The 288,358-nt window shown below is 37.8% G+C and overlaps 1 protein-coding gene across 1 annotated transcript; it reads left to right on the plus strand.

Annotated features, from left to right (window-relative positions):
* The first annotated feature begins 7,022 nt into the window (after nt 1-7,022).
* On the plus strand, nt 7,023-225,596 carry AKAP6 (A-kinase anchoring protein 6). The gene is made up of 12 exons (XM_054400703.1): nt 7,023-7,349; nt 42,047-42,298; nt 48,794-50,569; nt 72,415-72,537; nt 88,050-88,146; nt 89,403-89,566; nt 142,184-142,332; nt 148,741-148,861; nt 179,135-179,281; nt 182,742-182,966; nt 200,866-201,081; nt 222,150-225,596. The coding sequence occupies exons 1-12, from the start codon at nt 7,023-7,025 to the stop codon at nt 225,594-225,596; spliced, it is 7,044 nt and encodes a 2,347-aa protein (XP_054256678.1).
* Nucleotides 225,597-288,358: the final 62,762 nt, after the last annotated feature.

Raw genomic sequence — 288,358 nt, forward strand, 5'->3', positions numbered from 1 at the left:
TGACAATTCCAATACTGAATTAATTTCATAGGAACAGTTAAATATAGGTTTGGGGTGGGGTTTTGGGTGGTTTGGTGTTTCCCACCCCCCCCCCCCCCTCCATAGCTGTTCTATTTGGAGAATAATTGCAGTTAATAGAACTCTTAGATATATTTTATATAAACTTGCTGTAGGTGTGTAAAGATACAGAGATGGTACCTCTTGAGATGTGAACTCTTTTTCTGAAACAGAACTCTGCTTTGCTTCCAGTATTATTCCACTAATTAATTATAGGGACTTAATACTGTACAGTTTCCACAGTCTGTGAATTTCCTGACCTCACAGTTGAGGTGCAAATTATTGATATGATGAATGGACTGGATTTATACCCAAAGATTTCTTCATACAGATTATCACACTTGTGCTTTTATATATATATATAGATATGTAAAAATTAATTTAGATTAGAAACTTGGAGTTTATTGAAGCAGCTAAAGACACTGAATAAACTGAGGGCCTGCCAGACGTGAGTTCAGCCATGTTTGCAGTTTTCAGTTATGCTTTCTTTAAAGGCAAGCTCTTAGCAGGTTAAGGTCTTTTGCTGAGTTGGTCCTGAAAGGGGTCCTGCTTGGATCTTGCAGGTTCTTGTTTGGAGAACTGAGTGTGAAAAACCATAGCAAACAGAGTGGCTCGAACACCCTCTCAGATATATATATAAAGTGACTGGGCAAATGACTGGGACTCTGAGAGGAATTGTGGTCTAGCACTTTAAAGACCTTTGGTCAAAGAGCACATAGGAAATACAATGACTGCTTGCACTGATAAAAGATGAGGTGTGAAACAGCAGATAGTAAAGAGCACATTGGGACATTGCAGCGTCTTAAATCCTGATTTAAACACATAATCATGAATTCAAACATCTGTGGTGGGATTTCTGCTGTTAATCATTGGTGGTCTGGCTTTGTAACCATTAAAGCCCTGGGGGCAGGTTTTTGAATGGACTTTAAATTAATTACATTATCAATGTTAATCATGATTCATGTTAATATTCAGGCTTAATATTGGCATACTAAGCAAGGCTCTTTGATCTGTATAATTCAGGAGTTCAGGCATCATCGTACTCCCTATCAGATATACCTCCTCTGAGTCTACACACCTCAAATAGGAGGGTCAACAGTGTTAAATGAAAAGTTTTCCCTTTCCTCCCCAATTTATTCCAAATTGTATCTGTAATAGCAGGATAATTGTAATGGAGGTATTTTTGAAATGTATTCACAGGGAATGAAATGAAAAGAAAAATCTAAACTCACTGTCTTAGAATTCAGCTCTTTAAAAGACTTTTGAAAGTGTTGTATTTCTTAAATCATTTAGGAAGTCAGCAACAGAATCACAATGATAGTGTTAATGTGATATTAAATTCATGTTGCTCTTTGTGTCATTACTGTTTAGACTGCGTTTTCAAGGAAAAATCTAGTGAGCCCTACAACTTGGAGGAGAATTCCTGAGGCTGTGGAAGCAGAAAAGAAATGGAAATACAACTTGGCTGTGTGAGAGATTGATTTTGACTGTATGTATTTAAGAAAACTCAGGTTGGATGAGGCCTTGAGTAACCTTGAGAGGCATCCCTGCCCATGGCAAGGAGGTTGGATTGGATGATCTGTAAGGTCTCCTCCAGCCTAAGCCATTCTATGATTCTATAAATATCAATGCACTCATTAAATCTGGTGTTAAAATTTGCATCATTAGATTTCGTAGTCAGCAAGCAGACATAATTATTTAATGATGGAGTTTCTCTGGGTTTTGGGGGCCATTTTTGAGAGTTAAATGAATTGTTTGCTTGACAGACAAGTGGCTGCATAGTGGTTATGGCTGATTTTAACAATATGTGACAGTAAGAAAAATTAGAGCTCATTAACATTCACTCAACCCAATATCCATACTGCTGATCAATGCTTGGACTACTGTATGGTTTAAAATGCATAATGAATTGTTGTTTGACAGGAACCAACTGCTGCTGGAGGGAAACATGGATGATCTGATAGCTGTCAGAGTGAATATGTCCTGCACTTTATAAATAGGGAGAATGTGAATAATTGGGGAGCAGAATGAGTGACAGAAGTCTTTCAAGGCTTGTAGTGACTGCTGAACTATATTATGGTTGACACACACACACATTCTATATTTTGCATAAAAGCATTAGCATCTGATTGAGTGGAAAACCAGGGGATAGTGAGATTGTCTATGTGATTAGTGGAAGGTAATCAGCCATCTGTTAGGCATAATGCACTTATTAAAGAAGAAGATAGAAAGCATATGTGTGCATGTGCTTACACAGGATATCTCACCTTTCTACAAGTGCCCATGAAAACGCAGAACTGTAGTTAAAGAACTAAAACAAGGGAAAAAAAAATCTTGATTCATCTATTTCTTTTTTTCCCCACCAGTAAGAGTACAAGCTTGTGTAGTTCTTAAATGTGTCTTTTCAGCAGAATGAAAAAGTAGCTTCAGAAGTGGCAGAAACAAATAATTGGTGGTGTGTATTTCAAAGACAATAGGATCATAAGGCTCCTCCCTGATTATGCTGATGAAAATAAGGCCATGCCCTGAAAATATTGAGGGATGGATTTTTTTATTGATCAGGGCATTTGAAAAGTATTTTCAGCTGTTCACCTGAAAATTAAAAAAATAAAAATAATTTTTAAAAAATCTAGTTTATACAGTTGTGCCAGGTACAGAAAGGGTTTGGTTTAGAAGAAAGCTAGAATCTGATGTAGCATTGCTTCCCCACCTAAAACTGTCATTGATGCTGCCAGGATTTTGTGATGCAGAAAACAAGACTGTGCTTAGCTTTCCATATTTATAAAGAACTTTGGATAGATGTTCAACTTAAAAGGAAATTAATCACTTTCTTAAAAATTATTTTTGCACAGTAGCGTATGAAGAGCAGATTTTAAAATGCATTCTGTTTTAATACGTGTTTTAACACTTACTGTAGTGGCTTACAATTCAGTAAAGGCTTGTATCTCAGTTCTGCAGAAACAAAATACTCCAGAAATATACCAAATTCACAGCCCAACATTTAAAATCAGTCACTTAAAATTTCAGATACCACCATCATAGAACCAACGGATAGGAAGGGACCCCTAGAGGTATGTACCTCAGAGCATATATTGAGCAAATGTTTTATTCCACTAGATGACAGCTTGGTGTATGAAATATTGTTCTTAACATTTTTTAATTCATTTTTCTCCCCCTGAAATGTATCATATGCCACTGTTGGTACACTGTGCAAATATTGGACCTGCTGAAGAAGCACTTTCATGCCCCATCTTGCTGTTTGCACCTTCCCTGTTTCAGTGTAAAATATCCTAAATATTGGAGAGGAAAGAGTGTACCTAGAGGACAACAAATGCAAGTGTCTATACAAGAATGGAGTGAAGAGCAGTTAACTGATCATCTTCAGCAGATGGTTCTTAACAAAACTTTATGAATGCAGTCCTCTGCAAGGCCAACAAGATATGGAACATGGTCAGTAATCCAGAAAGTCAGTAACTCGCACATGGTCAGCAATCCAAGAAGCAGAACCTACTCCTGATCAAAAATATTTGAGCAACTTTTAGAACCCCCAAATTGCTTAAAGTAGATAAGTCTGTGAGATTGGCTCTTGCTTCTGGGCCTTGTTGTTTGCTCTTCGGTATTTCAACACTAGAACTTTGTGAAAACCCCTCTGTGGCTCCGATTTTCCTGTTTTCCTTTCACAGCCGAAGCATGAGGGTGACTGAAGCTTGCGCTCTCAGCGCCTTGCCAGCGCGTTTCATAGGTCAGTGGAGGCGTGACAGGGGAGTTAGGTTGCTTTGCCACAGTTGCAGAGGTGCTGGGGGAGGGGTATTGGGGTGGAGCTTTTTGCTTCTCCAGGGATTTTTAGGAGCACTGCTGTGAGAGCGCCGCTTCAGCTCCCGTTTTCTCGGAAAAATGCAGCAGAACGTTTGCGTTTTCCTTTCTCGCAGCATAGGTGGATGATGTTGCTTTTGTATTCTGCCGAGAAACTGTTTAATGAATCTGTGTCCTAGCTGCAACAGTTTCTCTTTTCAACATTTGTAAGCTTTTTAAAGCTTTCCCTAATCTTACTAATTAGTATCCACAGCGTGTTTTATTATCTTTGTAGGAATTTCCCTTTTAAGAGTGTGACAAGAATGATCTATTTGATAGTTCCTCTACATATTCTGATTTGAAGTGTTGCAACTGGTGATCTGGCGGAAAGAAAAGGATTCAGAGGACTTGACTTGGAGAAATAAGAATTAATTAGCAGCGGGCATTAGCTGCAAGGCTGGAGAGCCAGTATATAGTCAAGCACGTTGTAACAAAAAGCAGGTCAGAAGGTTCCTAATGATTGCTAATTGCAGACTCAGTGTATCAAAGCTAGAGCTATGCTCTGCATGCTGCATGCAACAGCTTTTGTTTGCTTCTGCAGGAGCATGTTTCAATTTCTGTTTGTTAATTGAGCTGAGTCACGTTGAAAGACTCTCTTAGAGAGCCAGGGTTTGGGTTTTTTTTTGTGGGAAAAACTACTAAGATAGTACTGCACTTCCTGCGTTTTAGTGATTCAGGTCTGTTGGCAGGAATGTTTAATTTGTTAATGATAAACATGCAGGAATTAAGACACGTGCTTCACCAAAATTTAATTTTTCAGGAGGAATTAGTATAAAGAGCATGCTTAAAGAGATAAGAGCTGTTAGAACAGTTGATTTACATGCTCTAAAATGGGCTAGTGTCAGCAGCATCTAAGATTAAAAAGATTAAAAAAATTCAGCAATTTGTCTAACAGTGTATTTTGAACATGTACAGCAACAGTTTAACTTGAAAAATGGGCAGTGAAGAGACACAGACTCTAAAAAATACTCAGCATCCTGGAAGTTAGTTCAATACAGCCTTGTTGCAGAGCTTTTTATTTGACCCTATTTAATCCTGAAGTACTCAAAAATCAGACTAAAAGAATTGGAAATGATACAGCAGGCACTGAGAATGATTGGAGTCTTCTTTCATTCCCTTTCCTTGATTGCACTGTTAGAAAATTTTGTTCTGCAGTGCCAAATTAATATTTACCAGCTTAATATAAGTTTTAAATATTGATTTGTGGATGTGATAAATGTGCAAAAGGTAACTAAGTAGTGGCAGAATAGGAACTAAAATAAAGTTAACATTAAATGCAATCCCCCCCTTCCTTCCCAACTGTGATAAGCAGACTGATGTTTGGATACTTTTTTTGGTACTCTCATTGCCTACGGGAGTAGTCTCTGGGTACTGGGACTCCACTTGAAATATTTAGGAATATAACTCAGTACTCACAATGTAGCTGATGCTCTGGTTTCTGCACTCTTACAGCTATTATATTAGAGCTAAAATGTAGTCTTTTCTGAAAAGATAGTCAAAGTATAAAACCTTGGAATGCTGTGCAAATTAACAGATGTATAACTGAGTTATTTGCAGTCTTAGCACCATGGAAAAGGAATACAAGCAAAAGTTATGAGACTGTATCTTAAGTCTTTCTAATATGCACTAGTTAAAACTGGTTTTACTTTGTTTCAGAAGGACCTAATCTTCCTAATTCCCTTGATGTGGACTTACTGAACACAGCTTAGGGCTGCGAAGTATTGAAGAAGCAAGTAAGTGCTGGTACAACATTTAGTGAAGTTGTAGGTCAAAGGCAGGCATGTATTTGAGTCTCTCCAAAAGTAGGTAGAAAATCGCTCCTACTAAGTGAAAATTTTCATATTGCTTTAGCTACTGTGTTCCAAATGAGGAACATGCTGTTAATCAGAGTATTTTTTCTCTTAATCATAATTTTTACAGCAGCCTTCTGTATTCCATACAGCTAGAATGTACAGAGAAAGAGGTACAAAGTAAAATTACTTCTTTCTCCAGTGAACCTTGTAAGTGTATACTGATGGCACAGCTTTTGTGCTTTAATAAAGCCAGTCTCATAAAATTATGTTTTCATTTTGGCTACACGTTTTGAATTCTTTTCTCTAAATTTTGATAGAGTTGTTGCTTATTGCAACACTTCTCAATCTGACAAAACAATCAGGTTTTAAACTTCAAAACTAAAATCTCATTGGTCTCTACAACTACCTGAAAGGATGTTGTGAAGAGGCTGGTGCTGGTCTCTTCTCACAGGTAATTAGTGATAGAACAAGAGGGTATGGCCTCAAGCTGCGACTAGGTAGGTTTAGACTCGACATGAGGAAATTTTTTTTTTCACAGCAAGAGTGGTCAGGCACTGAAATGGGCTGCCTAGGGAGGTGGTTGAGTCACCAACCCTGGATTCGTTTAAAAGTCACTTGGATGTGGTGCTTGGGGATATGGTTTAGGGCTGAAGCTTGTAAAGTAGGGTTATTGGTTGGAGTTGGTGATCCTGGGGGTCTTTTCCAACCCGAACGTTTCTGTGATCTACCTACAAATCTAACAAGCATCCTTAAGAGCTGCTTCAAGTTTCCCTTCAAAATTTTTGTTGTACATGATCAATAGTTGAGTGGACAGTTGGGAAATTTGAATAAAACTTGAGATAGTTTGTGTTTAGTCACACAATTCAGGCCAAAGAATATGTTCTAATACATGCTGGTTTACAGAGAGTAACTTGTAGAGGTCAGCAAAATTCTTCTGGCTTCATCAATGCTCAGTTTCTGTTGTAGAAAAATCAGCCTGTATTTTCCATCAGTGAAAATTATCATTTCCAAGAGGATTGTGTGCAGCGAGAGAAATGTTGTGCTTGTTTATTTTCTCAAAAAAAACCTTGTTTATTCAAATCAACAAAGTTAACTAAAATAACCCCAAAAAACTACGTATTCTTGAAACTCTAGTGTAGATTTTCAGGATAAGGAATTTATTTAGAAGGGCAACACCTCTCAGACATTACCATTTACTCCTTGTGAAGTACTTTGCAAAATTTAGTCTTGTAACAGCTGTCTCTCTCTCTTTTTTTTTTTTTTTTTTTTTTTTTCCCTCTTTGCAGCTACATTGGAAAGAATTACAGTTTAGGTTTTCCCATGTTAGCCATGGATGTAGTAGCATTGTCTCCCATGAGGACACAAGAACTGGATCCCATGCCATCTGATGCATCTCCCATGCTCGTAAACATGACTCCTACAGTGGAACAAGATGGGGAAGAGGATGTCATGAAGGAGCTTGATTCTGGCCAGCAGTATGAAAAGCCTCCTCCTCTACACACTGGGGCTGATTGGAAGATTGTTCTGCACTTGCCAGAAATTGAGACCTGGCTTAGGATGACGTCTGAAAGAGTCAGGGATCTGACCTACTCTGTCCAGCAGGACTCAGACAGCAAGCACGTGGATGTGCATCTGGTGCAACTGAAGGTAGGATGAATTTTATATTGCAGGTTTTTCAGCGAAGATGGTTTGCTCAACTGTGCTACTGGTGAAGTAAAGAAAAGGGTTTCTCATAACTGCTGTGTTATGTGGAAGCCTGTGTTAAAAAGTGAATAAATCCTTTTCAGGGAGATAACAGAAACCCTATCACGCCCAGACTTTTTTGCAACATTATTTACTCATCACTTAATTCAACAGTCATAGCCATAAGTCATGAACATGTTCACATCCCAAGACCAGCTAATACATCACTAACAGTAACTTGACCAGGCATCTCAAAGTGCCCAGAAATATTCTTGTTTATTTTAATGAGCTTCAGCAAATTTATGTCCCAGTGAGCATAGCCACTCATCTGAAAACTAAGCAAGTCTCAGAGGCAGGAAGGTAGAAAAGTGGTCTAATTTCTAACCTTTCTGTCATGTAAAGGTTGAAAATTGAACTCAGGTGGGACTATGTAAATGAGTGGGGTTGGGTTTGTTTTGTTTTGTTTTTCAGGCATGAGAAATATGACATTTTGAGAAATATGAAATTTTGAGAAATATGAAAGAAATTTGAATAGCACAGTCAGTAAATGAACATTTCTTCTTCTTTTTTTTTTTCTTTCCTATTTTTATCCCTTCTTTACGTTTACCTAGCAAGAAACTGCTAGGCAAATCTGTTTGGAGTAAAAGAGCAGATCACAAGTATCTTTAAAGAACTGTCTCTGTCTTGGTCCCAGATTTAAATTTTGGTGTTGAGTATTTAAAGGTGGTAAGGAAATTTGAAGTGAAATTGAAATGAATTGTGTCTGGTACTCTGGGTGTATGTTTGTTTGCACAGCTTGGTTTGCTGCAGTGGATGAAGCATGCTTTTGAAGGCAGCAGTCTCCAAAAATAGCAGGCAGCAGGCAAATGTTATCTCTTCAGACTGAACTGTCTTCAGAGTTGCATTCTGAGGCCTGTTTATGTGAACACAGTCTTCCTTCACACTCAGTGCAATGGTATTTTGTGTTTATTTTAGGACTGGAGCTGTAAGCTATCTTAAAACACAACTCTGTGTACAAGAGCGAAGCAGAGAACAATTGTGCTGTAATCAGTCTTAACCAAATAGAGCTGATCTGAAGTGTTTTATGGTCACCAGTTTTTCTGAAAAATGCAGGGTAAAGATTGCTGGCTTTTGACAAGGGGAAGGACTGTGCCCACAATATGCAGGAGGTTTTTAGCAAATACACCTACAAGGGGTTTCTGCAGGATTTGGTTGCCAGTTCTGACCTGGAATTGCTTGTGGCCGTACTGGTGCAGTGCTAAGCTGAAACTAAAGAGCTGTGGAGCTTGTGGGATGGCATTTGCACACAGATTTGGGCTGGCTTAGAGCACAAGCAGAACTGCCTATGAAATGAGGATATTCTGTAGACATAGCTCACCCTCATATATCCATTAAAATTTCTTGTTTCCAAATGGAAGTCAGTGAATGAGTAACATTTACCATGATTTTTCTCCTTTTTAGAGTTTATTTGTGAAGTTGCAAGAGTCAACAGTGTTTCATAGAGTACTTTCCTAATAGTTTTTTGCATGGAAGCAATTACTATAGCACTTAGGGATGTTTTTTTTTGGGCGGTAGGGTAGGGAGAGGGGAGGACTAAGAGGAAATCCGTTTAACGAAACTGAAAAAAAAAAAGACAAAAGAATAACATAAAGCAGTCTCAATTATCTGCAGTTGTCTGGCCTGGCAGCCTTCAGCCCGGGAGGGACCTGTCACTGAGGCTGTCAAATTTCTATGTACATACCCTGGAATCACAAGAAAGTGCTCTTTTCCTATGTGTTTCTGCCAGTGTGTAGCTGTGTGCCTGCATGATAACGATTTGTATTTGAAGATCTTTTAACAATATTTGATGTATTTTAAGATTTTTTTCACAAAGTAACATAAAAAGGGAAAGCTTTCAAAATGTTCTGCAGGAGCAGTAAAACCACAGCAAAGTGTTAAACACAGCAGGAATAACTTATGTAAATTGCTTACCTTTAAACCTTTATACAGATAAAAGGAAGTAAGATTGCAAAACCAATTGTTCTGGAAATGCTTCTGTTCAGATTTTACATATATATATATGTATATATATTTTAAATTATTTATCCTTGTATCCTCTTGCATTATAGAACTTAATGAAAATCAGCTAAGCAGAAATCCCCAAATGCATAACCTCAGATAGATCCTATATATACTTTTTATTTCTTCTGTGCTCTGATAATTGTTAAGGAGCACTTTCCAGGTGCTCTGGGTCCTTCTGGAATTGTGCCCAGGCTGGACAGAAGGCTCAATGTGAGTCTTCACCATGCTGAGTAAACTGGAGAAAGCATTTAACATGTCTTTGAGACAATCCACAGTGGTTTAGTATTTTTTTCAGAAAAGCAGGGGATGGCTGATTGATGCTCAGCTTGTGATTTGTTGTAACTCCCAAACTGAAAGGTTTTTCACCTTTCTCTTATCCATTTTGTCTGTGAAATTTTACATGTAGGATTTTGCCTATTCCCATAACTGAACTTTTTTTTTCATGTCTCCCATTTCTCACTTCTGAATCTGTCTTTTGCTGTGTTTGAAGTATCTCCCTCCTCCAGCACACACACTGTTGCCTGCAAATTTAAGGTTGTTTCTCTCTGCTCCCTTGTCCAAATCATAAAGACAAAAATGAATGACACAGACTCAGGATAAAAGTCTATCACGTATGACTTTCTGAATATAATCTGAAAATTGCAAATGGTAGCAGTGAGGTAAAAATTTTTCATTTTCTCACAGTTTGTTTTTCTTCATCCAGGAGAGGTCCAGTTCCATTTTCAAGCAGCTTTCTATTCATTTTGAATACTTAAAGTTGACTTCCTTCCTCTGGTTGTTGCTTGGCTTGTGGTGATAAGGCTGGTTTGAGGATCCTAGGCCAGAGCAGACTTTTTATGTCGTTTCATGCAAAAATTGTTCAGCAAACAGATAATCTCTTCGTCTTGTGAACATCTGCTTGTATCCCTGTTGCAGATCTGTCTGTGCTTCTGCTCTTCCTGTCATCAAGAACTTGTTTCTTTTTTATGGCTTGATCCCTGGGGATTTTGGTGTTTGCTGCCAGTCTCTTTTCATGTTAATTGACTCAGGGCTTTACTAGCCACCACTAATCCTTTTAAAATACTTGTTTCTCTCACTTCTGCACTGCCCTTTTCTCAGAACTAGCCAGGCAGCATGACTGGGAGGCTTGTCTTGTGTCATCCCTTGGGAAATTTCCTGGAAAGCTCAGCCTCACCTGAGAGCTTCAATAGCTTAGATGTATGAATCATAATTCACTGGGATCCAGAATGACTTGTCTTAGTCATTTACCTGGTCATCACTCTTAGCTCAACCTGTGCTAAGATACATTTTCATCTTTTTAATACGTTCTGTGTAACTGTTGCCCATTGCAAATATTTGTAAATGGGACCAAAGAGTTTTTAGTTGCTTTCTCCTTGTACTTAAAATCCTGGATAAGGGAAGACTGTAAGGGATTATAAAAGCAAGGTAACAAAGGACATTAGTTTCTAATATATCTGCAGTTAGTTAGGTTATTGCTCTTTTCGTTCCATTAGAGGAGCTATGAAAAAGTGTAAAGCTAAGGTACTGTAGGTGTCTGTCATTCCCTCCTCTTGAATTCAGTGGGCTTTTATTGATTGAATAATATCAGATACTGGTGGTTTCATTGAATAAACACTGAAGGCTGGACCAAACTACTTTTCTGAGTACTTTTCAACTTTTTTTTTTTCTATATCAGTTCCTCTTAAGAGCAAAAATCAATATTTGGTGTTGTGGTGGGGTTTTGTTTGTTTGTTTGGTTTTTCACATGTTAAAATAAATCACTCATAATACAGCTGAGTCTGGAAGATAACTTCAGCAAGTCAAATTTCTTGAAATTTTCAGGTTTTGAGAACTATTTTAGATTGTCTGTACCTGGGGGACAGAATGTAGATACATACCCCAAAACTTCCTAAAAGGAAAGTGGACTATAAATCTACAGGGGAAAATGGGACTCCTTTAAACTGGGGGCACTTGATAAATTTCAGTCTCCTTAATCCTGTTAAAGCTGCAACCTACTCTGAGAAAATTAATCTGAACAGTGTAAAGGTTGAAAACATTTAAATGTTTCAGTTCTGAAATATTCTGAGACAGAGTGGAAATATTCTCCATGCCACTCACAGGCAAAGTCAAATTTACTGAAGAATTTTAGAAAGCTTTTTATTGAAATAGTTGAAGCTTTGCTGTCCGCTGCATATTTGAAGTAATTAAAAAATGTATTCAGAATCTTCAGACCCTTTCTTAACTGCAAACATAAAAAATAAATTGCTAACTATGTTGCAGGCCCACAGTTCTGAGCATCCCAATTTCTTTATAGAATCACAGAATGCATCATTTTGGAAACAACATTTGAAGGTCTTCTTGTCCAACCCCCCTGCAGTGAGCAGGGACATCTCAACTAGAGCAGGTTGATCAGGGCCCAATCAAGTTTGACCTTGTAATATCTCCAGGGATGGGGCCTCAACCACCTCTTTGGGCAACCTACTCCACTATTTCACCACTCTCACTGCAAAGAACTTCATCTTTATGTCTAATCTAAATCTACCCTGCTCCAGTTTAAAACTCTTGTCCCTTGTCCTATTGCTACATGCCCCTTACTGCAAATCTGGTAAGAAAACTTTAGATTTTGGTTCTTTATGTAATACATGGGAGAGTTCCATGCTAGATTATTTAAAGGAAAGTAGATACAAAATCACTTTTCTCTAATTTCCCTTTTTTCTTTCTCAAAATCCAACCCCAAATCTCATCTGATGACAGGTCCTATGTTTGTGAAGCACTTCAACACCTAACATAGTAATTTCTCTATAAACATATCATGTATTAATGCTGCTTTTTATGCATAGCAATTCCAAAGATTTGATTCGACAGGCTTTGCAGATTACAGCCTAAGCAACTGCAGATGTTGGTTGGTTTTGGGTTTTTTCCTTTAGCCAGAGGGCTCGTTACAGTTAAAACATAGGCAGAAAAATGGTGCTTGCCTGGCTGCAAATCAAACCCAAGTTTGCTTATAGAAGTGTGGTGAAAGACTATTAAATAAATTTATCTATATGGAACATTACCAGTAGAAGATACCTATATAAAAACATAAAATATATTTTGCTGGTATTGGTAAAGTGCTTCTTTTGGAGGGAAAAGGTTAAGAGCACATTGTAGCTAAGCCTCTAGTCAAATGCCAAATTTATTGCACACTTATCCCAACAAACCTCAGTTGGGCAACTTTACCTTAAGTCATCTAGCATTTAACCAGTGTATACTAAGATTTATTTGGACAAAACCAGATTTGTTGTGGATATTTGAACTGTTTGTAGGCTCTATGATATTTCTTACATTCAAGTTGTTTTTCAGACCAAATATATTATGCACTCCAAAAATGTCAGGCACTGTGTAGGAGCAGATGATATATAATAAGATGTATCTGTAATGCTGGGAAGGACTTAACTAGTAACCCTAGTGATAATGGAGGACCTGGCTTGCATAATTTATCAGGATAAATCAATAAATAATTAATATTGCAGTGTGCTGGACCCTTTTAAAGCTTGGACTTTCTTCCTAGATGAGCAGGGAAAGGATGCAAACAAAATGATCAGGATTACTGCTCTTGTGACAAAGGAAACTGAATATTCCTTGGAGTGACAGAAGACAATGATAGGGCTGGGACAAAAGAAATTACTTCTTTAAGGGGGTGGGAGGGTGGGGAAAGACATAGGTTACCTAATTGATTTCTTTGGGTTCCATATCCATGGCCCTCCAGAAGCATGGATCATCTATGCTTTCCTCTTAATGCAAGGGTGAAATCTGAAGAGCTCTTTAAATCATCTTGTCTTCTTGAGTTTCTTCAAAACAAACCAGTAACGATACACTGAGCAAAAATATTGCAACCTGTGACATCCCTCCAAGGGAGTGCTCTTCTTGTGAGGGTAGAGATGCATCCATTAGTTTCTGAGCAATGTATTTGAACATAGAAGGATGATGTGCAACTCAGGGGGTGTAGATATAGGAGTATAGTGTATCGTCTGCAATGCTATGGAGGTTTTATGGTTATCCTAAAATAGACATTTGGATTATTTAGTAGTCATGAGACTCAGGGGGAAGAATAGAACTCTAAGATGAGGGGAAAAAATTTGATGTTTTACCACTGTCAGTTTTTTCATCTAGTTCTAAAAATAAAAATTCTGCAAAATCTTTCTCATTTGGATATCCATACTTTTGAAATACATAATTGAGAATGTCTGCTTTAGACCTCAGCTATACATGAATGCATCTAACTGCATTTCAACCAGATTATTTCTCCCACTTCTCATTTCACATTGCTCCTACATTAAAGTATGCTAATAAAGGGTTTAGAAAATTAGCTAACATGCTCTACCAATAGTCTCTAGAGAAACAGTAAAGTAAATATCAAATTCCAGCACAGATGTTACCTATTACAGCCTTCTCTAGTCTGTATCCTAATCTGACTCCAACATAAATGTTTACTGGATATAATGATGTAATGATATAAATACTTTTCAGTATGATGTTAAGTCATCATGTAAATTGATTAACCAAAATGTTTGCTAAGGCAATGTATTTTGTTTAGTATATGTATAGAAGATGATAATCACAACTACTGTTGTGCAGATTTGCTGGGAAATAAAGTAAATTATTATTATTTCAATAGTATGGTAGGGGTTGGAGGGGACCTCTGGAGATCATCTAGTTCAGCTCCCCTGCTAATGCAGGTTCACTTAGATCAGGTTCACAGGAACACACCCAGGTGGCTTTTGAAAGTCTCCAGAGAAGATTTTGGTTTTGGATATTTTTCGTTCACCGTATTCAGAAATGGCTTTCATTACAACAGAGCTGACAGGACCAAAAAAAAAAAAAAAAATTAAGAAAAAAATCAGGTAATAGAATGATTGCTGTCTGAATGCCAGACATGCAACATGAATGTTTCAATAAAGCACCACACTTGCATTTCCATAAGAACAAGTTCCACAAGTTTGTGGGTTTTAAATATCCTTGGATATTGCCTTCCCAATTATATGAATTCTTCCTCAGAATGAAATCCCTTTCTGTATAGCTAACCATTACAAAGCCTTCTGTGAATTAACGTGATTCCTTTGTGTATGAGCTAAAATCTCGTGACCAACAAGCAAGTAGGCACAACAAAAGGGTGAGAGTACACAATGACACATCTGTATGGACATGATTATGCTTCCAACTGAAATGGTGCCCTCTGCATAGTAACCATCCCCTGACCAAAGTGCATGAAAGGATTTTCTGGAAGATTGAGATAGAGTTCATGTGACCTTGTCCAAACCTTGTCTGTCTTCCTGCAGCAATCTGGGGACTCTGCTGGACCCTGAGCTTTTCTTAAGGATCTCTGGAGCTTGGTCTTGTTTGCATCTACCAGATACAGCTGTGTGATGAGTCTGGGCAGGAGCCTAGGTTCAGTTTAATGTCTGACTGACATTCTAGGTGTAGTGATGCCATCTTCTTCAGAAACGGTTATAATACATGCTATATTTATTTTTTTTTGATTGCATTACACTTCCTTAAGAACCATTAGCAGTATTCCATCCATCCATTCATCCATCCATCTATCCATCCAAAAGATCTGAAGATTTTATTGTGTTCTATGTAACTATCTCAAGTGACAGTGTGCAGAATCAGACAGATGAAGAAGCTTTCTCTTTGAACAGGAGCTTGACCATTTACAATGAATCATGCAGAAACAGAAAGAAAAAGGAGAATTTATATCCACTTTTTCATCTGTTAAAGCTTTATGAATGCTTTCTCCTCCTTCTCCCTGTAAACTGTTCCTAGGAGGGAAATGATAGCTTGTGTGGGGTTTTTAAAATGCTTAGGCTTTTTAAAAGCTGGAACACCTCATTTTTTTACAAATGCTTCAATTTCTTTTTGGAAGATATATGTCATTTAAAATGCGTAAAGCAGCATTGCATTAGCAATTGTGGCACTCCAAAATTTGACAGGCCTTTCGAAAGTATTTATAAAATGTATGTCTACTGATCTTAGTAGATTTCTAGACTAGAAATCTACAGAACCTAGCACTGAGCTGCAATTTGCCTTTCCCATTGAGCAGTGTACTTCTCATAATCTGCATTAGCTGAGAAAACACAGCTGAAAATGAGCCAGCAGTGTGCCCAGGTGGCCAAGAAAGCCAATGACATCCTGGCTTGTGTTGGAAAGGCTGTGTCCAGCAGGAGTAGGGAGGTGATTGTACCCTTGTACAATCTGGTGAGGCCACACCTCGAGTATTGTGTCCAGTTTTGGGTACCTCAATACAAGACAGATGTGGAGGTGCTGGAGCCTGTGCAGAGGTGGGCAATGAAGCTGTGAAGGGCCTGGAGAATAAATCTTATGAACAGCAATTGAAGGAGCTGGGGCTGTTTAGTTTGGATAAGACAAGGCTGAGGGAAGACCTCATCACTCTCTACAACTACCTGAAAGGACGTTGTGAAGAGGTTGGTGCTGGTCTCTTCTCACAGGTAATTAGTGATAGAACAAGAGGGAACAGCCTCAAGCTGTGACTGGGTAGACTTAGACTGGACAATAGGAAAATTTTTTTTCAGGGCACGAGTAGTCAGGCATTGGAATGTGCTGCCCAGGGAGGTGGTTGTGTCACCAGCCCTGGATGTGTTTAAAGGTCATTTGGATGTGGTGCTTGGGGCTATGGTTTAGGGGTGAACCTTGTAGAGTAGGGTTATAGGTTGGACTTGGTGATCCCGAGGGTCTTTTCCAACCTGAGTGTTTCTGTGTGATTCTGTGATCTCATAAATTTCAGCAAACTATATTGCTTTTATTCTCCTTAGCTGACCCTACAAGTGTTGCTGCTTTCAGCTGTGGTCACATACCTCAAAAGGGAGTTTAGACAAGTTATATTATGCAGTGTTAGTTTTTGGTGCAGCCATTCATCTCTTTGAGCTCTGATGAGTACGTTTGCTTCTGATCACAATTTTTGCAGACAGTCAAAAGGCAAAAGAGCAAGGAATCTTTCTCCTTCTGCAGACTTAATCATCATTTGCCTATTAATGTGTAAGAAATAGATGATTTTCTATGTGATTTTTCAAAGTGATTGTGAGCTGGCATTTTGACATGTGTTATTTCTAAGAAGTGACATCTATAGGGGCATATATGTACATACATGTTTGTGTGTGCCATGTTTGTCATACCGTAAAAGAAACCCACTGCCACTACTACCTCAGTATTTGTATATCCTTATTTCTTACATATTTGCTTTTTCTCCAAGATTCTTCTGAATTATCTGCCCTAAAATATTTGAGCTGCTATAGTTCAATTCACCTTAGTACATCATTTAATTTATGTGTTTCGAAGTTCTGTTGCGTTTGCAGTCACCTCATTCTTCATAGTTATTGAGGGCTACTCTACGTCTATGCTCCTATTTTGGACACTGACAGAAAAAGAACTTCTGACCTGACAGAACATTGATAATGTCCTTTGGGTAGCAGAAATTGTACTCAAGGAGCAATGCTCTATTCTAAATGGTGCAAAGTATCTGTACTTGTGTATAGAGTCAAGTATCTAAATGACCCTCAGAATAACAGAAATAGAATTTAATTTTAAAATCTATGAAGTTCTGTGGACGAGCAAAATGGTTGATACACCACCCAGCTTGTGTGAAAGCAATGTCTGGAATTTGTCACTATATCCCAGCACTCTCCAGTAGTTACAAGATAAATGGAAGTCTGCAATATCATCAGCCAACTACACTCTAAAATTGTAGAGCTGAAGTACTAACCAGCACATTCTTATTTGCTCTTCAGCAGTTACTCTGAGGCTATGTTTCTTAAGAAGAAAGCAAGGCTAAAAACCAGGTGCAGGATCCCTTCTTTACCTGTTTTTCACATGGGGCTAGCATCTTAATTTGAAGTGGATAACTTTGACTCTTTGGATTAAAAAACCCCGAGATCATAGAATCAACAAGGTTGGAAAAGACCTCAGAGATCATCAAGTCCAACCTATCACCCAGCACCTCATGACTAACTAAACCATGGCTTCAAGTGCCACATCCAATCCTTTTTTGAACACCTCCAGGAATGGTGACTCCACCACCTCCCTGGGCAGCACATTCCAATGGCAGATCACTCTTTCTGTGAAGAACTTTCTCCTCACCTGGAGCCTAAACTTCCCCTGGCACAGCTTGAGACTGTGTCCTCTTGTTCTGTTGCTGGTTGCCTGGGAAAAAAGACTAACCCCCACCTGGCTACAACCTCTTTTCAAGTAGTTGTAGACAGCAATGAGATCACCCGTGAGCCTCCTCTTCTCCAGGCTAAACGTATGTTTACAAATAATGCATTGTGCATTACTTGTAAACTTGTGCAACCTTGTATGGATTCTCACATATGATGCACACAAATATAATCTCTTCAAAGAGCAGTTTAAGTATCCACATTGTTTATGAATCTAGGCCAGCAGTTCTGCATGAGGAATTAAGGCAGTGGTAAACACAAAATGAGAAAGGAGCCAGTCTTTTCTCCATAAGAACACTGCATCCCTGGTTACAAATAGAATTATTTTCTTCCAAAGAAATGCAAAATACTGACAGTGCTGTGTGTCTTTCAGACTTCTTGTAGAATAAGTGAGGGATGCTTTTAATTCTCAGCTGAAATTTGCAAGGACAGCTTCTCTGACTCAAATCTGTTCCAGATACTTTCTTGACCCTAATTAGGAAAGAAATACTTACAGTATCTCTCAATTACTACCTTTGTTTTCTCTCTCTCTTTTTTCTTTCTTTTTCTTTTCTTTTTTTTTTTTTTTAAATGCTAAGGAATAAATAAATACAGCATCAAACTAAGCATTTGAACGAAAAAAGACTTCATGGTGATTTCCACTGCAATTTACACCACTATTAGTTTTGTAGTTACAGTAGTTGGAATTGATTTGTGAATTCTGCACCAATTCTAAATTGCTAGTTGGATATTCTTTGGTACTGTGTTCTCTTATTTAGGAGATCTGGAAAAGATAGCAAATCAGAATGACAGGGCCACCCACACCTGAAAGTTATTACAAAGGTTGCTTGAAAAATTACCAAGGAAAACTACACATTACATAGGCACCTTACAGAGTGCTGAAGAAGGTTTCTTCCTCTGTTCAAAATGATACATGTTGGTGCAGACCAGTTCAGGAGCATTCTTTTGTTAGGCTACAAATAATTTTCTAGCTATCAAGCTATCACTTGCTTGTTTTATTTTCCAGCCTCTCTGCTCTGTTTTCTTTTCCATTCTGCTCTTTTCAGGTTCTCTCTCCCAGTGTTTGTCTTTCAGAATTTCCATCTGGTTCTTGTCCTTTTTCACTGTCGTCTTCTTCTTGTTTGTCCTTCATCAAGGCACATTGCAGAGTCATTGGCTACCATGCTGAATTGCTACTTAAAAAAGCCATTTTTTTTTTTTTTTAATCTGAACTGATGCCACATTCTGTGGAGAGGGTAGGAGCCTGCCAGAGCACACATTTAAGAAATACTGCATTAGAAATGAAGAAGGGAAGTAGAGGGCAATGCTGTTCTCTACATACAGGCCTTAATTCATTCTGGTGCCTTTTTTAACGTCTGGCTTTGTGCAATTTCTATGACCACAGAAGACTAAAGAGAAAGTTCAGTTTAAAAGCTTTAATACTTTTCCCAGTACACGCAAAAGAATGAATGCATATGTTCTTAGAGTGTGGAACTTGCTTCAGAGAGTTTCTAGTATGGTCATGGTATGTTCTTGCAGCAAATTAGCTCATCAACAGTTGGCTCTCTGTCATGACACACAGCCTTGTATTATTAGAGTCTGATTTGACTGACATTAATGGAGGTTTCTTTACTTAGACTTGCATGATCTCCTACTAAAGAACAAGATTCACTTGTTATAATTAAGCAGATACAAGTTTTATTGCCTTGCTGTTTGAATAATCTGGCCTTTAACAAGAAACAGGTGTTAGCATTTACAGACAGGAGGTGACTTAATTTTGGTAGTGATGGCAGCTAAGAAAGAAATAAGAATCAGGCATCTACAATAATTTCCAAGAATTATCCATTAAAATGCAATTATCAAATGCTTCAAGACTACTTTGAAGGTCTCATTTCATCAGACTGTTTCAGATCTACTTACCAGGACCAAGAATAAAACCAGCTACACAGTCAAACCCTCTGCATTTAGTAACACACAGAAAGCCAGAGAACTAACATACATTTAGGGGAGAGTTTTTGCAAACATGCATATTGGCAACTTCATGCATTTGGGAAGCTCTTGAACTGTATGGAACTACTCAAACATGGATCTTAATAACATATTTGAGTTATTTTTAAGCACGGATATAATAATATTGTTGAGTCATTTTTATTGCATTGTTACCCCTATTAGAGAAGTTACAAGGTAAAAGGTACAAGAAGTTAACAAGGTAAAAGTCTTATGTAGTATTGTAGGAAAATCTGCCAAAATTATCTCCTTGGTTCATTGCCAGAATGTAAGGTAAAAGAAGGTAAAAGAGATAAAATTTAAGTCTCGAAAATATTGTCTTTGTGTGTAATTAATTGCACTTATGTTCATTAGTTTTCCTTCATCATTTCAACTCATAAAGGATTTGGGAGAAAACAAGCTAAATGTAACATCTTTGAAAGCTAGAATTTCGGTTAAAAAGAGGGAGAAAAAATACCCAACACGAAAATTCAGGGCCTCTGAGCAACAGCCCTCAGTAATAATGCTCAGTAACTTCAATACTAACAAGAGCAGTGGGAGACTTCAGGCAGTGCTCACTGTGCTGCAGGCAGGGGTCGGCTGGCCTTGTGCTGCAGCACCACCTAGCGCTGTAGGGAGCTGAATGCATCTTCCAGCAGGAAAAGACAGACAAATGTGGGGGGTAGGTAGAATATAAAGGTTGTTACCACATGCACAAAGCTTTGGCGAATCAACAGTAACTTGCAAGATCTTCGTTTAATGTTTATATGAAAAAAAATCGTTACTAATGTGTCAAATTTAGCATATTAAGACTTACAAAATAAAATGCTTGATCTTGCAGTGATAAAGTTGTTACAAAGCCCTTAGGGAAACGTGTACATTCACTTGTATACTTATGTTTATAAATATTTATACTGCTACTTCCTTGAAACACTCCATTTCGACAGTGCTTTATATGAGAAAAATAGCAGTTTAGCAACGCTGCTTATAGGAGACCATATTTAACTTCAGGGTGTCCCTGAAGATGCAGATACCTATAAGCCCAGATGTTTCTCCTCAGATACAAAATTACAGCTTCTCCAGGTCTGCATTGGTCACTGGATAATTTAATCTTTTAGGGCTTGGGGGGGGTTTGGCACATTATTTTAAAGTTGTTTATGCAGTGGAAGTTAGCATGAGCACACCCCCTGTGTACTTGTAAAATCGCAGAATAATAGAATGGATTGAGTTCAAAGGGACCTCTAAAGGTCATCTAGCCCAACCCCTCCTGCAGTAAGCAGGTACACATCCTCTACTAGATCAGGATTCCCAGAGCCCTGCCGAGCCTCACCTTGAATATCTCCGGAAATGGGGATACTTGATATGATGTGAGCCAGACAGGCACAATGTGACTGGTACTGAAGTCCAAAAGAAGCTTGGCAGCAAAATCAGGAGTAAGCACAAGTTGTTTCAGTTCCACCAGCTCACAAGACCACTGCTGCTATCACCCCTTCAACCCTCTTGGGTAGGCCCTAAGGCAAGCTTTCACTTCACAATTTATTTTAATCAAAATGAGCTTTTATATATTGCAGTAAGCATTACCGCAGAACAAGTTTCCTGGAGGAGGTGCAGACATCGATGTAACAACATCCTGGAAATATAATGAATCCAGCATGATAAAATTTCAGCATGAGAAATGCCCTTATACATTGAATAGATGAATGGATTGTGTTCAACTCCTTTAATAAGTTAGTGGCTATCTAAAAATCTAGTGTCTAAGTATGTTTCTGAATAGAAACATAACAGACTCCTTTTATGCAAATGTACTCATGTTTTCCTTCACTGAACCCCTTCCCCACCAAAACACCGAAACCAAGACGAGGCTGATTCTATGAGCTAGCATGTATCCTCGAAAGCATCTGTGCTCTGTCTTAAAAATCTCTGCGTGCTTTCCATTTTCATTTTGGTTTTCCTCCTTCTATGAAGAAGTCCTGTGAGAATTATTCACACAACACAGAGCTGTCCACATCAAACCCTAGTCAGAAGCAATATGAAATGCACAACAAAACCCTGTACTGATTTTGTGTGTGGGATGAGGGGTTGACAGTCCGTTGAAGCAGTGATAAGATCAAGATTTTTTGTATGCTGTGTTTCCCCTAAGCTCTGTCCTCTTTCTGTTGCCTTGGAACAATACATGCATTCATTTAACTGTGGGATAAAACAGTTTGGTCTTTTCCAGAGTTTCATTTCTCTGCAACCCAGATGAACTGAAAGAACAGCTGAATAACTTGATATTGAAAACTTAAAGGTCATAAATATTGGATGTAACAGCTGTTTCCATTTTAAAAAATTGAATGATGTAATCCCATTGCCTAGAAATGTCTGGAATGTGACAATCACACTTGGAACAGGAGAAGGAAAACCAGTTTTAACCAGCCTTTCATTTCCCAGGAAAGACCATGTTTAGAGCTTTGCATGATTAAATCCTTCAGGGCAAAAGCTAAAACTGTCATTTGTCTTGCTATTTATTCTTTATGAAAGACTAGAAATGCAATTTAGAAAAAGAATTCTTCTGCAGCAGCCTTCCTCAGCCTCTTGGTTTTTCAGGATGATGAACTGTTTTAACAGAGAAATCTGGCTTCAGTTAGAGTCTTTCAATTACAGTACATATCTCTGACTATGTCAACTCATACTTTGCAATAACAACACATTGAGGAATTTTTTTAATAGGAGACTAAGCTTGAACAGTGTGAGTGAAATCTGCACCTTCATCTCTTTTCAGTGAGGTTTTTTTTCTGTAATAAAGAGGAAGCCAACATGTGTGCACTCCAAGCAGCCCTGTTTAATTCCTTATTTTCTGAAATAAAGAATTTGAAAATGTAGGGAGGGACAGATTAAACCTTCAGTCTCTGCTGTGTGCAAATGGAAGATATGCAGCAACAAAGGGATATGTAATAGGTATGCTGTGAAAAAAATTATTCTGACTGATTCTCAGTTCAAATGCCAGTAATGAAAATGCCAAAGGCAGTCCTCACTGATGTTTTCTTTATCAAAAGGAGAGTTTAATGTCTATGCTACTTCTCTGTGCCACACATAGGTGCATTTCTTTACATAGCTTTTCTGAAGACATCAAAATAAATGCAAATATGTGCAGTGGGACCAGCACTTGGGACAGATTTGTTGTTAAACTTAATTTTTAAATTAAATTATGGTGATACACAGACTGCTAAAAACTGTCATTTTAGAATCATTTTGTTTTGCTTTCAATCTGTTTATCACTTTTGATTCATTTTGTCTTTTTATTTAGAAAGATTTAGGAGGGTACTTGGAGAAAATTTTACAGAAAAATATGAAAATATCAGATATCTTAAACTTCATCAAATTTTGAACATTCCCACTTGTGTATTTAGGTTTGGTTACATTGCCTGTAAGAGAATTAAAACATCCTATTCTGTTATTTTTAACCATCCCAAATGGAATTTTACTTAAAAGGCTGCAGAACAACATAACCTGTCACCTTGATACCTTTCTTGAATTATCATATGTAAGTATTTGATGTACTCAGCGCTTGTGTGAATTTGTAAATACCAAGTAGAAATGATAACAGAATTTTGGTCTCTTGCATCCTGCTTGAGAACCACAGAAACATAACAGGTTATAAAACAATTTTTAAAAATCATGCACATTCAGTCATTTACGCAAACTAGATATCACGGGAAGAAAGACAGTTCTGCTTTTGAGAAACTTTTCCACTCCAATTGTATGCACATTTCTTTGCAAATTTTTTATTTAAATGAATAGATGTTTTGTTTTGTGTTGTGTTGTTTTGTTTTTTTTTTCCACTGAAGGCTTATTTAACTGGAAAACTAGCTAGTTTAACTGATGTTATTCAATTCTGTTTGCCAAACTCATAAAAGATCAGGTTGGTTGCAGATGAGGGCTGCATTCTTAGCCTATTATATAAACAATGTGAGTTTGTAACATAAACCACGTAGGCCATCTGGTTCATAAAAGTAGCACAAGGGAAAAAACAGGAATTACATCTCAAACACAAGTATATAGCATTGAAAACTGTTACAGTGATGTTTCAAGTTTGAAATTAGAAGCCCCCCCCAAACCTCATTATTAACAAATCAAAATAACTCCCACCCAATAACTCTATTTCGAGTGTGTAAGGCAACTCACAAGTGATGAAGTGGATCATGAGTGTAACTTCAGGGATATTACCCAAGTTCTCTATCACTAGTAATTCAAAACCCAGCTGATACAGATGAGTATCTGAAGGAAGTGAGGTTGTTTAGTCTGGAGAAGGGAAGGCTGAGGGGAGACCTCACTGCTCTCTACAACTCCCTGAAAGGAACTTGGAGTGAGTTTGGGGCTGGCCTCTTCTTCCTACTATCAGGTGACAGGACAAGAGGAAATGGCCTGAAATTGTGCCAGGGGAGGTTTAGGCTGGAGATTAGGAAAAATTTATTTGCTGCATTGGAACAGGCTGCCCAGGGAGGTGGTGGAGTCACCATCTGTGGAGGTGTTCAAGAAAAATGTGGACATGGCACTTTGGGACATGACTTAATGATCATGGTAGTGTTGGGTCAATGGTTGGACTCGATGATCTTACAGAGGTCTTTTCTAACCAAAAGAAATCCATGATTCATTGAATGTTTGTGTTCTAAGGTATTTGTATTTGGGGGAAAACACAGGAGTCACTCATTAATTCTACCCCCAAGTTGTTTTCATTACTGCTTTCTCTCTTTCACATCTCTAGAGCAGTCTGCCAAAAATGTGTGCAGAGCTGCTAGCAATAAAGATCTTTCCAAAAGTTTCTGATGAAACCACCTGCCTCTGCTGAATTTCCTTCCTCCTATGTACTGGTCATTTATTAAAAAACCATCCAATGTATATTATTTTGCTTATATTTCTTTCACCATGGATTTATTAAAAAATGATCTTTATAGTTTGTTTTGACTAAAATGGTAGCCCATTTCCAACTCATCAGTAGACTACATCTTTCTCTCCTAGACTGACTCATCCATAGCTCCTTCCTGGAACAGGGAATGCAGTCAGAAAGCAAAATAATACCTCGCAATGCAAATGAGATGCTGAGATGTTTTTTTTGGAGTTACCTGGCATTGAGCAGGAAATGGATTTCTGATTATTTGCCAGGTATGAATCAAGTTGCAAAGAGAGAACTGAGCCACTGGTCCTCGGCCATACTTTCTCAACATTTTACAAGTTAAGCCCCAAAGCATAGGAAGCCCTTGCAGATTCGTAGCATCTCAAGCATATATATAAAGGTTTTACTTTACCTTAGAAAATCTATCTAATATTGTAAAAAGGATATAAACCTACTGTAGCCTTCTGTATCTGCCTAGGGAGGTGGTGGAAGCCCCATCCATGGAAATTTTTAAAGCCAGGCTGGATGGGGCTCTGAGCAACCTGATCTAGTGTGAGGTGTCTCTGCCCATGGCAGGGGGGTTGGAGCTGGATGATCCTTGAGGTCCCTTCCAACCCTGACAATTCTGTGATTTTTTTCCCTATGAAAGATACAATATTTCTGAACCAGAATTATTTGAAACTGAAATAATTTTCAACCGCAATTAATTGAAATAATTTTGAGCCATGATTTTTAAAAACTTGGCCAGAGAGCTTAATCTAACATTGTTCTAAATTACTTGAGTAAAACCAGGTCGTGCAGTGTAGGATATAATCTTTAAGCTCACCACAAGCAGCTGTGGCCAAACCTGAAAATGCTGCTTCAGTCAAGATTTTCTCTTCTCTACTCTGAAGTCAGTAGTTCTGATCTACTTTTTTACTAAGCACTGAAACAAGACATTTGCCTTACTGGTAGTTTTTTCCCACCATTTTGGAATCAAATACTATTGCTTTCTTTTTAATATTGCAGCTTATTTCTACAGAACTCAATTTATTTATACGTTCAATAATTCATCTAAAATAGAAACACATCCATTTAAAAGAAAATTTTGTGATTTCATGGTTTTAAAAGAGAGGATGTCCGAGAGAGGAAAAATATTTTTTATTACCTTTAGAGTTTTTTGATGTCGGAGGATATCCTGCACTAGCAAGCCAATGTGTTTGTGATGTCTTCAAATAGCTTAGTTATGATATTTCATTAAAAAACTTTTCTTATAAAGGCATTCTTCTGGAAAAAAGGTAACTGTGTATCCATTACAGTAGCATTTCTGTCCTTACCCTCAAGAGTTCAGAAGTGTGTTTGCATTCAGGTACTGCACTAATTGTGGCGAGTAGAGTATCCTTCAAGGGTATGTGAATGGTCAGTTCACTCAAAATCTCTAGCTCTTGATTTTGTGATCTATTTGAAAGTTCTGCCTGGTGCCTCTACTGTACTTTAAGTTTTGCTATTTGGGATACCTGTAACAAACACCTTGTTGCTAATTATTTTGAATGCCGTCTTGAGTTTGTATGCAACTCAGGATGCAAACAAGAATATTGATTTCTCAATATCCTTAATTCTCAAAAATACATTTTGCCTCAGGTAGATTTTGCTACAAGATCAAGGGACTGGTTTCATTGTGGTTTTGCAAGGTGTAGGAGTTATTAAATAATTTGCAAAAGCAATGACTTTTCTTGGTGGGGATTTTTGTTTGGGTTTTGTTCTCTTTTTGTTCATTACTCTCTCCTTTAAAAAAAAAAAATCTCTTTTAATAGTGTTTGTGATGGTAGTTCTTTTAGAAAAGCTTGTCTTATATGTGTGCACACACATGAGCTGGCTGACCATTACAGCTCTAATTTAGGTCAGAGGAGCGGTTTGTCACTGTTCCATCTGTGAGGTTAGATCTGCCACTATTGGAAGTATGAGGGAGGGTGGGGATAAGAAAGCTGATCCATGGACAAAAAAAAAAAAAAAAGGAGGGGGAAGGAGGGGAAGGAATGAGAATGAGCAACGAATGAGGGTGTGGATGTATGACTGAGTCTTTCAACATGACTTTGAAACAGACAGCTAAAGAATTCAGAAAGCATCCAGGCCAAACAGAGCTACCAAAGGCTTGTACAGAAGAGGGAGTCCCTTTCAAGATAACCAAGCAGAAACTAAAAGGTGTTAGAGAGTGCAGCTGTTGTAAGTTCAGCTCCGTGAGTGATTTTCTCCTGCCCATTCAGAATGTTGTAATTATTACAAATGTGAGCATTGCAAAAGTAACAATCTCTGTTTTGTAAGTGATGAATCACTCCACCAGGAAGCAATAACTTCCTATTAATATATTTGTTCCAAGCATATGATCTACCAGGTCCTAAAATTAATTCTAAGCTTCCTAACATTAACACAGTAAATATTTCCATCTGCATGAAACCTAAAAATGAAAAGCAAAGTAAATTTGGGGTCAGATATTTACTGGTTTGCTGTGAATTAGAGGGTCTCTCCTCTCCAAGATCAGCTTTACAGGGTTACCAAGTGACCAATATGACACTAGATTCCTTCCTGTCATAATGCCATAAACATTCTACTGGAACTTAGGTCAGCGCTGAAAATAACCTTGCTAATTGCAAGTCTACAAGTGTCGGCTGAAATTTCAGTTAGCTGCCACACAGCAGCTCTGAATGCTGAGAAATCTCTACTGTAGGTCAGAACGTGCAAGGGACGAGCAGGCAGGCCTAAACTTGATCTGCACAATAGCACAGGTAGAGGTTGCAGACTATTTGCTGTATTTCGTGTAAAATAAAAGCTGTTGACTCTGCACTGAAGATGGATTGGCTTACAGATCATCTATGGCTTACTTCTCTGCCTTTTAAACAGACACTTATTTTCTGAACTTCTGGTTGCATGTAGCTCCTTTAACTGAGGAAAAGAAATGGGACAGTCTTTTTTTTGGGAAAGCTGATACTTGAAAACTCTCCTTCCAGTATAAGTGAGGTAAGACACCATTAAACTGAAATATTTTTAAAGTTGCTAGAAATGTCTAAAGCAATAAATTACCAAATTGCTTATTTTTTTTTTAATAATAAAAGGATTTTAAAAAAATAAGCTGGTTTTCAACTTCTTTAGGAGCCCTGAAGGAACTAAATGTGTTTTGTTTGAAATAATGCATTGCATTTCCTGTGCACTGTAAATCTGACTTGCAAAACTGACTTACCTTTCCTCCTGTGGATGTAGATTTCTGAAAATTGTGAAAGGCTTGTTCAGTCTCCCTGTTCTCCATAGTGTAAAGGTTCTGCAGCCACAATCTTAAGCTTTGGCAATTTACCTTCAGAAGAGAAAGATTAAAAAAAAAATGTTTGTCATATGTAAAGTTCTTAGTCCCAAGTTTTGATGGGGAGATTGTAGCTTTTTTTTTTTTTTTTTTTTTTTTGCTGTGTGTCGACATGAAACTTAATGCTCTGTCTTCTCTATTCCCTGAGACATTACTCAGCTAACTTTTTATAGGTCACAGTATAATTAGAAATAGTCACTGTAAGATTAGAATTACATTACTTTGGCTAAAGCATTGACCTATATCGTGAAGGGATGTGTTTAGTAATGGCTCAGGAAACCAACAGACTGAAAATAATGTAAGTAATAGAAAGCATGGAACTGCATCATTATATCTAGATTGTACTTATCTTCATTAGAAACTTAATAAATGCTGCAGCTCTTCATAGGGAGAATGAATGTGACATGAATACTCTGATGCTTATAAAAGTTAAATTAGTTTAGGATACCACTTGAAAATTATTCTGGGAGCTGTAGCCTTTCCAAAGGCCCTTTTTTTTTTTTGTTCTCAGTGCACAAAGTTGTGCATGTGCTATGTCCTGAGGAATATGCTCAGAATGCTTAAAAGGATCTGTTCTTTCTGCAAAATTATTCACTCTTTTGAAATTGTATCTGCAGAAGTTCAGGAATTTTTGGTTAGCCAAGGCTGTTTTCTTCAAAGGTTTGCATTGGATTAAGACAAGAAAGCCTTTTGACTTACCTGAGGCAGAAACTGACACTGCATTGAAAATGGTTGACTGATGTTTAGTCTGCATAAAGAGCCAGAAGAGTGGGAAATCAGCCATAGATTATGAGATGAGTTATATCTGCTCTTTGGGTAGGAATTTCTCATTGACTTGTAAAAGGTTTTTACTTTTGCTCTTCAGATGCCTGCACATCAGTGGCCAACTGGTCTTGTTTAGACTGTGCTGGCTAAGCAAGTTAGGACCTTAATCTCTGTAATGGCAGCCATTGCCACAATCTTCTCCAAAGTTCTATTTGTGAAAGCTTCATTTCAAGCTCAGAAGCATCAAGGAGTGTTAAATTCTGCTACAGATATCTGTGCTTAGCACTAGACTAAGTGTAGTAGGTGCTTATTACATAAATTTTATTGCTTCATTTCTTTATCCTGTTTCAGATAAAGACATGTATCAGTAAAATAGGAGTCTGAATATTTTCTGCTCCTTTCTGCTCTTATATGGGTATGTCTCTTTATTTTAATTTGAATGGAGTGTGTGATTTTGTGGGGACTTTGCTGTTTATCCCCATTCAGCACTCTTGGGTTTATGCTGGGCAGTAGTCTCCCTGTGTGCAAGCTGCTTGCTATCACTCACAGTCTGCCAGCTAGGGTTTCTTTTTAAAATTTGTTTTCTCAATCTCTTTGTCTCTATGTACATTTAATTTGTTGTCACGTCTTTAGTGAACGTTTTCCTTTGCATTTAATTTGAGTGTATAGTTTCTTGTGCAAGTAGGTTTCGCATTTAACATTTTTGTGATTGCCTTGAGTGACTTAGAGACAACATTAGCTGGTGTAGTATTTGTTTTTCCCATATCTGTTGCCTCTATTGCTAAGTAGAGGAAAATTTCTCAGAAATTAATAGTTTTGCTGGTTTACTTTACTTTTGCAGTATATCCACCACAGGGACAAAATCAGAAATTGTAGAGTCAAGTTGTTCTGATTATTACCTTAATTTAAGTCTGCAATTCAGAATTTTCACACTGTATTTGCTACAAACTCAAGTGGAAAATACCTTCAGGAGCTATTTTTAAATTATTTTGATGCTCCTAATCCCATTTGAAACTGTAAAAGACATAATGAAATATAAATAGTAACAGGAGATTTTTGAAATGCATCACAGTGAGTTTCAAAAGAAGGTATGGCTAATGCTTTGGGCAAGGGTTATTATGAGAAGCAATATTGTCATCCTTTGTGCTCAGGCACAAAGGATGCACATCCGATTGCAAGACTGCTCTATTCATTGTGAACTATGGCCACCCCCAGTCCTCTATTAAGAGAGCTAAACAGTAGCTATGAGGTTTAGGATGTCTTCTTGCTGGAAGTTTATTTATAGTAATGGGTAAGAGGAGTCATAATGTTCTACTTACAGTATTAGTGTTTGGTTAACGTATTTTTGGAGAGCAGGATATTGAATTATAGGCAGTACTAGAATTTTAACAGAATGGATGTAGAGGGGATATATAAATCAGGTTTGACAGATTTGCTGTTATCAATGCTATTTCAGGAATTTCTCAGCTGACTACGTTTCCTATTGGCTCAGTGTGACTCAGTTGCTCACAAAACTCTTGATGAAGCACTGAAAAAGTCTCTGTGAAAAAACCTCAATATTTAAGAGTAAAATAATAAAAGATTATTTAGAAATACTAATACTGCTTCCACTTTACTCAGACTTGACACAGACCAGCTGCTTCTGCTAGGCAGTGTGAGTCAGGCTTTGGCAGCGATATTAGCACAAGTGTGACACCGTGAGAGTACAGCTACTGTACTTTCAGTGTCACGTCCAGCCCAGCAGCAGTAGAGCCACTTGTGAATTTTATTACCTGAGAAAGATGAAAGATTTGACTTTGTGTAAATTCAAGATTCATTTCAAGGCTAAAATGATGATGGCTATTTTTTTTCAGGAAATAAAAATATATACAAGCAAATAAAATACACAAATATGCATTTGAAGCTTAAAGCCATTTGAGTTCATGAACTTCCACAAGTTCAGCTATTGAATTTCAAAGGGTTACTCTTCAAGCTCAGGCATGGCAACAACCTTTCTTTTTTCTCCCTGTGCCTGTACAGTGTTCATAGACAAAACCATTTTTTTTTCCTGTCAGCATAGGACAAAAATTATCTCAACCAAAACCACAGGTCATGCTGCCTTGCCTTCTTAACGATGTGAATGCTGATGACTATGAAGTGCTTTATAAATCAAGCACCTTATTCCAGTTAGCAACATGTAATAAGTATATTTGCCCATATAGACATATGTGTATATATAAATGAATAAATATTTAAATAAGCACTCCTCATTTCCTGCTTCTTTCAAGGCACTTCAGTCCCACTGTGTAGTGCATGAGTACTTTCTCAAGCAGTGTCAACATCTTAACAGCCATTAAGTCTGTCAGTGCTTTACACTAGAAAGTTCTCTTGTAAAGCTAAAACTGGCACTATTAGAAGAATCATGTAGGAGAATTAATTTGCCAGAGCACAAGCTGACTTCTCAGAACTCTTGCACTGGAGTATGCTATATATTAATAAACTGTTGAAATACGCTCTACAGTCTTGTAACATGTCTCTAAATCAGAATTACCATGTATTTGGGTAGTTCAATAATATTATGTCTCATTTTGAAATTAAATATTTAGTTCTCAATACAGCATTAAAATGCTAACTTCTGCATTCTGAGTCTTGAAAGCAGCCAGAACAAGCATCTATTATTAATGACACTGAATTTTAGGTTCCTTAGAGCCAATTTAATTGAAAAAACAAAAGTGCTTCATTGTGTTTATTTGATGTGGCAATTTTTACTAGTTTATGTTAGAAGTATTTCTGATTAAAGTACTGCAGACATGGTATAAAATCTGGGGTTTGATCATTTGCTCTCTATACAGTATCCTTTTTACATCTAAATGAAAAAATCAAGGATATTGTGGCCATGATTTTGTTTGAAAAGAAGATACTTTAAGTAAACCATTAAATGTGCATCAGTCTTAAGCAAGAGCCAGCTGTGGGATGACAATGAGATTTGGAAATAATCAGGTAGTACAAAATATTAGATAATATTTTTAATTGCTTTTTTATGCAAAGTCTCATGTAAGCATTTTGATGCTTGCCAAAAGCCAATTAAAAATATCTTGAATTGATCAGTTAGATTTGGGTATCATGCCAGCTCTACAATTCCAGGTTTCCAGTTTAGTCTACGTCATATTCCTTCTCAGAAAAGCCTGCAAAAGTTGTACCACATTCTTATTTTAGTGAATGTAAACTAGGGGCTTTGTTTGGTTTTGTCTTTATTACATCTGAGGCCCAAAAAAACCAAAAAAATCCCAGCAAAATTAACTACAGAAACCTACATTGCACCTATCACAAATTAATTAGAAATTATTTCTAACATTATGATACCTAAATAGGCAATATAATGGGTTTGGTTTGACTGATGAAAGAGCTCTTTCCATCAGTAAATCCAGTACAACTTCAGAAGTGAAATTAGAATTGTTTTTTTTTTTTACATTTTAAATATCTTTAACATTTTTTCTAAAATTTGCTCTTCATTCACTTCAGACTAAGTTTGTAAAATAGTAATTTAAGCTTTTTACCAGTATTTTAAATTGTTCTTCCTGGCTAAAGCAGGAAGCAGGTGTGGGGTTTGTTTGTTTTTTTTTTTTTTGGTTGGTTTGGGTTTTTTAACTGGCACTGACACCATATTCTGACCCTAACTCATAAGAGTGACAATCAAGTGTGGGACAGGCTTTCTGGTATGCAGGGTAGGTGGTAGCTGTTTCAGACTACTGGAAGTGCCTCTACATACTTGGAGTGCTTTGTTAATTGTTACTAACTTATTGTAGGATCTACAAAAGCTTTTTTAGCTGTCTTTTGAACACTTGTTTTGGAGAGAGAGCAGGAAGGTTATGAACCCAGCAAGCAGAATGCAAGGTAGACTATAAGGCTTCTTGTCTATGTTTCACAACCAAGTTAAAAAAATCTCAGTGAACCCCATAAGGGTGCATTGATTAAATGCTACATTGTACAACACAAAATGGAATGATGCTAAAAAGCAAAGTATGCTAATAAAGAACAAGAGAGTTTATATCCTCTTTGCTCTCTTCAGTAATGACTGATGGAAAGTAACTTCAAAAACATGTCACAGGAGCTCTTGGAGGCTTAGCTGCACCAATATAAACCAGCCACTTAACTGAAGAGCTTCCTATCATGCTATCAATTGTCATTCTAGAAAACTTGGTGCAGATAGTAGGTCTTCACTTCCAACCTGTTCCAGAAAAGGAAGGAGAGCACAGTCATTGTATGAAGTATTTGACATGGGAGTAAAGACTCTCACCATCCTTCACCATATTCTGTTATAACCAAGAAGCCTTAGTCAGAGTGAAGGAAGTTAGCATTTTTTGGCTTGAGCAAGTCAAAACATTGTGATTAAAGTTCCTCTGTTCTGCGTGTCTATGCCAAAGGACTGTATTTTGTTCCTGCGTGAACTTGCAGTTCCTTTTATTTCTTTAGCATCTTACATTTTCAGTAGTTTGTGGCTGCCTAAAATACTTTGTGCTATTTATGTAGGGTTTGTTATTTGAAACTTCATTATTTCAAGCATGAAACTCCTTTTTCTCCATAAAATTTTTCTCTTTCATCTAAACTCATCTCTTCAGGAGCAGCAGATCTTCACTGAAGAACCTAATGAAGTCTCTTGAGTTTAATAAGTCTGTCTAAAATCTTTTAAGACAAATGCACCTACTTTCTTGTATAAATAAGAGATTAGTTCACCAGAAAGCAGAGCTCAGATGACGAAGATCTTACAGCCTTGTAGAATGCTTACAGAATTCATGAAATGTTCTTGGCTTGTGTCAAAAGTATTTCTAAATCCTCAAAGTAAAAATGAGGAGAGAACAAGAGTGAGACTCATTCGAAGCTAATCTGTCAAAGTTTGTTTGCATAAAGCTTTGAAAACCTGTGGTGGTTTGCAAAAGGATGAACAAAATTTTGCTGGAACATTACTAACCTATTGCTGCACTAGCGTTGAATTGTGCTGGTTATTTTCTATTGCAGATCAAATTAGGAAAGTTTTGAGTGGTCTTCTTTCTGCTCCTTCATGTAGCTGACTTGATTGTTTATCACATTCATTTTTTGTATGTCTTGCATGAAATGAAAGTTGGGTTTCCTCACAGCCAATTAACTATGCCGAGGTAAAAAAAAACTGGTTCTGGCCAGGCTACCAAGAACTGGTTATATTAGCTACAGCACAGTGTAATAAAGTGAGTAAAACATCCTTGCATTTGCATCCTCAGTTTTGATTTGCATATGGTAACTTGAACTTGTTGAAATGCCTTTAGCTTCAGTTTAGTGTATACAGCTTGCAGAATGCAAGAAAGTGTTGAGTGGAAAAAAAAAAAGAGAGTAAAAAACTAAGAAGCAAGGGTTGTATCTAGACAGTTGCAAAACATATTCTACATAGTTCCATTATTGCAGCAAAAGTGTAGAATTGTGCAGAGAGATCTCTGAAGGACTTGAAGAATGTTTTAATAAGTATTCACTGTTGCTTTTCAGTAGATATGAATATATAATACATAATGAGTATGCGTAGTATAAGGCTACCTCTTCATTTTTCCTCATTTCTTTATGACCTTACATGAGCAGTGCAAGGTGTGTATATATATATGTGTGTATATATATATATACACACATGTACTTATATATATATATAATTTTTTATTTCTTATGATTTTAAATGATCAGTGCAAGGTAAATATATATATATATATATATATATATATGTATTAAAATATTTGCTTCTACTACCAGTTGCCTGCCTAGGCTTTTGTATGAATTCAAGTTTTGGTACCTTTCCTTTTTTTTTGTCAGCAGTAGCTAACAAATTAAAAAAGTAGCTAACATCCATTCAACCCAGAGCAGGCCCAAACACCTTCTCTACCAATGATTTTTTTTTAGCACATACCCAGACATTTCCTTCTAAATACAAGTACATCTGTCATTTTAGCAGCTGCAGATTTTCTCCTGCCAACCACAAGAGTTCCAGAGGTGTTTTACCTTAGAACCTCTCTCTGATAGGGAAGCTGGCCAGGGTAGTTTGGGGAGTGATGGAAAGTGAGAGGAAGAGACAGAGGTTGTATCTCATGGTATAAACATGGTATGAATAACAGAAATTTTGGGTCCGGGATGAAGACCCCAGGTGTCTTAGCCCAGATCAGCACCACCCAGAGGTCCCTGAGTCCTTACCTCAGAAATGCAGGGAATGGTATTCAAGGAAAACAGCTCAGTGGTGATATTGTCCTTTAGATAGGCGATGCTTTCCATGCAGAACCTGAAAGAGAAAGGAAGAGAGGTGAGACACAAGGGGAAGCTAGGGCAGAACATGAAAATGCACTCAAATGTGGTCAAAGGGCTTATGATGAGTGCACTAAAAATGAAGTTTCTTTGCTTACATCAGACCAGGGTGGTGAAAGAGGCTTTGTGTGCACTCCACAACTCCACAATCCCAGCCATACCAAAGGCAATAGATCAAGTGGATGATTTCATGTCTAAATCATCTAAATCACATTTGTTTTGTTTTGAAACTTCAAATTGGCTTCATTCTTCATCACATTTTGGCATTTCTTCTTCACTACTATACTTAGCCTGCCCATTTCTGTACTGTTGACCTGTGTCTTGTAAAATGTTCGCTGAGAGAAATCCCCCCTCTGAGTTCCTTCGCTGTCCACTTCAGCTCTGTGCAAGGCAAGCTTTATAAAGGCAGTTGCTTACATATTTTAGCAGGTAACACATAGCAATTATGATAGGCAGAGTAAGCAACCAGCTGTAGTTAAGTACCTTGCACAATTCACCAGTACTGTGAACAGTGATGCTGGGAATGCCAATAATCTACTTTTTTTTTTTTTTTTTCCCCCTGAGCTGAGATGACTTCTCAGAACTCAGTGGAAAGCTGACTAACCCAAACCTCAGTGTCAGAAACACCCACTCAATTGCATTGGCTGATTATCCCAAATATTTACAATCATGTTGAAAGTCTATGATGTGTATTACTTCATTTGCTACTCCATGTTCTACCTGCTTTGAAGGTTTGATCCTTTGGCAGTGAACTCGATGGGAGTTTTGCCACTGACTTGAATGGACTCTGTGGTGATGAGGGACATGATTTAGCACCAGACTTAGTAGAGTTAGATAATGATTGGACTTGATGACCTTAAAAGGTCTTTTCCAACCAAAATGATGCTATGATAAATTACTCACTGAAGAGTGCAGTGGTAACCTTAAAGGGCAGCATCTCTGAATACTGTAGGCTTGGCTGATTACATAGCGTACAAGAATGTATTTCTTATTCTGAAGGTTTGAAAGGATTTTCAGGTTGTAACTTTAGACATAGTAGAATCAGTGGGGGTTCAGCAATATGAAAGCAATGCTGAACTGCAGATGTCACATCTCTTTCCATACTAAATTAGTTGCCATATTCAATTTGTGTGTGTGGTTTCTTACACAAAAGAAATTCATGCATTGATTTTACTGATGCCAGGAATATCCCAGAAACAGCTAGCCCAGGTTGTTTATACAATACTCTTTCAGTACAGTTCTGAGGTGCCTCAGTTTACTGCCATAACTTCTGTGGTTCTCCAGTTCCATTCTATCCCAGGCCTTGTGGTAAGAGGCCCTGTGGTAGAGGCTTTTTGTGCATCAGCTGTCTGAAGCTTCCTGGGTGGACTAAATACTTCCTTGCCTTTAAGGATCTGTCCTGTGCTGAATGCTGTGACCAGAAAGCCTTTTTTACATGGAGGTACTGATTAAACTTAATAGGGAAAATAAATATGTGAAAGCAATCTGTCTTCTCTGCAGCCATCCCCTCCTACAGAAAAGGTACAGGCTGGCTTGTGTTTGTAAGGCACTGCAGCTGGTCCTGGAAGTGAGCTGGAATAGCTTGCAGCAGCAACTGTCCTGCTTCTGAACAAAAGGATCCTTTTTGCTTCTATCCATTATGGGCCCAGCAATGGCCCATATGTCAAAACAAATGCAAGTAGCTGGAATCCGAGATGGGAGCTTCACAATTAATATTTCAGGCATTGTTACTTAGCCCAAAGTGTTTCACAAGTGGTATCATATCTTACTCTGGTCTTCCTTTCTTCTTTCTCATTTTCCTTGCATATTGATAATCAATCACTATTCTTGCACTAGAAACATCCTGATAAAACATGTCACATAAACTACTAGCAAATCATTACAGAGCATCTCCATGTCTGTTGCAATCACAAACAAACCATTACTATTTTAGGAGCTCTGTCAAACAGCTGCTGATTTGACATCTATTTGACATTATTTTGAAATACAGTGATACAGAAATGTAACTTACTGATTCCTGAGGTAAGAGAATACAGCAGAAATATGTCTACTTAGAGTTCACCAGACTGATTATTTATTTACATAACTTCTTTGAGAATTTTGTAATAGCAATGTTTTCACAACAGAAAGTGGATTGTCTTCTCTTGCAAGTGTGTCAAGAATGGAAGGCTCCTATAACATCTACAAATTTCCATTGAAGTCTGTTTGAAAACAGGAATGTTTTAAAAATATGTATATATGAAAAAAATTCTTTGTGGAAAACATTTCTATCAAATGAACAACTTTCCCATATTCCAAAAAGCTTTAGAAAATTTTAGCAAAAGGTAAAATGAAGATTACTTAATGCAGTTCTGCAATGATGAAAATATTGCTCACTTATAAGAAGGTTTTAAAATGAGGAGGGTGAGGGGAGACCTCATTGCTGTCTACAACTACCTGAAAGGATGTTGTAGAGAGGCAGTGCTGGTCTCTTCTCACAAGTAGTTAGAGTTAGAACAAGAGGGAATGGCCTCGAGCTGCGACTGGGTAGGTTTAGACTGGACATTAGAAAAAATTTTTCACAGCAAGAATCATAGAATCAACCAGGTTGGAAGAGACCTCTAAAATCATCCAGTCCAACCTATCACCCACCCCTATCCAATCAACTAGACCATGGCACTAAGTTCCTCATCCAGTCTTCTCTTGAACATCTCCAAGGACAGCGACTCCACCACCTCCCTGGGCAGCCCATTCCAATGGGCAATCTCTCTCTCTCTGTGAAGAGCTTCCCCCTAACATCCAGCCTGTACCTCCCCTGGCACAACTTGAGACTGTGTCCTCTTGTTCTGGTGCTGGTTGTCTGGGAGAAGAGACCAACCCCTACCTGGCTACAACCTCCCTTCAGGTAGTTGTAGACGGCAATGAGGTCACCCCTGAGCCTCCTCTTCTCCAGGCTAAACACCCCCAGCTCCCTCAGCCTCTCCTCACAGGGCTGTGTTTCAGGCCCCTCCCCAGCTTTGTTGCCCTTCTCTGGACATATTCCAGTACCTCAATACCTTTCTTGAATTGAGGAGCCCAGAACTGGACACAGTACTCAAGGTGTGGCCTGACCAGTGCTGAGTACAGGAGAAGAATAACCTCCCTTGTCCTGCTGGCCACACTATTCCCGATGCAGGCCAGGATGCCATTGGCAATCCTGGCCACCTGGGCACACTGCTGGCTCATGTTCAGCCTACTGTCAACCAGCTTCCCCGGGTCCCTTTCTGTCTGGCTGCCCTCCAGCCACTCTGTCCCCAGCCTGTAGCACTGCTTGGGGTTGTTGTGGCCAAAGTGTAGAACCCTGCATTTAGCCTTGTTAAATTTCATCCCATTGGCCTCTGCCCACCCATCCAGCCTGTCAAGATACCTCTGCAGGGCCCTCCTACCCTCCAACAGATAACACCTGCTCCTAACTTGGTGTTATCTGCAAACTTACTGATGATAAAATCAATTCTCTCGTCCAGATCATCAATAAAGATATTGAATAGGATGGTCAGGCATTGGAATGGGCTGCCCAGGGAAGTGGTTGAGTCACCAACCCTGGATGTGTTTGGATGTGGTCATTTGGCAGTGTCATTTGGATGTGGTGCTTGAGGACATGGTTTAGGGGTGAACTCTGTAGAGTAGGGTTATTGATTGGACTTGGTGATCTTGAGGGTCTTTTCCAACCTGAATGTTTCTGTGATTCTGTAAATCAAAACAAAAACCAAGCTGGGAAAGAGAATAATAATAATAATAAAGTATGGAATAGCAGAAAAAGTTACTGTCAGTAGCATGTGTATTATCAGAAGGGAAGAGGAGAGAAGCTTACTTTGAGGACTAATGTGTGCTCCAAGCTGTGTCCGCAGAAGGCAGAGTCATTGATATTACAGACCTCCTGAAAACTCTTTTCCTGCTGCACTTCACATTCTTCACCGGATAAAATGTATTCATTTCCCCTAGCCATTGAATGACACAGCACTATTTAGCATTTCAACTCAGTGTCTAACAAATTTCTGACTGGCAGTGAATTTACAGCTTTCCATAGCTGTTGATTTTGCTTAGTCAAACTCTCAAACTGTGGCTTTTTAATGTATGGTTAATTTCCTTGAGTTAATTGTTGATTTATAAAACAGCTGGGGGGTGTGGGAGTGGGAGAAGATAGAAAAAGAAAGAAAAAAGAAAAGGAAACACAAAGTAGCATTTACTGTTAAGGTTTTCCCAATAAACAAAAACAGAGAACAATTTTGTCATCATTACAATGCTGTTTGGATGTACATGCAGGTAGAGAGGAAAAACTGTTTCTCTTTGAGAAGTCAGAATGCATTTTAAAGGAAAAATGCCCATCTGAAAGTTGCAAATCTTTACTGGTTTAGCATCTCTTTTGTGCTCTTTATATATAAGCATAGAAGGACACAGCAGAGAGTGTGTTTAATTCATAAATTTCAAGTACATTTAAAAAAATGAAGCTGAAAATTCTTTAGCAGAATTTTTTGTCTGAAATGAAGAATTTGTACATTCAGATTGGAATCTTTGTCTTTTGATGAAGTAAAATGAACTTAAAAGGAAAGACCAAATAGACATTTTCTTAAATAATGGGATTTGGTTTACATGTACAGTAGTCGTAAGGCTTGATGGCAGCCTGTTTTTCCTACCAAGGTTCTACTGCAAGATCAAAGAACAGAAGTCTGCAGAATCTCTGTTACTGATACTAACTCTAAAGCAACATTTTGCAACCTTTCATCTTTCAGTAGTTTTCTGTACATCTTAACAGAATTTCTTGAAGGGCAACGAAACAAAAATTAAGTCAACATCAAAGCTTAGTTTACATTGACTTTGAGAGTTTGTTTATGCACTTTGTCTACTGCAATGTTTGCTGTTCAGGCTATTTTAGTTGACATGAAAGGCTGTGAGCAGGCTGATGGATTCAGCAGCTGCAAATTACAGGATCAGCTGTCTGGAAGACTGAGTGAAGTGGGCAGTTGTCAGCCAAATGGGTGAAACCTCTGCAGCCTAAGAAATTCCACAGTCAGTGCTACAGTATAGGCCAGGAGAGAATGACAAAAGCTTTACTTAATGACACTATGAAACTGTGTAAAAATAGAAAGCCTAATGAAAGTGTGAGATAAATGATTACAAAGCAATTGGTTTGGAAATGGTGCTTTCTAAAAATCAGGCTATAACTTCTTGTGATATGGAACTATGTCCTGATAAAAGGGGAAAGGATTTCTGGTTTATATTTGTAGGCTGTATATTACTGCTGTTGACTTGTAACTGCACATTTAGGAATAGATGTCAATAGATAAGTGCTGTTTTCTTATAACTTGTGATACTGCTGTTCTTTATTTTTTTAAATACAAAGTGCAAAAAGGGCATGTGTCAGTTCTGCCTGCTTTTCTCTATCTGATGCTAAATCACTTGCAAGGACTTTGGAAAAAAAAAAAAAGACAATGAGGCCATGTTGTACCAGGTCCTGATATTGAGCCTTAATCAAATCAGGAACTTAACAGAACATGACATTTGACCCACATTAATTATTACAGGAAATTATTACATTCATAGCTGTGTTAGATACAGAATCATAGAACGGTCTGGGTCGGAAAGGACTTCCGGAAGTCATCTAGTCCAACCCCCTGCAATCAGCAGGGACATCCTCAACTAGACCAGGTTGCTCACAGCCTCATTGAACCTTGAATATCTCCAGGGAAGGGGCCTCAACCACTTCCCTGGGCAACCTGTTCCAGTGTTCCATTATAGTAAAGAACTTGTTCCTAACATCCAGTCTACATTCACTCTTCTCTAGTTTGAAGCCATTGCCCCTTTTCCTATCACTGCAGGCCTTTGTAAAGCTGCTGTACCTGTGTTAGATATAATTATTTAATTTAGCTGAATTAGCTGTAAACCTAGACACTGGGTACAGCAGTAAGAAAATGCTGCACTAGATGATGCCTACTGGATTTTACACATTTTATTGTTTCCTCTCAATATGTTGCGTTGTGCCAGACAAATAAAAGAAAAAAATGAAGTAATAGGCTGCAGCTTCACTAATGGTCTTCTGCTGAGGACTAATCATCATTAACTTATATGGCATAAGTGATTATTTCTTCATATGTTCTCTTGAAAAAGGGCTGGCATTATAGCCTTTGTGCAGCTATTCTGCCTTTTTGCATATCATTCATCTTGCCACCATCATATGACCACTTAAAGAAAAGAAAACAAAAAAGAAAAAAAAAAAACAAAAAAATGGGGTGTGTGTGGGGGATATCCTTAGAGGACTAGAGGCCTAAACTTTTTTCCCCAAACTTTATATACAATGAATTTTTTGCAAACCTAGGTCTAATCCATTTTATTGAGGAACCTGACCTATGGTGAAATGAAAATCCAGTTCTTTTGAAAATGGCTCCAGTCTCAGCTGAAATGAAAGTCGCCCACTGACACAATATTATGTGATGCAGGGATGTCAACTTACAGTTTCTAGTTTTGTTTTTTTTTTTTTTTTTCAAGAAATACCCCAAAAACTGTGCACTATGGACAGGCTGAGGGAGCTGGGGTTGTTCAGCCTGGAGAGGAGAAGACTCTGGGGAATTGAATAGAACAAGACTATGCAAGAGTTAATGCCCTCTCATTACAGCAGTCACAACACATCTCAAAAATAGTTTATCCACGTTGAGTCTATCCCAGACTTTTGTCATCCTTGGCTATAGAGGCTAGATTAAAATGTAAATTCTGTCCAAAAGAATTTTGTTGATGATGGCACAGATCAGATTCTTTGCATTTTAACTGGAGAGGAGTAGGGAGAGAAGCAGAGAGGGAAACTGCTTGTGGCAATCTTATCACATTCATTCCTATTGCTGTCTTCTAGGATGTCACTCTACAGTGTTAGCTTTCTGCTTCTGATTCATGTGATCTTGGTGTGCCATCCTCCTTTATGATATGCTGTCTCTGTACTTACTAGCAGTCCTGCCAAACAGGACAGCTGCTGGTTCAGTTGCTGTAGCATGGCCATAAATTTTAAAAAAATAATGAAAAACAAAAGGGAGAGAAAAAGAACCCTGGATGTATTAATTACAGTATCTTTCCTCTCTAAAACAATCTATTCTTCATTTAATAAAAACTAAATTAAAAGCAGAGCTGTCCCATGGAAGGACTGTTCCTGTAGCTAAATATCTATTTTATTTTTCCATTACAGGATATTTGTGAAGATATATCTGACCACGTTGAACAAATCCATGCTCTATTAGAGACTGAGTTTTCCCTGAAGCTTCTGTCTTACTCTGTCAATGTGATAGTGGATATCCACACTGTACAACTACTCTGGCACCAGCTCCGTGTTTCTGTTCTGGTTCTGAGGGAGCGCATTCTCCAGGGACTACAAGACGCCAATGGAAACTACACCAGGCAGACTGATATTCTGCAAGCATTTTCTGAAGAAACTAAGGAGGTACAGTCATTAAGTTTTGAGAGTTTAATCTGTATTTGAAGCATCTCATTCCTGTTACATATTTTATTGTTTCTAGAATGACAGTTTTCAGGACAGATTACTTGTCTTCTAGACAGCTGGCTAATTTTGTGGCTTAAGGGTCTACAGCTGATACTTGTTCTCATTGAACCAAATTAAACCCAGCACTTTAAGGTAAACTTTCAGAAGTGTCCTGGTAGTGCCTAGCATGTTTTCTCCTGATTGAAATATTTTTCATGAGGGATTGGAAATTACAGAGGTGCAGCTGGTCCAAAGTCCTTGGTCTGGTCACTCATAAATGTAAGGCTCACATCCAATTTAAAACTCATCACTTATACACAGTGAATTTTTTAATGAAAAGCTTAGACATTTTCCTTCTTGCATATACAAACCCAGAGCTAACACAGTGTTGCCAGGCTAAGCCAATATTTCTTTGTGGTAGAGGAATTGCTTGACTGGCAATTCTGCAATATGCCTCTTAACAGTCACCCACTTTGTTTAAGAAACCATGCATGAATCATACATTTTTTTTACTCTAAGAGGGTGTCAAATTCACACACATGTAAATGGTTTGTAAATCTGGATTCATTAAAATGCCTCTGCCTTTGAATTCTTCCTCACTAAATTAACTTACTTAGAAGGACACTACCAGCCTATTTTGTAAAACTGAGAGAAGGTGCACATTTTTAATAGCTAGTGTAATTAATGTTAATAAAGTTACATTCATGTGTAGAGGATTCTTTATTTGCTGTAAGTCTTACGATTAGGACAAAATGCTTTTGTTAGGGTTAGGTACGTTTATAGAAAGATATTTCTAGATCAGGAGAGCAAGATTCTGCAACCTGTGCTACAGGGGAGGTCAGAGGTCCCCATGTCCTGAAGTTTAGATCATTCACATTTAAAGAGAATGTACTTATTACTTTGCCCCCTGTTGGGTTTTATATTTGTCTTTGGCACAACAGAGTGGGCAGTCCTGAAATCAATGCTCAGGTATGTCCAGGCCCACCTTCCACACCCCCTCTTCCTGATGTATCCATACCTGGTGCTTCAGATTTAATTTCTGCTTTGCCACTGCTGCTAAACCTTCTCTGGCGAGTCTGAAGACACTTGTCTGAATACCCAGAGCAGTGAATTAGGGTTATGTCACTATTTTATGACATGAGTTGGTGATTTCAAGATATAAGGCAAGGGCAGATTCATTTACTAAGAAACAGGAAATGTCCCATCTGGATCCAATTACAACTGCTATAAAAACATCCCTCCAATACAAGGGAGGATTGGCTGGGGAAGGATAGATTATTTTCCAGTGAGGAAAAAACATGTTGCCAGATAGGCTTATATGGTAATAAAAACCAAACCAAACCAAAATATCCTGATGCAAATCTTTTTTTCCACTCCAATGAAAACATAAATAATATTTGATAAAATGAATTGCTAGCAACAGCAGGGATACAATAGTAATATGAAGTTTCTGCTCTGATGCTTGAATAAATTCCAGTGAATTATTTTGTAACCTTCAGGTATTTATTCAAGCTTTTCATGAGGCATAATGCCAGTGGCTTTATTTGATATATTTTCATAAGTAAAATGTAATGTAGAGACAATTGTATCTACTCTTATCTATCTTTATTGTGGGTGTTTCCTCAAGAGAGGAAACTTTCCCAGAGAGGACTACATTGTGGGACTAGCAAGTGCCTTAAGATGCCAGTAGTATCTATTAGGGATAGTGAGACTGTTTGAGCAAATCTAGAGATCTTTACCCATACAGATATGCTTTCTGCACACAGAATCACAGAGATACAGGGGTTGGAAGGGACCTCTGGAGATTGAGTCTGAATCCCCCTACCAAGGCAGGTTCACTTAGAGAAGGTCATGCAGGAACATGTCCAGGCATGGGCTGAATGTCTCCAGAGATGGAGACTTCATCTGCCCTGTTCTGGACAACCTGTTCTAGTGCTTTGTCACCCTTAAATTAAAGAAGTTCCACCTCATGGTTAGATGGAACTTCTTATCTTCAAGTCTGTGCCTGCTACCCCTAGTTCTGTCCCAGCCCCTAAAAAAACACTGGCCTCATCCTCCTGACACCCACCCTTTGGTATTTTTAAGTATTTATGAGATTCCTCCTCAGTCTTCTCTTTTCCTGATGAAAAGGACCCAATTCTCTCAGTCTTTCTTCCTAAGACATATGTTCTAGTCCCCTAATCATCTTTGTAGCCCTTTTCTGTATTCCCTCCAGCAAATCTGTCTTGAACTGGGCAGCCCAGGACTGGACACAGTATTCTAGATGTGGCCTCACCAGGGCAGAGTGGAGGAAGAGGAGATCTCTCGACCTGCTTGCCACACTCTTCTTGATGCACCCCAGGATGCTTATTGCCTTCTTGGCCACAAGAGCACACTGCTGGCTCATGGTCATTCTGTTGTCCACCAAGACGCCACTAGCCACAGGCCTCCAACCAGATTCTGCCCCACTGACCACAACCCTCTGAGCCCTGTCCTTCAACCAGTTTCCAATCCATCTCACCACCCAGTCCTCCAATCCACATTCTTAAGCTTGGCTGTGAGAATGCCATGGGAGACAGTGTCAAAAGCCTTGCTGAAGTTGAGGTAGATCACATCCACTGTCCTTCCCTTGTCTATCCATCAAGTTATGTCATCATAAAAAGCTACAGGATTGGTCAAGCATGACTCCCCCTTGGTGAATCCATCTGACTGCTTGTGCTAAGCCTCTTTTCCTCAACATGCTTTGAGCTGTTGCCAAGAACAAGCTGCTACATCACCTTTCCAGAGATGGAGGTGAAGCTAACCAGCCTATAGTTACCTGGGTCTTCCTTCTTGCCCTTTTTTTGAAGATTAGAGTGACATTGGCCATCCTCCAATCTTCAGGCACCTCTCCTATTTTCCAGGATTACTGAAGACTACAAGGAGTGGTCTAGCAATAACTTCTGCCAGTTCCCTCAGCACCCATGAGCACATCCCATCAGGGCCCATGGATGTGTGGATGTTCAGTTGCCTTAACTGATTTCTACCCCAATCCTCTGCAGCTGAGGAAAAGCTTCCTTTTCTCCTGACCTCATCTGTGGTCTTGAAGGCCTGGGACTCCTGAGGCCTGCCCTTAGCCCTAAGGACCAAGGCAAAGGTAGCATTCAGTAACTCCACCTTCTCTTATTTGTCAGTACTCCTTGGGAATTATGAACTGGAAACAACAGTTTAGCTTTTTCTCCTGAAATTGAAAAGCCATCTGATTTAAAATTAATAGATGGACAATTTCACACACAACAAAGACTTCTACTTTGGAAGGACACTTAGAATTGGTAAGAAATCTAAAAAATGAAGGTGAAAGCTAAGCAAACACTGGTAGAAGCTGGGAGTGGGGGTAGAAATGTTGTTTATAGAAGGGCTGTGTCTTTTAGGTCAGCTAGCAGAAAATATTTAGAACTGATGCAGAGACAGGATACTTGGCTAGACAGAAATTTGACCTGAACCGGGACAGCAAGTGTTATGCTTTTCTGTAGCCCATGAACCTATCATTTCACAAAGTGTTTGGCTTGCTCCTTAGGTCAGCTGTCTTCTGCATAATGGCAGAGAGTGGCTTTGACTGCCAGTGTTAACTGAGGAGCTCCACGGAAGAAGTGCCAAGGTTTCTGTCGTGTTCAGTGAGACAGTGTCCTCTTGTTACTATTGACTGCTCTCCCAGTTCATAGACTGCACAGTCAATCATAGTGCCACAGTCCTGCCTGGGCTATATTTACATGGTAGTGCACAGCAAGGGCTGTACTGCACTGTTTAGAAACCCAGCTCGTTAACTGGACAGGCTACTCTGCTTTTGGCTTTCTCAGCAGTGCCATACTGACTAAGCTGTCAACACAAAAGGCCACAAAGATTTTTACACAAGATCCAGTGAGGCAAACTGTCTGCCATGATAAAGATGCCAAATTAAGAAAATATTTGTAAATAAAAACTTTTGGAGAGTTAAAATTTTGAAAGACCATTTCTCCTTCAGGAATGACCCAGAGAGAGGAGAGAAGGAAAGAGAAAAAGAGTTTTGTGCAGTCCTGTTTCTGTCCAGCTGAACCTGAACTGAGTTGAATTTAACAACTGATAAAGCCAGGAAATAGGGAATAGATCAGAACCAGGCTACGTAAAAATACAGCAAATCCTGATGTTCTCAAACAGTTGGTAAAGTCACTAAAGAAATAATTTACAAATTAAATTAGCTCATTGGAAAGAGTTAAAAAAATGCAGAATTCTGCTGGCTTAAATGCAACTACAAGAAGATATTGGAAACAGCCTACAGAACTTTACAGGAAGAATTGTTATGTAAAAAGGGATGCAATTTTTAACTGAGTTATTCCTATTGGTAGCCATGCCAATAACTAAATGTTATATACTCCTGAAATAAAAGCAATAATAAAAGCGTGGTAGCACTGGCATTAAGAAATAAAAACAATAATAAAAAATTTGTAATGCTAGCATTAAATAAGGCTCTTCTTAAGCACACACATTTAGGAGGCTGCTTGGAAAATGACCAGGCAAGATGGTTTAATGCATATGATTCTAAATGTTATTAATGTTAATAAATACATTTTTAAGAGACAAAGGAATGGAGCTTATTACTCAGGAGAAATGAAGGCCCTTAAGGGCCTTGGAAAGAGTTTTGAGTTCCATATAGTTTTATAGTTTGTAATCTTTTTCTGAGATTACAGGGAAAATGCAGTTGCAATACTGATAACTGCTTAGTCATTATTTTCATTAATAAATACAATTCTAAAATATAAATTGGGCAGATTTATAGAAACTTCCCTTTTAAATTCTAGCCTATTAACAATGTACAATTACTGGCATAGTTTCTACATCTGAATAGAATGTGCTAAATAAAAGACATTTTCAACATCCAAGATTATGATTGAAGAAAAAAAAAACATTCGAATGAATCTTTCCTAGAAATAATATTTTTAGCCTGAGGAGTTTTTACAGAGTAATGCAAGTGAGGGGGACAGAGTAAAGCTCTCAAACATCTTACGTTTATAGAATATGGCCAAGAATAGCCTTCCTTATTGAGCCTATGCTTGCTCAGAACAAATCCCAGGTTGTTTATTGTGAGATGAAGAGATGGTAGGGTTATTGCACCTTCTTCAGGAATGATGTCTATGGTTCTTAAATGATGGATTTAGGCAGTGTAGTGAGACATGTTGTTTCAGAGAATAATTCAGGCAAAACCCTATTGTGGATACTCGAGAGTTTGATCTAAAAAACATTATTATGAAAACCAAACCTGGGAGAAAAGATCAGTATATTAACAACCCCAAAGCTAGACTCCTAAAACATGATTATTTTAAAAGGAGTTTCTTGGGCTGTTGTTGGCTTTTATATTTTAAATTCGGGGTTTTTTTGTCCAGTTGGCATGCTCTGAGAATTTCTTTTGTTCTAGATAGTTTCATGGTGCTACTTAAGATGTACATCAGTATAAATAGGATCAGAAATTGTTGAGTTATTTGATACTGTTATCAGGTTTCGAATTATGTGCTAGGATTTGGAAATACTTAAGGTTTGCTCATGTGTTAGAGCATTAAATAATTTACTAAAAAATATCCTTATAAACTGTTGACTAAATATAATTTTGCTGTGATTGTTATCTATCAGGCTGCTTGGCTGCTTTGGGACCTTAATGTAGCTAGACTTTTTTTTTTTATCCTTCAAATAATCTACCAAAAATATTATAAATATTAATTTGACTTAGGTATAAAAATCGCATTTGCCACCTGAGATGGTCTCCTCTGGTCATATCTGTGTTTCCAAGATTGAAGGACTTCCATTGAGAAGATGCTGAGAAAGGGACACAGCAGGCCAGAGGTTTAGGATTGCCATACATAGTTTCTTTTCCATGAGCTATTTACCAGCTCCAAATATCCAATAGATAAGTCTTCATCTGATAATGCTACAAGAAAATGAAACGTAGGTAACAATCTCTGTCTCATAAATATGGGAAGAAATGTCAATCATTCCTAGATGATGCTCAGAAAAAAACATTTTGGAAGCAACCAAAAGACTGTAGAGCAGGAAATACTTCTGAGAACACAAGATTAACAAGGTGGCTGATACACTCAGCAGTCTTCAAGATCCCCTCCCTCCTGTTTGGAGTAGTTAGCATAAAAAATATTGAATCTGCTGGATGAGATTTCTGAGTCTCCCTTGCAAAACAGAATTGAGAGCAGCATCTAAGGAGGAGAATAATAAGCCAACAGCAAGTTGCTGGTTTTAGGTAATCTTCTGTACCAGGTAGCAACTAAACAGTTTACTGCCATTTTCAGTTCTCAAACACTTTAGAATCTACATGGTACTGCGAAACCAGGCAGGTGAATGATGAGTATTTTTCTGGATGTTAGGCAGTGAAACACAGAAGCCCACAGTTCATTATTTTGTGTTTGCTCTAGATTTAAGTTAATCTTCTAAAAGGTATCCTTTCTTTGTCTATTTCAGGACCGTCTTGACTCTTTAACTGAAGTTGATGATTCTGGACAGTTAACCATCAAGTGTTCTCAAAATTACCTGTCACTGGATTGTGGAATTACTGCATTTGAACTGTCTGACTACAGTCCTAGTGAGGATTTGATTGGTGCTCTGGATGATATGACCTCTGTCCAAGGAAAAGCAAAATCATTTGAATCCTGGAACTACAGTGAGATGGATAAGGACTTTCCAGGACTTATCAGAAGTGTGGGTTTACTTGCAGTAGCAACCGATTCCATTGCTTCCCAGTGCAATGAAGTATTAAATGAGAAAGAAACTCATGTACCTCTTTCAGCAGAAGATGGAGAAGGCAAAGACAGGAACGCACCACATGGGCTCTCTCCTTCTGTGAACTCTTCTCTTTCTAAAGAACCTTGCTCTGAAGATGGTGTTTCACCTACTGAGAGCAAACATGTTTCAGCATTAAAGGAACGAGAATGCAATCTTCCACAACACACTGGTGAAAAAATCAAACATTCTCACTGTGAAAACTCAACTCCTAAGAGGTCCATACGAGACTGCTTTAACTATAACGAAGATTCCCCCACACAGCCTACATTGCCAAAAAGAGGTCTATTTCTGAAAGATGATGTGTTTAAAGATTACATGGAAGCCAATGATTTTAAAAGGCAAATCTCTCAGATAGTGAAAAATGAAATGAGCAGAAGTACACCCTCACTGTTAGACCCACCAGACAGGTCCAAGCTTTGCCTAGCTTTGCAGTCACCCTACACTAACAGCCCATCTGCAGTTAGTCAGTCATATGATTGCTTAAATATGATAGGTGATAGAAATCTTGAGTACACAATAAATAACCACTTTAAGAACAGTCCCATAAGTCTAGGAAAGTCTGCCTCCTACACCTGTAAAGAAAAATCAAAGCACAAGAAGTCTCAGGATGCTTCAGAGAAAGTGAAAGCTGGCAGAACTGCTGGAGGTACATGTAAAACAGCTCCAGCAATACAAGTGAAAAAAAGAGGACGTCCTTCTCTACAGAATGGAATCACTTCTCATAACTCTCATTCTTTGGAGGAGACAGAAACTGATTCTTCCTCCTCATCAAATTCTTGTAACCAGAGAGATCCAAACGATCAATCACAAGGTAAAGGTGAGCCTTTTAATTCACCAACACATAGTCAAAAGAGTGTGTCCTCAGCTGGTTCTGAGCTCACCAACTCGTCACCTTTTCCACCGAGAAGAAAGAATAACAAAAGCTTCTCATCAACACCAAGCTACACTGAAAGAAACAGTAAAGATGGTGAGGTCTGGTATGGGTCTGATGAATATTTAGCACTTCCTTCACATCTCAAACAGACTGAAGTATTAGCTTTAAAATTAGAGAATTTGACAAAGTTACTTCCCCAAAAGCCCAGAAGAGAAACCATTCAAAACATCGATGACTGGGAGCTGTCAGAAATGAACTCGGATTCAGAAACGTATCCAACATACCAGACAAAAAAGCACAAAAAAATGGGTAGAATTTCACCAAGCTCTTCAAGTGATATAGTATCTTCCTTAGGTGACAGTATTGAATCTGGGCCTCTCAGTGATATTCTCTCTGATGAAGATCTTTGTATGCCTGTATCTTACATTAAAAAATACATTGAAGAAAAGTCAGGAAGGACTGCTGGCACTCAGCCTACTGAGAATGAGACTTCTGCCTCAAATAAATCAGCTTTAATTCAACAACTGATGCAAGATATACAGCATCAAGAGAATTATGAAACCATATGGGAAAAAATTGAGGTAAGGCAATAATCTCGTGTCCTGCTGTGTTTTTGATAAGCCTATATATGAAGATGGATCTGTGGGCAGGGGTAGAGTTGCTTTCCTAGATCTTTTTAGTGATGAAAACAGTCTTATCTAGTAGCTGATGGAAACAGAGAAGAGCTGTGATCATTGTAATTATAATAAGTTGCAGTTAATGTAAACTAATGATAGAGAATTTGCCTATATTATTTTACTTCCACTAAATTTGACAAAACATATTATCAGCAGAGCTTCCTTTGTCAAGGTCAGGTCTATGATAAATTATTTTTTTGATGAAGAGAAAAATAAATATTGGAAAATCAGGGATCTTTGAATTTGAATGACATCATACTTAATAGAATCTGCCTACTTTCCTTATAAAAATAAATTGGTTTGGTCCAATCATATCATATGTAATAACCACATTTATTTTTGATTAGTTCTGTTCCATGTCAGTGATTATTTTCCCTCCAGGACTGGTGGAACTAAGTATAACATCTTTTTCCTTTTTTCCTAAAAAAACAAACAAAAAAAAACCAAAAAAACCCCAGCCCCCCCAAAAAACCCCAAACTCAAATAATCCTTTATAAATAATGACAATTTAATAATTCAATATGCTAGAGCAATAATGACAATATACTAGCCCTTTAAACTTCAAATGAGACACAATTTCATTCTTGGCTTGTGGCGTCACTTCTTCAGAAGTAACTCTTCTGAATATCTGCAGTAGTTAACACTATGAGAGATCTTCTGAAGAAAAAAAAGATAAACTTTCAAAAGGGAGGTGAATTTGAATGAATAATCAAATGAGAACCTAGGCATCTCAATAATATACTAATTAGATTACATTCATAGTAAACTTGTGTTTCAATTTTCTGACTGTTTTGTCTTCTCGGCCATTGTACAAGAGAACTGCTCCCTCACTCAGAAAATTTCTTGTTCATCCTCAATATAGTTTAGTGAAATGACTGTCAGAAAAGAAAGCTCCATCTCTACTAGATTTCAAAATCCTTTAGAATTCGTTACATGTGCATTAAAGGTTGATCTTGGCATCTCAATGCTAAATCTGGTAGCTGAATTGTCTTCTGTGTATCAAGCTCCATAACAGCTAAGAGAAAAGAACATATCTCTGGTAAATGCTTCTTACAATTTGTGATTTCAGTAACTTTTGAAGACATTGGAAGTATTATGATTAGTGGAAAAGCAACTGAGCTGAAGATGTTTGAGTATAAAGTCAGGGTAGAAAATAACACAGAGAAATTTCTTACAGGAGGGAGCAGCAGCTGTCAGCCTTGAAACAGTCAGCTGTAAAGGGCAGCACTTAAAGATTCAAGTTGTTCCATCCATCCTGATGGCTGGGGTTCATCTTCCGGACTCTGATGAAAGAGTCATCTTCTTAAGTGCAAGCTGCTTCTTATGTTTAAGTTTGTGTAGTGTTGACAATTAGTCCAGATGAAGCTGACAGATACAGAGCCCTTTATTATGTGCAAGCAATAAATCTGCTTGTGAATACGTAAGACTCATCTTTCAAACGATACTACAAGATCCTGTTTAAGGAATGAAATTGTTAAGTGTCTAGGGACCAGCTCCCTCCACTAGATGCTAACTAGCATCCTTTTGGCAAGAAGCAGGTGGCAGAGATGTTTTTTTGCATCACCCTCTCAAATAGTTATTTTCCTTGAACTTTTTAAAGAGGTAATTATCTTTTTTGAGGTCACCTGTCTTTGTGCGATTCCCTGCAGCTGTAGTTCAGTCCTGCCAGGGTGGAGAAATAAGAACCAGCTGTAACAACTGGCTGCAGCTGTAAACCCCCACTTCCTCTCCATAACCATCCTCCCCTCACCTCCTTTGAGGAGTGGATTGAGCTCCTGACTCTAATTAAATGTAGATATCTCTTCTCTGGCCAGAGTGAACTCTTCTAGATACTGATTACAATTGCTGCTCTTGGCCTTGAGGAACTTTTCTGTTGCTGATGCTGCTTTTTCTGCAGTTTCTCCATGTTTCTGGTTGTGCTGAATGCAGGGAAAACATTGATCACAGAGTTTGAAAATAAACTTATGGAGCATGTTGTAGGAAGGGGCTCAGAGCAGCAGAAGAGATTTAAAGAGAAAGGAGACCAGATGCAAAGAGCACTGCTAGGAACAGAGATAGCTCAATGATCCGTGCCTTTAAAAGCAGCATTCAAGAAAAATTCTAATTTATTTTATGCAGGAAGATGCATGCTAGCTACACTAAATGGCTTGAAAATGTACTTTCTGAATGGTGAATAAGCATAAGATAAAAGTTTAAAAATGTTTTGTAAAGCAATTATAATAGTCTAAAATGCTTAGGAAATACAAGGTTTCCCCAAGCTCCTTATTTCCATGAGTTTTTGCATTGTTGCTAGTAATTCTGTCTTCTTGTAGGACTAGTAAGGAACAAATTCTTCAATACAAGAGCTCTTAAAAAGGTAAATCCTGCTTCAGGAATACTACAGTGCCTTGCTGAGGAACTGTAATTTGACATAAGAAATAGAAAAAGAGAAAGGTCCTCCCTTATGTGATATTATGAAGTATTGTAAATCTAACTAAAAATACCACACCTGTGTCACAGTTGAATACTTTCTTTTGCTAGATATCCTGTTTCATAATTCCATAAGCAGAGTATCAAAAAGTGCACTGAGTCTCCTAATTGCACAAATACATGCCTTATCCATAAATAAATACTACTTTTGTTAGCAGTAGTTATGTACTAAAGTCAGATCTGAAATGAGAACTTAATTAAAGACAGAAGCAGCATGCCCTTGCCTGTTGGTTATCTAGTTACGCTGCTGCAGATGTCTACCCTAATATATTTAATTTACTAAGACTGTAAAACAAAAGTAAAATAACTCATTTTTTAACATTGGGACAGCAGCTTAGAAAAATACTGGCAACCTTAAAATCATTGAAAGCAATATTTTAGCTAGCTAATAGGGCAAAAAAAGGAAGTTTCAGTGTTTTATTCTGATGTGACTTAGTATAAATCCAGTAATATCTTATTCGATTTTATGAAAGATAGTCATGTGCAGAAATGGATAAAATGTTGACTTTCACACTTGCAAATTATGCAGATGTCCTTGCATGGGTATTATCACACTGTTAATATATCTGTCTGCCTACAAACAGAATTCTGTTTGACTAGCCCATTTGATGTTACATAAGATCACTTTCTTGCTTTGCAATAAATGTTTCATTGCTTACCATATTTTACCATGCACTGCAGCTAATTCTTCTTATGCTTTTAGTAGTGGGTACCTCAATTCTAGCATACATAACAATTTCTGTGTCAATTTCTTGTATGTTTCAGAATTTACTTTTTGGACTTAAATGTGAGAAATATTGATACCCCAACTCTGAATGTTGCCCTTATTATTAAAGTATCATTCAGCTTTTAGTAGCTACCTTAAAATGAATTATTAGAATACAGGTTAAGCACTGTTGTTTTTGCTATACTAACTGGAGGGGAGAAACACATAACAATACCATTCTTGCAGACAAAGTCAGCAGAGATCTTTGCTGTAAGATGACCAATTGCCACTTCTCACATATGGCACCAGGACCCCATAATATCAGTTTCAGAAGGCCTTTAAGATTTACTTTCTCTAATAAAACTGAGTTTGCCTTAAAATCATACAAGTGATTTTGCCTTAAAATCATACAAGTGATTTTGCCTTAAAATCATACAAGTGATGGTTTCTCTCCTCCCAGCCCCCCCATTTTAAAGTGCAACTGAAAAATTGGAATAAAAAAATAGTCTTTGGCTGACCTAATGGCACTACATTTCCAGTCATCTTCTACGAATAAAAAAATAACAATTAATAGCACTTGTTCAGACAGTTTTGTGTCCTCTAGAAAGGAATACTTGGTTGACGCTACTGATTTTCTTGTGCTGCAATCTGTGATCACATAATCTCATCTACTTGATTTTTTTTTTTTTTAGGGCAGTATTGCAAAGGTTAGGAATGTAACCATTTGCAAGACTCTCCATGTAAATGAAGGTGTGTTTGCTTTGCAGGCCTTAGGGTTAATTGTATGGAACAAATTGCTGATTTTTTTCCTGTTATGCAGACTTACAGCTTGTTTTATTTCAGGTTCCATTTCCGCAAGAGGCAGCTGAATGTCCTCTGCAAGAAGCAATCTGATTTCTATTGATCCCATCTTTTTAGCTCATTACATTTCATGAATTTGCCCTCAACTCCATTGCCTCTGTATTTTGTCTGAGGAGCCCAGTCAGCCTTGGCACTGGTTACTCACCTTCTTGACATGCCAAGGGAATAAAACAATGCTGCTCTGCATGTTTTAAGGTAGTGGGTTAGAGCATGCCTCAGGTATCCTAAGAGTTAGGTAAAGATTTTACTGCCTTCTAGGACCCAGTCACAGACTCTCTCACCCTTGTACAACTGTTTATTCCTTCTGAACCAAAGACTCCTCAGTGCACAGAGATTAAGGACACCTTTTCCAAATTATTGGAGTAACAGGAATAATTTTCCTGTCTTGGAAAAACTAAGCATCCATGTAGTCTACAAAGGATAGGGCAGTATCAGAGTTAAACTTTCTAATGTTATAAAAACTTTGTGCATTTGGGTGGGATAGATCTGCTTTTTCGGAGGGCAGTCACAGAAATTGACTAAACAGTAGACTTCTGCAAATGGTTAATGGAATTGGTAGAGCAAGTTTGTATTGGACATACAGCTGGGAGTCCCTTTGAGCATTGGAGAGCTAGCTGGTTAGAAAGTATTTGGAGAACTGCCACAAAGGGGAATGAATTTGTGGTGTTTAGATTGAAAGGGGACAGGGTTGCTTTTGGGCTGAGCATGGATTGAAAACACACAAGTATGGTTAGTTAAGGGGGAAGCTGGATTGATTTAGGGGAAGCATTCTGCACTTACTTGTGTTTGGAGGTGATTTTTCATCATCAGATGGAAAAGCATGCAGAGAGGACAAATGAAGTTTGGGCAGCAGGGTTAAGGTAGTGAAAACCTAGTAGAAACTGTAACATTGGTAGGACTTGGTAACAAAGAAAAAGCATAGAACCAAAATCACATCAAAACAGCTGGAAGGAGCAGAGATAATCCACATGGAACAGGACTGGTTTCTTTTGGATTACCAGATAAAGGGTTTAAAAAATGTTTTAATGCTCCCTTCAGCCTTCTGACTTTCAAAAACAGCGCTTCTAACACTGATGCTCTTAAAATAAAGGGATTGTGTATTTTTCCTAGAGTGCTTGCCAAGATTTGTTCATCTCTGAATCTTACTTATGCTGCTTCATGCGGTTTAGACTGAAATACTGCTCTTGGTTGATGACCAGTTCATAAAAAAACAGTAAGTGAAAGAGGTACCAGATCCAGAAATTCCTTGGCAGCTCTGCAGTTTTCTCAGCAGTCTTGCTGCTTTGTGCTGCATAATTGAAAACGTCACTTCATATTTTGCACCGAGAGTCAAGCTTGTGCTTTGCCAGTTGGAGTCTGATGATGCTCTCCTGCTTTAAGAACCCATCCCTTAGTTCTCAAGCTGGTTAAACTATTCTTCACCAGTAATGCAGTACACATATGTAACTCTCAGTTTTACTCAAACAAATACTTGGTTACTTAGAACATGATACTGAAACACAGTGAACTCTCTGTTCTTCCAAAACATTTAGTTCCTAACAGTTTGCTTGAATACTAAACAGCTCCTCCATTCACTTTTCTTTGTCATTTGCTTTACCACAAATAATCTGAGTTTGTTACCAGCAATCTTTGCAAAACCAGCAACTTCTATATGTAAACTGTGCAAATCCTGAACTTTAGATGTAGAACTGACTGTAGGAATTATGCTTCCTTAATGAAACACATCTATTGTGAAGCATATGCTTGTTTGGAAGTGTTTGATTTTTCCACCTCAGAATGATTTGGCAGTGAGCAGTTTTAGATCAGGGATTTTTTACATTCAGTATTTGGAAAGTCATTCCAAATAATCTGGGGAGCCATACGCATTATTTATTTGTGAACTGGGAACTTTCTAGAAATTGGTTAAGAATTATTTCCTACTGCTTGGATCTCTGCTAGTAGGGAACTGAATGAAGATGGAGACAGGGAATGGTAAGACTGCAAGAACTGGATGTCCTGCTCTCACTGCAGCAAAGGACAAGCTTGAAGGGGCACAGTGGGTGCCTGGTGATGTACCTGCAAAGCCAAGGGAGGTTGCAGATTTAAAAGGAATACAGTGATAACTTGTAGAACTGATCAGTATTTACTTTGAGATGATCTTATGATTGACTCCTCTGTCACTGTCTGGGATTGGACAGTGATTTCAGTTCTCTCATGGAGGTAAAGGCATTCAGAAACCCTTGAAGTAGAATTGGAAGCCTTCTGTGATGGCACTAAATTTCAAAACACAGAGACAGTTAAAATGCTATTGTGAATTTACTTTAGGGTGCACATGGTGGTTTAAGAAGAATCTTCTTTTGTTTACTACTGAATTCTCTGTAACTGGGGAGAGGATTGGTTGGTAGTGAAGAGTTTGAGATAACTTCTGAGATCCTCTGTTAACTAGCTACCATACTGAGTTTAGGGCTTCCTGAAGTGCCACCATTATTAAACAGAAAGCTACTGAATTTGAAATTATGGTTTCTAATATTCCCCTAAATATGCTAAATATGGAGAGACTGCTCATTGCTTTATGTTTTCATAGTGATAGGCTTTTCCCAGTATTTTAAGGTCTGAGAACCTTAACTCTGTTACATAATATACTTAGGCTCTTGGATACTTATGTTTTATGTATCTTCTGTGAGGAAGTACAGAATATTCCAGAAAGATACAGTATAACAAAATGACTATGCTGTATTCTAAATATTTCATTATTTAAATAATACATTGCTGCTAACTTCCACCTAAATCAAAGTCCAGTCTATCTAATGCTGTTAATGCATCATTGCCTTAAAATGTGTACATGCTGGAGATGAGTCACAGCAAAAGAAATGTTTAAGGGTCTAGAGAGGATTAACTTGAGAAGAAAGATCAAGTTCACTTACGTAAGATTATTGCATAACTCTTCAAAATATGTTCATATATTTTCCTTCTTGTCTATCTTGATATATTTTGACAGCAACTGGTTTTCATTCCTTCATCTTTTCCAGTATGTTATGATCAGGAATGAAACATTAAATCACATTGACTCTTAAATCTTAGTTGTCATCATTAGGCATCAGAGTGATTATAATTTGTCGTAAATATAGACAGGAAACTGTCTCTTAGAGGTTTGTATGCTTACACAGGTATTTGGAAGTTATCTTGAAAGCAACCAGAAAAACAAAACTAAACAAAAAATGTTTTCTCATCATTGCTTCAGATTTTGGAGCTTTTACGATAATCCTCATAAATAGCTGAGCTTTCCTTAGGATATCAAACTGAAACCTTATCTGAATATTCCTTTACTGTTAACAAAGACTTATTTTGAATACTAATTGTCATGTAAGTAAGTTAGGTTACCTGAAGTAGCGCTAGATTTGCCTCTGGCTTTCCTTGGATGAAGTTTGGAATCTCTCCAGGCTGACAGAAGGAGAAACAACAAGCAAAAAGATTTTTGGTAACAGTCAGTGTAGATGTTCAAGCCACAGTAACTTAATGTTACTAATTACTTTTTCCCTACTGATGCCAGCATCTGACTACATGCAAGTTTCCTCATTGTACTGTTTAAGACTGAAGACACACTGAGTATTTTAAAATGTAAATATTGCTGTACTATTAGCAGCAAGAGAAATATAGCAGCTAGCATAAAAGTGGCTCAGGTAAGTCCAAACTAGGGTCAACTTCATCTATGTGCTGCAGTGCAAATCTCCTATAGCTCTATTGAGTACAGAAAACCAGAAAATAAAATAGCAAATTTGTTAGCTTCTGGAGTTACAAACAAAGACTGTGACAACAAAAGAGTAAAAAAAAAAAAAAAAAGTCCAGAGATTGTTTTTATTTATCCTGCAAGCATATCCAAATTTGGGGATGAAAAAAGTAAGCTAGAATTAGGTTCCAAATAGGATGTAAAGTAATTCCCACTAGAGACCACTGAAAAAAAGAAACTATCTAAAAGGGAAGGTAGATTAATTAGGAAACAAAAGAAAAGCAATTAATGAAGGAACTAACAGTGACAGGATTTCTTTGGAGGCTGAACAAGAACCAAGTGCATAACAGGAGGTTAAATTAGGAAACTACAGGAATAATAAAGGAATAAATAAGTACTGAATCTTAATCTTTCCTTGCTGATGCCATATTTAGTGAATAGTGGCAACCACCATTTTTCTTGTTTTTATGCAGGGAATCTTAACTGTAAAACAAGTTAATGGGATAAAGAATTACAATATTGCTTGTGAGATGACAGACGTAACATTTTCCAAATAATTAGCCTTCAAATAATAGGAAACACTGAATTAGAAGTTCTGATTTTGAGGTCATTATATCTTAAGTCAAGTCCGTGATATAGCAGAGGTCAATATATTTAGTAGTTACTCACAGGCAAAGAGCATCTGTTCTGAGTAAAAAAGTGGATTTTCCCTGCATTTTGGAGAACTTTTAGACACGGTGATATATCGCCCTCTTGAGGCCAGAACTTGTTACTGCACCCTTTCAAATGAACGACTGACATTAACAGTGCAATCGTTAGAAATTCAGAGATTAAATAAAGCAAAAATTAGAATCTTTCCTGATTATTAAGATTTTTTTTGCTTTTGTTTAGTTCCCAACAGCGTTTTTTTGGCCATGTATTTTATTCCAACAAATTTAATGTTGCAATATTTTTCTGATTTAAAAAGTGCCAGCATGTGTGTGCCAAATATTAAACTTCTAAAAATATAACCATGCATGAAATTCTACAGAATTTGTGAAATACATCAAAAAGAATAAACTCTATCCTCTGCAAAAAAAAATTAGAGATGTATTCTCCCTGCAAATATAACTGCCTTTTTAATTATAATTTGAAGAGCTATACTTAATTAAGTAGTCTTTAATCCTAGTTTGTGACCACAAGGCTATCTTCTTTCATCACTTATTGGCCAACTTACCGAAAGTGTTACATAACACAAAAAGAGAATTTAGGTTTCATTTAAAAGGCACCAAAAATCCTGTGGTATTGATTTTGTACACACAAGTTGGCTAATTTAATTCTTTTACCATGATTTGTTCTTTGTTTGGGAAAAATGCAAAATTTTTGGAAGTGCACAAATCTCTTTCTAATTGATGCCATGCCATAGGGTCACTCTGATTTCAGGCTACAGAAACAGTCATGATGTATGTGTATCATGTGCACTTCTCAATAAGTTGAATGCTGGGGAATTAGGTTCATTTCCAGCAATTTCAAGATCAAAGGGAAAATAAATGTTGCAACCAGTTAGGGAAGGTGCCAGCCTGGCTGCAATCGAGTGGCCTCCAGTGCTGCCCAGTCTGCATGCAAGGCAGCAGCTGACCATCAGCAGAAATGACAGCTGCAGAGGGCATTCCACCCCCAGTCCACTGTCTGAAGCCCAAATACTCAGGGTATGCAAACCAAGGAATGTTGGTCATCCATAACTGTCTATTTTTCAGAGCAGAATAAAGCCAATATATTACAGAGGCCATTATATGGAAAAATTGCAAATGAAGATTTGTCTTTTGGATGCACTTTGGCTGATAATCAATACATACAATAACTGTAAAACAATCTGAAAATAATGTATGTTGCCAATACAACATTGCAAATAATTATGTGAAGAGGCAAAGAATTATTACTAAGTATCCTCACATCACTCTAAGTTCCTTCAACATCAGTAGTTACATTTGCAGCATATTTAGAAAAGCACCAGACAACTAGCTTCACTGAAAATGAAGACACTGATGATCAATTCACCTTATCCACAGAGTCTGCATTAAAGCTGCTGCATAACAAATATTTCATACTGAAAGAAAGAGGGCAGTTATGATCAGGAGATTTGATTTTAGGTTTATCTGTAGAGTAAATAAAAAATTTACACTTACAAACAACAGGTGCTAAACTAACTTCTGCATTTTCTATGCTAGTTTAGAGTTGCTCAGAGTAGACAAAAAAAAGCATGGGACTATGTAATAGATGTGATTATACTGCAGCATTGTGCCACTGTCCTTTCAACAGGACGTATCAAGACATTTTGGTGCCTGGTATTTTTACCAGAGACAGCCCCCTCTCCTGTGCAGTGTACAAGGTCCCTCCAGAATCCAGACACTCCTTCCAGCTGCTGCTACGAAGTTCCCCTTTCTGGGTTTTTCTTGCATCATCTTTCTTGGCTCAGGCAGATTGTTCTTGTCCTTCCCTTAATATACCACTGGCTATCAGATTCTGGAAACACTGTTTGTAACTTGCTCCTTAGTTTACCAACTGAGTGAAACAGGAGAATGTGGCCTAAAAGCGTTCACATCTCTTTGCTGATCTCTAGGTATGGCTGTTTTTTGAATATTCAGGGTCACATGTGGATGTAATGTAAAAAGGCCTCATTCTAGGATATTTGATGAAGTGATATATAAGCAAAACTTAAAACTTACCCTGTATTAAGTGATGTTTTAGACACCTATCGGCTTAGCCCTCTTGGATTTTATGTAAAGAACAAATGACTCAGAAAATAGTGATTTTAAGAGTGGTGAGTTTCTGTGTGACATGACCAAGCATTGATCTTTGTGAATAAATATGTTTTCAGGAACTACATATTCAGTCCTAGTAATATGATAAATTTCAAAGACCGGTTCTGGATATCATTCAGAAGTTTATACATTACTCAGCTCACTCCCAGTATCACACAGTTTCTGACTCTTCTGCTTTTACCCAAAGAGCTTTTTGCCTGCTTGTTTTATTTCGAATGATCCAAAGCATATAACTTTTTTTTTTAATTTTTTTTAACTAACTAAAAGGAGCTGTCTTGTCCTTCGCTTGTATTTGCTTCTCCTCTATTGCCCTTCCTGTTTATGATCCAGTTCCCTATTGTCTCTTCTTCCTGTTTCTCATTTTCAGGGCTTTGGTATCCTTGAAATCCTATGTTTCTGCTTTCTGCTATTTACACTATTCACTCTATAGTTTCAATAGTTTCTTTAGCAATACTTTCTCAGTCAATCTCAAAGTTTCACACAGACCAGGGATGCTGAATGAGATGATCACTAGAAACACGCGAATGCAGGTTTACACTGCATAGGTTTTCTGACAAAAGGCAGTACTCATTAGAGCAGAGACAAATACTTACTTCTTCAAGTAATCTGTGTCTGCATAGCCTAGTGGGGATGAACTCTGTGCACAAGTGGTGGGGATTTTGTCTGTATTACTTTCACCACTAGAGACGACGCTTTGGCTTGCTGGCACAAGCGTGGTTTCCCGGCGGTGAGAAGTGTCTCCACGAGAGGGCTGGCATGTGCCACGTTCCACAGCCAGCCCTTTCTCTTCAAGGCCAGGCTTCCCCTCAGTCTCTCACACTGCCATCCATCACTGTGGCCTGACATGGAGCTTGAAGAATTTCAAATATTGCCTCAAAAATAACTAAGGTTCAAATTAGGATGCATGATAACTTAGGAGGCAGATAAGTAGAACTATTTTCTGTCATCCTGCATGTGAAGGCATATGTAAATGTTTTCCACACAAAGAAGGATATGCTAATTTACTTATTTGCTCGATTCCCAGGAGTGCTTTGAATCTCACACCACTTTTGAGACACAGCACTGGCCATCCATATTTTCTCAGCATGAGCTCTGTCCTCACGTGAGTGAATGCAAGAGCCCTGAAACTTTATATAGCTTTGTGCCTGTTTATGTTACATCTCAGGTAGAAAACAGGGCCATGTATCAGATCAGCAACCATTTCGTATGCTTGGCGTTATTGCTATCAGAGCAGATGGCATTTCTGGAGGTTTGTAACAAATCCATATTGCTGTTAAGTTCATACCAGATGATTCTTTAAATGATGGATGAATAGGCAGTGTCTCCTTTCCCCTCCCTTCTCTCCACTACACTTCGTCATTCTTGAGCACTTGCAAAGTCACAATGACTCTGGACTTTCCTATATGACATTCATATGAATAACTGTCTTGGCTTAAGGGCTATAGGGATCTCTTCTCCCCAGCAGTGTCCTTCCAATCCATGGATTTCTCTTCTGTGGTTCTAGGCATTCACTGATCCTTCAAAAGGTTAGGGGAAATGTTATCAAGTGGTGTTGGAAACTTGTCTGCTATCTAAGAATATATCTATCAGGAACAGGGTTTAGAAGCATTTGGTTTACTTTTCCTGTATCTGTCTTTGCCCCACAGTCAATCTTCTTGATACTAAGAATATCCTTTTTACATCTTGTATGTTTCAAATAGCAGTAGAGGCCTTATGGTAGTTTTTTTTTAAATAGAATGCAGATCTTCACCTTGAGCAAAAGGTAGGACAAGGCATAGGGGAGAGAATTATGTTTGTGACATCACAGAAAGGTTTAAGTAATGTACAGAGGTATGTCTAGGAATAATTCTTAATATTCAGATTAGCGTAATCTGTTCTTTTTCTAGAAGCAGAAACAAAGTCAACAGTCCCATGGGGTCAGTGAAATTTTTATTGCTACTTTTTACCTATCAGGTTCACAGTCTTTAAATATAGTTCCTTTTAATGGATTGAAATGTAACCCTTTTCATGCTTCCCTGCAGCATGTTTTTTAAGCCTATCCTGCCTTTACGGTTTTGGGTCACACTGAGAACCTCTTTAAAATATTTTCTGCCATACTTGCTGTAGTCAAAATATAGAAAAATAGCTTGGAAGTATTAGCAAAATCTGTTTGATTTAGTAGTGGAGCAAAAGGTCTTTTAGGCTTTTAGGCACAAAGCTAGAAGTGAGTTAATTTGTTGTGGTTTCCTAGGCTTGTAAGAACTGTGTTTTGTTGTCCTTGCTGTTTCAAGCTCTCCAGTGACATCTCCTTGAAAAGTTGAGACACGTCTGGCTGGCTCTTCTTGATCATAGAATCATAGAATCCATCAGGTTAGAAGAGACCTCCAAGATCATCCAGTCCAACCTATCATCCAGCCCTTATCCAATCAACTAGACCATAGCACTAAGTTCCTCATCCAGTTTCCTCTTGAACATCTCCAGGGACAGCGACTCCACCACCTCCCTGGGCAGCCCATTCCAATGGGCAATCTCTCTCTCTGTGAAGAACTCCTCCTAACATCCAGCCTGTACCTTCCCTGGCACAACTTGAGACTGTGTCCTCTTGTTCAGGTGCTGGTTGTCTGGGAGAAGAGACCAACCCCTACCTGGCTACAACCTCCCTTCAGGTAGTTGTAGACAGCAATGAGGTCACCCCTGAGCCTCCTTTTCTCCAGGCTAAACACCCCCAGCTCCCTCAGCCTCTCCTCACAGGGCTGTGTTTCAGGCCCCTCCCCAGCTTTGTTGCCCTTCTCTGGACATGTTCCAGTACCTCAATACCTTTCTTGAATTGAGGGACCCAGAACTGGACGCAGTACTCAAGGTGTGGCCTGACCAGTGCTGAGTACAGGGGAAGAATAACCTCCCTTGTCCTGCTGGCTACACTACTCCTGATACAGGCCAAGATGCCATTGGCTCTCCTGGCCACCTGGGCACACTGCTGGCTCATGTTCAGCTGCTATCAACCAGCACCCCCAGGTCCCTCTCTGTCTGGCTGCTCTCCAGCCACTCTGTCCCAAACAACTCTAGATTTATATATATATTAATGCTTCTTGTTTTCCAGCATCAGAATGCATCCTGGGGACTCTCAAACCAGGCAAAGTCATGAGCCAGTGACCATGCTGTGCTACCACTTGCTGTTCCGTAACCATATAAATCATATTAGAGGGGCGCCCATTAGGGAAAATACATTCAACAGTCATTTCTGATTGTGTGTGTGGTAGTTGGGCACAAAGCCTAGAGGTGGCACCCGTGAAAGAGTTCTGTAATTTAACACCTTGAAAATGCTTAACTAGACAGCATACAGTAGAAGACAAAGATGAGCCTTCATGTGGATGCCCACTAAAAGAAGTATTTAATCTTTATCTTTTCCTTGCAATTTAAGTTGCACATTCTCATAGGCCAGGGTTATTGAGTAATTGTGGCAATTCTTTAGCAGAAAGCTGCTAAATTCTGTTTCTGAAGTGCCTGTGAATGAATATAGCCTCAACTGCATATTAAAAATCCCCATTCTGCTGGTGTTTTTGGTCAGTTGTATGTTTCTTTGAGGTCACTCTGCCACAGAATCTGGACAATACTGACACATTTCATTGCGACACCTTGGTTCCTTAGGGATCCCTAACATCTATATTGCTAATGCTTTTATTGTTGCCTTTGGGTCTAACTCCAATTAAATTGACCGTGGCAGTTTGTTGCAGCCTCATCCTCTTGAGTACCTGGATTTCTTTGGCTTACCTTTGCCTATGACGAAAGTGCACTTTTATCCTTTTGAAAATAAAGCCCATAGGCAGGAATGTGTTCCTCCTGAGACTAATATGCAAGTCCTTTTGTGGTTAGACAAAGGGTTTTCTTAATGCATTCTGTGATAGAAGTGTCCTTAGAGCCAGACCATCCTTGTACACAGACCCCTCTGTGAGCTCAGTCTTTTTGTAAACTGGGAACAAACTTTACAACACTGTCTGCTTGCAACAAAATTGGACATACATTTTTAAGCACACAGCCTCATAACCAATTCTTTTAAGAAGAGAACTCCCTTTGTATAATAAAAGAGAAGGTGGAAAGAAAAAAAAAGGTCTGGGGCAGGGATTTAACAAGCAATGCTGTCTGGTGCTTCCCCACTGAGGTTCGAGGTCTTCCCACCACCACTCTTAACTACCACGGCAAATGGTTTTAGTATGTTTGCATTTAATAGTTTGATGCATCTCTTTTGTTCTGGTATTAATCTTATTTTAAGTCATTAGGACAGCTTTGTACTTTTACAAAGGCAATGATCAGACGTACCTTAAGTGTAAGCTAGCCAGCACAAATCTTAAATGAAAACATTTGATTAATAAACTCATTAGTGTTAACAACACATATTTTAAAATTACAAGCCAAAAGGCATTGAAATAATTTTGCTACCTGTGCCATGTAGGCACTGTACATCTGGGAATTTCCACAGAAAGCAAAACCAAAATTTGATCTAGGATGAGGGGCCATAAAAATTTTCATACTGCTGGATGTAGTTGCATTCTTTATGTTTTATGGCACGATTTTGGCAATGTTAATGATAGCTTCCAAAAGTGCACATATCCAAATTTCCCGTCTAAAGGAATCTCACTTCAAAAATATTAAAAACATTAATGCTGCCTCTACTTTTAGTGTACCAAAGGGGGGGGGGGGGGAGGGGAAGTTGCATTTTGGAATATAGTAAATATTCCATGGTTTTACTTTTTAAAATTTTTTTTGGTAATCATAAATATGCAGTCTCCTAGGGTAAAGCTCAAAATTAGAGAATTGGGCTTTAGTCTTTTCCCATTCTAAATGGGGCCTAATAAAAGCTGGATTTGTAAAGTGATAGCTGCAGCTGGGATGGGAAGTTCTTCCTTTCCCATTCCATTCAATTAATGAAAGCTGAACTTCAAAGTCTAAATGAGATCATTTGAAGTGCTAAAATTATTGAACACCAGGACTGTTTATTTCCCTATCTGACTAAAAAAAAAAACCCAGCTTGAAATGCAAAAGTAAAATCAAACCACTGAAATAAAGTTAGGAAACTTTAACAGTTCTACTGTAATAAGTGGTGTCAGCTTAGTTGAGAGGCATTTATACATAATTATAAGTTAACTATTGGACAGCCATGCATAGTTTTTTTTCATGACTATGAGAGTAAAAGCTTTTCTGGGAGGTCATAGCTGTGTGCTGCTCAGAAAACTGCAATGCAAGCAGAGTATCTGAGCAACACCTCTGACAAGAGAATATACATGGATGTCATCAGGGACTGGAGCCTTTTTAGAGTATTTTAAGCACTTCTGTTTCTTTCACTCATTTTGTAGTTGTTATCACTAGTTTTTGGTCAACTGCTTGTTATTTTGCTGACAGCCCATAACATTTGTCCTGGGCTCTACATTGTCCTTTTTTGATCACAAGCACTGGCTGTGCCACCACCTCCATGGGAGCATGTAGCTAGAATCAGTGGGTACCAAAACTTCCTCAACTGACTCATTTGATGGCAGTAAGCATCAGCCTTGGGGCTGCTGCCACAAGCCGGGAAATGGGAAGTTAACACACCTCTGTTTCTAAAGGAGGTCAGTCTTTGAACAGAGATGAGGTGAGCTTCTGAAGTTCAATGGGAAAGTGTAGGATGGCACTGTGAAAGCTGGAGAGATGTAGGGAGTGAGGAGCTCCTGAGCCATGCCAAGAGGCAGAAGTAGGTGGAGGGGATGACCAATGAGACGTGCTGAATAGCTATTGTGAGTAAGGAGGAATATGCAAACAGGACCCAGCAAAACAGGGAAAATGAATGCAGACGGGCTCAAAGTGCTTGGGATGTCAAAGACTGCCTATTTCTGTGATGATTTTAAATATTTAATTTTTCTGGGATAGAAAGAACACACAGATTCCTGTTAAATGTAATGAATTGCATATGAGACATTCATCTGATCACCTCTTTAGGCCTTGCTGCTGTGCTTCTGGGTTTCCTGTGCTGGCAGCACACCACCATAGCTGCTCTTCTGCTCTATTATCCTGCATGCCAGACACAACCAGGCTGTCTAACCCAAGATCCTTTGACCAGCTGTATTGTGTATAGGCAGCCCTGCAGTCCTGTGCAGGGGATCTCTATCTTTTGCATGTCCTTGTATTTAGCAGAATAAGGCAGGTAAGCATACTTCCAGGTACATCCTTCCACTGCCCAATATCCATGAATACCTCTGGCCTCTGACCTTATCCATCCCTGCCCTTTTTGGGTGACTCAGCAAGTAAATTCTCATGTCTTGTGACTCAAATTATTTGAGTGTTTTGGTCACTAATAAAGAAGTCAGGATATTTAGTTAAATCCTATCAACTCTATTTTTAATTCTTCAGTTAATTAATTCCTTAATGCCAAATAATTCCTTAACTCTAAAGTATATTTTCATTATATAAGACAATAAAGCAGGCACACTGAGTTAAAGCTTGCTCCCCCCTCCCCCCCCAATACTTACAATGGTCTGTCTTTTTCATTGTTATCCATCCAGAGAAAGTAGAATTAGACCACAAAAACTAACTTTGTGCATGCCAGATTTCAAATGAAGACATTCTTGCTCCAGCTTTGTTCAAGGATGTGTGATTGGAACTTTCTTCCTCTCCCTAGGAAAACCTGTAAAATTATCATATAATAAAATGGAAAGCCGAATGTTTCAAAGGTGAATGTTTAAAAAATTTCTGCATAGGCCACTGTAGTCTTATCACTATTTGAAAACTTTATTATAGAAGTTGCTATAAATAATCCAATAACAATCCAGAATTCTTGTTTGTTTTGGTGTTGTTTTTTTTTTTTGGCTATACTAAGCAGCATAGAAAAACAGCTTTACACTGTGTCATGGAGGGGCTTCAGGTTTTTTTAGTATCATCAAGCTTGCACATTACAGAGCTAATGCATTTGCAAAACTGAACCAGCTGGTCAAAAGGCAAAGACTGGATTGTATTGGTGTTACTTTTTCTTCTGTTTTGTTCCACTCTCTTCTCCCAGAGGAATTCTTGTACAACAACTTTGAACTTCAATGCGACTGACTATGGGTTTTCAACTTTGAAGACATTTTGATGGAAAATACAATAGTTTCATTTCCCCTTGCCAAAGCATGAGCTGGGTAGATGTTATACTATTTTCATTATAAGTGTGATAGTGTCTAGATTAGACCCTTAACTAGTATAAATCAGCATAGCTCCACTGAAGTTTATACCCATTCAAACTCTTTCCCACTTCTGAATGATTAATAAAATTCTAAAGAAAGGAAAAGGTAATTTCAAACAGAAAAAACAGAATGGTAAGAAGTGTCTAGGACAGGATACAAAGGGGTTCTCATGTGCATCTGTATAAAATGAAAAAAAAAATGTAAAATATCTTGGTTAAAATTTGTCATCCTAACATTTTATTTCTTGCACTGAGTATGCCTGGATTTGGATTTAGAACTACATCCTAAGCTTCATCTTTGTTTTGATAGTAATTTATGTTGTAAGGTTCTTTCAAAATGTAGTTTCATGCTCTGAAAAAGGCTCGTGATAGATTTTCTGTTTTTTTTTTTAAGAACTTATTTTGTATAAAGCCTTTCTTTAAAATGTATATTCTGGGAAATATCCTAAATGGTGAGAAAAGCAGCTACTGTAATACTCTTTGTGTTCCCACATACATCATTAATCGCTGTTTCAACTAATGAGGCCATGTTGATCATGCAGAAATGACTCCATGTTGGTCAGTCTGTGAAAGGGCAGTGGTCCTTCAGTCAGGGCTAAATTATATTTTGGACTTCTCCTCTCAGACTTGAGGAGATTAAGGACGTGAATTTATATTTATGACAGGACTACACTGGCCACTGAACTACAGATCTCTTTCTCCAGGTACAAGGGTGCAGGCAGCCTTTGCCCTGCTTCTGGCTGCTGGGGCCAGCTGGGGCAGCACAGCAGAACTGTTTGAACAAGATCTAGGCTGCAGCTCATGGTGAGCTCTTGCCTACACCTCAAAGCCTGTCCATAACCACACCTTGACAAGAAGTCAATGGTGAGAAGGTAAAGTTCAGCACCAACTGCAAACTGCAACTCCAGAGAGCTGCTGCAGTTGATATTCACATAGGTTCCAATTTCCAAACAGGAGCTGCCTCCCAGGCAGAGATGAGTCATGAAGCTGGTGGCTGGATGATAAAGGTGGCTCCTTCCTTGCTCACTGCCATCAGGCTACTAAAATAAATTGGTTGGAACCGTAGGGCCTGCTGTGAAAACCCTGGGGCATTGTTATGACCATTACGTTGTGACGCAGGAAGCAGGACCTGTACCGTTGCAATTTAATCTTACATACAGTTTGAGATAAAAATCGTTTTCTGTTTTACGCACCCTCTCACGCCTTAAACCAGGCGGCCCGCAGTTCCGCAGTGCTGTGCGCACCCACGGGGCCATTCCAGTCCCGCGTTCGGGCCCGTGGCTCCCACAGACAGGCGCCTGCCCCGGCTCCGGGCCGGGGGCGCCCGCGCACCTCGCGGGCAGAGGCGGCCGCCAGCGGGGCCGGGCGCGGGTGGCTCGGCGCCGGCAGGTGGCGCTGTGGGCCCAGGGATGGCGCGCGGGCGGGTAGCGCTCCCTCGGCCCTGTGCCCCGCGCTGCCCGGCCGGCCCTGCCCGGCTCTGCCCTTCCCCTGCCCGGCCCTCCGCTATTTTCGGTTTCCATGGTTGTGCTCTTCGGAGTGGATTCAGTAAAATTTTATTGCCGTCATTTGAAAAATGGTAGGATTACTGTGATTTGTGGTGGCTGGCAGAAGAAAATCCGCCGGGGCTGGCCGCTGCCGGTGCTCCCCGCTGCCGTGTGTCCCTTCGGGCACCATGTCATCAGCCGCGATCCTGACATGCCAGGTGGCACTGGCGCTTGCAGCCTTACCATTTTAGTTGTCAGTTAACTTGTTTTATCGGGGTTTTGGTGAAGGCTGTATCAATATTTTTTCCCCTCACACTGGCCCCCAGGCATTCCCTGCGTCCCACGGGGGGCCGGCCTGGGCCCGCAGCCCACTTCAGCAGTGCGGCGCGCCGATACGCGCTCGGCTGGAGCCTGCTGCTTGGGAGTTTCTAACCACCAGAGTGAAGTGGGAGACGCTAAAACACGGACATGTTCTCTGAGAGGGCAGGAATAACTCGGCTGATAGGTGTTGCTCTTTACGCTGGTGCAAGCCTGCAGTGTTTCTGAGCACCCTTTTGAAGGCATACATTCATCGAGTACTGCAGGCAGATGTTATACGTGTCTGTCTCCATAAAATACATGACGCATATACAAGCCAGAGCCTTTCTTCATTTTTTTCGTGCTTACCATATCACCTTGTCTCTCAAGGACAGCGCATTGCTAAAATACAGGCAGAGATTTATTGGAGGGACTAGGACTTTACTCCTTCCCCTCATCTCCCCATCAGCTCACATCTCCCACTTCTCTGTCTGTCAGGCATCTCCTGTGCTCCACTGTGAGCTGGAAGAAAGCAAGCAACAGAGCTAGGGGAACATCTTGCCCCCACTTTGTCCTGTGGCTTGAAGTGGGGAACATAGCCCATGTGGCATGGAGAAAGGAGATGCTGCTACCTTTATTACTTGCCAGAGTGGAGACATGTCTCAGTCACTGTATTCTCTGGGTTGTTTTTCCTGTTTTCCTTCTCCTTTCCTGCAACGTCTGATAAACAGCCTGCAATGAAATCTGCAGATAAACAGTTTTCTCCTTACAATGCTTTAAGATACAGTGGATTCCATGTACAGAGATGGCAATAGCCTCTTTCTCATTCTGAGGACTTGTAGGGACTCATATAAAAAACAGTAGTAATGAAAACAAAGTCTTCAGAATGCTTCAGTGAGTGCTGTCATGCCTGCAGTATGCACTGGAGTGTCCTGCCAGAGGCTAGCGTTGGTTTGGAAGCACTGTAACTTCAGCTGGAAGCCAGGAGTTGATTATTGGACCCTGCTTGGCACAGTGTTGAGCCAAAATGACTCTGCTACCATGAATTTCAAGGAAATGTAGCTCTACTTGGTCTGGGGTATTATCATTGCACTTCTTTGCATAACACAGCTGTGCACCAACTGCTCAGAGTCCTGTTTGTGACTTGTTTAGAATTCCAGTTTCATGTGCCACTTTGGAGAAGGGGATATGGTCTCCTGAGTCACTCAGGAGTTTTTAAAAGCTTTATGCTTAGCTTGCTTTTAGCTATCTGAATGGACTAATAATTACCAGAAATCATTCCATGAAAAAAGTGGTGGGAGTGAGATGCTCAGTATGTATACAAAGTTGTTACCCAACTGGAAATTAAAATTCCTACCATGCTGCAAAATTCATAGTTAGTAACTAATAATATAACTGTTATTAGACCAAACTTAATCTAGTCTTAGGATGCTTGTAATAGATGGACATTCCTCTTCAGAGTTAATTTTCAGGGTGCTTACAAACATCACGGTCAGTTTATTCTATGTACTCTCTTGCTTTGTGGTGGATAAGACTTTGGTAAAATTATCTGTGCTCAGTATGTGCCTACAGTATCATCCAATCATGTAAATTCAGGGGTACTATTTTTAATCAGAGAAAATAATTGGTACTAATCTTGAAATAAATGGTGTTCCTGAGAAGCAGGAGCTGCTGCCTTCTCAGAAGCACCATCTGTGTGGCTCATATGCAATCAGCAATATTTATATTAAATGCTATATATTCTGCGTCATCTACTGTTTGATTTCTTCTGAGTCTCATCCTATGAACCAAAACAGGAATCACAAGACCCAAATTCTGACAAGTAGTTTCTTCCCTCAGTCTACTGATGTTTACCTTGTTAATGCAGCTTTGTTCCGTACTTTTTTCAAACAACAGTGTTTGTGCTGTGCCCAGTTTGCCCATTGCAAGGTCTTCAATTTTCATTGTGATCAATATATAGCTTTTTATATATCTTTGTCATATTTTCTAAAACTTTGCTGTTTTCTGCATTTCATCACTGTCATATGGCTCTCGCATTATTATTTACCAAAATACCACCTTAGACTATCCCCAGAAACACCATTTTGCTTCTCATTTACTAGAAGGCCACTTGGTAATTGTTTTTTTTTTTCTTAGCATGCTTGTAAAAGGTGCAGTACTCTCCTGGCTTAAAAAAAAATGGAGTGTATGTTTTTCAGATTGCCATTTTACTGACAAATATGCTTTTCTTGTTCTTTCTTTTTTCTTATCTGGTAAGGGGTTTGTAAGCAAGCTGGATGAATTCATTCACTGGTTAAACGAAGCCATGGAAACAACAGAGAATTGGACTCCTCCTAAAGCAGAGACAGACAGCCTTAAACTGTACCTGGAGACACACTTGGTAGGACAAGATTACACTATGATTACTATCAGTAATTGAAGTGTTCTGCTGTGCTTTTTATTTGATTATTATTTTTTAATTACTACTGTGCATCTGTATTTTAATTTGAGACTTACAGCATTGAGTTTATTTTAATGAAAATACCAACAAATTGTCTTCTGTATTGAAATATGTACTGATAGCTTTCTAAACATTAAGTTGAAAGCCAGAGTTCTGCTGCAATTCTGGAATTGTCCCCAAAATGGAAAGAAAATGGCAATAGCAAAAAGAGAAAGGATAATGTGGTTTGTTTTTTTTTTCTTCTAAATTCTAGGATTTTTATTAGACTGTGACATCAATGAAATTCTTGCTTGTGAAGAAGTCTCATTTTCTCTCACACACTTTTAACATAGTAGTCATTTAAATATTTGAAATAATTCTTTCAGTCATTTTTCTTGATATGCATTTCTGACTTGTAATTAATGCAACTGTCAGTAATCTTGTTCTTGTGCAAAAAGCTAAAACATTGTGTGGATGAAGAAAACACTTGGATGAATAATCTTCTGAATATGTTGCAGGCTAGAATTATAGATTAAGAAATATTTTTATATGTTATGAATTCTTCTAAGAACTGTTTCTGGTTCTAAGGAAGTGAAACTAAGCTGAATTAAACCAGGTATTAAGTTCCAAAAAGCAAAATTTTACTGTAAGTAGGGAACAGAGATCAATGTATACTGTTCAATTGGTAGATATCTTAACAAGTAAGCTGTTCTGTCTGGTAAAAAGGGGGGGGGAAAGAAAAACAAATGGAAAATTAAGCTAATTCTCTCCCCCTCTTTCAAAATTTAGGTTCTTGCCAGTATGCACTGGAAAAAAATCTGGTGATAGTACTCTTCCAAGCCAATGAGCTAAACACCGCAGCTGGATAAACCACTGAATTAGCTGAACCCACATCAGAGCATGAACTTCCAAAGTTCAGTCTCATTTCCAGTCTCTGATAATCTGATGGTTAAAAAATATTTAATAGTCCTAGGAAGTCACATGATGCATTACAGGAAAAAAAATCGTTCTAAACCCAACATTAATACTGGGATGACCATTATTAAATTAATTAAGTGTACATTAACCACATACACGGTTAGAACCAAGCTATCTTCAGAATTTCAGCTGTACAGAAAATACTTTTGTGTCTTTTGCTCTTAAACATTTGTTGTTTACAAACACCTGCTAGGTTAAGTGCCCACTGTGGTCGTCTATCAAATGCAGTACAAGGGCACTGCATCTTCACCTTACATTGCAGATTTTGGAATTTGTGGCAGAGTTTGATTTTTGCCTTGTACTGCACCTGCTCGATCCCATAGTTCCCATGATGTTTACAAGTGCTCTGAAGACACAGAGCACATCTTGAGATCAGATCTCAAAAAGGCATTAGTTGTTTCAATTTGTTTTCCTCTTACTCTGCAATGTGAAACTTTCGGAAGGCTGAATTTTTATGAGTAGAATTGCAGTCTTCATTCTTGATTGGATGAAAGGAAACGGCATCCAAGAACAGGGCAATCACCAGCATATCTCTGTCACAGTTAGTTTCTTTTCCTTTTCTTCCATGGGAAGGAGCACAGTAGCTCTTTTGCAGGCAAATTACTTCCAGCCTTATCTTGTGGCTCTGTGGGAGATGAGGCCAAAACCATCCATCAGGCTGGAAGGTGGAGTAGTAGCTCAAAACCAACTCCTTCGTTGCTAGAGGTAGTCAAAATAAATTAGTTATATGGGTACCTATACAACTTCACTTTCCACTGTAAGTACTTAGGCTCCTAGCTGTACTCTACATCTGCATGTCTTAGGGGTAAGGAAATCTTCCCATGTTTCGGGATGACCATTGAAACAAGGTGGGCTTTATCTTTACTTCTGTGAAGAAGCCTCTAAAGGACAGTTCAGTTTCAATTTGGTGATACTGTGATTATGGCATATGTAGTTAGTGAAAAAAAATCATTGCACAACAATTAACTGATTTTCCTTCTTGGATTTCAGGAAATGTGCTATCATATTTGTTTCTACGCAGCAGAACTGAACTATTAAAATACAGAGCATTTTTATAGCGGAGAAGATAGTTATTTTTATTAATTAGGTTGTCACCTTTTCAGTGGTATTTGCCTGTCAGAAATCCTAATCTGTGTTTAAACAGAAGTATATGAACTTCAATTCACATTTGAGCTCATGGTTGAGCATTGTAAAACAATGGTGATCAAGGTCTTTGTGAGGGTACTTATACTGCTGGTTTTCTTCTTTTTGACAGTCAGGTTATATATGCTGTCAGACTCAGCTGAGATTTGTTGAAGGGGGCTTAGTACTTTATAGGTTTAGGTTCCAGACTTATGGGATCATGGTAGAGGTACCAGTAACAAACTAACCTGGAAAACAAAGAAAATATGTTGGTTCTTTTCTGAGTACTGCAACTGCACTAGCAAATCTCATAACTTTGATGCCTCACTGGTGCAGATTTTCTGGTTGTAGAAGGAGTGAAGACTCTCTGTAGATTAGTATTTTTATTTTTATTAGTAAAGACAAGGCCTTAGCCTTTGGCACAATTTATCAATTTGACCACCTGTGATATTGTTTTCTTGGAAATATGTTTGTTGCAATAACAAAATTAGTGCCATAAAGAGAGAATATTTTGCATTCGTGAATTAAATCTCTGCTGTCAAAATCTAAGAAAAGAAAATATGGGAGCAGGAAAGCAGAAAAATGTACCTGTTTCATTGCTCATTATTGGCTTGGAAAAGCCTTGCAGAGGAGACAAGGACAAAGTTGAGATCATGCTCCAAATTTATGATTATGTAAAATTCTTGACTGTCATTTTAGAGTCCCAATGTAAATTGTTGATAAAAGATTGAATTTTGAAGTCTTTCCTTGCTCAGCTTTCCTTTTCTACATCTTTGACATTTCAAAAAATGGTGCAGCACAGACACCTAGAGTGTGTTTATTAAAAAACAACAAGAAACCCAAAATAAACCACAAGCAAAAGGTACAAGAAACTGTCAACATCAACTTAGACTCTTTGCCTAAGGTGTTGCTCAGATGGGGAGTCAAATCACTCAAATGGGATGGTGATGCAAGTCTTCATTACAAATGTCCTTGTATGATAGCTTCAGTTTAAATTGGTAGAACTCCCAGAATGAATATTCTAGTTGACCATTATACCTGGTCTGGCAAGATTATCCATCCAGGATGTTAATCAGCATTTTGAAGCATACAAATAGGGTCTGTTTATTGCTCTGGGCCCAGCCAGAGCTGCCTGCAGGCATCTCTGACTGAAAACTGCACCTGGAGAGCTCCTGGAACAATTAGTGAAGCGCTTTGTTGTGAAGGTGGAAGGGAGCCTTCCCTCAAGTTGGTCTGTTGTTCCTAATTAGTCCATTATCTCATTTGTGCAGAGAATAGCTAGGGAGTTCCTGGGCCACCCAGCAAATTCACAACTAAGGGCACTGTGTGCACACAAGCACAACCCTGATACCTGAACACACAATAATTATAATTATTAACTGTAGGATAAATTGGAATTTCATTCTTAAATCAGAGTTACAACTTAAACTCTATAGATTTTGCCATCATGAGTAACCAGACCATTTGGTGAAGAGTGTGATTTTTTTCTTCAGAAATTTAAAGGTAGTCTACATCTGTAATGTGTGACAAAATAGCCAATCTTCAGCTTGGAGCACAGTTTTCGTACAAATACTAAAATCCAGTTGAACAGGAGCTGAACTTCTGGCATCTGAACTTCTGGTACCTCTGTAAGCAACCACTCAAGGTGTCAGCTGTTGAAAACTCTAATATGTTTTTATAAAACAGGGGTGTTTTTCATCAGAAATCTACTTTGCCATGAAGGCCTCAGTCAGCCCTACTAGAGATAAAAGTGAGGCAGGTGTTGAATTTTTTGAACAATTGGGCACAAATTACCTCGTAACGAATAGATAGCTTCACTGACCTTACCAAAAAGGAACTTCTGAAAATGGTTTCTCATTCACTTTATCTTTTGTAGCTCTTCTTTTCTGGTATGCTGATTCTTGCTCATTGGCACCCTGATCAAAATCAGCTACTAGCAGACTCTCAGCATAGACTTGGTGGGATGCAAATCAGTTCTCATCAAAAAGAGTATCCTGAAGGCAGTTTATGATCTAAAAGCATCTGTCTAGAGGTACTGCTGTGCTAGTGAAACTAGACACTTTCTTACCAGCTCAACAAATAAGAATTCTCCATGGTGCTATTGACCATTTTAATGTGCTAAAATAGATATTTTACTGGTCTTCATTGCTGACCCAAAAACATAATTGGTTGTAGCACAGTAGAGAGGTAACCTAGCAAATAAGGAAATGTGGAGAACCTTGGAGGAAGAGGTTTAGCCAAAAGGCACTATATGTGTTTGCTGATGCCTGGGACTTTTAATTCTGTAATCTTAACTTTCCCTTTTGTTGTTAACACAATACTCTGGGGCTTTTTGCTGCACAATTCCTAACCATGCACCTGTGATGTGCTCTTAGATCTTTTGGCCAAAGCCATTTCTGTGTCTAGGTAATGCTTAGAGCTAGATAATACAAGACTTTTAGATGGAAACCTACAAATGAAAAAATCTTGCTTTCACCTTATTTGGTGGAACTTTTAAAATCCTTGTTACATTATTAGTATATGTTAACAAACAATATTTTTCAGTGGAGATAATTAAGGAAAAGTCTGCTTAGAAATTTTGAACTTGTAGGCAGTTTTGTCTTGAAAATCTTCCTCTTAAGAATTTTTGTAAGGTTAAAATTCAGAAATATTTGGTACAAGGAACAGAGAAAATCAGAATCATAAAATGTGTTGGGTTGGAAGGTGCCTCTTGAGGTCATCTGGTCCAACACCTCTGCAGTAAAGAGGGACATGCTCAACTAGATCAGGTTGCTCAGAGCCCAGTCCAGCCTGACCTTGAATGTTTCCAGGGATGGGGCATCTACCACCTCTGGGCAACCTGTCTCACCACCCTCACTGTGAAAAATGTCTTCCTTATATCTAAGTCTAAATCTTCCCTCTTTTGGTTTAAAATCATTACCCCTTGCCCAGTTGCAACAGGCCTTGCTAAAATGTTTGTCCCCATCTTTAAGTACTGAAATGCTGCAGTAAGGCCTCCCTGGAGCCTTCTCTTCTCCAGTTTCAACAACCCCAGCTCTCAGTTCAGGTGAGGTTCTCAAGCTCTCTGATCATTGTTGTGACCTTCCCCTGGACCCACTCCAACAGGTCCACGTCTTTCAGATGCTGACGACTCCAGAGCCTGACACAGTACTCCAGGTTAAGTCTCACCAGAGCAGAGTAAAGGGGCAAAATCACTTCCCTTGACCTGCTAGCTGCCCTTCTTTTGATGGAGCCCGGGATCCAGTTGACTTTCTGGGCTGTGAGTGTCCAGCTTTTCATCCACTAGTACCCCTACGACCTTCTCCACAGGGCTGCTCTCCTGTTTCACTTGACGCTCATTGTTACTGTTGATGGTAGTTGGTGGTTTCTGATTTCTCTAGCTATCACAATTGTTTGTGACTCATGGAAAGAATGGAGGTAGATAGCCTTCTTAAAAGTAATTAATCATTCACACCAAGGGTATTTGTTTGCTGGGGTTTTTTTAGAAAAAAATATATGTACTGTTGAGTTGAAACTAGACTAGCAAATACTGTTCTGTAGGAAGTACAAGTGGCTGGGATTGCATGGCACCATTGCAGTACAAAGTGCTAAATCAATATGCTGAAAAGAATTTATTTGCTTTCTTTTCTAATAAATTGTGTCATCCCTGTCTGCAATTTTTACATCAGTTTAACCATAAGCTTTGTGCCACATTAAAGTGCTTTTTACCCAGAAATGTTCCATTGTATTGACTTCTTCGGTCACCGTATTTATTTTACATCCTACAGACTTAAAAATATCATAGAGAAACTATCTCCAGTATTTCAAAACAAATTATACAAGTTGATTCTCTTCCTGTATAGGAAGTTTAGATGTAATCTCCATTCCAAACCCAAATTCTTCTCAAGGTGTGGGAGTTCTGAGACTTTTATTATCTACAGAGAAATAAGAATTTTCCTTGTGTCCAGTATAAAAGTTTCTGGCCACATCATATCTCAGCACTTTCTTAGCTGTAAACAGCAAATGCTTTCATACAGAAAATAGATTGTATTTTGACGTTTAAGAAATTGGGTTGGTGAAGTAATGATACTTGTGATATCTCATGATAACTGGCTATCTGCAATAAGTCTGCTATGCCTAAAAAGAAAAATCATTCTCACATCCCTGGAAAAATCTTATTTTCTGAAAAATATCATTTTAGAGAAGTATTAAATACCTGTTCTCATTGAAAATGAGGTTAAATACACATGCCTTTAGCTAATCTACCGGCTATTGTTGTGGTTACAGTGGTAACTAGTTATATTAAAGGTATTAAAGCCTCTGAAATGGCTGCTTTTGCTATATGGGCATTTCCAATGTCCACAGCAGCCAGTTTAGGTGTTTTCCTCAAAATACACAGTAGTATCTGCAGGATGCTGCTGCTGAAGAGTCTGAGTACCATGAATGAACTTATTTCTTGCTTCCCTAAAGACTTTGCTTTGAATCTCTTTATCCTGGTTTTAGTTTCACAGAATCACAGAATGTTAGGGGTTTTGAAGGGACCTCAAAAGATCTTCTAGTCCAACTCTGCTGCCAGAGCAAAAGGACCTAGAGCAGGTCACACAGGAACACATCCAGGCAGGTTTTGAATATCTCCAGTGAAGGAGATTTCACAACCTCTCTGGGCAGCCTGTTCCAGTGCTTTGTCATTCTCACAGTGAAAAAGCTTTTCCTTATGTTTACATGGAACCTCCTATGCTCCAGCTTGCACCTGTTGCACCTTGTTCTATCATTGGACATCACTGAGAAGAGCCTGGCTCCATCCTCCCAACACTCACCCTTCACATTCTTACAAATATTAAAGAGGTCATGTCTACATCTGCTCTTCTCCAAGCTAACAAGATGCATCTCTTGCAGCCTTTCCCCACAAGGGAGATGTTCCACTTTCTGCATCGTCTTTGTGGCTTTGTGCTGGACTCTTTCAAGCAGTTCTGTGAGGTTTTTCTTGAACTGAGGGGCCCAGAGCTGGACACAGTATTCCAGATGTGGCCTCACCTAGGCTGGGTTGAGTGGTTGGAGAAGCTCTCGACCTACTAGCCACATCCCTTTTAATACACTCCAGGATGCCATTGCCCTTCTTGGCCACAAAGACTCATTGCTGACTTATGGTCATCCTGTTGTCCACCAAGACTCCCATATCCTTTTCCCCAGAGCTGCTCTCTAACTGATCAGCCCCCAACCTATACAGGTACATGAGTTTGAATTTCTGAATTTTATGTGATTATCTTGAGTAGGCATGGCATGGGTTCCTGAATGTGTGTCCTTTTATATAGGAAGCAGACTACAGAACATACCAGAGATACAGACTTAACCTAGTAGAGGCAAATAAAAGGACTTAATAGGACTTAATAGGAAATAAGGCATCAACCTTTATCAAAGGAATGCATGTATATTGTCAGTTGTATTGTCAGCTTTTTAAATCTGCAAACCCAGTAACCTCTATGGAAGTGTTTCTGTTTCTTGAATTAAAGTGCCTGAGAACATCAAAAGGAAATGTTGCTGTCATTTAATACGTTTGCCTGTACCTGTGCTGTAATCTGGAGTGTGTGGTTACTGGCAGTGGTAAAAAAATGGAGGTTTCTTAACTGATTGGACTGTTCTTTTGAATTTCTGTTAATTTTTGGTGACTAAAGAGAAAAATCAGGTATGTAGGAGAAAATCTGGGTATATATCTTGTTAATCATGGTATTATTGTCCTGACCAATACAGAAACACTGCACTTGATCTATTTTCTTTTCCATAAGGTCATGCAGTGAAGAAGAGCTGACATATCTTTTCTTTGTAAGGAGAAGGTGTGGGCCATGCTTATGCTCCCAGCATCACAGAAGTCAGGAATCTGTTGTGATGGAGACCTGTTATTACTATGTGTGTTTTTAATGAAGGAAAAGTCTGTCTGTTTACTGGCCTCCCCTACTGTTGCTATTGCCACACAGTTCCACTCAGGATGTTTCTTTTGTGCAAGCTTGTAGCATAAGCAATAATTTCTTAATAATTTTCCTAGAGACTGAATGGCTTCATTACTGTTAAGAGTTCTACTTCTTTTTCTAAACCTATCTTGCAATTTTGTAGCTGCCTAGCCTTGTGTAGGTACTTTGTACAGCTGTGAAGAAAAAAAGGATATTACATTTACTTTGACTTTTCATTAATTCAGACCTTCCCAGGTCTCCTTTTCTTCTCTTTGCTGCAACACCAATTTTATGTAATTATGCATAGAAAGGGGAAAGGACCCCAGAATAAAAGTTGGCACTGCTGAACCTGCGTCTGTAACATATTTGTTGTTAGCTAGCTCCATGAGTAGCCCTCCCAGCTTTCTAGTTCTGAGCTGCAGCTATCTTTGGGCAGATGAGCCTTTAAACTGGAGGCAAAGAATATTAGGGCATCATCCAAAAGTAACTCTGCTTTTGCAAGGAAAGGAGAAGGGGAAATTGTAATGTCCCAAATGTAAACTCTCACTTGTGGGGATTTTGAATTCTTTTGATCTATGTATATGGAAATAGAATGTAGGAATGAGCTTGACCTATGTCTCAAGAACTACTTGTATTGTCCTGTTGTTTGGGTTCTAAAAAATTCATTATGTTTAAGGTTTAAAGAAACGATATCTAGGTTGCTTTTAACTAATGTTTATTGCTTTGGAGGAGAGAGTGATGAGATCCTTAAAACAGTGTTCTTTTATATGCAAGAATGTAGAGGGTGGTATATTCCTCTGAGTGTGTATTAAGTATCTGATGTAGTTTTCTTAGAAAAAAGGGCCAAACATTGTCATAGAGCACATTAAAATGCAGATTGTTCAGACTTTGGGAAACGTCTAAATTCATTGCAACTTGACTTGGCAAACGTTCATTCCCTCTCAAGTGTTTGGAATGCCAGAGGTTTCAGCAGAAATACAGAAAATTCAGGGAATGAATGGACCTCTTTATTGGTAAATGTTTTTCTTTGCATCTCCTATGATAGTTGTGGTGTTTAGGTTTTTTTTTTCATTCCTTACTTCTACAGATGATTGAGGTTAATAATCTGGCATCTCAATTTATTAGATATATTTTGCTAAGAAGGCATGTTAGTTACCTTTAAAGTGCATAAACCCTCATATCTGTATGTATATAAAAATTACATCTCCCTCATATTCCCCTGAAATTTTAATAGAAGTAGAAATCTTTCCAGGATTCTTCTAAAACTACATAGGGTTAATTAGTGTCAGTGAGTGCTTTTTGGTCTGGACGTCAGTGAATTGATATTTCTATTCTATTTCTATCATATATATGCATGTATTTTTTCCCCAACCTTAGTAAGTCCCTGTTTGCCAAGGCCAGTATGCCAAAGAATTTCTCTCTGTGTTGGAAAGTTCTTTTTTTCTTGGTTGGCATTTTTCTACATGTGTTAGGAGAACACGATTTAGGCATATGTTGATGACATGGTTTTTGGGCATCATGAGTCTCCAGGTGGAAGAAGTGTACTTAGAAACATGTAAGATCAGACAGACAAGTGTTTTTTTAATAGAAAAGGAATCACAAGATTGTGGCTTATGCAGATTATTTCCTGATTAACTCAAGAAAATAAGAAATAATGAAGGACAATTATATTTGATGGACTGCATGTGCAGTTCACCTTGGTTATGGCAACTTAGGAATTGTTTCATCCTATATCCATTTTGCCCATGTGCTTTCCTGCCTGTGTTCTTCCATCCTTTGATGTCTCTTGGTAGTAGACTAACTGAGATTCAATTTAGGAATCCTCATGTTAACTTTTTTTTTTTCTAAACAATCTAAAAGGTTTAGACAGGGAAAAGCAAAGAGAAATTTATGTAGTGAAACACAGGAAATTAGAGTTGGCAGCAGAAGAATTTATGTGAGTTAGAAATACAAAATACCCACAAAAATAGCCTCTATGCCTCCTAAAGTAAATCTGCAAAATAGGTTTCCTGAAGAGCTGGGCTAACTGTTCTTTTTATTCACATCTAAAATTATGCATTCAACACTTGGCTAAATAACCTAAGAGATGACAAACACAACAAGGAATGAGAAACAGAAATTGGGGACCTAAAGTATTTAATGTGAGGAAGATTGTGCTATTAATGTTTAAGAGGTAACAAAAGGAAAAAACATTGCCTAATACTGGAAAGACAGAAGCTGGGACAGAAAATAAAAGGATGAGGTACTTTTACAGAAGTATGAATTACCTTAGGATTATTGGAGCAGTGCCTGCCCTTTTGTATTTGGTTCTTCTGGCCTGTCACAAATTCTGTGGCACCTGAAAGACCTAGGCTACTGCTCTGTCAGCCCATGACATTGCAGTCCTTACTCCTACGTTTTTATCCAGTCTAGATTTAAAGGTCTCAAGGAACCAGGGTTTTCGCTGTTTCCCTTAGGAGATTATTACACAGTCTAATAGAGATGTGACTTTCAGGGGAAATTTCACTGGTATTTATCTTAAATTTTCTCTTTCTTAATTTAGTTCCATTAGTCCCATCTAGTATAGCCTCTGATATTGTACTATGCTAATAAGTCTTTTTACTTGATGTTCAGATTTATGGAATATAAGTAGATAATAATGGCCTTTTCTCTTAATCATCATCTTTTAGTCAGTCTTGTTTATGACTTATGATTTTCCACCACTTCCATCTTTGAACATATTTTGTTTGCTGTTCCCTAAACTTCCATCAGTTTGGCCCTTTAGAAATGTGCTTGGACCTCCAAGTCAAAAATGTACGTTCAGATCAAGTGAAAGATGGAGAATGCCAATCAGTGACCAGAAGGTAAAATCATTCCTGGGGTTGCTATAATTATCTCAGCTAATACTATGTTTAAATGAATTATGAACTTACACAAAGAAATCGTCAAGCAGTCAAGCCATCGTACATCTGATCTGCATCTACAGTGGCACAATGCCAGTGATAGGATATACTTTCTATAAGTAGAAGTTGAATTTGGTACTTGGAATCCTGGTATTTTGTCATAGCAAACTATTGGGAGGTAACTATGCCATGAGCAACAGAGTTGCAAAAGTAAGAATACAAGAATAAATTCTCAGGAAGTGTTTTAGGTCATATCCCTTTAAGACAAATGAAACGTGCTAATTAAAAACAAAGCAAAACAAAATAAACAGAAAACCCCACACTTATTTTTTTCTTTGAGATGATTATTGTGTAGCATTTGTTTAATAGATAAGTGACACACATCCGTTGCTCTGTTTTCTTAGAACTTTACTGTGTGTTGAAACTGTCTCCTTATACATAACATAGCTGATAATTTTAGCAGGAGTCTGGTTATCCTTTCAGGATTGTCTCAGTCCAAGAATCCCATTTCTTTGCTACTAGAAACTATTCCCACGTGGTAAATTTCACAACTGAATGAATACAGTGAGTATTATAATTAAAAGTGCTGCATTCTTAGCCACAATATATGTCCAATTATACCTAAATATAGAAATCCTTATTTTAGTAATATTGTGTGTTTCTCAAAAAAAAAGAAAAAAAAAGAAAATTACTGTTAGAAATTTTTAAATTAAGCTTTCTATTTAAAATTCTAAAATTGTAAGTAATTTAGATGATAATAATAATAGTAGTAGTAGTAGTAGTAGTATGTACCACTGCTCTATGAAACATAAATGACCTAGAAGCATAGATACTTTTCTGAAAGATATTTAAGCACATCAAAAATGAACCTCAAGAAAAAATAGGTCTCAGGGGTACCCCAGTACATGACAAATACAAATAGTATGATGGAGTGAGAAAATTAAAATATTTCTTTTAATACTGTATCTTAATCTGGCAATAAGTGTAAACTGCTGTGTCATTCCAACTCATCTATATTTATGTATGCATCGTAGATTCACATCATACTCGCTTGCTTATTTGTGCTTCACAGACACAAAGTACACTGGCAATAATTAGTTGGGCACACCATGACTTAAAAAAACCAATCATGCTTATCCAAAGTCTGTGTGCCTCTGGAAACAATAATATATAATGGGTAACTGTCCTTACTGCAGATATGAACAGGTCAAGACCCAGGCTGTGCTATACGGAATTACTGGGATTTGTTAAGAACAGAGGGTTGCAAATCAGGGAAATTTTGCATATCAGAGCTGAGTAGGATACCTACTCAGTAAAAGTTTCGGAAATCTATGTAATCTACAGACATAAAATAAATCCTCATGGGAACTTGAAATAAATATTTTTTTCAAATAGTTTTTCTCCTCCCCAGTTGTACAAACCAATAAGCTGAGAGAGATTATTAGCTGCTGGAAAAATGCTTATTTTAGTGTGTTCAGAGCCCAGTATAGATCAGGAAGTACTGCTTTTTTTCTCCATGGAAGTTCTGCAGTACTGTTGTCCAGTGGATCAAACAGTTTCCTAAGTCAGGGGACAACTTGGTTTTTCTGAAAGCTGAGCTACTTTGCCCCATGCAGTCAACAGAATATAGCACTCCTGGGGCTTCATACTTAAGATTTTTGGAGTCTTTATTCCTGTTTATTTAAGTTCTGTATAACTCCTGCCTCACTTTTTCTTTCTTGCTAAATAAGAACATCTGGTGACTGGGAAAAATACAGAGAACATCAGAAGGAAATTTTGCTTATTGCAGCTTGTAAACTGCATTACATATACTGTAGTGCTAGGGATGACATTAACGTGTTGTTTACAAAGCTGCTGTCAGGCCAATGCACGTGCATTTTCCATAATGTATATGTGCTCATGTGTGATACTTACACTGCTCCATAGATGCAAATATGTCTGGAAAAATGGCTTTGATTAATTGAGTTCCCTCCTCTTTGCCTTTCCTCTCTTCAGATGCAAAGGCTCCATTCATTATCAGGAAAGATCAGAGGAGGAGGGGAGCAGAGTACCTGGGTTGCATGTTGTTACAGTTCCAATTTTCCAAATGCCATAAGTAAACAGTTGGGAATGGGAACTATTCAGGATGGCAGATAACGTGTGTTTGAAGGCCCTTTTCCATTCCAAATATTTGGTCTGATTTTATTTGGAGCTGTGCAAATTTATGTCTCTTCATTGTATAAACCTGCCATATTTACTACAACTTCCACTCTGCCTACCTTTTCATGTGTCTCATTTTGAGCCCTGCAGGTATGGGGAACCATGAGCACTACTGCATTAATTGAGGGCTATTTTTTCCAGTGTTTCTTGTCCATTTGTTCCTTTTTCTTAGGAAATCACCACTATAATATATAAATCAATAATTCTAACCCCCTACTTCACTAAATCACTCGACAATTTCCTTTGTATTTATACTCGTATGAATGGTTTCCTCCTTTTGATGCTTCTGTGCTGATAAGAGTTTATTTCTGCTAAATTCCGTGTGTGTTCACATGTGACACAAATAATTTATCCATAAGTTCAGAATTGTGCACAAGGAGAATATTGCTAGTTAAAACCCAAAAGTTTGGCCCCATCTTTATTCATCATATTTTCCTTCTTTATTTTAGCATTATTACTGGTTAATAGGTGCACCTGAAAATCAAGCTGTATTGTAATATCTGGTGTGTTACATTAAATGAATCTTTTCTTTGCCAGCAAGTCTCTCTCTCTCTTTTTTTTTTTTCCTAATGAAAAAGAATACCTCATCTTTTCCAATTTTCCTATCAAATACATCCACATCATCTCGAGACACTGCCACATCCAGCTGCATCTATACTCAACTTCAATTATATGAAATTACACAACCTACTCTCAGGTCCTTTAGGTTCTCTTTTGCTGTGTGAGGCACAAGCATAGTGCATTTCCTGTGAAGTGCATGATTACAAACTATTCAGTACAAGCCTGTTTTAAGTAAACAGTAAATTAAGTATTGTCAGTGCTTGTTCAGACGTGCTCTTAGGAAGGAAAAAGAAATTCTAGATTTGGGTTCATAAAAATCCAGATTTAAGAAAGGCAGACATAAACTAGGCATCCTTTTTAACTTCTTTTGGCTGACCCACTTGTTCAACAGCTGGTGAAAAACAATATATTCAGATGCCCATACAAGGAAAATTGGGCTAGACAAAACGCTGAAAGTAACAAAATTCTTGTTTATTGCTCTTTATTTGAATGAAGAATTCTCAAAAACATTCTGTCACTAAGTGTCAGGTAGACTGCTGCCTGAAAGACTGTTAAGAGTCTGTCTGAGCAACATGCTTCTTTCAACCATGACAAATACAGTAAAACAACATCATTTTATTGCAGTTCTAGCAATATTCCTTTTCTGCTATGCCAATCAGCGTGACTACAGGAGTTAGAAAAGAGAGGAAAGAGTTGCTTTCCTGAGAAATGAGGGCTTTTAAGTATTTTGTGGTCTCTGCTACTTCAGTACTAGTCACTAGTATTTGAAGAAGTGTAAATAAGTTTTATAAAACCTGGAAGCTACAAATGTGCACTGGTAAAGTCTCTTTTCATCTCTGCCAGTTGACTCATTCCCAAAAGAAGGCAAAACTCTTATCTTCCAAGGGGTCAAATATGGTTTCCATTCATTTCATTGACATTTCAAAGAGTAAAAGAGTTCTGTGTGTGTGTTCAGGGCTGCACATGATTTACGATTAACTACAGCAAGTGCCTCTTTCTTTATCGTATTTTGTTGCTCTTGCTTACATGGAAGCATGACTAAGAAGCTCTGTCAAATAATTCACGTGTCCATTATCACTGGTGTATGAAATGGCATATAGTAGGGTCAGATTTCCAGTTTTTCTCTCTTACTGGATTTTAATGAAATTTGTAAAAACAAAACAAAGAAAAAAAAGAAACAAAATATTTTCAGCACTGTTAAAGCCGAGATCCTTTGTAAAATAGTAAAAATATTAGTGAAAAAAGGGACAAAAAAATCTTGCTGTGTAAATTAAGAACTCAGAGATCTAAAGCAGCTTGATTTGTTCTTTGAGAATGGATATGAGAATTAACTCAGAAACACAGTATTAATAGACTTGTATGAGTGCACATAAGGCAAATATAGTCAATGCTGTCGTTTTTTTATGGTTTCATAAATAGTGCTATCACCAACATTTCAAAGAAATCTTACAAAAAAAAAAACCAAAACAGAGCTCATATGTGATGGCATAAATTTAGTGTATTTTATAGAACACTGTTACTCCAGATATAGCCTACGGGTTGTGACTTTTCATAAAACCTAATGAATTTCTGGATTTGTCAGCTGTTTTGGCACAGATGCACTTTGCTGATTTAATGGAAACATTTTGAGCCCATATCTAAAATATCAGTAGCTTTTAGTATTGCAAACTAGTTTGGTTATTGGGATGTGGTTCTTGATAAAAAGCAGCAAGTAATTTTGTACGTGTGTTTTATAATAACTGCTTACCCAATGTCGGATGCTGAGGTTTTTTTCTTTCGTTTTTTTTCCCTTTTTTGTTTTTCTCAGAGTTTCAAGTTGAATGTAGATAGCCATTGTGCTTTAAAAGAAGCAGTGGTAGAAGAAGGACGTCAGCTTCTTGAGCTTATTGTATCTCACAAATCAGGTAAATCCTTCTGAAATATTGCAAGTCTTTATGTCTCCAGACTATTAAAGAATGAAGAAGCATTGCAGTAAATTACTGCATATATTCACTTCCTTATGTATTATTAATATTTACATTATCAGATTGACCTTCAAGATTTATAAATGTTTCATATACTGCATACAATGCAGTGATACTTATAAAATGAAATACTGCCTGCAAATAGTCTGTTCATTTTATTTTGGTCTTGCTGCTCAGCTGAGTTTCAATTGAAATCACATTCCTGAAAACTTCACACTGACATATTCTTTGATGTAGGTGCTATGGAAATAAGAGAATGAATTAGGATTTCAAATATATATATTTTTGTACATACTCTGCATGGGTAATTACATTGGTAAAGCTTAATTTTGCCACTTAAACTAATTCTTACGTTGATTTAAATATGTTTATGAGGAATAGATTAGAATTAAAAACACCTTTTTCCTTCGGTTAGGCTTGTCTTTATCTGCAGGGGCCTACAATCGAGAGGAGGGGGAGATATATACTGATTTCTCTTTTTCCATCCCTACTGCCCTCTTTATTTTTAGACATTTGCCTGACTAGTATGATAATAGACTTTTTATCAGCATATGCTGCTAAATAATGCCATCTTAATTTTGGCCTACTTAGTGTGCTTTTCATCCAGGTTGAAGTTATCCTTTGGTCCACAGTTTTCTGATCAGCTGTGCCTCTATTGTTTCACAGCATCAGACAGATCGATGTAATGTGAAAGCTGCAGGAAATTAGTGACTTTTATATATAGTTCCAAAATGTATAGAAGCCATAGCAGAGAGGGGTAGTGCATGTCCTCATATACTGAGGAAATGGTAATATGTAAACTACAGAAAGTATTTACAGAATTTGAAGGTAAGAAAACTGTATTTGGAAGATCCTGAAATGTTTTGAGATAAAGATTAGATACTAGAGGGTGAGATTACCATAGTGTTCCCTACTGCATAGAAACCACAGTTTGTATGGGATTTGCCTTTTCTTGAAACTGTCAGCTGAAACATAATCAAAATGTAACATGATGACTAAAAAAATGTTTTGACCCTATTGAATTTATTTTGTGCAATATGAACAATAGTAATGCTTGGATTTATTGCTGAGAAAATATCTTTAAATTCTCATTGCATTTTTTCTTTTAAATATGCTGTTAATTCTTTAAATTAAGAATAATATTTAAAGATGCAGCTGAATCTACAGCTTTTACTGTTTTCCTCTTCATTTTGGAGGACTGAAGGACATGCTGCAGATGATTGCAAGTCAGTGGAAGGAACTACAGAGGCAAATCAAACGGCAACACAGCTGGATTCTTAGGGCTCTGGATATCATCAAAGCAGAGATACTGGCTACTGATGTGTCTGCAGAGAATGAGGAAGGGACTGGAAGCCCTAAGGTAAGTGGCTTGAAGTTTGCCTTATTTCCTCTTATTTCTGTCTTCTTTTGAACTAGGCACCACTGAACTTTTCTTTCCACCCTAAGGCTTTTCATTTCTACTGGGTAAACTTTTTTTTTTTTTTAAATAAACAAAATGAAATTCCTTACTCTGAAACAATAAAAAAATCTTAGAACTTTCAAGTTTTCCAGGAAGACCTGTCTCATTATGTGCAGAGGGGCACAAGGGGCAACATAAAACATTTAGTAAACAAAACATAAAGCATCTTTAACATGAATAATCAGAATGGTTTTAAATTGTTTTGTTGCAACTATAAATCACTATAATCAGTGCAATCACTCAGCTCTGACATCCATTAGCCGCTTGGTTACAGCAAATTAACAAAGAAGAGAGAAAGTGATTCATTATCTCATTCCTGTTAATGACTATCAGATGCATTGCTTAATTAGGGGATGGCCATTGTAGTGGGAAGAAGGTCATATGCCTTTTCACAGATCTTTGTGCTCTGAGTTTAAGTCCTCCATAAGTGCATAGTGTTGAATACAAGTATTTTAAGAGTAAGGTATTGACACCTATCATGATTTTGTGGGTATTAATTACTAAAGAGTGCTATAGTACTTACCTAGTTGCCAAACTAGATATTTATTATAGTATTTTAAATACCAAATATGTCTATTCACATAGGTGCAAGCAGTGTAAAGACATCACATGCAATAGAAACTTGTAGCATAGGGTCCCATGACCTATCAGTACCATCAGAGTAAGCAAAGGTGGTTGTGGGAGGATCCACTGGAAAGTGTTGATTTTTCCCGTTCATTCTAAGCAATGTGTATGCAGCAGAGCAATGCAATAACTCTTAAGATCTTGGCATGCAGCAGGCTGAAATTTGTCAAAACACTCAAGATTTCTGTTTCTAGAAGTAACAGAGATGGTTGTGCCGAGTAGATTTTCAGATTTGGATGCTGGACAATTATTTACATGCAGTGCTTCCTAGAGAGCAGTTTGTAGATTGACTCTTGGCTAGGATTACATGAAAACTTCTGATATTTTCTTACAATAATTCTACATAGCAACAATGAGCTGATGGGGGAGGAAGAGCCAAGGATAACAATGAAAGAAAAATACAGGAAATGACCTGTATGCAGGAGGCACAATTTGAACTGATAGCCCTGATCATTTGCATAGTGGAAAATGTTGCTGTGCCACATAGCTCTTACTTTAGAGATTAGACAGTAGAGTAACTCTTGGTTTCATATTTAGGTTTATTAAAGTAAACAGATTAGCTCAGAGTTAAGTTCCAACCCCAGCAATAATATGACCTTATATTTCTGACCTGCTTGTCCTATCCATGGCCAAAAGTCTAACTGCTTTATCAAAATTATCATATAGCTTGGTTTTGCTATGAAGATTATGGAATCCACAGCTTGGAATAATTATATTGGAATATTTGCCTTAAAAGGAATAAATGGAAGCATGGTTTATGTTGCAGTAAATTTTTCATAGGTGGTAGCTCATTGCCCTGTGCTTTTTATCATAGAGATAGGAACCTGAAGCAATGGAGGCTTTTTGTACCTATAGTTAACTAAAAACACAAGCAGACAGAAATGAAGAAAAAAAAAAGGGACAAACAAGAAGTATTTTAGGTTATTTCATACATTAAATTACATCCCTATATCATTCTTGAAAGTATGGGCTACAGTGAAGTCAAATACCATCTACTTCCTTATGCTGAAAGATTAAGTAAAATTAAAATACAGTTGGTAATATAACTGTAGCTTTCAGTCTGAATTTATTTCAAAAGCCAAAAGGAACCTTAGAAGTATAATAGAAAATCTAAAGATTATATCTAGAGGGTATTTTTCTTTTTTGCCTTGTTTGAGAAACTACAGGAATAGCACTGCTGTTAGAAATCTGTTAAGAAGCAGGAAAAGGAGGAAATTCAAAGGCCCTAGGAAAATTTTCCCTTAGGAGTTTTAAAACATGTTTTCATAGTGCTATGCCATCTTTTATGCAAGCAATGGAGAGTGGAAAGGAGAGAGGGACTCTGCACTCTGGAAATTCATTGTCAACATTTGTATTCAAGAATTCAGATTTTCCTTTTGAATTTTTTCATTTTATTGTATGTATATTTCCTAGTGGTTTATAGTGATTGCTTTAGAAGACGTAAGGGATGTTAAATATTTCTGATGCCTAAGCTCTTCCTAATGGATTGCATTCTCACTACAATCTTAGAAAAACATTGAAATCTCTTCTTTATTTACTAAAATCATTATTCTGTTGTTTTTACAAATAAACAAATGATGAGTGTATTCAGCTCAGTATTTTAGTTTGAGGATGAATTTGTGAATTTGCAAGAGCAAAGGTTAGAGAATGGTTAAGAGTCTGTCCTTTATTCCTTCAGACTTGTAACTTGCCCTGGCCATCCAGTCATGCTGCTATGTGACTATAACACTTAGATTAATACTTTGATACGAAACGAATGTACAGATGGTATGTGTTGACATCTTTGCAATCAGTGCAGAGGAATATACTTGTGGATGGATGTTTTCCTTTTTCTCAGTGTCTTTTATCAGCTCCAGATATCTATTCTGCAGACATCAGTGCGATGCATGTACTGTAATATCAAAGCAAACACACTGGTATGTTTTCTGATGTCTTCCATTATTTAAAACCAGGGAGAGTCTATTACTGGGACAGTCAGATACTGTCAACAGGTAACAGAAAGCATGATTTCAGAGTCTCATGGTTTTACTTACATGACTACTGTGAAATCTGGGTTTCTAGTGTCTAATTTATGCAATCGAGGCATTGCATATATTATTGTAGTGGTCAGTGCTTTGAAGCTGTCAAATGGCACATGACTTTCATTCTCTTCTCCTTGTATTAGTTGCTTCTAGTCAAAGGGCAGGAATATCATGTCCTGGAGTGGTCATATTACTTGGATTGCTGGAGTTCCTTAAGTCACAGGGGACTTCACACCTCAAGCTGAATTTATGTATTTAACTTGATCTCTCTGTCTTCTACATGCACAAACTCAGGATCAAACGTGGACACCTTCAGCTCTGTGTTTCATGTTCTTAATATTGTGGACTAAAATGTCAAGTAAATGGCCATCACTTTGGCAGTAACAATTTGAAAGACAATGAAATGGAAATCAGACTTCCTCTCTGACATTGTACAGACATGGAAAGGGAATTTCATCTGATGACAGACATGCCATCCTGGGCTATGGTTATCTTATGGCTAAATCAAGTTTGTTGTTGGAAAAGAAATGTACAAGGAAAGTTCATTTTTTTTTCTCTATTGTGTCCATGATGAGCAACATTCCCATCTAAAGATGGGAGTTTTATGCCATGAATGCAACGTCTTATAGATCAGACATAAACCAGAAGCTTTTCTGTGCCAAAAAGTGTTTGAGCAAGTGAGTTGCTCACCACTCACTGCTTCAAATGATGGCAATAGAGGAAGTGATTCCCTGTAATTAGAACAGAAGGTTCTGCTATGTTGCCATTGAGGCGTAGTCTTAAATTGTTGAATATTTACAATGCTGTCTGTACATAAATGGTATTATTGTGCCAAACAGCTGAACAGCTTAAAATCATTCATATGACATTTCAATTCTGAATCTTTTGGAACTTTTTAAGTCTAAACATAAGATACTGTGTTATCACTCATTAGTACAAATGATGTTGTTAATTCTGTCTTACTAGGAAACAATGCATCTACAGCTACTATGTTGCTTGGCTTTAGGTATTCTCATGAATGATGTCACAGAATTCTTGATTTGGCAGCTTCTCTTATGGGGGTTTAAATCATGGATTAGTTTTTCAAATGGATAGAAAGGACAGTGGTATTTTAAAAATCAAATAAATCTGTAAATCAATAGACAATATTCTGATTTTGCAAGGAATAAGCCTGGAGCATGTGAATCACAAATGAGTTCTTTTTATGTTAGTTGGTATACAAATAAGGAATTGAAAATATCCATTAAGAATTTCCAAGCTAAATCAAAGCAAGCTGTGTTGGTGTAACAATGAGAAGGAGCAAGAATAAGGAATATTTGTGTATTTTTAGTGCAGCTAGACCCTTGAAGTTCCTTAGTTTTTAAAACCTTGCTTTAAAGCCTATGTATTTTTAATCTTACAGACATCAGGAATGTGCACAGATCTAGCCATCATTCTAACAAAAAGTACCTTCAGGTAGGATTTTAGAGGTGAAACCATAATTTTACACACCATTTTAGAGTGGATGAATAAAAGGAAACAGAAAGATGTTTTGGAATAACTATAGTAGCTGGAAGTGAAATTGGTAGAGCAGCCTAAATATGAAAAACTGAATGATATTGACTTACAGTGAGTCTTAATTATAGAAAGGAGAAACATTGATAAATGGGATCTACTGAAGGGTATCACAGATGTCATGGCAGAAAAGCTTTGTTGAAAGTACTGTCCCAGACTGAGAATTCATTGGAAAATTCTATGTGAGAATTTTTTAGTATAAATAGAAAGAAAACACAGAGTGTTAGTACCTTTACTACCTTTCTGGTACAGGTTTTTTTTCAATTATGCTTGCCAAGAAAGTGCCTTTCTTTATCACATTTGGAAGCAAAATTTTCTTCAGATAGGCAGAAGCTTTCAAAAACCCATGCAAAGCCAAAGTAGCCTTTTAAGCTTCTATGTACAGAATGTTTCCTTTCAATTTCTAAGTGAATGCAAACTTAAATTGATACATTGCATACCAAATATTATTCAGAGTGCCTCCTCTACATCATAAAACTGCTAAGATTTGTCTGACCTGTGTTTTGTATCTGTCCTAAAGTATTATGTAGCTGAACAAGTCCTTGCTTAGTTAAAATGCTTCAACTGAGCAAGTAGTTTTAGAGTGAAAGATTATAAGTTCCCAAACTCATAAAATCTGAATTTTAGGGTCATTAGACACAGGCACAAGCAAACTGAACCTTAAAGCCTTCCTTTGGTCAGCTCTTTACAAGGGCTTTCTGCCCACCACACACTGTGAGAGGCATTGCTCCTTTTCCAGAAGAATGTTATATTCCAGCTCTCTATAAGAATTTACAGAGCTTCCAGGAAATGCTGTAAATCAAATAGTGTCCTTGGTAGTTTCATCTTGTTGTGCATCTGTGAGCCTGTTGTAGACCATGCTAGCAGTCTACAGGGAAAGACACTCTGCAGGTATTTCCCACTGGTGGGAAATCCACAGCCTCTGTTAAATGAAGCCTACTGGGATAAATCTAACTGGTTGTTATGGGAGTAATATGTTGTGATATTAACTGCATTTTTAAATGGCTAAGGTGCAGGACTGTGCCAATGTTCTAGTAAATGGATTAGTAACAATTTGCCATTGCTTTCTGAAGTTGTTTTCACTTGATACAAGAACTTAAACCTTAAACGTAATGTATCTGGGAGAGCTATGCTTTTTTTTTTTTTTTTTTGGTCTAAATAGTTGCAGATTTTTTTTTTCTGAATGATAGGAAGCAAAACCATCAGAGGTACCAAAAAAAAAAAAGATTTAGAGCTATTGAATGTAGAGTCAGCTTTCAGGTGGTAGATTCACTGATATTTACTGGAAGCTGTTTCTCCTGAGTTGTTAATTTTGTGCCTTTTAGTGGGCAGGAGGAATAATTGGTGTTTAATTCAGGGCCTGCCTTCATGGAGAAAGGAATGAAGCTAAGCAGCCAATGTTTGGACTGCGAATATGAACTCTGTCCTAAACCTCTTTATCATGCTACATGAGCCCTGTGAAAACTTTGCTAGTTTTTCATGAGATTTTGTCCCTGAAATAAACTTGGTCCCATTTTAGCTCACAGCAGTTGTTTTCTCATATATCCATCAACCTCCTTGCATACTTGGTGCAAATTCTGTCTGACAGCATTGTTTTTGTGGTACATCAAGTAATTTTAATAATCTTTAACAAGCCTGATTTCTAAAGTGGTTGCAGAGCTCCTTATTTTTTTTTCCCAGTTGAATCTAAAAGTGACCTTATTGCTGGTTTATTAAGCTCACTACCAAGTATAAAATAAAGAGAGCCACACATTCAAAGTTGTGTTTTTGCAGCTGAATTGCATCTACTATTAAGCACAACATTCTGCCCTGTTATCAAACCAGGTATGTTTTTAAACTAACACAGTCTAATATTTACTGCAAAACCATCAAAAGTCATATTTAAATTGAAGATATGAAGAAGGACTCCAAGGCCTCCGTGGTATTTATGATATGCTTCTGTAATTTTTACACCTTTGTGATTCTAGATACTGTACTTCTGTCAATGGTAGGCTCTTTACCATCTATTGCTGTTAATAGAAACAGCTATGCTTAGACAGCAAAGAAATTAGGAATTTGACTTTAAGGATAAGGAAAGCTACTTTTTATTAAAACATGGATCAAGTTCAGTTTGAAAGCTGTTTTAAATCTCAATCACTCCACAGAGAACAAGTGCAGACTGAGAATTCAGTGGGAAGAGATATTTAAACTGACATAGACCCAAGGGGCAAATTTTATCATAATGCTATTTGAATCTTTGAACACTGTTATCTGAGACTCTGAAAGTATGCTAGGCTGTTGCAACTTCACATGCATAACTGCACAAACTCTGACAAGTTTTATGTAGGCCTGTATTTGAAAATATAGAAGTATGAGTGTATTTGTGCATATATTCATGTGAACATATTTATCTTAAGTGACTTTAAGTATTAGCCACTCAAAGGATCTGATTTTCTTTTTTGCCAGTATCTGTTCATTCTACTTTCTCTATGCAATTGTATTCATGTGTTTTTATTCTGTTATTTTTAGTAGAACCTATTTTCAGCAGTGAATGTTGACGGAAAGCTTCTCTTATTAATGTCTGCCTACTGTTTCACATGCTTCTCAAATTTTTAGAGAAATCTACATTTACTAAGTTTTTGTTAACACACACACACAAAACACAGAATCATTTTGTGGAAAACTGGACATCTCCTAGCCTAAGGCAGACATTTCTAGGGTAGCCTGTCAGTGGTATTACTTCTGCCTTTTCTGTGTGGGCTCAAAATTCTGTGTGTCCATTCAAGGCCAAGTTTTTACAGCCACAGGAGAAATAGAACTTTTTTTTCTTTTGAGTTTGAATTCCGAAGTTGATGGAACACACTAAAATAAATTCATGAATAAGCAAGTCAAAAGAAGGAGTCCTAGCTGACTGAAAATATCTTGGTGGAACAAATTTGTGGTTGGCGTTATAGTTAGTGATCAGTAAGAAAACAAATTATTTGAAATTCAGATCTTTTCAGTTAATTTTCCTTCCTCATTTCTCACTCCTGCTCCCTAGCCCTGCATGCCATCTGTTGCTCTTCAAATTATTTCAGAATTTCACCAGGATCACAAATGAAGCAAAGTGCAGGAGCTTGTGGGGTGACTCTTCTCATAGGGTTCACTGGTCGGTTGGACCCCCATGGAAGGGCAGTAGGATTGAAAACTAGTGCTCTGTAGACATTGTAGCTAATTTGCAAACAAAATTGGTTGTAGTCAGCTCAAACAATAAAGTTCGAAGGTGTGTTCCACCCATGTGTTGCTTACCACTCATCACAATGATAAATATTTTGGATTGTTCTAGCACAAGAGCTAGAGGTTGGGCTAACAATGTTTTCTACTTTCTCTGCTAGCCTATTTTGCTTTTTTCTGGCTCCTATAGTAGCAGTGCAGTTTTACCTCATGTTTCTCATCCTGTGGTAGTTGCAGGCTTCAGTGGAGTAAACTTGACTTGCCTCCAGTACTGAGATGCTTCCTCTTTTTTTTGCTGCCACACTGTTCCACTCTGTTATGCTTTCAAAAAAAAAAATTAGAAAGCTAGTTTTTCCCTTTTGATATAGTCTCCTACTTTAAAAATGGCAGCTTAATATAGAGGCTATTGCCAGTTGTCATTACTAAGGATTGTAGCTTCTGTTAATAGCATTCTGCCTTTGTTTTTTTATTAAAATTATATTACTGCTCTGAAAACAGAAATTACTGCTTTATTCAATTGAAGAGTGACTGGCATGGCACTTCTCTGATCCTTAAAAAGAAATTTTACTTTCATTGTATTTGTACATTAAATGAAGTGTTCATATCTACAGAATAAACTAACATCTTATAAATATTACTGTGTTTAATTCACTATTTGAGTTTTTGCTGTTATGGTTGATGTCTAGGAGTGTAATAGAGAACAAAAGGAACATTGATGTGAACAAAGTTACTATTAGATAAAGGTAAATTTTATCTGCTGCATGATTTTATTCTTTATAAAGTATTTTAATTACTTTTATATTCAACATGATTGGATGGCGTTTCCTTTTTTTTTCCAGTTCAATTCCTACTTTAGTCTTTCAGAACAACATCTTCTAGCAACAATTTAATCTATAGAATCTTCCAGTTCTAGTCTCAGCTGGGGTGGTCACAAAAGGGAAATCAGGTAAATTAATATTTGAAGGAAAATCCGCTTGTACATCCAGCATTTTGAATCTGACTGCACTTAAATCTGAGTGCTTGACTATACTTAAAATTTAGATTTGGAGTGATACAGATTTTGGTTGTTTTTTTTTAAGCTAATGTATTAGAAAGCAAGAGCATACAATGTTGAGCATTGTGTGACCTGACTTCTTTATGTGTTATGTACATTATGAAAAAGAACCTAGAGCCTTTTCAGTAGAGCACTTGGTGTAAAAAAGACTTGCATATTAAAAGACTTCAAGATACTTATGGTCAAAGCATATGCAAATTTTCATCTCAGGTCTACTAACCTGTGGATAATAATTTCTTGTATCTTTTTTATAATTTTTTTCCCCAGGATTTTTAATTATGCCTTTCCTATAATATCTCAGATGCTCCTAATTTATTGATAATTATATTTACCCCGGGTAGTGTAACTAATGTGTAAGGTACAACGGGGACTGCATCACATTTAGAAGCTCAGGCTTGCTCCTTAAGCACCTGGAAACAACTGCAGAAAAATATGTGTGGTAGTAGTGTACTTAGCCACATCCCATGGGCCAGCTACAAACATTAATGACAGTTAACCTTAGATGGCTTTAAATGTAAAATGAGATTTCTGACCAGGAGACAGGTGGTATGCCATATTATTTTATAACTGCCCCATAGCATGCTTTATGAACCATCATCAAGCCAGAGAGAAAAGAACAGCTCATCTGGGCACATAGACTTCATTTCTTCATCCTCTTTTTCCTCTTTACAATCTTGTTATAGAGAGGAGCCAGGCATTTAGCATGGAAAACTTTAATCCTTGAGTTTATGAGCCCGAAGAACATCACAAGTATGGTTGATGCTGACAGGTCACATCATCCCTTAGGAAATTGAGAAAAATGGTGAGAAAAGAGGAGAGAAAATTGCGAAGGAAAAAGTTCAGATCTGCCTAAGAGTTTGGCACCATGTGTTCTGAAATACTATGACTTAAAGCTATGATACACCACAGAAGTCTAGAATGGTGCATTTATGATTGCTTACATTCAAGGATCATCAGTTCTGTTCAGGGGAGGCGGGTAAGAAGGAGGTGACTAAGGGCAGCTTGTCTTTTCTGTCCTTGCTGTTGGCTTGGCAAATTTTCCTGGAGACTGCAAGGGTGTTAAGTACAAGTATTAACTTGTACAGGCTGCCTTTCCTATCTTAGATTCGAGGTGCAAGAGTTTAAAGCATTGTATAATAACCAAGTACTACTAGGAGAGCAAAATATAGAGGAATGCAAGAAAACAGCATCAGTTTCTATTTTACAAACTGCATGTAGTAAAAGGGAACAGCCCTGAAACAAGGGATGGAAGTGTATGCTCAGCAATTTTTTTTTCTAAATATGACAAATAATGGGTTAGTTTGCAAATCTCTTTTTTTTTTCTTTGTTAACTAGTCATCACCAACGAGATTTAAAAGTTTCTAATATTTTTTTAAAATGTTGTCTCTCTTATTGGACAGGCAATGTGTTAAGGAAATAAATAGAATATATTTAAGTTCATGTTTTTGCTAGCTCATTTGGGCCTTGATTCTTATTCTTTAGTATGTTATATGAAGCATCCATATTTATCTCAGTGGCCTTATTCATGACATGTATTGCTACAAAGACTTTCATTTGTAGAGTATAAGCTAATTAAAATAAATCTAAAACTGAACATGAAAAATGTTGAATTCCGGTTCAGTAAATGTGAGCAATATCATAGTAAGTTTGGGCTTAATTCTTGAAAAACATATTAAAATTAACTTTTCTGCCATTTATGTAATGCATATAACTAAACTTCCTTCCTACCGTGAGACAGTTTCATTTATTGTTATTTGTAAACAGCTTCGTAAGGATGCATAGTGGATTGGTCTAGAAACTCCTTGAACAGTTTCTTTTGAAATAACACTACATACGTTAAGCTCAATTACACATCCAAACAGCCACAGCACACTTTTGGTAATTTATTCATTGATTTAACATAGTACCCAGAAGAGTCATGCCTGCTGTCAATTTTGTAATATATTATGTTTTAAATATACTCATGCTCACCCATGCACGCCATTAAGGTGTGCATAAACCTGTGTTTTTCTCTCTTGACAGCTATAAATGTTTGTTATTATTACACAAAACATATGTTCATGTTGTTTTTGTCTAAATTATTCTATCTGGGGCTATAAAGTTTTAATGTTATTAGTTGCCCTTAGAATTTTAATGTTTCACTGCTGTAACCTTCTTAGGATTTCTCTGCAATTAAATAGAAACTATTTCACTACAGCCTGGAAGAACAATATATTTTATACAAATAATAAAAAAAAAAATCCTTCTTGATCCATTTTCTTCCAGTGTAGTAAACTGTTTACTTGACAAGATTCTACATACAGCAGTCTTACCTGTAGTATTTTCCAGAACTGAATAGAATATTACTCTTTCCTGCAGTCTTCTCATTAAGAAAAAAAAATCTAGTTTAACCCCTTTAAGACAGGAGGTATGTCATAAGGGCTTTGACTTGAAGGCTTTCTTCCTGCTTTTCTCTGTTGTCCCTTTTACTCAGTAAAGAAGCTCCATTACGGAGTAAATCTCAGTCAGTGCAGCACAGAGATACACTGTGAAAAAGGGGGATTTTAGAAGATAGCATATTAGTGTTGAAAAATCATTTGAAGAGGTATCTCCTGTGTTGTCTTCTAAATAGCAGCAGTCTTTGCAACAGGAAAATATATTGCTTCCCCCCTTTCAGTTTTCAAGGCCTTTTTCTAAGGAGAGAGAACAGATGGGAATTCATGCAAGACAAAAGATATTTACTGTTTTTAAAAGAGCAAAGGACTCATTTAGGAGAGTCTTTTCCATATACTGGATGAAGAACTTTATATGAACCTTTTTTCATACATTTTGTGCCAAAATAGCCTCTCATAGAGCAAGTAATGCATAACAGGGCCATGCAGATTTTAAATATCTGACTTTTATTATCTTATTTCTAAATGCAGCAGACTGGCATTTCTGCTAGGTTCATCAGGTTTTGTTCCACAATCTGACTACAGCTCCCTTAGTGATGGGGTAGCAACAGTGATCAAAACATTTTAAATAAGCTGATTAGAATATACTTACTCTCTTAAATTGTGGGGGGTTTGTTTGTTGTTAGTTTTGGGGTTTAGGGTTTGGTTTTTTTTTGGTTGGCTGGTTGAGTTTTGTTGGTTGGTTGGTTGGTTGGTTGAGTTGGGGTTTTTTGGAAAGTTGTTTCTAACTGAATTTGTGCAAAATGCTTGAGATACTTCAACTGGAGAATTTGAATTGGGAGGTGTTTCATGATTCTTACATGAAGAACTTGAAATGAAAAGAACCTGTCTGACATCTTTAAGAAAGATATGAGGGAGAGGACATAGTTAATGGCATCAGTAGCTACTAATGTTAGGTGTTTTTGAAGCACAGCATATGTAAACTTCAGAATGTTCTTTGGAAAAAAAGGTAATTTTTACAAAGTACAGAGAAAGAAACTGAGGTGGAGGGTTGAAGAGCCTTCCCCACAGTTACAAGGAGAATCATCAGGCCGGCTGGAATTAGTTCAGGAGTTTTGACTTTCAGCCTCTTGTAGAGCTCACTGAACCAGTAATTCTCACACTACTACATTAACAATTATCTGTTAATATTTAATGCTTCCAAGACTCTGCCAAAAAGATTTCTTTCTTTATGAAAATTGATTCTATCCACCCAAATTTAATGTGTCCCCTGCTTTCCTTTCTCTTCATTTGTTCTTTCATTCACTTATTCCTGTCATTTCCTTTATAATCCTGAATCTTCCTGTCTCTTTAATTTTTTTTCTTTTTTCCTCCTTTTGTCCACATGCTATTAAAGAATTGTGTCTTTTCATCCCCAACAATATTTCCTTTTTTGTTCCTCATTTTCCTTAGATATCTCAAGCCTGCCCTCAGAACTACTCTGTCTTACAGGGCCACAGTTGCTGCTCACAAACAGTGTTTCATACCACCCTAATTTTCAAGATTTTAATTATATCTGAAGCTTTGCCAATTACATGGTGAACTTCTGCTTTGGAAAGAATAAGACCACAGCTTTCTATCCTCAGAACTGAAAAGCTTATAATAGAAAAAAATGTACCATTTGTTGAAGAATAGAGATAACAGGGAGAAAGCAGTGTGTCAAGGTACTTGGTTAAACAATAATCTCTTACAGAGCACTCATTACTGCTAAATAATTGACTGTGTTGGGAGAAAGGTTTCTATGTGAAGAGAGGTTCAAGAAGGTCAGTTATCTAGTGGTAATGACCGTAGCGGTCATTAGAGGGTATTAATGCTATTAAGAACAGAACTTTAACTTTTTATTGAAGTTTTTATTTAAAATATATTAACTTTGATTCAACTTTTAATTGAGGTGCAACCATCCAAATTCTATAGTCAGGAACCAAGAAGTAATGAACATAAAATTACTTGTTCTTCTGATAGGCTGATGGGTCTTTAATATATTATAATTTCAAGAGTCTCTGCAGAGCAGTTATTAGTAGAAAACTATTCAGAGGTATTCTATTAGAATTAGGGTTGGATGACTGGTTCAGGAACAAATCCTGGCTTGACCCATAGTAAATGCAGACGGTATATTTTCTGAGTCAAGAAGAACTTAGCATTAATGCCGTTGCATGGGATCTCAAAACACTTGCTAAGTTAAAACAAAAATCCTTTGATGCCTCAGATGATTTCCTACGAACCCGATCATGGTGACAGCAGTACTGAATTTATTCTGAAATGAGTTTAAAGTTTCATACTAAGTTCAGTACTTGTATGAAGCATGTCATGCTGATAGTAAGTAGGAATGGTGTCACAGCCGCTACAAGTCAGGATATGGCTGGGTTACCCAGGAACCTGATGCATCAGTAGTCCACCTGGTCCATCTTTCTATGTTGTCTTTCTCTCTAGGGCATTTCAGGAAAAGGCTGTTGAGTAAATGTAAAGTGCTGGAGGGCTGGAGAGAAGGCATGAGAATGTAAAATGAACTCTCAGGTGACCAAAGGAATATTGCATATTGTGCCACCGTCTTGTCTTCTTGCAACAGAATTTTTTGTTCTTACCTTTCTAACTTGATGACATAGTAATATGCTTTAAAATAATGACAGCAAATCCAACTTGCTGCTGGAACAAAATGCTATAAACACTGTTCCTTTCATTCACATGGAGAAATGATGAGCAAAAAAAAAGGCTGCTACATGATAGAAGTTAATCACGTTGCCAAGTGCATGTCTGGGCAGGTGCTAAGAGACTTTAGTGAAAAAGGACCAGCATAGCATAGAGAGGATTGCAAGCTGAACACAATCCTCCATGCTGTCATGGCAACTTTTCAAGGTACAATCTGAGAGCCAAAAGCTATATTGTATTTATGAAACGCTATGACATGAAAAGAGATCTAGCATCCTTACAAAGTAGCAAGATGAAAAGTATCTTGGGGTAAGTTATTTACAACAAAGGAGAATGTACTGTGTAAAAGATTTTTTGCTGTTTTTTTATCAAGGCATCACATAAAAACAATTAGGTTAAACAGTAGTGATTTATTGCATTATTATCTGAAAAGCTTTTTCGCAGGGAGGAAAACCCAGTTGCAAGTACTTTTAGTGCCAACTGACCTCACAACAGAAAAAAAGTGTTCTGGGTTTTGGAAATGTTCTGGGTGTTTCCAAAACTTCCAGGATTATGATCAATTTGTAGTTCTGTTGTTCATTATTTATTTCTATAGTTTAATTGTTCAGACTGATGCATAGTTCTATGAAAGCATCTTCTGCTGCTAAAATTCTTTGAACTTTTTTTTTTGTTTTCTCATAATTATAGACTTGGGGAGTATTTTATATTAAATTGGTCTGTTGCCATTTTCTTGCAGGGAAATTTGCTATATGAACTGATAATGGCTTTTTTTTTTTTTCTTTTCCAGTGGAAAAATAAAAAAAAAGAAAAAGAGGAAGTAAACTACTTTACATTTTTGGTAGGAAGCCAGGTTTTTGTCATTTAGACATGTCACATCGTTATGAAAACATCATGCATCATAACACAACATAACAATGTGATTTGCTGAGATGCTGACTCCTCTTGAAAAATTGTAAGGTGGTGTGTGCATATTTCTATGCAAAGAACTGCTTGAGTGTTTTAGAGCATTTTCCTGGGGCTACCTGATGCAGTGGTCTAATGTGTTAACCTTGTAAACTAAGAGAAGATAGGTTCTAATAAGTGAGATGCAAGTCTGTTGGTCTACTTCATAGCTACATGACATTTTCATAAACTCAGAACAAAGTACTGAAAGACATTCCAGGAGGTCATTTAGTCCTCTGCCCTGCCCAATGCACAAAGTTAAAAATGACATCTGACTGTTGCTGCTGTCTCACTTGTTCAGAGCAGATAGTGGTAGGTACTCTGAAACATCCAAAACAATTTTTTTTCTAGTGCTTAGCAAACTTGAAGCTTTGTTGCCTAAATTTACCTCACAGCAGTGTATGCACAGTTGTTCTTGCCCTATCCCCAGAAGACACAGAGAATCATTACTTTATTCTGCATGGCAAGATTTAATGCATTTGAAGATCACCATCAAATTGCTATTCCATTCCACATTGCATGGACTTCTTCTGTCAAACTGTACACTGAGTGTAAAACTGGCAATAAATGAAAGTCAAGACAAATGACTTTCATGGTGAACACAAACAAACAAAAGAAGCTACACCCTCTTCTCTGTGCCCCTTCAGATTCAAATGCAGATTCATGCCACACCATGTTCTGCAGTGTGGCAGAGAGCCTTCACTGCATCAGCAGGCAGAGGAGGACAGTTCCATCTGTCCCAGTGTCCACACTTCAGAGTAGGCTGAAGTAAAGTTGTGGAGAAGGGAGGTGTCTGAAGCAGGCTGAATCTGATGAAAATTTGAAAAAGCAGTAATAAACTGAAACAATACAAAATAAAACAACAGGACAAGAACTAAAGTTACTATCTTTACCTAATCACTGTCTATCCTATCTAAGCAGTGGAGAGGGCAGATCTAAGTTTACTGAGATCAGGTCTGCTGTGATGAATGGGTATTCTTGGTTTTGTGAGGTGGTAAAATAGGAAATGGGAATGACAGCATCAAATGATGCTTTTAGGAATGATACTGAAGCTGCATATGGAGAAGTTGCACTTATGCAAAGACAGGTAGACCTAAAACTTAGTTTATTTGCTTTTTGGTGCAAGCTGATGATGAGTTCAGAGCTCCCCTGGAAAAGATGAGCTGTGCTTAAAAGAGTGACAAAGATGAGAGACTGGATGTGCAGTTTGGAATGAGTGTTATGCTTATCTAGTGGTAGTACCAGGACACACAGTGCATTTCCTGTTTCTGAAGGACTGCAGTCTCATTGAATTGTGCAATGTAAATAAGGTGAATTTTCAAGCTGTCCAGTTAATCTGGGGAATTTTGTGCAAAATCAGCTTGAGTAGATTTCCTTCCTTATAACAGCACTGATAATATCCCTGAAAGAATGGGGGGAACACCCTTTAAAATAATTGACTGTATGAAAAAACATGAATCATCTTTTGACAGTTCTCACATGAAATGCACTGTTAGGCTCACATGTACTATGTGAGCAACATTTTTTTCAGGCAAGTCAAATGATCACATGTATTGATTTTTAGCTGTAATGGAAATAGCTTAATGTCACGTGGTATCTGGTTCCAATTTCTGACTTTGATTTGTAGGGATTGTGAACTAATCTTGCCATCACATGTTACATTTGTAAACCGAAGTTTTGAATTGTGCTGATCAGACATACGCAGAAAACTGCAGCTGCACTGCAGGCTTGCACCTGTGCCTGGATTTCATCTTTTCTAGGCTCTACTCAGGGCACATGTATGAGCTATGAGAAAATTTATGGTGTGGGAAACCTGTATTAGTAGTATGTGTACCAGAAACAAGTGGATAGGAAGTGAGATGTGGTCCTGTTTTATAGTTAGAGAATCAGAGGCAAAGAGTTGGAAGCATTATTAAGTTCAAATAGCAGGTCAAAACCAAGGCAATATCCATATGTCCTTGTTCTCATTTCCTCTCTCTGTAGTGTCTACATCCAGCCTGCTTCAGTTTTTGGTCCAATGGTTGCTACTTAAACATGGCAGAACATAATGCAATAAAATCCTCGGTTAGCAAAGGCAAGGAGTCGGGGAGAAGATCCCACACAGACTGGTCATCAGTGTTGCTATTTCCTTTGCATCTAAAAGCCTGTCTGCATGGGGAGCACCTAGGAAATCTTACTGAATTGATGAAGTCATTGTGCAGAAGTTGAAGAGCATTAAACTCCCATGTCGATGTTCTTTCTCAGAAGTAAAGTCAACATAGCTTGCTTTAGCTCCTTGGAGAAGGATTAAGCTACAGCAAATTAAGGCCACTTTAGTCCTGAATGAGTGTCCACAAGGGGGATTAATGCACTTCAACTTATGCACATTATTTTTGAAGCATTGGTTAATTAATCTTAGAAGTCCTGTCCCCATGCTAACAAGTGCTCAGAGAGCTTCCAGGGATGTTGATTCCCAAAGCACTAGTGAGTTAGGGGTTTTTTGCATTTCTTCTAATTTTTCTAGGGAATTTTTCTGCATTTTCTAGAGAAATGTATTTTCAATTATTTACTGTTGCTTTTTGCAACTTCAAAAATACAATCTCAAATGCATAATGTATGTTGACGTAATAATGGTCTCAGAAAAGAACTCACTCCAGGTCAGTAGATCACAATCATCTTTAAAAGGGGAAACATCACATGCAAATAAAAAAGGTTAGTGATACATTTTCCACACTATACTAAGATTTCAGATAAATATTAAAGCTATTGCAATTGTGTTTGCCAAGTTAGGTTGTATCAATGAAAAGCAAAGCAGTATGTGGAAACATCCCTGGCATTTGATAGTTTCTCCTGGCAATGAATTTGATTAAAATATTTCCTTTCCAAAGCATTTTTTATTAACTTCTGTAACAGACTTTTAAAATGATACTGCACAGGACACGTCTTGTATTTAGAACAGAAGACTAGGACTGCAAACAAGGGATGAACACTGAGAGGTTTTATTGATATTACCCAAAATAAAAATAATTCCCCTGAAGCTGTTCAGAATTTGAATGTTGAAAAATAGCCAAGTGGACATTAATTTCAACGGAAACACTTCAAGAAGAAAAAGATAACAGAAGTTACTGCTTTGACTTAATTTATCTGCCATTATTTTCTTAAATGATCATCTTGACTGCAGCTGTTTGAATAGGAAGCTGTCTAGCTATAAATAGGAAACACAGCATATTCTCTGGATTTTTCCCCTCTTGCCTAACATTGCATTAAAAGTAAATCTCTGATAAAACTGCCTGAAAAGATATGCTTGTTTCCTCCCATCCCAGGCCAAGACATATCCAAAGGAGTACTTTAAAAAATCTATTTATGTTATTAAGCAGATATTAATTTATCCTCTTGTATGCTTTGTTGCTGAGATTGTGGATCATGCAAGAAAAAAAGAAATAATCCCAGCAGAAAAAAAACTCTAAAACAAACCCAGGATAAAGTATGAAACGTAAAAAGATAATTCTTTATTCATCATGCATGCAGAGTTGTCAATTCATTAAAGTATACCTATAATTAAAAACTTAAGTTAATTAAGTTTTTTTGTTTTTTATATTCTCTTTATCATAAAAGATAAAAAAGAACAGTCTGGAGGGATCTTAATGTCTCACTCTCTTAGTATTTTTACTGCTGGTCAGAGAACATCCCATTTTCTTTTTCTCTCCATGAAATACTCTTATTGAAATAAAGAGGGCATTTTTTTTCTTGATGAAAACTAAGATGTTTAAGGCCATAATTAATACTGAAAAAGTGTTATTAAAAAATTGTTGGCAAGTACTTTATGCAAACCAGCAAAATCTATTGTTAAACAACAGCATGTTGTAAAAATGGTAGCGCTGGGAAATTTTGAACATCCTTTGTTCAGCACAGTAATATTTTGCATTTTGTTGGTTTGTTAAGTCGTATTGGTTTTGGCAATAACTGCTACTGGCAGTTTTGCATTTATCACTAGTAGCAGATTTTGCTGGGTTTTGCAGTAAGGTTCTGCATCTGAAGTTTCATCAGAAAATGTTTCTAATGAACTCATGAGCTCAGAGAAATTTGTGAAGAAGGGACTCATGCTGGTTTCTGCAGATCCTGTGGGAAAGAGCATTGGAAGTCTTAGTTTTACAAGATCTCATTTATATATTTTATATCAATGTTCAGATTGTTATAAATCAGGAAAGAAAGCTAAATTTATTTTTTTTGTTCACTTTGGATTCTCTGTCTGAATATAATCTTTACTTTTGTTTCACGGGTTAGATGTTCTAGTCTTTCTGGTGTCCAAAAAGAAAGAGTCTGGAGAGGAGAAGACTGAGAGGGATTCTAATAAATGTATATAAATATCCGAGGGCTGGGTGTCAAGAAGGAAGGGACAGCCTCTGCTCACTTGCTCCCTGTGATAGGACAAGGGGCAATGGATGTAAACTACAGCACAGAGGTTTCTCCTCAGCATGGAGAAAAACTTCTTTACTGTAAGGGTCACAGAGCACTGGAACAGGCTCCCCGGAGACGTTGTGGAGTCTCCTTCTCTGGAGACTTTCAAGACCCATCTGGATGCATTCCTGTGCGACCTGTGCTAGATCATATGGCCCTGCTCTGGCAGAAGGGTTGCATGCAAAGATCTCCAGAGGTTCCTTTCAACCCCTAAAATCTGTGATCCTGTGAAAAAGTCTGTTGCATGTTGCAGAGTTCAGGTGGTCTCAAATGTTTTCAAACCAAAATAGGATCAATAGAGAAGTCTGTTCTGTTCTACTTTTGTTTGTCTTCTTTTAAGTATAACTCAGAGTTTTTCTGAGCATATGTCATTCTCCAGAAAAAATGAAAGTATAGTTTAAACTGTTGGACATGTGGGTTTTTTTCTTTCAGCTTCTAAAATGATTCTTCATTTTTCCTGGCAATCTATAAAACAGACATTGAAATCTTGGTTAAAAGAACCTAGCAGTACCCTAGCTCCCCTCCTTTTTATTCAGTTTTTGGTGTAGGATAGCACTTCCATGTGAAATCAAATCCCTCATACAAGATGCCAGTTGTTTTTCCAAGTGGCAGTGGGGAAGGGTTCTGTGGTATTGGCTTCAGATAGATCACATGAAGTTCCTCAAAGTCCTGTTCCAATGAGTTCATACAACTAGCTGGCCTATGGTCTTTTGTGACCAAAAGAGCACATGAAGGATCCACTGCTACCAATTATTAGGAATTAGTTAATAAACATCTCTTTATTGTCCTAATTATATACAAAGGAACGTCCTGCATAAGCATTTCTTCATCTGCAGAGATAAATGCTAGCAGCTATTTACATGTCTGTTAACTATGTGCAGTTCGGTCAGTTCTGCAACAGGAACTGCCTGGGGGGGTCTGTGATCCTGCCAGGTTGTCCACCCAGGATGTTAATCAGCACTTTGAAGCGTACAAGTGGTGTCTGTCAGTTGATCTAGGCACAGCAGGAGCTGCCTGCAGGAGTCTCCAGGACTGAGAGTCCCACCTGGAGAGCTCCTGAAACAACTAGTGAAGCACTTTGGTGTGAAGCTGGTGAGGCAGTCTGGCAGAGGACTCTTAAAGTTTGTTGGCTGTCTCTAGTCAGCCCATTATCTCTATTCATAGATTAAGCAGGGCCACTCAAGGAATTAATGACTAAATGCACTGGAAGTACACACAGAGACATGGTATCCTTGATGTCCAGCTGCACCACAATTCAAACTATGGTACAAAGATGAATTTGATCTTTATATTGCACCTAATAACTTAAATTCTGTAGACCTTTCCACAAACCTCTGCTGTGAGAGACACGGTGAAGGTAGGAGGAAATGGAATATCTCTTGCAAAGCTATGCAACCGTGAAGAAAGAAGAATTACAGAGGTGTTAGTATGTAAGATACAAAATTCTCTGTTTTGGCGTATTAAAATATAAGCATGAAAGAGAGAGGATTTGTATTTGTGTATTTCATTGTCTATTTTTATTTGTGTATCTGTCACTCCAAAATCTGGACTGAGTACACAATAGAGATTAATTAAAATCAGAGTTACTTCAGAAAGCGCTTCCTATAATAGAGCTGTATTAATAAATTAGTTGTGACTAATAGTCTTTTGTAGGTGGATTAGAGGAATGAATTAAAATGTAATCTGAAATAACAGTTATAGAAATTATGTCTGATAAATCCAAGGTAACTTCTATCCTTGACTGGAAATAGAATGCCATTATGCCGTTGTGTGCTCCTACAGCAACACAGACAGCAAAAAGTAACTGTACTCTAGGGTGTCCATTTTCAAAAACTTAATTAGCAAGAATAATCAAAAGCCCAAATAATGCTCACTTTTCAGTGGGATATCTGTCCTTGCATTCTACCCACCTAATGCCCTCTGCTTGTCTATTTCTGCCAAGGCATAAATTAAGCTAAAATTATATATATGTATGTATACATATGTATATTCTATATATAGTACTTTTTTATTAGTACCTAAGGGGTTGGTAGCATTTAATTTATTACTGAGACAATTTACTACTACTCATCTGGTCAGAAAATTTCATCCCCAGTAATTTATTAAAAAGAGCTCTGATTATTTCAGGTTTCAGATCCACCTAGAGGCAGACGAGGTGTCCCTCTCAAAAGTTACTATTGCAGGCTGTTACCCACAGGGTATTTTCCAGATTAGTTGCCATGTGAGACATAATGAACGACATAATAATTTTATAAACATTTTGTCAGAATGTAATAAATCTCAGGCAATATTAATATACACCTTGAGCTGTTAACATTCCAGAAGTACTTCTAAATTAAGGTACAACATTTCTCTGCAAGCAAAGATGACTAATAAAAGTATTGAGATTGCATGTGTCAATTTTCTGAAAGGCCTTTCACAAATCAGCTTTTTTTGAAAGAGTGTAGTGAAAACTCATCATTTGAACACCAACACCAAGGTTTACTTTGGGATGCATATAAAGTTTAGCAGCACTTATTTGTTATTTCTGTAGAAAGGTTTTTTTAGACTGATCACTTTTAAAGTCCCCAAAGCATTTAGACATTGGAAGCAAGGGTGTGGGGTTTTTTTTTTTTAAAGAAATAGGTTTAAAAGGAGATTTGTATGAGGATTCAGCAATTGCTTGACACATAGGATTTGGGAAGCTGATGAAAGTGTTGAGAAATAGTACAAAAAAAGTATAAAGCTGGGAGTGGGACTAGACAGAGGATGAAATTCACTGCTATGTGAAAGGCCAGCACAAAATCTATACATCACTTAGATCTTACTTAATCCCTCAACATAGGGGTTTATATAGCTATGAACTGTTTGAAGAAATTATGATGGAGCTTAAGTGGGACTCATGCAAAGCACTGATCTTGTGCCAACTCATTACAAAATGAGCATTTACCACATGGAGGAGGATTGTGTTGAGTCTCAGGAGTCATATGCAATATATAATGGAAGGGGAATACAGATATAGAAGAAGTCAGATGATGAAGACTTTGAAAGTATAACAAGTTGAAAGGAAAAATTATTAGGAACCATAAAGAAAGTATTTCTAAATGTACCTTCCTTAAGCAAATGGTGAGTTATGACTCTCCTCAGACTAACATAAAAGTGAAATTAAAAGAAAAAGTCTCTAACACCTATCTTGTTTATACTAATCAGGGTTAGCTTTATCCTCCTAATCAACAATCTTAGATTCAATCTGAATAATATTTCATTAGCTTTTCAGATCTACCTTTCCTGTCTAAGTCTAATTATATCTAATGGAATGTAGCTCAACTCACTATATTAAATCATTAAAAAAAGCCCTCATCATTTTAAATGATTATGGGGCCTTGGGAAAGAATAGTCCCTCCTTCTTCTAAAACCTAAAGGACTTGCCCCAGATATTTGTCATCATTTTTTTTCAGCCTGTTGTATGCTTGAAAAGAAACTTAATATATCCATTTTCATTTGTAGCTATCTATAAACAGCTACATAAGTACAAACACAAACATCTGTTCTAATCAATCCTCAGAAGAGGTTACTTATTCATAGAAGTCTGCATTCTCTAGGAGGGAGATATTTGTGAAATACTTTTGGTTTTGGTTTGGGTTTTTTTTGTCTGTTTGTAAAAGGGTTAAAAGACACATCAAAGTGTATTCAAATGGGCTATGTGTGGAATTGCCAACACAGTCAGTACCATTCACACAGGTTGCAAATACTAGAAATGCAGGCAAGTATCACTTAAGAAGAAAATCAGGAAGATTAGAATTCTGAATGGTGGTAAGCACTGTTTACTGGGGAAACCACAGAAGAGTGTGGCATGCTGCTTGATCCCAGGGTAGGGCCTGGATTTTTAGGATAGCAGTAGGGCAGAAGCTGGTGACTGGTGAGAGATGCTTGAACATAAGACAGGCTTGAGAAAAATGTTACATCTCCATTTCATCTGTTTGACTTTTGAGTAGCTGTGTTGCTTTTTAAGAGCTAAGAATTCACTTCAAGAATTCCCAAGAATTTAAGGAATTCTGGGGAAAAGTTATGGTAATAATTTTGCAGGGTTTATCCCTGCTTATTTATCTTACTATCATTCTGTATATGTGTGACTTGGTATCATGAGTCCGAAAGAATAAGGCTGTAAAACATATTGATTTTGTGGTTTATGTAGTAAATTTGGAGACCAGATGCACATATCTTAAGAAATAAGGGAAAGACCCTACTGGGAAATTCTAGGGAATCTTTACTCGAGCTTATATATTGCATCTACTTATGTGAAAAGCCACAGTAGTCATGTTAGGGTATTTATGCTGAAAAATGAGTTTCCAGCTCTCTGACCATTGAAGAGTCCAGCTGTATCATTAAGGAAAAAATGATTTATCATTAGATTTCTGGAAATATACTATTAGTCATGTAGAAGAAGAGATTATTAATACAGTCTTTTTGTTTGAGGGGAAACCATTTCACAAGATAAAAAGCTGTTAAGCTAATTAAACAGGTATCAGTATTATTTCATTTGCCTTTTTTCCTGTTTGCAAACTAACTTCATTGCTGTTTTGTTCTTTCTGTTATACACAACTATGTTTTGATGATGAGAACATAATTGAATGAAAAATTATACTGCAGTTGTTGGTTTTATATTTTGTAATTTAACGTTATCCATTTTGGAGTCTTATAGTTATTTCCCACTTGAATTCAGTATAGACTTGCAGTCAGGAGAATTATATTTGCACAGTTTTGTCTAACCAGTTTTCTCTCCAGAAGATTTTTATCTTCGCTGGTGGAAAAGTTGTTTCTGCTTAAAATTTCAGGATAATTTCTTCCCTCCTTATTTCAGGCAATAGAAGATTTTTTTATTTCACTGACACTTCCTTTATAGATGCCTATATTTCCTGTTGTATGCACATTTTGTTTAATAAAATGCAAAAAAGAAAATCCTTCAAATTAGATATCATACTTTTAAGTGGGTAATATGAATAGCAGCAAATTGGAACAACATTTGTATTTAAAATCATGGAATTATGTTATGCTACATATAAAATCTATGTCCTGGCCACACGTAAAAGTGAATTGTTAAAAAAAAAAAAAAAAGGTAAATGAGCCCAAATAGATTTATTACCATAGGAATATATTCTTCTCTTGATTTAGAAAGATTTGTTTTTCTTGCTATCTTATGCAGGGCTGTTTTATTTTAGAAAAAAATGTTAATACTTTTATAAATTAAGCAATAAGAGTGCACTAATAGAGACTATCTGTGTGTACTTTTCCTGGGGTAAATGCATAATGGTGGTACAATACATTGAAAGAATGTCAACACCTCAGAAAAACTCAGATTATGTTGGCAGTCTTTGTTATTCCATTACTTTTTGTTAAAGCAACCACAGCTTGACACAAAATTCGTGTATATCCAAAACTGCCAGTGTGGTTAAAGTACATACATCTGTACAGCATGCACAGCAATATACAAAGAAGAGGAGAAATAATTGACAGAAGACCCTTTCACTTTTGGAAAATGAACTTTTCTTTCCATTCACAATATGTTTATATGTTTTATCCAGTGATTCTTTGCTGAAAAATTACCATCAGCCTCTAAATTAGAACCAGGCTCTCCTTTCCCTCTTTTTTAATCTACTCAGAAGATTGTCCATCTCACTGGGTAACAAACAGGATCTCTCTTGCTACTTTGGTATCAGGAATCTCACATTTCTGATTCTCATTGCCCAGTTCAGCAGGAAGGGCAGACAATACCTTGCATGCAGCCTAGCTGTCTGAGCAGTTACTGTGAGAAATCAAATCTCTATTTTCAGCTTCCCAAGAGAATGCTCTAATTACCAAGCTATCAAGAAACAGATTAATCGTAGCAACTCCAATCCCCAGATTTTTTTAAGGAAGCAGCAATCTGCTTTTCCTGTAGAGCTAATCTATAGGGATATTTTACGTGCATTTTGTGTGTTCAGGACTCATTTTACCACCTGAATCCGTGACAACTGTTTTAGGCTTATAGGTGACGGTGTGAAATTTGGTCTCCATCATTTCCTATTGGTTCCTTGTATAATATTTTGCTCAGTGCAGTGCACTGAATGTTAGATATCCCATTCTTACTACCCAGCTATCTCCATGCCTTGTAAAGAGAAGTTGGCCACCTTGCCTGGACTGTAAATTCTATCTTTAAATTCCCTTCCATGTCTATGTCTTCATCTGGGTCTCATATGTCTCTTTAATTTTACTCACCTTTAGGTTCATACTACTCAGAATGTGTATAAGTCATGGCAATTGCAGGATTTTAATTACAACTTTCATACTGAAAATAATATAGATTAAACAATAGGGAGCCTAGTTTTAAAGTGCTGAATCAAGTAGGTGTAAGTCAACAGATTTGTGCATAAATTTTTTCGTGACCTTGGGAATGTCAGTTAAGTAAAAATATTCAAAGCCAAGTGTTTAAGACTGCATACTTAAATCATCACTTCAGTGCCTGAGTATCTTAGGTTTTCTTGGACTAGGACTGAGGTACCACTTCTGACAAACAGGCTATTTATTGTGGTGTCCAGGTAACAGTTTAGCTATATAATTGTATGCATGAGTATTTTGTCTTATTGTCTGATAGAAGATTGTCTCTTGGAAGACAGATTTCTTCTTTGAGGTTCTTCAGATTTCTTTATCATTTGTTGGTCTGAAGTTACTTTCACCTCATTCAAGAGGAAAGCAGGTGAAGAATATGAATTATTTAGGATTCAAACAATATCCCTATATGGGACAACAATGTATCAGCTATGCATGTGCATATTGCCTACTGTTACTAGCATAGACTTTTCCTGTTAGCCACTGCATGAATAACCCATGGTTAATCAAACTGATACACCATTAAAGTTCATCCATTTTCCTGTTGTAGTCCTGGGGACTATGGTAGGAAAATGCCCCTGGACCTAGCCTCCCATATCTTAATTTGTAGCTTATAATTTTAAATTTCACTTCTGTTGCCTTACCAAGTTGAGAAAATCATTACAAATGATCCAGAGTGCCTGTTTCCAAGGTAATGTTCATTGCCACGAACCATACCTTTTCCTGATACTAAGTAGGAATTACTTCTCATTTCAGCTACACACCATCTGTCCATTTAGAAAAAGAGAATAGCCTCCCTACAATGGTCTGGTCCTCAGGAGATCAGTAGTTCAATTTTATATTCTCTTTTCCTTAAGGAATATTCAAATATGTACTAAGCAAGATGTTGATCTTAACTTCTTTTTTAAGATACTTTCACATCCTCCTCAGAATTCCATTTTTCCTGAATTACTTAATTTTACCCCTTTCTCATAATCTTCTGATGACATTTTCTTTAATAAGGAGCTGGATACTCCTTCACTTAAAAACCAGCTGAGAATGTCTAAAGACAGGAAAGGCTTTCTGAGAGTTCTCATAAGGCTGCTGGCATGGAAGGGGTGGTTAGCATAAGCACCACTGTATTCATCTGAAGAAGTCACAAAACAGTCATCTCTGTTAAAGATTTGTTTTGTGTGGTGAATACCAAAGCTAAATCCTTTGTTATTATCCCAGTCATAAAATGTTCAGGGGCACATTACTTATGTTTACACTGTTCTCCTACAAAAGAAGAATATCTGCTTTCCAAAAAGACACACCTTCTTTCTAGAGGTCAAAAGGACTTGCTACCATTCTAACACTGCACTGAGTAAGCTGTTAGTAATTTCTACATATAAATATATGCACATTTGAAAAAGTGCTAGTGGCCAAAGCTTATTTGTAGCAAGAACCACAGTCATGTAAGTGTTGAAAAAGTACTATTCATTAAATTCCCAGGAAGCAATCAAGAACATTGTTTATTTATCCTTTTGCAACAGTAGAAATGCCAAACTGCCACTCTGAATCCAGGCAGTTCTGCATGCTGGAATTTCATTTTTGCAGTTCAGTCTCACCACGCTTCTGAAAAAGACTGCAGGAGATCTCAGCATCACACTGTAACTCTTGGGGTTTTTCCTTCCTAATTTTTACTTTTTAATTATTGTATCTATCTATCTGTATAAAAACTATAATTTAAAACAACAATATTTATTCTTTGTTACTATTATGATGCATTGCCATATTCCCTATGTATTTGCCATTAGAGTCATTTTTGAAAGATGAATTGTCGTCAAACAATGAGAGGTAATGTAACAAAAAGAAATTTGGCAGGCATAGTAGTGTCCTTAAAGGAAGAGTTACTCCTGTGGTATTTTCAGGTATATGTTGTGGTAATTGGCAAGCATAAAAGAGAAATTCAGAGTCAAAGGCCATGTTCTTTTCATGCTTAGAAAAACCCAACTTTACTGCTGCAGTCACACAAAGAAACATCTGCTGAAGTACTTTGGTGCCCAAACATTCCAGGGGTCTACAAATATCTAGAAGCCATTAGAAGCACCAATAGAAATTAGGCATTCACGTTTCCCAGAAAATAATGGGAATTTGGAGTCAGACATTCATACATTTTAATTTACCTACCTGCTTGAATGACTGAGCACTACAAACACCTTTGAAAATTGGTCATTTTGATCCTTCCCTATATTTGTTTGTGCAAACCTTCATCTTGCAACTACTTAAGCCTGAGCAGATACCTGCTGATTTCAGTGGAGCTTTCTGCACTGGGGTCCACAAAGGTCTGTCAATGTGCAGCAGACTGCAGGATCTGAAAATATAATTTAAATATGTTCAGTGTCTTGGAAGTCTCACAAAGGAAATTAAGAGGGTACAAATTTGGGTTGATTTAGTTCAACCATTTCAAAAAGTATTAAATTAATCTGGAGGAATTATGCTTTTGCCTGGTTTATAAAAGTTATGTCTATATGTCTGTAACTAAGTCCTGAATGCTTGAAAGTTAAATAGGAGTGAAAAGAAAATGTTACAGTGTGGAGAAAAGATGTGGAAACACCCCGGGAAACTTGATGGGCAAAAGAGACTTTATTCATCCCCCACGATGAACTGGTAACTTTAACTGACACGTTTTTTTCTGCCACTTGCATAAATGCACAGAAAAAGACCGTGGTATGAATTCAGTGCAATGTTTAAACACTCACTAAAACTTAAAGCATATATGTTACCTCATTTACCTTGCTGAAGCTGCTCATGAGTCTAAAGTTCCTTTCTCTACTGGGGCCAACAAACACTGCAGTTGAAGGGCAGATTAAAGATAAAGATTTTGGGAAGTGCAGTCGTCATTTCTGGGGGTAGTGAAGATAACTATATTCATCAATGCTGGTTAAGCTCCTGGATGCTTAAATTTCTCCAAGCTTCTTCTTCTTTTTTTTTTTTTTTTTCTCAGAACAAGAAATATTTATGTCCCAGTAGTACAGCCAGAAAAAATGTGGAAGACCTCTGTGCACAGTATTTCAAGATACAGGTTTTTTCTGTAAAATCTTTTGTGGAACTATTATTTGAAATGAAAAACATAGTTGTTCATGCACCACCAAAATTATAAATAGAATAAATTATGAGATATAACTGTTGTAAGCATTAAATCCTCTTTGATATTATGCTCACATCTGTGTCTGATCATGAAACTGTTAAAATTAAACACAATTATCTGTAAGACAGCTAGGTTACTTTATAAAATTTAACCTCATTAGTACATGCGTTTTGAATTGTATGCCTGCTACATCTGCATTCTGGGCTGTTTCTAAATTCCTTGTGAGTGTGTGTGTTCAGCAAGGACTATAAAGTGTTCAGGTGATCTTGTTCACAAGAAAAACACACCAAAACCCGAATTACTACAACGTTTTCCACTGTTCTTTTTGATGGTGAAGTAAATTGTAAAGCTTTATGTTAGCATGTTCCATTAATAATATAAGTCCTTTCGCCCATAACTAAAATAAAAAAGTCTTAAATTCTTCTAGCATGCAATTCCTGAACATGGATTGCCTAAAGGTCTCTACTAAAAACAGTCAGTTTCTCTATACTAGGCTCTCTGAGGAACAAAAGATCCTATATTGCCTTGTTCAGAAATGTGCTCAGTGTTGGTTTGGTATAGATCAGTTAGGAAAGGTGGCCAAGGCACTGTTTTACTAAGACACACTTTCACCATTCTTACTGGGTTTGATTCTGTAAAATAAAAATAGGGTACAGTCCTCTTGGTTTTGAAATCAAAATACTCCTTTTTTTGAAGGAGCAGTGAATGCAAATTTTAACTTTCCCCTAATCCTTTTGAAATGTTTATGCACTGAAATTCAGAGCCCCGGTGAACATGCATTACCTAAGAAAACCAGTCTTGTAACATTTTTAAAATTAGGTGTCTTTTATTTCTGAAAAGCTAATATCCAAACTAGCAACAGTAAAGATGTCCAGGTTTCAGTGAAATATATTTCATAAATTAGCTTATCATTGCACTGATTTAGCATGCCTAGCAGGTGAAAGACAAAAACATGTGTTATCTTCCCTAGGGAACCTTCAATGAATGTCATTCTAGCTTCATATGTCTTTCTTCTCTCCCCTTCTTGAACTGATATAAAATTCTAATGTGTGCCCTCTGGTTCCATCTTCATTGAAATCTAGCAAAACCGCTGAAGGTAAGATAGTGGCAATGGTGCATGAAAAAAGGAAAAAGGAATACAGTGATTCATAGCATACTTGAAGAAAGTTGCAGTTGTTAACAGCGCTACTTTTGTGTGTAGACAGGTTAAAATGTGTCGTATATCAGTGTTAAAAATAAAGTTATTCGTCTTGACTATTTTCACAAAGTTCAGGGGGAAAAAAAGGGCAGTAAAACCTGTGCTGTGTGTATCTTCAAAATTATTTCACATGACTCTGAAAACAAACCACTCCAAGTAGTAGCAATAGTAAAGGCAATATTTTTACATGGATTTTCTTGTGTGGTTTCTGTAGTTTTGAATGGTGATTGCTCTTTGTTGAAAAGCTTCCACATGTTTTCAATCCTCTCTTCTCCAGGACATCCAAGTTACTAATATACATTGACTTTTTTAATTTCACATTTTCCTTGGAAATCATAATTGAGAGTAGACATGGAAAACAACCAGTAGGTTATCACTGTCAGAATTTTAACTTATAGGGACCACATGGTCAATTTAATAAATTTTCACAATAAAAAAAGGAAACATAAGTAAATAAGGCAAAATGAGCCTGTTAAATATTGAGAAATCAATAGCAGAAAATTCAAAGAATATACTCTGTTTCCCCCTGTTAAAGGCTGGATGAGGCACTTAGTGCCATGGTCTAGTTGATTGGATAGGGCTGGGTGATAAGTTGGACTGGATGATCTTGGAGGTCTCTTCCAAACAGGTTGATTCTATCATTCTATGAATTCTATGATTCTATGATTTACAGTAATGAAAGCAAAAGCAGCAATAAAGGAGTAACCCAGAAATAAAATGCTGTGACCAAAGTTCTTTAGTCCTTCTCTGAAAGGTGACAGGAATATGTTGTGACATTGAGTATGCCTAAGAAGCAGAATCTTGACTGAAAGATTTGATGAGTGTTGCTGCCTTTACTGAAAGAGAACATAGTCTGGGAAAGTTGGTAGGTCCAACTTCAGCATTCCTTTTCACATCTAGAGAGAAAAAGCAGACTCACAAACCTGTACATGTGGAAGTGAATCGTAACTGGAGTAGCTGCTGTGAATTTGGGAAGAGTGCTATATGAATAAAGTTCCTGCACAAGTACATGTTTGTGGGAAGGAGTCTGACTTTGTGTGCTGGCTATTGGACTCTCACCAACGTCATGGAAAGCTACATGAGTAAAAACATGTGCAGTGCCTTGAAAATGTAACAATGAGCACATTAGGGGAGTGGAACATCCACTGCCATCAGACAAGCAGCATCATGCTACACAATTCATCTTCTTCAGCCTCTCAACTTAAATCTTCTGCAGCTCACAAGTACACAAGCTATTTTAATTCTTTTTCCCCACCTGCTTTTTGTAGTTATTTGTTGAAAGCAAAGATGACTTTTGGACAGTAAATCATTGGAAAGACCTTTAAGACACCTCATTCTTAAACGACTCGTGACTGTACACAAGCCACTCTCACCTCACTGTATTTCAGGCTCACATGATGTTTTAAAATACTGTAAAAAGAAATTGAGTTCTGGAGACAAATATTTTGATGTAGGATATTTGCAATGATTCATTGGGCTTTGAATCAGGCTATGAAGTTTTTCTTCATTAAACACTTGAAGAAAAAGGGGAGGAAATATGAATTATACTGACTGCATAATATAGATCGTAACAAGCCTGAGAGTCCAGTGTTGTATCTGCCTGCAGAGAACTTTCTTCTTTTTCAGACTAGAAATGAAATAACCGACTGCAATTAGTCTTCCCATAACAGTGAGATTTTTCTGAGTTTTGTGTCCCCATGTTTATGTAGCATTCAACTTACATGTAAATAACACAAAAAGAACAAGTAGGGAGGTGTGAAGGTCTTGAGTCACCAAACCCTTTATGCAAATCCACAGCTTGTAGTGGTAATCAGGGGAGTAATCCTATTGCTATTCTATGGGAAGGATTATGTGCTTGAAGTTATGCATGTGTTTAGTTATTTGGTTTATGCTTTGTTGTTGTTCTTTTTTTTTTTTTTAATCAAAGTACTGTCACTTTCCATGTAGAATAGTGGAAAGGAAATGTTTTAGAGCTAGCTAGTGGTAACAAAATGTGTTCTTTATAAGACTACACTATATCCTTATTTGGTACTGAAAAGACACAAACCAGTTTGATTTTAATCTCCTTCATACTTAAGAAAAAAAGATGGTTCTTCGGTGGAGTAATGGCTCATGTAGAAAGTAAATTTTAGTCAGGTAAGACAACAGGTTATACAGCAAAATGCATATATTTATGTGAACAAAGCTGAGCAGGTAATTTTTCAATTCATATCTAAAATTAGTGTTCCTCTAATATTCTTTTGTTGATTATAAATAGAACTGAATGGGGTTTTTTCAGTACTGCAAACTGTATATTAAATCATTTGCAAAAGGATCCCAGCCCATACTGAAAGCATTTCTGGACACACTGCAGAGTTTGGTTAATGTCAGTAACAATAAATCCAACATATTTGGAGTCACACACTCCATATTTGTTAGATTAGAGATTCTAAATGACTGGTAATGGATTCAAGTGTACAGCCAAATAAAGCTACACTACTCAGAAGCATATGGATCCTCATATTCAAATGTAGAAAAAGTAGTTCAGCTCCAGCCCTTCTTAGTTCTTCATTCATGAGACGATACCTTTACAGCAAAAGCAAATAAGTAAAAAGTTTCTTTTACCCCAAATAAAAAAAAAACCCCAACATTTTTAAAATATAAGTTTGAAGTTAGTCTTCCACAGATAGCCAATTAAATTATGCTAAAAATGACATTTTTAATTAAACACCAAGGTAAGCATAAATGGATTTCAAAATAATTAATCAAACATCAAAAAATTGAAACCTTTTTCTGCTTGAGCAGCAGAAATGAAAGAACCAGTCTTCAGGTCTCATAGAGATTCAATCTAATTTAATTCTCTGTCTTCTCTAAATAAACATTCCTAAAACCTTTTTTTCATCTGGGGGAATAAGGATGAGAGGGGTAATCAATATTTCTAGCATTTTAATTAAAACCGTTAGTGGAATAAATCCATTTAATTATCAGTTAATGAAATACAAGGTCATTTACCTGACAGGAACTTTGAAGGTGGATTACTAGCTGGAATAAAGTAGAAGAACCCAATGTCACAGCCATTTAGCTTCTGTCAAATTTAAGGTTAAAATCCTTTTAGACTGTTTAACCTATTCTCTACCGTTTTGTATTATGTATGTCAATTGGCAAGAAGAAATACATGATCCAAATTTACCTACCTTTAATTTTTCTCCAAAGTTTCTGCTAAGTTTCTGTCATTTCTTTTCCATTTTTCACCTAAAAAGATGCAAAATTCAAATGAATCTTGAGGTATTTCCACTTATTGCAAGTCTCCTTGACTGAAGTTAACAACTGTGCTTGAACTCAGTTAGGAAATTATTAGCAATGAAACAAGGTAAACACAAATGTAGCCAGTAAATAGAATTGTGGGTGAGGAATAATGGACTGCTTTATTTTTTGTATGCAGTGGAGTAAAATAAAGGGAGGATTTTTAAGGCTGATGTTCTCATTTTGTGTAAAAAAGAAAATAGACACAGAAAGAGTTGTCTCTGGGTTCAGCAGCAAATTTCCCTGTAGTGTCTCGATGGGACAGCAAATCAAGTGGTGAACAAAAGTTCTGCCAGAGAAGCAAGAAGTGAATGTCAGTATTAGCAAGCAGCAAGATCAACAGAGAAAGAAACACCTTTTCCAGGATTCTAGGACAACCATGCAAGCACAGGATAAAAATGAACATTTAAGCGGACTGTGCCCACTTTGTGGTAGGATTTTATGTTCAGAGTTGCTTTTGTGTAATTAGAAATAGATTATTTCAAAATTAAACAGATACTAATTGTTATTAAAACCTCAAGCTAAAAGTATACACTGCCATTTGGGAACATGCTAAGTTGCACTGCTCTACTACTATCTTTTAAAACAAAATTATTTGCTCTGTGACTCTTCCACAGTCTTTTATGTTTGAAATTATTAGGGAAAAAAAATGTAGGTTTTCAAAATTGTTTTAATGAATTAACTTCAAATTGCATTTTCCTATTCATTGTGGCTTTTGTAAGTCACGTTTGCCAAATTACTCATAAACCTCCATGAGACCATGGTTATCGTTCCAATTCTAAAAGGAAGTTAGCTTTGTATTTTTATAGCCAAAGAAAAGTCGTTGTTCTTAACAAAAGGACATCAAGTTCTTGTGTATCACAAACATTTTGCTTTTAGTAATTACAGAAGTGTTTTGGGTGTGTTTTAAATAGTGTTTCAGAACATGTCAAATTCTATATGGAAAAAAAAGGCTGCTCATAACTTTAGTGTGTAAAGACAAATAATGAACCATAGATAAGGGAGGCAGAGTTATTGTCTTTTGTTAGACCATCCATTAGAGTCCAGGATAGAAGAGAAAGCTTAAGGGATGGCTGTCAGCACAATGCAAGGTCGCAGTTGACTATGGTAGCTATGATCCTACTGTCTGCAGCTAAGTCATGGAAAACTTACAGCTGCAAATGAAGAAGTTGGCATAGAAGGAGAGTGGCAGCTAACACAGGAATGCAAAATCCACTTCCCACAGTGAACATGAGATTTGATGTTCTCAGTCCTTCCTTCCTGCAGTGGTGTTGAAGAAGCAAGGCTTCTTCAGTATTAACCAAACCCTATACTGTCCTGTTTTCCTGATGATCAATGGAAGCTACGTTATTCTTAGAGCAATAAGATACAATTTTTCCTGTAACTGATGAAAAACATTGACTGTTCTGAAGTTGTTTTCAAACTTTTCTTTGCTTGCAACCTCATATGATTGTTACACTATAGTATGCATTCCCTGTCTTAAAAATATGTAGAATATGAAGGTCAGGAGTCCATATCTTTGGAATTATGAGTTCATATATATTTTTTTTTCTCACAGTATCACATGATTTGTAAGAGCATATTTTGCCTGCTTGAAATAATATAAGTACCATTGATTTGGATAGAATACAACCCATCTTTGATTTTGTAGCTGTAGTGTGTTTTGCTAGAGGTGCTAGAAGATTTTGAATGGTAGCACTTAAATGACCTCACTGGAGGAGGAGGGGAAAAAAAACAAAACCTTTCAAAATGTCATGAATGCAATAGCTTTCACTCCCTGTATGTTAAAATGTTTATAATTCTTGAACTACTTGAAATCCTGATACTACTTTTACATAATTGTTTAATGAAGAAAAACACTGCACTGAAGGACATCATACCTACTACAGTCACCAGTTTGAGAAATCATACAATCATAGAATGGTCTGGGCTGGAAAGGACCTCCAAAGATCATCTAGTCCAACCCACCCTGCAGTAAGCAGGGGCATCCTCAACTAGATCAGGTTTTTATATTTTATATCAGTTTTTATATTTTAAAGCTTGATAGGTTTAGCAGACCAGAAGTTATTTTTAATATTGTATGACATGTGTGTTTGTATTATTTTAGAACTCTTTTAAGCTGTTAATTTTTAATAAGAGTCTGAACAAGTTTACGTAAAGAAACTCAGAAATGGTGGCACAGATGAAGGAAGAGCTGGTTTTAATATGGTAGAATTTCTGGGCCAGTTATTCCCAGCTTTTGGATTAGTATTACAAGGATGGCATGTCTGTTATAACTTTGTGGTATCAGGACTAATGAAGACTATAGTGTTTGTAAAATCCATCATCCTAACTTCAGGGTAATGTCGGCAGTACAGCTGGCTGTGAAAGCAATCAGAATCTCTTTGTCATCCAGACCCAAAAACATTTGCAGAAGATTACTGCTATCAAAACTGAAGTTTCTCATTGTATCCTTCAGTTGTCCCTATTGCCCAATAACACAGAGGATTCCTCTGAAACAATGAAAGAGTAATAGGCTGAGCCAGCTATTTCATTATGTTGCAGTGATGACCTAGGGATGATTTTCTGATGGGGCTATAGAGGAGTTGGCCTTTTGCAGAATTACTTCGTGTTCTGCAAAGGAACAGAGGCTTCTGTGGCTCCTTGATCTTTGTGTGGTCAATACACTGTGGGTTCACCACCTCAGGATGAAACTATCTTGATTCTCAAGATGCTGCTTAGAATGTTTTTCAGCATGTTCTTTACATCTTTTATTTGTTTCTTCACATGAGAAGAAAATACATAGTTAAATTCAACCAAGTAAATAAGCCCCAAAATATTTGTGGACTCATTCAGTATTACATGTAAATCAGAATATGCACAGATCTCAAAGAACTTTGTACAGTGATAATCACTGTTTCAGAAGTATTGCTTTACAAGAAACAATAGTTGCCTGATCTCTGTGGGTTACTCAGATGCAAATCGGGACAATTTTTGACTATTTGTGTTGGTTTCATTCTTGTTATGGTTTTGCAGGATATAAAATATGGTGAATTCAGCAGCATGCCAAGAAAAGTGCTCAGTAAAGTCTTCTTGTAGCTGTAATGCACTTTTAATTTTAGGGGGAACTGTCAAAGTTCCACAATATGTCCTGCAGAATTCTACAAAATCTGGCAAATCACACCAAAGAGATATGGGTGGGGTTTTTTTAGCTGCAAGCATTGTAGATTCATTGCCTGGAAAGCCTTACATTTCAGATGTGTGTGTGCATTACAAATATGAAACATAGTGTTGGACTTACTCCCATAGAGAAAAAGTACTTAAAATTAATTGGATCATTTGAGTTTTAAAGCTTTTTTTTTTTTTTTGTCCTCACATTTCTGTTGTGAAAGTTCTTTCCCATTTAACAAAAATAAACAAACAGAGCCCTGATGTGACATTGATGTGGTAATTCTAGGAGCTTCAAAGAGGACATACTCTTTTCTCTGCACCTGTAGATTCTGTCTTCAAGGTCTGCAGGTATTTGGATTCAATATGAATAGAGTATATAGTCCTTTAGCATCTTCCATTCCTTTCACTGTCAGAGGCACTGGAGATTCAGAATGTACAGAAATTGTAGAAACAAATCCAGGTTTCAGCTAACTCTGATACTCAAGCCAACACATCCAGCATCTTATTATGAGAATGGTATAATAATAATTAATACATCTTCCACTTCTAGATATTGAGAAAAGAAGCATAGGAAAAAAAGTGAGAGGATCAGAAATCTTCTTTGTGGTAATAATGAGATTGTAGAAATGGAACTTACCATATTTAAAGCAAAGCTGGCAGGATCATATGGATAAATGCAGAACAGAAGGAAAGGATTAGGAAGATGAACGCATCTTTACATTGTTTGGAAGTGTATTTTGAAAGATATTGATGTTAAATTTTATTTTTAAAAAGATTTTTAAGCTCTACACAGGCTTGGATGGAGTTCATTATGTTAGATATTTCTGGGAACATACTATGCCTATAAATAAGGATTTTTGACTTCAGATACAAAATAAAACAGTCTAGAATCATAAAAGTCTTGTCTGTATCAAAGAAATATTTCTGTATTTGGTACAGAATCATGAATGTAACTGTGCTTGTTCAAGTCCCTTGCTTATAGAGCTTGTACAACTGTAAACTGGATCTGCTCTGCAAAAAGGCTGATCTTGAACCAGCTCAGTTGTATCACTACAGCTCCCCAAAGACTTGAACTCTCAGAGGAGGTGATGCTCAGCAGTGGGCTTTGTGACACAGTAGGACGAGCAGTTTTGGAGCAACAGGTTAGTTCTTGAGGATGTTGTTTAAAGCTCTGAACAAACTCAACAAGATGCTCAGTTCATGTTTGCGAATATACTTGCAGCCACAGGCTTACTTTGGGGAGAGGCATGATGTTAAAATGTTATGTTAAAAAAAAAGCATGATGGAAAGCAAAGCTAGTACTGCTGACAGAACATTTCTTTCTGTAATGCCAGCTCTGGAAAACGCTGCCTTGGACTCTGTCATAGAATTAACAGTGAGCACTGCATCTGATTACAACTTGGTTATTTTCATTTATAAAGCAACTATTTAGATACACCCGCACCCTCCCACCCCCACCCTATATGTATTTATAAATGCTACACAGAAGTTTCAAAGTATTATATGAGCTTTCATCGTATTTTAGATATTTTTAAAAAAGCTTTCCTGCCATTTTAAATGTTCAGTCAAAGAAGGATGTACATTTCATGTGTATATTTCTCTTTTAAAAAATATCCTGATGTATTTAAAGAAAAAAAGAATTTATATGTTGTATGATTTACAGTCTTGGGAAAAAAAATAACATAGACATAACTTTGCAGTTTTTGTGATGCATGAAGATCAGATTTTTTAATGTTGGTTAATGCTTTACTAATTAAAGTGTGCATGTTAATTAAAGCAGAGGCTAATGTTAATTACCTATATTAATGGAATCTCATGTAGCACCTGCCTGAAGCAATGGGTTCAATTTTCAAAATATCTCAATTAAGGCTGAAACTTTTGATTTGCATCTAGTAGGGTTTCAATTAACTGCATTGCAAACTTAAATAACACACTTAAAGGGGTAATATCACCAATCACATGCCACACAGTGGAATCGGTCGGTTCAATTATTGACTATAACTATGAGAGCTTTCACAGTTGGTAGGTGAGTACTATGATATTGGCAAGTGATTTTTGTCTAGGGCTGGCATCATTTCTGAGACTGGTGAAAGAGAGATGTTAAATTGCTGTACTTGTGTCTCACTGCAATTCCATTGTTGAGGGAGACAAAAATAGAATGATGTTTGCTCACATCCAGCGTTTAATGGTGAAGATTCAGCTTGTTCCTCTGAAATAAATGACCACAGTTCCATGACATGGTAAGGCGTTTTATCAAACAGCAAAGCAACATTTGTGATAAAGTGTGCAATGTTGCAGTGTAATTCTTAGCCAAGCCAAGAGATGTGATTGTATTCCCAATCTCTGGCTCAGCCACCACAGCGTTACATGTTGACATAGGAGCTTTAATGAGCAGCTTCAGGAAGCGATTAACAAAGCACTAGAAATAGATGCAATCATGCTGATTGGAAATTCTACCTAAGCTCCATAAACAAGACTGTAATGTCCTGCTACCATACAACTTTCTATGGTAATTATTCCTGATAGCTCCAAGACTTGAACTTTTAATCTGAGCCTACTCCAATAACACATTGGTGGTTCACTTATAATGAAACCAAGATCAAAAAAAAACCCCATGCTACATTCTCTTGATTTGGACACACAGTTGAAGAATGGACGTGGGGTTCTGTGGTAGGATCTGAATTTTGTTCTTACATGTAATGCAAAAGTATATCCAAGCATAATTCCTATGTTGTCTCTGTGGAAAGAGACCACTAGAGAGTCAGTTTTCAACAGTGCTCAGCAAAAAGAACCTGGAGTAGAGGAATAGCCTGTGGCTACTTTACCAGGATCTCTCACCTGCACCTATATATTTTCCTGCTAAAAATATCCTTAGGCTTTAGGCCATCCTATTACAGTGGATGCTGACTATTTAGGCCATCCTAATACAGTGGGTGCTGACTATTTGTATAATAGATTGCCTCTGCCTGTTAATAAAAGCTATAATATTATACTGTAACACTCAGGGTGCATTTTAATTAATGCTGTGACAAAACCAAAAAAAATCATCAAAGTATCAATCAAACTGTTTAAGGAATTTGTGAGATTAGAATAAAACCTTTCACCAAACTGCATTTAAAATATTTGTTTTAAAAATGACCCTTGACTTCTGAGTTATTAGTTTGTGGCCTCTCTTGGGTCTAGATTAATCAGTGTGTAATGATTTTCACTTCTAAGGAGCCTGTGTCCCACGTCATGTTTTAAGGTCGTTAATTGGTTTAGAACTCGTACTTTTTCTGTCTCTGGAAATACATTAACATCTATCATGATCTGAGTTCCCAGCATCCCCATGTAGTGATACTCAGCTTCTTTAACAGTATCATGATTTTTATAGGTACTCTATGGCCACAAAGTATTTTGGAAATGCACATCTTTTAATCAAAGTTTTCACTTGTAGTAACTGAACTTCAGATTCCTCCACTCAATATACATTGTATTTTAGCTTCAGAAATGTCACATTTTCATGGGTCGAGTTAAAAGATATAGCATATTATACTGTGATATGTTATTGTCATCTCAGTTATTCCTCCTAATATTGTTTGAAGGAAAAAGATTAAATTGCTCAATTACATATTCACATGAACATTTGTTACATGCATGTGTCATCTTTAGACATCTACATCTTAAGCAGGGGGTGATTTTGCTGTTCTCAGTCTGCTTGGGACCTTGCTGCTTTTCCTTGTGAAATGGCAACATAAATGTTCATATCCATCTAAATATCTGTCTAAACTTAAAGGTGTCCGGTTTGTTGGACTCCTGGTAGGACAGAATAGTCTAACAATAAACCTTGTATTCATTTGGCAATTTTAACTGCACTCTAAATGAGAAATAATACAGCACCAGACGGCAGTATCTTGTGTAATGGTCAAGTCTTTGATGAAAATCTGTTGAAATCATTGTATTTACAAGATTACTGAGTTGAGGTCTCTCTGGGCATTAGTTGGCTCAAAGGCACTTAGCCAATTAAGGCTATTGGAAAAAATGAAAGCAATCCAACCTCAAGCGTTCTGAAAGGAATCTTTAACACCGTTTACTTCCCTTGCTGTAGGAACTATAAGAGAGCACTTTCAATATCCTGGGTGTACTTGGCTTGGTTTTATTTAGCCTAGGGTGGTTTTGAGTGAGAAAGAAGTGTTTAATTTGTTGTTTAAATCACGAAATAATATAACATAAAAAGCGTCTTGACTGAGTGATTTCACAGTATCATTTTTTGGGGAAACAAGGAAGAAAAAGGCCATGCAAATTGGGGTGGGTTTTTGCCAGGGATGATTTGCAAGGCACACTTGTAAAGTTCTTATTCTTACCTTTTGGCATATTTACTCCTCCTGGGCTGTTTGCCTTATGAGCAAGTGAGGACCCTAGGTGATTTAGTCAAATCCAGGTTTGGTCTGGAGTCATGACAAGTTTGTAAAGGAGGTCTTGGGGAAGAGTAAAATGAGAACTGCATAGAATGAAGTCTGTTATTTTCAACAAAAAAGGGAAAGAGCAAATAAATTGAGTCACATTAGATAGTCATGGGCTAGAATGTGTAGTATATTTTTTAAGGGTTCACATAAGAGTCAATTATGCCATTTTTACACTGGCAAAATTCCCTTCTACACTCTGGAAGGCTTTCCTCAATACAGTACCTAAAGAACTTGAGTGCTGGATATAGGCATTTCTTTTAAAGTTATTTTTGGAGCTTTAACACACACAACATAGATGTGAATCAGAATCTACATTAAAGTGCTGAGATAAAAGGTTTCCAGTAAATTTTATCTTCATAATGCAATAAAGTGTTATCACATTAGAATCCTTGTCAATGTAAGGTGTCTAACATGTTTCTGAAAAGGAAACATTAATGAAAAATAAAAGAGAAGTTTTTATTGTATGAAAAGAGATACAAATTCTGTTATATTTAAAGACTCTATCTGTCCAGTTACTTTGCCTTAGCCTTGAAAAATCTCTTTACATGAGTGGATCATTCTTAATATTTTATATGTGTATATAAACTGATGTTTTTAAAAATCTGGTTTTACTGCATGTTGTTGCATGTCTCTAGAGGCATACAGCATTTTTATTTTCAAGTAAATTTATATTAGTTACAGTCTCCAGCTGTTTTAGATATAGAATCATTTCCTGTTGGTACAGTTTGCAGAACAATTCCTTTTTTTTTCTTCTCAGAAGAATGAGAAATTTAATTTAGCAAAGACATCCTATAATTGCCTTTATATCTAGCAAGGTATCTAGCAATCTAAATATTTTATTTTATTTAAAACATCTGTCTACATAATATCATATGACTATGCAAGCCTATATCAGCCTTCTGAAAGACAGCTGCTGCCACTTTTATTTAATTTATAAGAGACCAACAAAATTGCTCCTTAAGATAAAGCCCGTCTGCCACTGAGTCATATATAAAAAAATTCTGCAAGATGAAAATTGCTTGCATTTACAGTTCTTGTTAAACTAATCTAGGTTTTTTCAAATTTAGAAACATCATTTTTTTTTCTTCTCCTTTTCCCTCTGCCCCCTCCTCCTTCCCCTCCACCCCCACCCCTCCCCCAGTCATTATGGAAACATAGGAGCTTTAGATATACATTTTTTAGAGGCTCATTTTATTAAGACTGAAGGTACATTTCTTTTTAAGATGAAATGCAAACTAGAGTCACATCTTAATTGCTCGCTTGTGGGATCTGTTTATCTCCTGCTATGTTCATTTTCACAAGCATTTGGTGCAAATTATACTGGTCAGGATTTTGTTGCAGTTTTTCAGAAAACACCTATTGATAATGTCAATATAGATCTTTATCCAGTTCGTGTTGCTAAGCTTTGTTTGCAGTGATTGCAAACTGCTTCTTTGTATGAAGCAATTCATACTGAAAAGAAAAATGTTTAATAGATAGTATCAATTTAGGCGCAGCAGCTGTCCTAGAAAAATAGACATAGGCATTCTACAGTATGTCTGTATAAGACAAGTTTACCTTTTCCAGGGTAGTAATCAAAATATGCCTTTTTGGAGAACTAAGAGTATGAAAGGAAAATGTTTATGGTTCCCTACTGGCACACAGTTATGATTGACAGGAAAAACCAACATGTATGCCACATGAGACATCTTGTTCAGGAACTTTCAGGAGGGTAGTAAATTGGTGTTGGCACAAACACAAAAAAATAAAATGACTTGATTCAGCAGTTTTCAATTCTAAATCCCCAGGCTCCAAAGAAAGAAGTAAATATTCATCAAATGATCAAAATTTATATTGATTTTTATTCTGCATTAGCAGCTCAAAGTCAAGAATCTTGACAGGGTGGATGTCGGTTTGAATGATTCTCTTTGAAATAAGGATACAGGCAGTGGGCTGAGTGCTCCTGTGCATTCCTGAACCATAGGAAAAGACTATTAGAACCCTAGGAAGCTAAATTTTTTAAAGAATAGTATAAAGGCATGCTTGTTTCTGTAGTGTTTTGATAACTAAATTTGTGTTATTAGTATGTAAAGTAATTCTTGTTTTTCCTGCTTTGCTCCATCCTTTCCATTATCATCTAAGGACAACTTTTCTGCAGCACTTCAAAGGGGAGTGGTAGTTCCCGTGCTCCAGTAACTGAGTTAATATCAGTACTTTCCCAAAGTAACTGTGTTTTAGAGTGAAGTGGTAGTCTAGCAGAGCGAAGGAAGCAAAGATACTATCTGTGCATTATACATCTTTAATTTTGCAGTTCCTACCAGGGATTAAATAAAGATCTTGGGGGAGGGGATGAGGGAAGGAGGATGGAAATCCAGGGGAAGAGAATGTGAGGATGAGTGCAGCACCGCAACACAAACGTGATGACTGTAATTACCGAGCTGTGAGATTTAATGAGAAAGCCTGTATTAGAGTGAAGGAGAAAATCATAACCATCACCTCAAGTCTATAGCAGTATAATTGGATCTCAGCCCCCAGCAAAAAGTAAATAAATAAGTTAGTGACATTTTTAACAAACTTAAATGTATTGAGAATAAAAGGGGAAATTATCTCCATTACTGTACTGTTGCAGTATACTTGGGGTTTTTTTAAGTATCTCAGCTTGCATTAAAATGAGATTTGTGGCTGTAAAACGGAATAAGAGAATGGTGTGTGAGGGGAGGGGTGTTAAATAAAAAGCAAAGTGAGGCAGAAATCCTGTAACTATCAAAGTGTTAACAAATTTCCCAAATGTCCTAGGTGCTTACAATTCAGCAAACATCTTTAACAGCATAGCTTTAAAATTAAATTTTACAAACATTATGGGTAATACTTTAATAGTATGCAAATTGCAATGAAGTCAGCAGTGGCAAAGCTGACCTCTCAGCAATACAAATATTTTATGTTTAAAACAGTTATCTTTTTACAATTCCCTCTACCTCAGTAGGTGTCAGGTTCTTCAAGAGGCTCCTCATCTGAGAATCAAAAATAAGCTCAATGGAGTAGCAGTTTGTGCCTGCTTTTTATACATGGCAATGCAGTTGTGCAGTTCAAGTTGTTTTTCTGTGGTTGCAATAATTACTAATATTTTTACTAATAATATTTCCTCAAAGTTATTTTTGAAAAATTTTCTAATTTTCCTCAAAACCCATATATATGTATCTCACATTTTTTCCTACCCATACATATGTCTCTCACATATATATGGGTAGAAAAAAATAATGGACAGAGAAGAACACTTAGCCAGCATTTCCCTAGTATTATTATGAAGTAAGATGTAGTCTTTATCTTTCATAGTCTGCCTTACTTAATTTTGCAGTGGAGACAGAGTCCTGTGTTAATACATGCACAATTTTATGTCATTAATAATTCAATAGCTAAAAAGTTGTTGAAACAAAAAGTTATGATTTATCCCTGTAAGAAGAGAAGAAGTAAAACCAAAACATACAAAAACCAAAACAAACAACCCAAAACCAAACAAACAAACCCCCAAAACCAAACAATGCTTTCCTTGTATAGTAAAAAAACATTTTCATCTTTATGGGTAATATAACATCAAATAGCTTATCGAGGCATGGAAAAATCCCCTTCAGTTTCAGAAGTCAAATAAGCTTTCAATGAGAGTCTTTGAGGTAAACTCAGTGTAGGAGTTTAGACTGAAAAATGATTGACACAATTGAGCCTTTCAAAATATTTGACTCAAAATATCAAATCAAAGGGAAACTAGCTGAAAATCTCTGCAGTTTTGTGAGTTGACATGTGTAGGAAATTGTGGGACTAGTTGTTAAATATATTTGTAATTATTAAATGAATAAATATGAAACATTTCTCAAGCGTAAAGGAGTTTAAAATGGAGCTACTCAGAATAAAATCAAACTGTTTATGCACCACTTAAAGTCATTACTTTGTAACATGCTCACAAATGTAGTAGTGTTACAGAAATATAATTTCATATTTTTCCTACTTTTTCCTCTAATACGGCATCATCTTACTGGTAATTTCTATATTTTATATAGGTTCCTCTCACCATAAATAATATAATTATACAAAAATCTCTATTCATTAAAAGATACCAAAATATAAAGCAGGAGCACCACTACAGTGTGGTAAAATTAATTAAAAAGTCATTGTACCGAAGTAACTTCATATTCATACACTGCAAGTTTAAAGAAATAAATAATTACCTTATATTTATTTCCAAGTGAGATTTTTCAATAAAATAAATTCAGATAACTTGGAAACTACTTTATACAAATAACTCATCAGGTTCAGTTCACTGTGAGTTAGTACACATCTTTGGTCAAGTGTTAAAATGAAAAGATAAAGCATATTCTACTGTGATATGTTAGTACACATCCCAATGGTAAAAGATTTCTCCAAAATATGCCCAAAGTAGATCTCAGAGCAAAATTTCCAAGGAATAGGTTGTAAGATTTTTATATTCGCTCAGTCATGCTGTGCTGGGATGTGTTGGGTAGTTTTTGCTAGGGAGGTACCAGTTTTGCAAGACCTACTTTCCCTGATTTTTAAATAGAAACATCCATGTCAGTCTGCTGTGGAGATGGGCAGAGGAATGTGCACCATCACTCTGGAGTTTTTCTTGGACATGTGTGCTGTCCTGAGCATTGGTACCTTAAGGGCATGGCTCTTTGGAATGCCCAGCCTTGCAGATAAGTTAGGTGCATTGCCTGTCCATGTTTTCTGGTACCCAGGCCCTTGAGAGGAACATGACTTTTAGAAGCATCAGTGCTTTGAATGATAGGCAGAGTCTCTAACAATCCTTTTTAAGCCACTTCATTGCTCTAGAAGTGCAAACAGAGGGAATGGTAGGAACAATCAGAACTGTGCAAATAGTGGAGGTTTTAATTAAGTAAGGTTAAGTTTACAGTTTTAGCACATGGAGGGAAGAGTTTCAGTGTCTGACAAGTCTTTCCTCTTCTTGACTACTTATGGAACTTGAGGCTGACCCAAAAGGTATTTGACCTTGTGCTTAAGTACAGTGTATCTATCTTCTGACCTCCTATAACAAACTGTTTCCTCTGCTGAACAGGAGAGAAAGACAAAAGATTGTGTTGATGAATCGGTACTTTAATAGCATAAATTCTTATAGGTTTGTAAGAAGGTGACTGTTCGGCTTACCAGTCCTTGTGGCATGTGAAGAGGTGTCACTGAAGGAGCTGGCAGGCATGTGGCAGTTTAGATGAAATGCATTCTAACTGTTATGTTGATGGGTTTGGCTGGATCTGCATCCTTGTTAATTTGTGCACTCTGCCTGATTTTAGCAAGCACTGTCATCCCAACCCTTTCTGTTGTTAGAGCAAGCCTGTTCCCCACCTGACCCTCAGTTATTACAAACCCTTCTTTTGTGTCCTGCCTGTCACTCACGGTCTGCAGGCTGGAGATGTAGATCTGTGAGGCAACAAAAGTAGCAAAAGATACTGGCCATTGTCCAATTTCCATTCTTACAAGGACTTGTTTTTCACCTTGCAGTTTTGGAATGCTGTTGTCAGAAACTATTCAGTCTTGGAGGTCTCTGGAGAGGTTAATCCTTTCATACTTTTCTTCAGTGTTTTTTAGTATTTGTGATATAGGGAACTTCTCTGGGTATGCAGTTGAGATCTTTTTGAAGTACAGGGCATGCCATGCTCTTGTATTGTATTTAGTGTTACACTGAACAGAACCAAAGGCAGAGGGGCACTCAAGAATTAGACACCAGAGGTCCAGATTTTAAATTAATAGCATGATCAGGACACTTCCATGCACTTGGTTAGACAATACTGCTGAGACTACACTGCTGATTGCATTTGCACTCCACAATCCTGAAGTCATAGGTCGCGTTCCTAATCTTTGTAACAAAACAGCAAAAACCCAATGTATTTCTGAAAGCCAGGGGAAACCCTGCAAAAAGTTATTGGTGTTATTTACTGTCTTTTTTTTTTCCTTTTCCCCTATTATTTCTGATGGCTCTGGGAACTGCCTGAAGTTCTGCTTGCTATTACACAGCTCTACTTTATCTAAAATTTCATTTTCTGGCTCCTGTAAATATCACAGTGGTGCTGTTACTTAAACTCCACAATGAGTTTAAGTACCTTGATAAGTAAGAATGTTGTCTTGTAATTTTTCCTCATTCTATGTGGAGGCTTCACATTGTTGTGCTGGTTTTAGTACACTAATTAAAAAAAATGATACATTTATTACCAATATAAAAACATTTCTGAGATTTATAATGATAAAAACACTTTGCTAAGATGTTAACTGGTAACAAGCATGCCCTGATTAACAGAATGAATTTCCTGCGTGATCAAAACCCAGCACGTCCTTTGTATTAGGACTCTCAATGTTCAGCTCTCAGTAAACACATTTTATGATATAGGATTATTTTTTAATCTGATTCAGTCCTGAAGAGAGTGTGCAAGGTGAAGGATGGAAGAGGCAGGAAGGGTAACGCACTATTGAAAGAAGTGAACTGCAGCAAGGTCCCCGTATTAGTTATGCAGGGGGAAGGGGGAAAAAGAGAAAAGGAAAACAGACAAACACCAAAAGATAAGAATTACCATCCTGCTATACTGAGGTTTGAAGCAGTATTTCCAAGTCACTTGAAGTCTTAGAAGCTTAGCTCACTAAGTTTAGGACTCGATGATCTTAAAGGTCTTTTCTGATCTAAATGATTCTATGGTTCTTCTTTACAATGCCACATCAAATGCCAGGCTGACTGCTTGGAAGTACTGCTTCTACCATAAGTGCTTTCTGCAAGAGAAGACCTATTGGCTGGTTGTGTGGATGGAGTAGTGGATGGTCAAGTCTGTATAGAGTCTTCGGTCAGACTCTTGCCTTATGAAGAACTCTTTCTGTAATCTACATCTCCATGGAAGACATTTTGAGCCATCTACTCTTCAACATAATTTTATTCAGTAGCTGTATCTATGACAGAGCCAAGGTATGTTTCATGTCTTGCAGTAAAGCCTTCTGCACAACTTTATAATATGGAGAAATGGATTATGACAGAAAACAATAAAATATGCTTGAGGACACAGATATGATCACATAAATGCTACTACGATCAGCTTAATTCTGGTTCTAAATTACTCCCAGTTTTACCTTTCAAGAAATTTGCCAGTTACAGAGATATAAAGACTGCCAAGCTGGGATGTGCATCCTTTTAGAATGCTGCAATTGAGGATGCACTTCTGTAAAATAAACATACTTTAGGTGAGCCTTCTAAGACTACAAGCTGCGTAATACCTTCTGACCACTTCCTTGTTTGACAGACACTGGAATCCTTATGCTTATTCTCACTGGATAAGGAATTGGCTGCACTCACAGAGCAATGACTCAGTGTCCAAATAGACACCAGTGATAGGTGTCCTCCCTCAGGGGTCAGTACTGGAACCAGAGCTGTTTAACACTTTTGTCAGTGGTATGGATAATGGGATTGAGGCACCCTCAGCAAGTTTGGGGATGACACCAAGCTGTGTGGTCCGGTTGACATGCTGGAGGGAAAGAAAGCCATCCAGAGAGACTTGGACAGGCTTGAGAGGTCGGCCCAAGCCAACCTCAAGAAGTTCAACTAGGCCTAGTGCTTGCGGTCCTACACCTGGGGTGGGGCAATCCCAAACACAAATATAGGAGTGGCTCAAGAACAGCCTCAAAGAGGAGGGCCTGGGGGTGTCAAATGTTGAAAAACTCAACATGAACTGACAATGTGCTCTTGCAGCCCAGAAGGAAATCATGTCCTGGGATGCATCAAAAGAAGTGTGACCAGCAGAGTGAGGGAGGTGATTCTGCTCCTCTACTCTGCTCTCATGACACCCCACCTGCAGTACTGTGTCCAGTTCTGGTGCCCCCAGCATAAGAGAGACATGGAGCTGCTGGAGCAGGTCTAAAGCAGGGCCATGAAGATGATCAGAGGGCTGGAGCACCTACCCTAAGGGGACAGGCTGTGAGAGCTGGGCTGTTCAACCTGGAGGGAAGAAGGCGGCTCTGGGGAGACCTTAGAGCAGCCTTCCAGTACCTGAAAGGGGCCTGCCAGAAAGCTGGGAAGGGACTTTTTACAGGGGCTTGTAATGATAGGATGAGCATGAATAGGTTGAAGCTTGAGGAGAGCAGATTTAGAGTGGATATATTAGGAAGAAATTCTATACAGTGAGGTGGGTGAGACACTGGAACAGGTTGTCCAGGGAGGTTGTGGATGCCCCCTCTCTGGAGATGTTCAAGGCCAGGTAGGATGAGGCCTTGAGCAACCTGGTTGAGTAGAAGATGTCCCTGCCCATGGCAAGGGGATTGGAACTAGATGATCTTTAAGGTCCCTTCCAATCTAAGCCGTTCTGTGAGTCTATCAATTTATGCTTTAATTTAAGAGGCAATGTTTTTATCCAGCATACGTTCCACTAATGGCAGAGGAACTGAACTACGTCTGTATTTCGTATGTAATTCTAAAGTACAGCCTAATGTGGCAGTGGTATAGCTTTCCTACAGCACTGCAGAGAAAGGATAATGCAAGGTAGGATATTTTCCTAATTCCAATGCAACTAAATATGTTATAAGTTGTATATTTAAAGCACAGAATAGTTTGCTTTCAGTAACATAGACCATAACAAAAGGCTTCTACTCTGTAGGAAACAGTATCTGAAAACACTTTACTTTCAACACCAATTCATTGACATTTATTTTAGTACATTCCAATATAAAAAATGTTTGGAGCAGAACACTAGCACTGATTTCTCATTTCCAATTTATATTGGTGTAAATTTTGAGTCTCTCATTTGACATTCTTTATACAACATAACCTTTCAATCTCCTTCCTCCCACAGTAACAGCCATTATCCCTTGTCTTGTCTTTCTCCACTTCAGAATAAGGTTATTCTAACATGTAGGTCTAACAAGAAATACAATGTATTTTCATTGGCTTGTATTGTTAGTGATTACCTGATCATGTTATATAGTGATCTGTATAGTAAAGGACATTCTATGTAATCATGCAAAACCAGTCTTAAGGAACAGATTCTTCACCCCAGGCTCCTTCGGTTTATTTATAAGATCTTGTTTTTTAGAAAATGAGCTTTCTGACAATAACCTTGAAAATATTTACCATTTTTAATCAATCACTAGAACTGAATATCTGGCACTAGTATAGAATGTTTTAACTGCCTTTCCCCAAAGACTACTGTTTTTTCAGAGTCTTGTTCAGAGATTGGATCCTCCAGTCTCAGGAAAATTAAAGCATTTTGTCACTTTATTATTGGAAATAATTCAGAATGTTGTAATCTCATTTCAATCTGATAGGACAATCGCTGTTAGTGAATCTGTACAAGTGTGTAACCAGATCATTACCAGCTTCTTTACTGTGTTTTTACTGGGAATAAAGGTCGCTTAGAAGAGCAGAGTGGAAAACAACTACTAAGTATCATTCCTTGGCATTTTTCCCCATGTTCAGTTTTTCACTGATTCTGACCTGTTACGTCCTCTAAAAACAAAGAAGAAACTGAATTCCACTTCTAAGATGTAAAAAGTAAATGAGTGATTGGCCCCCACCCAATTTCTATTAGTTATATTTGGGATGACAGACATATCAGTAGAATTTCTCAGATATCTGTGTCCATAGAGATGTGGTAAGACATTAATTTCTTACAGTTGTGTTAGGTAGCAAGAAAACACATGTAGGGCAATCTGAAAATGCACACTCAAAATAAGCTAGAAGGTAAAGCAAGTAGCTTTTCTATATTTGATTTCCATTAATAAAGTTGTTCCTTTATTCTGTCAGAATACTGCAGAACTAGTTCTTCATTATCACTAAAGATTTTAAGTTGAAAATAAACTGCAATAGATTTGTTACATAGCTATGCTGTGTACTATTTTCTAGATAGTACCTTGTGCCTGCTAGTTTAGCTTCTGCAGAAGGTAGGGTTTTAAGACATAACTGATCAATACCTACTCGAGGTCTTCAAAGCCTCTTTGGATTTGCAGTTGATATCAGTAGAACAGGGATAAAAAAATGCTTAAGTACAATAGTGAGATAAATGAATTCATACAGAAAAGAAATCAGAGAGATCCATCTGAAGCTTGGCACTGCCCGGGTTTGAGTTGCTGTAAGTATTCACAATCATTGAAGACAGAAATTGGATTTTTAAAAAAGATACAATTGATTTATAGAGGGATCATATTTCTCAGGTACAAGAACTGGGACACAATTGCTTGCAGTCAGGATTGGTAGTGTATGATGTTGATGGAGTTCATAATCCTCAGGACAAGAGGACCTTATAGCTGTGAGGAAAAAATAGTGGATTCTTTTTCATCCCTCTCCATATATTTGCTTGCCCATTCCATGCTGTTTTTCCTTTTCCCCAGTATTCTATTTTATCCTCCTTTTTCTTCTCCCATTTTCCAAATACATTAATGATTTACCTACTTACAAATACTTCTGCAAGTGAATGGAAAATGAAAAAATCTGTGAAAAGCTGCTTGTTTTAATTTCCCTTTTTCTTATTTTATAGCTCACTCAAACCTTAATGTTTTACTTTAACTGGACAATCCCAGTTAGTTAGTCTTGTATTCAGCTAATCCACTGATAACATGATGTGGTTTAATTTTCTACTATGAAAGCCTTGTGTTTCATTTATGTACACACTAAAAGAAAGGTGTGGTTTACTTGGCATTTTTATTGCCTGTCTCCTTAGAAATTTGTTAAGGGCTTTCTGGGGGTTTTGTTGTTATTTTTGTTTGGTTGGGGTTTTTTTATTCTTAAATGCATATTAGAGTTTGCTGACAAACTTAAGAAATCCCACTGTGAAAAGCAACTGAGAGTGAAAGTTGTAAATGTTTGAAAGAGAAATTTTTAAAGGAAGTGGAATTTCGAAATCAGATGCATTGTTACTTAACAAAAATTGTACCGAGGCAAGATGTAAGCAAATATAACTGTCATTACCACCCCCTCAGACTTCCCTTACTGATATTCTTCAGTGCCTATTTCCCTTCACTTGCCTGATTATTTTTAGGTTTTGCAGATATCCCTTCTCCTCTCTCTCTCTTCCACTGCTTTCACTTTACAGATGCTGTGCTGCTCCATAGAATGGTAACTGTCATGCTGCCAGCAGCCAAACTTCCTTTCCCCACCTTTCACAGCAGAAAATGCAAGAGTGCTTATACAAAATTTCCTCCATGCTTGTTGCATTTACTAACCATAGCAGTAAATAGTTAAGCAGGCATTCTCCTCCTATTGGAAAAAAAAAGAGGATGTAGTTAAACAGAAGTAGCAGTTTGTGAAGCAATATCAGAATTTATAATGTGTTTTTCTTTCAGTGAAGCATATTAAAAGAAAACAAAGTCCCAAAGTGCTTTTGAACTTACTCTACCCTCTGTTCTTTGTCCTGTTCCTAAGGGCAAGTGTGGCAAACAGCAGATTTCATCCTTTTATCATCTGGTTCTCTGAGCCTCGGAATCAAACTGATCACCACAGCTGCAATAAATAAAGTGTCTATTCAATAAGATACAATGCCAAATATTATTCAACATTCTTCTGGCCATGCACAGTCTGATGGAAAACAGCACAACTCGCTTACTGCCTTTTTTACTTGCAATTAAAATTGCTGAGTAATCAGTGGATGGCAAATATGGGACAGCAGAGTGTGAATAATGCCAATTTGCTTGGTTTAGTTTACACTTACTATTTAAATCAAAAATACCTATAGTAATATGGCTTTCATTAATTATGAAGCAATGTGATAACATTATCAGTCTTGAAGCCTGCAAGAAATGTCATTTCATGTGTCTGCCAGTTCTGTGTGTGATTTCTAATATCTTTTTAATCATGCCAGATATTTACATGCAGCATTTGATTGGATATACATCTCATGGAATATATAGCACATTCTCTTGAGAGAAACCTAAGTAGTTCAGTGCTAGCATTTGGAAATACACTTTTCTCCAACTTAATGGTTCAGCCTTTTTAACTACCACACAAGGAGAAACATGATGGTGTGGATCATTTGGTTAAAATTGTTGCAGTCCAAAAATACTTGTTTTAAATGTATTATTTCTGATTTTTTTCCCTTTTTAAAAAGTGCTTTATTTTCTCTTTGTTTTCTTCTTTTCTAGGCTGAGGTTCAGCTATGCTATCTGGAAGCACAAAGAGATGCTGTTGAACAGATGTCCTTAAAGCTGTACAGCGAGCAGTACAACACTAGTAGCAAGCGAAAGGAAGAGTTTGCTGATATGTCAAAAGTTCACACAGTAGGAAGTAATGGGTAGGGAACTATTCTTTTTGTTGTTTTATTCTCACTGATCTGTGGGTTTTTTTACATGATATACTTTTTCTTACTTCTAGTTAACCAGGATTTTTCTTCCTAGGCGAAGAGGCAGAGGAAAACTCTTGATATGTTTTGGGGTTTTTCAGTACATGAATGCAATAAAAAATTCTGGAAAATTTGTCCAAATCATGGTTTGTTCATAGGACTAAATAACATTCTCTAACAGCAGTCCATTGGTTTTACTTTCAAAAGTGTAATGTGTCCTTTTGCTTCAGGCTTTTCTCCTCGAATGGCTTTGTATCTTTTGAATCTTCAGCATCTTCCAAGGAAGCATCTTTAGAATCTATTCATACCTCTGCAAGACAATTCTCTGTAATGATTATTCTAGTAGTGACCATGAAATACCAACATGAAGCCAGTTCTGCAGTTCAAACATCCTAGTTTTATACGTCTAGAAAGCTTTAATTTTAACTGTTTTCCCTTTATTTGATCTTCTTGGTCTATTTATTAATAAATGCAACTACACATACCCTCACAGACACGCAAATTACGTATCTTACATATATGGCATGTATTTTACATATATATGTGTGTGTGTTATATAAAAGTGCTCTTCTTAATAGTTTGGGCAAAGAGTAATCAGAATGGACAGAATAATGAATTAATACTTTGTGCCTCTCCCTTTTTTCACAAAAAAACCCCCACAAAACAAAAAAAACCCACAAAAAACCACAAAAAACCCCAACAACCTTGTAGTTTCATTTTAAGACTTTCTTAAAGGTCTTCTGAAAACCATATCTTCCAACTTCTAGCTCAGTCAAATGACCATAAGAACATCCTTCTGTGTTCATAATAGTGTGAGGGCAAAGTCAGCTTGAAGGAGCCAAGCAGTGCTCATTGTTTGGGTACAACATCTTCCCTAATAGGTTTCTTGTAACCAATGAATACATTAAGATATTGCCTGCAGTTTTCCTGACTGCAGAAAAGCCATCCACCAAGGTGTTAGTGAGCTATTTATATCCAGAACTTCCTTTTCCAATTGTTAACTCAATGTTGAGGTCTTGGAAAAACAGTTTTATTAAATTACCAACTGTAAAGATAAATGAGCCTTGTAAACATCCCCTCTTATTATACAGAAAGATGACTGTTTTAGAAAAGTTGATGTGAGCTAATTATGTAGGATTACTGAGATCTTGATTACACATGCAGAAATCTGTCAGATTCTCAAACATACCAGTGCAGCTAGTGCCAACCATAAAAATAATTTGCAGAATTGGTGTGTATATGTATATCCATGGGCACTGGGGGCTAGACATTCAAAACCAGCTTCTAATTTTGCAGCCATAGTTGAATGTGAGCAAGACATAAGGTTGGAATTTTGTGTTGGACATAAGGCAGTAAGGCATCAAGAGACGTTTGACTGTTGAGGAGAGAGGATATAAAGCTATAAGCATCATGGAAAAATCCAGTTTGTAACTCTATGCACCACAGGTGCAAAGCAAATAGGCTCTTAAATTGCATTTGTTTACACTTGTAATTAATGCTTGTCACTGGGAATCTGGGAGTCTACTAATACTCCCTACTTTTTTTGTGCTGTCACCACCTTTCTGGGCCCCTCTGACCATCCCAGCTCTTAGAGGCTCAACAGTGACTTAAGGGGCTGAGGGACCTAAGGGAGAAAAATACAATACCATGTACTGAGCCATTATAGAAACAAGGGTGGGCTGAATTCAGATGGAAAACTTCCAGTTAAACCAGTCTGAAGTATTCTATAGAATACAATGGAAATGTCTTTCAGATGTTTGAAAATGCAGTTGACACAACATTTCTCTACTGCATATCAAATTATGGCCCAAAAAAATGTGGACAGAAATTCCACAGTACAATGACCTAACTAGAGACTGAGGTCCTTACAGAGAAGGGACCATTTACATAACTGGAAAAGTTAGGATATCTACCCATTAGCTTGTTGTGGAAGAAAGAAAAGTTTCTACAGGGATAACGAGTTATAGGTGGAGGATTATTTATATAGTGGGGGGAAAGATTTGGGAGGTGACTGTGTACGAAATAACTAAACTGAGATAGGTAAGAGGTAAGATAGTATCTGCAGAATAGGGTTCTAGTGGGTGTGTAAAGATCAGATTTCCTGAAGAACAGTGATCTTGTTACAACAGCAACAGCAGTGCAGAGGTTTACACTTACCTGCATGGAAATGTCTAAAGTGACAATGAAAGAGAAGAGAATGAATATCTACTGCTAAAGACCACCAGCTAGCTAGGCAGAAAGAGGTAACCAAGAGTAACTGAGAACAGCTGCAAAATGTTATAGCAAATCTAGCTGGAAATTCTGCATCCCCTCAAAACTGAGGAGGAGTTTATGGAGGTAGTACTGGGAAGTGATTGTCCCCCTGTACTCAGCATTGGTGAGGCCACACCTCGAGTACCATGTTCACTTTTGAGCACCTCAATACAAGGAAGACACTGAGGCTCTGGAGCAGGTGCAAAGAAGAGCAATTAAGCTGGTAAAAGACCTAGAGAATTAGTCTGATGAAGAGCAGCTGAGGGAACTGGGACTGTTTAGTTTGAGGAAAAGGAGGTTGAGGGGTGACCTTATCATCCTCTACAACCATATGAAAGGATTATAGAGAGAGGAAGGTGCTGGTCTCTTCTCAAAGATAATTAGTGATAGAACAAGAGGGAATGGCCTTAAGCTGCACCTGGGGAGGTTTAGGCTAGACAGTAGGAAAAATTTTTTCACTGAAAGAGTGGTTAAGCATTGGAACAGGCTGCCCAGGGAGGTGGTTGAGTCACCATCCCTGAATGTATTTAAAAGTCATTTAGATGTGGTTCTTGGGGATATGGTTTAGTGGTAGAGTAGGGTTAATGGTTGGACCTGATGATCTTAAGGGTCTTTTCCAACTGGAATGATTCTATGATTCTATGAGATATGGATGCAATATTTAAAGCAGCAATGCACAACATGAAGGCCAAGTCCTGGGATCTTCTTGTCAGCTAGTACTGGGCCTTCATGGGTGAGGCTTTGAGAAAAATGCCTTAGAAAGGGCTTCAAGTATGCACAGAATTATGAACCAAATGTAAAGCTGTTAAGGTCAGAACTCTGATTTCTCCTGTATCCTCCTAATAAAAAGATGTGAAAGGAGTTCCAAAAAAGTGATGATGCAGAAACTTGAAAGACCTTTATTGTCTGGCTGAATGTTTTGGTAGGCATACCAGTGTGTTTACAGTACTTCTAAAAACCATATGAGTTATGTCAGCAAAGAAATAATACCAACTGGAAAGTCCTGTTAAATGCAGGATAAAAAGGCTGGTGGAAATACTTTCACATTCCTTTTTATTTATTAATGCCACAGATGAACTGGTTTCCTCACGAGAAAGGTGCTCATGAATTTTCATTCAAAATAATAAATTGATGTCCACATTTTAAGAAATATGTTTAGGGTTCAAGGGATTAGAGGTGCAACTTTGCATATCTGATATTCTGTTTGCCAAGATAAAATATACTTCTTAATATGGTTTTAGTTATTATGTAGCTAATGCTTTTAGTTTATTAACCAACAAACCTATATTAAGGAAGCTGTAGTTACATACCCTTTAACTAATATTATTATATGTGTTGGCAATTTTTTGGTACTTTTAATGGAGGAATAATATTTTCAATAAACAGGTGAGCTACTCTTGGTTTTTTTGGGTTTTGTTTTTTTTTTAGTGGTTGGTCAATTTGGATAATCAAGCAAGATTGGATCTTTTCTATGGTTCTTGCATCTGTAACACACATCAGTATTTCAGAAGTTACTCTTCCCCCAATTCTGCCTGTGGCAATATGAAGAAACAATCTGCTAAGTCCAGAAAAAAAATAGATTAATTAAAAAAAAAAAAAAAGAAATATTCAATATGACACAGAAATACTGACAGGTACATTTTAATCCTATCCTGTCACTGATCCTACAGTGGCTGGATTTTCTGAATATCTTTTTAGCAGCTTAGTAACTTACATCCTCTTTGAACTAGTAATTTAATAGTAATCAATAGATCCATCCATTTAGATGCAAGGCAGTAATTTTTTTTTTTTAATATAAGAGTTACTTCAGACCTATTAAAGATATTGCCCTTTTTTTTTATTATTAATTGTGATGAGGCTTTGTAGGCTGACTTCAGGCTCAGGAAGATAACTGCTATAGACAATTTGCTTAAAATGCTCCCAGATGACTTTATTTTACAGCAGATAACTGAGGCATAGTATGTATGAGGGGAAAAAAATCCTCTTTACTTCTTGCATTCATTCCTGGGCTTTTTCCGGTGAATCCTGTTTCTCTCTCTTCATTTTGGGCTGAGTTCTTGTTTAGAACTTTAGCTAGAAATCAAAAGGTTCACCTTTTTCCTAGTGTTAACTGGGGTTTAGAAAACTAAGTGAAAAGTGCTTCTGTGTGTCTTGAAAGGGTCGGTTCATCCTGTTACACTAATACATAGACTGGTCTGGATATGGTAAATAGGATATGGTTCTACAGATGCAAAGCAGGTGTCTGCATCCACCACATCATCTACCTATTATAGTAAAATCCAGATCCACTTCCTGGTGCAGTTTCCAAAGGCATCCCTTTCCATTCTGGCAGCAGCCAGGTCATGCATGTTGAGTGTAGGTTTTGTTTCCTGTCATCTTCATAATTTAGATTTTTTTTTACTGGTACAAATCATTCACTCTGTACCAATTTATACAAGATGAAATCTAGCCTCATATCATAAAACATACATTTTAATAACTGCCTGTCACTTTTGTGACTTTGGATAATATTTAGATAAGACAGAAGGGATAAAAAAGGAGCAGTAGATGCTAATGATAAAGAATGGTTATACTGCTTTCTGAGGAAGGGATAAAGATTCAGTATCACTGCAAATACACCATTCAAAATGGAGTTTAGTTTTATTTCCGTTTCAAAATGATATCTGAGTCAAATACCTCCTAAAATAGGAGAAAAACCCTGAACTCCAAATGAAACTATTATATTTCAACAATAGTAACTTGCCCTTTTGTGCTTACTCTTCTTCATAATAGCATCATTGCTTACCTTCTCAGGGCAGCAGGCAATTTTAAGTAACTGCACTTCATAAATCATTGAGTAAAAGTATACTTAAGTACAGTGGATTAAACTAGAGAGTTGCTTCAGAAGCAGGAATCAACACTTGTGCATTATACAAGACTTCCTTTGTTGTCACCTCATTGAAAATAGCACCGCAGAAGGCAAATGCTTTCTTCTCTCTTGCTTTCTTGCCAAAAGACAGTTCTGCTTGTCACAACTTTATCTTTAAGCTTTCCAAATTACCGTGCGTTTGGTACTCCAGTTAATAACAACTGAAACCCCGGTAGTATTAATAACTTTGAAAACACGGCGACTTTATTGTTTCTCCGTTTAAATGCTGCTAATTATTTTAATGGGGTTGCTAAAAAAGTTGTTAATAATTGGAGAAATTAGCTTTAGTGGAGCATGCACTATTGTATGATCAGTATGGGGGGGTTTCGATACTACTGACAAGGCTTTTGTTAGTTCCAGTTTTGCAACTTTGAAGATCCCTTTTCAAAGGGAATCTTCCTGACGAATATGCAGTTTTCCAGCATGTACCTTCTGTCTTGTATCACAGTGTTTTAGAAGAATCTATGCTTTACTTATTCACCAGGCTTTCAATAGAGAATCACATTAATCCTTTTAAGCTCCTTATTCTAATGATTTATTTTGTTGAAAACCGTAGTGATCCTCCTTTGAATTTTAATGATTGCTGGCTATTCAAGGATTCATTGTTTTGACTTCCTGTCCTTACCTTTGTTTCTTACATGTCTGTAGGGAACACCTGTCTAATACTGTATCTGGCCTTAGTTCTCACTGGCTTACCATATTCACTCAAGCCTATCTTAAGGCGTTAAGTTGAAATGCTAGCTACTCATCCATGAAAATAAATGTAGGATATTTACAGAGACAGGCAGATAGACAGCAGAGGGATAACTGAATGGATTGAGTCATTTTTCGATTAAAATTATATTGCTATATGAATTATATCAAGATGATCGTTGCAAGGTTTGCTCAATATAAAGTCATCACTTTAAAGAAAACCATTAAATAAAAAAATCTATTGGGGATTTCTCTTTCAAAATTTTTGAAGCAAATGCAGTGTGCCAATAGTTGTCAGGATTTGGCATCAGCCACTGAATTTAGGTCATGGCACTGGCTTAAATTGGATTTCAGTTTTCATTTTCATCCACTCTGTATAAATACAGAATGTCTCTTTAGAAATATAACTAGGAACATCATGAGTTTTCAAGAATATATTATTCTAATATAAGGTTTTAACAACTACACAGTATTTATGCATAATACATTTTGTTCCTTATCTACAGCCTTTTGGACTTTGATTCAGAATACCAGGAGCTCTGGGATTGGCTGATTGACATGGAATCCATTGTGATGGACAGCCATGACCTGATGATGTCAGAGGAGCAGCAGCAGCATCTTTACAAGGTTAGCGCCACCGTTACTGCCTTTACCTAGCTATAGAAGATCTGATTAGCTTGACAAGTCTTTCTCTCACAGGATATCGCTGCGTTCATTGTATGTATCATGGTGTCTATTAGAATTCCCTTCCCTGTCCCCAACCTCATTTCCATCCCCTGTGCGCTGACAGGCTGCACCGACATCATAATTGCAAGAAAGTTCCCTTTATCACATTCTATTTGGTGTAATTCTATAGAAGGACAAAGATTTGTCTTCAAGATGAATAGAAATAAATGAAACTGCATTAATAAATAGACTGAAACAAAATGAAGGGAAAAAATGAAATGCTAGCATTTAAGAAAATGTGTTTTGATTGGAGCTTTCAGCTGGATTTTTATCCACCTTTCAGACCTCATATTGGAAGAAAGAAATTTGCCTTGATTTTGGTTCGCTGCTGCCAGGATACGGGACTCTTCCAATTTAATTTTTATTAGTTATACATAAAGCAGACATTGTCATGTTAAGTCATCATGCTTGCTTGTGATTCCAGGAAAAAGATTTTGAACTTGCATATTGATTACAGGGTATTCATCTATCATACACACACTCACACACACACATACACACACACATGGTTTCTCTTATTTAGTCCAGAAGCTCTCTATCACTTCTTTTAGACAGACAGTACTTTAGAGAAGTTTCCCAAAACACGTGATTTGATCCTAAAATTGATTCAAACTTCACTTTGTATCTAAGAAGCAGCAGTCTATGGGTCTAAGGGGTTGGGGGGGGGGGGGGGAACGGGAAAGAAAGTAGAGGCTTTCAACAGAAATATCAGGCTGCAGTAAATCTTCCTCATTTAGGCAATTTTTATTGGAGTAATTCTGACAGTTGTCATCCTTGAATTGCTTTGAGCATATGGCATATTTCAAAGAGCAGATTGTGAATCATAAAAAATAAAATTAATAACTAACCACAGAATCAGCAACAGTATAATGACAAGAAACAACTACCCTCTAGCTTTTTTTTTATTTCTTATCAAATAAATGGTAGATTCAAGGTCAAATAGAAGTTGTTTTCTTTCTTTTATGATTGCATGATGTGATAATTTCTTAAATATAATTTATTTTTTCTTGCTTTGGCATCTTAATTTCTTGGTGGTCTTCTTGCATTTTAGTCTGCCTAATTTTAGTCCTTTTATTTAAAATACCCAGTGAGAAAGTTTTGTCACATGAGTTAAAATGTGTTTGCAAATGGAAATGTGATTGCAATCCAAACTATTTTAGCCTGCAAATGAGCTTAATTCGGTGGCCTTCATTTCTTACTTTGACAATCGTTTCTTATTTTTTCTAATGTCTTTTTTCTTATTTTCTAAATACTTAATCATGCATTAACAGTCCTGACCTTGGCTAGGCTAAGAATAAGCAATGTCAGAAATGGGTAAAAAGTTTCCTGTGAATTTAAAATAAGGTATTTTGGTAGTGCCTGTCCATGTAAGACCAGCTTGTACCATGCCTAATCTAACCATGAGTTTTAGTCCTATGATAAAAAAAAAAAAAAAAAACAATCAAGAAACATGTATTTTGAGGAAGGAATCCATCCAGCAATATGAAAGGGAACAAAGCTTAAGCAGCCAGTATTTTAGGATACCTCCCTTTTCCACATTCAGATGTAACCATCAAGAATAATTATAGATGGTAAGGCTGGGATAATAATGCACAGTGAGAAAAATAAAAGAAGGTGGTAATTTAAGAATTACTTTGCAGTACAGTATGGTGGCAAAACGAGAAATATTGTATATTCAACATGGGAAGTAGTAGTTTCTTAATATTATGAAATTCTGTATTTTGATAGGCATGACACTTCCAAAAGCAGAAAGTTTGTACCAGAGAGAGTAGCTGAGTTTGTTCATCTGTGAGCCACAGACCAACCAGTGCTGTTTCCAAAGCAGAGGCAAGCTTATCTGTTCTGCAGTTTCCACAGGGCAGTCATTAATAGGGGCCCCATCTCAAAAATACCTATCTGATCATTGCAAAACCACTTGAAGAAGAGTAGAAACAGACTGCCTGCCCTCCAATGGTGAATATTCTTTGCATATACCTTTCTAGTGAAAACAGCAGGCAAACTGTGAAGGAATGAGGGAGAAACTTAACTAGAAATCCAGTGTTCAGTAAAGAGATGACTAAGAAGTATTCCTTAAGCAGGAGGAGTATTTCCAGGTCATGTAAAAAGGTTTAGTGCAGAGCATTAATATCTATTAGCCTTAAAAAATAAATAATAATAATAAAAAAGAAATCAAACAAAAATAATCTCTCTGAGAAGTGTTGAAAGCCCCATCATTTCTGTCATTTAAAAGCAGACAAAAGAAAACAGCAAATGTAATTGAGGGAACAATTGTGCACTAGGTCTGTACCATCCTTAATTTCAGAGTCTCACATAACAACGAATCACGCCCTCAAAAACAGTGTTAATAGTTTTATAAAAGTAGCCTAGTAAACCTCTTTTCTAATTAATAGTGACATTCCTTTTATTTAGAGGCTCTCACACAGAGTTGTGAATGGTCTACTGTGCACAGCTAAGGGGCAGGAGCACTGCCTGCACTTCACAGTGAACACAGCAATTCTGGTCTGTAGGGACAGAAATCTGTTAAGAGAAATTCAGGCTGCTATTATTACCAGAATTCCTCGGTAATGTGGGGTGTTATGAAAACAAAGCTCTTGCCTTAGTTACTCGTTTTCAGTTACAACTTCAAATGTGAACGTGCTAATTGCGCTCTCCTCCTTTTGGTGGATTCTCCTAAACTCACAGATCCATTTTCTCAGTTATTGAGCTGACAAGTAATTGCACCTCTGAGCCAGCTCAGCAAGCCGCCTCTGTCAGGGAACCTGCTGTGGTATCACTATTACCAACAGTAATCATTGCCCGTAGAAGTCTATGAATGGAAAGGAGCAATGAGAAAAAAAGGTAAATCGGGAGGGAAAAGCATACATTAAAGCAGCATAACATAATATATAAATACTAAAATTGCATATGAGAAAATAAAATGTATTTTGAACTTGATGATCTCAGAGGGCTATTCCAGCCTCAGTAATTCTGTGATTCCGTGAGATTTTTATGGTTGGACTGTTTTCCCAGTATTCTATTTTCAGATTTAATGTAGTTTTAAGTCAACTCTCATCTTAATTTTGCTTTATAATGTTCCAGGAGCTTCACAGGTTTTTTAATTTTAGGATCCTTATTATCTCGCTTTTAATGAGGTTTTAATTTGCCCTTAATATAGTAGGAGCAGCATAGCCTTTTTAAAAATTATTATTTCTTTATTTTTAATTTAACTCTGAATATGTATGTATGACTCTCTGGATTTCCCAGATTTTAGTGCAAAGATTTACAAAAAGAAAAAACTACCCTTCTTCATGATGCTCCCCCCATAGCCCTAAATGATTTCAGCTTTACAGACTTGAACTAGCTGATGATTTTCAAAATCAACTAGTGTTTGATAAAATGGCAGTCATGGAATGAATTGCTGACAGTTTATTTGTCCTCTAGTGCTTTGTCTGTTAAGTACAAAAAAATTAAAAGGAGCATTTCCATGTTTTTGTACTCTCACTTCTTTGTACTTCTGTAATAGCTCAGTTTAATGCCAAATGTATCATGTTTATTTCATTTTAATCTACTGCATGTGAGTCTGATCTCATAAGCTCTAAGTACACAGAACTTGCATTGACTTCAGCTGTATTCATATGCCGTTACTGGAGGATCAAACCCAAAGAATTTAAAATCTGCTAATTAGCCCTTTAGCGGGAACTTGAGTAATTCTGTACCTTGCATGTTCAAAATGAAGCAAATCAGTATTTACTGGAACTGTGGAGATTAGAAATGAGTATACTAGGCAGAGAAGTTAATGATAATTCTTTCCATTTTACTCAGAAGATTAATTGCAAAACTTAATTGAGTTAGATTAAAACTCCATTTAAATAAGTGCACTATGATTGTTAAAATTGTTAGTATCTTCAGAATAAAAATTAACTAAACAAAATATCAAATACAAGAAATAACATTTTTCTGTCTGATTACATGTATGGTGTTTTTAATACAAACTGCATAATCCCAAAGTGTTGCACTAAGATGTCTTCAGCAATGATGGTCATTATAGATAGAAAAAGACCTTCATGCAGTAGTGCAAAGATTTTAAAAACATCTTGTTGACAGGGCTTTTGAACAGATTCACTCATCAAAGGGAAGCAGTTTGCTGTATTAAATAACATGAAAATGCACATCAAAAGCTAAGGATACCTTTGAGAAAAAGTTAGGGGAAAAAAAATCTCCCAACAGTTTTTGTTTCCCTTCTAGAAGCTATCCCTCCTTCGAAGGTGCAGTTCATTTTCTCCTCTGGGTGTGCTGCTGCTCCATTGTGCCTTTCTCTCTGGCTCAGTGTGCTGTGGCCCTGAGTGGATCAAACAAAACGTGGTGAAAGTTTTCCTCATTTGCATCACTTCTAGACAGCCCTGTCGTACTCTTTGCTGACAGGAAATCACTGTCTTTGTCACCTTTTTTCAGTGATCTCCTTTTGGCAGAGATTGGCCATGTGACCAGGATTAATCACAACAACAGTTCTGGCTCAGAACTCAATGACATGTTTTCCTCAGCACTTCAATAATGGTGTAGAGGAGTCAGTAGGAAATGACTACATTAATTTCAGAGTGAAAAGATAATTAACACTTAAGGACTAGTGCTATAACCTATGGAGCTATTATTCAAATTAAAACTAATTTATTGCAAACTTGTGAAAAAAAAAATTTAAAAAATAAATTAACTCCTGTCCTTAAATGCAACTGTTAAAATAATCTTACAAGAGTGCCTGAGTTTAAAAAGAGGCACAAACTATATTTAACACAGTAATATAAATATATAAAAACTTCAGCATTTGAAACTGGAGGCTGAAGTATGTAAAGTGCTTACTTAGATGATATGAATAGGATACTGGCAAACAAAAGCAGCAGTGTACTCCTAGAATGCTGTGCTTCAAGGAGTTTCCTTGGCAACAGAAATGCAGTTCCAAAAGTAGACAGAACTTTCCTCAGAAAACATACTATTAATAACAACCTTCCGGAACAACTTGGAACAATTTGACTACTTGGCAATAATAATGCCAAGTGTTCTGCAAATTAATCTAACACATAACAGTTATATGTTTCTCTTGCCCATAATTCTCCTGCACTGGAGAACTGAGTTCTCTGCTGTTAGAGGATAAAAATGTGCAAAGCGGTTCCAAATGCTGCGCAAACAGAGAGAGAGCTCAAATAACAGCAGCCTATAAGGATCAATTAATGTGCTTGGTATCATTTTAACTTGTAAAACAGATTAGTTTAATTGGATTACTTTGTTTCATTTAAAACGAGTCCTGCGTACATATGAAGCCACATTGTAGTTCAAGCAGATTTTCCCTATAAAGGAAACTTATTAAAAGATTAGCAGCCTGTAGAGTGGTATATTTGGACAATATGCTTAGGGGATTGGTTATAAACTAGAAAACGTGAAGATTTTTTTGCTCCTGTGCTGCATATTCTGCACAGTCCAGGATGCCTTCTGTCTGTCTGGTAATCTGTCTGTGTCTGCATGGAGCTGTTAAAACAAGTCAGTGGGAAAAGATGATGATCACTATTTCAGAGGAAGCTCTCGGCACACTGCAAGATTGAGTCCCTTGTAGGTAGTAACTACAAATCTGCTATGCATGCAGTATTTTTAGATGTCATCATTTCTGTATGAGCCAAGAGAATAAACTAATTTCAGATTTGCCTTGCCAATAGGAATCATTAGAATTCTACTAAAGGCCGCAAGTTTACCAGGCAGGAAAGGTAGATTGTGCTACTGCCTTGACTTTTCCTGAATTCTTAGGTCTAAAGGTTAAAAGTAATCAATATCTCATTGTGCAGCCTGATAATAAGTAATAACCATGATGTTAAAATCTAAATGATTGCAGATAGCACTTAGGTGCGTTGACCCATTTGGGAGGGCTTTGTAATTGCCATTAGAATAATCAGTGTAGTTTGCTAATAAACTTTTTAGGCTACCTCGTGAAAATCACCATCTTTATGAAATACAACTTTAATGCTATTAGCAAATGATGTCCCACAGAGAAAGCTTTTATTTCATCTGACAAAACATATGTAATGCTTAAAAAAAAAAAAAAGAAAGAAAAAAAATTATTCTGCTAAATAATATCAGTGGAGATAGTCATTAGCAGTAGTAAATTACAGCATGTCTACATACGTGGTTTGATACATGCCTCAATGGAAGTTATTATTTGCCTTTGACATTGTAGTGTGTTTTTAACTGTCATGTATAGTAAAATAATTGAACTAAGCTTTGCAGAAAACTCTGATTTTAATTACTGTCCTTCACAGAGTTCAGTAATTTCCATGTACTAGGTTGTTGTGAGGTTTTTTCCTTCACCAGATGAAGAACCTCTATGGCTTTTCACACTATGTAAGAAAATCAACCGTTTTTTATGAAGGTGTCTCAGAAAGGCCCAATACTCCAAGCAGCAGTAAAAATCTGTTCTAATATAGAACATCAATTAAATTAGATTAGATCCTAACACAGTAAAGTTTCCTAGTCTGTTATGCTAGAGGGTGATGAAATTGGTTAACTTTTTCTGCACAAGTATTTTCACTTCACTCAGTTGCACTGAGGAACAAAGTGAAAACTCCTTTGTGACACTTACATAATAACCTGCTCTTTTCAGTGGTCCATACATCCAGTTTTCTGATATGATTAAATTCCTTGCTACTTCTGGCTAATTTTATATCTTAAAACACAGAAAAGAAATTTATTTTTTATGAGAAGTCTTACTTAAAGCAGGAAAATATTAAGTTTTAATGTCTTATATAATGACAACAGCAAAACGCTGATTACCATATCTATGGAATTACAAAGTATAGAGAACAGGTAAAGAAAACTCTGAAAAATGTTTTTACATTTTCTTGGTTACTTCCATGTTATATTTTGAATGTAAACATGCATTTTTAAAGGCAGTGTTATAATTTCTATGGAGCAGACTCCCAGTCTTTCTGCAAGAAGTGGCTTCATTCATTTCACAAGACTAAGTAGATTTCTCCCATTTCTTCCCAGCATGACATTGAGGATGAACTTCACATTGTAGCAAAGCAGTATTTACTGAGTTTGTAGCAAAAGCCAGCACAGCTTTTGGGAGATTAAAGCAGTGTGTCTAGAATGAAAGAGGCATTCGACTTCAAACAAAAGTAAATGTGTACCACATAACTGTCATCACCATTCCTTACTACAGCTGCAAAACGTGGACAATTTATAGGCATCACGTCAAGCAACTTAGTCAACTCCACATGGCTCTGTCTTTGTGTCCTTGCTGATGTAAAATGCTAGGATAAGGTCCCAAGCAGCGTGACCTTAAAGCATTGTCAAATATTCAGCATGAGGAGCAATGGTCTGGCACACTCAGACATGGTGGTTTGAGTGCATGTGTCCAGCCGTAAATTACCCAAAGCTATTTTCTGTTCATCAAGCATTTTTTGTTTTTTAAAAAAAATTGGAAATGGCACCTCAATTCACCACAAAGAAGGATGGAAATTGCAACCTTTATTGCTTTCTATATGCCAGGACTGCCTAGTATCCCAACATGGTAGAAAGGGTTCAAAGATTTGCCTCAGATATACTAAATGATTCATGTTCTTCTAAAAAGTGTGTAAGAATAGTTGAAATATAGCAGCATTCTGGCCTAATCATTGGACCAAGAATCCCTAAGAAAAGGTGTTATACTCATGCTGTTGTATGTGCAGTTAAACACCAGGGACAGCACTGGTGCAGCATTGTTCCTTGATGCACTGAACCAGGTAAAGAGGCCATGTGAGGCTCCCAGACATGGGCACTTCTGCCTTACATTGTTCTTAGCACAACCTTTCAAACCTTTATCCATTCATCTAAAGAAGTTTACGTTATCTGTATTTTCTTGTTTCCTGACACACTGAAGCACATCCAGAGCACATGTAAGCAGTGTGAAGTCCAAGGACTTGCCCACTCTGAGACTGGTATTTAAATGTATTAGAGTAGATTTTATGAAAGTTCATATGAATCAGCTGACTACAAACATCTCAGGAAGTTACTTGTGAATTTGTGCTCACTATTTATCCATAAGGTATCATATGCAGTGGTGCCAAATAAAGAGAGATAAGCCCTCTGTACAAATAAAGAAATTAAAAGAAGCCAGGACTGGTTTTTCTTTATCAGATTGCATCTCAGATCCTTTAGACTAACATACCACAGTCTTTGTTCTGGGTTGTGGAACCACGTGCTACCTTTAAGATCTTATGCAAAGACTATATAACATAGAAATTACTCTATCAAGTCAGAGATAGTGGGCCCTGTGCAGTTCTCCAGCTATTTTTATTCCATGGGGCTTTCCAGTAATCCTGAACCCATGTGATCTTACAGAAGCCACAGCCTCCTGCCTCAAGGAGTCCCACAGGTTGAGCCCCATGCTGTGATGATCCACATTCTGTGCATTGTGTATCTGTGTCTGCTCTGAAGCTGCCTTCCACTGGTCCCACCATATAATACCTTGATATAAGACAAAATTAGGAGTCTTAGTAACACAATGGCAACATAAGTTTTGAAGTTGTGTGTGGGCATGTTTTTGGGTTTTTTAGCATCTTGGAGGATTAGGCAGAAAATATATAGGGTAGTAGTTTTAACTTATTCCTCAAGTCAGTTGCCAAATTTTGCTTCAGTTTCCTATCATTTTGCTTCATACTCCAGGAGAAAATACATTTTTTTTCTGAACTCAGAGAAATTATTTTCTAAACTCATAGGAATCATCTTGATTTATCCATGATGTTTTGCTTCATAAACATAATACAGAAAATACTATTTTACTTCGCAATTACTCCTCATCAGTATACCTCATAAATAATAGATACTGCAATGTTTCTTTTTAAAAAAAAAATAAAAAATTAATCACCACAGGTTTAGCAGTTTTTCTATATGGAACTCAAATTCGCTAAATCTCAATAAACTAGCAGTAGTAATACATTCAATGCATGCATATCTAAATGATAAAAAATAAGTTGCAGCAAAGCATACCAGGTTATCATCTCCTCAATTTTTATTTGCAGATATAATTTATTTCTATTTTAATAAATGTAGATACTATATTATATTTATGTATTGAAAGTATGTACAATATCAATATAAAATATTTCTTTGTATATATTTCTAAGTTTTTCACATGTTTAAGGTTAGATGCTGGTTTTACATTGTGTGTATACACTTCTAAAAATAGCTACAGCATTTTCGTAGATTCATAGAATGGTTTGGGTTGGAAGAGGCCTTAAAGATCATCTAGTTCCATGGACAGGGACACCTTCCACCAGACCAGATTGCTCAAGGCCTCATGCAACCTGGCCTTGAACACCTTCAGAGCGGGGGCGTCCTTGACCTCCCTGGGGAAGCTGTTCCAAGGTCTCACCAACCTAACCTTTCCTTCTAACAAGGTAAACCAGGCAATCACTATAATTTCATCCATAGTTGCAGTTGTGGTTGCATCAGGTCCAGTGGGGTTCTAGGGTAGGCTGCAGCCAACTCCTGTGGCCAGTGAGAAATACTTGTGGTTCTTCTTAACCTTGTGTGGGTGCATCACAGAAAATGTGGTTGCCGTAGAGCTCCAGTGGTCATGAACTGTAAATGTTAAGCTGGCTCTAAGGAGAGATGCTTTTGGAGCAAGACAGCAGTCGTACCCTTCCTGTCCTCTTGCCGAATGCCAGGCACTGTTACAGCTGTGCAGGACATGCTCTGGCTGTGTCACTGAGCAGGCCATAAACAGGCTATGGAGAGGCCATCATTTCCCCAGTAAAACTCTGAGAGAAGAGGCCATCTAAAGCTAAACTTAAAAACTCTATAAATCTAAGCTCTGGCCTTGGCTTGTGGAGAGCAGACCCCGGTGGGAGCTCTTTTAGAGTACTAAGGGAGCTAAGTAGAGCAGGCATCTCTTGTGAGGAGGTTCCTCTAACAGCTGATTCAGAGCAGAAGCTTAAGTTAAGCACCCTGAAATAGTTTCAGAAGAAACCTTTTCTCTCTTATCTCTCTCTCCACTGATTGTATAAAGAAGTTATGAAGATCAGCCTCGCTCAGCGTACCTCTCACTGACTCTCAGTTATCATGAAAAGAGGGATTTTTAGTACCATTGTGTCATGTCTATGCAATATTCCATTTTGAAACCCTGCTGTGATGCATCCAGATTTTGACAGACATTACAGTGGAGTTTGATCATTTCTACTTTATCCATTGATTTTCCGTAGAAATGAGAGATGATAGATACAGAATTGCTGTTAGAGTTTTTTCAGGTGATAACTTTCTAAAGATGAACATTAGCCTTTTTGAGTGATATATTGAAACTGCTATACATAGTTTTTTTGCTGGCCTTCATCAAGAAGGACTATGTGTCTGCTCTACAGGTAGAAGAACAGTAATTCCCAAGTTCTCTTAGTTTGTTACTATGTGTGGAGAGATCAAATAAATACCATTTGAGGTAAGAAATAGTTAGCCACGTGATTCCACTTTGTTGACTCAAAAGGTTCATCTCTGGTGCTTTGTTCTTTCACTAAGTGGATGCAATTTATAGTCAGGGTTTATTTTTCTCCAAGTCAATAGTCAAGTGCCTCATAGTGGGAATCTGGAAGATTTTTGCCTTCCCCCCCCCCCAAAATTCCAGGAAAAAAACAAACAAACCAAAGATAAAAAATCCTTCTTTCTGAAAATATTTAATTTTCTTATTGCTTCAGCTGGGGTCAGATCATAATTCTATTCTTAGAAGTTCTACCTGATTTCATATTCAGTTATGTATTTTAGGTGTTACTTTTTTGTCATGGAGACATGAAACATTTTTTAATTGTCTCTTCTTTACAATGAGGGTGACGGAGCACTGGAGCAGGCTGCCTAGATAGGTTGTGGAGTCTCCTCTGGAGACGTTCAAAACTCACCTGGATGCATTCCTGTGTCACCTGCCCTAGGTGATCCTGCTTTGGCAGGGGGCTTGGACTCAATGATCTCTAGAGGTCCCTTCCAACCCCTAACATTCTGTGATTCTGTGATTTCCAGGGATTACTTGTGAAATACATAGTTCCCCTTCACGGGAAAAACATTAAAGCCAAAGTAATACATGCCTCCAAACAGTGACTGATGTGCCAAAACAGAAACAGCAGAACACACACGTAGATGTAAGTCAACAGACCTCCTGAAACAGGGCAGATGCAGACTGGCTGAGCTATAGGCATTTTAGTGCAACATACATGGTTTTAACAGGCAACATGAAAAGTAGAAGGAAAAATGTTCTTGAGAAAAAGATCCAGGCAGACAGCCTGAATACTGCAGTTAGCTTTGAAATTAACATATAGTGTCTGAAACCATGGAGAATTTAAGGTTTTAATGAAAGAAGAGATAGCTGTAATGTAACTTAAGGAAATCTAAGGATTCTCAGTGTTCTGACAATGCAGAAGGCTGCCAGGAATTCAATTGCTATATTTGCAACTATGCTATTAGATCAGTGACTAATTTGATACCAGCTGGTTTGTGGAGCCAGCTGCAGTACAACACTGATAAGGAGCAAAATTAGACTGGAGAGATGCAACCAAGCACTGCAGATGTGAAATGAAATCATTATGAGGCCCATGGATAAATACAATCAGTTAACAAGGAACCCCTGAAATAAGAGTTGTCATCAGTTTAAAGTTTACTGTAGTTATTTTACAAGAATTCTACACACCCATGGCAATAGTCTATACAAGCTCTGGTTTCAATTGGAACACAGCATTCAAAGCAGTCCCGGAAAGAAAGAGGAAAGTCACTGGGATTGCTCCCCAGCACTCTAACTGAATATAGCACCTTTGAAAAAGATGAGCACTTAGAAGTAAAATTTAAGTTGCCACAAAACCACACAAATCACCCTAGAGTCCACTAAATGACAATTCTATTAGTCTAGTAAAACCACTGAGAAAGGAAATGTGGCAACACAGAGACCATGCACCCACAGAAAGTGATGTAGAGTGGATGAATGACCTACTAATGCTCAGACAATCTTGGAGTAAGCCACTTCCAAAATCATTTAATAAAATGCTGAAAGCCTGGGACATGCTACAAAGGTTTTTTTTCAGAACAGCAGTGTTCACTGCAAAGTCAAAAACACATTTTGGGATATTGATCAGAATGAACAACAGAGCCACTGTTTTACTGCATATTTTGTCAGATATCTGTAGGCTTTTATGTTGATTGGTCTGAGCTTCTAGAGGTATTCTAATATGATATGGACTAAGCACCTTTCCTCCATTGAGTAGCTGATGGCAATCTAAACATAGGAAACAGAAATGTCAGAGGGGTGACAATCCATAACCAATTCCTAAAAGGAAACCTGGACAGGAATATTAATCTAAATGCAGAAAACTTGAAAGAATCTGAGTCACTCATGGGTGGCATCAGTTGACTTTTGAAGGCCTTGAGAAACCAGAAGCCCCTCAGGAAACAGGCAGAACACTTGGCAGAAAGACAGTCCCATCTTTCACAGAGATGAACAACAGTTTTTACAGTTTTTCTGTGCACATTGCAAAAGTCTATTGATTTTGTCACGGTCAATACAGAATGATTAAAAAAAAAAAAGCTGAAGGACCAAGTGTGAATAACATGAGAAGGGTTGGGGGGGAAGTAAGCAAGATACTAGTTCTTAAATTTTAGAACTGTTTCAAAGGACTGAGCTTTAGAAGAATCTGCTGATGATACAGAGCTTCTATACCAGTTCCTCTATCATTTTTCTCCCACACCATTGTAGAAGTAGGGGATGAGTGTAGGGGTAAGTTAGAAAGAAAATAACATTCCTCCCAACAGAGACCCTCAGAGAGCCCTGGTTTCTGATATCAGTGAAACCAGGAATTCCTGTCTTGCCCAGAAGCAACACAACAGCTTACTCCCTTCAAGGGCAGAATGCACTTGTCTTCCAGCAGGGGTAATGTACCACTAGTTACCTGATGGACAGTATCTCACCTTTAAGACATGATCTGATGCCTCCAGCTGCAGACAGGCCCACTCCCCACCTTTTATAAAATCTCAATTCATGTGCTGTATCGTACAGATTAATGAATAGCACTGAATGCTCCATAAAAGCAGATTAACATAGTTAGGTATTTACTATAGATGCAAAGCAAGGAGAATGTATTTTTTTAAAGACATATAACTTCATTTATTTCAGCTGTCTCTAAGATACATATCTATATTCATGTATTTTGTCTAACAGCACAAATGTTAAATAAGTGAGCTTTGCTATTCCTGGCACATTTTAAAGTTACTCAGACTTTTAAAATGTTAAGCAGTAAAATGTGTATTTCAGGGAAATGCTTCTGTTTGGCTCACATTAATTAAAATTCAACAATTCCTGTTGGGAGCCAGATGTAAAGAGGTAGAATATTGCTGGCCAAGTGCAACAAGCAACAATTGCTTGTTGTGGGGGGTAGATGGAATATGTGTGGGGAGCTTTTTGCACCTTTTCTAAAAGCCATGTGTCCCACCAGCTATTTCTTGGCTGAACAGCAGAATAGTCTCTCTCTGTGAACTAATCATTTCCACAGACAGTGCTCTTCATTGTCATGGTGAACCAGCAGGTAGGAAACCCTAACCTTGATGCCAAGGCATGCTCAAATGGTAGATAAACCTTTCTGGTTTATCCCTGCCTGTTTAAACAGTGAGGAAATCTATTTCCTGCACTTCACCCACGTGAATTCACAACAGAAAATGAAACTACTATGAATTTCCCTTGTCTCCTTTCCTTCAAGCCAGTAACTAGAAATATAATACTATAATAACTTGCACATCATTTAAAAGCTCTTACACTCATGGGTGACTATATATGTTCTGGACATCTCTCCACTGTCTGGGTAGCCTCCAAATGGGAGACTTAGAGTGATTAGAGGTCTGATGGTTTAGGTGTTCAGTTTCATTGAAATCACCATAGACCATCTGCATCATGGTTTATTTGATGTAGAGGTCTTATGAGAAAAGGCTTTTATGTTGATATTTATGATTTTATAAGACTAAAAATAGCACAGAACACTGAACTTTTTGCTCTCTGGCACTTTCTAAATTATTCCCTCCTGAAGCATATATTCCCTTTTCTGGGTTCCTCAGACTCTTCTTTTTGTAGCTGATATCTTTTAGCTCTCTGATTTAATTTGCCAGAGCCAGAATTTGCTACCTTAGCCCTACAGATTTTAGCACCAGCAAATTGTGGTCTAAAAACCAAACACTCTCCAGTTTCCTGATCCCTAGTTGTTAGGTCATGCAACAACTGAGGATCTTTCTGAAGTTTTGACTTTAAGTCATGTGTTCCAGCATCTCAGCTACATGTCAGTAGTCAGCAGTGACCATACATTTCATATCCACTTCTTTTGTGAGTCTGAATATACAGTCAACAATAGCTTGTACTCATTCCTTTTGTCATGGCTTTGTATGGCTGGAAGATATTTGGACACAGATCTATGGACATTGTAGTCTTAGTTCCTACATCCTTTTAAGCGGTGATGCCAGCCAACATATTTTTGTTCCTTCCTAGGGAAGCTCCTGGAAGAAAGTTATGGACTTCTTTTCTCCAAATTCTCTTCTGGTCTTTCCTAGGAAGCTGAGGAGTATAGTGAGATAGACTGGCCTGTTGTGGAATCTTATTTGCCAAAATGGCATGGAAAAGCCTGGGAACTTGGCTGCCATTTGTTTCTGACATAAGAAAATATTAGTCAGTCAACCTTGGTATCCTGCCTCAAGCAGTGACCACACCTGGAAAACCCCGAGATGTGATGAAGAGACACTCTCTTTATTTATATAAACTTACATTTGTTCCAATGGGCTTCAGTTGGTGGGGTTTATGCATTTCTTTCGTGTTTATCTTTTCTTTTCATGGTCCTCTGATTTTTTGTTAGATTAAAACAGCTAATTAGCTGATTTGACCACCAGGTGTCCTACCACACTGTGTTGTTTGCGTGTGCCCTACCTCCTGCTTTGCCGAGGGGTGTACAAGAATCTCCAGTAAAACGTCTGTTGGTAGCTGGAGTTCTCTCCTGAGTGCAAGCGTGGCACTTGCAATCTCAGCTTGGTCTTTTTTGATATACCAGTCAAAATGTAATCGTTTTCATACTAGTGGGACTTCCTCAGGCCTATGAAAGGTTGCAAAATTAAAAACATACATTGTCCTTAAAGGTTTTTGCATGGTTTAAATATTCAAACCTTTTTCTTAAGTGCTTAATGGCTTTACCAAAGGACAGTTAACTTCTGCCTCTGCCATTTCTTCCGGGCTTTATTAAGGAGACAAAGAATAAAATCAATGCAATGGCAATTCTTCAAATATCAGTACCAAATGCCAATCACCAATGAGCTGGAAAAATTGCCTTTAATAGGGTTAATGCAGTGCTAGTGTAGTCACTTAATGTACAAAAGCTCTATGGCCTGTTCTAAAATATGTATTCATTACTTTAATTTCTTTAAACTTCAGTTCTATAGCAACATATTATACCTCTAGCATAATGGCTAACAAAATGACCTAAAATAGTTAAACTTGACTCAGATGTAGGTTTGAAAAAAGCAACCAAGTACAATTAGGAACATGATGTATTCAACAAGGTATACTTATTTTTTTACTATTGTTTTGAAAACTGTCACTAATTCTAAAATTGTCGTTACGATAGGAAGCACAGCCACTTAAACTAAGTGAAACCATTTTATTTGTGTCACTGAACTGTAGGTACCACTCACAGAGGTTCTGCCACCATAAAAAGCAGAGTCATGTGGTTTGGCTGGTGTTCCTAAAAGAATGTATTCCTTAGGAAAATCTGAAAGGCACAGAATAAGCAGTATGAGGTGTTTTTTTTTTTTAACTTCTTGTCCTTTCCTCACTTTTTTTCTTAAATTTTCCCACTTCATTTGGAATTACTGAATTCTCCACATAGGACAGCAAACATCTCTTAACCAGACAGACAACAGTTAAAGTTGAAGGCATCAGTGCATGTTACTTTAAGCATATGTCTTCTCTTTATGGGCACAGATCTTTCCAATTTGTATTTGAAGAGCCAGACAGCTATCATGGCATGCATGGTTACCAGGACAGGCTTTCCACAAAGCAGGACCAGAATGTCTTGAAAGAATGCCAGAAAGACAAAAGTTCATATCTTCCCTAGGGTTCTCTATAGCTGAAGTAGATTCAAAATATTCTGAATTTCCTTCATATTACTATACTACTGGTTTTGTGTCCTGATATTTCCTGCTGCTGCGGTTCTTTGAAGCATTTCTTTCCCTCACAGATGTATGCACATCTTTTCCAATTTTCAAAATATGCCTTTTTCATCTTCTTTACATAGAATTCAGACATTAAAATACCAATATCTTTCCAGTCTCTAAATCCACTGACATTGTAAGTGTTATATAGATTTGAATATCAATGCTATAGTCACCAGTTTATCAGTTTGCTTAGAGCACAGAGATCAGCATTTCAGTGAGGCAACATAAGTCAACACAAACTTGGGGGGATTCTTTTCTGAAATCAGTTTCTACAGTCTCATTGCAGTATCTTTACAGAGCCATTCTGGGTTTCATTGCTGAAAGACAAGTTCTCTTAATATACAGGCATTCTGCTATGTGCTGGTTTCAGAGAACCTCATTACAAAATGCTAAACATGAAGGGGCAGATTCCCTGGTCTATCATATCAGGATCACTTCACATTCAATTTTACAATTTCCAAAGTAAACCTAGACCAGTTGGTTGTGTGCACTATAAAATGCTGTCCTTGTGGGTAAAATTCTCATTGATATCATCCACTACTCCCTCTTCTCCTTTCCTTTATGAATATAGGCAGATAAGCGAACTAGGAAAACCTAACAAGTAAAAGCCAAAATGTCAGCACAGGCAACATTGTCCCTAAGCACTAATTAAATCCAGGCCCATTATTTCTCATTTGTATCAGGGCTAAGTTACTAAAAATTTGCTTTCTGGCAGTTCTAGGAAGAATCCACCCTTAAGAATGTCCAAAGTGTGTGTGTATTTGTGTTCATCAGCCTCTGCAAAAATGTTTAACTTCCCTGTGTTCTCATTCTATAAATTGTAATTCTAGAAACACCAAACAGAGTTAGCCCAAGATCAGTAAAAGTCATCTGGTTTCATGTTTGATTCTTGTAGGAATGTCATGCTTTCACAGATATTCAAGCTATTGGCAAAGGTATAAGAAGATAAAACAGCTGGAAGTTGAAGTTAAACAAATTCAAACTAGAAGCAAGCCATGCAGTTTCTAACAGCAAAGGAAGCTAGTTATTTATCATTTTACTGAGGAATGCTGTGAATTTTCCATCATTTGCATCTTTAAATCAAGGCTGGATGCAATACTGAAAGATTTTCTCCAAGCCAGAAAGTTAAGAGTTTAATATAGGCAGAGAATGTAAGACTAGGGCACATTTTATACAAGTGGTAAGGTTAGATTATGACAATTTCTTGAACTTCAGATCTGTGAGTCAGCCCAAGTTTTGTCAGAGAGTATTTTGGCAGAATGCCATTAGAGATGAGAGGAAGCTTTCAGCTTTTACCATGCCAGCAAAATAGCAGAGTTCACATTTAGCAGGAGCATAAATCCTTGAAAACAGACACCTGAAATCAGAGAAATAGAAAGAAACAGAGGGAAAGTTTCTTGTTTCTAGCTGTTCAGTAGAGAAAAGGAGCTCAGTGTCATTACATTCACATTTTTTTAAAGGTAAATGTTAGTCTTAGTCTTGTAGGAGAAAAAAAAATTTAAAAAATGTATTGAGTTTAGAGCTAAGGTGTTTTCTATGGTGACTAAAATGTAACCTAAGTGCAATAACTCAATTTTTGTCAGTCTAGTGTGAAACAAACCAACATTATGTCATTCTGAGCTCAGGCAATATGTTTTGTTGGACAGAATGTTGGCGCAAATCTCAAAAGACTTGTGTTCCCACATCAGAGATCTTCCCTGAAACTGGACATGGCATCCATTTGTATCTTAGTTTCCCATTTTAAGTTGAGAATAATATTTCTCCACCCTCATTTGGCTGTTTTGAGTCCACCTTTTTGGAGCATAGGATTGGCAAGCTTGAGCCTTCTTGGAAGAGGCTGCATACCCTTGCACCCTTACCTTTCCCAGTCGCAGCAGCTGCTGGAGATACAGAGAGAGAGGCTTTCAGCATGTCCTGGGCTGTTCACTTTCCAGCATTTCTGGACAGAACATCTCACTCCATTACATCCATTACATCACAGTGTAACAGAGAGAATATTTCTGTTCCCGATGACACTTCACATGTAACACTCCTTGAGAGTTACAAAGGCCTTAAAGAGCAAGCCCAGTCCACATGCAGGAGGTCAAAACCAGGATTTTTTGGTCTTTTCCCCTTTTCCCATTATATGTGTGATTGTTCCTCTCATTATTGTTACTGTTTAGGTTTTGTGTGTGTTAAATCATTTAAACTATTTAAATATGATTACATTCCAGAAGTCCATTTTTAGAAATTAACTCAGAGTCTAAGACTATGGAGATTTGAAAAAAAAGTCATATAGTATATCATGTATGTTAGCTTTAGAAACAGTATCCACACTGATATAGACTTTTAAATATAAATCAATAAATATAGTGGTATTTTAGAACTGAAATACATCTTGGAAGATGTTTTTTGACCTCTTAGAAGTTTTTCCACCTCCAAAGTAGTGTGGCTGTTGCTAAAGAAGCTCCCTGGGCATAGCTGTTTTGACTACCAGTGAGGAAGAGAAAGCATCTGTATTAAATACCCACAGGTACCTCAGTGTGTTAGCAGTCTCAGATGCTTTGAAGAAGCCTGGTTGTTAGTTCTTGCTGTTCGGTCGTCTTTATATACTTAGTTTGTTTCAGACCATTGAACTTCCTACTGATAAGGTAAAAAATGATCACTGCTGTAACTTTTACTATCAAAGCTGTTAATACCATAAAAAATGAAATAATTTCTTCCATGTTAAAATAATTCAATGACATTTGTGAGGTGTGCAACTTCTTGCCAACTCTTCTAGTTTAAAACATTATCTGTTTGAGGAAAGCATATGTTAGAAATTTTTAATTCAGTGATAGGAAAGGCACTAATGAAATATGTATGTATGAATTTTGTATTGCATAAGTTTTCTCTTTCTTGAAATGTGATTAAAAGCCAAACATCTGGATTATGTTTAAAAAGCTTGAATTTCCAGTTTTCAGAGAGATTCAATCTATTTTGACACTGTACACTTAGCCTTAACATTTTCAGCATGCTGTTAACATTACTTCTTATTGCAAAAAAAAAAAAAAAAAAAAAATTTCAGGTTTAAACAAAGTTGGACTTCTCCTAATGCTAAAAATGTTTTCTGAAATAGCTCTTTTTGCAGCATTCACAGAGCCATAGTTGAGGCTGTGTCATCAGTTCTGTTATAAATTTGCTCTTAAAAGCAGTTTGTAGTTATCATAAATATAACTTTTCAACTTGAAAGTATTTTTTCTTTTATTATAAAAGTACGTTGTTTTTTCCTCGAATAATATTAAAAATGAAATAACGAGTTCTTAAGAATTAAAATAATTCAGTATAAAATGGGCCACTGTGATCACTTAATGGTCTTGGGATGCCAGCATTGACTTTTTGTTATAATAACATTAATGTGTACTGGAAAAGTGAATAGCCATTATCTGCAGTGTCTTTTGAAGGGTTCAGGCTATGTCTGCCTGGAAATGTTAATAAGTACTTAACTATGTAACTTTCTTTTTAACATATTTTAACAATAGTTTTGATCCGGTAGGTTGGTAATGGTATTGCTGTAAGAGGAATTAGGGTGATTGCAGTGTTTTAGATAGTCAGCAGAGATGTTTTAGCACTCCTAGTGGACCTGCTGGATGTGCCAACTCTGACATAACTCAAGGGAAATTATAAGGAACAAACCAAATAGCCCATTATAAAAACTATTAACTTTCACTTTACTTAAAACAAGACAGGATGCACGTTTGAAATAAAAATTACATTTTTCATTAATAACTTTTGGGCATACTGAGAAATCTGCTGCCAGCACTCTTTCTGATCAGCACCTAGATTGGCCCTCACACAGATGTAAGCCCTGTCTTGTATAGAATAGTTCAAATCCTTTAAAGATCGTGTTGTTACCCTAGATACTACAGCTAATGAGAACTCAGACCCACATGTTCTGAGGGTAGAGACTGAGCAAGCTAGACAATCTGTCTGATCTTGACTTCAGGTCACTCACCAGCTTGCATGGATTGCAAGGCTATCACCACAGGCCAGGGATGACTTTTCTTTTCTCATAGTTGCAAGGTCTAGTAATTTAGATCACTAAAGCCACTGTGCCTTAAATGGTGTCTGTACTGATCTTTGTGGATTTTCCTGTCCTTTACTGGAGACTTTGAGTTCTACCTCTGTTGGTCTGAGGAACTTAGATTTCCATTTGGCTCTTTTAGCAGTGGGGAACTTCTCCCATGAAACTGTAGGAAATAGGTAAGAAGAAGAAGAAGATCTAGAGATATTCTACCCCCAAATACACGCCAGTAGGCATTGCCAGAAGAGAGGATAATGTCTTTGTTGATTTTCAGTCAAACTTCACTCACAGAAGGTTATTACTGACCACCATTAACATTCTGGCAGTGTAACTATGGAGTAAGGACTTCAGAAGAGCCAGTCTGTGAAAGATAAATGAGCAGGAACATCCATTTCAAAACAGAATGATGCCTGTAACACACAACCTGACAATAGTTGGTGCATTTGGAATTAAATCTTTGTGTAGAGGAGTTTCAATTTTATGTTTCATGCATACTGCAAAAGCAAGTGGAGCTTAGCGGAAAAGGGGATAACAGGTTATAAATTACTTTCTTTGATTATCTTCTTCAAAAATCTCCATAATCTTACATTGTTGTATTTTACTTTGTAAAAATGTAAGTGTGAAAATGTAGCTATTTGAAATTTAGTACAGGTAGGGTCAGCATTTCAAAATATCCAGCCAAGGATGGAACTGCAACTCCACCTTTTTTGTTTCCATGACAAATAGTTTCCCTGACATCAGATACATTTTCTGCTCCATAATGGGCAAGCTGCAGTCTACGCCAGTATTTGGGAATCTCCCTCACTTTTTTCTTTTTCTTTTTTTTCCCTCAATAAATAGACCTGAACACCAACCCAAAGATAGAGTAGTTATTAATTCCTGAAGAACACAGTTTTTTATATCTTTATTATCAATTGTCCTCCAGGCAAATAAGTGTAAGTTAAGCTAAATCCACATTTGAGATGTTAAGTATGTCTGTTGGGTGCATCCATTAGTCTGTACCATGTCTCTGGTGCAAGGTGTGAAAAAAAAACTCAAAGCTTTAACAGCACTGTTGCAAGCAATGCAAGATGAGCTCAGAAAGGTCTTTGTATATCAGCCAAAGATCCCAACTAAAACACAGAGTTTAGAAGACCAAGATTGTTACAGACTGAATTGCACCAGCTCTGTGGCCTTGCCTGAACTGTGCCTGAATGTGTATTGTGGCACAGTGTTCTATCATCATCTGCCAGGGTTTGTCTTTATTAGTAGATGAGTAGCAGTTTCTAGATCTAGTGTAATGTCCTGCACTTGATACTCAATTCCCCATGCTATATGAACTCAACCTGCTGCATTTTGGCTATATGTTCTTAGCAATTTAATTACATTTAAAATCTGCTTAATAATATAGTAAATAACTGGTTCTGCTACAGAACTGCATGCTGAAGGTAATGGGATTGACAACACAAGTTGACACTCAATTAAAATTTTCATATATCTAGTGAATTAGCCAGTTCTTGGCTGCTGTATTAAGGTGGAATCTTCCTGCTCAACTGAACACTAAGCAAGACAGACAAAATGCATAATAAAGCCAAGTCAAGACTTAATATGCCCACTCAAATTTTTATTGTTTGCATCAACTAGTAAGCTTGCAGAACAACCTCAGTGATGTGGGTTAAAAAAAATCAATAACCAGTATTTAAACAAATTTCCTCTATATTTAGAGTAATGAAGCTTAAAAAAAAAAATTAAAAAAAGAGAAGCCCTTAAAACTTCTTACTGAATTACTGCCATCAGCAAGTAGATCCATGGGGCTTGTTCGGCTAAAAGCCACAACAGACTTTGTAATGCAATGATGTAATCTTGGCTTTGTGTCATTTATATTCAACCTAAAAAAAACAATTTTCCTGAATAGACAGGCTGACAACAATATTGTTCAGTGTTGGTTTTTGTTTGGATTGCTTCCAAATGGTTCATATGCCTCCACAGCAACACCCCATGCCCGCTTAAGTTTTTGCTGTGAATTCCAAAGTTTCCGCTTTTTCCTCACATTTTATTTTGCTTTTAAAGTCCCAGTTATGTTTGTGAAACTAACCAGCTCAGCCACAAAATTAGGATGTATCTTGCAGAGTGCATTCATTTTACTTTTTGCATATTTTTCCCGAGGTCATGTCAAGGTTAGTTTGAATTCCATCCTACATTAAGACTTCTTTCACAGCTATTTAGCTCTGCAGCCTACTCCCCGCTGGGGTCTGCCCCTTGGGCACGTCAAAGCTTCAGACCTGACAAATCACACACAGATGAAGCTGTACAGTTTTTTAAACAGTTTCATCAGTAATGTGGGTTGGGGTGTTTTTTTCCCCTTTACATTATACTTTTTTTTTTTTCCCCCCCTTACTGGAGTTTACTCTCTGAATTGCAATATTCTGAAGACTGATTTCTCTATGGAAAATTCCCTTGCATAGGCAAGTTGTAAAATAGAAATGGTGTTGTACAGTACATGCCACTCACAGCCTTCCAGAAACTGAAAGTGCTGCAGATCCTCATAATTAATAACAAGATATAGCTCCTTGTCTAATAACTGTAATCATATTTTTAACATCTATTTGCACAGAAGAACCTAAAGCTATAAATGCTGATAAATATTCAAAATTTATCATCCCCATTGCAAACCGGTTAGTTATCCAGGAGAGTTGTTCACAGGGAAAAAACAGAACAAACAAACAAACAAACAAACAAAAAACCCCACAACAAAACCCCACAAACTTCTGTGAGCCTTAGGATTACTTCAATGACTAAATGTTCTTCAGTGTCAAGAAATGATGCTGTACTTTGGCAGCAATCCTTATAGGACTTGGAAAATTTTAAGTGGATGTATATGTGTGTGTGTATGTATATATATGTATATATATACATATATATATATACTTAGCTTCACAACTATATGGAGGGCTTTCACCACCTGCATTCATGTGCAGACACACCCACCCACCCACACACTCGTGTATATGTTGCTGCACAGAAAACAAAACAAAGCAAAACAAACCACAGAACAGTTTGAAGTGTAGAATGCAGCTTGCAGGTGAAAATCCGTTTTCTAAAATTCCTAGCTGTGGACTGCTATCTGTATCTTAGCATTTTGTGAAACTAATGGTGCAACACCATTTCCCATTTAATTGATGAAGTTAAAATGCTTGGCTGCTAATGAGTGTATTAGCAAACAATATACCCTTAACAAGCTTAAGCAGCTCAGGATTTTAAAAAGCAGCTTACTGTCCTCCTCATTTTTATAAGACAAAATGTGCTGCCTTCTACAAATTGCTTGATCGACTGATGAAGTACTATAATTATAGTTGTATTGCAGTTTTGACAAAGCCACAATAACAGATTGTAGTTTAGTCCCCACTCTAGGCACACAACTCTTTGCATTACAAAACCCAGTTTTACTGGTCTAATTCTTACTGAGAACAAAAGGCACCTGGAGATGTTAACTATATACTAAAAGAAAACTTGGAATCTAGGAAATAATAATATTGAAGCATGACTTTTCTTTTTGCAGTTAGTTCATTGGGAATGGTATCTAATGAAGAGTTTTCTAAAGGCTTGCTTGTTTGGAACTAATTAAAGACAGATATCCTAAATAGAAAAAGGATCATGGGAATTACATTAGGTGTCTGGAGACTTGTTATTCTTTTGGTACTCTGAGTAGATTGTGGAAGTTGTTAGGGATTCAAGAAATAAGGCAAGCTAATAAAAAGTTCTATTTTTCTGGTTATTGGCCAACTATTGTATTTTTGTTTGCAATAAGATTTGTGCCAACAGGCTAGGGGCTTGAATAAAACATTTAAACATTTGTGCATTAACACATTATGGTGAAAAGAGAGTCTTGTGCTTTCACTCAGTGCATTTCAGCCTTCAATTAATGTGAAAGCACTACAATGCCTATGCAACTTCTCTTGCCTAGTGGTGCACCATTTATCATTGCAGTTTTACATTGACCTTGACACCCACTTCATTAGAATAAAGATTGTCTACCATTTAGGTTACATTGTTCCTCTGCACAGAGACCCCATGCAAATTTCTGTTCAGATAGAAGAGCTGTGAGCCTGTCAGAGGTCATCTGCATTAAATGATTGCAGCTATTTTCCAACTGCTTCTTTTCATTCTGCTCAATTCAGGCTAGGAGGATCAATCAAGCCCTCTGCCTGAAACAGTGGGACTGCTGGGAATATAACTGTTTTTGGTAGTAGTGGATATGCCCTAAACAGTATTAAATATTTAATATAAATTCATTAAAGGCCATACAAAGTCTTCAAAAAGATATTACATTTATAGTAAAATTTAAAGGGTTGTTATCACCTTTCTTTAAAAAAAAAAAAAAGGCAGAACAATGAGAACCAACTGCATAATTTTTTAATGCAGGCAAAATTTAGTTCATGAAGTTACTTAATGTTGCTCTCACTGTGTTTATTTCTCTAGCTGCCACAGAAGGGGGGGTGTAGCAAAAGTGTAATCCACACTGCCTACTTTCTGGAAGGAAAAGCAAGGTGTCTGCAAAGATTTAGGACAAAAGTGCTAAGGTTTGTTTTGTTTTACAGGCAGGCATCCACAAGCACATGCAGCCTCACACAAATACATGTTGTACTATTGTGCTTATTTGTAGGGGGAAAGAGCAAATGGAAACGTTAGCGCTCTCCTTCTTGAGTTTTCTGAGTGATATAATTGGAATTAAATTATTAATGGGAGATACTTAAAAAAGATTGTTTTATGATCTTCTATTACAGAATTTGCAATTCATTTTAATATTTGTAGTTTGATTTATATCAAAGATAATGCAATCTATGTCCAATTAACAATACATAGCCAATGTAATATGATTTCCAGATCATGCAAATGGAATAAGCTAGAAGAGGAAAAACTGATTCTTAACCTCAGATGTAATTTGCTGTGTGAGTTCTGGCAATTTTAAATGACATTGCACTTTTTAATTTTTCCAAAGGCTCAGCAGCAAATTCATCCCAATCAAGAAAGCCTATTATTAATTTACAAGGACAATTGTAGGAGTCTTTATAATTTCCCTGTGCAATTATTTGCCATAAATTGCTAATAGTGAAATACATGAAGTTTGCAAGAAACAGCAACTGCTATTTATCTAGACGGATCACTCAGCCCAGATCTTGAATATTGTCCAGAGGTTCTAGTGCTATTGACAGCATAAGAAATATAACCAAGCTCCTGGACGGTTTCTAAAATGTTTCACACTGATAGTACCAAAAAGGTAGAAGTATTACTGGCTATTGTGAAGTGCAGGCTGGCCTCTAGCAGATTCCTTCACTTTGCTTGTATACAGCTGAGCTTTGGACCCTGGACTTTGGAATAAAAAGAGTCTTTGTTCATCACTGAATGGCATTAGGCATGGGCTTCCTAAGGGGCCACCATGAAGCCTAGCATGAAGAGTGCAAACATTACCCAGAAAGCAAAGTGAGAATGTGTGTGAAGAGATGATGGACAAATATTGCTATATGTGCAGTGCTGTATGTTTGGATGTATTTATATTACATTTTTGATGAGTTTACTTGTGGAGCATTCCTGACTCAGTTTTATGCATGCAGTACGTTTTGCAAACGTGTGCCATTGCCATTGCTGGCTGTGCGTGCACATACAGACACCGAACTTCTGTGTGCATGGTTTTGTCTCTGCAGCAGTTGAAACACCCCAAGAAGGCAAGTTTTTTAAATTTAAATATCCAAATCCAGGTGAAACTAGAAGTGCAGGTCACTCAGCCCTGATCTCAGTTGTGTTTCATACGGTGCCATTTGACTGAAGATACTTTGTTAGTATGTGAACGATGGAATGCAGAACATCTATAGCACTGCCTTATTCCAATAATGGAGAAAATTCACTGGCTTAATTCTTCTGTACTTCGTAGCCATAGCTCCACTGTGTGTTCAGTATGTCTAGTCTCTTTTCACTATAACCAACAGAAGCACCATACAAAAGTCTTACAATGGATGTCTTAATCTCTCTGTGTGCTTTTAGAGCATTATTTTGAATTCCATCATGCAGGCTTTTCCCCCCTCCCCCCCTTTCCTCTTCTGAAGTTTTATTACAGCAACAGAATTCCCAGGGAGCTTTAGGGGCAAGGTTCGCATAATATTGCCCTAAAGTTTTGCTGGAGAGGTGGAATCCACACCCCAGTCCTGATCATCTTTTTGTGGTGTTTCTCTATATGAAAGATGCAGTGCGCAGCCTTACAGAGTCGTTAACTGTGTACAGATTTTTTTATTGTTTACCAGACAGTGCACATCTACGAACCTTTCACGATGATTTCTTTCTCTGACCTCTCAGTGACTAGGCATCTTGTTCCTTAACACTGAGGGAGGCTGAAAAATGCTTGAGTTGCTCAATGTGTGCCTTCTATACCAGTTTCAAAATGGCTTATTCTTCTGGTTTCCATGGTGACAATTAACACTGTTACAAGGCATTGTTCCAGTCTCCATTTGGGCAGAATTTTCGGGTGTGATTTTTCACACACACACACACAAAAATGTTTTATATAATTTTTTTTAAAGGAAAAAAGGAAAAAAAAAGGAAAATAAAAATAATTTTAAAAGAAAAAAAAATTAAAAAGGGGGGAGAGAGGGAAAGGCACAATTTAGTATAAAGTGTCAAAAAATGCGTCTCAATCAAGCCTGCCTCGATTTCTGAGAATATTTTTGTCAGGGGAACTAAGGATTTTAACTTGCCTTCTTTTGGCATTCAACTTCTGGTGGTTTCAATATTTTTGCCAGGCTTATTGACAGGTAAATGATACTGCCTTTTTTTTTTTTAAATTCCACTGTTATTTGATCATATTGAGAAGGAATAAAAAGTCAAAATTCTTTGACTTACATAACAATGTTTTGAAATTCCTTTGACTGGTGTCAGGAGCACAAAACCCTCTGTGCATGCACACAGCTAATCATGCTGTAAAGATTTTGCAGGTTTCCCAGTACATTGTTTGGGGATTTTTCCTCAGTTTTTTGATATGACAGATGTTGGAAATGAAACATTACTCATTTGTTTATTATTGTGGCTATTGAGAGAAACCTGCAACTTCAACTTTCTTAATCTCATCTTTTGCTATTAAACAGTAATCTATATCATAGCGTCCCCAGACTGTCACAATGGAGCAGGTTTTGCTCACTTAAAGCTGAGGAATGAATGAATCTGAAGATTAAATTATCTTCTCACCACAGGATTAAGTAGTCCTACCAGACTAGGGTTGTGCAGCACTGATAGAGCTGGTAGCTAATTTTTCCATGCAACTGCTTAGTGTGTAGGTGTTTAATGGATTACAAAATAGCATTAGCAGTAGCATCTCATGCAATCAGTTCTCAAACTGTACATCCTGTACATTAAGCTCTTTCTTTAACTTAAAATACACACTGCAAGTTAAATATCCAGGAGTGAAAAAATACTAACTCTCAGTCACATATCAATACATGTAATAATGAACTGAATTCTTTCGTCTTTTACAGTTACAGTATAATGCATTTTCTATCAATCAGCACTTTCATTGTTCTTGTTTATACAGTAGGTTACATGGTGACAAAGACAGAGCATGTACATAAAATCTAGCTTATTTATTTTTTAATGTAATAACCTTTTATAACATCTGTCACACTTTTTTGCCTATGCTGCACTGAATTATTTTATCTAGTCCAAAACTAAATGAAACATCTTCTGTTTCTGTGTTAACAAGAGCATTGTAGTTATGAAACATGCAGTGTATTTTATTTCTTCATCAGTCCTGCACTTCCCTGGAACATACCCAGCCCCAGTTCAGGCAGCAGCAACTGGCAGCCTAGAACAGGTGATGAGTATTAACTAGCTGTGACTGCACCAGTGTCACACAGCTAGAGGACTCCCTCAGTCTATTAATTCACTTGACAAAAGAAAGGGAGTTGCACGAACTAGATTTCTGTGCCTAGCAAATTGGACTCTGGATTCCCCTTGATATTACATGTACTTATGGAAATAATTATGCAAATCCTTTTCAGCTATATCATCTTTAAATAGAAATCAGATTACTTAAAGAAGATTGTAATCTCCTCCAGTAACTATTCTAGCTGAAAAGGCAATAATGCAGGACCAAGAAGGATACTTGTTGAACATTTTAGTCCAATAAAATCGTGTTGCCTCTTGGTGGAACCAGTTCCCCAGTGCCTAACCTGGTTGCTACCTGCTGTTGTACATTTCTAAAACCTTAGCTGCAGCACACCAAGTATCAAAAGGCAAGTTCTTTATAAACAATTCCTTGGCTTTTGCTATGCATATTCATGTAAATTTGGATACGCAGACACCTGATCAGTGTTCATTAATAATGAGAAATGGTTTAAATCACCTCATTTAAAACATTTGCTCTATGATCCACAAATGACTAATATTTGCTGAAGTTTACATAATACAAATGATGTGCATGTGTTGTGTAAATGAGAGATTAAAATACGAAACTAACAATATGCAAACATATGCATGGAAATGCTGAGGACCTGTTAGCTGAAACAGTGATTTCACAGCTTTATTATTTTCTTTAAGATGTCTTTGATTGTATTTTTGCTTTGTCTTCCTAAAGAGCATGTTCCTGGATCTGGCAAAGGGCCCCATGTTTTAAACATGCCTCATTCTAGTTTAAATTTTTATACTTGGCCCGGTTATTAACATTTTTAGTGTGAGCTGCTGTAGCAGTTTTCTTGGCTGAATTTAAAGCAAAGAAAGCTTCATGTTTAGGATGCAATCTGCTAATAGCTATGCATAATTTATGTATGTCTTGTAAACACCTTTGCAAGAATATGTGCTGAACTCTCCTCTTCCAGTAAAAGGTGCATTTTGGGCTGTATCAGAACTTCTGTTTCTCTGAGTGTTTTGTATGTAAGAGGGAGAGGGAGTTAGCTTAAATAGATGTAGGTTATGTGTATAAGCGGATGCCTATGTTTTAAATTTTCTAAAATTTATTTACCAGCTATTAAAACAAAATTAGTCACTATAATAACTATTATGTGTAATAATTAGTTCAGTTTTTTTGAAAATACAGGTTTTAAAGAGATTTATTTGCCAGCATATCTGTAGATTAGAACAAATTTTTATAAAATACATAAGTAATATACAACTATAATATTTATAAAGTAATTCTAAAGTAATTTTAGAAGAAGTTTCTGGTTTTGTTACTGTTTTGTCTGGGTTTTTTTGGTTTTTTCTTCACAATAAGTAACAGTACAACAAATAAAAAGTAGTTTCAGCTTGAAGAAACAATCGGATTGTATGACCATTGTGGCTGTTCTTGTTTGTGTCCCATTTCACTGCTCCCGTTGGTTGATGCAGTAAAAATCAAGTTACTGGTTTTGTGTAATAAAGGAATTATGTCTAATTGTTTTTGTAAGGTGAAACTTCACATTTTCATGTGTAATAGCACTTCAGGCCTCTGTAAGAGACAAAATTCACAATGAGAGAGAGAAACTGTGCAGGAAACATAATTATTTCTTTGTTTTGATTTTTTTTTTTGGATGGAGAGCCTCAGTGTTGCTTGCTGAAGTAACATATGTGAAAAATAAGGTAGCACTGACTCAAAAGAGACAAAGGGAGATCATTCTTCAGATGAGGGAGTTAGTGAATATTATTCTACAAGTGAGTATTGTGAGTGAGTGAATGTTACCATATGTAAATCAACTGAGAACTGTATGTGTAGATACGTCACCCAGAAGACTACGTGCTTGGGACCTAAACTTCTTGTGACATGCCATGAGAAGGTTGTGTGCATAAAAAAATCCCCAAAACAACAACAAACCAAAACATTTTAAATTTGCATAGTGAGCATGATGATAACTGGGCACATAGAACCGAAGTTGAAATTTTTCTAGAGGAAACTCTTGGCAGTAGTTGATGTTATGTATTTCTTTTCATTGTAGAGATACAATGTAGAAATGTCAATCAGGCACCCGAAAAAGATGGAACTGCTTAGCAAGGTTGAAGCTCTGAAGAAAAGTGGTGTTTTACTACCAAATGATCTCCTTGAAAAAGTGGATTCAATTAATGAAAAATGGGAGCTGCTTGCGGTATTTGCATTTTTATTACTGTTTGTGGGTTATGTGTACATTTTTGTGTGTTGAAGTACGCTGTCTGTCTGATTTCTAATTTGAGGCACAAATATCTCTCTCTTTCAATTCACCATGTACATTTCAAACAAGCTACTCATGCTATTATAAAAACTCCATAGTATTTCCCTCTTCTGTTGATTTTTTTTTTTTTATTCCATGCTTGTCTCCTGTCTGACTTTAATAATTTTAGTTCTTTAATACATAAAAAATGTAAGTAAAATATGCCATGTATTACGGGTATGCACCAAGTCAACTATAATGCAGTATATCTGATATACACTGACTGTCATGCCTGAGTGAATGTTAATAGAATTTATTCTGAAGGTACATGTTAGAGACATCTACTGTTTAACTATTTACTATACCCTTAAGATGAAAAGTGGGGTTGTCACTGCATATTTCAGGTCACACTGATGGCTCAAAAACGAATATGCAGATTCAGTTCAAATCTGAATACCTGAAGCTAAGAATACAGCCAAGGATGTGTTTCCTCCTGCTGTATTCAGCTCACTTTTGACAAAAGCCAAAAAAGTTTCATGTAATTCATTTCACGCTATGATGGGCTGGGTCTCAGCCAAAGAGTGAGATACAAGAATCTGGCAAAAAAAGCAATATAGTGATTCTGTTACCCAGAGACCAGTGATGGCACCATGCAGGAGACACTATTGTCCTATTGTTGTAAAACAGCTGAGAGAGAGAGAGGTCAAACTATATATTTTTCCATCCACTTCTCTCCTTAATTGCCTTCACTTCAAATCAAGGGTAAGATAAATTTATAAATTACTTTAAATGATTAATTATAGATGTGTGATATTAGCAATACAGTTACATTGCATAATTTTGCATGCTATTATCTTAGTTTAAAAACATTTCTAATGTATTACGAGTAAGCTATAGATGCAACCTGCCAACAACATTTTAAATACTAGCTTGTGTCACTTAAGCTTATTTGGTAATGCAATTGCCATTTTACAGAGGGTGGGGCTATTTTTTTTCCTCAGTTCAGCACAGTTGTTTCTAGTAGCTTGCTTCTTTAAATGTGCAAATTGTCAGAAAATGTTAAAAGTTGCCTTATGACTAGTGAGCTTGTTACTTTTTATTTTTAATCATCATGACAAGGATTTGGAAACTGTTGGAGCATTAATATATTTACTGATAAAATGGGACTTATTAACCTATTCTTTTACATCTGATCATGGGAACTTGTACTTTTAAAATCATTTCAGTTGTAAGCCTTACATGTATGACTTACAATGTATTTAATCGGATTCATTCAGTGGCACAGATTAGAGCTGGTAGGATATAAACCTATGAGATAAGTAACTGATCATAATTCTAAAAATCTAGAAAGATTCTGTCTTGGGGGGGAAAAAAAAGGTATATTGAAGCCCTCCATTTCTCAGTATGTTAAAATAAAAATATACCTCTGGATTAAGTTTTGCCATTAGTTTCAGCATTTACAGAAAAAAATAAAATATAACCATTACAGTTTTCCTACTAAATGCAATTTCATGAATAATAAGCAGAGTTTGATAGAGTTTTGTTTAATTTAATAAAAACCTCTGCAGAAACTAACGGCACTAGGCACACTGTTTTAATTGGCATGATTACGTTTTAATTGGCATGAAAAAAATTAAAGACAAGGATTTTAACTTCTAACAATGGTAAAATAGAGGGATATGGTTTTTAATATTACTTTCATCTAAGGTGAACAGTGTGGAATGGAAATACATTAGAATGAAATGTCAGTGGTGCGTACAGTTTAATCTGTGAAATTTTGTCCCCTGTGCTGAATATTACTCTGTCTCAATTGCATATTAAACAACCCTATCAAGGCAGGCATTGGCATCTGCTGTGCTGACACAAATTGTGAATTAAATGAAATTGATGTCCTCTGTCGTATATTTATGAAGACGGACCATTCTCTGAAGTATTCTGTTTATGAAGAATTTATGATTGCAAACTGTTCCAGAACAAAAAAGTGGCAATAAATTCTTTTTTGTGACCCTACCCTCCAAGGGCATTGATTTCACCTCCTGCTGCTACTTTTGTTACAGCATAAAAACAATAGCTAGTGCTGGATTCCACTGAGGGTCTTCAAATTATCAATATTTGCACCGTGAAAATAAAAGGGTGTTGCCAGGAAAGCATGTTTTTCAGTTATGATCTCCTAAAGACGTTATTTGCAGAATGCCACATAGTAGAATAATGTCTTCTGGTCTAATTTTATTGGTGTTTTAAAGCTTATTTTTGGAAGATAACTTCATTGTTATAAATTATATTCCAGTAACTTTCTAAAGCATGTATTTTCAAGAGCCGGTCACACTGGGTTACCAAAAACTATATCTTTATGTTACAACAATTAAGCACTACTAATTACCAGATTAAAAGGTTGCTGGATGTGATTGTCAGTGTGTATTCAGTATTCTACAATCAGTAACACAGATCAGGCTGTCAGCCCGACAGCCTCTTATAGGTCAGATAAAATACTGCTTGGCATAGAAGAAGCAGGCAACAGCATATCTCCCTTGTGATGTTAAAGGATTGCCTTTCAAAATAATGAAAAGAAAGGTAACTTTCTAACCCTAGCCTCTTCAGAATATTCATTATGCTCACAGCATCCACTATCAAAATGTTATTCAGTGGCTCTTTTATTAGAAATACTACTTTGAAAAGCTGAAGTAAATTAGTTTCATTAATGATCAGAGGTGGTTGTTTATTCTAGTCCATTATTTTTTAAGTGGATGCTTAACATGGGGAACTTTAAATCTGAGTTTAGTTGCCTAAATAATTGGCCTGATGTTGAGGAACATTGAGGCTTTGCAGTTTCTAGATTATTGGCATCATCCACCTCTAAAAGCAAGCCAGTGGTTTCATGACCTAACTACTCCTAGATGCAGCTTCAGGGCTACAAGTTTGGAAATTATGACCTGACAATTCACACCTCGAAAAAGTATTTTAGTCTTTCCCCCAGAACTTAGTCAGTACCTTGAATAAGAGTTTGATGAATCCAGTGCTTGTCATTTTTTTCTGTGGCTGCCTAGAAACGAGTAACTCTCATGGTCTTAAGTGTCTAAAGCCATGGTCAAATTCTATAGGGGTAACTAGTTAAAAAAGTTATGCACCATTTTGTTTCCTCTGTCCATAGCTGCTCTTAATAAACATTGATTTATCATGCTTCCAGCAAAGTCAGTGACCCAGAGAGAGCAGCATAAGTGGGAAACAAGGATACACAAAATGAAATTGATTGAAACAATGAAACAGTGAATGTAATTGATTGATATTAGTAGTAATTATTGGGGAAAAAAAAAAACAAACCACATCTCTAGTCATCTAGCAGATGCTTCTTGTTGCATATTAACCTATATATTTTCTGATACATAAGACTAATCTATGTTTTCTTTATCTGATGCATTAGAAAACCCTAGGAGAGAAGATCCAAGACACAATGGTAGGGCACAGTGGGTTAGGTCCACGTGACCTGCTCTCGCCTGAAAGCGGCAGCCTGGTAAGGCAGCTGGAGGTCAGGATCAAAGAGCTGAAAGGGTGGCTGAGAGATACAGAGCTTTTCATCTTCAATTCCTGTCTGAGACAAGAAAATGAAGGAACAATGAATGCTGAGAAACAACTGCAATATTTTAAGGTAATAAAAAAACAATCATAGTTTTCATAGCGAGTCCTCTTGATGGTGGGATAAAATATGTATCTTCTACATTAAGATGCAATGCATGTACATATGTAATAATATATTAATATCTTCACCTTCATTTATGTACTATATGTTCATTCATGTTGATTTTATTGAATCTTTACAATAATATTTATTCCTTACACTTTTGGCAACAGAGAGCTTTAGAGGGCTAATCACAATTGGAAAAGCAATAGTATTCTTTCATTCTGCTTCACTGTAAAGCTGTCTTATCAAAAAAAAAAAAAAAAAAGCTTCACTCTGAATTTCATTCCCTACATCAGCTAAATTAATTACTGTATTGTGTGACCATCAGTTTAATAGCCTATTTCTCTGCACATATGAGTCAAGAATAGCCTATTTGAGGTCACATTCACAGAGATATAAATTATAGCATACATGAGAAAACATTCAAGTTTGTGGTGAATAGCTATGTGGAAAAGACATACACTATGAGATTTGCATTAATCTAGGCCACATCTTAAGCCTAAGCCTGAAGATTTATGGAATGGAGGGAAAAGAATTGTAGTCACAATGCTATATTCAGCTGGATAAGCTGCTTCAGCTGAAGGCCAGCATTTAGCTTTGCAGCTGACTTAATGGAGGTTGTAAGTTTTGTTCCATTCCCCCAAAATAGTGGGACCATTTAGGAAAGAGAGCTGTTAAGGTGGCAAGCAAACCTGGTAGAACCATGTGATTTTCTTTTGTGCATAGCTATCACTTCTAAATAAATCCTCACCTAAATCATCACTGCAGGTCACTTTACTCTGCAAGTGATCTTTGAGCAGAGAGGAATCATGAGCAGAGAGGAATCATGAGCAGTTGAGTTTTAGAGGCTTTTCTCTTCTACTAGTACATCAGTGTTTATAGAAACAGCATTCTTTGTGGACAATATGTTAAATACCCGCCTCAATGGGCATATTGCAAGCACTTCTAAACGTACTTTTTTATACAAGGGCTCAAAAGAACAACAGCAGAAATATAACAGTATTCCAAATTAATCATTCATTAACTCTTGAGGATTTGTGAGAAGATTGTATCAATGTAAGGGTGTTTTTATGATCCTGAAAACATCCATTTGAGTGCAATTTCAAGTTTTCTTGTGGCTTGGGTTGTTCGTTTTTGGTTTGGTTTTTTGGGGTTTTGTTTGTTTGTTTTTATGATTTGTGGTCTTCTGCTAATGAGGAAAAAAACCATGCAGATTCTGTTTTCTATCAGTAATCTTCAAAACTAGTGATTATGAAGGACTTTTGGCAGACCTGCAGAACTTCTTAGCAACAGATTCATGCTTGCCACAGGGAGTTCAAGATGCTTTGTATTTATGTGGAGAATTATGACATTTTTTAAAAAAATGCATCACTACAGATTAAAAAATGTAATTTCGGAAAAACTTTTAAAATATACATTCGAAGGCACACATATATGTATGAACAGAATGCTGTAGCAATGTTACTTACATATTTGGAATGTGCATGAATCTCTGGAATGAAATCTTTCAATGTATATAGGACATGATGTCATGTCAAGGCCCCTAGAGATGTCAGATAGGATAGTGCTGCCCACCATGATGTAAGCTGAGTATTTCATTACTTGGTTGATTATCTATTAATTACATAAATAATGCATTAATTATTTTCAAAATGGTGGCCATTAGAGTATAAAAAATAATTACCTATCAAATATGGTGAGAGCACATCACTTTGTCATATATATTAAACCATCTTTGTCTCATTAAATCTGAAATCCACTATAAGTAAGTTTTTCATTCTTCACTGATCTCCTGGGGAAGTGTGTAAAAGAGAAAATGGATATAATTAACAATACTGCAATGTATAATACATATATCTGAGAAAGAACATTTAGAACATTTTCAAAAACATTAGCTCTGCCACTAGTAGGAAACCTGCTGGGGTTTAGTTTGACTGACTTCCTGCCTGAGAGTTTAACCTTACTCTAGCTTTCGCTGTGGTAAGTGAATCATTGCTTCTTAATGGAAATTGATTGTGCTGCACCATTGCAATTATACACATAGCCACTGTACACAGAGAAACACTGGTAATAACATAAACTCAACAGTGCTGTTGATTTTCATTCCACAATCTTATGTTTTAAATTACACTTAGGCCTTAGGAAAAACAGGGATTTAAAAAATTTTCAGGTGTTCTCCTTTCATTTTTCAATTGGAGGATGCATGGTTCACATGCAGCTGGGACCCAAGATGAGAGCAATGTGGTGGGAGGAGGGATTGTTCACTAGGAAGAAATTATTTTGCTTGCTTTGTTTTCTTTTTATAAAAAAGTCATGCCATTTTAATTTGAGTGTCCTTTATACTGAAGAATGTACTAGTGTGTTACTTTTCTTTTGGGATGTGGCTGTGCAATGATAATACTTAGCATTTCTGTAGTACTACCCAGACAAGGAGCTGTGCATGCTGTACAAACATTAATGAACCCAGCCCAGCTAAACCATGAAGGAAGGTATTATTATCCCCTTCTTAGAAATGAGGGAAATAAAATGCACAGATATTAAGTGACTTTTCCAGGTTTCACAGGAAGTCAGTGGCTGTGATGGTGACCCTAATCTCTGGTACTGCCCTCAAGGCAGCCCACCCTTCCTTCCTCTGGGTTCCATTTTCATGTCTAATGAAAAGAGACTGCTTCCTTGTATTTACTGCTATTTCTTCTTTATATTCAAAGTCCACATCCTGATGAGTATGACTGGCTGATTTGTTTTTTTCCATAGTCATTAGCATATGTAGATACTAGAATTGCTATCATATTATTAGTTAAGGTCATTACCTTATCTTAGGTAGCATTCTGTACTTTCTGGTGTTGTGGAAACTGTGTGGTGTACTTCGGTCAGCCCAGTGATCTGTGGGCAACACAATGTGCATCTGATCTTCAGAGCCATTTTGTTACTCATTCCACCAGCTTTCAGTACTCCTGGCTATTTCAGACATTTTCATATTTAGTTGTGAAGAAGAGAATGAACTTTGCTCCAGCCTACAGTGACACTTGCTGGCCACCCCACAGCAGCATTAAGTGAGATTACAAATGCAGCCCAACCTGGGCTTCTGTCAAGAAGGGGAAAAGAGTGAACACAAGTTGCCCAGGTGTAAAGAAGGAAGCATGGGTGTCATAAATCCTGTTTTCTTTTGTTCTGTTGCAAAATGAAAACTCTGTTAATCTAGACTAAGAAAACCAGGAGATTGACTTAAAATTCATGAGATCTTCATAACTATGAACATTTATTGTACGTATTCATCCTTTGTTATTTCTTCTCTGCCTTTTCACTCCCTTGAATTCAGGTTTTCTAGCTTTTCACAGAAACAAAGAGGATCAGAACCAGAAAGATACATTTTAAGTGAAATACAAGATTCTCTGCTAAACATATATTTCTAGCAGCCAGAAGACATAGACTCATGAGACTAATAATTGGCACAACTTAATGTGGTATGATGATTTTGTGGGTCAGGAGAGATTTGGAACAGGAAAGAATGAGGAACAATAAAGAAAATTCACATTCTTTCATGAAAATTTTAGTAAATTTTATTTGAGCAAAGTCTACCCAGAAATTTGTGTGCTTCTTGGCCTGTAAGTGGAAGTGTTCTGCCACGTGTGCTTTTTTGTGTTTGGGACTTCAAAGTATACTGCTTTCTCTGAAAAATGCCCTCCAAAAGACAGCAAGGGAGCCTAAATAATTAGTTATATATTTCTGTCACTTGCAATAAAGGATCTTGTTCTCCTTCCAGGATTTTCCTTTTCAGAACAGGATTTTAGCAGAGGTTTTCTGCTAAATGCTGGTTTTTGGCAACAATAACTTTTCATTTCATGTAGTTTTCTGATCTGGTTTTATTTGAAGCAATAAGCAATATTCTGTATATATTGTCATACCTGTGTCCTAAATATGTATTTGGGCCTTTAAAAAAGAGAGATATGATATTCAGCAGTACTGACAGCCTGTAGTTCTCATTGACTTTACTCAATGTATTCATTAATCAGACTGTGTATTCGTACCAAAAAAATGTTGCAAATTTTTTCTCATTTAATATTTCTAAAAGTCAATGGTCTATTGAATTCCATAGCTAGTAGTATTTGTAGACATTTCTGTGTGCCTTGTAAACAGTGTAAATTATCTGATGCTTGTAGCTATTTCTTATGACTAGACTCACTCAAGAAGTGTATGTTTTCATCTTCCCACTAAATTTGTGACTTAGCATACCAGATGATGTAATATCACTTTAAAAAATTACATTTCTCATCACCATCTCTTATTTCTCTAATGCCTAAAGCAGCTGAACTTTGATTAAGCAACAGAGGTTGAATTGGTAATTAATAATCAACCATTAAAGCAATACTTCATATGATGCTTTTCATTTTAACTGAAAAGTTCGCATTAGAGTCAGTGCTCCACATCTCTACAAACAATTCAGTTAAACATAATTCTATCAAATTAAACAGAAGTGAATTTGGGAGCACATAAGATTATTTCCAAATGAAAGAGAAGTATTAACTTCAAGTAAAGATTTGGAGACTCAGAGATTGGAGAAGAGGGATGGATGTTCCTACAGGTGCCAGGAATTGCTTTTGCCACTGCTATTTTGGATCCTTTACAGGTTTTGGAATGATGTTCCTGGCAGAGCTGCAGTCAAAGAATTACAGAAATTCAATATGCATATAACAAAAGTATGCAAAACAGTTTCCAATTGAAAATCCAAAAGAATTCAAGCAGAATTTAATCCTATTTATACCTCTAAAATGGTAGGGGGGAAAAAAGTTGTAATGATTCTAATAAATTTCTAACAACGACAACAACAAAGTTACTTCACAGCCCTAAATCTTTTCATAGCTGAAGATACGTTGCCCAGACTTTGTTTGGATTCAATTTAACAAACAGGAAGGCATGTGATATTAAATCTTATGAAAACCAGGTAGGATTCCAAAGTCAGGTGTAGCCTGATGCCACTTAAAATGATTTGAAAGCAAACTCAGACTGAATTTACATGACCCACCATCTCAAAGAAGCACTTCTGTAGATGACTTAAAGAAAAACTGTTAAGACTTGAGGTTTGACTCAAGCTGGCTACCACAGAAGACATCCTGCCTTGCAGGGAAGAATGTCCCAAACTGACCATTACGAAGTAAAAATTGTGATTTCATGGAATCATAGAATCAGTCAGGGTTAGAAGGGACCACAAGGATCATCTAGTTCCAACCCCCCTGCCATGGCCAGGGACACCTCACACTACATCAGGCTGGCCAGAGCCTCATCCAGCCTGGCCTTAAACACCTCCAGGGATGGGGCCCCAACCACCTCCCTGGACAACCCATTCCAGGCTCTCACCACTTTCATGGTGAAGAACTTCCTCACATCCAGCCTGAATCTCCCCACTTCCAGCTTTATTCCTTTCCCCCTAGTCCTATCACTACCTGATAGCCTAAATTTCACACTGACAAACAGCTTACAGTTCATTTCCTAAACCTTCCCCATCGATGGCTTCTTCAGACTTTGGGCTGTACTTCCCCTCTCAGTCATGGCCTCTTGAAGAGTCAGAAGTGTAGAAGTGAAAATAGCTGAATGGCTTCTTTTGAGATAACATCCTCAGTTCCATATTGCCGTTATCATCATTGAAGATATAATTGGTTTTCTTCTTCTGACCCGCGCAAAAGACTTCTTGAACATTTGGCTTGCTCTTGCCTTGACAATCATTTACTTCAAAACCAGAATCTTTCTCTTCTGTTACCATCAACTGGAAAAGAAAGATGAAAAGGAAGCAAAAGATGACAAAAAAAGAAAAGAAAAATAAGTATTTCCCCTAAAAGAAGCCAAGATTGACTTGCATGAATATACAGTGAGGGCTGGTACTTTGGTTGACCTCTGAACTTTATTTGCTTTGTTAGTGATAACAAGTACAGTGTGGACTGGAAATAGAAGAGAGTCAACAAAAATTTGCTGTACTGTCTCCATTAAGGTCCAGTTAGCATGTGATTATACAGTTTCTTCGATTGTTTATAACTGCCCCTTTGGAGCCATAGCATTGCATTTTCAGGTGCAAATCTCTATAATATTACTGGATTATTGATTGAACAGTGTTCTCTGGAGCCCTTAAATCCTACTAGTGACGTGGTGGATCATTGACCTAGTAGACTGTTGTCTAATTTTGGGTTCAGTACTGGACAGGTTTCCCAAGTTTCATCTTTGCATGTAAGTTAATAGATCATACTCCCAATAGAGAATAGTATTATAGACTATGTTAATACCTTTACTCACACTAAAAATCATTTCATACTGCCAGGAAACCCATTGATTTTAGTAGAATTATTTGCAGGGTAAAGTGTAATACAGTATGAGTAAGAATATGAGTGTAAAAAGAACAGGCCTTCAGTATACATTCTGAAGTGTTATTGCAGTCCTTATGAGGGACATTATGTATCACAGGTATGAGACGTCAGTCAGGAATGGGATTTGAAAACTGGCAACATCAAGCTGCTCAGCAGCCTCTAGTAGATTACGTTTCCTGCATAAAATCAATCAAAAACAAACCAAAACAAACCAGATGTATGTAGATTCCTGTCCTTTGCAGGATGATTCCCTTACATGTCTGTTAGAAAGTGCTGCATTTCTTCACCACAGAATAAAACTGAAGACCTGGCCTGTAATCTCATGGATTTTCTGTGCACTTCCACAACAGGTGATGATGCAGTGTTGTTTGCAGTGCAACACCTTTCCCCTTATCACAGTGAAAATTGTTTTCATGTTTTGGCCACAATAAGAGGAACCTTGTTATGTTCTCTAGTCTAAGCGTTAGTCAAGGAAAGAAATGCTGTTTCATGTCCTGTTTGCTTTCACCCTACTAGTCTTCTTACCCCAGTTCAGTTGTCCAGGCACAGGAAGAATGGCAGTTGAAGTTCAATAGTATGAGAAATGCTGAGCAGCCTCTAAGACCATTATACACAAACAGCCACATCCTCCGGGTATTTGGCTTTTGACAACCCTGAGCTTTCTGACTTCTATTCACAGTTCATTTTGACCACATCACCTATGTCTGTTCTCACCATCCTTCTTATAGCCCTTGGACTAAACCATTCGTGCCAAGGTCACATCTGCCTAACTTGAACAAGAGGCAAGTTAATGTTGCTTTAAAATCTAATGTATTAATGTGAACACTTGCCAGAACTTATTTATGCAAGTAAGAGACTGAGGTAGGCTAGCCTATTTCAGATATTAGTGAACCTGCCTCATCACAGTGCTGCCTGATTTCTGGTTTGCTCTTTGGCAAGTAACCTTTTTTGTTGGGAACTTTTAGTTTTGTCTTGAACTGAAACCAAAAAATGTGTGTCTGTGTGTATATTTATGTATGAAATATGGCAGAAGAACAAAACCAACGTTTTTGTGTTTTAATGACACGTCCATCCTGAGGATGCATTGCTTTTCTTGAAATAAGATGAGGAACACCATTTCTAGAAAAGTCTTCTTGTTGTCTTTGCATATATAGATACACATGAAAGCATCATAATATATTTTCCTCCGTCTACCCCAGAGCAGTTCAAGCTGTACTTTCTGAATCTAGGCTAAATTAGCTCCACTGACACAAGAAAAAAGCCAAAGGAAATCTCTTTTTCCTTACTCATTAGATGTGTTTATTTTCTCTTTCCTATCACCCTGCCTGTCCTGAAGTCTCCAAAAGATTAGTCTCATTTATTTTATCTTTTCTGCTTTCCCATGAAAAGGTAATACCAATGCAATGTAGGATGGTTTTTTCCCCTGTAATTCAGAACAGGGTAAACTCTTACTACATTTTAGAATGTACCAGGCACAGGGACAGCAAAAGTACATGTTGACTCTCTGTGGGGAAACTAGATTAAGAAAGGGACTAATTATAATATTAACATCCAGAGTTACAGATATTGATATAGAACCATGCAAGAAAGTTTTTCCTTTAAAGGCTCTTACATAGGTCTGAGGCAGACTACAAAGTTTTAACAGTTCTTTAAAGATGGCTGAAATTCTGATACCTAAAGTTTTTAGGCAGTTGGAGAGAGTTTTTTGGCATCTCCCATGAGGACAGGCTGAGGGAGCAGGGGTGGTTCAGCCTGGAGAAGAGAAGGCTCTGTGCAGACCTAATAATGTTCCAGTACCTGAAGGGGTCCTACAAGAAGGTTGGAGAGGGACTGTTTACAAAGGCCTGCAGTGATAGGATGAGGGGCAACGGTTTGAAATTAGAGAAGAGGAGATTTAGATGGGATGTTAGGAAGGTGTTCTTTAGCATAAGGGTAGTGGAACACTGGAACAGATTGCCCGGGGAGTAGTTGAGGCCCCATCTTTGGGGATATTCAAGGTCAGGCTCGACAGGGCTCTGGGAAACCTGATCTAATGGGGAATGTCCTTGCTTACTGCAGGGTTTTGGACTAGGTGACTTGTGGAGGTTCCTTCCAACCCAAACCATTCTATGATCTACAATTTTATGATCTAATCTGTGATATATGTTGGGAACCATCTTGATTTCTTTTAATCTACAATTCTAAGTGAATTCTTAGAAGTAGAAGTAAAATTGAGCCTAAATTATCTCTTACTTGATTTTGTAGTTTCTACCTACCTTTTAAGTAGTTTAATCTCACAAATTTCTATACACATTTATTTGAAATGCTGCCCAGTGTGCTGATCTTGGTGTGAAGTTTGTAATGTCTGCTACAGGAAAATGAATTTTTGGGTAGCATGGTTGAGTATTCATTACAAAAGCCAAGCATAGCACTATTATTTATCCTACCTGTCTAATCCTCTCCCTACTTTTATTTTAGCATTTTCTGGGGTCAGAAAAGAAACCCTAGCAAATTGTGCTACTTCTTTCAGTATTTCTCCTTTGAATCTTTTTCACTGGAAAGAGAACTTCCCAAATTGAATGAAAAGAGGGCATGAACCAAAGGCATTTATAAACACAAACAGTGCCAGACTAGAAAAATGAATCCTCCTGCCATCACGTCTGGCTCCTCAGTCTGAATGACTTGGCTTATCCCCTGGAACAAAGTTAACCCCAACTTTGCAGTGTGTAGTAAATAGCTCTAAAATATTTCAGTGTGAAAATGAATTTAATTAATCCCTTGTAGGCAACATGAGAAAAAAAAGGCTTGGAAAAAAACTATGTTACATTTCAGTAGGGAAGATGCATTGACATCCAACTTTGATTTTTAAAAGTTACCTTCCTGTAATTGCACACTAGTTTAGAGCTTAAGATAGGAGCATCTTAACAATAATGGACACTTTTTTAACAGATTATTGCCAAAAGTGCATTCTTTATTCCAGGGAGACGCTGTAATAGATACCAGCACTTTAGTAATGATGCAAGCAATCTGTAAGCTATTATAGTTTCTTTTATAGGAACTTAATCTTCATATTGTTTTATATGTCTGGAATTTTAATAGTGGTTTTAATTTATAAAGAGAGTTATATTACATATTACTAGTTACATGGGAATATGAGCTAAATAACAGACCATTGAACTATATTCTTACAAACAAATATTTTGAAGTCCTTAGGCAAGCATAAGGAATAGAACAGAGAAATTAAAAAGCTTCATGTAGATATTATAGCAGCTTTTAGGGAATGATCCCTGAAACATCTACTCTGGATTGTTACTGGGTTTAGTATTAGAACTGCACTTCTAGAGAAAAGTCAGAATGAACACAGGTACTTCTAGAATGCTATTTAAAAATAAATATTTTATTTAAAATAAACCTATTTACCTAATTAATGGATTTATTTGCATTATTGATTGCAAATAAACACAAATTCCCATGTAATTTTTAATACTAATCAAATGAATGAATATGAGCATGAGGATGATTGCAGGACTGGAACATCTCTCCTATGAAGAGAGATTGAGAGACCTAGGGCTGTTTAGTCTTGAGAAAAGAAGACTGAGAGAAGATCTTATTAATGTCTATAAATACCTGAGGGGTGGGTGTCAAGATGAAGCTGATGGTCTCATTTTGGTGGAGCCCAGTGATAGGAGAAGGAACAACAGGTACAAGCTAGAGCACTTGAGGATCCACCTCAACACAAGGAGACACTTCTTTGTGGTGAGGGTGATGGAGCTCTGGAAAAGGCTGTCCAGAGAGGTTATGGAGTCTTCTCTGGAGACTTTCAAAACCTGCCTGGGTGCTTTCCTGTCTGGCGTGCCCTAGGTGATCCTGCTTTGGCAGTGAGGTTGGACTGGATGATCTCTCAAAGTCCCTTCCAACCTGTAACATTCTGTGATTCTCTGATTATCTGTGGAATGTAGCACTTATGTAGATTCTTGAAGCCAGTGCAAAAATGAAGTATTTTTTCCTATTAGTTCATTGCCATTTTTAATATGTACAGAAACAGACACAGTTCACAAGGAACATGGTGAACTGTGCTCAGACTTGTAAGAGAGATATTGTAACACTTTGTGAAGCTGTGAGTTACAGAGAGATATGATCAGTGTAACAATGTAGTAGTTGTAATGCTATTAAAAGTAGGGCTTTTAAATAAAGAGAATCAGTTCACTGTTTTGAAAGAAGTCATATTCTACTTTGAACTGTAATTCTGTATTTCTGACTTGCAATTAGATGATATTTCTAAAATGTCAGTCCCAGACTCTGTTATGACCATCATTGTAATAAAATGTGACAGCAAAGATATTATATCAATACTTTTTCCATAATTAGCATTAAACATCTCTCAAGGGTTAAGTACAAAGATTTTCTACTGAACAGTCTGCAAGCCTTGTGCCTTTAAAATCTTTTAATATAGCCAAGGCTGGTGACAACCAGGAGACAAATCTATGAACAAACCTGTTTGGAGGGAATAGTTTTGTGGTGTGTGATGTATGTTACGTAAATGAGCTTATTAGGACTCTCATCTATTTTATTATTGGTGCCCAATTTAATAGAGGCATTTAAAAAACAATATTTCTGCCTGACTCCTTGAAATGAAGAAGATACATTGATATAATTGAGAGCAAATGATTGCATGTTGTGCCATTTAATCATGTCATTTTTCAATTGCTGTTTTTTGCACTTCACTGCATACTTATAGAATATTTAGCTTCAGTATAGATTAAGCCCCACAGTATGCAACTGAGTAGAGTTCCCATATTAGGTGACATTTTCTTTTAACCTTGAAAACAGTAAAAGCACACAGGTTTGGCAGTATTTTTCTAAAAGGTGACAAATCATCATTCATTTCCTATCTTTAGCTCTTTTATTTTGAGGAATTACTTTCTTACTAGTATTTTTTAATGAATTATTGGTTTTCTTTCTTGTTCAGAAACAGAAATTGTTATTTTCACCATGTGCCCTGTTAAGAATAGGATTCGAAATACAGAGATGCAATACCCCAACAGAAGTTCTAACAAGGATTGCCATTTTACAGAAAACTCTGGAACTACATTTTACTCAGTATTTGCAAGCATTTTTTCCCTTTATTGATGTATTAATGCTGTTAAACATTTTTAGTTAGAACTTTTGAATACTAGCCAAAAATCAGGTATAAAAAGCCAAATTACATTTTTTTAGAATTGCAGTTAAATTGTTTTATGTGAAGGTAGCTTCCATTCTCAGAATTTGCCTTCATTTCTGCATATGGGTGTTGTACTGAATAACATCAGTTCCACTTTCATTTTGCTTTCTGTCAGGCAACAACTGATGCAGTTAGAAGGGTATCATACTCTCCCCATATCCTGTAACAACGAGAAAGAGTAAGCCTTTAACAATCCAAGGGTAGAGGGAAATGTTCTCTTAGAATCATAGAATGGTCTGGGTAGGAAGGGACCTCCGAAGATCATCTAGTCCAACCCCCTCTGCAGTCAGCAGGGGCACCCTCAACTAGATCAGGTTGCCCAGAGCCCTGTTGAGCTTCACTTTGAATATCTCCAGGGATGGGGCCCCAACCACTTTCCTGGGCAATCTGTTCCAGTGTTCCACCACCCTCATTTTAAAGAACCTGTTCCTAACATCCAATCTAAATCTGCTCTTCTTCCATTTGAAGACATTAACCCTTGTCCTATCACCAGAGGCCTTTGGAAGCAGGCTCTCTCCATCCTTCTTGTAGCCCCCTTCAGGTACTGGAAGGCTGCTATTAGGTCTCCCTGAACCTCCTCTTCTCCAGACTGAACAAGTCCAGATCCCTCAGCCTGTCCTTGTAGCAGAGGTGCTCCAACCCCCTGATCATTTCTGGTTTATCTGCATTCAAGCTGCTTTCACTTTCCTAAAAACACCCAGTATTGCCCACACATGGAAACATAAGTTAAGCATAGAAATATCATTGGGTTGGACTGGATGATCTCCAGAGGTTCCTTCCAACCCCTAACATCTTGTGATCCTTAGAATTTCTTCTGAACCTGAAAGCACAAAGAAAATCCACCTAAGTTACCTTTTGTCATTTTCCAACTATTTTCAAAGCTCAGAGTATCTCCGCATGGACCTTTATTATTCCTAGTTGTAGAGTCAAAGCAAGACAGACAGAAATTACTGAAAGAACTTCAGATCCCATAAAAACTAATTCCCTAAACAATACATGTTAAAGCTGGAAGTGGGGAGATTCAGGCTAGACATGAGGAAGAAGTTCTTCACCATGAGAGTGGTGAGAGCCTGGAATGGGTTGTCCAGGGAGGTGGTTGAGCCCCCGTCCCTGGAGGTGTTTGCAACCAGGCTGGATGAGGCTCTGGCCAGCCTGATGTAGTGTGAGGTGTCCCTGCCCATGGCAGGGGGGTTGGAACTAAATGATCCTTGTGGTCCCTTCCAACCCTGACTGATTCTATGATTCTACATAATAAATGGTGCTACAAAAATCATACCTCAACATTTTATGTGGTGATTATATGTGGATTCAAGTGAACAAAACTAATCTTAAATTAACTGTTACACTATTTTGAAGCACAAATAGTCTCACTGAATCTACTGAGCACCTCACCACTTTAAAATATAAAAATATTAATATTTAATAGGTAATATAATATATATTTGTGTATAAAATATATTAATATTAGTTAATTAATATAAATTAAACACTTTGTTCTAACAATGGTTCAGTGGCTAACTCATCTACCATCTTGTGTGACAAAGCTAACTCCCCATCCATGTCCTTCACCTGTGCACAGCAGGTAGTGTGGCATACAGCTGAGGTGTCAATACACTGCAGGAAGGCTGCAGGATGATTTGGGTTTGAAGGTGCTCTAGTATTTCTCAACTTCTACCACTCTATGTCTTCCATATGCTTTGGCACTGTCTAAAGCTGCAAATGTATTTCTGGTCACATGCCATTTGCTTAGGAGTCATGCAGCTATGCAGGGCACCTTCTGTTCAGATCATGGCTACTTCCATTCCCACAGATAGTGCCATTAGCCCATGGCTTGGAAAGAGTGTTTGATGTCATGCAACTCAGCAGGGGCTTTTCCAGATGATTTAAGGCATGATATTAACAAGCTGTGAAAGTAGTTTCAGCTAGCCCTTTTTAGCTATGCGGGTGATAACTTCAAAGCACTGAAAACAGGAGTAGGCAGAGGGAAGAAAAATCCTCCAAGATTCTAGCAGTACAGACAAGAATTCTCAGTATGGGAAACCATCACTTGTAATAACACCATAATGAATAACACTTCAATGTTATCAGGGTATCTGTTGCAAAGCAAAGGACTCAGGTTCATACACAGCAGCTGCAGTTACTGTGTATGCTCTTAGTCTGCAGCAAAAAGTCAAATACATTGATTTAAATGTCACTGCAAATTATTTAAGTATGTTTCTCCCACATTTGTGTTTGTAAAGACAATAACTGATTGTGTTTACAGTTACCACAAGTCAATGGACACAGGATGGTGTGAGGAATCACAATCAAAAATGGATAATATCTATACTTCAGCAAATCTTCTGCACACAGGCAGGCTAAGCAAGCCTAAGTGATGCTTCTGAGCCCATTTCCTAATTTGCTGATCTGTCAAGTACCCAGCATCTTGCTATAGCAGCTGTAGACTATCAGACCCAAGCCTCAGTAGAGATATTCATCTTCCATCTTTCTTCTTTTTTTCTTTTCTCTTTTTTTTTTAAAAATAATTCAATAATGAATTACCTCAGTTAATTCTCAGTGTAGAACGTACCTTGGACATAATCAAAATAGCCGTAGTCCTGGAAGCACACTTTGGATGTACAATTGCCATATTGGCAGGGTTTTATACAAGCATGCTATTTTAACAAAGGCAGAATATGAATGGATATACCACACTCTGAGATGTCATGTCATAGGATACAGGCAATTATTGTGTCCTTTTTTAGGACAATGTATACCAGATCCTAATACTGCTTAAATTCGTTATTGCTAGTGCTATTATATAGGTTTTAAAGATGTCTTTACATGATGAAGTTCTCTGGCTTTTAAAGTGTTGCTGCTATTGCCAACTCTTTCAACACAGTGTTAGATACAAGCACTTCGTTCTTCTCTTGTTTAATATTAACCATAATATCATGTAATAAAACTGAAACAAAAGTGCCATAGGCCTAATTGTACTGTCACAGCCATGTAAATCAGGAATAGCTTCAGTAAAGCTACTGTTATTATCCTGGTGTAAAATTGATGTAAATTAGAAATTACTTGGATGACTTGGATTCTGTAGCTCTGCTTTCAGATAACACAATGTAAAGGCCTCGCTTAAACTCCTACAGAGTACTCTTTACTTCACCATATTCCATTATATTGTATCAACCCCCCTTCCCCAATATTTGTAAGAGATGGCATAATTAGATAGATCAAGGTAACTTAATATTATGAGGCCAGATCCTGAGCTATATTGACTCCCATTAAGTTAATACAGATCTACATAGCTTGGAGTGAACTTACTGTCACTTCCATAAAACTGAAATGTCTAGCTGCTATAAAATATAAAATATGAACCCTAACTTTGTGTTTAGGTGGATTTTTGTATTGGTTTGTTGTTTGGTTGGGTTTTTTTTCTGATAAGATGTGAGGCTAATGAACAGCATCAAGAAGGAAATGTGCCAGCGGTGGTGTTACATCAAGAACTATGAAGGAAACTAGTAATGAACTCTAGGAAAATAAATAAGGGCAAGTTCAGGAAACGTAAGTGAAAATGCAGCTCTGGTGTGAATTGAATAATAAAATTCCTGGTCATATTTTGCCATAAATACTGGTTTGGGAATTTGTCATTCACCTTCTTTAAAATTCAGAAATATTAAATGTACAGGGTTCTCTCATTATAGAAGTAATAGAATTCTAGCTATTACAGAGTTAGGGTAATTTGAGTAGCTATAGAATGCATTATATCAATAAGTGGAACATCTGTAGGAAATGTCTACCTGCTAACATGCTACTTGCTCTATGTTATGATGGAACCTACGTAATCATTTTAAGATGTCTTCTAATGAAGCCTTATCTAGATTCACATTTCGAACACAAATCCTTCTCAGCATTAAAACTTCTGCTTTGAATGAGATTGCATTGTCTTGTTTACCCTTGTTGATTAATAAGCAATCTTTTAAGTGTTAGAACAGGCCAATGGTGCCAGTGAAAGTAGATTAGTAATTCAGCTATGTTTGTTGGTTTAATCATCCTTTCTCTTGAAGGCTTTGGATAAAAAAATAAAAATAAATTTAAAAGATCACTTGCATGCTATCCATAGGCAAAGAAAAGATGTATATTTTTAAATGTCTATATCAATGTTTTGCTTCAAGCTTTCAGTTTATTGTTACATGAGCCTGGAGTTCTCATGCAGCCCAGAAGGCAAATCTTATCCTAGGCTGCATCAAGAGGAGTGTGGCCAACAGGTCAAGAGAGGGGATTCTGCCCCTTTACTCTGCTCTTGTGAGACCCCACCTGGAATATGGTGTCCAGTTCTGGTGTCCCCATCATAAGAAGGCCACAGAGCTACTGGAGTGAGTCCAAAGGAGGCTGCAAAGATGATCCAAGGGCTGCAACACCTGCTGTGAGGATAGGCTGAGGGAGCTGGAGGTATTCAGCCTAGAGCAGAGAAGACTCTGGGGGGACCATAGAGCTGCCTTCCAATACCTGAAGGGATCCCACAGGAAGGCTGGAAAGGGACTTTTCATAAGAGTTCTAGCAACAGGACAAGGGGCAATGGTTTTAAGACAAGGGAGAGAAGCTTTAGACTGGATCTTAGGAAGATCTTCAGTATGAGGGTGGTGGGACTCTGGAAGAAGTTGGTCAGGGAGGTTGTGGATACCTTCTCCCTGGGGGTGTTGAAGGTTGGATTAAGCAGCCAAATCTAGTTGAGAGGTGTCTCTGCCCATGGCAGGGAGGTTGGAGTAGATGATTTCTAAGGTCCCGTCCAACCTAAGCCATTCTGTGATTCTCTGATTGATTCTCTGATTCCAGCAGCAAAATAGTCCTTCAAGGCTCAACATTTCTAAGCATAAATTCCAATTTTTAAAGGAAAAAAAGTGATATGAAAATCTGGGACTTGAATTTACTTTCTATATTACATTATTGTTTTGTTAATAAAATTCAGGAGGGCAGGTCGTCATTTTTTATAAGTTAACACTTGTGAGAGCTTTGAGAGATACCATGTCTGGGTTTGTTTGCTTTTCGTGATTAACTCGAAGCTTAAAGGCAAATACCCTGTCTTCAAAAAAAGATGATAGTTCAGATTTTCTCATGGGGTCATACACTTTCATCTCTGGCATCCCACAGAGGGAAACAGATGTTGGCAAGTTACAATTTAAATTATGTGGAAAGCTCCCACGTGTGAAGCACGGTCCTGTTAAATTCAGAAGTAGCACAGGCCTATGGCAATAGTTGAATACTTACAGCATTGCATGGTTCAAAATTATAGCATCTCAGAAGCTGGGCTGAAGCAGTCATCCTCAGATGTGTCTGTGCCTTCTGTACCCCCAGCTTCCTAGATATGATTATTAAAATGCAGTATGAGTTAATAAAATCCTGATCTAGCATTGAATGACAGTAGAGTGTGATTGTGGATAAAACCATTCTCAAAAGCACCCCACGCCATTAACTGCTTCTGGGTGGTAGATCTCTCTTTAGTTTTGGCATGTAGGATGCATTATTTATATTGCTGTTCAATGAGATTCTCAGTGTAGTTACTTGGGTTTCTGGCACAGAACCAACATGCCCTGGCTCCCATCAATATTCAGCAATACTAGAGCTTAGTGCTTGTCTGCATTCTTGGTAGCATGGGAATCACTATGATGAAATAAATGCAGTGAATTGCTCATCTCTAAGAAGGCTACAGTTATCACAGTATTCCTATATTTACTTGAATATGGAACTGCCCTGGAAATGTTTTATGATTTAAAAAAAAAAAAAATGTAAAGAATTTTATACTGAATTTTCTCCTTAATGTTTCTCCTTAATGTTTCTCCTTCAATAGGATACCCAAGATCCATAATTTCTGTTGGGTTTGGGCTTTTTTTTCTTCTAAAAATATATATATTGTTTTTGTATGAATACAATTCCCCCCCACCCTCTGTTTTTTCCTGAAGATTTTCTGAAACTGATTACTGTCAGGGTAACTTATTTCAGATGTGTCCCAGCTGAAAGGAAAAGAGGAAAAGAAAAAAAAAAAAAGGAAGAATAGAACAGCCCTCACCATAAAATGTGAACACTGTTGAGACAGTTAGCTATGTATGGCATTTGTTTGAAGAATGAAAGTAACTTTACTCCTTCTGTGCTATTAAGATTAAGACTGTGTTTACCTGAAAATAAAACACTGAACTTTGACACTAAGTATGGGAATTTATGAAGAGCTGGAAAAAAATATTGTAAGACAGAGATTGGGCATCAGTAAACATCAGATAATATTTTAATTTGCAAAGTATTCCACGCTGACATCTGTTGTTTGTCTCTCCTGCAGTCTCTGTGCTGTGAGATCAAGCAGAGACGTCGTGGGGTAGCCTCTGTGCTGCGCTTATGCCAGCACCTCCTGGATGATCAGGAGACCTGCAACCTAAATGCAGATCACCAGTCCATGCAGTTGATAATTGTGAACCTTGAAAGGAGGTGGGAAGCCATTGTCATGCAAGCTGTCCAGTGGCAAACAAGGCTGCAGAAGAGACTGGAAAAAGACTCGGTGAGTGATGCTTTATTTAGAAAGATCTTAGGTGCTTTCATTCATGGAAGACACTTTTTCAGTGCAAGACAAACACTTTAATCTCAGAGTGTTTTCTTCTGACTGAAGACTGACTCTCTGGTGAGACCTCACACGGAGTACTGCATCCAGCTCTGGAGCCCTCAATACAGGAAGGACATGGACCTGATGGAGTGGTCCTAATGGCCCCAGAGGAGGGCCATGAAAATGATCAGGGGGTTGGAGCACCTCTGCTATGAGGACAGGTTCCAGGGAGACCTAATAACTACATTCCAGTACTTGAAGGGGACCTACAAGAAGGCTGGAGAGGAACTGTTTACAAAGGCTTGTAGAGAGAGGATGAGGGGCAATGGCTTCAAACTAGAGAGGAGTAGATTTAGACTGGATGTTAGGAACAAGTTCTTTACCATGAGGGTAGTGGAACACTGGAACAGGTTGCTCAGGGAAGTAGTTGAGGCCCCATCCCTGGAGATACTCAAGATAAAGCTTGACAGGGCTCTGGGCAACCTGATCTATTTGAGGATGGCACTGCTTACTGCAGAGGGGGTTGGACTAGGTGGACTCTTCCAACCTAGACCATTCTATGAAGATACCATTCTTAGACTTTACTGCCTACAAGTGAAGGCTTAGTTTTTCACAAATTCTGTGGACAAAACTAATAACCTAAACTCACAATATGCATGTTCTGTTTGCACACAACTGATCCTGCCAAGTGATGAAAACAATCTCCTTTTGCCAAGTTGCTTGGTACCTGACAGAACTGGACCCAGAGACATATTTCACTGATTGCAAATACATTTCAGAAAAAATACTTTCTGTGTAACTACATCTGCCTTTAATTAGCATCTCAGCAGTAGATGTGTACTAATATACAATTCTGTGTTATTTGAATATAAGTTAAAAGCATTAATTTACTTTTATCTCAGGGAAATGATTCCTAAGAGGCAAAATAGCACTCTGCTTAAACCATCCGTTAAGTGGCATAAATTAGACAGGTTTTCTACAGCATAAAACCATATTGCAAAGCAGTATCTACATTTAAACAATAAACCATAGGGGGAACAAAATAATCCCTACTGTAACATCCTTGACTGTAATGGATGAATTGGCTCAGCATGTTTTGTGCTGCTATCAGGATGCTGAACTCTGTACACTGCTGCTACGTTGACAGCAGTGGTAGCCCTATATGGCACTTCTACTAAAAGGCCTTGGTGAGATTTGAGAACAAGTAACATATATTTAGTTTATATAAGTTTTTAGGTTTATGTCAAGCAAATAAAAGGGAAAAAATGCTTGATACACTCTTCCTAGCAATTATCTAATAGTGAAATACTACTTTGGACTTATTTTTGTTAAAGTTCCTATACAAAAATAACAGAAGCTGTAATTCTCTTGTTCAGTTAGTGTAGCATGAAGATGTACAAGACATTGTTCAGAACACTAGCAGGTCCTGAGAGAAGATGCTATTAGTTTAAATGGGCCAAGAAGTGGTGAGTTAGTGAGGAGGACAAGTGAACTGTTGAAAGTAATAATAATCTGCTTCTCGCCTGCTTTTATCAAATGGTATAAAGTAGGAGTGCTCCTCTGCCTGTTTGGTTTATTGACTGCTTTGCTTTAAGTACTAAGATTGAACTGGGACTTGAGGAAGGAACAGATTTGAATAGACTTTCAGGACAAGTCGAAAAAGGCATTGTCTCCTTACGAAGCAACAAGGAAGGAAGACGTCATTGAAAAGCAGATGAAAAGCCAGTGTTGGTTTTATAAGTATGGGAGTAGTCAAATGTCAATATAAGTAGTGTAGATATTTGAGGAGGGTCAATTAAGCCCTTAAAAGTTTGATCTGTGAAAGAAGAGGTGCTTTGGTCCCCTAATCATCTTTGTAGCACTCCATTGGAGGGCTATTACATCAGTAGCTCTAGTAAGCTGCTGGTTAGTGCTACACAAAGCGTTTAATAAGATAACCAGCAGTAGAAAAAACAAGTGAATCTTGGAGCCTCAAAGAACAGGTGTGTGCAGTATTAGGAAACAACCAAAGCAAAATAAAACCAGGGTTCATAATCCTGAAGTTTAGTTGCTGGAGGCCATTGTTTCTGTAGCTGCCCAGAGAGCTCGGATGGGATTTCTACGGTGTTTCTTTAAATGATAAAGCACCATAAGGGTGATTACCTACAAAACTCATCATTTTCTTGTTGTAGCAAATATATATCTTCTCTTGAACTTGCAACAGAAACAAGTTGGATTTGTAAGAGAGAAAGCTTAGAGTGCTGAACAGAGGTCCAAGTTACTGTGGTGAAAGTATATAATCTTGTTTTGCATGTGGGCAGCTGCCCCATGGAAGCAGTTTGCTGTTCATGCCTGCAGTTACTCTGTTATGAACTGTTATGAGCTAATTAGTGCTTGACATAGCTCTTGCAGCAGGAGCAAAGTCAGTCCTGTGTTTCTGCTTGGGATTGCAATAGATCAGGAGTTGAGGCATGGTGAGGGTATGAGTGTGACACCCTGCTTGATATAGCTGGATGCTTGGAACTTCACAAGGCGCACGCTGCTTTGTTCCAACTTTGCCTGAGGAAGTCTGGAGTTATTTGCTGGGTTGAGCTGACTTTCAGCAGGCAGGTAGTATATCACTCTTGCTGCTGGAAACGGCAGCCATTTAGAGCTGTCAGGATGCTCATCTATTTTCCACTGTGGGCTGTTTTGTTTTGGAGCCTCTCATCCTAACCTTGTTTATAATAATATAATTCTTTGAAGTATGACAGCATCAACAGGTTTCTTGTGTCGATAAAACTATCTGTGTTCTCAGCATTTAAAGATGCCCCAGCCACTGCAGGATTCTTTTTTCTTCTCTGGCCTGAGTTGGCATGTTCTAACCTTCCTTTTCACTCAGTTCCTGTGTAGTCATTTCTTGGGTAGGTACCAGAACTGCTTCTTCTGCTTCCCTATCTCTCTGTATTTGATGGTGTGCCAGTCCTGGCACACAAACAGTATCCCTTGGTAACAAGTCTTTATTTGTGGTTGACCACAAAATACTGTAATTTATGAAAACAAATGAGATGCTTTTATACCCTGATAGCATCTGACTCATTCATGGCATCTGACTTGCTGACAGTAAGTAAGATAACCCAAATGTTTATATTTCCTCATATAAGTACAAGAGTCACTTGATCTTCTACTGTCTTCTTAGTTTGTTTACTGGGAACTTTCTTTGTCCTTCTTCTGTCCCTTTTTATATTCAGCCACTTATCTGGGCTGAAATACTTGAATTAACCACAAAAGGCTCTGAAGTTTCTTTGAATTGTTTGTCTTCATTGATGATATTCAGCAAAATGTAATTTTGGTCAGCTTTTGAAATAGTGGGAATCATCATTTTAGGGATAGCAAGAACACATTAACATGTACTACAAACACCCAAAATTTATCTTAAAATGTGTGTAGATGCAGTACATTAATCTAAAATGAACTATTCATACAATGAAAAAAATCACAAAGATTACTTTTAAAAACCACTAGGACATTTGTCTGTTACTGGAAGCAGTTCTAATCTGTTATAGCAAAAGAGGTTTTTATTTCTCCCATCTGTTGTGTTTTGGTTTGTTTTGTTTTTTTCTGGTAAATTCTTTTCCCCCAAATTTATCATTCCATACATAATATGCTGATACAATGTTATATATCACCTAAACTGTAGCTTCAGAAATCACTAATACCTTATAGTTTGCTAACAAGACCCTGCTGGCAATCATGTTGAAAGAAAAAGGAGTCTGTGTGGCAGTTGCAACAGCAATCCTTAGTCAGCTAAACCTGAAGCTGCCTCCTAAAACTCATGATCAACAGCTGGAGAAGCTTTAACTCACTATGCCCTCTCCTTTAGAGGATCTAGTAGACTACTGCTTGAAAAGACTGAGCAGATTGAAAAGGGTTTGGGACAGACCCTGTCATGGTCATGCCTGCAAGTTTAGGGTACTAAGGTCAATGTGGAAATACCTAAGTTGTTTTATGTTTTGGGTTTGTTCTGTTGGGTTTTTTTTTGGGTTTTGGTTTTTTTTTCATGTTTGTTCAGCCAGTGGTATAGGCAATGTTCAGCCTCACTCAGTTGTTCCAGCCACTACAAATGTTTGGAGATGTCCTGTCCAGGCCAGATAAGTCTTTGTATAGAAAGCTACAATGAGGTGACTGTGGAAATTCACTCTCCTAGGACTATTTTGCTGTTACTCGAGTATATAAAACTGTTGCACTCCTGTGGCTAAGAGAGAAAAAAACTGTGGTTTCTAGTGGATTTTAGTTCTTAAATTGCAATTCAGTATTTTTGCCTTTTTGGTGACTGGAGAAACTGCTTTTTCTCCAGACTGGTTATTCATTGAATGAGAAACGTATCTGTTTTATGGAGCAGACAATCCCTTTTCTTATTCAACAGAGAGGTCTAATTATTGAAAAGACAGTATTAATCATGCTTTTAAAACAGAGATTTTGAGCTAAGGCGATTTGGGTTAAGGTGCTGTAATTTTCCCATTGTCCTGAAAATGTCTCAGATATTCATTTGTCTGATCACTACTATTCTTCATGAAAAAAAAACCCACATCTTTATTTCTCTTGTTCTCTTTAGTCATCCCATGTGTACACTGCACTCTATGTCCAGCAAACCCCCCATCTGCATTGGCTTGAAAGTATGCTGTACATCCAGCCACATAATTGAAAATAATAAGGCCACAATAAATGGGATGGCCTTGGGATATAACACCCAAGGGATTCAATTGGTGTCGCTTTGCATCAATGTCCATGCATCATGGTAATTGAGGTAACATAACCAATTACCACATTTTAATTAGAGTTGTAAGGACGCAGGAAAATCTGCAATGGTGAGACAGCTCACTTTAAAGAAAAAAAAAAACACACAAAAAAGGCACCTCTTTCTTTTCCACAGGCTTGTTTCTTAGGCAGTAAAGAGCCTACTTAAAGCCTTGGTTAGGATTTTTTCCAATTTCCTCTTGGTTTCATTCCTTATAATGTACTTTGAAAACCAAATTATTTGAGAACACTATATGCTTCTAGTCTGGTATCTTTATCCTTTTTCTCTGTTTTTTGTGTTTCTGTGATGCTCTCTGGAAAAGAAAACAGTTTCTAGTAACGCTAGAAATGGTGTCTCCTGTTCAGTTCTCTGTGCTCAATTCACTGATGAAATATTTTTTCAAGTCATTGTATGACACTTGTTCTTAGCTTAAAAAACAAATAAACAAACAAAACCCCCAAACAAACAAAAATCAATAACCCCCCTCACAAAACTCCTTCATTGATAGGTAAAAAATTACTCTGTCATTGTTCAGTTCTATCAGTTAGATAGCTCCACTAAACAAAACTTTGGTTTCTAAAAGATTCTTATTTTGTCATAAGTCATGATTTTGTAAGGTGAGAAATAGCTAAAAATCATTCATAAAATGTAGAAGTCCATCGTAAGTGTCAACATACTGAATGACAAATAACTTAATTGGCTGAGGAGGGCACACTACATGTTGTAAAATACCGAACACCTCTTATATGTTCTCTCCCTTACAAAGTAATTACTGAATTACTTATGTTTGAACCTTTACTAATTGTTTTTTTTTCCATTATCTATCGAGAGTAATTTTTGGTTTCATATTGAACCTCTTCATTTAGCACATGGCAGTACAATCTTGATTGCTTGTATTTGTTTCTGTCAGTTATCATGTTTTACTTGTCTTTCAACACTTAAATCTGCTCACTTTAGCACTTGCTTAAAATACATTTTCTTTAAATGAATGCAGACTGTAGAGTCTGTGGCATAGTGCACCATTGAGTTGCATGGGTTTGAGATTCCAAATTGCCTGATTAGTGATATGAAATGATTATCTATAGAGTTTAAAATGAAGTAACATAAATGGTGAACATAGGTCTAGATTTTTCTTGATTTTAATTGAAGGTAGTGATATGCCCCACATTCTTGCAAAAACTTCTGTATTTCTTAAAATTTTCTTGGTGCCTAGCCATAGTTATGATGGCAGCCATCAGGGCAGCATGCAGAGTCTGGTTGATCTGACAAAAGTGAAGCTGGTAAAATTCATCTTGTGGAGCAGATCTTGTTAAAAAAAAATGCAGACTTGGTGGAGTTTATTCAAAATTAAATAAAAATTCAGATAAATGCTCTCCTGTTTTCTTGAGAAAAATCTTCTGAGTGGTCATCTGCAGCAGTAGGTCTTTAGAGTAATGGAAAGGAAAAACTCAATGCATTTACATCTTTCTGCAGAGGACTGTTCTTTATCCTCAGAGACTTCAAAGGTTTCTGTTGCAACTAACTGACAGTGCAGGGTAACGATCCAGAGGTAAAATACTTCATGCAATATTACCAATGTTCAAAATTATTTAACTGCATCCCTCACTCTGGTTAGATGCTGTCATGTTTTGCCGTGGCTTTGTAACATGATAGGAAGCCCAAGCAAAAACCATAACCCCAGCAAAACCTGAACAGATTCCAGCCCTCTGAGAAAGCAACCCCTCAGAGGTGGTCATCAGGGCTTACTGCCACCAAGTGGACTTTTAGCTATTGCTTTAATTTTAATCATGTTATGAACTCTTTAGCTGTTGGCTGGATTAGGCGAGAAGAGACTAATGGTTAACCCAGGCTCCAAAGACTAAAGCAGCCCTGTTTGACTGTTTCACTCTTAAACTGTGGTAAGCCTGAGTTCTTGCCTTGAAGAGGATGGAAAGTAAAGGTACATACTCCTATCTTTCTTTAGAGTCCCAGAAGGTGGTTTGGGAGTAGGCTGAATTGTTAATATTGAAAGCAAATGTACTTCTTTGTTGCTTGTGTGATCTTTGTTCTTTTCCATTAATGAATAGGGAGCAGTGGACATAAAGCTTTTGTGTGTAGCACAATTTCAATGTGGACAATGCTGGGAAAAGACTTTTCTGTGAAGCTTCTTCCAGCGCAGTTTATTTTTGCTCCACCTAGAGCAGAAAGAGTAATTCAGCATTCTTGCTCTTTCAAGCTTTTTCTCTGCACTGAAATTTACAGACATGTAACATTTCCTGTTAATGTTGATGGTGTTGATTACATGTGAGTTTCTAGTCTGCATTATAAGGAAACCTACAAGAGCACTTCGTGTTGCGTGTCCAACCACAGTCCCACAAAAGCAAGTTTCAATCTCCATCCACCTCAACTGGACTCGATATACTTCTTTGAGATGCATATTTCTCTTCTGTGACTCCTTGCTAATTCTGAAATCACATTTAGCTTCTTTGCCCTCTCCAGGGTACCCAGCAAACTCTGCAATATGATCAGTGAACGCTACTTTTTTTTTATGGTTGGCATGAGCACTGGAAGAGAAATGAAGTTGCATTAAAAGTGAGGAGTTATTTTCATGAGAAAATCAACTGCTGCAATAATTAATCCAAGCCCCCTTTGATTTTTTTTTCTTGACAAAACACAGAGCATTTCTGTGCCATATTTGAAATTTGCTTGCTTTGTTGGAAGACAGATTTCTCTTTCTGAGACTGAGAACCCCTCATAATGGCTGATCATTGCTTTAGGTTATAAAAGCTTATAAAAGCAAAATAAATAAAACATCTATTTCCTATTATTACTTTTAAACCAAGCATCCTTCCTTGATCATGTATGACTATTGTTCACAGCTCATATTACAGTGAAAACACAGAAAATATCATGATCAGAGTGTTAGAGGACTGGGTTTCTGGTGGTATAACTAGCTCAAAGCATAGTATCTGGACTTGGGTATAAAATACTGTACTAAGGTACTGATAAGTAGTGTCTTGTGAGCAGTCTGTTTCAGTGGCTGACAAGTGTTTATATCACATATCCTCTGATTTTTTTTTCTCTATGATGCTTCATTATATTAGGCCAAGAATTTAATAAACTTTCTGTCTCAGTGCCACAAATTGTGGATATGCATCTGTATATATATTTATATTTTAAAATAATGACCTGTTTGGATTTCTTCTGTATTCCTTTTTTGGTTAATTCAAGTTGAAGCTGTTCAAATGTATAAACTCAGAGAAGGGGAAACTGATGTATTTTAAGGTTGTTTAAACACTTTACCTCAGGAACTTTGGAGGCTGGTCAGTAGTGCTGTGTTTGCTGGTAAGAAGGTAGAAATCTTTGGGGGTTGGTGATATACAAAGCTTCTCTGTTCATCCATGGGTTTGGAAGATGCTTTTGTTTCTCAGCTATTTACTGTCAGCTCTGTATTTCAGACTAGTGCTTCTTTGGAACTGGGTGAGGGAATTTCATAGCTGGTAGAAATCTCTTGATATTTTTCTGCTGACCTGAATGTTTTCTGTGGTTGGTGTTTACAAACTCTTAAGAGAATCAGGATGCCAGTGAGGCCTTCAAAACTCATCACACGGCTCTGTAATTCAAAGTGTGATCATGAAAACAGTGCCAGGTCTCTCCCAGGTAATAGAATTTGACCCTCATTGGTGGTCTATCTAGCATTCTTAATTTCTTTGCATTTACAGGTAACAACTTGCCACGATTTTTTAAAACTAAATGTTCAATAATCAATTAGGAAATATTCAGATTTTGAGACAGCAAAATTCAATCCTATAAAATATAGAAATATGAGCTTTGTAACTTTATAATGAGAAGAGTCAACAGCACAGTAGCAGGTTTAGGTCTTTATGGTGTGATGATATATATTCTACCAACTCTCTGCTAATCTATTCATACCTTTTTTCCATGCTACAAATTACATAATGGTCCAAAGAGTGTTGGTAAAGCATTTTTAACAGCTTTGATTAAAAGAAATGCCCTACTCCTGAAACATTAATTAGAACTGTAAGATGCATAGGATCTTCAAGTGAATTTTCAGGAATAATCAGTTTAAGAGGTAAATATGTAATATTCACAAACTGAAAATCTGATGTTCCCACTGCAGGCAGATGCTAAAAGAACTGTCAAACACATTTTAAATGGCAAAAATAACTCATTAAAAAAAGAAAGAGTAAAACCTAGATAGGTTCCTATTTTCAAGGACAGAGGTCTTATTTCAAAAGGAGTCATTTCCTATTTAGAGACCTAAGTATAGGATCACATATTTGATTGTCCTCGGCAGACAGCGACTCATTGCAGTTCACAGTGTTCAGGTTATAGGATGAAGTCAGTGTTTTATTTAGGTGTCTAATATCCACTAAGCAGCAGATCATGACCCAGGCCAGCACTGTTTAAAAATTTAGAGTTCAGGGAAAGACAGAAGTCACAAACTTGAGATTTAAAAAATAATTTAATGACAAGTTGCACTGCAGCCTTAAAGACCCTAGTTCTGCAAGGAATGGTATGTGAGTGTAATTGAAGCTGATTTTCTGATATTTTGATTCAAGAGTTCTCAAACAAAATAGTTTTCAGAATTTTCTGACAGGTTGTACAGCACTTATTTCCACCTTACAAGGACCTCCCATACTGGGTGATAGGTCCCCAATCCTCCAGCTATTATGGAAAAGCATTTGGAGGATCTCCACTAAGTATATGTGTAATCAGTGTTTCATGATTAAATATTACAGGATGTTCTAGAAGCTGCATCAGCTTTAAGCAGACAGGAATGCAATAAAAAAAAAGCTATTTTAAAAATGCATGAAAATAAATAAGATGTAATGATTCATTCTTTTCCTTAACAGGTAAAGTAAAAGGTACCAAATGAAATCATCAGGCAGGAGATTTAAAACAATCAGAAAGGAATACTGTGTTCATGCAGTCTGTCATAAAAATGAAACTTGTTCCTACAGGATGTTGGCATAATTACAAATTAGTTCAATAAGTCATTAGACAAAGTAATGGAGGAGACTTCAGTTAATTCTTATTAAACTCCAAGTCTGAAAGTCCCCACAGGCTGACTTCTCAAATTTGGAGTGGCAGCTTCTATACCATTCCATGTGTCTGAGGTTTTTTTGACTTTTCCATAAACATTCAGCGCTGGCTACTGCAGGAGATGGACTCAGCTGGATGAACTGTTGATCTCACCCAGAATGACAGATGCCTTTGAACGTACTTCAGCTTGCAGATTTAGGGGTCTGCCTATACTATGTTTTCATGTATAGCAAAGAAGTTTTAAGGAATGTCTAGAGGATTTTCGTGGTATTTAGGGCTTCTTTTTGCCAGTTCCAAAGACTAGGATATAGCCATTTAGGTAGCTTGCTTTCACCAGAAGAAAACTTTGAGAAATATACCCACTTAACATTTTTTTCAAGATATTTCTAGCACATTTTTCCCCCCTATAAAATATACAGAAAATCTAATACATACGTCTGTTTAATATTAAAATATGTGCATACATTTCTGTGTCAGTGGTACAATAATATACATTAAGTAATAAAATGTAAATCGTTAGCAATGATGATCTGTATTTCCCTTCTCCTTCCATACAAGACATTTGTATCATCGCTGTAGCTCTAATCCATATTCAGGTCTTCATGTTTGGTGTGCAGTAATATGTAAATTACCTAGCCAGCTGCATTAAGCAGTGTTTGTTTATTCTATTTCTTTTGGCATAGTGTAGAACTGAATTTCTGCCAAAAATGTGGCTGCTTCAGGGAACACTGTTCGAGTAGAAGGAAGTTTTGAAAGGAAACGCATATCATAAGTCTTTACTCTGTGAGAGAGCAAAATCAAAACAAACTTTCTGTTCATAAAAGTATTAGTATTAATGTGAAATAATGGGCTTGCAAAATACAATGAGTGAACTGAATCTTTTTAGAATGCTCTGTTTACGTTGGCTTTGTAAACAAGAATACAAGACTAAAAGGTGGCAAATTTTTTTCATACATGGGAAGGATGACTGAAACTGGTGAGACATGAAAATGGAAAGTTTAAGAGAAATTATTTTAAAATGGCATATTAAACTCCTCTAGCACATAGCATTTAAATGCACTTAATTTTAGAAAGCAGAGAAGTTTAAGTGTTAAAAAAATGGTATTAATGATGCATAGAGCAATCTACTTATGCTTGCAGTCCTTTCAGTCTTCCAGTCTGACACTTCCTTTTTTATCCAGCCAGCTAATTTCCCCTCTTTTGTGAGGAGTAACTGTTTTCACACTAGTGCTTACCCAGCAAGCCTCCTCATTGTTTCATGGTTAATTATCTTCTTGAGCTTCACCTTCTCAAGTGAAGGGAGAAAGATTGGGCCTCCCCACAGTTCTAATGAAAGCTAGGTTTTAGAGATGCACTGTGTGAATAAGCGCAGTGTCTGATCTACCAACGTAATAAATGAGTTTCTAAACTTTATGGAGTCACAGCTCATCCAACAGGTTTACGGAACAATCCAGAAAGACACTTTATTTTTTAAATCCTCCCTTTTTATTTTTAATTTTTAAAAGGGGGGAGGAATATTGCTTCAATGTGAGGTCAAATGCCATAAATTGTTCCAAATTTTCTAAGCATTTACCTAAAATCTGCCTGTCAAACATTCAGTACAAGCCTGAGCTGCTGCATGAAAGACTTTGAGCTCTATATTTTAAAGTGGTGTCTTAATAACACTTCTACTAATAACACTAATAGCCCTGTGCCCCCCTCAGTCATTACACCACTTTGTAAACTCTTAGTACTTGGCGGACTTTTTCTGCCTCACCAGCACTGAAAATTGCTGTTGTGGATAGACTTAAATCTTGTTTATGTTCCCATCCAAGCCCAAGTTTAAACTGCATAAGATTTAAAATAAACTCTCCTGTAACAGAAGAAAGCTAAACAATGGCAATAGTGGTTTTGGAATAATGAGGTACTCCCCATTGTAATTTTGTACTCAGCCAAACCCAGGCAGGCAAATTCAAACCTCTTACCATATCAAGATACAAAGTTGTCCAAGATTAACAAAGTTGTCGTTACTTTATCTTATTCTAAGTGAATTTCTACAAAGTGTGCTTATATTAAACAATTTCTCAAGTGACCAAACCAATATGAGCATGTAACACTGGTACTCAAGACATTGCATTGGATCTACTCAAGATACTAGATTAGACTGAAAATACCAATCCTTTTTTAGCAGCCAGCTCCAGGGTTGGGCATCTATTTTGTGTGAAGAGAACGATGCTCATCATCACTTACCAGTGATATAGACAAGGAAAAAAACCACCAAGTTCGAAGATGAGATGATCTTAGTGAAAGAGCACTGCCTGTGTGCCTCTAACACTTGGAGATACGCCAGTGAATCTATTTTGCAACATTAAAAAACAGCTCTTAGGTATAGTTTGTGTGATGCAAAGGACAGTAGTATTGTAGCCTCAAGGTGCTTACCATTGTAACTTTGATTCTTGGCCATGAGAACTCTCTGCCACTTATTGACAACTGTAATGTTTAACTTTACGCTTGGAAATCCATAGGTATGCAGACTGTCCAAGTACTTTCAACATGCAGCATTCTTCCAGCCTTTGACTTCACAGTGCTATCTTATTGACTCCCCTCTAGTCAATACCCCAAATTTACAGATGGTGAATCAATGACTTCAGGAAGGCTGGAACTGAGATTACAAAGAAATTGTGCTGAAAATTTTAAAAAGGTGGGGGGGAAGTCCATTCTATTTGATAACATAGGTTAGGATACATTTGCTTCATGAGGAGGAGAAACTGATGATACAGATATTTTTTGTGCAGTCCTGTTATTCATAAATAATAGATAAAGTCTCCCTTTCCAGTATACAGGAAGAATTTTTATTTAGGAATTCAAGCCTCTTTCCTCCAGCTCTCAGTGAGAAAACTTTCTTTCTAGGTTTATCCTAAGGTCAAGCTCCCAAGGGCTTATGTCCTATTCTTTCATACCTTTATCTCTATCTGTTTCTATGGTGATTCCCACTCTTCACTGTTTCTCACAAACACTCATTTCTGCTGAAACAAAGCTTTTTAAACTCCATGATTCCAGGTGGCCTGATGGTGCTTGTTGTAGTTTGGAGATGGCTACTGTGTCTACTGAGTCCTTTCATTTTGAGTTGTTCTGGTTTAACTGAGAGTACAACATTAAAGGAGTATGAGTTCCAGTGTGAATAATACAGAATTAAAGTATTCTTTACAAGTATGCAGACCTCTTGACTAGTACAAAGGCAAAACAATACAGATTTTATTATGCTACTGTAGCTTTGCTAGTACAGCTTTGTTCCTGGGCATCTAAATGCAGAAAGCAGCTGGTTTGCCATCACTATGGGCATGCCAGTGACAAAACTGTGCTGAATACCTGCAGTGTAGACAACTAACATTTAAACCTATTTAAATATGTTTGGTCCCACAGATTTCTTGGATTTGGTGGATCTTTTTGTCTTAACTGTAAAGACTGATCTTTGATTGGGTCAAATTCTGAGACTTGGCATGGATGAACTCCAACTAACTTGCATGGGCATGTATCTGAGGAAGAGTGCCAGGATTTGCTCTTTTCTGAACTAGGTGTGCATGGCAACATTTTGGGGTTGGGTAAAGCTAGGAATGTTTTTCTAGGAGTTTCATAAAGGGCTTGTGTTGGATTCTTGCACAAAGAAAATCATATATTCCTCTGAAGTAAAGGTGAGACCAAAATGACATTCAGGGGTGAAAAATCCTGTCATGTAACCTCTTGACAGATGAAAGGAGAACTACAAAGCAGAAAAAACAACAGTCAGTAAAATATGCCATGTAGCCAGGTTTTCTCATCACACAAAAAGCAAACAAAAAAGCCCAAATACACAACTTGGTATACAGGTCTGAAATTGTAAACCTATTTGGATGACAATATGATTCAATATAAAAATGTTATAGATGTTCTTATGCTCTCTAGCAACATTTGAAGGTCTTCTTCAGCAAATAAGAACACCAGAGATTTTAGAAAGCAATATGAGCATGGGGTGGTAAAAAAGGAGGCCCCTGCTTCCACAGAGGGTGGAAAACAGCAGGTAGTGTGTTAGCAGTGCTACTCTGGTCACAGCACAGGGACTTCACATGTTGAGTCCCTGCTTTTGCCTTGATCTGTGATCTTTTCCAGTCTAGGCAATTCTTTGTGATAGAATTTAGTTCTTGGAGGCCTTTTGGTGACATGGCTCATCTTGATTATATGCACTGACTTGTGTGTGTGGAGGGGCTGGAGCCCTTCAGTCTTTTGGCTGTCTGGTACTGCAGGCAGCTTACCAAGAAAGTTAGAACTTGACCCTCATAGGACTCCAGTGCAAACATGACTGATTGCAGAGTGTTACCTAGCATCACCAGGTGACATTTTAATAGCAGAAGAATAGTTAGAGGGTGGGCAATTTCTCTGACTTTTAAAAACTCTTCTAGCAGTAGTGGGGACATTTTCTTAAAATGTGACTGCAGTTATTTCATCTGTTGCTGAGAAGATGTTCCCCATAAACTGCTGTCATGATAAAGAAGATGACCATTTTTCAAACCTAGGTATGACAATCCTATCCTCCAGACTTTTATTTCTGACTGTTATCAGAGAACTTCAAACAGCATCATAAGGACAGGTACCTGAGCAATGGTGGAACCTCAGTTGTTCCCATGAGACACAGTCTGCAGAGAGCAGAGGTGAAGTCAATGTCCTTCCCATAGTACAGGAATCTGTACATACAACCACCTGTGTAGGACTTTGGCAATAACCTGTAAGGACTGAGCATTTCCTCAAGGGAGTCAATAATAATTGTAAAATGAAGGAAGTGATAGTGCAAACTGCAGTCTTGGATATTATTTTCTTATTTTCTTCTTTTAACTGCAGCTATAACAAATATGTATGCTCATGATCAGTTTCTCCAGTGATCTGTGATAAGGCATACTGCTTCCATATATTTTGAGTCCATTCTGTAATGTGCAGGTCACTTCAGTATTATGCACATGGACTATTATGCATGGAATATGCACATGGAATGTTATGCATTAATATCCTTATGCATATTAAAAGGTTGGTGTTGGGAAATGGGGACAGTTTTCTTCTTGGCTACGGTGTAGGGAACCCCACTTAGAAAATGAACTTAAGTGAAGCAGGGGTGAAGTGGGTACTGTACACATGACTATTTCCCTCAGCAGAGTATTTGGCATGCTTGCATTTTTCAAAAGACAAAATCATGTTTGTCTTTCTTGAATGTGCACACATTCCTGGAGATGGGGGATGGTTTTCTTTCTTTCTCTTTCTTTTTTTCCCTGGCATCTAAGTGCAGTTCAGTTTGGATAATTTGTCCACAGCAACTGAAGGATATGTTGCAGGGGAGGGAGGAACAGAGTTTGTATTTATTATTGTAAAAGCTCTTTTTTTCATGTTAATTCCTTTAAAAAAATATAATGGTACGTAGGGGTTACATTACAGGCCAGTTTCACCAACACAAAGTATCTGTACTGGAGTAGCTCATGCAAATGAAGCTAGAAACAGAGAATCATTGTTTAATAAAATTTGCTGCAGAAAAAGCAAAACTATCCATGTTTTACTAAAGGAAACAAATGAAAAAATGCATTTTTGAGACTTTTACAGAAAGAGAACTGGGGTCTAAGAAACGTCTTTTTTCTTTTTTTTTTTTTTTACTTAATAATCTCATTTCTTCCCATTAACATTTCCAGCAGATTACTGTTTAACCATTAAACACCAGCTCCACAACACTAGAAGTATCTATGTGCACACCTAACTTTGCTCACATGAGCTATCACAATGAAACGGGAATACTGTCCTGAGCAAAATAGTTCAGGGTTCAAATTAGGAATAGTCAAACTCTTAAAACAGCACTTTCAAATACATTAAAAGTAATTCAGCCTCTCTGAGTCTGTAATGTAATTGGTTATTGGCTTAATTATATTAGAAACTTCTCGTGAAACAGTAAATGCTTTCTAAGTGTTGGTCTGGTGGTAATATTTTAAAAACAAGAATGTGCACAATATTGCACATTGGTTTTTTGTTTCATTGCATCGTTGTTTTTAACTCGGTTGATCAAAACTATCTACCTTCTTTTCCTGTCGCTCGTGACCATCAAGATCTACCTTAGGCATAGTGGTATTTAGTGACTTGATAATGATTTGAGTCACTTTCACCTACTTGAAGGATACCCACTTTTAGAAAGATAACACACACACACACATATATATATGCATGTGTGTATTTATACACACACTCTTGCACACATAAAAACACAATTTCTAAATTCCAGGAAATTTGGCCATCAGTTGCACCAGCTGCAATCCAAAGAACTTTTGTCAGCTGGAGCGGTACCTTTACAGCATGTTTTGTCACAAGGCCAGGACTGAAGAGTGTGAGCCTAGAGCGTTCACCCCATTGAAATCTGAAGCTCTGTAGCACACTTAAACCTCTTTAATTGAAGTCTGTCTTCTATGCAGAGCTTGGCAAACAACAAGACAGACAGGACAAGAAATAACAGCAGTTTTTTTTCCCAGCAAAGTGAGCAATCAGAATTTAGCTCTGACACCAGCTGACACTTAATGGTGTTGCACACCTCCCATCCTCTGAATAGTACCAAGTGAAGGATCAGTTTGGGGAATTTTAAATATTCTGTTGGAAAGTCCTAATAATCTATTACTATCATGATAATTCTGATCCTCCAGCACCCTACCTACGCACTGAGCAGCTTGATAGGTAGACATCTGACATCATAAAAATAGTCCTCAGAGATTCCTGGTTTTTAACTTGCTGCTGCTGTCAGTGCAAACACAGGCTGGAGTGACACCACCTTCTATTCTTCACTCCAGAGATTTATTCAGGAGTCTGTAGGGTGCTGCTCTCTCCTTGATGTCTAAAGTCTCTTTCTTGTTTGAGCAGCTTGATAAATTTTGTAAAAAGGAAAGGGCAAATAAATACCTCTGCTGAAAACACCAAATGCAAAATGTTTGTGACTTACTGAGTGGTTTGTTTCAGAGTTAAAACTTGGTCTGTAATTGGGAAGGTCTGCCAATGTAGCTGATAATCACTGAAGTTGTACTTTAAGGGAAACAATGTTTACAAGAAAAGTTGTAAGTCACTGATATCAAGTCAATCAGTTCCTTGCACAGAGAAAGCTGTGCTAGTAAAATGACCATATCCACATAAGAACCTTTGGAATTAGATCTGTGACAATCAGAAGGAAAAAAAAAATAAATCAAGGCTTACCATCATAGCTTCAGAAAAGCATGTGCATTTGGAAAATAAAAAATAGGCTTTGAAGTAAGCAGCACTCGGTGAAGATCAATGGGCTGAGGTCACAACTCTACATGTTTTATTGTTTTAGTCCATCTGACTTGCAGAACAAACAAAGCAGCCAAGTGTTGATTTACAGGGGGAAAGTTATCTTCCTGACCAATACCGACCAAATATTTTGGGTTTTGAGATTCTGTGGAACAAAAAAATCCTCAGAACCTGCTGCTGATATCCTGCCTTCAGGAATTTCTTTTTGCAGCTGGCAGGAGCTTAAAACAGTAAAATTAAGCAGTTTAAGAAGCTTTCCACAGTAATATATTCCTAATGCTGAGTACAACAGAGTTGTAAAACATGCCACAGAAAAAATGAGTAACTGTACCTGATTTCTTGTTTAATTTAATAGGTTTTCAAACTAACTTAATTTAGTTATTGTCATTCTCTTACACCAGTTTTAACTTGCAGGTTGGTTAAGGGTCACCTGTAAGTGAGAAACTGTACCAATCAGCAGCCATTAGGAAAACATGGCAAGCTAGTAAATCCAAATATGGATTTCTGAACTTCAGATACAGAACTACTCTGATAGCTGTAGTTATCTAGCAAATGGAGTTTTTCATGCGAGTTTAACATTTAAACTATCACTAGCCAATATATTATAGGGATAAAACAAAACAAAACAAACAAAACCCACCAAAATAAAACATAAACAAAACAAAAAACAACCAAAGACTGTAATAAATTTACTCCATAAAATATGTAGGGTAGGTAGATCCACAAAGAGACTTTAGCCTTCCACATTAGGCATGACAGTTTCTCAAAGTCCACAAATCCTCCTAATTACAGGTAAGATCCCAATGTCTGCCTGCCTCAGAGCCCAGGACTCTTACTGCAAATTAGCATTTGCCTGTCTTTCAAGTGTCCCAGTAAGGACTTGCTCTGACACAGGTTCAGAAAGTTGAAACAATCAAGTGGTTTAATTTATTAAAGCCACAGATACAACAGATTTGGGATAGCCAGTGATAAATGCACTGGCTGTAAGATGATCTCGGGTTAATAAATCCTGAGTAGCATCCGACAAAGCTGGAGATGCAAAGCTTTGATCTAATATATGATAGAAATGCAGCATAAGTTAAGCCATATATTGAAAGTGCAGTTTTTACTAAGGAGGGTGTCCATGTCTTGGATGAAGGAAAAGGAGCACAGCCCTTTGATTGTCCTCAACTGTGCTGGCACAGGTGCCCCTGCACACACCTGTTGCAGCTGCTGGCCCTTCTGAGAGTCATTCTCCTTGTGGAGAATACACTATCTCAGGCTGTCTCTGCCTTCTAAGTGTTTAGCATGATTGGGGAGGAGAGTTGATTAAGAGGGGCATATGTGTCCAGCATCTACTCGGCTCATTAGGATACCGAAGGGTGTCAACTTTAAAATTGCAAAGGTCTTCGGGCATCCTTGCCCTCAAAATCTGTTTTGATGTCGGCTGTTTATGTTATTTTAGCCTTTCATTATCAGTTTTAACCAAAACAGGGCCATCTTATCTTCATTAGACTTCCTCCTTCAGCTCTTTAGCAGGCCAGATTTGTGGATCTTCATATCACGCAAACACCTGCTGATTGTAAATGACCTTGGGTCCAAAGAGTACTGAATCAACTTGCCTTCCTGTCTCACAGTAAGCTAGGCAGTTATCCCACATGTGCCAAGGGGGGAAAAATTCTTTGGAACCTGTGCTTCTATCCATGATTGTGTGCAGTATCTTAATAGAGCTGCAGTACACAGGGACCTACCTTACAACTAAGCCTAGTGAAGTGTGAGAACACAGATGTATCTTACATGGAGAGTGTCTCAGTTCATCAAATTTATTAATAATCATAGCACCCTGCTGAGTGGTGGATAGCTACTCTGCCCAATTTGGAGAAAATCATTCTTCCTACTGTTAGCTGAGTGTTTTAGTCATTGCTCTACTGGACATACTGGGGTGGGATAGTCTTGTCTTGTGCACAGAAACATTGCCACCTATATTAATAATCAAACAGACACTGGAGTAGGGATTTGGACCTGCCTGTGCCTCTTGCCAGTCAAATGTGCTGAACACTGCACTGCAGGATAAAATCCTCCTCATCTGTGACCCAATCAATATTTAATTGTTTTATGCAAAATGAAACATGTAAAGCAGGCTTCTTTTCAGAACAGCATGTAGGTAGAACTTCTCCTGAGAGAATGAGAGCCTGCTTCATGTCTCTTATGCCCGGTCTGACAAGGTGTCCCACACCCAAAATCAGTGCCCTAACGATTGAGCTGTAGGAGAACACGCCGTGATTTCTCATAAAAGGGCTGAGCAGCTTTAGTTCCTGCCTCAGAGAGAGAGTTCCCAGCTGAGAATCAAAGTCAGAGATAGATGCCTTTCTCTGCACGATTAACCCTGGCTGAGTCTCAATGAATCTAAGTCAGTAACTAAGCTGTGTACAACTGCACTTCACTGGACTACAGCCTCATTTTATCTACTTGCATTTCAGTAACTTAGTGAGTTTGTCATGATTTAGATTGCTGTTTGGTGTGTGATCAGTGCTCTGTTTGAAAAACAAAACTTGCTCCAGGAAAGCTTTAGAGAGTGAGGGATTGTTGTTGAAAGTTTGTTTTACAAGTGCTTGTTTTTGTGGATACAGTGATCACTGTTCAGCTGCTAAGATGATTTAAACTAAGCAATGCTAGGTTAATTAACAGTTCTGTTATGAGACATTATTTAAGCAAAACCTTTCCTAATATGGAGACCTCTCACAATTGTACTCAGAGAACCAGCCCCCAAATCAGGGTCCACTTCTGTCTTATTTTGAGGAGTTAAATTGAGACAGTCCTGTTGGCCATGTTACAAATCCCATTTGAATGAGAAAAATCATCAGGGTGTTCTTTTCCTCCCACGTGTGTTTCTAGAAGGAACAATTGTTGATGCTACATGTTCTGAATCATAATAGCAAATATTATTGGAAAGTTAAAAATGTCTTTTAAAAAAGGCAGACTAAGTTTAGGTCAATTATTTATTAGCCCTGTCCTAGAGAAAGGTGTCAGCACAGACAATATTTGAAATTCATGTAGTGTTTGATTAGCCTGATTGTTCTTACAGCTGAAGATATTAACATACATTAGTCTTACTTACTGGTCATTAGGACTGCCTTTATTACCAAGTAAAGAATAAATAGACTAAATTCTAATAAAAATTCATCTTCTTGTGATTTCCAGTGCATTAGATCTATTGTTTTAAGACTAAGTTTGTTACCAAATTTTCAAAAATCCTTTAGTAAATAAATCCTTTATATCTTTACTCTTCTAAACTCAGGCAGGCTGAGTCTCATATATCCAACATAATAAAGTACTAATTGCCTGCTTCATACTAACACATTAACAGTTTTACATCTGCAGAATGGTTAAAATTTGTTATGTATGCAATCATAGAATCACAGAATCGTCAGAGTTGGAAGGGACCTCAAGGATCATCCAGTTCCAACCCCCCTGCCATGGGCAGGGACACCTCACACTAGATCAGGTTGCTCAGAGCCACATCCAGCCTGGCCTTAAACACCTCCAGGGATGGGGCTTCTACCATCTCCCTGGACAATGTGTTCCAGTGTCCCACCACCCTCATGGCGAAGAACTTCTTCCTAATGACTAACCACAATTAATCTCTCTTAAAGAAATTTCTGTATTATATTTTGACAGCAAATGAGAAAAAAACAAAACAAACAAACAACAACAAAAAAAAACCCTGAGAAGACTAAAAAAAATCATGCAAAATTTAATAGGTTTCATTTTAATTGATCGTTTTAATGGTACAGAACACATAATAAAATTAAAAGCCTATTAGTGATTGTTTTTCCAAAAGTGCACTTTAGTCCCATTAATTTACTTATGTGATTTCAGTGGAAGGACATTTAAAGTGAGGCTGTAAATATTTCTAATCTCTGAGTTTTTGTTTTTGTTTTTGTTTTTTCAGGAGCCTCTGAACGTTATTGATCCAAGTTTGATGGATCTAAATGGTTCAAGTGAAGATGCACTAGAATGGGATGAAACTGACATAAGTAATAAGCTGATCAGTATTCATGAAGACTTAAGTGATCCTGATCAGGAACTCAGGAAGGATGAGCTAAGTCTGAAGCCTGCTTCGGGAGAATGTGGTGATAACAATGTGAATGAAGATGAAAGTATCAGTGACCGTGGAAGTCCTCTTTATTGTCCCAGCATTAATTCCCCTCCAAATCCTCACATCTATCAGGTCTATAGTCTCCATAATATTGAACTATCAGAAAAGAAACACATGCCTTTTTTGAAAAAAGCATCCAATTTCTCCAATATAGCACAGTCTAACGCTTTGAACAAAAGTCTCAGTAAAGACTCATCATTTTCATCTACCAAGTCCCTGCCAGACCTAATAGGGGGGACCACACTGGCAAAGCCCTATAACTATATGTATCAGAGTGGAAACATGAGTAGGCATTCTGAGAGTGAAAGTGGGATAGTGAGTGAATGTGATACAGAAACTACAAATAATTCAGAGATTTTTTTGCTAAATGATATTGAAAGCACTCAGAGTAATCCTGAAATTGGGCATGCAGACACTCACGTGGAGGATATAGTTGATGTAATAAAGCAAAAACTAAAGCAAGGTGAAGAAGACCATGCTAGTCTGACAGATGATTTCCAGTCAGCACCTTCTGCATGTTGTGGAAGTGAAAATGATGAGGGTTTGGAACGAATTACCATGTGTAACCCTGTTTGTCTAGAAGAATTGCAAGGAAAACATGATGTCTTTACATTTTACGATTACTCCTATCTTCAAGGCTCCAAATTCAAATTGCCAGCAATTATGAAACAATCACAAATTGAAAAAGCGCATCCAGAGGGCAGTTTGCTTCATGGCTTTTGTTTTGATAAAACACCTGGTAAGTCTGAACATAAGCCTGGAGAGTCACAATCGGATGGGTTTATTCATGACCATACTCTGGAACATATCCCTGGAGACTTAGATCCCAATTCCTGTAAATCTGCAGAAACCCTAAGAAAGTTAATCGTTGCTGACAATACAAGACAGGTTTCAACTTTATCTCGTAGTTCTTCATTAGAATCTCTGTCTGTAGTAGGTGATTTGTTCAGCTCAGGTATTTTTAAAAGTGGAGATGGTCTTCAGCGGAGCACCTCTTTGGAGAGCTGGCTGACTTCCTGCAAAAGCAACGAAGATCTATTTAGTCATCATGGCTCAGGAGACATAAGTGCGAGCAGCGATTCTGTTGGAGAGCTCAGCAAAAGAACATTAGACCTTTTGAATCGCTTAGAGAATATCCAGAGTCCTGTAGATCAAAAGATAAAGCGCAGCATCTCTGATATAACGCTCCAAAGTAGCTCCCAAAAAATGTCTTTTACTGGACAGCTATCTCTAGACATTGCATCCTCCATCAACGAGGACTCAGCAGCTTCTCTCACTGAACTCAGCAGCAGTGAGGATCTTTCTCTCTGCTCTGAAGACATCGTACTGCACAGAAATAAAATACCAGATTCAAATGCATCATTTAGAAAACATCTTAATAGATCTGTAGCTGATGAGAGTGATGTCAATGTCAGCATGATTGTTAATGTCTCCTGCACTTCTGCTTGTACTGATGATGAAGATGACAGTGATTTGCTTTCAAGTTCCACCCTTACCTTAACTGAGGAAGATCTAGGTATCAAAGATGAAGATGATGACTCCAGTATAGCAACTGATGAGGATATTTATGAAGAATGCAATTTAATTTCAGGACTTGATTATATAAAAAATGAACTCCAGACTTGGATTAGACCAAAATTTTCTTTGACAAGGGAGAAGAGAAAAAGTAACCTCAGTGAGGAGATTCAGCGCAGTAAAGAAGTTCGTAATGAAACATCAAAAGCCACAGACACATTAAGCATTGAAACCCTTCTGAATGGGTCAGTACAGAAAATATCAGAAAATAATGGCAATAGTAAGAATGTACCACGTGATTGTGAAAAAGGGACAAAGAGTCGCCTGATGAAAGATATCTCTCAGGTTGTGAAGGATCAGCTGGTGGATGATATGGAGAATGGCAATGTTGAAAATAGTCTTGGCAGTCAAAAGGAATGTCTTGTTAGAACACCAGCAACTCCTAAAACTCCTGCATCACTTGATGTCAGAGAAGCTGAAAATGAATGTTGTGTCTGTGAAGCATTTACAGACAGTTCAGATGATTCACATATGGATGGCAAGGAGGCTGTTCTGTCATCAGATGGATCCAGAAACCCTCCAAAAGAGTGTCAAAGTCATCTTCAGCCTGATCACCACTCTGTTGCTTCCTCTCCTGCTAAAAAGCCTTGTCTTGAATCTCCTTCAGAAATTAACTCTGTAGACATACATGATACAGCTTTACAAACATCCTTACCTGATAGTCAACAATGTAGAATAAACATTACTGACAACTCTGCTAATTGCTGTCCAGCCTTGAAACCCAGTGAAGTAGAATGTGACTCCTCAGCCAATGGTCTCGATTCATGTTGTAACTGTGAATCTGCTGCTTTTGATAAAAGAAATATGGAAGATGGCTCAGTTCACAATTTTGTGAGGGAAATAATAGACATGGCATCAACAGCTTTGAAAAATAAGTCACAACCGGAGTGTGAGTCATCTGCTCCAGCCTCATTAGCACAGATCAAGGAAAAAGTGTTAGAACACTCTCACAGACCCCTTCAGCTAAGAAAAGGGGACTTCTATTCTTATCTTTCACTTTCTTCTCATGATAGTGACTGTGGAGAGGTAATCAAATACATAGAGGAGAAGAGCAGCACTCCTGTGCCACAAGACTTCACAGATGAGAGAGAAAACATAGAATGCTTTTTTGAAGCCTGTCCTGAGGAAGAACGAGTTGAGCAGCAGCAATCCATTTCTAATGGTACTCCTGAAGCACAAGTTGAGCAGCAGCAACCTATTTCTAACCCTATTTCTGAAACATCTCCAGGGTCACAAGGTGAAGTGACTCAAGAGTCATTAGAAGAAGTTAAAACTTCATCTGAAGGTAGGGATTCATCATTCTTACGTGAGGATGACAATATAAACATATCAAATCCTATCAAGCAAAGCGCACCAAACAATTTAAAAAAGGCTGATGATGATTTGCTGTTTTCTGATGGCCAAACTGGAGGTTTGGAAAAGAATTCTTCAGAGCGTAACCTTGAAAAGAGTAGTGCAGAAAAATCATCTGGAATTGAAGAGCCCAAAGGATCTGCTGCTGCTGCTGCTGCTGCTGCTGCCGAAGAGGCTTCAGCAACAGAGTTTCAGTTAAAGCCTGGCCATTCACAGAAAAAGGATGTTTTGCATCAGAACAATAAAACTCTTGCTTGTGAAGAAAATCTCCTGAATCTTCATAATGAAAGACATATAAATATGCACAGATAGAATGTAAACCTCTCTAGGCACGTACTTTCTCCTAAAAACAGGTACGTACTCTACAAGTTATTCATTTTACACATTCCTTTTTTTTTTTCTTTTTAAAAATTCATTTATTTTACATTTCTGTACAATGAAAGGAGATGAATCACTATCCAGGTTTCTGTTCTATGACAGTGCTTTATCATTTGTTGGGATTACACCATAACCCCAATTACATGTCAACAAAAGCAGTGAATACCAACTGCTTCTTGCCCCTTGGCTTTGCACTGGCTGGAGCTGCTCCCTCCCAGAATAAATCTGCTGTCTTGCAGAGTCTTGGAGTTCTTCAAAAGTAACATTTCTTCTATCAACCTCCTTTTCCCTCCTCAATGTACCTGTGGAATCAGAAGCCAGCTCTATTCATTGATCCCCTTCTCCACAGTCAGCTGGCCTTAGGAGATGTTCAGAAGTACTTGACTAAGCCGAACGTCTGATTTTTGCAAGAATTTTGGGTGATTAGTGAGTTGGAATTCTACAATATTTACAGATAAGCCATGAGGAATAGCTAGGCAAAGTGGAGAATAGGTGGAGAGATAAGTCATGATTTGATGTCAGTTTACCATGACTTAAGTTCAGTAAGCCATTATTAAGAACAAAAAATATATCAAGACAGTGTTAGGCCAAAACTTGAGGTTACTGAAAAAAGAAATCCTTGCAACATTATTAGAGAGCATAATGGGGTAATGTAGAATAAAGATCTGAATACCAAAGCAGTACTGAAAACTTTGGTTCTGTTTTAGGTAAAGCTTTTGATACGTAAGTAAGATGGTAAAACCTAAGATGGAAAAGCGAATCTGATCTCTTTCCAAGTTTGAAGGTGGTTCAGATCTGGAGTTTCTGACCTCACGTAGATGTCTAACAAAAACTGCACATTTTACAACAGAAGATCTACGAAGCAACTTCTAGATCAGATCTTAACATGTAGCACTGCTGCTTTGTGTCTCACTATTTGTGACCCAAAAGCCACCATAGCTGAATAGAATGCCAACAGTCTCTTAGAAACACTCCTCCAATAGACCAGAGCCAGCATGATAACTCCAAATGCCACTCTAATTCCATATGCTGCTGCTCACCAGAAGCTGTAGCAGGGGATTTTCCAGTAAAACACAAGGCTAAACATGAGACCAGGTTTCCCCAGGAAAATCTGGAATCTCCATCCGTGGAGATTTTCAAAATCCAAGCTGACGTGGCCTTGAATGACCAGATCTACCTTTGAAAATAGCCTTCCTTTCAGCAGGAGGTTGGACCAGATGACATTCAAGTTTCCCTCCAACTGAAGTTATGCTACGATTCCATGAAGTTGCTAGAAGAAAAGACTGTTTATTCCTCACTGCTCATGAAAGCCACTAGCACTCTCTTACTGCAAACTATGTAGCTGTAGCAGAGGATCCAGGCTTAATTATACCAAATTGATTGCTTTGCTGCTGTCATATCTAACATCTGCATTTACTGTTTTGTTTTTTTTTTTATATTACCTTACTATGCTTGGGTTTTTCTTTTGCACATATGTGTGATTTACCCAGCATTCACACATTCACATATGTCTAAATATGTCTAACAAAGTCTTTAGGTTATGACTGCAATAGTCTGCAGCTTGCCACTCTCTCTTTCAATGCATATCTATTTGACTAACACATCATCTCAGAACTATGATAGCACAGAGGATATTTCTAATGTGGTTTTGAAATGGGCTATCATGACACGGTGGTTGCCAATTAGATTAATGCTTGGACACGTCCAAACAACTGGAGAAGCAATGGAAATCAACTGGGAATTACAAAACTCAGTAGATTAGGCTGTATATTCTAGAATCACATTGGAAGGATTATGTGTATATGGAAGCCTCTGCTTGGAAATGGAGATGATGACAAAAGTCTGAGGTTGATAAGTGATAATTATGCAAACATAAGCTTCGCCTAAATTACTGTTCTATTAGTTTTCTTATTTTTCCCCCTCTCATTTTTATAATATTAATTGGAGGAAGAATACTTCCTATAGTGAGTGTGATTTTATTCTTGTTCTCATTCTTTCGCTGATGAAGATAATAACATGTCTTTTTCATTCATTAGTACTTCTTCTCTGAGGATCTCAAAATACTGTGTAAACTTTCCCTCTCTCTTCAGAACTTCCTAGTTACTTACATGGTAGTCAGCTGTGTTTTTTCTAAGACTGGGATGTGACAATATGCAGTTAGTGGAAGGACTAAGATTGGATATGGAGGGTGGAGATAGTAATAAACGCCCCACAATGTAATAAACTGTAGTGCAGAGTCTGTGTGTAACAACTCAATAGGCTTATGTTATCATTTTAATTTTGGACAGATATTTTTATGTAACAAAGCCCTTCACACTACATCTCACTCTTTACATTTAGGAAGACGTACTGGTCTTGACTGATGCATAAAGCATTGCTTCCAGGGAAAATATGTCCTGTATTATTCCTGGTAGTAAAGCCCTAGGATCCATAGAATTTATCACTGGCACGTCAAAAAATGAAAATATGAGCTGCTAGAGTTGGTTTCACTAAAGTCTGAGCTCCCTTCCCCCATTCACAGGCTTGATGCTTTAACTTCATCTCTCATGCTATGGGGAATGAATTACAGAAGCAATCTATCCTAATTTGTTAACTTATTCAAATAACAGTTATTATACTTAACTATGCTAAAGATTATCTTTTTGGTGGCAGATTGTTTATTTTTTGATGAGGCTAATTACTGATTTTCCAAAGGTAATTTACATTTATTACTAATACATCTTTTAAAATGTGACAGATAAATGTTGTTCCCATAAGTGTATTATGAAAAAAGTTACTATTTAAAAACACATTATTTAATTTGAAAGATAAATGGCAAACACCATTATTTTTCCTGTAGCACCTGTGCTGTAAGCTCATTTAAATGTGTAATTTCATGTGTAGCTGCAATACTTAGAGGAAAAATAATCTATAGTATATGTGTACCTTTAAAGCATACTAAGAATTCAACGCTGAAAAAGGCATGGTTTCAAAAGTAGTTTGATTTTATCCTGGTTTAGTATTACCTTGGATGTGCAAGGGAATAAAAGTAGGAGTGAAGAAAATATATTTGCCAAATGTTGGGGGGAAAAGAGACCATTATGGTAAAATAATGACAGTTCTATTGGCAGGCTTCAAAAAAAATTTCCCTGCCAGCACTGGCTAGTCTTTTGTGTGAGCAACACAGTGTTCTTCAACAGAGGAGTTCATAAAGCTGTGCTGATTTTATTCTTCAAGTAGGGGACAGCTCAAAAGAACTTTCTGTAAATGAGATCATGCAATCTTCTGCTGCCACTGTGACCCATGACTCACCAATAGGATGGGAATTTTTAGTCATATATTCGATATGTGTAGAGATCGATACATTAAGGAGGTTTCTGTGATGGGTCCAAAGTCTTTTTTGGAGGACACGTTAGAAATCTGTTAGTTCTTACAAGTCCAAAAGCTATTTCCTTCCTTTTGTGCAGAATTTTTAATTAAAATATAAGTTTTAAACTGATTTAGGGGGAAAAATAATTTACCTGGGCTTAAGAAAACTAAACTGTTTTTATCTGACTCTGCTGCAATATTAGCCAGAATATCCTGCCACTTACTATAGCCAGGAAAAACCCAGAGCTGGTACCTAGAAGGCCTGCCTGTTACTTCCTGCTCAGAGGCAGATTTTTGTATGACTTACTCCTTCCTTGCCTCAGTTTCTTTAGCACTAAAGTAATGAAAATAATAATCAACGGGACTTGAAACCCACAATTTATTCACTAAAAATGTTTTGAGATCCGCAGATAAAAGACGATACGTGAATGCAAAGGACTATTAGTTAATTATACATTACAGGAGAAAAAGAAATATATACAGGGTTACACAATAGTTAATATGTGATAATTTACTTTTAGATACTGGAACCACAAGAATTATCTAAATCTTTGCTTACCCTTTTTTGTTTCCCTAGAAGTTTTTTATGGAGACATAGATGCTCTAACATTTCTTTATAGCATTTACAACAGTCTGACTTTTTAGCTCCTTACAGTAGCTGACCTTTAAAAATGAAATAGAATAAACAGACCATCTTCTGTTGTCTGTGCATTGCATAATTAAGCAAAACAAACTTGAGATAATCCATCAGTGAGACTTTTCTTACTACAGATAGGTGCAACTCATGGCAAAGTTGTAGAAACCTTTTGATACAGCATTCCCCCTTATTCAGAACAGTTCATTAATTTCTAAACAAACTGTTGAGCTTGTAACTATTTCCATGTAAGCACCTTTCTTCTGTAAATGGGATGTGTGTATATGTGTGACAGTTACAGCAAATAAGATCAGAAGAGGAGGTAACTGGATAGATCCAGATATTCCTGCTTCATTTGGAAGGCACATAACCCATGTCTGGAGTGCCTCCTAGGAAATGCCTATGAGATGTACTTTGCACTAATCTTTGAGCTGTATTCTAACAGTTATTTCTTCATAATCCTCATCATAAGCCTGTGCTTTTTGATGAATAGTTTAACCCTAAACTCTGAGCTAGATAATTCTGTAGTGTGAAAATTTAAGCTGTTGCTGGTACTAGAGCATTTAAATAGCTGTTTACAATTAAAAAATACAGTGGTGACACTGACACTTCTATTCATGGACTAATTCTGTGACAATCTTTTCCTCCTCTCCGTTGAAATTTCCTTCTATATGTTTACGTAAATATTAAAAAAAAAGGTGATCTTTTTGTGGCTTGGCTTTTGAAAATTCCTATGTTTTCATTGATCAGTGCACTTTTGAGTGTGCTGAAGGTAAGTTTACAGGTAAGAATAAGGACAGGATTCAGGAAAAAGGTCAGATTTGACGACTTCCCTTGTTTCTTCAGAAACAGTCTTTACAAAAATCAATGTTTTCTACATCAATATGATTTTTTTTACACTAACTTGTACCTCAGGCTGTTAAAAGTCATTGCCTACTGTAAGCTTCTGCATTCAAGGCTCTGGCATGTGACCATTTAATGACTATCTGTGGCTGTTCTGGAAGAGCTGTGTTTTGCAAATAAAACTTCATTTTCTGTAACCTACTGTTACTTTTTTTTTGTTTCCTTTTAGAAACTTGGCTGCAATTCAGGTGCAGGTTCATCCTGTAAACCCTGGGATGACCTCCAATTCCATTGTATCACTGCCTTGCATTACACTGACTCCCAAGATAAATTTTCTTTCCAAATGTGATTTGTTCATGTTGGCTTTGTGATCAGGCTGCATATGCTAGTTCTGTTTCAGTGATCATTTTGTACTGTAGCAAGGCCATTTGCTTTCATAAGGATTCCTTTCCCAAGCTACCTCTAATGACCTCTCCTTCCCAAACTGAATGCTCCTGTACTACTTTGCCACTGGTTCTGTTCTTTAAAGTTTTGAAGTTCCACAGAATTCACAGTCGGGCTGGTTCATCTTTTCAGGACTGTACCTCTCAGTACTCTTCTATTTTGTGTATCAAGTTTAATATTTATGTGTATAATGCATAAGTTTATTGAAAATATTTTACTTTTAAAGTGACGAGTTTTGTTGGATTGCAGCAAAAAGAAGTCGTAAGCCCTCCTGATTCAATACATCTAAAAATTAAGCAATTAAAATAAATGGCATTTCATTTATTTAATTTTAAAATGTAATCTATGCAACACTTCAGGAAACAACTACATAGTGTTGTATATTAGGAACTGTTGACATTCTACTGAATTAAGTACAACATTTTTGGTTTTTATGCTTCTTGAGGTGGTAATGAGAAAAAAAAAGTTTTTAAAAAATGTGTGCCTTGCTGTATTTCTTATACCATTTATTAAAAAGCTGCTTTCACAGTAAAATTATGTTGGTTTGAAAGGAGGAAATAGCAAGGTTAAGATGTGTGAATAATTTCTGTATATATGTATAACCAAGTGCAAACATTGATGTATAATGACAGTATAAAATGCTTTAATGTTTGTGATGTCCAGTGATGTGGAAAATATAAGCCTTAAAACCATTAGATTGCATGGTAATTAGAATTGGCATAATAAACATAGTTTACTGGGGGAAAAAAAAAAAGAAAAACCAGAACTGTGGTCTGTTTTACCTGCGTTCCAAGACCAGAATGCTTTAGCAACGTACAGGAGGAAATGGTTTTGTTTGCAAATGTTCCCCAGAGGTAGGTGATTCTGTAGATGGTGAAGATTTTTATTACCTGTCTCAGGCGTAAAGAACTTTTTCATTAAACATTCTACAGATCTTTTGGGCCAAACAAGGAGACACAGATATTTAGTTGTTTAAGGTGGTGCACTGCCAACTGCAGTAGAGGCAACGATCAGACACACTTTTATAGCAGATATTTTCTTTGTTCATCAGTTTGTTGTCTGATTCTTCACATTTCATTCATTTACCTAATTATACTTAATAAGATTTAGATAGGTTTATATAGACAGTTTTACAGTTGGCATTTCAATGACTTACATTGTACATTTAAAATGTTTTTATCCTGTGCTAAAACTGTATTGGGTTGCCAGACTCAGACAGACAGCTTTAAAAACTATCTCTGTAAACACGACATTCACCTACTAAAAAAACTATTAGGAAGGGACATCAGGGAAGTTAAAAGGCATGGAATGCTCCCCCATAGCACCTTGAATTGTTATTTTTCCAAGTATATACATATTTTTACAAAAAGCTTCAACATTCTTCTTCAACATGAAAAAAAATATACATCAAGCTGACAAACTTATCTAGTAACTCAGAGGAATTACATTGACCAGCTGATACATTCATACAACACCTAATGGAAAAGTATTTTTAAAAACCCTCATGGTTTCCAAATTAACATTTTTTTATGACTACAAGAGAAAAAATATTTATCTCTCAATTTAAATTTCCACTGTGCAGACTTCAGTAGACTAGGATGCAAGTAGGACAGAAGAAACAACTCTTAGCTTAAATAAAGGGTAAATAAGAAGTATTTATTAAGAAAGCCTTTTGAATCCATAAAGGCTTTGCTCTCACATATCTTGTATCATGTACAAATCTAATAGGTTAACCTATCACTACCTAAAGTGTATCACTGTATAGCTAATGGTCACTTTAATATCTTTTAAATATTTTTGAGAGACAGATGTATATATAAAGTAATTTGGAACATACCTCTCAATTTTTGTAAAATATTTACAGTGACAATTATGTTCATTGATGAGTTATTTCAAACATGACGTTTAAAATGGTAACATAGGAATTGAGTTGGGAATATTTTTTTAATTATTTTTTAAAAATTTTATTTATTGTTTTCTCCCTAGCATTTTCTGGTTTATATTGTTGGGGTTTTTTTAACTTACTTTGACTATAGTCATACCTTACACTCTGATGACAGGAAAGCTAATAACTCAAAGGCTTTTCAGATCCATCAGCTCACCCAACAGACTGTGCACAACTCCATCAATTACTTATATCATTCTATTAGGCCACAAATTCACTTTTTTTCCTGGGGGAAAATAGTAGTACTTGTCAAATCAATAAACCACATATTCATCATACAATATCTGGAATATCATATGGTCACAACTCAAACTTCTGTGGTTCCTTTCTAGAGATGCTGAACATTTTAATTTAACTAGTATTCCCAGATCTATATGATTTGGTCTCATGAGATAAAGTCATCATTTTTATGACTATGATGCAAGACACATCATTATCAAGTATTCCTTTTTTTTTTTTTTTGGCATGGTTAGAAGCTTTACCCTTTTTTATTTTTCTTCTCAGAATATACTGGACTTTGTTGTCAATAAAAATTGATTTCTAAAGGAAAAGAAATCTCTGCTATATACTCTACAGAATTTTCCCATGTCTTAGCATAAGTCATACCCTTATGGTCAAACTGTGCTTAGAACTTGCAAGAAGTTCTAGTGCTAACTCCCTAAAGAAAAATATTGGTAAAGTGCAAAATTAATGTTGATGCACCAATAGTACCTGTAAAGTCAGTCCATACATATCCTGTTCCCTGCTGGTGAAATTCTCTCCTGGTATAGCAGCATGTTGCAAGCTTTCTGCAGCATTTATCCCCACCTAAAGTTCCACACAGTCCCTGTCTCATGCTTGAACATCCGCAATCTGTGAGGAGGCCATTTGACAGCAGTGGCTCTGACGTGGATCTCCCTTTCCTGACTGCATCATAATACTTCCAATGAGAGCCAGAGCTCTCCAGCTCTAAACAAATGGAATGCACAGTAACATTGGTGGTAAAACACATCTGGGACTATGAGTTAAAAGGTGGTTTGTAACCAAGGAGTTCTGTAGCCTTGTAAGCTATGTCCCCAATCTTTCCCACGTGATGGTTTTTCTTTTTTTCCCAAGGTAAGTCAAAGAGATTTAATGGAACAGTTCTTCAGCTTTGGAACAGGGAGAGGAACCCAGGTGGCATCTCTCTGTCCACGTGGTTTGTTATGCTCTCCGTTGCATATATGTGTACACACAAGCCCAAACACGAGCAAAAGATACTGAAATTGTGCCTGCTTGTTTCACAATAAACTCCAATAAAGAGTTGCCACCAGTTAGATGGCATCTTGACCTTCCTCCTTGCTGACAGGATCCATGGGTGACATAGCTTCCTAGGTAATATATCTCATAATCTTATTCCATTTCCCCTGTGTTCAGAAAAACATATTTTGACTGAAGTGCATCTGGTAAAAGGTCTCCTTTATTTTATTTGGTATTGTCTTGAAGACATCAGGGACAATGTTGTAAAGGTTCCTGGGCTGCAGCACACAGAAAAGGGGTTATTAATGTTTAGGCCAGACTGTACTCATGCTTGGCTCAAGAGGATTAACAGGGATGTCAAGGTCTTAGCCAAGTCAATCTCCTTCACTGACAAGTTTCTACAAACTTATTCCTAATAATAGCATCACTTCGAGAGGGATTTTGGCCAACAAATGACATCTGATCTATTGCCTTCAGGGCTGTGCTTCTAATTTTTCAGACACCCTGTCATTCCTACCTTTCCTACCAACCTGAATCTCTTACATTTTTCATGTGAGTGCTGTTCACTCAGTAAATACATGCTCATCCCTGATTTTAGAAATGTTTTCAAGGACTAGACCATAAATGAACTTAGATCTGTGAATTCAATGAATTCTAAGTGCTGCAGTGCTTTAAAAATGGAATTTCCTATGCAATAGCCAAGTAGTGTTCCTTTATTTCTTGAGTTTTATAAGTCAGTAATTTTACTGTAGAAATATTACTAGGATAATGTAGCTACTGTCAAACTAATTCTTGAAAATTACAAGAAGTACAGAATTACATCATGCTTAAAATGAAATGTTACAGTGTGAAAAGAACAGTTAGACAAGTAAATGTTTTTACCTCTGCCTTATGTTGAGCTCACATCTCTGTGACATTCTCAGTTTGTAAATGGAAGTGAAAATTAATTTTAAAACACAGGCAATGCTTTGAAGATTTTTCTCCTGTAATTACTGTGAGGATGTTTTAACTGGGGCAAGGATCAAGTTGTAGCATTTTTCAAAGTAACATTATGAGAGTGACAGGGAAAGGGAAACATGTTTGACAAGATTTCAAGCAATAGTGGAGAAACACAAACCATTCTTGATGCATTTCATTTATAGAATGAAAAAAAAAAAATCAGGCTCTGGAAGAACTGATGCTGAGCATCAACCACCTACTTCAAATCTATTCCTTTTTTTCCAGGGGAAGTACTACAGGATATAAGATGCCCTCAGGTGATATGGTCTGACAATTTCTCATACTGACTACTGTGCATATATACCTGAAATTCTGTAGCTCTTGAATCAAAAGCCTGATCCAAGAATTGCCTTGAGAAGACATGTTGGTTCTTTATAAGGAATAAGACTAAATCTGAGCTGAGAAACATCTCACTCCAAGAAAGCTTGAAAATTAAGTTGTAGCAAGCAGATTTCAAATAATACACAATGGTAGACAAAAAGTTACAAAAGGAAAAGAAAACAAAAAAGGAATTTTTCTGTAAATCCTAGTGGGCCCCTGGCAGTAGTTTAATCAAGAATACTCTGTGTAGGATTATGATAGTTCTGTTAACTGATCATTAACTTATCCTTCCATGCCTGACAGATTTATGCCTCTATGATTTTTGCTTTGCTCACCTCTAAGTATGGCTTTTCAAAGAGTTGAAGAGATTATGGAAGTGCCCTTTCAATGGTTAAAGTTGTACCACAAAAAAACAAAATAAAAACAACCCTGCAGCTCTGTTGGGTTGCTGAGCATCTGTGCCAGACCAGCTGATCAGTGATGCTTTTGGCTATGTTTTGTGGAGGCAGAGCCTTTAAAAAGCTTTTCATGCACATAGAGCTCTATTTTCCAGTATTAATAGGACTACTAAAGAAAGCTTCCTCTGTAAGGGAAGTTTGCTGTAAATGAGAGCATAAATGTTTCTCAAACCTGTTACTGTTCAATTTACATATTCCTCCATCTCTTATCCTCTGGTTTTCTAGGCTGAACAGTTCTCTGTTTGTACCTTTGTCCCTTACACCATTCAGCAACTGAAGGAATGGTTTGCAACTTATGTTTATAACAGGCTATTTACAGGTAATGTTTTGAAAGGTGGACAAGTGGCAGACAGAACAATAGGGGCTGTTGGATATATAGTGCTGCAGCTGTGCCAGCTAGCCTGGAGGGAGGATTTGGATCTGCAGATGTCACTTTGGCTGATGACTCAAACAGAAGAGAGAAGCAGAGGAGGAGGTGGAGCTTCAAGGATGGTTGATGGGAACTAGCTCAGGTTAAAATATTTGTAGAGTGATAGGAGCAAATGCTGTACTGAAGCAGATTTATCTCTCTTGCTAGATTTGTTACTGCAAATGGTGAAGTGATGCTATTCCTGAATACCCATTTCTCTGAATCTGCTGTTCAGTATGCCAAGCATATCAATCAGATGTACCATTGTCAGTTAATTAACATTTGATTGCATTAAACACAGGGTGTTGGAGAGGAAGTTTCTTCTCGAAGGGGGAGGTGTATCTTATGTGTGAGTTCTTTGGAGGGGGAGGGGTTTTGTTCTTAAAAATTATTTCTAATTGTGAGTAAATTGTAATCTCTGTGTACATACCACTGTGCCATTCATCACTCTTTTGGCCATAGTAAGAGAGGAAAACAGAGACAGTAAGTATATCAGCACCTTAGTTCTTATCTATATATCCTGCACACTGAGGTTTCGTATGTAGAACAGCATTTGGAAATGTGAAGTTCACCATACTGGACAAGTGTATGAAAGAAAAAAAAAAAGAAAGGAAGAAGGGAAAGAGAATGGGAAAGGAAAAGGAAAAGGAAGAAGGTGAAAAGGAAAAGGAAGAAGGTAAAAAGAAAAAGAGAAAGACAAGGAAAAATGAAAAAGAAAGAAAAAAGAAAGGAAGAAGGGAAAGAGAATGGGAAAGGAAAAGGAAAAGGAAGAAGGTAAAAAGAAAAAGAGAAAGAAAAGGAAAATTATAAAGAAAGAAAAAAACAGGAGAAAAGAAAGAAAAAGAAAAAAAAAAGAAAAAAGAGAGAGAAATGGAAGGAGGGGGAGAAGGAAAGTTGAGTTATGCCAACAGATACATCTTTAACTATTTGATAGTGTTTTGTAACACAATAGACATGGTAGTATTCAGAATAATGAATGGTTCAGTTAAGACAAATCTGTCTTCTTCTCCCAGACACATAATGTAAAGTCACTCACAGAAATGGATTGGTAGCGAATTTAGACATGAAGGCATGATGGAAGGAGATACCATACTCCTTTGCATGATATATAATTAATCTGTGGAATTTCATTTCTACAAGAAATTACTGAGTCAAATAGCTTAGTGGGATTGTAAAGGAGTCTAAATATAGAACAGGCAGCTGTGCTAAGATAGCAGGTTAGTTCAAACTAATGACAGTGAAGAGCAAACTTCATTCTCCATGATGAAAGCTCTTGTCCACTGAAAGAACAGGGGAAATTTCCCAAACTCAATGTAAGAATGGACAAAGCAAGGTGGAAGATTTCGGCCTTTCTCTAAAACAAAACGGGTCAATGGCAGACACAGGGCACATACAAAAAGCAGAGAAAATGCCTGTGTTTCTTTTCTGCCCTCTTCATTCCCCTGTTGAGAATGAAGACACGATGTCAGAAACAAATTATTTCAATTACTTGACAAGCTATTGTGCTGCAGCATAAGAAATTATCTCAAATATGATATTGTGGGTAACTGTAACCAGCTTTCCATATGCCGTATGTAACATATACATGGTTACCTAGAAGGACTTAACTGTGATAAATTATATTTGGATAAAGAGAACACTCATATTTCAGTTCAGCTGGGTGACAATATTTCAGAAGCATAACCCTTCTTTAATCATGTACTTTGATGGAGGAATGCTCATAAGCACATCAGCACAACTCAATTCTCTCCAGGAGGACTGACATCTTAAACTGCTCTACACAATGAATCACCTTGTCAAATAAAGTGCAAAAAGGAAAACCTGTTTTCAAACTCATCTGATAGAATGACATTTACAACAACATGTATGAGGTGATAAACCAACAATAATAATTATATTTCTCTTACACTTCCATTGTGCTTTGAAGGTTTTATGCAATCATATGCTTTTTATCTTTTTTTTCTAGAAAATTTTATAAGACAACTTTTACCTTATGTGTCTTTAAACAAGCCAGGAGGCAAACCACATTTTGCATGCAACTAGAATTCCTTTTCAGTTTCAGTTGCAAGCCAATGTATATATTCTTATTGGAAGATTCATAGAACCATAGAATGGTAGAGATTGGAAGGGATCAAGTACAGCCCCCCTGCCAAAGCAGGATTGCCTAGGGCAGACCACACAGGAACACATCCAGGCAGGTTTTGGAAGTCTCTAGAGAAGGAGACTCCACAACCTCTCTGGGAAGCCTGCTCCAGTGCCCTGTCACCCTCACAGTTAAGGAGGTTTTTCCTCACGTTGAGGTGGAGCTTCCTGTGTTCCAGTTTGTGTCTGTTGCCCCTCATCCCATCACAGGGCACCACTGAGAAGAGACTGGCCTCTCTGCTTGATACCCACCCTTCAGATATTTGCAAACATTAATAAGATCCCCTCTCAGTCTTCTCTTCTCCACACTAAACAGGCCCAGGTCTCTCAGCCTTTCCTCACAAGACAGATGCTCCAGTCCCTGAACCATCCTCATAGCCCTCCATTGGACTCTCTCTTGTATTTTCCTGTCCCTTCTGAACTGGGGAGCCCAGAATTGGGTACAATACTCCAGATGTGGTCTGGCCAGGACAGAGTAGAGAGGGAAGAAAACCTCAGCCTGCTGGACACACTCTTCTTAACGCACCCCAGGATCCCACTGGCCTTCTTGGCAACAATGGCACGTTGCTTTTCCATGATAACTTACTGCCCACCAAGACCCCAAGGTCCTTCTCCACGGAGCTGCTTTCCATCAGGTCAGGCTGCACCGGTGCATGGTGTCTGGGATTCCTGAGGCCTGCTCTTAGCAGTAAAGGCTGAAGCAAGGTAGGCATTCTGTAACTCAGCCTTCTCTGCATCCTCTGGTAGCAGGGCTCCCCCCTCACTCAGCTGCAGGCCCAGACATTCCCTGTTCTTCCTCTTACCACTGATGTATTTGAGGAAGCCCTTCTTGTTATTTTTTACATGCTCTTGCAGATTTAATTCTAAGAGGGCCTTGGCCTTCCTTGTTGCATCCCTGCATACCCTGACAATGTTCCTGTAATTCTCCCAAGTGAGCAGTCCCTTTTCCCATATAGTGTGAACTTCTTTCTGCCACATGACTTTTTTCAGCAGCTCCTTGCTCATCCACACAGGTCTCCTGCCTCCTCTGCTTGACTTTTTTACTCAAAGGAATGCACCTATGTTGTTTGAATATTAACCAGCTCTTCAGGGGCCCCCTACCTTCTAGAGTCATAGCCCATGGGATTCCTCAAAGCAGGTGTTTAAAGAGGACAAAGTTAGCCCTCCCGAAGTCCAGGGTTACAATCCTATTTCTTGCCCTGCTGCCCTGCTTCTTCTTCATATGATACTAAACTGTGCCATGTTGTGGCCACTGCTGCCAGGGCTGTCCCCAGTCATCATGTCCCCAACCAGACCTTCTTTGTTCATTACTAAAGGTCCAGCAGCACACCTTTGGTCATTGATATAAGGTCCAGCAGCACAACTCTCCTTGTTAGCTCTTCCACAACCTACCTGTCAATGCACTGCAAGAGCCTTCTTGACTGAGTATGCTGGGTCTAGGTGTTGGGGGTTTTTTTAGAATATTACATATGTTATAATTAGTTTCTAGTATTTTTTCCTTGCTGATCAATAGTATCTATCTTTTGGGAAGATTATTATGACAGTAAACACATTAATGAATTATCTCTAAATGTATTAAATAAGCTTAGTAAAATTAAAAAGATGATATGAAGAAACTTCATGTTAATCTTAGAAATCTACATTTTAGTATGTCATATGCTCATGATATTCATGGAAGTATAAAAAATGAAGCAGTTTCAGGAACATCCTTCCAGTTGCTCTTGCCACTACCAGAACAATGTTCTTGGTTTGCCCTGTCTCATCTACTACCACTGGCATCTCTGAACAGGGGCTGAGATTTCATCAATACAGATCTACAGCTGAACCCTGGCATCTGGGAACAGAGGCTGAGATTTCATCCAGTTCTTCTAAAAAGAAGGTTTGACATGACATTTTCAGAGGTATTAGAACTGCAGTTATTTAGTATCTGCAACAAACACATACAGATCTGGTACTGTAGAAAAATGGGCCTCTGGGGAAAAGCTTGACTTTAAGCACTGAATATATGTGTTGAGCAGCAAAACAAAGGCTTAAGAACGTGGGATAAACTTCCCAGACACTCTAGTGAACAGCAGCTGACAGTCTTTAACAGGAAGGAATGAAATGACAGGTCAGGTGCTTAGGAAGTAGAATTTGGTAAGTAATGTATATGAGCCAGCACATGGAGAAGAGAGGATCTGGCAACGCTTCTGCACAACCAAGAAAAATATTTTTCAAGGTAAGTGTGTGGTCTACTAATAGAATGGCTACAGTTATGTACTTGAATCTAAAGTGTACCCTGTAAATATATTATTTGCTGAAACATCAGTTTGGATAAATAGATCCTCATCTTACACTTCATTACCAATGGAACCTCATAACAAAACATTCAAATGAACATCTCACTTTTTTCCACAGTGATGCTTCTTTTGTGAGTATATATGTTGTTATTTTTGCCTTGCACTAAAGGTAATGAGAGAGTAGGTTCTAGAAAAGTATGTTTGCTATTAAAAGAAGAAAACACAGCAACCCACCAACACTTCCTTTCTACTCCTACTCACAAGTAGACAAATGAAACATTTCTCATCAGACAAATTAAAAATAGAAGCAAATTTACCCAGTATACAGTTCTTTCATTTATGCCCATTCATATTTACTACCAGGTCTAAAGTCTTTAAATGTAATTTCCTTGTGATGATGTTAGTGAACAGAAGCCAAGCTGTTCCTACACAAGGATCCATAAATAGTGGTTCTGAAAAGGGAGCTCTTTCTGTTCCATTTACTAGTAATGCCTTACCATAAAGCAGGCTACAGACTCTCATTGTCTGTTTTGCTTATCAGAAAATTCTGTTCTCAGCAATGAGGACATGATTAGAATGAAAGGGGGGAAAGATCCTTGAGTACTTCTTCCTTTGCAGTGCTGGAAAGTGGAAGTTGGGTAGCGAGATCTTGTACTCACTAGGACAAAACAGTGTATAAATAAACAAGTGGTGGTACAAGTGTGGGAAACTGGATGAGACTAGGAAATAATTGCTTAAAAAGGCAGTATTGCTATGATGTAAAAAAAAAAAAAAATGCCACTGTGGCCCCATAAATAGCCAGTCTTTATGCAAAATAATTTTTCATTAAATAGATGGAAATCAAAAGCAGCCAATATGAACTCATTAAAATGCTACTGAAGTGGGATGCATCTGCCTATAGAATCAGAGGGCCAGCCCCTGTCTTAAGTGTGGCAAATGACTGAGAAAAGAATTACAGCACCTCTCCTTAGCCCAAGTACTTCAACGTGTTTACGCATGGTATGTTTAAAAGAGGCACAGTGATGGCTTTGTGTTTTAGCAGTTCCATCCAGACATATGCCAATACTTTTGCTTTAGCAACAATCTGCCATTTTAAGCATAGAATCATAGAATTGATTTGGGTGGAAAAGACCTCTAAGAGCATCAATTCCTAAGACCACCATGTCCATTAAACCATGTCCCAAAGTGCCATGTCCACACATTTCTTGACCACCTCCAGGGACAGTGACTGCACCGCCTCCCTGGACAACCTTTTCCAATACATCACAGAATCACAGAATTAACCAGGTTGGAAAAGACCTTCAAGATCATCGAGTCCAACCTATCACCCAACACCATCTAAACAACTAAACCATGGCACTAAGTGCCTCATCCAGGCTTATTTTAAGCACCTCCAGGACGGTGACTCCACCACCTCCCTGGGCAGCCCATTCCAATGGCAAATCTCTCTTTCTGTGAAGAATTCCTTTCTGACATCCAGTCTAAACCTCCCCTGGCACAACTTGAGACTGTGTCCTCTTGTTCTGTCACTGGTTGCCTGGGAGAAGAGACCAACCCCCACCTGGCTACAACCTCCCTTCAGGCAGTTGTAGACAGCAATCAGGTCTCCCCGGAGCCTCCTCTTCTCCAGGCTAAACAACCCCAACAGCCACTCCTCATAGGGCTTGTGCTCCAGAACCCTCACCAGTTTTGTTGCCCTTCTCTGGACATGTTCAAGCATCTCAACATCTTTCTTGAACTGAGGGGCCCAGAACTGGACACAGTACTCAAGCTGTGACCTAACCAGTGCTGAGTACAGGGGCAGAATGACTTCCCTGCTCCTGCTGGCCACACTATTACATGATAAGCTTGCTATGGTGCTGCATATTACTTACTATGTCTATACCATACTAGGTTTTTCATGATCTCATTCTGGATATAGAACTTTTTTCAAGATCCAGTTAGAAATGGAAGTGTTTAAATGTAGTTTATTTCATAAATAAATCTTTAATGTTACTGTTGTAAGCAACACTTTTAAAAGGAAATGCAAAAACCTGCACATGAAAGAAATTCTACCAGTTAAATCATGCATTAACTAGCTATATTTTTTTTATATTGCATTTGTTGGTGCCAATACAAGATTTTGCAGCACTTAGATCCTTTTTACTGTTGAAGTTGCCAAGTGCACAGTGCCTCAGCACATGAAAATTTCCCTGTAGCACCGGCTAATGACAGAGACTCAGTTTACTTGTTGCATACCATGGTTCCTAGAATACAAACATGAAAAAAATGAAGCAATGACAGAAAAGGACCTTCAAATGGATCACTCAGATAAATCCTTTAGATTAGATGATGGAGTTGTGCCTGGATTTGAACTCCTGGTCACTTTTGTGAGACCAAGTTTTAAATATTTTTTAAGCCAGAAAAATTGATCAGGCATTGCACTATTAATTTGTTTAACAGTATATGACTTAAGAGCCCTTACATAAGACAATGCTGAAAGTCTTAGATTTTTTTACTGTAAAAACAAAATATTTGATGTTTTTTATACATTTAATACCCTCTGCATTTCTAGTGCTTGTATATTAACTCTGGGCAGCTGAATAATTTAGTGATACCAAAAAACTGTGCACTTATTTTCCCTGTCCCAGCCAGTACTGGCCTCTTTGCTCTCACTGCATCTAGACAACCTCCTGCTTTTTCAGAGAGCAGAAAACTCTTATCCCCCCTCCCTTTTTAAAGGCACAGAAATTTCAAAACAAACACACTGGAGAAAGTGTAAAGAAAAGTGTGTCTCAAGAAAAGGCAACTAGTATGGGGACTCTGCAGCAACAGCAGAAGAATGACTTTGCTCACACTGAAGCAACCTTGAATTGTCTTAAAATCAAGTCCAATAAGGACAATATCTAAGTTCAGATGTTGCCCAGAGGAAAAGGTTTGCCAGACAATAATCTTTGTGGAAAAGTTGTTCCTTGACCTTTTTTGCCACCGTATGTCTACTGCAGCACAGGGAGGTCAAAAGTGCACGAGTTGTTAGCACCAAAGATGAAGCTTAACCAGACAGTGAGAGCAATGATTGTCAAACGGCTCCATTTGCAAGACAAGAAGTGTATCCTTAGCAGAGCAAGGGAGATGAAAGAGATTATTTTCTAAGGGTCACATTTGTTCTTCCTTTCTGACCTCTCTCAAGACTGCAAAAGAAGCGGTAAGAGTTTTCTATAGCAGAGGTGCTACAAAGAAAACGGGACTGTGCTTTCCTTCCTCATCTCTGCTGGTCTTCCAGCCACAGTTAAGATCTCTTCTGCCTTTCTTTCTTTCTTTCTCTTTCACAGCAGCCTGATGAAAGCATAAAAATTGAATACAGAAATTAAAAGGACAGTTTCAAGTGCCTAAAATTTTACATTTTAAAGCCCTTCTTAGAAACCGGAAATGAGTTTGGGCTGTGGTTTGGAGCTTTGGTTTGTTTCTCCCTGTTTCTGTTGTTAGTGCCGGTATGGTGGCAGCATCTAGGGGCCCTAGCCATGGGTCTGTGAGTTACTGGAGACGAATAAGCTGTTTCTGTTTTGCATTTCCAGCCTCCCTCTGTTTTCAATCGACTATAGCTTGAAATGAAGTTACCTGATTTGGTTTCTGGTTCCCATAAACTTAACTCCATTCAAGGTGTCAGAACATTTCAAGAAACAGGTGGGTTGCAAAGCCATCATTATTCCATCCTGTGGTTGGCAGGCCCCACTCCACCAGGCTACAACTAAGAAATCTTGCATGAAGAGAAACTCTTCATAGGTACTCACTGTTCTGAAGATAGTGCAGTGATACTATAGCAATCTATAACAGTATCTTAGCTGATTTTAAACGACTTTGCTTCCTCTTAGAAGCAGGCAAAACTCACCCAAAAGCTGTTCCAGCTCTGGAGCGTTGAGGTTTTGAACTTGAAATAAAAAATTAAGTTTTGACCTGTCAAAGTCTTCAGATTATGATATATTGATAAGATTAATTGTCTGTCATTCAAAATGATGTGCCTGTTTTTAATACGTAGTGAGCATGAAACTCAGCATTTCTCAACTGTTTGATGAAAGATCAGGACAGTGGATAAATGAAAGTGTTATTATAAGGCACAGTGTGAAGTAGTTACTGATTTTTGTACTTCTCTACTGTGACCTAAAAATCAAGTTTGACCTAATTTTTCAAGATGAAGGAGGAGGAAAAGAGAAATTCTATTCAGAGGTAACTTGGAAATATGTTCCAAAGCAATTGACTGGAATATGGGCTAAAACTCCCTAAGTTACCACCAAAAAACATCTATTGACTACATTTTTGAATGCTCACATCTTAACAGAGTAATTAGCAGTCCAGGTGTCACGTGATAAACTTACTCAAAGTGGGAAGCTCAAATGATGGCCAAACACTTCAAAACTATATGATTTTTGTTTGTTCGTTTAATACAGAAAGTCAGTAGGATACAAGGCTAAGAAAACAGAATAAATTCTGACAGTAACAGGCTACATTGTTTAGCTTCAAATGGGATTTTGTGTACCTTTGTAAAGCTTTCATACTAGTTTTGCTGGGACAGAATCACAGACCAGCCATGGTCTGCAGGCTATTAGCAGTTCTAAGTTAGCCAAGATATCTGTCTTGAGTTGACTCACAGGTGTATCCCGTACCATGAGCATCACACTCAGTATAAAGGAGGAAGTTTGATAAAGAGAGAGGAGCTTTCTGTCAGAGTCTTCTGTTTGGACTTCCTGTTTTAGCTCCTTCTCACTTCTTTCCTGCTTTGGAGAACTGCTGTCCTGGATACTATAGCTGCTGCATGCTATCTGGTATTGACATTGATGTTAATTTGGTTATCTCATTACATCAATTTTTGTTTCACCCTGTGGGTCTTCTCTCCTTTTCCTGATTGCCCTTCTCTGCTGGGGAGGGATCATCAGGTGATAGAGTAACTGCTTTAGTTTAGTCCCAGATATGGTCTAAATGTGGAGAGGGTTTTATTATTGCAGTGGGTTCTATGATTATTTTTCTTATTACTTTAATTTACGTTTTACTGTCAGTCATCAATGTTTGTTTAACACGTGCAAAAGTCCTGTTTAAACATCCCCTCAAGATACTTGGCTAAACTTACTATCCATTGGATGCCTTGGAGGATAAATTATTGAAATCTAAGCTCATGCTTATTCCCATGGCTAATGCACAATTTTGCAGTTGGAATAAGAGTTTTAAACCAGAATTCTAAGAGATGGAAAATTTTGCCTGCCTTATAGAGTAAACAGGTTCAAGTTGCCTTTTAAGTTTGTGAGGAGCCCTTAAGAATCCCTTAGCATGAGAGGTATGGGCTGGTTGCCCCTGTGAGCCCACTGAGCAGCTTTTCAATAACTAAAACTCAAGTAGGCCAACTCCTAGTAGTTAAAAGGATAGCCCAGGAATGAAGATATTTAAGGGTGTTTCATCTTATTCTTTAATATCTTCATATCTACAGTTAATAAAACATTACTAATGGGACAGAACTGTCACTGCTTTAATTTCTGGGCTGCTTCAAAAATTGTTTTCTTCACAGAAACTTTCTTCTATGAACATTTATCAACAAGATACTGATGACAGTATTTATAAAGGTTTAAATCCAAGCCTTGCTTAATCAAGGATATTTAAATGGATGTTAAATGTCATCAGTCCTGTAGGTGCCACGTTTCCTTGACTCTATTAACCCTTGTCCTCTCTAACAAATGCACCCTTACAATTTCTGTGAAGTCCTCAAGTTATGGCATTTGATATCAAGACTGACAAAAATACAGCCTTTTTTGCCCCTTATCCCAGTAAATGATCGTGTAAGAAGTTGTAGAAACTCAAAGTACACTGCTGATGTCTTAAAATCCCCTAATAAATACTCTCTCATTTCACTTCAAGGAAATACGAGATCAAAATAACAGATTAAGCTATTCTTACAAAAGCAAGTTCTGAATAGAGAAATATCTGCAGTTCTAGGTACTGTTGGTTTCCTCCCCACCTACTGCAACTCTTAAAGAATGAGGTGATCTAGTGTAAAATTAATGAATGCAGATCTCAGAATATGGGGATGGCAATCCACATCTGAATCTTGAAACTGTCATTTAAATGACAGTTTTCAAGTTAGGCCATGTAGAGTGATTTTAAGCTCTTAGGCCTGAAATACCTAATTTAGATGACCAAAGTCATTAAATCTGATTATTTGAATGCTTTGGAGAGCTGTCAAAAAAAACTTAAGAATCAAGGGCAATATTAAATATAGCTATAAATAGAAAAAGTGGCTCATGGCCCTTCTTTTCCTGTCTTCTCTTTCTTTCTCCCTCTCTTCTATTTAACCCAAAGAGCATTGAGCAAAATTTTAACATGTAACTCAACACTGTTGTGATATGGACTGTGCTTCCAGCAATAAGTACAAAATACTGTACTTAGCACTTTCTTGTGTGTCCCCTCTTCTTTTGAATCTTCTGTAAAGCACTTTTAAAGAGCAGGCATGACCTGGCTCATTGTGCTGAGTATCTTCTACAAACTCAGCAGAGCTGTGGAGAACAAGTTCAAAACATTATGCTTCTGCCTTGACATACCAGAATGAAACAAGAATACCACAGAGACTGAGCGTTATGGATGTATGTTATGGACCACAGCCAGGATGTGTGTTAGGTTAATTACCTCAGCAAGAGCTGAGTGACAAATTGCAAGGATTAATTTAATAGGAAAAAAAAGTTATGCAAAACGTATCAAACGCAATGAAGATCCTACTGCAATTATTTCCTTGTGTTTGTTAAACGTTTCAAGATCCAGATGCTCTTCCAATACTTAATTGTATCATGCTCCTCTGATTTAACTTTTAATTATTTGCTTTGGAGAAAGGAAGTACTGATGTTGGTTTGGGTTTTTAAGTGCAACACTAGCTCTTGAAATACAGAGGTTTACAACTTAAATTATCTTTTAATTATGTATTACCTCCTAGAAAGCAATGCATTCCACAAAACACAATAGAACTGGCCACGCTGCACCCAGGAAGGTTACTGTAGGAATGAAGCAGTCTAGAACTGAAGTATGCTGCCCACATAAAAACGTGAGGTAAAGAAACAATGATCTTCTACAAAAGGGTAATATACCAGGAGTTAAGTTGATAAGGGCTAGCTCATTCTGAAAGAGAATAATGGTATCTGACCTTGCTACAAACACATAATGTTCTGGCTGCATATAAACAAACTCAATGAACGTAAATATTTACATATGCCCTATGTATTTACAGGGATGGCTAAGGTACAGCAAAACATGTGCGTTGTCTCCACAGGGACAGGTGCCATTCAAATTTCTAAGTCATCACTTGATACTGGGTGATGTTGATGCTATAGTTAAAACACACCTGGAGCTAACTCAGGAGGTTTTGTTTCAAATTCAGTAGGGGATGAAAGTTCAGCTTTGAAAATGAGGGGAAATATGTCCGCTTTCATTGTATTCCTAATGCAAAAGGCTGAGGATTTAAACCCAGGTCTTTTGTACTACATCCCCATACAGTTCAATGTGTCTTAACCCGTGCAGGGCTACGCTCACAGTCTTTGTCCTTGTGAATATTTAATAATTCAACAGGCAGTACTAACAAGGATTTCCCTTCCAAAATCCTTGCAGCCTTGTGGCTATAGCACTAGTCAATCAGTTAAAAAAGAAGGTTGAAGTCTCCTGAGGCAGGCTGATTTAAGCTGTTTCACATATTTGGGGGGATGCTCTTATCACAAAGATATTGTAGGCAGGATGGTATTTGCTTTTGAAAGAAGAATGACAATTTATCAGCATGGTTGTTGAGGCTTTGGAGGGGAAAAAAACCCACATCTGTTTCCCAACAAATCATAGAGCAGCTTCAGTTTATCAGGATAACATACAAAACTCTCCTTGTTTTCAGAAGGCAGTATTGGAAAGGTGCTTCTTCAGTCATGTGGTCAGGCTATTAGCTGAAAACATTGCCAACTTTTTGTTCAAAATTATGAATGGATTAGCTATCATTGTGATTATTCTTTCACTGTACCTTTACCAACCTACATATTGTATCCAGACAACATGAACAAGTCAAGTGGTAAGGAGTTTTGTTTTGCTTTGCCTGTTTTGGTATGTTGTGGGTGTTTTGACTGACTAGTTGTTCTAATGATGCTAACAGAATGGAATTAATCTTTCCTGAGCATTTAGGAAACACTACATAAAGATTTGTAGATTGCTTTGAAGTTCCTGTTCAGAGCACAAGCTTGTATGCAACGGTACACTACCATAGTGTCCAAAAAAAGCCACTGTAAATGGAATGATCTTGCAGCTCAATGAAACAAGAAGTTAATAATCTGATATTAAGATGATGGCCTGCCTAGGTATACAAGCTTCTTATGGAATTTGGATATAAATTCCGTATTCCCAGTACCAATAGAATATTTACTTCACCGCACTTAGGTCTCTTTTACAGAAGGGGAAATAAAGCAAGAAAATTGGCACTGGGGAATGAAGACATGAGCAGTTGTACTGAATCTATATGAGGTGAGCACTGACAGAACAGCTATAAACAACATTCAGTAATAAGAAGAGAGTTTTACATTAATGTTTCTTGGCCTGCTTTTGAGGAAGGCTATGTCAATGATCTTAATGGCAGATTTAGTCTCTTTGCCTGTAAATCACTTTAGCTATAAATAAGAATCTGTCTATGTCGACAACTTTGCTGAACTGGGACTGCTAAGTGTTGTATTTTTGCTGGAAATATTATGAGACACTTCAAACTGTAAATCTGAATATATTTGGATACCAATCAGGCAGTTCTAACACCAGCAAAACTCTCACTGACTTGAAGGGAGTTTTGTCTATGTAGAGAACAGGATTAGCCCCTCACATAGTTATTTCCTTAGAGAAACTGTTAGTGGAATGAGACATCATGCATTTCTCCTCAGTTTAACATTATTTGCTCAAAAAAGTTTTCCCATATTTGGCGTTTTCCCATCCATATAAATTCCTTGTGTTATCACATATGCCTGAAGTCCACTGACTTAAGGATCTCCATTCTGCCTGTAAACCTGTATCATAGAGTAGACTCTGGCTTCTCATCTATCTTGACGCAACTTCCCAGACTATTTTTTCATGCTATCAATTTATCATTAGTGTGAAAAACCTACATGAGAACAGCTGTGGCACAGCAACATCTTAGAACTGCATGCTGACAATACTTACAGTTCAGTTGGTGAGAAGCTTCATAGATTCTGTAGAACTTGTATAAATCATGGTCTAGCTCCACTCCCCAGCTGATGTCTGACAAAAGGCAATGAAACAAAAATATCTTCCTTGGCAGTCCCAATCAACAGAGTGCTTTTTCTAGACTCAAAATTAAAGCCATGGTAGAAAATACCTGGTACCACAGGTTAATGGCTATTGTATTTCAGAGTCTGATATAGATAGACACTCAGCAGACTGAACTAATATTATAGGAGAGAGTTTTGAACTCCAGCAGTAATCTTCTCTTCATATATACATGAGGTGTTCAGAGTTAATATCATGAGCTTTATTCAAGTCTAGAAAGGGTAGATCAACCACTGCAAAAGTCTCCAATTTGAATGCCTGTTTTGCTCTAAAAGGAGTCAATTCAGTGAATTGGACAAGTACTAATGGGTAAAATTGGACAATTGCTATTAATTCTGCTATGTAGGTTGAGAGGATTTCAGCCTCTAAATTACTTTTCGAAAGTACTACTTTAGCATGAGAACAGAGGATTTGATTCATGTCATGTTTTGAGTGGAGTAGGTAATGGGAAAACTGTAGAAGTTAAGAATGAAAAGGTTTTGAATATTTTGAATGTGCATTTGCTTTCCTATGCCGTAGCATATGTGCCTGCACCCTCCAAAAGTGCCTATCAAACTAAAAACTAACAGGAAACTTAAATGAGTGGTTGTACGTGTACCAAAATCCAGTGGTGTAGTATTTATTTCTGCATATGCACCAAACTCCCATGCTTACCTTACTGTAGCAAAGATGGTTCCTTGAGCAAAATTAAATGAAATTAAGTTAAAATATTACTCTGTGTGTACAGGATGAAGAATAACTTCCCTGTAATTCTCTCCCTCTCAAAGAGGTTTTTACCTCTGCCTGAAGTGCCTAGAACAAATCCCTGCTCATTTCCTTTCCAAGTTCCCTGCAGATCTTAGTGGGAGGCCCTCTGGTTCAGAGAAGCAAAGTTACGACTTCTGAGGAGAGGCCCTAGAAAATAATACTGGAACTTTGCCTCATCTCACTGCAACACTTGCAATCATTTGCTATCATTGCCCTACAAGCTTTACTCAGTTTCATTGTTTTGTCTGTTCACTCTGTAATGCCATTAGTTCTACAGTGCCTTTTTTTTTTTTTTCTCTTCATGTGGAAAAATAATTACATCATGCAAATATTGTTCTTCTGGTGCTAGGCACTTTATATTTCTGTTGGAATTTCAAGAGAAGCAGTGTAAACATCAGCCACAATTATTGAAAGCATTTCCCTAAGTTAACATTACTTAAAATAGTCACTTGTCGAAAAAGAAGTTAGACTAACTTGTATGAGATGTCTATCTTTGCACAGCCTAGCAAATGATATTTGTTGAAGAGTTTTGTGAGAAAAGTCAACTGCAGCTAAAAAAGCCAGTACTGACTCTGTTTTAAAATATATACCCTTTTGTTTGTGGCAAGAATATTGCCAGCAAGAGACAAGTAGGATCTGTACAGCATATTTTTTCCTGAAATAAATTCTTGTGGATGAGCATTACAGCAGTTATGGCACAAAAGATTACCGGACCAGCACTCTTTGTAGATATGTAGGCTTACGTCAGGCTTTTTGGTACTTCCCACGTTTCTGAAACCTTGAGCCAACATGTTGTGAGGAGTGTCTTGTTCTACACAGCGTCAGAGAGTAATTATGAAAAAATCACATATATGGAGTTCCTTCTTTGCTTGTTTTTCTCATACCGCAAAGATAAATCTTTGTGACCTCTAAATGTAGTGGAAGCCTTCATGTAAATGAAATGGGAAAGAGAGGAAAGAAGGAGACATGGTGAAAAGTGTGGGGAAGCAATATAAAGGTTACAACTGGTCAGAATTTATGCACATGCTAGGGCTGAAATTAGAGAAGAGTAGATTTAGATTGGATGTTAGGAACAAGTTCTTTACCATGAGGGTGGTGGAACACCGGAACAGGTTGCCCAGGGAGGCTGTAGAGGGCCCATCCCTGCAGATATTCAAGGTCAGGCTTGACAAGGCTCTGAGCAACTTGATCTAGTACAGGATGTCCCTGCTCACTGCAGAGGGGTTGGACTAGATGACCTTTGGAGATCACTTCCAATCAAAACCATTCTATGACTCTATGATCAAAAGATACCAAATCTGCATTTAGTGGTGCCTATATTGGGTTGAGGAATATGTCAGAAACATGATCTCACGGTTAAATCACTTAACCAAGTGTTGCTTACCTTTATGGAGACAAATGTGGGTTTTGTGCTGGAACTGCCTGTGCTCTCACACATTTCCTGGTCAAAAATTAGCTGCTGCAAATCTTTGATTTGCTGAGCATGTTCTTGCAGAAGTTCCCCTACAACTTTTATAGCCTTACTTTGTTGCATTCATATTTAGGATGATTTCTACACTAGCGTTTTCATTTGGATTCCAAGCATGCTTTTGAACAGTAGATCACAATGATCTTCTCTTACCAGGCTTTGGTTCACATTGCAGATGTGTGAAAGCATGCAATCTCAACTGCTTTCAGTTAAAACATTTTAAAATTATCCTCCAGCAGTGAGCTGTAATCTACAGGGGCTCTAATGCACAGTTCTGATGTACAGAACAGGACTAGAGCTAGTTTGAAAGAATCCTTTTCCCACCTTCCACCTGGATATACATTACAGATTGCATGGATCTGCACCAGCTGTGCTCCTCTACAGATCTGACTTGGGCTGTGTTTACATGAAGTGGTGCAGCCAAGAGAGGCAGATTTGTAGAGGAAAACAACTCAGAAGAGAGCAAAGTAACTTCCGATTTACATGGTATCTTGGTGGTTGATTTGACTTTTACTGAAATAGTGTCAGCCTTCCCACTGATTCGAGAGCTGATTCTGTGTCTAACGAGCTGTAATTAAAATAACAAACAATCTCCTCTCCCTTTCCAAAAACATGCCTGTTGCTCATTTGAAAGCTTGCTTTTCTCAATTTGGTAATTATCCCTACCATATTTCATGATTACTTTTTTCCTCAGAGGAGCAGTGCCAGATATTCAGAGGCTGTATTAGTCTCATCAGTGAGGTATTCACAGACTGCTTTATCTGCTTTGTCATTTCAAAAGGACAGCTGTCTTCACCTGCCTAGCAGCCACACGTTAGACTCATGAGGCGAGTTTAATGTTTGAGCTTTGCCCAAAGGAACGAGAACTCAAACCCAGATTCCTTATAACCCACACAGTACTGTGTGACCATTAAAAAAAAAAAAAATCAGCTGGTACTTGTGTGCTGAGCAAGAGCATCTGTTGACAGTGGGGGAATCAAACAAACTGAGAGAAAAATCAGTCATTGTCACTTCACGTCTTTAGACTGAACATTATTTATCAAGAATTCTCAAGTTTATTTCAGTTATTCCTTCATCTAATTTACCAGGTGTCTTTTTCCTTTATATCTATAACAAAAAAGCCCACTTCTCAAGTGCAGATGAGTTTCCTAATTATATTAGTGGGTGCTCTGTGTGTAAAATAGGAGAAGATTAAATTATTGTATTTGGATAAAAATCCCCAACCTGAAAGCAGCTTTTTTTTTTTTTTTTTCCCCCAATACAAAGAAGACATGGTACAGAAACACAGTACCTTCTTTGTCACTCAAGTAAAATTTTGTAATGGAAAGCTACCAGAGAGACCTGAAGCTATAGTTTTAATTCAGAGAAAGTGCTCTTTGAATCCTATGAATATTTTAGCTGAGGAATGATTGTAGTACCTAATGAGTAAGACATAAAGGAAGAAATAAAGCTTTCCGGTTGAGAAGCCTGTGATGCCAAAATGACACTTCTATTAAAATGCACTAGTTCAGTTGCTGCTTGGAAAAAAAGCAGAGCATGAGGTTCAGGAGGCAGCCTTGTGGCTTCATGATAAATGATGGAACAAGACTTTAACAAGAATCAACATGTTGCTGTGGAAATTGAAAATGGGAAGAACACCAAGAGGGGAAAAAACAACCCATCCCTAAACCTGGTCAGGATGAGAACGCAAAAAGCATTTCAGCTGAGTGACTTAATGCTGACAAATGCATTAGCAAAATAAAGTTGTCTGTTTTATAACAAGGGTAAAATCAGTCTAACTGGCAAGGTATACACCATGTTTGCTCATCAAGAGTATTTTCAGTGTTACATCTCTTTTTTGGGCTGTCTTTACATGGAAACCATGTTGCATAGCAGAGTAACTCTTGGCTTGATCTCAGTCTAGCACAGAGATTGGCTACATACTTAATATATAGTGGGGCTTACAAGCTTGGTAGTATTCCAGAGCCTTCCAGAGAGATCATTCACACTCCTATTTACTTCAGAAGAAGCAAGACTGAGCTAAATGCTTGGACAGAAATGAAAACAATGCCTTAAAATTCTGTAAGGTACAAAACCAAACAGTTCAAAAATAATTCCTTCAAAGCAAGCAGAGAAAGATGATAGAAAAAATTAAGGCAAGCAGACTCAGTAAAATTTATATTGGGAAAGACTGAAAAAAGAATAGTTGAAATATATGAGCACTTTCAAGTTGCCTGGTTAAGATGACTGACACTGAATAATGTCAAAAGAGTTAACTTGTGAACTTCTTTTATCACTGGTGTATTTATTTTATTCCTTGATAAAGTAAGAGATAAAGAACTGCAGGGACAGGAAAGGAAGATTGCAACTTTTGAAAATGTTCTGACTTTTGACAGTGACTACTTTGTATCCCACAAGGAACAGGGTCAATACACATCTAGATGACTAAAGAGTTCCACAAAATGATCACTGAATTTAAAACTAGTAACACTTAACTGTTGAACATTAGTACTTCCCCCCCCCCCCTTTTTTTTTTTGTCTTTGTTTTTCCTTTTCTGACAGAATAACTGATGCTTTTAATTAATTAGCTAAGAAAGTCCATAAGAATATGTCTGTCTGAACATGAAGTGGTGTTTATATTGCTGGGCATACTACATTTGAATTCTGCTTAAATACTAGGCTATATTTGCTTCCAGATTTTATAAATTCAGATTGGTTTGATCTAGAAAATAATTATCACTTGATATGACAACCTGGATAACTGTATACAATGGGTATTGATAAAGAGCACCACAGTTAATGGGAAAGAAAATCCTAGATTACCACAGGAATCTGTATTATGCTAAGCCTTGTTTAACTTCATTAATGATCCCAAACAGGCAGTAAACAGCTACTGATTTTCATACATTGTGTTGAACTGAGAGGAGCAGCTATTACTTGTGAGGAAGAGAGAAAAAGTAGTGGAAGAGAGAAAAAGTAGCAGATCTAGAAAAAAAACAGATTTGTGAATCGAAAGTAATCAAATCAGATTCAATTACAAAAATTAAAAGGTTACACAGTTGGTACATTAATCCTAAATGCCCTAAAGTGAAGAAAGAGACCTAAACCAATTCTTTGAATGAGATAGTAAGTTGTGGTGAGAAAGAGCTAGACACGAAGATGCTGTTTGATAGAGTACAAAAAAGGAAGCACTGCAAATGTAGCCCCTTTGTGCGTGTCTACCACATCAGGAAGCCAGGAGGCAAGGTCCTTATAAAATAACTGATTCAAAGCTCACTGAAGCAAATGGAAGGACTCCAACCCCTGTCAATAGGCTTGGATCAGGCTCTAGGCATGTCTGTGTGAAGTCACTTGGAACATTGCATTCCCTTTTTAGGCACAACCATTACCACAAAGACAGTGAGAAACTGAAGGAAGGCCAAAAAACTCTACTACCACAAGCACAGGGACTGGAAAGACTGAATTCAGGGTGAATTGATTTAAATCAGCACACAGGAAGCTTGGATTAGTACAATTAAGTATCGTCTTGTTGTGCATTTGTACTTTCTTTTCCTTAAAGAAAAGTTAGTTCTTTCCATTAAATGAACAGTAAAACATGTTTTAGATCCCTCTGTTTTATACATTTTTCTTATTTAACTGACAGCAATTAAGTATATTTATATTAAGAAGCTTTTAATTTAAAACCAATTTTACTGAAGACAAAGTAGAACTGATTCTTACTGGCTGCAATGTCCAAGATTTTATAAATGTCTTATTTCCCAACCCCCTTGTTGTTATTCATAGACTAGAAGAGGAAATTAAGTTTTTCCTGCTTTATAAAACTTGCAACTGGTTTTTCAGTTTTGAAAGGTGTAGCTAATGAACTGAACCTGTTAGAGAAATGGAAATGAAAAAAGTATTCTCTGGATCTATGAGCAGGGATGCCACCAGAAGGTGGTTTGGCTTTTCAACAAACTACCTATAGGTACATGGCAACTGACTTTGACCAAGTTCAAAAGACCTTTTGAACCTTCACAAAGGATGCATATTGTGCTTTTAAAATTATAAATTACCTTAAAATTACAGTAACACGATGTTTAGAAAGCTTAGATCAGATACCTTATAAAAAAAATGTTCCCATAGATCTTGTATGCCTCTTACTGTCTTTTCCAATTTTCATCCTCTTGATTGCTTTACCATACTTTCCTTTACCACTACTGAACTGTTAAGATAAATGGGAGGGCAGCAAGGATTACTATGGTTATCGATCTAAAATTAGCTGGAGGACATAATTACTGATGAGTTAGGGAGTGTGTTGCCTATACAACTGAGTACTAAAATAAGTAAGGGCAAGGAGGATTTAAAAATTTCACCATAATCTGTGCTTTCCACAGGACTGGCCAGCATCTAGGTACTAGAACTAAATCACAGCAGCACTTGGAGATTGATCTCTTCCCAAACCCGTTTCTTCCAGGAAGAGTATCTTGTGTCCTGTTCCTCAGTCTTGATGTTGTGACCATGTTTAGGCCACTAGCAGACAGGCAAGTTGTTAACCAGCTGTGCAGAAGCTCATGTGGGAACATTTTAGGCTTGAAAACAGATTTTCATACCCAGTGATAGAGACTGACAATATATATGGCACATCAAGCAAAGAGAGGAGAACTAACAGAACAACTGTCCTTCAAAGAAATAGGCACTGTAATACTTCCAACCAAGCTTTTATACCAGATACTCACAGAAGGATCTGAACAATTTAATGCGTTCAGGCCAAAGAGCCTCAAATCCTGTTCTGGCTTTCAGATGTTCTGCTATAGCATGCCACTGATTTGATGCAAGAATTTAATCACAGGCTGCTCCCACTGACCTAAAAAAAAAACCACCACAACTTACAAAGTTTCAGAGATTCGGAAAACTGTACAAGTAATTATAAATTGCACATCAAAATCTAATAAATGCTCTTAGTACATGATGATCCAGAGCACTTTTGTTTAATTTTGTTGATGTTCCTAACCACACTTGTGGAAAAACAAACTGGTTTGAGCAAGCAGTGTTATGGCAAAGGGGGCAAATATAAATGACAAAATGGATGAGGAGAAAAGAGAGATTACTAATTCTGCTTATTTCCCCAAATAAAACCAAAAACAAACAAAAAAGAGGTTAGACCTGTTTCAAAGAAATCAGAAAAACAAGTTTCTTACTCTTTATGAAATATATATAATCCATGTATCTTCACTTGCTCAGATTATAGGATGTCTGTAGTTGATCATAAAGATCTACTTGCTCAGACAAGGCATAGAATGAGCCAGTGACTTGATATAAGATCCATTTTTTTTACACTTAACTTGCATCAAAGAGTATAACATTTTTGTTAAAATTCAGATGGAATCCTTGGACAATTAATCAAACTCTTGATGGTTGGACTTGATCTCAGAGGTCTTTTCCAGCCAAAATGACTCTCTGATTCTATGAAAACAATCCTGTGACATTTTCTTATTATCACAAGAATGGGGCAAGTAAAAACTTTCAACTCATTTGGTTCTGTGGTGTATTGCTCGCTTGCTTTAAGGTGGCTTTCATTACACAGCGTTAGGTGCCTAAGACTTTGGGATGTCTATTTTATGGGTGATAGTTATCCTTTAAAAGAAAATATATTCAGCCTAGATTCAAGATGAGATGTCCTTTCTAAAATATATTTTTTAACTCCACTAAAACATATGGTCTCTGTTATGCAGGAATTAGTCCAGTTAACTGCAGGACCAGAAAGAGATATTCTGGCTATCTTGTAAAAAACATTGACTAGAATAAGATGTTGTTAATTTCTATCTATAGATTAAAGGAAAAAGGAAATGCCTACAGTGCAAACATGAGGGTGGGGGAATTGCTCCCTCAGTGCTTACTGTAAATGATGAGTCAGGAAGAGAAATATCTGTGACATCCCTTACCTTTGTGCTGAAAAAAAAAGGCATATAATTCAGAGTAAAAAATAAAAAAATCAAGCCACTCTAATATCTTGGTTGGAATATCTTGAGGGAGAGAACCAAATAATTCATGTTATGATAGACAACCTCTTGTAGTAATTGCTACTCTGCCACATGTTCTCAAGCAGCTATGCCAGAAGACCCTTCAAAGTGAGTCTCTGCAGCATTTAAAATACACACCCATCCCAGAAAAGCTTTCTTCAGCATGGTCTGCATATTCAGGAGCTACCAACAAACTTGCTGGTATTTCATCTGATAATAAAAGCAAAATTCTGAGGTAGTCACAGGGTTTTTTTCAGACCCTGTTATGGTTCCTCAAGTACAGGATGTTAAATGTAACTTTTATCTACATAATTAGCTTTTCATGAGGATGTGAAATTGACCCAAGAGCTGAGGGCCCGAACCAGGTTCTGTGTACCAAATTGCTGTCTGATGAAATCCAAAAGAGAGATTTAAAGGTTTGGGCTTAAATAGTACTATCTGTAGTAGTACTGGATGAACCTATAACACGCTAAGTCTTGTGGAGCCTTTTATTGTCAGGAAGAACATCATACAAGGTGAAAAGGAATAAAAAGATGGTCTTGTGATTAAAAGTTTATGTTGCTCTTGCTGAAAACATTACACTTAAGTATCAGCAGTTATATAAACAGCATTTAATCTCATATTGGACTTTTAAGACAGCTGGTTTCATCTTGGATTCCAGGATGTCTTGTCAGAAGGGCATGAAGCCACGTAGGCTGTGGTCTTGTCCAAAATTACTCAACATTTGGATCTTTGTGTTTCAGAGTATTAACAAGATTACAGGTCATAATCTGTAAAAGCTCCCCTGCCACTGCTCTGCTTGACTCCATTCCAGATGAAATCTCTTCAAATAAATCCTGGATCACAATGATACTCCTTTATGTGTCTACAGTCAAAAAGAAAAGGGTAAAAGGGAGAGGAGGGAGGGGAAAAAACTGTATGCGTATAAAGAGACATTTCCTTCAAGGGTAAATTAATGTAGTTCTTCATTTATCATCTCTGGAATTTCAAAGTATCTGTTCTTGTGAGAGAGGCCAATTACAATATTTAGAGTAACGTAATTCACCTAGTGATCTCTCTTCCATTGGAAACTTCTTAATTTCTTCTGCCCTTTTCTGTGGATTCACAATGTGAACATACCTAGGCACACATCTGTTATTTGTGGCAATTTAGAGCAATTACTTAATTAACTCTGGCATATGGCGTTGTTTTACATTGGGGGTATTAGACCTGTTTTCTTTTAAGAGGAGCAAAGAAAGGCTAGATGCAGACAATACACATGAAAGGAATTAATTCAATTTGTTGCATTGCATTAGGCCGTTTACTGTTTATCATTCAAGACAGCTAGGGATCCCACTACCTGCTTCTACATCCTCATGGAATGAATTCTTGCTCAACTGCTTCCATTTATGGCAAAGACAGAGAAGACTACCCTTGCACTCAGGGATGTAATTCAAGTAAAATGTATTTATAGACTCTTCTATAGTATGACTCCCCACACTATATGACCACTCCGTACAGACTCATCCCTACATGAAGGTGAAATTTTACACTACTAGTTCTATCACAAAACAGAGGAAAGAACTGTACCGGACAGAGGGAGAGTAAACACCTTCCCTAATACTACTCATGGATTCTGTGGAACAAAGATGTTCTGAGACCTCCTCATCTTAAGCACCAGCCTACTGCATCTTGAATTGGGTCATTGCCATTAAAGAAGTGGAAGGAAAAAGAAAGCATTGGAGTTTTATCAGGATTTGTATATGTAAAAGTAAGAGTTTAACACTAAATCTAATGCAGTGTTCATAAACAATACAGGTGTTGGGCTCGTGCTCAGAAATGTTTTTTTCAATCCCACTGATTTTCCTTCATGGCTTTTAAGTGCTGAAGTCACTTTGAGAAAGAGCCTAAGTCCCCAGTAACCTTCAAAAACCTTCTCTATAGCAAGACCACTAAATAAACTTTTGTTACTTATTAGAGGGACAATAATGTCTTTGCTTAGGTTTTATGTGAACAGAAGTCCAGAATTTGTCATCTAATCCAGAAATTTCTCCACTAGGACTGAGATCATTCTCAGCACCTTTGCCATTTTGCCTAATCAAATGTGACAACAGGAGGAACCCACCAGTAAGTCCAATAGTATACACAGTACACTATTATAGAATATCTCAGCAGGGTCACAAGAACCAGGACTGGGTTTGATTTCTTTGCTACATTAGAGATGTTGGAAAGCAAAGTTAAGCTTTTGTGGCTTACGATTTTTTGTTTTTTATTTTCCCCGTTGTTACTGCTTTTCAGGGATGAAGTCTGCTCCATAGGAGCCATCATGCAGGGAAAGGAACATCTGTTTTCAAACAGGTGCTTAAGTCGAGGTTTTCAGATTTCCCAGATATTTCACAGATTTTCTTCATGGTTTAATGCCAGTAGCATCTAGGGCTTTGTTATGAAACTTATTGGTTCTAGTCATCTGACTAGAACATATTTATTCTGCAGTAAAACCTAACTATCCTATATGATATTAGAATAACTGGGGATTTTCAGCACCTTCCAGGAAACAGGTTTTGAGAATTAGGATAACCAGCTTCAGTAAGGTAGCAGATATCTGAGAAAAACATTGACTGCTGGGAATGTGTACCAGGAGAAACAATACTGTTTTCTCTGCATCCATGTTTGACTACCCAACTGGATGTGTTTCCACATGCCTCCAGAACAGCAAGTCTTACTCTTGATTGATAAAGAGGGTTGTAGAAGCAGCAGTAATAGTAATATGCCAGCTTGCTTGCTGTACAGGAGGAAAAAGCATATTGATGTTTTGTAAAGTATAATCAGTTTCTGCAATGCCTTGTTTTGCCTTTTTTCAGATTTACTGTACTAAGAAAGGTCTTGCACATGAGATGCCCAACCACCCAGACTGCTAATAGGCTGATATTTTTTTTCTACTGTCTTGTAATGAACACTGCAGAAGTTAACATATCAAACATCCATTAGTCTGAGGCTCTCCCAAGATCCTAATTGTAGTATACATAAAGGAAGGTACCTAAAATGTCATTGGTATTCTAACATGAGTTTCCTTTGACAGCGTCTAGCTAGACTTAAAAAAAAAAAACAAAAACAAAACAAACAAGGTGTTTGTTTGAGGTGGAAATCAGAATGACAGTGCCCATTGTTTTTAATAAACAATAACCTGAGGAAGCTCAAAAGAAAGCACAACAATTAAATAACCTGAAAGCCAGAGACTCGTGAAGAAGATTCCTGTTCTCCAAGGCTGCCAAGGGCTGTGGAGGGCCACCCACAAAGGTTCAGCTGCTTACCTTGTTAAACACTTCCTGGTTTCACCTGACATGATCTATAAGGCTGTAAAGTAGTCACACTTCAAGTGCCTTTCATGTGCACTTCAAATTCTTTTTCTTTTGAGATATTCTTCAATAACAGAATTTCCCACTCTGAAAGTGAGGACTCTTTCAAAAGATAGCAGAACCTCTCGAAAACAGAGCAAAAAAGAGGGGGAAAAAATAATAAAAATGGTAAAAGCAAAGCAATGGTTTGGCACAACCCTAAAAGGTAAAGTTACATAGGAAGGGTTTTATTTTCACCTTTATTGAACAGTTTTATTACCTGACATGTTTTTTCACTTTAGTGTTGCTTAAATGCGGGGGGGGGGGAGGGGGGGTTCCCTGTAATGTATACTTACACAACAAATTATGTGACAGACTAACTGTGTTTGAAAGTGTCCTTGCATCCTTATCATTTGCATTTTGAACTGCCCATGTGGGTTGTACACACATCATATGGCTTGTTGCCAAGGCATTCAGCTACAACACAGAATGTTTTCAAGTTCAAAGCTTGTATCATTGTTCACCTCGTTCTTATGGTTTACCCTCACTTCTGTTATATCACTAGAAGATGTTTCCCTTGCATCAATAAATCCTTAATAACTTGCTCACTTTTAAAATGTGTAAGCCATTAAAAAAAAAAAGGGGGAGGGGGGGAGAAAAAAAGACCACTACATAAAGATAAAAGATGCCAGCTTTTTGCAGCTGCTATATTCAGCTATTTTAAAATACACAGTCAGTGTATAAGGATGCAGAAAGTTCAATTAACTCATCCATAGAGATATTATTGCTCTGTTACTGACTTTGTCTCCCACCCTAGAGCACATCTGCAGACCCTGTTGCCAGGAGGGTTCCACATGACCCTAGGGCTTCAGTGAGAAATCTTCAGTTGCAAGATGAGAGCCTTTGTGCTGGCAACTGCTGAGAGAATATATATATATATATATAGGTCGAGTTACCTGAGTATGCTCTACTTGCATATAGTATCAGTGGTCATCTTTCGTTTGTATGTTTCTTGGTATTAAATTATTCCCTTTCTTAGCAAAGCTTTTTAAAAATAAATAAATATATAAATAAAACATGATAGAGCTGCTTTTCCCCTCTCAACAGTCAGGTTTTCTCTCTTGAGTGGTAATTGGGAAGGGAGGGTATAAATCTTGCTTTGAATTTCTTGATTGCATTTTTGTGCTTGTTGCAGGGGTTTTTCATTCTTTATATATATCCAGTAGCAACAGAGATTAAGAATAAATTCTGCTTGGAAAATCCTGTTTGTATGCCCTGAAAGTGTCGATATATAAGGCTTATGATTAAGCAGAATATAAGAACAAAAGACAATTATCTCTATTGGACCTAGAAAATCTCTGGGGTTTTCTGATCCTCATTTATTCAGCAATATACACAAGACTTCATAGTGTGTCATAACCTATGGCATCTATGATGGTTTGCAAAGGTTAGGGATTACAGGCTTGCAGGATCACAGGATGTTAGGGGTTGGAAAGGACCTCTGGTGATCTTCGAGTGCAACTTCTCTGCAGGACCATATGATCTAGCACAGGAATGCACCCAAATGGGTCTTGAAAGTCTCTAGAGAAGGAGACTCCACAATCTCTCTGGGGAGCCTGTTCCAGTGCTCCATGACCCTTATAGTAAAGAAGTTTTTCTTCATGTTGAGGTGGAACTTCCTGTGTTGTAGTTTACATCCATTGCCCCTTGTCCTATTACAGGCGCAAGTGAGCAGAGGCTGTCCCTTCCTTCTTGACACCAAGCCCTCCTATGTTTATATACATTTATTAGATCCCCTCTCAGTCTTCTCCTCTCCAGACTGCATACTTTCTGTTCCCTTGTGTTGCACACCTTTCTCCCTTTTTATACTTCTACTGTTTCTTTTTCAAGAAGCACCTACCTCAGTACAGGCATCTGTACTAACAACAGATTGTTGGACCCATATGGTTGGAAAGATTGCATTAGGGCACCTGTTTCTTACTGAGTATATTGTATCTCACTTGAAATGGTGACACAGTACAAATACCAATCAATAAAACACAGCACACAACAGTTTGCATTCTGCTCTAAGAACAGATTGCTGTGGTGATTTTAGGCACGCAGTCAAAGGACAAGTGCTGTCACTGGATAAAGCACGTTATGATTAGACTTCACTAGTCAACCACATCCAGACTCTGTGCTGAACTTCAAAAAATCCAATGATCCTACTAATTTGGGATAAATTACTTGTAGCACAGAATGTGAGTCTTTTTTGTCTTTGTAAAAGAAATAAATAAAGGTTTAACTTGAGGAAGTGGAAAGCAATCATTTTCCATTGGGTGAAAGCCTACTTTTCAGGAAGATGATCTTCAGCCGCTGTTCGTATTGCATTTGAAATTTTTCTTGCATTTATCTCAATATAAACATTGCATGTGTTTAGCTAAAAGGTAAAGAGATTCTTCTAGAGCTACTCCAAACACAAGGAAATAGTACAGAATACGTGTTGGAACGACCTTGCCCTTTTTATTTTTAGTGAAGTGGAATGCTTTGGAAAATGTTCTGTAAAAGGCACATTCAATTATTCTGATCTATGTGTGTTTTTAATGAACATGTCAAGTTATGCATGGGCTCCAGTTATCATGCTGAATCACAGCCTGCAAATACGTTGACAACAGAAGGTTCCCTGAAAGTCTGGAACTGGCAATTTAGATTGCTCAGGAAAAAGAAAGGAAACTACTACAACAGTAAGAGCAGGGGAAGGGAATGTTGATGAGGAAGAGTGTATCCTAAAATTGTAAAGTGCCTGCAAAAGAAAGTAATTGGTAGAAATGGGTTGGTGGCAGGAGAAAAATGGAGGAATTAATGGAACAACGCTATGAATATCATGGGAGAGTCTTAAAGAAAAAGCTGTGAAACTACACTTCCTCCTCTCCCTCCTGCCTTCCCCTTTCCTTCCCTCCTCCCCTCTTCCCTGTCCACTGTTTATGAATGTTTATCTGAAAAGAAATCTTAGTCCAGTTAAGTCAAATGGAGCTATGACACCAGTTTAAATTTAAGCTTCTTGACTTCAGCCAGCCACTTGCATGGACAGGAGGAAGATAAGTTGACCATGATCAGACACTGTCCTGGATTCAGCTGGGACAGGGTTAAATTATCAGTTTTCTGGGAGAAGCCACACCCAGGGTGGCCAGCTGAACCAGCCAAAGGGGTATGTGATAGCATGTGAAGTCATGCCCACTATATAAGGGGAGGGCTGGTGTGAGCTTCTGGTGGCTCTTGTTGGTAGCAAGAATTGGCAGTGTCAGGTGAGTCATTCATGTTTGATGTCATTACCTTTTTATATTATTTCCTTTATATTTTTATTTCTGCTCTTCATCCTTTGTGTTCTGTTAATCTCCCCTTAACCTGTGGGGCTTTGCATTTTGCTCTCAGCTTCTCCCTGCCATCCTGCTGGGTGGAAAGGATGGGCAGCTGTATGGAGCTCAGCTGCAGCTGGGTCTGAAAGCTATGACAGACACTGAGGGCCCAGCTCCGTGCCTAAATGCTGTGTCACTTTTGCTACCCAAGGAGAACCCACCCAGGCTGTAGTTGCCACTCCAGGAGCTTAGGACCTGGCAAATCCATGCTGCTGGCTTCAGTATTCTCAGGATGACTCAGAGGCCTACAAGCTCATGATAGGGCACTCAAACTACACCCTAAATGAACTCATCATGTATTTCTCCAGAATATTGGAGATATTGACAACCACAGTTTCAATCTCGTGTCAAAAGCTGTGTGAGGGTGAATAATCATGTCTTTGTGCTAAAAGGTCACCAGTAGGAAAATGTACAGCTAAAATCTTAATCTTTTACCATGTCTACATAGTAAAATTCAGGAGTTCCATATACTCAGTGTAATTTACTACTGCTTCAGTAAACAGTATACATGCTCCTTATGTCCAATATCTCCAATGTCAACGTAAAAATTTTGCCAGTGGAGAGTGTTTCTTTTTACTAATTGTAAGATGACACTTAGAGCTGAGGACAACCACATAAATTATCAAGTTACCAGGTTTGTTGGGTCAGTGACATACAGTAAAGCAGGTTGCACAGACCGAGAGCTGTAACCCACACACTACTGTGTTATTAAATTTCTGGAAAGTAATGAACTGGCAGTGAAAGTGAAAAGGAAAAAAAAAAAAAAAGCAGTAGTGTGGAATGGCCTCTTATTCAGGAAACTTTGAAAATGTGCAGCCATAATAGCTGTGGGGAAGCTCCTTTAAATGAGACCTTGGTATGTCGTGGAATAAAGTCAAAATAGGAGATTGTGGCATTCCAAGTCATGCTGAATAACTGCATACATTGGGCCAAATTGTGGTCTTATTCACAAGGGAACATTTTACCCCCATTTTGAAAAAAAAAAAAAAAGAGAGAGAGAGAAGCTGAGAACACTTTAAGATACAGGGCACAAATGTGTAATTATTCTTGGCTAACATGGTAGCTGTTGATCATTTAATGAAACCATAATTACCATATAATGGCAGGGTATTTATATGACAGATTACTACATTATTACAGGGTAAGTGCGTGATTATTTCTGTCCTCAAAATCAGAATAAAAACCACATGGAAGTGAAAAAATAAGTTGGAAAAGAGGGGGGAAAAAAAATCTGAATTTCCCAATGCTACTCCCACATTGTCACTCCATCCCCACCTCAATCACAGAGTGATGGCAGTGGCCACCGGCATTCATGTTGAAGCCAAATCTCCCCAGGAAACCCGTGCCACAGTACCACAGATCACAAGGCTCTTTGCCAAATGGCTACAGCTCTAGGCTCCATTGTACTTATAGTTCAGCTGATTCAATAGCAATTTGGTCACTGGTCTCTTGTCCTCAGAAGACACTACACTGCTGCTCGCTTAGCGATAGTGTGTGGGGTGGATGTAGAAAGAATTGCACTGAGAGGTACTTAACTCACCCTTCTACGCCTTTAGGAGAGAACAGAGACCTAATACAGGTTTCAGAGTAATGCTGGTTTTGCTCTGGGTGGAGAAGTTGAATTTGGCAGGGGTACCTATGAGCTGAAGGCTGTTTGGTATGGTCTGATTTTAGTGAACACTGCTGGTATTCACCACCATGTGGAATTTTGACCATTTGTCAAAACCAATTGGATTGTTTCAAATTGTGAGGAAATGCTTAAAGTGATTCCTTGCATGAGTACAAATGCACTGACAAGTTGTGAATTGAATTTTAAAAGCTGAATACAGTCCACCTAGAGCTTTTTGAACAGGATGACAACTTTTCATGTGGAAAGTAAAATCAAATTGTAAACCCATGTGACTCAGTGATCTGGGTCTTATGTGGATGTTAGAGCTATGCAATCACCTGCGCTACCTGAAATTTGCCCCTGCATCTTCGTAGTGCCACTTCAGCATTGTGGGAGAGGGTAGCCAGCCCTCTGTTTCCAAAAAGCACTCTTTGAGTCAGTATTCTAAGTTACAAGTTACTGCAGGTTAAAGAGTTTGGTCCTAAATAAGAATTTCTGATTTTGGCAAGATTCTTAACTTGGGTTTTCCTAGATTTTTATCCAGTAAGAAGCATTCTTGTAGCTACTTTCAGTCTTCAGTAATTTCTATCCCTTTAAAAAGAGATGAAAGTAAAACCCACATGCTATTATGTTTGCTTGGGATCCATCCTATATGTCTGTAAAAGAAATGCAGGCTGAAAGAGAAAAGACTCTGGAGGCACTAAAATCAGTCTGGGTATACTTACTTTGGAGACAGCTATAATTGCAGTATCTTTGTAAATAGCTTGTTTAATAAATGGGTTATTGCTCTGAATGGTCAATGATTGCTCATCGTTCGCTGATCCTAGGCTATTTCTCTCTGCAGAGAAAACATCTCTGGTCCTTTAAAGGGTAGTAGTGCACCCATGATGACAGATGGAGCTTTAAGTTAGAGTAAACCCTGCTCTCCCTGAAGCCTCAGCATGCTTCCACAGGCAGCAGCGTTCATTCATGAAATGCAATAGGGAAGGAGCTGACTACACATGTTGGCTGGTAGAATAATGACTTCTTTAAGCCATTTCACTGATAGACTTCATTCACTGTGGTGCCTTATTTGAATTTCCCACTTGCCATTTACTGTAGATGAAAGTTACTGAATGGAAGAAGTTTTATGAACTGAACCTTCTGAGGCTTTGTTTGCCTCCTCTGTGTTTTGAGAGTTGAAAATTGTTACAATATCTTGTCCAAGTATCATTGATGTAGCTCCTATGGATAAAATGAAAGTTAGTATTATGAAGTTCTAAATTCAGATCAAAGTGTTAACATTTTTGCCTACTTGGTGTTCTTTGTAAAATTTATTCCTATGAAATTCAGTCTGGAGAAGAGAAGGCTCTGAGGTGCCCTTATTGTGGCTTTCCAGTATCTGAAGGGGGCTACAAGAAAGCTGGGGAGGGACTTTTTAGGATATCAGGGAGTGACAGGACTAGGGGGAATGGAATAAAGCTGGAAGTGGGGAGATTCAGGCTGGACGTGAGGAAGAAGTTCTTCACCATGAGAGTGGTGAGAGCCTGGAATGGGTTGTCCAGGGAGGTGGTTGAGGCCCCATCCCTGGAGGTGTTTGCAGCCAGGCTGGATGAGGCTCTGGCCAGCCTGATGTAGTGTGAGGTGTCCCTGCCCATGGCAGGGGGGTTGGAACTGGATGATCCTTGTGGTCCCTTCCAACCCTGACTGATTCTATGATTCTATGAGATTAAATGTAGCTAGAATCTGAATTTTGCAGATTATTCATAAAACCTTCTCACAGAAAGTGCTAGTTCTAATAGAAATTAACAAAATTGAAGGCAATCAGCACCAGAATAGGAACAATTCTGTTTCTTTTTCCTTGGGGGGATAGTCGTGTTTTGACTATTAGCATTCCCACTAGGGACGGAATCCAAAGAGTTTTATCAAACCTATTTTTAAATTGTCTTGATCACTCAACAGAATACAAGGGAATATTTGCCATCACCTACCCATCTTACTCCAAGCATTAATTAAAAAATATAAATTGGCAAGTAATTAAATCCTGTGTTACTCTTGAAATCCTTTACAGTCATTAGAATCTTGTTATCAAGGACCCAATCCTTCTGGCACAGTAAAATTTCACTAATGTGGTAGGACTTAGAGCAAGTCTCATGAGGAAGGGCTTTAAAATAAAGTTCAAAACAATCTGTAATTGCTTCTCAGAAATGTGCTCTATTTTTCAGTTATTGTTACCTGCATTTTTTCTCTTTTATACATTTCTAAGCAAAGGTCATATATTAGCAATATCATTTTCAGATTCTCTTGGCAAAAAAAACCAACTTGAGACTCAGGAAATTTTCTTCCCAGCTAAGTCAATTTCCCGAGTTTCAAATCCTGGCAAACCAGCTTCTCCAAGGTCTCGTAAAAATTCTGGGCTGTTATCTCCATATGCCTGATGGACTTTTTTTTGGTGTGTGATCATAATTAAAACTGTCTGTCCTTTCCCTGTGACTTCAGGAGAATGGCAATGAGTCACAAAAGCTCAGAAAAAGCTAGAAGGATAGAGGCTGAGGTTAGCAGCTCAGAATCACTTTTCTGCTGTATTTCATCCACAGAAATGTAGATCCAAAGCACTGCCACCTGCCTCTTAATTCAGGTGACTTCAGATCAAATCTGTCAGAAGGCTGTATCAGAGTAAGCATCAGGAGACAGTGGTAGTCCTGGGTTTGGACTGAACCATAAAGAGATGTAAAATAAGCTGTCTTGATAAGGAACATGATTATCCTTGTAACACTAATTTTTACTTTTCTTGTATAATCTGTTGAAATGTTGTCAACAATTACAGGGTAAAAAGGTATTTTTCAAAATACGAGAGTATATGAAAAGTGAAGTGAATACACGAAGGACAAAAATGACACTGAGAATTACTGGAGTGTTATTAAGGGGAGAAATACTTGACCTTCAAAATATAATTTAGAAAATTAGTTCACTATGAAGATGTTTTATTCTGTAGTATTTGTGATTGCTCTTTATTTCTCACATCTTCATATCCATTCTTCAAATTTAATTGATTTCCTGTCATTTTTTGAGCAGTCTTCAGTATTGAGGATCTTTGTCACTTAGAGAAAGCTTACTTACCAAGTGTGGGTCACTTCCCCAGCTCCTAGAGCCTTGGTCTCCTTCCCTTTTCAAACAAGAACATGTTTCAGCAACGAATTGATCTGATGCTAAAACACGAGATGCTGGAAGATATAATCTTAATGAAAGCCTTAATAAGCCAACCACATTCCTGACGATCTTCTGTGTAGGTAATATAATGCTCAGGGAAGCAAAAATGAATGTTTGACACAATCCTTGGAAGTTCAGCTCCTCCTTGAGGAGTCAACTAGTTATGTAAAACTAAGCAATGTTCACATGGCCTGGTCCCATTACTCTTAGTCTGAACATCATCACCAGCTTAGGTTCTCAAATTAGGAGGGAAGAGTTGAATGCCATGTGAGAATGGCAGCACATGTCTGAAGCATCAATATGCTGACTGCTTCCTGAGAAATGATGACCTTGACACTCACTGGAGTTCACAAAACCAAGTGTCTTTGAAGATCTGGATTTTAGGTAGCATATTTTCTTTAATTTAAAAAAAGAGAGATGGATACTTAGAACTACTTGAGGACCTGGATCTAAGCTCTGCACAGACTCAGCCTTTTTAAGTAGAATAAGGTTTGCTGATCAGAGATGAGATCTCTATCAAGCAGCATACAGTTCCGCCCAAGTAAATCAAAACCTCTTTCTACCATTAAATACTCTAACAGGAACAAATGCCTTCCTGGTATAACACTCCTGGGTGCAGAACAAGAGATGAAATTAGAAGCAACCTTTTTAGGGAAAAATCTTTTATTTTCAATAGATCACATTTCTTCAGCATACAGTAATTTTACAAGGTTTTATCGATTTTATTTTGATTCCATGAAAAATGTACAATTATTAATACAAGCAGGCTTATCAGTTCCATTTCCTACTGAACGTTCTTTGTGTTAGTTTTCTTTATTTTCTTTTGAGTTTCCTGCTTTATCATTCAGAAGGTTTGCACTGTATTCCTGTACATATTTGGTTTGGTGCCCAGAAATGTATTATTTTAACAGGGCTAGTTCATTAAAAGTTATTACTTTACAGAGGTTCTACCATGCATACATAATTATATATATGCCCTTCCACAACGAACAGTGTGGTAAAGTTACAATTACAAAATTTTGCTTTTTTTTAGGGTTTATCATCTGTGCCATTTAAAGTCACATTGATTTGACTAATCCTGGCATGTAACTTTCCTACTTTTTTTTTTCTTTCTTCCTTTTAAGGTATTAAGCTGTCACAACATAATTTTCATTCTTTCTTTAGTAACATTAGCTCTTTGGAAACTAATGAGACTGTGAATTGTCCTCCTCTTGTGCTGTCCAAGGAGGAAAACAAGCATAGCTGCTAACATAAATAACTTTTCTCAGCCCAAACCAGTAAGCCACTATTGAGTGACCTGTACAAGCACTGACCCTGGTGCTCTCTCAAAATCCTTTTTGATTGCTGTATTTTTCAGCAACTCCTTGTTGCTCCATGAAGAGTGTTTTGGCGATGTCTTCAGATATACAATTCAGTTCTTCTTAAGACTTAGAGAAACACTTGAATAACCAATGTTATGAATTTGTAAAAGTAAGTAAAAAGAATTTCTCCTTGCAACTGTTTCTACAAAGCTGTGTCATAAGGCTGTGTACAAGCAGGGAAAAAAAATCTGCACAACCTTTGCTGTGAGCTGGCATTAAAAGATTGAGTATCAATGCGAGCAGTGTAACTGAGCATTGTGTTAGTGTACTTGGTCAGGGGCCAACATTTTCAAGCTGACCTGAAAAGCATGTTATATGTTGGTGTGACTTTAAAGTTATATAAATGTCTTCTGTACTGAAATGCCTGATTTGCTTCCTGCAGCTATGGCAGAAGGAACAAAATCACTTGAAGGAGATGGGACATTTAGCATTTTGCTGCTTCCTCCTCATCATTGCCCACCTGGAGTTTCAGAGGATAAGTTTGAGACTACTTAAGCTACATCAGCTGACAGACTTCTGAAGTCTGGGCTGCACATAGTTTGTGGATCTTCTGTTCCAAGTTTGTGTCCTTTGTCCTAGTGTTGATACGATATTAAGTAAGTGGAGTGGAGCAGGGAGTGGAATATCTCCCTGCTGAGGAAACGCTGAGGGAGCCCTGGGGCTCTTTAGCTTGGAGAAGAGGAGACTAAAGGGTGGTCTTATTCATTTTTATCAAAAGTGAAGGGCAAGTGTCAGGAGGACAGTGCCAGGCTCTGCTCAGTGATGTGCAATGATAGGACAAGGGGCAGTGGGTGCAAGCTGGGGCGTAGGAGGTTCCCTGTGAACATAAGGAAAAGCTTTTTCATTGTGAGGGTGGCAAAGCACTGGAACAGGCTGCTCAGAGAGGTTGTGGAGTCCCCTTCTCTGGAGACATTCAAAACCCACCTGGATGTGTTCCTGTGTGACCTACTCTAGGTGAACCTGCTCTGGCAGGGGGCTTGGATTAGATGATCTTTCGAGTTCCCTTCCAACCCCTAACATCCTGTGATTCTGTGACACTGTTTTCTACTGTAATAGGATTATACAGTGGTGGTTGAGGAATGACACCATCCATGAAATGGTAAAGCAAAGGAAGTTTCTCACTGTGAACTCACACAAAACATAATAGGTATTTGCTTTTAGGTAAGTTCCTCTAAATACTTCATAGGTTAATAGTGATTAAAATTAAGCTTAAAAATGTTGAAGATGCCTTTTTCTTCCTGAGAAGTAGTTAAATTTATTCTCCACTAGTCAAATGTGGCAAATACTATAAATGTTCACTAAAGTGAAGGTATTCTTGCTCTCATGGTAGACTGGTTTCATCTGCTGTGGGAAAGGCAGTGACTGTTTTTTTGCAGCTGCTACCCTTCACATGAGACATCAGTCTCCTTCAGCCTGACTCCCATGGCTACTTAGCAAGAACAAGAGCTTGAGGCACTGTTCAAAGAGTTGGTATCTTGCTAACATTTCTCTCTTGAAAACATGCTGCAGTGCTATGTGAGATGTGCTGAATAATGGTGGTATACAACTACCCTAAAAGCCCATCCATGATATCTCTTTACAGTCAGTCCACCAGCCTCTGTGAGATTCCTCTTTTTAACACGTTGTGTGAAAGTGAGGATGCACAAAATTGTAATTAAGTCTTGTTTTCTCCACAAGATGAGGCTATGTAATTGTATAGTGCAGGGTTACCTTTCTGTAGCCTGTTCCCATGGACTTCAATGGCTTGAAACAAAGAATTAATCATCTCCACAACTTCTATGAGACTCATTTCTGATAATGCTGGCCCAGCGACTTTGATGAAATGCTTTAAAAAATTCCCATTAATTCTTATTCCTAATAGCATCAGACCACTGGTTCTATATCACACTTTCAAGAACAAATATGCAAACACTTCATAAAGACAAAAGCAAACTTTGATATACTTCACTGGCAACTTTTTTCTTGTGGTTGAAGTTTGTTGACTCCCAGGATACAGCACTGACTATTACCTCATATGAAACAAAGAAGCATCTTGCAGACTTTTTTTTTTTTTTTGCTAGTAGCCTTTTATAAACTTTTTTTTTCCTGGAGGAAGTGGGGAAAAGATGAAAAACCCAGAATGACATTTTTTTAAGCCAAATGGATCAGTGCTCCTCATCCTTCATAAAAGCCATATGAGAATTCCAATATGATATACTGAACATATTTATGTTTTTATTTGTTGTGATGCTTTATTTTGTGTGGGGTTGGGAGATTGTTTGGATATTTATTTATTGGCAGGGGGAAGGGGAGTGGTATTTGGGTTTTGAGGGTTTTTATTTGGTTTTGGTGGGTTTTGGTTTGGGTTTTTTGTTGTTTGATACTATTTGGTTTATTTTTTTCAGGAAACTACAGATTTCTCCCAAGAAAACAAACTGACAATGGAGATAACTGGGGAAACATGAGCATGCTTGCTTTTGTTTGCTTGAGATAGACTACTACTCAATTGTTACTCAAATTCATGACTTCATAAGGTGTGTTGCTGTTCTAACCACTATGGTGTACTAGAATGCTCTTACTCTTTGTTTTTTTTTTTTAGAAGGAAAAAAAAAGTTTATCAGAGAAAAAGTATAATCTGAACCTTTTTTGTTTTCCTCCACCAAAATGTCAGGTTTGGGATCTGTTTAAGACATGCACATGACCTCTGATATTTATGTATTACAATCTGCTTTGTTTGAGGTCTTCAGAGTTTTTAATCCATTTAGATTTTTTTTTTGTTGTAACCACTGATTTAAGTTGAAATCTATCCCTCTACATGCAAGACAATTTTGCCATTTTCCTTCAGAAGCCAGACAATTTATAGATGAGCTCAGACCAAATAAATCAGGCAAGATATATTTATAGGTCTAATATACCATATATATTAATATATATTTTTAATCACTATCACACTGTCACTCTGCAAAAATAATTAGCTATGAACAGGGCATACATGTCTGCTATCCAAGCAGAGACTATTGCTGGACTCCAGGCTGGGATGCTTCTGAACAGGCTGTGTTCAGACTTAGTCCCTGCGTACTGCTTGTATCCATTAGTGATGAGGTGAGCCTTCTTCATTTCCCTGCACTAATTCACCTGAATGACCATGTAACTATAATTATCTTCAGACCTAGCAATTTCTCCACAAGGGAACATTTACAGTAATTCTGGACAAAGAAATATAGATTCACACTCACATTAACTTCACTACTTAGTGGGTGAAAAAGGCATTGACTCCTCTTCAACTCCACGGCTGCTTTTCTCACAGCATGAAGTCTTGGGAAACCCTCGGTTTTGCTTTCCAAACAAGGACTGTGTCTCAGACAGTGGTCTGCATTTTGAGCTGACTCGACTTCTGAATGTGAATGTATGAAAATCAGTGGCTTAATATTCAGATACTGCTCCCCCCACCTCTGCCATGACTCCAAATGAAGTTAACAGGAGAGTCAAATTCTAATTTCTCTGCATGAGAGTGAGGAGTCAACCCCAGACATCTTTAGAAAGGTTAGCAGTAATTTTATCTTCCCACAGCATCATAATTGAACCAAATAATCAGTCATTAGGCATCTACTTGCAAAACTATGTTATTTTTCAGATTATGGAATGACGCGTTGCCCTGGTTTGACTGGGACAGAATCTAGGCCAGCCATGGGCTGCCTGCCATAGGCTGCAAACCAGCAGCAGTTTCAAGCTGGGATACAGGAGTATCCCATACCATAAACATCAGCTCTGTATAAAGGGGGAAGTTTACTGAGGATAGGAGGTCGTCTGCTTGGGGTCCTCCTCCTTGCTTCTCTCCCGTCCCTTGGGGATTGCTTTCTTGTTTATTATGATCACTGTACACTGTCTGGGGTGAGTATAACTTTGTATAGTTTGTATCAGTGTTTGTATTTGGTTGTTTCTTTAGGTCTGGTTTAATTTTAGCCTATGGTTCTTCTCTCCTTTTTCTGATTCCCCTTTTCTGCTGTGGAGGGGTCATCAGATAGAGCAACTGCTGGAGTTTAGCCCCAGACATGGGCTAAATGTAGACATGTGTATGGTAAAATGAACAATATCCAAATGCAGTCTGAAGAAACTGGTAATGATAAAAGTACATTCCACTTGGCATGGTTTGCATGTATATGGTATGTTTGCTTTTTATTTTTAACTATTTGTTTTCCCTGAAAACCACATGAAGGGGTTTTCTTGTTTTTAAAGACCCTCCTAACTAACAGTGAAGATAGCAGATATTTTAAACTCTATAAATTAAACAATTTAGCTCCAGCCCCGTGTGTTTTGCTAACCAAACAGCACCATGTGAATGTATGTACACAGTCTATTACAGATACCAGGACTTACTAGTAAAAGGAAGATAGAATGACTTGCACTGTTAAGTATCATCTGCTATCACAATAGGCTCAAAGGCTCAAATTATTTTGCATTATTCCCACTCATGGACTCTCCTTCACCTAAAAATCAAATGCAAAAAGGTATTCTTAGTGGAAGTAGAAAGGACCCATAATAAGAATATTCTGAAAGCTAAGAGTACTATTGCTATTTAAACTTAATGTTTCTGCTTCCTATCTTCAGATATGCAAACTTTGAAGTATTATTAATGTATATCATAAAAAGTGTAAGATGTACAACGAGTTCAAGAAAAATCTTAACCTTGTTTTTTTTTTTCACTTCAGGTGTTTGATATGAGGTTTAATCATTTTATTAATTCAAGATTTTTTTTTTTCCTCCATATAGTGTCTTCTTTATTATGCAGATCTTCACCCCTTGTGCTTCTCCATAAGCTGACAACAGTTGAGTAAAACTGATTAGAATCAAAGCTGAGCTTCCTAAAGAGGAATAGATGATAGTATATTCTAGATAAAGCTAGTTGCTGTACTATATGCTGGCATATAGTGAAGGACTCGATATACAGAAAAGCTGTTACTGAATTGATGGCATAGAAAATACCATGGGCTGTTAATAACATCCTTCAAGACAAATCTTTATGTATTTTTAAAATTAATTCAGTGATTACATTTGAATATTGGAAAGATTACTTCTATATGATTTGGATATCCCCCTCAAAAGACTCAAGATGTCTTGTACCTGTATGATAGGGGTTTTTTTTGTTTGTTTGTTTGTTTTTACTGCATATGGTTTAATTATGTTAGGAAAAAAAATTTAGTCCAGTTACAGGAAGTAGTTTTTCCTCTTTTTTTTTTTTAAATGATGAAGTTTCCTATGATGCTACAGTCTGAAATAAAAACATTTTTCCAGAAGACTGTTGCAGAAATTGAGAAGCTGAGGTTACAAACAGCAGTTTTCACAAGGTGCAACTGAAACTAAACTCTGTCATTGTGTAGATGTTGTTGCCATTATGTTCTTGTGTGAATTCTCTGGTATTTCTTCTTGTTCCAGACTGAAAGCTCAGATCTATAGTGAATGAAATATGCTTGAAAAATCTGTAGAAGGTTTTCACAGAATAAAGGACCCATGTCAAAAGAAGTGGTACTTTGGCTGGAGGACTTCTCTTGCTTTTTCTTCTGTATTATGTAGGGGGAAGAAAAAGGTGAAACACTGTCCTGATTTCACTGGTACAGAATTCCAGACCAGCCATGAGCTGCAGGTTATTATCAGTTTGGAGTCATCTAGGGCACCTGACCCAAACTGGCCACAGGTGTAACCCAGACCATAAACATCAGCTCACTATAAAGGAGCAAGTTCGCTGAGGAGAGAGGAGATTTCTGCTCTTGCTTGGGCTTCTTCCTTCTCCCAAGGACTGCTTTCCTGTTTATTGTGAGCATCACATCTTTGCCAGGTGAAGTATGACTTCATATACTTTATATTTTATTTGGCTGTTTCGTTAAATCTATTTTCATTTCAACCCACCCATTTCCTCTCCTTTTCCATTTCATTAGGTCTTCTCAAAGATTAGTACTAGAGTATGGATAGCAATAACAGATGTGAAAGTGATGTGGATGGAGATCTAACTCTGAAGTAAATACAGCTCTCTCTTTCAAGTTTCTGATATATCATGTATAAACACTAGGAAGATTTGTTTGGTTTTTAACCCAAGAGAAGTTTCAAAGAGTTAAGATTTGATATGTGTTTAAACTCTGAAGGCCTCCTGTGAATATGCTCAATACTTACATTTCTTGATTAAGGGAAGGGGGGAAAAAAAAAAGAGAAGGAAGGAATTCAGACAATCAGCTTCCTAACAGTGAGAACTGAAGCTGCAGAACAAATAAAATAAGAACAGTACTCTGTTAGACTCCTGTGTCTGGGCAAGGATGCATTTTCAGCTAAGCTAGCCTGCACTCAAGTCTTTTGACACATATATTTCCTTACAAGTTTGTTGTTTTGGTTGTTTTTTGTTTTTGTTTTTTTTTTTTTTCTCAGAAAAACACTAGGACCAAAGATCAAAGTATTTATTTCTTACTCTTACATATGCTTGAAGTTTCAGAAACTGTTTAGGAGGGTCCCAGCTTTACATGGCTGCCCACCTGGGACCATGCTACACAGGAATACGATGAATGGCCTTCTTTAGTGCGTGGAAAAATAGTGCTGGTACAAACCAGAAAAAAAATCCCAACCACCAACTATGGAGAAGCATGGCTTTGAGAACTTAGCACAGCTTTAAACTGCACTAGATGCTTACAGCCTCTGCTGCTGAGCCATGCAGCTCCCACTTACACATTGTTGGTTTTGGTGCTGACTGGGACTTCCAGCTTGGGTGGTGAGGGAGGAAACACAGGCACAGGTAGTCCTGAAAATATTCTTGTTTCCTTTTCACTGCTGTATGATTCAGCAGAGCAATGATGGCAGCTACCAAAGAAGAAAGGCTACAACTGGATCATGATAGGCTCATCTGAAAGAGCCCTGAGTTGAAAGCCCAATGCTATTTCTTTTTTTGTTGCTGCATGTGTAATAAACTTGGATTCATTCACCAAAGCAGAATAAAGACAGCATGGTTGGTTTCTGTTTCTTTTGAATTAGACAGGAATGACTAGTGAGAGAAAGGGTAAGAATCCTCTAAGCACAGTCAGAAGCCTTGAGCTGCCTGTTGATGCTGTCTTTCCAGAACATACCAACAGCTGCTTCCACAAATTACTTTTAGGAACACTGAGAGAGGATGTAAATAAAGGTAAACAATGCACTTTTCCCTTTGGTTTGACTACCCCTATGTCCTTTGGAGGTTTCTCTTATCTTATGGGTGAACAGGATAGGCAATTATTGGACCAAAAATCTGAATGTGGTGAGAACACAGGATAATATTCTGGCATCTCTTAGAAGCCCTATGATAAAAAGTATGATTTTGTTTATGAATCTGGGTTTTGTGGAGAAGCACCTAAGCACAACTTTGTTGTCATCTTCATGCCCCAAATTTGATGCCAACAAAGTAGCAAGTTACTCTGATCCTAAAGAGGAGAGAAATGGATGCAAAGGTGCTAAAACTGCCTGGAGAATAACTGCAGACTACATGCTCTCTGCAGAAGTTAGTAGAGACTGCAAAACCTAGCTGGTTGCCCCTTGATCTCCTACTGGAGCCGCTAGAAAATTCATGGGGGATCAACACTGCAGGAAATATCTGCATCTAAGAGATAACTCATTTATTAAAATTTGGGGCCAGAGTAAAGTATACAGCACAGAAGAAATTGACTTTAATACTGGTGTTCCAGCCTTGGAAAATAAGCTGTCCTTTGTCATTACACAGTAAGCCAGAGGCTCTCCTTTGCTTTCACAGATTGTGAATTAGGCTAGCTGGCAATGGAGAAACCAATACTCCTGCCTGAGACACAGGGTTGGTGGTCAAAAGAGAGCTTAGGTACATACCTTTGGGCATATGAGCAGTGTATCAGTTTTTTCTCCACTGTGGACTCTCCATCTTCACAAGGCTCTCAGCTGCCAGTACCAATGAGTGAGATCCTAGGATTAGCTTCAAACCTCAGCTGCATTTTCCCAGTGGCAGCAGAGTGTGCTAATCGCTGAGCCATTGGGATAGCCCTGTAGGGCATTCTTCTAATAGTTTTTCTAGTTCTTCCACTGATGTCCTTATACATCTTTTATGATTTCGATAGTGATGCTACTTTCCCCAGGCACTTTCCTTCTATCTTACTTCCTACTTGCTTTTCTTTTCAATACAGGAGGGAGGGGGTTACCTTAATCTTGCCCTTCAATGCAACCTTTCAGTAAAGACATTTCCCTCATCTGCTCTTCCAACCCTGAGTGCATGTCAAGGAATTGTGAAGATGGAACATATTTGATTACTTCCCATTTAAGTTTTGATGGTCTTTTTCCTGACTTCCTGGTCCATTCCTGGTTTTCCTTCTAAACAGATGAACAGCCAGTTCTTTTTGATTTAAACTCCGGCATTTTCTTTAAACTGCACTCATTGCTTTTACAAAAGAATGAAAACAAAATGCAGCACATGACATCATTTGGAGGAGAAAATTATGTTACATATTTCTAGAAAGAAACTATTTCTTTTTTTTTTTTTTAACTGCTGCTCTTCTCTAATGTGCACTGCTGATAAATAGTAAAAAGGAATTCTTTCCCAACTATATATTTCTCTCGCATTATACATATAAATTTCTTTGGGAATAACTTTTGCAATATAACTTGAGATGGGAGGTAGCTGATATATGTGAGGTATTAATATGAAAAATATTTTCACTGCATGTATATTATAAAGCTCTTGGAATATTGCAGGCAACAAAAGTATGGGACACCTAAAGAGTTGTTTCCTTATTCCTGTTCTGCCTGTATCTTTTTCCCCTGCAGGTCCATCTTCTCTTGTTTCTTCTCTGTTTGTTTTTTTTGTTTTTCATTTCCCTTCTCATCCTTCATTCACTATTATGCAGGGTGCCTTTTAAGGACCTTCTTTTGCATGACGCTGATGATACATATTGGTAGCGGCAACTAAAGCCACAGTCAGTGGATACATATAGATGACGAGTTGTGCAATAATAAATCGAATATTTAATACTTAGACAGAAGATGTGGACTTTATCTACACTTAATGGGTGGGGAGGCTGATTACTCATTCATAGCTACGCCACTTGTGAATGATGAGGTCACCCCTATCTCAGGAAGATAAATGCCATATCCTGTTATGACATATTCCTTTATATAAAATTAGTTCAATTTTCTCACTAGCGAGGAATCAGTATAGCTAACAAATAAAATAAAAATCATCACTTCAAGATAAAGGCATTTTTTTTTTTACTGTAATTCATTATATCTTATTTTCATTGTATTTTATTTCTGTTCTGTTTTGTTCTATCTTATCCTGTTCTACGTATAGTATTTTACTCTCCACCTAAATGATATCTGACTAAAGTGAAGCAAAAATTAGATGATACAATGAAGCTTTGTGGCATTCTCTCTCATACCTGTCACAGGCTCCTTCCAACAGCAGATAATGAAAATTCAAAGTCAAACCATTTAACTTTAACTAAATGGAAATGAATTTCCAGAGAAGAGATATTTTTTTTTCACCTGTGAAAGAAAGGAACAGTAGTATACTGACAATGTGAATAAAGATATAATATACAATTGTGGTAGAGATACAGGTAAAGCATAAATATGAAATGTTATTATATCACACAGTCATGTAGGTTTAATTTTTATCTTTTAGTATGTTTTTACCTAAGCGAGGAAGGTCTACAGTACATTGTTAGAAACAGCAGCACTCTATTAGAACATTTCTTAGCTTAATCAATACCAAAGCAACTTGCAGAATATCTTACAATAGTATATGTATTGAGACAAAAACTGTGTCACTTAGACAACAGAACCTGTCAATAATTTGAGCAAACTGAGAGATAAACTAAATTAAAAATACTGGGCTTGATTCTCATCTCATTTGCACCAGCATACTGCACTGAAGTAATTTAAATCCATCATGGTATGTTGTAGTGCTGGTGAAATGTGTGGTGAATTGGGTCCATGCTATTTAACACAGCACAGAGAATAAGCTTGATGATGGATATTTTCATTGCTGTATAAAATAAGTCTCTGAAATTTTTACTGGATTTTACCATTGTGATTAACTTGGGGGAGGGAAAAAGGTACAAACGGTCAAAATGGACTTTTCTTCAGATCTGAGATAATGGGGGTTTATTTTATATCTTTTAAGAGCTATGAGAAAGAAAATGCTTCTGCATTCTGTAGATATTCACAGCTACATTTGATTCTGGCTCACCTTATAACAAAAAAACCTACTTGTTAGTAGTTCTACTGACCCAGTGGGACTACTTCTGCAAACAAAGTTATCAAGGCTGACTTTTCAGTTACATTAACACTTAAATTAAGATATTAATCAGTAGTCATAAAAGATCTTATTAAATACCAAGAGATCCTGGTTCTGCCATTGCGGATGAAAAGCGCTGATTTTCAGGATCAAGTTGAAGCAAGCTTGGCTAAAGGCAGGCTCTCTGTCCTGGCTGTCCCTCTGAAACAGGAAAATCTGCTTAGAGTTGCTACTGTAGAGCAGAGAGTGACAATCAATGGATGGGGACTTCGACATGATTACATCCACTCTACTGCCTGCCATACATTGACAGACAAAACTACTGTAATGGAGTGATCATTTGGAAAATGGCTACTGCCCACATTTAAATTCCTTTCAGTGTTATTCCATAGCCAATTAGGGTGGTAGCCCAGCCTATATTCATGCCAGTCTTGTACAATATTGTAAGAAAAAGGAAAGGAGCAGCTCAGAAGTCTTTAATTATTCCTCCAGCCATTTATTGACCTGCTCTCTAAAGGCCATATACGGGCCTTCATCTGCATGCAAAATTCCTATTGACATCATTGGGAGGGCCACAGGCAGATGGAGGGTACTTTGTAAACCTTACATTTTGAATGTGTTGCAAGAGAAAGGTGCAGAGTTTGCAGTCTTTTAAAAGAGTGAGCAGCATAATTTATCAAATATTGCTCTTTAAACAGTTTGAGTAACACTTTTCTTTGCAATAACGTCTCTGCTCTTCTCTACAAGCTATATAACCTACATGTTTCTGTAAAGTCTTCATATTTAACACTCAAACAATTGATATCCCTATAGTATAAACAGGGTAGATAATGAATATAAGTGGGATAGAAAATTAATCCTACTTGTGAGGAAAGAGAGTCATAATTCACTTAGGCTTCTCAGCTCTTGTGTTATGAGGTCTTCAGCTAACTCATGGGATCCATTCCACATCCCACAGATGCTCATTATGAATTCTTTTTATGTGCAACATGTGGGGACTAACCAGTTTCATATCTCCTGGTATTAGCTGCAATCCAAAGCATTTTGTATTAAACCAGAATGCAAACACAGATGCTATTTAATACAAAGGATTTGAATGCAGTCTCTGTTTTAACATAAAGTTGGTGCGTCTTAATTTGGTTTGGAACAGCTATGGAAAGAAAAGTCAAGATAAGAGGATATTGTTAGATTAGGAGCCAAGCTATGATTCCAAGAGGCACACAATCACATGGGAAAACTAAAAACTGGACCAGGTGACAGCCCTGATTTAAGGAAGTAAGGGTTACAATGCCTTTGGAGTGATGTGATGGGGCAGCCTGGGACAAGTGCCCCTTCAGAGGTGCTGCCACGGCTTTTCAAACACCATACTTATTCTCGAGTGCAGCCTGTATTCTGTTCCATGCAACTCCTCTTGGTATAAGCCTCTTTCCTCAGAAACGTGTCACCAGTACCGCTGCTGCTTGTGTAAGGTGCGCTAACATACGGTGTTACTTTCTTCTCTAGCTGTCCATTCACTAGGCTTGCAAAGAGTCCAGTTCTCCCTCGCATGCACGATACTTAGCTCCAACAACTAGCAGCTTGGAGCTACAGATCCGTGCTCTCGGAGTCGCCCCTGAAGCGAGAAGAATTGTGTGAGACCAAGGAGGTCCCTTTTTCTTCCATTCCCCTACTGTCCCTGACTCTGCTTCCTGCTCTCCGAGTCAGGCTCCTCACCCCTCGCTGCAGCTGCAGGGAGAAGGTCGCGGAGCGCGCGACACGAACACCCGCCGAGCACCATGGCGAGGAGAGCTCCTGTGCCCGTGTCCCCTCCCGCACCGCCTGCGGCTCTGGATCCTGCGACCGCAGCAAGGCGGGAGGGAAGCGCCGGCGGGAGAAGCGTGTCCCGCTGCCGATCCGCGCTCCTCGCCCAACTTTCCGCGCTTCTCGTCTGGCCCTTGCCCCGCGCAATGCCGCGGCAGGCGGCCCCGGCCCGGTCACGGCCCCGGCAGGCTGGCGGAGCCGCGCAGCGCCGCGACCCCAAATGAGCATTTGACGGAGATGGAGGAGGGCAAACCCGCCCGGAGCGCACGGGAGGGCGGGCTGCGCGCAGCCCCGGAGTGGGTGGCACAAAGGAGCGGCGACGGCGGTTAGGGACGAGCCTCCCGCCCCGCCGCTGCGGTGCATGCCGCAGCCGGAGGGGAGCTTTGCGAGGGGGTTTTGCGCAGCTCTGGGCGGTATAATTGATATGTTGAAGCAGCAGTAGGGATCAGTGCGTGCACACACACCACACACCTTACAAGTTTGACTAGCAATAACATTGCTGCACACTAGGAGGGGAGGAGAGTCAGCTCCCTACAATAGGGAACAAACTCTGCCACTGCACAAAAGCGGCGCGTTTCCTCCCTTGTGAAAACCGTCCCTTCGTAGAAAGAGGAGGGGGTGGACGGGTGGGGGGGAGAGAAGCAAAAGCAAGTTACCATGAGCAAGAACTTGTGCTACAACAATCCTCCACTCTTCCTCTTCCCCTCAGGCCTCTGGGAGCAGGGATATTCCTCCCCCTCCCCCCGCACAGTTGGCGCTAGCCCAGACTGTGGTCAGCCGCCTTTATTATTACTTCATTGAGACAGAGAAATCCTCTAAGACTTGCATTTTGGGTGGAGGGTAGGGGGTGGAGGGACGAGAAGGAGGAGGGAAAGAAGGCAACATTTGCTGCTCATCATTTTCACTGCACCGCTAAAGTAATTGCGCCCCCCTCTCTCCTCCCTGTCCCTCCTCAGCTTGGATTTTTCTCTTATATCTACAGCTCCAGCGGTATTAGACATACCTTCCCCCCCCCTTTTTTTTTTTTTTTTTTTTTTTTTTTTTTTTTTTTTTTTTTTGTAGCTCTGATATTCAACTCTCCTTCTTTCCCCCCCGCCCCTTCCTCCCGCCTCATCCCCCCCCATCATTCACGCATTGCATGTTTGCAGTTCGGTAAATTCCCCCCCACGCACACCCCTTTACCCCCATCCCCCCCAAACTCTCAATCTCAGCCCAGCAGCTCACATCAAAGCGCCCTTCCTCACTCACAGTGGCCGCCACTCACTAATGGGATTGCAGTGTGCCTGGCTCTGCTGCTGCAGCCGCCGGAGGGAGAGTCGTTGCTGCTGCACCTCTTCGCCGAGACTCGCCGGGTGCTGAGCCGCGGGGATGATCAGGATCTTCCCGGATTTCAGCGTGCAGGTGACGGCGGCGGCCGGCGGGGCGGCCGGGGGGGTGCCGGCGGCGCCGGGCATGGGGCGAGCCGGCGCCGCGGCCAACGGCAACCCGCAAAACGTCCAGGGCATCACCTCCTACCAACAACGGTGAGCACCGAGTGGGAGAGGGGTGTGCGGCTCTTCTTGAGGCTCCCTCACTTGCTTTTTCTTTGTGCTTTTGTGTTTCTTTGTTTCCCCCCCCCCCCCCTTTTTTTTTTTTTTTAATCTCTCTTTGCTGTTTGTTGGGGGGGAGCTTGGTTGGATGGGAGGGATTTTTCCTTTCCCCCCCTTTTTTTTTTTTCCTTTTAAAAAAATACAGCATCTTTTAAAATGCACTGAGAAGTAAACACAATCTCCTAGTTTTGTCTTGGATGAGATGGAAAGCAACAATAGGGGAAAAAAAAAGTAAAAAAAAAAAAAAAAAAAGTGAGACCCTGGCAGCTTAGCTTGGCTGCTGCAAAGTTTGGGATCCCGTCCGCTCATCCTTTCTAAAGAGGAATTTCTCAATGTCAATGCCTTGTGCAAATCCCAGTGTGTGGCAGCCAGGGGGATAATTGATCACGGTATGCTGATTGATAATTTGCTTTCACCCAAGAAAGAGAATAATTTTCACTTGGGGTTGCACACTTGCAATTCCACATTGTAGTTTAACAGTATTAGCATGTCACCTGTTACTACAGGGAAATATAGCACGAAACCCTAAGTATACTCAGCACTGTTATTTTTTTCATCTTAAATGCATTCTAATGCAAATGCAGGAAACTCACGGAGAGCGCCTTTAGGAAGCAAAGAGTAGAAAGTTGGCAGTAAGTCATACTGAAGTTTAAATACCCTTCCCATTCCCCCTAACAGTTCATCGATAATGTGGTGATACTAACATGAAGCTTAATTAGTTACCTGACATTTCTTTGTGTTTCTACGAGGCAAAATCTGAAGTTTGAATCTGTTAGTTTTCTCTGTCATAAGCTTATAGCCGAAACCGAATGCTTAAAAAAAAAAAAAAAAGTAGGTGACAATAGATAAGTGCAGGCTGAAATTGAAACAAAACATTATTGCTCCAAATGGCAATAAAAATGGCACCGTTCCAAGTATCTTACTTTCCAGAATTGCATTAAATACAGAGAAAAATGCATTATAATCTCAAATATCCAAGCTAAATATTTCTGTGATGTAAAAGGAAAAAAATTATAGTAAGTTTCAGTGTAATATTTCAAACTTAACTGGTTCAGGAGCCAAATTTTAGATATCAACCATTGCCTGCTTTGTTGTTCGGCAACTTTATGTTGCTTCCTATAGTTTTGGAAAACAAACGGTGGCTTTTCCATTTGATGCCCATGACAGAAAACGTTTGCTGGTAACTCTTGTAGGTTTTGTTAAATAAAAAAATAATAAGAGGCTGATACTCCTGAAATAATCCCTGATGCCTTAGCACTTTCTTAGCTGAGAAACATTTGAAACTAAGCATGAGTCTTGTTTTGCGCAAGCAAACACACTGATCTTTCCCATATATATATATATATATACATATATACACAGAGCTTGAATGTGACAGCTATAAAGAATGGATTAAAGTTTATTTACATGGTTTTTGTATGATTTTTGCCACTTATAAAAATATTTAAATTACAATGGAAACTGACGGACACTTTAACGAGGAAGTACAGGCATCATTCACAATAGTTTAGTCTGTGAAGTGGGGAAGTCAAGGGTCAGAAATGTCAGATTGGCTTTTAGACAAATGAAAGAGACCTCTGGAGACTTTAAGTTAAATAGAAATATGTAGACAAGGCAGCATGAAGTTTTTTAGTACTTTGCTTTTAATAGTTTGATTATGTCAGTCTGTAATCAAGTAAAAGTTATAAAAGCAATACTGCTCTGACAAACTACTAACACCTCTAATCCAAACAGTGCTTAGTAGATACCCAAGTGCTTGGACCAAGAGGAATCCAGACCGATCTGGATACCTCTCACACTAACCTAACAAGGGGGGAAACATTTTTGCACTTCTTCCAAGTTTTGAGTGTATATTATCGACCAAACAGCGTGCTTTATGTCAAACGTTTTTTATTCGTGCTTTCTGAAAAAGCTTAAAATACAGCAGATACCGACACCACCTTATGCTACTGCAAAAGCCGAGGTGACACCTGTTAACATTTTTGTTGTTGTTGTTGTCTTTTGGAGGCGAGGAGGCAGATGTACCGGCAGGGAACGGCATGTGGTACTTTCTAGACACCCCCCCCCTCTCCATTTCTTGACCTCCACTCACACCCCAGCCGCCTCCCACAGCCCGGTCGCGGGTCACCGCCTCAGTCAGGCCAGCCCCGGACAGCAGAGCTGCGGGACCCCAGGCCAGGCAGCCGCTATCCCGCCGCCGGCTCCGCACTTGTGTAACGGCAGCGCAGAAGCCGCACGTGCGCAGCATGGGTCGGCCGGCGGCTCCGTTTTCCCCCCGCCCCCGGCTGCACAGGAGGCCTGGGCCGCTGCGCGCAAAGTTAAGCCGGCCTGGTTGCCTCCTGCGGAAAAGAAACCCTCCGGCCCCCGGTGCGCGGACGATGCCCCGCAGCCAAACTTCCAGGTGCTTTGCTAACTTCTTCATCACTGGCTCTCCCCTGTGGCTCGTACGCACGCTCACCTCCTCCTCCTTCCCCCCTCAACCTCTGGAGTTGTCGCGGAAGCATTTCACGCGAATAAATATCCCCGACATTGGGGGCTTGCTCCTTTCCCCAAGGAAGCCCGCTGGTTTTTCCCTGGGAGCAGGATCAGGCTCAGGAAGCTGTACTTCCAAGGCAGCAGTAGCGCAGTCACAAAGTTACCCTGGAGATGGAAAGCCGCTAACGACGGAGTGATTGAGCTTTTAAAAGCTCTCAGCGCTCCGGTTTTCCCGATGTCTTGGAAGAAATAATTAAGGTAGCTGTTTCTTTTCCCGGATTTCATGGCTAGTTCAATATCTCCAATAAAACAGCGTGAAGTGCTACACCCTTTCCCAACAAAGCGGGTCATCACTCTCCGTTAACGTTTCCAGCATTACGCCCTTTATTCCTCTGGTACCTAGCGCGTACCTTCGGGACGTGCAGGCACGTTCTTAGAGGGTGCCGGGGTGGGTGCGCAGGGTCCCCCTGGTCCCCGCCGTCCCCACGCGCGGGCGCTAGGCACCGCCGCGCCCGGCCCTATGGGCCGCAGGGCGCTGACATCCGCCCGGCTGGCGGTCCCCCGCACTCCCGCCCGGGCCCGTCTTCCACCGTGGGAGCCCAAGGGGAACGCGCCGCTGTGGGCACCGGCCGCGCTTCTGCTCCCGCAGAGTTACGGAGAGAGTCGCTGCCTTCCTCAGCCCCTCTTTCCTGCGGGAGCCCAGACTCCAGAAGAGGAAAGTGTGCGAAACTGCAACTGAGTGGCGTTGTTGCGCCGGCAGCGGAGGCTGTGTCCCCTGCACGCAGAGCGGGAGCGGAGCTGGGGAAGCAGCTGGAAAATGCCCAGAAATACTTTCACAGCGGTCAAGCCCGGAGATCCCTGACTCCCCTCCTTCCCCCCGTCCCCGCCCCGCTAGCCCCATGGCCTGGCACCTCGCGTAGCCCGGCCCGCGGGCGCGTGGGTGTGAGTGTGTGTGAGTGTGCCAGAGAGTAGTGTGTGTGCGTGTGTGTGCGCGTGTGTGTGCCGCACCTGCCGGGCGATGCCAGCGGCCGGGCTGCCCGCCGGGGCTGCGCCGCGGCTCGCTCCCCCCGCCGCCGGCCGCCGCCGCTGCCTGCGCTGGGCATGTCTCTGGGGCCGGCGGGGCCCCGGCTCCCTCCGCTCCTCGGCTTATGGACGGCGGCAGCGGCAGCAGCAGCG

Source organism: Indicator indicator, chromosome 4 (assembly GCF_027791375.1).
Source record: "Indicator indicator isolate 239-I01 chromosome 4, UM_Iind_1.1, whole genome shotgun sequence".
Lineage (NCBI taxonomy): Eukaryota > Metazoa > Chordata > Aves > Piciformes > Indicatoridae > Indicator > Indicator indicator.

Bases quoted from the DNA above. Each gene is read 5' to 3' on its own strand.
- AKAP6 (XM_054400703.1), top strand. From the start codon at position 7,023: ATGTTAGCCATGGATGTAGTAGCATTGTCTCCCATGAGGACACAAGAA. The intron at 42,299-48,793 runs GTACAGTCATTA...TGTCTATTTCAG, and splicing joins TTTCTGAAGAAACTAAGGAG to GACCGTCTTGACTCTTTAAC. The intron at 89,567-142,183 runs GTAAGTGGCTTG...CTTCTTTTCTAG, and splicing joins AAGGGACTGGAAGCCCTAAG to GCTGAGGTTCAGCTATGCTA.